Below are 288,358 nucleotides of genomic sequence, written 5' to 3'. Positions count from 1 at the left end.
TTTGTGTCAGTCCATATTTTCCCTGTCTTTCTGTTGGCTACTTGCCTTTTTAGTACTTTAACTAAAGGGTAAGAAATAAAGCTATACTTGGCCAGCAGACCATACTGATAAGTCAATGCGGTGCTTCCTTGGAGGCCAAAAATACCTTTCACATGACGTAATTGTGGACTTCTATTTAAATTGACAGCCAGTACTTAGTGTCTAAGCTAAAAACTAATGATCTGGATACTTCAGGCATGGAGGTGCCAGGGACACTGAGGAGCTCATAGTCATTACCCACCAGTGACATCTAATCAAATGGATACACTGTTCAAGGTAGTTGTAAAGATTAAAGGTTTCTGTTGGATTCTGGAGGGTTAAATTCAAGAAGGCAGCATTTGTGGAGAGAAGTGATATTTTATTAGGTAACCTGATAGAGGTCAAAGCATGCTGTGCTTTGTCATGGAATCTCATGGCTATAGCATATACCAGCAAGGCCTACAGCATCTTTCTAAACAGGAAAAATACCGCTTCCATTTCTGCCTGCATTATGAGGATTTTAACCCTGACTTTACGAGTAATTTACAGTGCCTGATGGTTAATAAAAACAGGATAAAGCTCCTGCTCTGCCCTGCTCACTTTCTAGCACTAGCAGAAATAACGAATGGCACAATCTCATTTTGGACACAAAAGGAAATACCTGTTGAGTAAAGTCAACACTTCAACTGAAGAGAGGGTGTGAACAACAGCAGGCAGGCATTTCTGAGTAACTGTGTGTGTGAACGTCTGGGTTGTGAGAGGGGAGTGCTTTGTTGCAGGTGGGTAACTCATAGATGAGTCAGGAGCAACTCTGGTGACGAACCTGCAGGAAGTGTAATTCGTATAAACCCTTCACATTAAAGCAACCTTTAAAAGTAGGTGCATCTGCGACACCAAATACTGTGAACAGCCGCAGCAAAATAAAAAAATCTTCACAAATCAGAGAGCCGGGATCAGTCAGACCACGAGAGCCGAGCCTATAAAAATGACCTGAAGTTAGCAGAAGCACACAAGAAAGTCACGAAAAAACCCGATCATTCTCAAAAGGAGCTGAGGGAGAAACCAAACTTTCAAAGCACTAGCACTTCTGAGAGTCTATATGGTTATGGAAATGCTGCTGCAGTTTTTGTTCATTTGTTTGGTTGGTTTTCCTGCGGAAAGGGAAGGAGAGCATGAAGTAAAATAAAATTAGCTTTGAACCTGAAAAAAACCTACTTCAGTTGTACCCTGGCTTTGATCGAATAGGGCACTTATTCCCTGTTCTACAATTATACGCGTTTAAGGCTGTGTTTCCCCGTCTGCTTCCCGGCGGGAAGGCGGCTGCGTGCTCCTCCGCCAGTCCTTTGCCGCCCCCTGGTGCCCGCGGCCCCTCACGCCGCCGCCATCGCCAGCGGGCGCCGGGAGCGGGGCGGGAAGGGGACGAAACCAGACCGTTACTGCAGAAAGCGCCGACCCTGCCCCCGCTGCTCTCTTCACCTTGGGTCGTACTTACAAAGGCTTGTACCTCCTGGGAAGCGCATGCCTCCGCTTGCTGTAGGTGTGCCCTCTGCATGGAAGCGGGCCCGGGTGTCCCCGGTAGTCCTTCAGCTTCCTCTTTGCTGAACAGAGTCGTTTCCATAAAGCTCCAAATCTGCAGCCCTCGAGATTTCCATTTCCCGTAGAAATGCCCCAGCCTTGAAGCTCTCAGTCACAGAAGAAGCTGGAAACTGGCTGCCCGGGACTCCAAGCCCAGCAGAGCCTTTCCCACGTCCAACGCCTTTGGAAGACACCCATGCTGCTGTTTGCATTGCAGGGCGGCCTACCAGCCTTAGTCATGGGCCAGGAACCTGTTTACGCTGGGTTACAGCACGGTAATAATAATCTACGACTTCTGGAAATGAAGGGGTTTTGATCTGGGTGGTTTTTTTGATTTTGTTTTTGTTTTGTTTTAAACTATGTGACATTAGCTGTAAAGAAAACAGTGGAACTCCCAGCTGTTCTAGCCCTGGTAAACTGAGCTGAGAGTTTGTTGTTGCTTATGCTGCTGTGGTTTCTGGTGTGTTGACACTGAAATCATGTGCAGTAGTAGCCAAAATAGTTAAACACAAAATACAAATTCCATATCTAAGGATCTCATTCCATAGCTCTGTTTTTCCTCTCTCCCCAAATCCTTCTCTAATGTGTATTGCAAGCCTTCCACTGCACAGTTCTTTCATTCAAGGTTATCTTCAAGAGTTTTACCTTCTACCACAGAAAGCAGCTTACTTTTTCCCAAGGATGCTCCCAAATGCTCTGTATCTCTTTTGCTACTTATCTTTGTTATGGTGATGCACTTTTATAAGTGTCTTTGAGCTTTACAATGTAGATCAAATTAGATTCCCTGCAGAGAGGAAGTAATGTAAATTAAGATGAGGGCAAACGGAAGGACGGGCATGTGATACATGCCGTGTACTGAACTGCTGGAGGTAGTTGGTTGCTCAACAACAAGCAGAGCTCAAAACTGAGACTGAACAGAGGCAAGGAGTTAATGGCAGAGAGGGGAGTTAATAGCACCGAGAGAAAGAGGAGGAATGAGTGTGACCACTCCATCGTGTGGCATGTCCCTGTCAGTGTCTGGCACGATGGATGGAGGTATGTTATTGAGCAAGCCATACTTTTTCTCATGGCCTATAATTACAGATACACCCATAACTGCTCACACAAGCTTATCACAAAGAGGATTTCACCTCCCTTAGACATGAGCAATGCTACTATAGCTTCTGTTACAGGCAATACCTTTGTGCGGGTGCAGTTTGGTGGAATTCTCCGGAAAGCTGTAAAGTCTTCATTTTAGTTTTCAAGCCACTGTGGTAAGCTGGTCTAAATTATTCAGTGCTGCAGCCCAGATACCAATTCTGGGTCACCTCATGGGATGGTGACCCTCTCTACTCTCAGGAATCCAACAATGATAGCAGCATATTTGGACACATTTGGGCATAACTGGAGGCTATACGCACGATAGCCCTGTCTCTCTCTCCCTACTGTTTATACGTGCATAGAGTCTAAGGAAAAAGAGCAACTCATCAGTCACATATAGATCACCTGTGTTTGGGCAATGCCACACAGCTGAGCTTCTGCCACATGCACGGAGACTGCGAGGCTAGCTATTGAGCCATCTACCTTGCTCGTAGGACCAAGGATTTGCCTCCCCTGCAACTCTGAGGTGATTCAAAGCTCCAAATAAAGCATATTGGAGAAAAAAAAAACCAAACCCGAACATCAGTCTCCTGTATAAGCTAAGAGCAGAAACTCTAAGACCTGCAAGTTGTAACTGCTTATGCCTTACTTTTAGTAAAGACTTGACCTGACTTACATGCCAATATCCAGGACAGTGTCCATGGCTGTAATTCTTCCAGGCAAGAGCTTGATGCCTAGCTTTCTCCCAACTGGCAACTCGGTCCTTGAGCCTCTCCTTGCCATTTCCTACTGTGATAACCATTTGGCTCCATGATCAGTCATCAATGATACATCTGTCAATGTGCATAAGGGTTTGGTGGACTGAGGGCTTGGGATTGGATCCACCTCTCCCCTGAAGGGAATATAACGCTTCTTCCTGACAGCACTAGAAGTGCAAAGGAGCTACATAGACCTAACTAAAACAAAATGAGGGAGCATACACCCCACACATTCTTTCATAGCATTTTCCCTCCCCGATACTGGATAAAGGAGCTGTCCTTCACCACTGAGCACTGAGATGTGAGTCATCACAGCTAGACAAAATTAATATTCTTTTGTAACATTTAAGGAAACACAGCTGGATCAGCAAAATGTATCAACAGCAGGCTTGACCAAGTATTTATGACACTCACTGTTATTTTCTAGCTATAATTTCACCTTTCCTTAAGATAGTTAAAGTGAATTGGAATGCGGTCAATACAAACACAAGTTATCTATCTCCTCTTTATTCAAAACAAGGTGTATTGCATTAATTTAGTATGGGTTTTAAACATTAATTTCTCTCTATCATCTTTGGTGAAATTATATTTCAGTTATAAATCTCACAAAATCAGCTTCAAACATTCCTGTTGAATTTTGTCCATAACTTCAATGAAGCTATAATTTTGATTCTTACTTAACCATTGAAGTAAAGAAACACGAGTAACTCGGATAGTGCATGAGTGCTCTATGTGGCCCCATATCAAAGATACTTCTGTTTTCTTTCAACAGAAGTCATTCAAGATCCCCTGAGCCTGAAGGTTTCCTCACATTTCTTCTAAATCCTTCTCTTACACACTTTTTCATCCATGCCCAAATATCAAGTCTGTTTATATGGGATGAGATTATTTGCCAAGACATGAGCAGTTTGAATGTTGCTATCCTGCTGACTTCTGGATTTTAGACCCAAGTCCAATTTTAAGCTCTTCCAGTTGTTGATTCTGAGATAACTGTCATTTCTCCTATTTTTAGCCATGAACAGCTTTGAAATTAACATCTATCTGGTGCTGTATCTTGCATTTGTTTCCAGCATACGGATAAGATTTTCCCCACATGCGCTTGGCTCTCTTGAACCTTAATTAGAAAAAGGAAAGAACAGATACACATCTTTGAGAATTCATTTAACATTTGCTTGCACTTCATTAACTGATGCCAAATGCAGGAAGGAAGTAAACATTCCGTTCTTCAAGAAAATTAATGAATGAAAGTGTGTTATAATGTGGAAAAAATAACATAGGAAACATTATTGCAGGCAGAAAGTGTATTATTCCAGTTCTGACGCTGGAGAAGTTATAGCGAAGTATAACTAACTTCAGTTTTGGTCAGCTCATACTGTTACTCTTGTTTTACAGTAACATTTTAAATGTAGTTGTTTCTATAGAAAGAAATTCTGGGTCTGGGTTTACCCTTGCTTTCCCTGGACATACTGTGCACTGCCCGTGGTAGTAGTGACTTGAGCTCTGCCTGCTCGCACTCTGCTTGCAGACCTAGATGATGTGCCAGTAAAGTGCTGGTTGGCCTGGCGGCACTTGTCACTACTGCAGCTGCTGCTGTAGATGAGCTGAGTGGTCTGCATGGACGCAGGCAGCCGTGGCTTCCCAGAGCTGTGAGGTTTTTATCCATGGCGTTGTCTAGGAAGTCGTGCTGCAGATAACATAGTACTGTGATGGGGCGTCAGCATCTGAGCAGCGGTGATGTCTGAAGATAAAACAGAGCAACCTTCCTCTGCTCCCAGTCATCCCTATCAACCAGTAACTGACCGGGACCCTTGTTGGCAACAGCCATGTTGAAATCCAATGTTAAGCACTGCTGTGATGGCCGTGCCTCCGTGATGATCCCTGCCTCCCCACTGGGCTTGTGACTGGTGACTGGGCGGTGAACTGCCCTACACACATGTAGAACGACAATAAGCCTGGAAATCTCATCATCTGCATACAGCTGTTTATAAAACTGAAAGACTAATAGTAACACTATCCAAAACAGAACTGAAGTAAGTATCAAATGCATAATGCCTCTTGGGATAAATAAATCGTGTGAGTCACAGGGAACTCCAATAGCAGAGGCTGCTGAAGTTCAGAAAGGAACAGGGGTGTGAATGTCATGGCCTTTTAGAGACTGCGTGCTTGAAAGAAGATGCCATCACAACATGCTGTCCTTTATCTCTTCTTTTTCCTTACAGTTTTCCTGAACCTCAATGATTTTGTGCTCAGCTGAAAGGGAAATCCACAGGAGTATTGTGCATCTGGGTTCTCCAAACTCATAAGGCTGTAATGCTGTCTGCTTTTGTTTTGGGGATCAAAAGACAGGGTCTGGTATCTCCTCACCACAATATATGGCCTGATGAGAGTAAGGCACAACTTTGTTTCAAGGGTTTTACCTTTTTTAGTTCTTTATAGTGCTAAATGTCTTCAGCTTTCAATCACAGCAATACAAAGAGGAGGAAGAGGAGTAGTAGTGGAGTGCCCAGCACCTTGCAGTAACAAATCCCAAACCTACTGCTGTGGAAGCTGTAGCTCCAAAATTAATCAGGGCAGGATTTCACTTATAATTCTATTTTCCATGGACAGCTTTCGGTGAACTGCTGGTATTTGTAACAGTGTAAAAGCATTGAAAAAGAAATACTCACAGTGGGCAGTCACTCAGCTGGATTTCTACATCATGTTAAGAAAAATAAAAACACCTTTCTGGAGGTAATTAGTATCTATAAGTATCTGAAATACTATCCTGGGAAAGGGTGGTCACTGTAGAAAATCTTTGCTGTCTGGCTAATCTGTAGATTGTCCACTGAAAATACACTCAGTAAGGTAAAGCATTGCTGAACACTTAGCTGCTACTTCACACACAGGCTTGTGGAAACTCCTGACAGTAGCTGGAAGCTATGGCTTGGCGTGGACTTGCCCAATCCTCTGTATTAGGTCCACATTCTCTTCATGCTTGGGTGGGTCTCCTCAAGATTTACACCCATTGCTAATCAGTAAACAATATGTGAATTTGAGGAATGGGTTTGGAGGGCAATGATGATTTAGGTGCTGCCCAGTGCTAAATCCCCTGATGATTTAGGTGTAACCTCATGGATTCTTCATCCCCAGACAACTGGAAAGTGCAAAGTGATGGTGCAAGCAGCAGGAAACTGGGATTTAGCCCTGTATCAGATCCTATCCTTCTGCAAATGAAAGGACATTCCTAAAGGTATGAACCTTTGCAGGGCTAGGTAGCAAGGAAGCCTGTAGTTTCCTCCTCCTGCCCTGCACCAGGTCGGGCCCCGGTGCTGGAGGGAGCAAGTGGGACAGGACATATCAAGTGCACTCCAGGGAATTAGAGCACTGAAGCCTCCAGCTTTTCTCCAAGAAAGCAGGGAAGGGAGGATGCGGAACACACCTGACCTTTTACCTTGTCGATATGACTTGATCCTCAGGATGAACTAATGTGAAATGGTAGGGTAGCCTTAAGATAAAAGCTACTTTTCCTTTTAAAAAGAAATCTATTTATTTACACAATGAATCCAACACTGGTTCAGTGATAACTGCAGTATCACCAATCTTCCCAAAGGTAAAACCACAGCTGGGTGGGGCTAGACGTACAGCTAACATAATCCATGAAATCTCTATTGAAGCCCATGCTAATTTACATGGCCTCTTCTTGTGTGATGTGTGGAAAGACAACCTCAGAATGGCAAAGCCACTAGGGAAGGAAAGACAAAAGAAAGTTAGTAACCTTCACTTTGAGGGTTTTGGGGTTTTTTTACTTTTGTGAACTTTCAGATTTCTGCCTCAAATTAACATTGGCTAATGAAGTTCTTTGCTGTGAACAGGAGGTCGATTACTGTAAGGATTACATTTGTCTTTAATGAAGTGAAGCTTGCTGCTATTGCTACTGCTCAAGGATATTCTAATAAATGAAGTCCCGCATCCTAATGAGTTCTAGCCATATTAGAAAATTATGAATAAATAAAAAATCCAAAAATAATTTTTAATTAAGCAGGGATTGTTACCAAAGTGAATCCATCTCAGACAGGAAGGTGCCTTTAAATATCTGGTGGTTTAAGAAGAACCATTTCCAAAGGGATCATTAGGAAGTTCATCTTTTAGGGATGCAACACTCATAGCACCAATTAATTAATGAAGCTGGAAATTAGCATAACTTTAGTACAAATATAGATACAAAGTAGCTGTTAGAACACAAGCATCTAAAATAGTAAGTCTGATTTTCTTCTTCTTGGTTATACCAGTAAAGCAGAAATTAGGCTTTGGGCTGTAAGCACTTCTGTAAAAATGATCTTTCCTATCTGCAAAATTAAGACTGTGCGGTGAAACATACCTGAGACAAAAATACCTTAATTGTTGTGAAGTATCAAAGCATCACTGAAATAACTGGAGCTGTACTGATAAATCCTGGCAGAGCACCTGAGCCATCCGGGTTTCTGTGCAGAAGAGAACTGGAGTTCGGTACCTGCCTGTTCTATGGATATTTCAAACTCCACATGGCTCCTCCTGATACTAAAACGAGCCCAGTCTGAAACCATCGGGCATTTTCCTTGTTAACCTGCCAGTCTCCGCTCTCCTGTTCTCTGCTCCTGATTTTAAGTCTGATTTTTGCATTTAAAAACAAGTCTGATCATCTCAGCTGAGTTAAATAGCTTAGTTTTTTTGTACAGTAGCTAATCCACCTTTGTGCAGTCATGCAAAAGTAACACTGGTGACTGCCGCAGTTCTTATACTTCAGAAACAAGGCAACTAAAGCCGTGAGAGCGGATAAAGTGCCTCTGAACTCATGTCCATAGGGTATAAATCCAAGCTGGAAAATCCAACCAGACTTCCACCTGAGTGGGTGGAGGCACGGTTAATTTGATTAGAAAGTGGCTAAGGTGCCCATTCCAGCTACCACTGCTAAAATAATATTAGATGAGGGCAAAAAATGGAGATGACACATTTGCAAACAATCTAAAAAGAAGCAGTCTCCGCATGTACCTGTTCCACGACCTTCCGATGCCTTTACAACAGGGGATGTGGGTTTTCTCATGAGTGTTTTTCCAACAATAGAAGATGACTTGATGTCAACTTCTGTTTTCTAATGGCATGGATCAAGTTGGGCGTAGGAGGAAGGAGCCAGCCAAGAGGAAATTTGAGGCTTTTTAGTTTCCCACTGTAAGCAGGTATGCGTTGACTGTACTGCTTCCAAAGGCGTATGCTGCAAGTCAGCATTAATAATAGCTCACAAAAATGTGGCTAAACCTGTATAATACACAAGATGTAGTCATAGCACCCTGTAGGACAGCACCCATTATAGCGCAGCCTCCAGATGTCTAAGTAATAAACCCTCTACCTCCTCCAGATCCACCACATTTACACCCTATTTGTTCCTAAAAATCCTCTGTCCCAACCTTGAAAGAATGAACATGTCCGATAAAGGCAGCAAAAGTCAGGGTGATTGGGGATTTTCCAATAAAATATTTTTACTGGAAAATTCGATTTCTGAAGACTAAAATGTTTCTCCAAAGTGTAACTTAAAAAAATACATCACCCAAAGCAGCCAACGAAAGAAGATGTACTGAGAAGAGACCTGATGGGCTATGGTGCTCCCGCAGCTCGTAGCGCTTGTAATGCGTGTGGGTTTGTCAGTGGGATTCCTGCACAGCCTTGCCACACGGAATAAAAACCCCTCAGGTTCCTGCCACAGAAACAAAGGTCTGGTAACTCTGGGGTTTTGGTTTCACTAAAACTTAGCTTTAGACTCTATAATATGGAGCCTGAAAGCCTCAAATCCCTGTTGACTCAACCAGCGGTTTCCAGACTTTTATCTCACAACTGGCCCCTTCTCCACTGGATCTTAAAGGCCACATGGAAGCAGTGGAAGTTAGACTTTCAAGCTCAATTTCATTCATAAACAAAACATTTTGATTGTTTCCAAAGCATTTTTTTCTGCCACTGTGAAACATTTTGAAACGGCGGGTTTTTTCTTCTAGCGTGAAATATTTGTCCTTTTTCAGAATCTATGGATCCCCAATAAACATGGAAATTCTCATTTTAAGTAGCTTCAACTGAAGCCCAAAAGTGGAAAGAAGAAAAAAATAAAACCCCAAACTCAGTAGCATCCCCTACTTGGGAAAGCTGGGGACCTTTCCGTTCCTAACAGGAGAATTGCATTGTTGGTTAGAAAGAACAACATCCAGAATAGTTTTGCATTGGCACCGTGGATGAACAGGAACAGCTACTGTCCTTTGCCATTATAACCAGAAAAAGAAAAAAAAAATACTTGATCCCTTTACTTACATAAGCTAAAGTTTTTGTATTTCCCTGCTTTTCATCTAAGTGCTTTCTTTGAACCTTGGCCAGGGGATAAGAGGTTAGCCAAGAGGTTTGAGATGATGTGAAGAGAAAAAAACATCTGCTAGGTCTGCCTTTGTTCAGATCTTTGGAACTTGTAGGAGCAATTAGCGTTTTGTTACAACTGAAAATGCTATCTTTTGAGCTGACATACTTGATGCATGAACCCGATTCCTTTATGTACTTAGCAGGGATTAGAAGAGGAAAAAAAGAAAAAATACTGGTAGGTTGTTGGGTTTTTTTCTCCCATACAGGGCTGCAGGCTTTTGGGGAGGGTTATTTCTTAATTTTTATTTTACTTAAGAGCAGAAGACCGCAATGTCCTCAAGTTCTCCAAAAGTCAGTTCCAAATCACTTTTGTTTTGGATTCATCAAAACGTTTCCCTTCAACAAACTCAAATTTTGACATTTTATTCAGATTCACTAAAATTTTATTTTGGAATATTGTGGAGGAGGAGAAAGTTATCTGTGGTACACTTTGGTCTGGTGTCCTAAGGAAATAAGGATTACATTACCATGTTCTCAGTGAGCTTCACTGCTTGCCTGTCCTCCTCCTCTTTTCCCACACCCCCAAAAGGTTTTGAATCTAGTTTTGATCAAATCTGTCAGAAAGTTCTGCAATTCTTACAATCGCAGGAAAGGATGCTGGGGAGTACAGCTGGAAAAGAAACTCTATTAATACAACATTAAGGGTAGAAAACCAAATATACACCTTATCACTTGCAGAACAGCTTGTTACCAGTGTTAGGGAGGTCAGGTTGCCTGCATGATGGTCTCCTGACTGAATGCATAGAGTTAAACCAGAAGTTTCAAAGAAACAAGAAGAAACAGCAAAATACAGGCAAGGATAAGGCTCTGAAGAAGCAATAGGGAAGCCAAATGTTGAGAAACTGCCTTCAGCTGGGAATGGTCTAAAAGGATGTTGTCTTCCCACAGTTCACCACAGTGGGGGGAAAAAAAAGAAGGAAAAAAAAAGAAAAAAGGATGATCCCGAACTGTTGCTACATCTTGGATCTAGAGATCTACAGAGACTGAGTGATCTGTCAGTATTATGGAGAAGTTTCAAGTACACAAAGGCAGGCCCTGGAAGAGAAGATAAAGCCTCCCCATCACACAGCAGGTTGCTCCCAGTCAGTGATGGAGATCTAGGTTGAAAGGAACATATTTGTGTTTTCAAGGAAATATTCAGAGGCAGGGACATGGATCTGTTTCATCCTTTGCTATAACATATTGTCAACGTGAGTAGAAGAATCAGTAATGTTTTGAAAAAGCTGTTCACAGGTTATTAGTAAATCACTAGCATTGTCATCCACAGAAGTGGCCTTAAACTTCCAAATGCAGCTGGGCTTTTCTGTGAACTGGATGGAGAGGATTTGGCAATACTGGGATGCCACTAGGAGTGGTTGCACTAGGTGATCATACATCCCAAGGCAGAGGAAGAGTGAAGATATCACTTGAGAAAGGCTGAAAGGAGAGACTATTAAAAAAGCATAGTTTGTACCGCAAGCCTGAGGGAAACACGGTGTTAAGCCAAAAAGCCACCATAGAAGAAAAAAATTGAAAAACTAGTTCTTAAAATCATCGATAGAGGCAATAAGTCTTTCTTGGAGCAGCCTATTGTCTCACCCCACCATTTTCTTTTCAAAACAAAAGTGGTTCTTATGCAGGTTTGCTGGCTGGGTTTATTAATCAGTGTGATACATTTTAGGGGCAGGAAAGAGCCAAGTGACAGTGTGATTGCCCGTGCAAGGCAACATAAACAACTAGGGTGTACTGAGTGCTCTGTAGCAACTACCCTGTGACACTATTCCCCCGTAGTAAGCAAAAGCAGGATAAACTAGTCTGCAATTACCAAGTGGGCTAGTTCACTCCTTTAAACATAAACATAGATCTAAAATGAGATTATATTACATCAGAAACAAGGCAAAGTTTGAAGATATTTGTTGAAATTTGGCTTAATGAGTCTTTTGTCATTGTAATTCACGCCTTTCACCTTGCTAATATCTAGCAATTGCAAATTGGCACCCTACCAGAAAATGAAAGTAGTATCTTTCACCTGTCCTTTCTGTTTGCTTTATCTAATCTTCCCTATTTTTTCTATGTATTTTGCAGAGACGGTGGATTTTCTTTTAAAAACTGCTAATCCATTTCCAATTTGTAACCACTGTACAGCCTGTACAGTGTACCCCGTCATCTGTTTTTAAAAATAAGCATTTTTTGATAAGCTTATAACTTCAGAACACCTATGCAACTTGAGGCATTTTACACTCACTGGCTGACAGTGGATTACACAAAAGACCTGTGATTCCGTATTATGTCATATATCCACCCATGACACGTGGCCTACAAGCGTTTTGCTGAAGACAACAAAGAAAATCGTAGGGACTGTTTCCAGAGGTACCAGACATTAGCAGAGCTTTTCTAAAGCCAGCACGGAGCCAGCACCCTGACCCTGACTTTCCAGACTCAGAGGGGAAGCCCAAGCAGCGAGCTGGTCAGCTGCATATGGAGTCTCCAGCCGAGAGCTCCTCCACAGTGGGATGGGCAGAGCACATGGCTGGCAGCAGGTCTCCAATGGCACGGGGTGAAACTCTGGAGATATGAGGAAGGAAGCCAGCACAGGCTGTTTTGAAGGCGTTATTGCTGAACTGGGCTGGGCAATAATGCCTGCTGCCAGCCTAGCCTGGTCCCCTCCCACAGCAGAGAGCACACAAAGCTGTTATCATCCGTCACCACCAATTACTTGCAGAAATTCTCCTCCCTTTAGTTCTCCAGCAGATGTCTTGTGGCTCAGACTCAGGAAAATCACTACACCCCTCTTGGACACGGTAGACACATCTTCCAGTGGCACAAAAAGCAAGGAAGGAATTTGCCATGTCCTTATAAAGTCAAATTTTCCATGTACGCACAGTCACGTGAACTGCCAGGCTAGGAACTGCCCTGTTTCCCTTAACACACACAAGCTGCGCTGCCACTGTGCCCAGGGGGCCATGGTAACATCCACTACACCTATATGTCTCTATAGCCCATAGTATGTTGTTTATTAAGTATTCCTTCCCAGGAAGGAATTATCAGTGCTAATCAGACCAGAGAGGAGAGGAGTCCCTTTTGCCAGGAAGTTTATTCTCTCAAGATTCCAGTTTCATGAATCAGATTTCTGTTTAACTCATTTTATCTGACACAGAACACAGCAGATATATTCCGTGCAGAGAAGTAACAGTGGGAAACAATGCAAGCATCTTTCTGGAGGGAAGAAGCTAGTATATCAAGTCCAATTTGATAGCTGTCTTTCCTTCAGGCTCACAGGACTTGCCAAGTAGATGCACTCTGCTGACAGTTTTTAGCTTTCTTTCTTTTCTTTATCACTCTGTTAGGAATTAAAAGTCATGTTTTCTAAAAAACACCTGCACCCCAGTTTAGGAAAGGGCTATGGCTATGGGGACAGCAGGAAGAATTTGCAAGCTGACATGCTCTCAGTGGATATAGGGATGTGCTTGATTCAAACAATGCCTTGCAGATCCTTTTTCCTCCCTTGGCTAAGTAAGATTAAACCTGGTAAAATGCATGGTGGCCACCTTTAAAAATATATGGTATGAAAATACCAAATTGTGTGTCTGAGATTAAAATACAGCCCTGCCTTTTCATTGGCAGCATGTGGTACATGCTATTTGCTTATTCATCACAGTAACTAGTCTGGTGCACCTTTCTAGGTTTTCAATATTAGATTATCTGGGCATATAAAATCAGGCTGACAGAATGAGTCATCTGATGGATTATTGCCTCACGAAAAAAAGCACAGGCTTGTCATTATATTTGCTTACAAAGCACCACACACACCTATGGGGCTGCAAAGATAATAAGCATGAACTTAGTTACTGCTAATATGCTCTGCTTCAAGTCTCAGATACACAGCGTATTTCTTATTATATAATAGCTTTTTGTTCATTTCTTAGAATTGACAAAATACTTCAGAGAAATTAATCTGATGAATACAGTTTCATTTGCCTCATTAAAAATTCAAGCAATGATATCAGAATAGCAATAAAAGTTATTGTTCAAAAAAAACCTGCAGACCTGGGACATTAAATGTGTCGCCAGTTCCAGCTTAATGGAATCAAATACACTTAAGAAAATGGCATGCTCCAGTGTTTATATGAGTACACTTCAGATTGCTAAAATGCTTTTTTATTTTGGATACTACACCTGTTTCTTGCTTTTTGTAGAGCTGAAAAGTAAGAATTCACTTTACCCATGTATATTATAAATGGCCAGCGAGAGCTGTGAGAAAGGATTGCTGTCTGGCAGTTGCTGCTGCTGCTGCTATGCCTTTACACAGCTGAGAAAAACAAACGGCAGCAAATCAAACGACACTGATATTCAATTAATAGTCCATCTGGAACCTGGAAACAGTTGTCCACTCTGCCACCTGGAGCCTGTACTTTCTCCCACTCTTTTTCCTGACGTGCCTGTGGTACAGCAACTTGACAGCTCTCCACAGGTTTTCATTTAGGTCAGGTCTGGCCAAGGGAACAGATTTGGTGGCCTCACTTTGCTCCCAGGGAACACTTTTCCAAGGGCTGACCTGTGGGGCAGGCGAGTTCAAGCTGCAGAAGGTCATTCAAGAAGATGCTTAAGGAGAAACCTGCTCATTTTTCTTCTGTGTTGGCCAGGGCACTTTAGCTACAAATACCAAAAGCTGACTGATAAATACCAGTGGGGTTTCTAATGGAGGGACAGAGCAAACCACACCAGCAAGTCAGTCGGAGTAAAGCTGCAGGACTCCAGCCTGGCCCTTTTCCTTCCAAAATGATGGAAAGTGTTACCTGAGGTTCAGCAGGTAACGAAGCCCCGGTTTCTACACAGCTTTGGACTGAGTGCTCACAGCAGGGCAGGGTGCCTCCAGCCGAGCCTGCAGGCAGCGGGAAGGCCAGGCACGCTTCCCCACCAGGACACCCTCGGAGGTAAAAGGCATCTGTGATGGGTTAACCCTGGTGGGACACTAGGTGCCCACCCAAGCTGCTCTGTCACTCCCCTCATCAGCTGGACAGGGGAGAGAAAATATAATGAAAGTCTCATGGGTTGAGATAAGGGCAGGGAGAGATCACTCAGCAGTTACCATCACTGGCAAAACAGACTCAGCTTGGGGGAAACAAGTTTAATTTATTACCAATCAAATCAGAGTAGGGTAATGAGAAATAAAAATTAAATCTTAAAACACCTTCCCCTCAACCCTCTCTTCTTCCTGGGCTCAACTTTACTCCTGATTTTATCTACTTCCTTCCCGCAAGTGACACAGAGGGATGGGGAATTGAGGTTGTGGTCAGTTCATCACACAATGTCTCTGCCTCTCCTTCCTCCTCAGGGGGAGGACTCCTCACACTCTTCCCCTGCTCCAGCGTGCGGTCCCTCCCATGGGAGACAGTCATCCACAAGCTTCTCCAACATGGGTCCTTCCCACAGGGTGCAGCCCCTCAGGAACAGACTGCTCCAGCGTGGGTCCCCCACGGGGTCACAAGTCCTGCCAGCAAACCTGCTCCAGTGTGGGCTCCTCTCTGATGGATCCACAGGTCCTGCCAGGAGCCTGCTCCAGCACGGGCTTCCCATGGTGTCACAGCCTCCTTTGGGCATCCACCTGCTCCTGTGTGAGGTCCTCCACGGGCTGCAGGTGGATATCTGCCCCACTCTGGACCTCCATGGGCTGCCCGGGGACAACCTGCCTCACCATCATCTTCACCGTGGGCTGCAGGTGAATGTCTGCTCTGGCACCTGAGCACCTCCTCCCCCTCCTTCTTCACTGACCTTGGTGTCTGCAGGGCTGTTTCTCTCACATATTCTCATTTGTCTCTCTGGCTGCAGTTGAGCAGTTTTTCCCGCACCCCCTTCTTAAATACGTTATCCCAGAGGCACTGCCACCGTCGCTGATTGACTTGGCCTTGGCCAGTGGCAGGTCCGTCTTGGAGCCAGCCAGCATTGGCTCTATCAGATATGGGGGAATCTTCTAGTAGCTTCTCACAGAAGCCACCCCTGTAGGCCTCCTGCTACCAAAACCTTGCTGTGCAAACCCAATACAGCATCCCATCCTTCTAGCCTCCCTGGGGGAGGCGGAGATATCTAGACAGTTGGCCACCAGCCCAGGTCTTCTCTTCCCATGCCAAGAGCAGGGCCCTCTCTGATCAACAGAAAGGGGGAGCTGGTATTGCAAAGAAAGGAAAAGCTATCAAGGAATCGGGAAAAAAAAACAGAAAACAAATTATGATACTGAGGTGTGGAAGGAAGGAAGACAACTTGCCTGAGCCCTCCCACAACATATAAACAAATGCCACAGGCAAAACCCAAAATGGCAGAGCAGAACCACAGTTTCCATATGCTTTTCAGTCATAGAAGCTGTGACTACTAGCTATTAAAACAGACATAATGGCCGATAGCTTCCTGTCGTCTCAGGTGGTTACAAAACAACAGGGACACAAGTGCTGCCAGCCCATCCTGTGTCATGACCATGGCAGATGTCACCCTGCACGCCTGGGGAACGCTGCAGATCTGGAGCAGTAATGGTCCCTCGCTGCCCCCAAGGGCGATCCCCCTGGGTAGCACAGCACCTCCTACAGAAGCGCGCTTTTTTTTTCTTTCCTGGGTAATTTCTCTTTATTGAAGCATAACAGAATTGTCCAGTACTGCTTCTTCTGTGTGTGAGCTACTGCTTGTAGGAAGGTTGGGTAGCTCTTTCCTGCAGGACTATGATGGGACAAAAGGACCTGCCCTCATTTATTTAATAAATAAAATAAAATTGACCGAATATGAAAAATATTCTCAATGAAAGGTGCTGGCTTTTTTTTTTTTTAATAAAAATGCAAAATCCAAATAGGAATAGTCTCCCAAATAATTCTAATAAACTCCAGAAGTTCCACTCAATGTTGAAAGAAAACAGTTAGTGGAAAACATTTCTGAAGCCAGAAAGAATTCTGTATTTATTAACGGGAAAAGTTCAAGAGAGTAATCGTGCAGGTTCTTTGACATTTCATCTTGCAAAAGCATAATCCTGATAAGAAAAACATTTCAGCAATAGCACCCTCACTGTTGAATACATGATGGCTACTCTGGAAGAGGGAACAAGATCTAGCTTGTTGAAATGGCACTGCAAATGCAGAAGGAAAGCAGGTTTTACCAAGCACTGGTTCCAGACACTTCTCTAGATGTTTGTCTTACAGACACGAATGAAGTGGGAGCTGCATCCAACTTCTTGGACTACCTCTGACAGAGCACCAGCAGGAGGGATGAAGGTAGAAAAGCCATCTCGTCCTTGCCATTTTTTTTTCTCTCTTTCTTTCCTGCTGGTTTTAATGTTGACAGAGGATTCTCTATGGGGATCGTAAGGCCATTTGTCCCTGAAGCACAGAGATCAATGGGCAGCTCAGCGAAAAGCCGTAGTGGGGGAAGAGAAATCCAAACCACAAGCTAGCAAGGTGAGTTAGCAAAATCCAAGGTTTTGCAATCCTTTAGCTATTAATAAAGATTTACCTAAGCTCTACTTTGCCTGTACAGCTGAAATATTAATAATAGCCATGTATCTTGTAGATCTGTTATATTTCCTCCACGGCAAGTCTGCAGCAGTGAATAGAGCTCCAGCCTTTTTCTGTATCACTGAAATTCACATCATTGTGATTTTCTGACCCTTTTCCTCCATTATCATTAAAAAGAAAAAAGTAAAAGCATTTCTCCTGCTCAGAGTCTGCTGTCATTCTCCATGCCTACTGTATATTATCTGCCTCCTCATTATCTGGACCATGACAGTAAAAGCACTGAATGAAGGACAGACAAAAACCCTGGAGCTAACTTAGAATACTTGATGGCACATATTGCCTAACTAGCCAGTTTCCTTTTGCAATCAGATTTTGATTTGATAACGCAGCTGGAAATCTTGAAATTGTTTTTCATTCTGACCTTACCTCTGCCTCACTCTTGTTTATGTACTTTTGTCACCTCTAGAAGCTTTGAGCTTTATTTCCTTCGTTTTGCTTCCACAAATATTCATGTTTTAGGTTGTATGAATACCTGAGGTTTCTAGAAAACACTAAACCTAGAATTTCAGGAGAACCCACAAATTTCCAATGCTATATTACACCCTTTCTAGTAAAAACAAACAGCATCAGTATGCAAAAGTTTGGCTGATAACTTTTTTTTCGTTGAATAGGAGGTACCTCAAACCTCAGGACAACTTAATTTCTGGCCTAACAAAGGCTCCTAGTGCTATTAGCTCTACCTGAAACTCCATCCCTGTGTCTTCTCAGCCTGGGAAGGAGGGCAGAGTAGGTGGGCAGCTGTTACCTCCCTGACAATACTAGAGGAGCTGCAGGGACTTTATTCACAGGTGGCTTGGAAACAGGCCAGCTGCACTATGTGGAAGCCAGGTGAAATGCATATGGCGGTCTTAGTCTTTCGAGCTGTTGTGTTCTGATAATATGACACCAAATAAAAAATAATACAACATCAGATTTGACCTTCTCCTGTTCTGGACAAAACAAGCGCATCATCAAGGAGGCCTGGCTTTCATCTGTCTTCCATCTAAATTGTGCCTCCCTAGTAAACATTTTAGAGGTCCCAGTGGTTTCTGTGGAGCAGAAACAAATATTACAACACACAGATCCAAAGGAAAAGGTTTGGATTTTGGTGTGTTGCTTTTTTTTTTTATCCCCTCTTTAGTCTTTTGTCCAGAAATTACAAAATTGGTTCCCAACTTGGAACACAATTGTTTATGACAATAAATCAGTTGACTTCACTGCTGCCATGCCATCCAAAATGACTTTGTAATCTGGAAAAAAATAATTGTGCTGAGGAGAAAGGGAGCAATGGCCATTTCCCAGGCTTTTTTGACCTTCTGAGCAAGAACTGGAACTTGCCTAGTGGTTTAGATGCTAATCTGTCTACCCAGTGTGTGGGTGTGCTCTGAGTCACAGCCAACATGTGCACTCACTTCTAAAACAGGGCTTCCTAAATATTTTTGTAAGGGTAACTTTTGTTTAACTTTCATTTGGCAGAGTCCCTCATAGGGAATGGTCAAAAGCTCAGGAAGAACCATATGTCATGTATGGAGCTGCTAAGAACAACTTTGAAAGTTTTCAGACCTTTTTCTCTCAAACTGAAGAAAAGCCTCACCCCTCCCCCCAACACGAATTAAGATATTTCTTTTTTCTCACCCACTTGCCAGCAAACCACATCTGTCAGGCTTCAAGTGTGCAACAACAACTGTCTGTCTGCAGTGAAGATAAATGTCTGGGGTTTTTTTGTGTGTGTGTTTGCAGTATTTATTTTTTTAATCCATGCCTAGTTACAAAACTCAAGGGGCATTCTGCTGAGGATGTTCCAGACAACTGTAACCGTGCAAGTACTGAGCAAACAGGATACAGTGGCCATATACAGGCAGCAGGCACCGTAGAGATTTCTGCAAAGAGGAGTCATTTTTTTTTATTGTTCTGCTTATTGCATAACTGGGAACATGGATAATGAACATGTTTCAGTCAAAGCATCACAGGTGTTACAAATTGCTTTCTCCCTTGGAGGCCCTGTTATTAACCCAGTTACTGCTGATAATAATACCTGCTGCTCTGCAAATAAGCCTGAAAAATGCACTGGGGCCAGATTCAATAAAGGGCTTAGGTGACTCAGCATAAGTTAGTGTAATACCCCGTATTTAAGATCTCAGGCCTTTCAGCAGAGTCTGAATCCTAAGCAATAGATCTATAAAGTGCACAAAGGGTGTTAGGTACCTGCAATAAAAACCCCAAGCAGCTTACCCTGCACCTGCTTAGACCTAGCCAATAAAGCTGGCTGGGTGGGGAGAGGAACCTTAAAACCCACCTGGCAGACCTACAAGGAGCTACTTGCATTTGGTTGGGATCTGCAAACCAGATCCCTTCCAAAATATGGCTTTGTGGACACTTTTTTTCTCTTTTTTTTGTTCTTCCCTTCAGACAACTGAGCAGGCCTGACACTTTTCAGTGTTCCTCCTCTGCCAGAGTTGCCACACATTTGTATAACACCCTGCCGCTAAAGTTGTAACCTGGGAAATAGATGTCCTAGGTTTGGTTCCCTGCTTTGGCTGCACAGCGTGCGTGGGAGGGGGGCTTCAACCCCTCCCCCAACTCCCCAGAGATTATGCAATTAGCAGCTCTAAAGTAGGTCAGTGTGAGTGGGCTGGAGAGATACGCTTCTCATCCTCCAGCTGCAACTGTGCAGAAAACAATCCAAGATTCATTAGTCCATAAAGAGAAAGAGCATATTAAGCAACGGAGTCATGTTTCCTCATGCTCAGGACACTCACCTGGCATGAGGGCAGCCAGGTTTCTGGCCCTTGTCTACGCTTGATTTTCTGTGTTTTATCCAGTGGTGGTTGTATGTGAACTACAAGAGAAAAAGGTCCCAGCAGGGGAACTAAAACTTAGGCCTGTCCAGCTCTGCTTGGAGTCACTGCCGTAACCACCACCAGGCTGGTGACATGAGTGGAGCGGGGCTGCCCATTGACAGAGTAGCCTCTCTCCTGCTGGCCAGGCTTTCTTGCAAGAGACTGAATAGATTTGAACCTAAATATATTTTAATATTCCCTACTCAGATAAGGAATGAAGATTTCCAAGTCCTCCAAGTAAATAATGAGGCTACTATGTAGTGCTTGGGCAGAGGAGGGGAATTTGGCATTTCAGCAGCAAACAGCAACAGCCACTGCATGTGATAAGGTGAGAAATACGTCCCTGAAAGCTAAGTGTGCTCTGAGGACACTTGTGGGACCAATTGTCCCTACAGTAGGCTTAGTTAGGGACATGTACAAAGCAAGCCTTCAATTGCTCACTCAACTCCACCAAGATTGGGACAACTCAGGACATGCACAGAAGTACAGCTCCAAGCTCCTGGTAAACTTAAGAGCAAATAAATCCTTGAACTTAATCACCACCAGCTTTGCTGGGATTTTAGTCTTAAATATCTCAGTTGGGTCAAGTACAAGATTAGAAAATCTTGTATGGATTTGACACCTAGCTTCTCTTTATATGAGCAGCAAGTGATAGAGCCCCCAACAGACCGCAGCACTCCAAGGTAAACCATCCCCCTGGAAGGAAATACCATGTAACATTTTGCTCTCAGTTACCCCATTACAACTTTGGCTCAGTGGTGATGCAACTGAAAGCATAACTGGGCCAAAAATATGAGAGCAGAATTGGGTTTGTTTTTCTTTTTTTAGAGGCAAGGCCATGCTATAGGATGGTGAGGATAAATGCAAGTAAGCAGACCCCTTGCTGCCAACAGCTACATGTGGCCAATGCAGTAGAGCCTCTATCCCTTGGAAATCCAGCGCAGCATAAACCTCACAGATGTGATGAAAAAACACTCTCCAAAGATTCAGAAGCCTTTCCAGACCCAGAAGCTCAGGTGACCATGGATGTATGTGCCTTTGAGATGCAAAGTCTATGCTGAATGGTACAGCAAACTTATTCCAAGTCCATTTTAAACTTTTCTGCTGTTTTCTTCCTCAACATTGTTTCCCTTCCTTGCGAAGCTAGCCTAGGCCAGCCGCTCACTGTCCCTCAGAGCCCATCTTCCTGCACAGGGAGCTGAACGCCTCCAGCTGCTGGTAGCATTCCCACCCACGTTACCACAGCAGCAGAAACAGCAAAACATTAAACACAAGGACGCCGTGTGGGCAAAGTCCCTGCATCCTCCAGGTTTGTGAGCAGCCTTTATGCAGCTGCCAGGCCCCCGGAGGAACCTGCGAAGCTCGGATGTTCGCTCCAGCTCCTTCTCCAGCCGAGCCTGGCACATTTCTGGGACAACTAATATCAACTCTGCGCAAAATGAGTAGCCAGCACTCGTTATACCCACTTTGTGATTTTTCAGAGAAGCGTTTTAGTGGCCCATCTGTTCAGGGTGAACATAAATAGTTTCTCCAAATGTACTTCGTGGTAACCTTTGACTGGTACAATTGTCTTTCTTATATTTCTACCTGGGCTCCACCCTTGCATTGCATAAGCCCTTCTTCCAGAGATAAGTCAACAGAGAGGAACTCACATGGAAATACCTTCCAATGTGCCATTGAGATGAGGAGTATACGAAGAGCATGTGTATTACTGTCAGCTTGTTTTCAGTTTAATTCCATTGGACCTATCTGATCTTAAAAAAGTAAGGAGCGATATAGACTTCGTTTCCTATTAGCTGGCTACAGCTATAGATTAGATTGACATACACTGATGTGTTAATTTGGCAAGTTATCAAAAAAATCAGAGCCAAAAAAGCTGACAGTCAGGCAGCACAGTTCTCTGGAAAACAGATTTGCTTAAATAAATCTTTTGTTTTGACAATATGACAGCTCTGTTCAAGAACAGTAACTGCATTGGGATAGTATATTTTGATTTCTCCAAGACACTCAATTTAACACCACATGACATTTTGATTTAAAATGTGCATTAATTAGAACTTACAGGGTGTGCTTTAGATGCATTAAAAATTGATTCCCTGGTAGATCTTTAAAAGGTAGCTGTCCATGAGGAGACAACTGGGGCTGTTTTTCTTGGCATCCACCTAGGACCAGTTCTTAACCTGACACGATTTAATAGGTCAATCCACAATCCAAACAAAAAAAAAAAAAAACCAAAACCCAAATCTGATGTCTTTACTGGCAAATTTGGTAGGTGATTCAAAGAAATCAGTGAGGTCATTAATAGGGAATCACTCCTGCTTTAAGAATGATCATTCATTTGTTGGTCAGAGTCTAAAAAAATGCATTCTGATATGATCAAACAAAAGGGTTTAGATTTGAAAATAGAGAAATGAGGCTGAGGATGACGAAATGCCTGGGAAAACTGTTCCAGAAAAGGACTTTTTAAATAATCCTCCTAAACAATCACCACATTTTTTTTCCTCAAGACATATCGAGAACAAAGACCTAGCACATCTTCCCATCAACACATCAAAGTGCTGCTCTTAAGCAGTGAGAATGACATATAGTAATTTTAGAATGCTTTTTCAAATCTGAAGTAACCCACCCTGAAAGTGTATGTTTGGCATTTCATGGCTGGGAAAACAGAATGAACAAAAACAAGCAAGCAAAGAAGCAAAAACCCCTCACCCCAAATACAAATCCTCTTAGGTTGAATTTTCCTTCCTTGGTTTCAACTTAAAGGTGATTGGCTTTTGGAAAGATTGAAAACAAATAATTTCAGCAGTTATTAATTGTGTGCCAGGTAATTAAAGTACAAGCATAAAAGTGCTTTGTATTTAAAAAAAAAAGATATTCAGACTAATTTGTTCTGTCCAAAGTTACTGTCTTTCCCCTCTTTTTATTTTTGGTAAAGGCTTAGACTACTGTCATATGCTTTTCTAGAGTTATGAAAAAACAACATATATCTGGGGTCTGGGAATATACAAATATTACCAAAAAGAGCAGACTAGCAGAAGATATTAAAAAAACATGAAAAATTATGAAACCATTATCAAAATAAAGAATAACACAGAGGGAGAAGTGAAAAAAAGATGGCTTCTATTATTTTCCTTTGAAATTTACATTTGCAAGCAGCTATTTAGGAATATCTAGGACTGTATCACATAGTTGAGAAGTCAGTTTACCACTATTCCAGAAAAAAATGCATTTATTACATACATTTTGCTTTCTAAGAGGACTAAAATCCATTGTAATGGCTAATGTAGTATATTTTCCTTTGAAAACCATCTCTGACAAGAGAGGCTTTTCGAATGGCTTTGAAAAGGTTCATGAGGAAGGTGGTATGCTGAGCCTAGTTAGGTAGCTGTGCCTATACGCGATACATACACCTCCCACGCCATTGTTTTGACAATAATAGTTTTTGAGGCAAGAAAAAAAACCCCACAACCGTAGCAAGAGTTGGTGGGATCTTAACCTTTGTTCTGCTGTTTCAGGGCTTTTTATCATCTTCGTCTTGTCAGATCTGTTATGAGACAAGCCTCCTGGAGCGATACCTGATACCAGACGTTACCAATCGGTATTTCGCCCCGACTGCCTGGTGAAGCAGAGTGACAGACCACAGAAACCCCCAACTAATATTCACAAGGAAAGAGCAGTATTCACATGTGGAGTGGATACCCTGGTACTACAGCATTGGACCTTCATGGACCTATGAAAAACATATCCCATGACTAACTATGGACTAATTTTTCAATGTTGTAACTGTCCTGGTGCATCTTGAAGGACAAAAAATACCTCAAATGTCTTATTTTTTCCCTGAAAGACATTTAGAGAGACAAATGACATTAAGCAGAAGACACATGGAAACATGTCACCATGGACAGCTAGACAATAGGTTCAGGTGTGAAGTTTCGAGTTTCTTGTTGACTTCACATAGCAACAGATGCAAAGCCAACAGCTCCCAACAAGTAGCTGCAGACTCCCAAAGAGGTACCATGCCAGTTTTGCTTAGCAGAAAGGATTTCTTAAAAGACTTAGCTTTTATTTAGAAGCTAAAGTCTGCAGCAGGTTGACCATTCGGACCAGTCCAAGAAAGCACTTGGTTTTGAGCTGAAATGCATCACCCGCTGAGGCACAATTTGACCCTTTACAGCTGGAATGGCCCCATTCAGTGCTCAATTTGTCTTTTTAACATGTCAGATGCCAGAAACAGGCAGTCCTTAATACTGGAAATGCAATGAAGCTGGTCCTCCACATAGTCCTTCCTTCAGCCCATGGGGTAACTCCGTTGGCTTGGGGGGAGGTGTGGGGGGGTGTCATGTCACTGCTGATTCATGCCACCAGAAGGTGTAATTAGAGGACCCAGCTCATCCATCCTGAGGTATTACATGGCTTCCTTCATCCTATGGATTTATTTCCTTTGGGTTTGATCTGATTTTTCCATGCAAATTTTTCAGCCTCTACAATGCAGCATGGCAGATTTCTGTGAAACTGAGGGCCAAACCAAGACTGAGAAATCTCCTTCTCTCTCTTAGTCACATGCAAAAACAATGACACAGAGTATAGAGTTACATTTCATATACAAAACTGAACAATGTGAGAGCGCCAGTTACTTTTTGTCATCCGTAAAAGGCAATTGGATGATTTTAATGCAGTATGACTGTTGTTTTCTTTTTAACTTTAAAGCGAACACCAGAAAAGAAAAAAAGAAATCAGTCCATGAAAGAGAAAACGCTCATTTATATTGCTTAGGCTACAGCCAAGCTAATAATAAATTCTTGTCATCCTGTTTTCTAAAAACCTTTAATAGGACACTAGGCAGCAGAAAGGAAAGCATCACTGTTTTCTTCTAGCACGGGTATTATAAATCCAGGTTTCATTTAAACTCAGTTCCAGTCACTTTGATTACGAGAGGGCTGGCTTCTAAGTCAGCTCAGCAGGAGACTGTACGTAAGGAAGTTTTTTAACTGTCTGTCACCTTTTGCATATGGGACTTTGTAGGGAATAGAAAACAACACAAAATAGAAAACATCCCTCCACTGGTAAACTCCGCCTTTGCTGACCTCCCTGTCCTATTCCACTCTTGTTAATCAACATAAAGCCCTGTACAAAGTGACATTTTTATGTCCAGAACAAAGACAATCTTTCCATCTGGAGTAAGTTTTAAATTACATCCTCGTGAAGTTGCCAAAACAAGCTGGGCCATTCAAAAGTCAAAGTTTCTTGAGTTCAAAGAGAGGGGGTTTTGCACTGAACTTTGTTCTGGCAGTGTATTGAAGTGGCTTCAGGACATACTAGTTCCGTTTCTACCTTTGCTTAGTTTTTTGTTCAGGCAAGTCCAGTCCAGACTTAGTTACCCAACTTCATTGTAGTCAGCTACATTTCTACCTTTCTGTCACGCTCACCTTTGGCACGCTGGAAATCTGACTTGGTGTTTTTCAGAAGTCTTCTAAAACATTTCTAATCATTTTAAAAGCCAACATGTACAGGATTTTTTGTTGTTGTTGCTGTTATTCTTGCCTGTGTTACATTTTCTAGTAACAAAAATAAAATTTCTGGTTGGCAAAGAAGTTCTGTGACAGCTTCCTTTGGGGAAGGAGGGATGGATTTGGGAATATTTGCACTGTACCGTAACTCTCAGCTGACATTTGGGTAAAGCATTAGATAGCTTGCTGATGACTTAGGAAAAAAAGACTTTGCATTGTCAAAAAAAAAATGTTTTTAATCCTACTATGTCTTTCTAGAAAATGCTTTGACAGCACTCCAGTCTGCCACTCAAGTTACTAAATCAAAGCTTATTGTTCACGTTCTCCACCACAGAAGCAGCCTTATGCCAGTGCTTTGCAAATACAAGTGGAAAGTCAAAGATTAAAGCAAGTTTCTTCACGATGCTTTTGTATCAGAGTTCTTCACACACACATCCTTTCTTTTGCTTGTAAGGACACTAATCATATTTCAATTGCATGCCTACCATATAAAGTTAATAGCTTCCTTATTTCCTTATTTTAGCATTTCCCCTCTACTCCCTCTGCCTTTTCAATTATACCAGCTAGATCATTTCTTTCATTTCCTTCCTCCAGTGTCCTGTTTTCATTTCTTACACAAAATCGTATTTGGTTACTTACACTTTTCTTGGGGATAAGCACACGACAGCAGCATCTCTTGCTCCACCATGGTGCTGTCTGTTGCAGAGGCCAGTGGTCTTTTGAATAGCGCTTTAAGAAAATATTTTGGAAAGCTAAGCTCACTCATGCAGGCTTCTGATCTTCTCCAGTACTCTTGGCTTCTGTGTGTTGTCACATGTTATCCTCCCTCCTGAGAAACCTGTGAAACAGGTCTGGCAACACACATCTTGTGTGTCAGAAGAGTTTTAATTGATTCATTGCAACAGGTACCCACCCTCATTAAAAAAAAGTTGTTGAAAGGAGTAGTCTCTTAGCGCCTCATTTGAAATTACAGAACCTACCAAATGTCACAGCTGCTGCACTTTAAAGGGAAACTACTTGCTGGGTTTGTGAATATACAGGAAATAATTTAAAATCAATCTTACATGCCAAATAAGCCATAGCTAGCGGTATAATTCGGATGCTCCTGCGCTGTGGGAGAGCAGGAATCCTTCCCCTGTGCACCAGGGTGGCAAGAGCTGCCATTGCGCCTCCCCAAGGCATGATTTCTTGTGGGACGGAACAACTCCGCATCTCTGCTACAGAGGTCTCCATCTCTGTGAACAGCAACTCTGCTACAGATGTGAACTAATTGGGTGGACCTGATTCCCGAGAAATGCATCCCCAGGAATGCAAGGTTAATAGTGCCTCAGTGCTTGCAGAGAGGATTTCTCTATGCAGCAACCACAGAGGTTGCTCTGCCTTTCAGCAGCCCATCTACCAATCCGGGGCTCAGTGCAGAGCCCCCAGCCCTACAAGCCCATGCAGATCAGTTACCATTTATCTGTTACCCCCATGACCAGGAGGATTGCAGCTGGGCCCTCGTTAAGACTTGTACCAACTTCACATCAGGGTGTGTCTCATAGTACCCCCATAGCAGTTTCCTACTGCTGTTGCTCTTGCAAGCTGGTGATACCATTGTCAAGCGCAAGCAAGGCTGTGGTTAGCAAGGAACCAAAAGGAAGGAGATGCGAGATTTATGCCTGACTCTGCCTCTAATTTGCCCTGTCACCTTGGGCAAATTACCTCTCAGTGCTTCTGTTTCCCCATCTCTAACACATGCGTAATTATAGTTCCCTTTCTTCAGAAAATGCTTTGAAATCTATGTACGAAATGCAGCATGAAAGAGGAAGCTATCATTATTGCACACTTGTAAAACACTGGGATGAGGCGGACAATAAGTAGTGAGCATCTGAGATTTCATGAATGTAACATGTTGCGTTTTAAGAGGAACATGACCTTATTGTAATAATGATTAAAAAAAAAGAAGATACTCCTACAGAATTTGGCAAACATTCAGTTTCTGTTTTCACAGTGGAATGCTGAGAGAAAAACCTAAATCAATTCTCACTTCCAGAAACATTACGCCTTCCTGGAAACAGCAAGTCCACCAGAGGTTCCTCAGTGGAAAATGACATAATATTGCAATTTCCTGCTCTTCTCTCACCTGGGTAAACAAAATCTCTCATTTTGCAGCCTGCGAGTACTTACATTATACTCAATAGGTCTAAATACTCATCCTCTTTCTCTCCCTTTGAAAACTAAAACTCAACAAAGCTTACGAAGATTGTTTTTTTTCATGTGTAGGTAAGCTTGAACAGATTGATGCAAAGTTGTGTTTTCCAGAGGGTGAATTCACTCACACGGGAGCCTTGTGTTTGTTTTAATACTTCAACGAACAAAATGAAAGAGGTGCTTGTATTCACCCCAGTTCTGCAGTGTTGCTCATTGAGGGGCCTTTCTCAATGAGGAGGACTGTAAAGAGCATGACAGTGAATTAATTTTCCCCTGGAGTTCAAAGCAAATAATTTTTCAGTTGCTCTACTCAGGAAGACAGCGGCTGCTGGGCTGTGAGAAGTGTGGGATGGAACTGCCTTGGCTTTCCTGCCTCTGCTTCTACAGCCATAATCCATGCACTTTCACTCTCAGCCTGAAGACATCTCAAGTGATGGCGACACTCTTGAGATATATACCAAGGACCCATATAATGTTGAAAACTGAGGCAAACTTGCAAAAGCTTTCAGGAATTATATTGCCTGTGTTATCTGTGAAGAAGCAAAGTTATTGCTTTTTTCCCTCTGCATCCTTTTTCTGTAAGACAGTTCTCAACAGAAATTTGTTTATCCACTGTCCTGCTAGACTAAAATCCTGGGTAATCCTGAACATGGGTGATAGCCCAGCTATTAAGCTGGGCAATGCTGAATTGAAGATAAGTGGCTGTGGAGAAATAGCTTTTTGTGAAATGCCCCTTGATTGCATGTTAATACTGGCACATTCTGAAAGCTTGCCTGAGTCTTGAAACATAATTCTCTACATGACTTAACACGGCCAGCCAGGTTTATTACAGACCAGGAGAATGGTAAGTCTATAACCTACTCGCTTCTTACTCCATAATCCATTAACTTCAGAGCCATGTTCTAAGATGTCCTAAGGTTACTGCACTGACGATTTATAGTAAGAAGTGAATCAGAGCTGCAAGCTCAGAAACCCTTGGAAGTACATTTGCAGAAAGGCGTGCGTTTATTTGCATTGTCCAAATACATACAGTTACAGTAGATGACTTCTCAACAATCACATTTTTATGACATTAACAAACTCATATAGGGTATCAGATTATCACGGTCTGATTTGAGTTTCAGTGGAAAGGACTGCTATGAAAAGAGAAAGGCTTCTTGTAGAGATACAGTATAAAAATTGCACAAGAAATCCTTTAAAAATTTTTTATTCTTCTGTGTTGAGCTGTAATTCTGCCTGTGGATGAAACAGGTTGGGAATTAAAGCTGTTACCCAGCCTTTGGAAATGGAAGGCACAGTGTGAGTTGGTTCCAACTTTTTACAGCAGAGAAGTGAAAAATAGCAATTGAAGCTAGGCTTCCTGGTGCTTGAGTTAACATTTGGATGACTGAATGCATTTGGTTAAACATCAAATCCTAAAAATTTGAAAACCGTCTAATGTGCTAAGTGAACCAGTACTGTCAACTGCACCAAAAACACTAGGAAAAGTCAAGTTTACATACAAGAGCATTCTGTTGTAATAATGAAATTAGAGTATGAAGTGATAGCAGCCGTTTATGTCATTGGACAGACTCCAGGCATTCAAACTGATGCATATGTTTGTATGTGAGTTATTGCAAAGAGCGTTCAAATTAAAAACATCCTATAATTGTGGTGCTTCATCTTCCAAGAAGCTCATATCTATAATTATAATCATTGTCTGAAAAAACAGTGCAGGTTTACAGTAACTGTGCAATTGATGCTTCTCTCCCCTTCTGTCACTGAAGTGACAAAATAACCAAGTCATGCTCTCGTCTACTTCCTTATAATGCTGCATTTGTCTTCATCCCAATATCTGGCCATAACCTACAATTATGTGTCACTACCTTTCCGTGGAACTGATCAAAGGCTGTCCAGTTCAAGGCTGATTTGGGAATACATCAAAAGCCTGAGGGTAGACCCCAGCTGGCATAAGAAGGAGCAGGTTCAAGCCATTGTTTCTTTAAACAGCACAGCTTTCCCACTTCAGGTAATAACTCTGTTACCCAGTGCAACATGGATAGGAAATCCTGAACATATTGGTCCACAGAGGCATGTGATAGTGTCATCCAGACAATTTGGGTAATCTTTGCTTTTCTGTTCTAACTGAAGGACCTTAAAATGCTTAATTCAGCAGAATAGCATTTGTTTGAAAAAGGCTTTCAGGTATTACTGCAAAGCATCTGCTGCCTGCACAGCAAGGGCTACAGGACCGGGGCAAGGGGAGGAAAGGAAGCCAGTGCTCTCTTTGGGAGGGCTGAAGCTCACTTGGGCAGAAGTGGTGCTGAAACTGTTGCCTTAACCTGGAAGCAGTGAGCTGAGCAGTTATAAAACACGAAGATTCAAAGGGTGGCTTAAGCACAATGCACACTGGACTCAGAGCTACTACATGCAGAAAGCTTTAGGAAGCATCATCTTTTGCATCCATGTGATTAGAGTGAGAGGCTGCTTCCTCGCACTGAGTTTCGGACACCTGTGGTGTAGGTATGTGGGGCGCTCAGCCCAGGCTGTCTCCATAGTCAGTGGAGAGAACTGGGCACGCCGAGGACATGAGTCATCTGAGCTGTTCCAGACATCTCTTTTAGGAGGAGATGAACTATGCTCTAGACCCCTTTGTGCACTGGCTCGTTCTCTGTTGTCTGTAAAGGGGGCTTACTGTGCCCAGCTTTGAGGTGAACTTCTACGTTTACTGATTTCAGACACTGCACAAAACCAAATAGATTGCATTTATTCTTCTAGCTGCACTTTTCCATTCCTTTTCTCAGAGTGGGGAATGAGCAGTTTCCACTAAGTTGTGCCCTGCAGGCTCTAGGATGACCCTGGAACATACTTCATCTTCCTGAGAGCTACTACTTCGACCCTAAAAAGCAAGAGGAGACACAGGTAATACACAGCAGTACCACTACTGAACATGTCACCGCCTTGAAGCAGAAGTGGGGGACCTGTGTGGAACACTTGAACAAGACTTCTAGAAGGTGATACATGTCCTAGAACAAGATTTCCTGAAGATGATACAAAACCACTGTAACGTTTGTGGGTTTTCTTAGTTTAAATTAAACAGCAACTCAACATTTTGATTTCTAAAGATCACAGATCAAAAGCCATCACATAGTTTTAAGCAGAATCTATTTCAAGCATCCACTGGCAGGGTAATTTCTGTGTGACACCTATCCGCTGTCAGACACAGTGCAGATTTCTACAGAGGAAACAGTAGTAAGATAACTTGGCACATCAGCTACTTCATCTACTGCTATTTCAAGGAATGCAGCTTTAAATACTTGCCCATTCAACACCACTATCAAAGTTTTTCCTCCTAAACTGCCAGGTCCTTTAGATTAATGAGCAGAAAACCCATCAGGCTGAAAGGACCATGGGAGTGAAATCAGCCTGCTGAGCTGCTGCAGAAACCTGAAGGGATCCAGGGACAAAAGGCTACGAGGAAGTCATGTACTTTCCCACTCTCTTTGAGGGTGATGCAATGTGCTGTTAATCCAGCACTGCTTTTTTCCTAGCTTCAGCTCAAGGGATCAGCAAACACACCTGAAGGCATGAGGGATGTGTTTAAACAAAGGAGATGCAAACAGATTCAAACCTCAGACTTAAAAAGAAGCAAAGAAAAAAACTGCATAAGGCAAAGAAGAGGCAGCTGCAGTAATTGCAAGAGCAAAACTGCAGAATAATGAATCCAGTAATAAATTGCTGCCAGCACACACAGATTTCCATGTAACTCCGTGTGCTGTTCCACTGCCTAATCCTGCCTCTTGACAGGGACACAGTCTGGCATATTGGTTTTCAAGTATTAAGTTCTCTTTCCAACTTCTTTTCTCTGTATTTATTTACATTGTGGTGTGAGTTTCTGGCCAATGGGCTGGTGAACCAAGATGGCTGATGCACTGCGAGTCTCCTTCTGCCATACGCTTGCAATTGCAGCAGGTCCCGTCAAAACCCTACTGGTCAGCTTCATTACTTGCAGGTTTGAATCCAGATTCCGTATTTCCTGGGGTTCATCCAGCCATTACAGATGAAGGTGCACTGAGATGCATGGTGAGCCAACACCGCTCAGGTCTGCAGCTGTTTGCTTTGCCAGTAGTGAATCATACTAGCCCCGTATGGATAAAGGAAAGTCAGATGTCCCATGTTAAAGTCAGAAAATCATACTCTGCAGGTCAGGATTGCTCTTGCTGAAAAAGGTAGGGAGAGATAGATATCCAAGTGCCAGCTCTGGAACTCTTTATGACAAATAAAGGCAATAAATAAGTTCCTTTTTAAGGCTCCTACGTTAAACAGAAAAGGAAGGATGGCATTAGTTGCTCCCATTCAAAATCTATTGATGGAGAACAGGGTCTCCACCATTGGTTGAGCTTGGACCATTTTCCACAGTTAACCTCTGCAGATCACCCTACAACAAAGGAGTCGGGAAGCCCAGTTAATTTAATTCAAGAAGGGAAAATAGCTGGGGAAAAGACGGCATGGATAGTTTGCTTGGTCATGGAAACCCTCAGCTAGGTGTCCTCCTCAGAGCCCATTTGCAACTGCTCCCACCACTTTGAGCATCTCAGTGTACATCAGGGGCCAGAAGCCTCTTTGAGCAGTTAGGGGAAAGCGGCGTTGGCTTAAAACCACTGTTGTACATGTCCTTCTCTCACTGAGTGTCATTTTATATGATTGCCTGGATTTTCATCTGTTTCTCAGCTACAATTAGCATAAACTGGCACTTCGTCACCCTTAGTGCTGATTTTTTTTTTCCTCAGGAACAAAAAAACTAGAAGGGTATAATAACAAGAGGAAGAGGATAGTCTTGCCTATTAGTCAGTGCATGGATCAAGTTCTTTTAGAAAACAATAATTAAGCATAAATAGATTAGATAATTCTAATCTTTGCTGGAAGTGACAGGTTAAAACTAGAGGGCACGTTGAGGGTATTAAATATGCAGGAGATCCCTAGTATGATTGTGTATATGTCAAGTGAAAAAAGGGGATTATTCTGGGGCGGGGGGTGGGGTGGGAATAAACTGAAAACACTAATTTTAAAAAAAATCATAAAACTGATCATTTAGGGTGTAGGAGGTTGCTCAGAGTTAGTTGGAGGGTTTAATTATCTTGCATTGCTTGGATGAGTAAGCTTCTTGTCTTCTTTTCAATGTGCTGACCAGAGGACGTGTAAGCTTCACTGTATTTAGTAAATACCTTAGGGTAGACGAATTCCAAGTGACAGTCACATGGTTTCATGCAGCAAAATGGTGACTTGTCATCACCATCGAGTTATCATCACACAAAATGTCAACAAAGAAATGGCTCTGTTACCGGCAAGTGAGTGTGACACCTTAATGACACGGAGTGGCACTTTGCTTGTTGGCCGTGGATGCCCGGAAGCCTCAGAAGTGTGACTCCTTCCTAACTTAATCTTAAATCCCATCATTTCTTTTGTCCTGATATTCATTTTCACAAGCATGACTCTTGCACACCCACTACAAGCAGGCAGCCCTATTAACTATAGCTTCAAATTTTAAGAAGACCTAATGCAGAGGGAGCCAGGCACCAAAGGAGCCTGAAGAGGGAAAACGCCCTGCGGAGGCAACCCAAATTTAGGCAATCTCTGATTAAAGCTTTAACCTTAGCTAGGTTATTTGTGCCGTGTCCAACAGTGGAAGCAAATTTGAAGCTCCAAATGCATTAAGCTTTATGCTTAAGGAAGGAGCTAGAAATGTCCCCATGCAACTCTGTTCTGGGCTAGGGAGCCACATGTGTCCACACAGACCAGCAAAGGAAACGTCCCCCACTCAGACAGCAAGACAACGGGGCATCCTCTGTTTAATTGTCTTACTAAGAACTGCACAAGCTGTTGGTGTGGCTTCACAAATCAGGTGAGTGTTCAGTCAGATGTTTGTTAGATGAAAGAAAGTGACATGTTGGGTACAAATTAGCTAGGAGAAGGATAGCAAGGAACTATTCTTAACACTAGATAGGATCAGTATTTCAAGAATATGATATTTGGAGATACATTTGCTGAATGTATTCGGTCTTCACTTATGTTCATTACATATAGATGCCGCCACATCTTCTGCACAAGACTCCAGCTTTCTCACATCTAAGTATGGTATGCTTAATAACTCAGCGCTTTGAAGTACTGTATCTGTTGATGTCTTTGCAGCTAGCCATAGACCTGTAATTTTAAGAATTCTTTTATATTTCCAAATACTCTCTGCACCAGGAGATGACATCTAGCTTATTATCCACTCTGCTACTGATTTCTTTGGCATCTGTGCTTTGCTTGCTGGGAGATTTGATCAAAGATGTAAATAAAAATACAGTCTAGGCTCCACTTTTTTTTTCTTCATTCAGCTAACTTAGATGTAAGTGTTCAATATGTTGTACAATAGAAGAGGTTGTTCTAGAAGGTTTCCAAGACCATTAAGTAAACATGACTCTTTAAAAGAGAAGTTTTTAATGCTTGAGCTGACATTAACTTTCAGAAGGCAAAATACTTACTCACATAACTACTGAATTTAACTTCACTAGCAAAATAATTCCAATTCAGTTTATTACGATTATCATATTGGTTTTATGGTAGCATCTTTTGACTGAAGAAAATAAGAAAAGCTACGATTCTATTTTTTACACTACTTTATGCATATTTATAGTTCTAATATTATGCTTCAAATTACTAAAAAAAAGGTCATATCTCTGTGGCTTATCAAAAGATGTCTGTGATTGAATGCCAACATATACCCCTCGGTATTTCTGCCGTTAATTATTCTGTTCTTATAAATCAACACCAATGCCACAATTTAAAGTCTTATTGTACTTGATAAAGTCACACACACCAGCGTGGAGAGTGAAGGCATTAGCTAGTAGGTCTTTCAACTGTTTTATGAGAATCTGTGCGCATGCTAAATTTGAGGAGCTAACAGAATGCAGAAGATGGTAACATTTCCTGGAAAACAATTCAGACTCGCTTATTACCCACAGAAGGACTCCTTTCTGCCTTTGAAGACAGTGCCTCAGAAAGAAAGCACAAATATAACATCAAAGAGTTTGAAAGACGTGGTCTTAAGGTGCTTTCTCACAATGTGGTCATCATCTTAAAAGGTCTTAGTATTGCAAACTTTCTTCAAAATTTGAAACTTAGGAAAATTTTGCCTTATTTTGTCTATGGTATGCTCCAAGTGATGCCTTTAGTTACTCCTTGGGAACAGTGTGAATTTTTGTGACTTTATAGAACCGCTTTAATCTTCATTAGCAATGCTGCTGCTGATGTGCAAATGCAAAGAACAGGCTTTTGCTCGGTTTGCTATGCTAGGTTTGTAAGAGCTGCCAGGAATTAAAAAACAGACTTTAGTTTTGAGGCAGGCACATAAAACGTGACTACTCGTCACACACAGTGCATGGGGTGATTAAATGTAAACACTCAGCCCAAAGAAAGTAAAAAGTCCAACCAAAGGCGATTGCAGCATGAGGCGTTGCCACGACGTGAAGGAGACAGATGTTTTAGTCTTTTCATAAGTATAACTGAAACTGACTGTTAGGGTGAGGAAACTCAGAACAACGCTTGCCTACTTGTAAAAGCAGAGCAAAACTGACCTGTTTTCTTGTTTTAAAGTACAATCTTACTAGTCTAATTACTCTAAATAAAGAGATTTCATGATATTCAAGCCAGAAAATTGTTGTCATGCATTCTGACCAAAATAGCTGGTACCACAGGTTAGTCTGTGAACTGATGGAAGTGTTTCCTTACTCTTTCTTTGATAACTTTCAACGCCTTATTCTTACAGTGACAAAGCCAATGTTCTGTTATTTGGGGGTTTATTGTTATTTTTAAATGATTTTATTTTTTTAAATAATTTGTGTTTTGCAGTCTGACCTTTTCTGATATGCCCTTAAGGGCCAGGTACAGTTTGTAATTGAGTGAGTCTGAAAAACACAAGTGGAACCATGGTCCACTGGTAATTGAGTAAATGAATGAGGTAAAGTAACGAACAGGAAACTGATTCTTATTTAACATATCTTGTATGTTGTGAGAAAAAGGGATCTTTTTCTGTGTTTGCTGCTGGTTGTAAGTAACAGTGATTACTGCAGTCTAAGGCCAGTGCTGTGTAGCAAAGGCTTTAGAAAGAAGTGCGAACTCTGTGTTGTGCACTTCTGCTTTTAAGCCCAGATATTCTATTCAGTGATTTATGGCAACGTAATATTTGTTCCATTAACAATTTTTACAGAGTGATAGAAAACTAGACATAAAAATAATAGGGAATCCAGCTGATACCCTATCTTTGCTCAAAGATCCACTAACCAAAAAGACCCACCCCATTTATAGGGTGCTTTGGAGACCTTATTTCATCAGTCAGTGGTACCTCAGCATATAATGTCATTCAACAGCTAATGATGTAAGCAGATGGGACTTTTTGCTGGTGTGATTCAGCTTCATATTCATGATGCATCTGCATTAGCATTTTAGTCCATCCTCCCATTTAGGAGGGTGTGTTGAAGTGGCCTTCCCAGTTCCCGGGCTTTGGTTTGGCCTAAGAGAGCATGAATTGCATCAAACTCCAGCCACAAATAGGCATCCAGCCCATGCAGTCAAAAAATCCCTGAGACAGAGATAGTGGGGATGCTCTGTAGAGCCACTTTTATTGCTCTGCACTGACTGCTAATGTAGACGTGGCTCAGTGCTACTCCTGTGGTAAAATGTTGGGGGTTTTTGGTGATCAAAACACATTGCCTCCAAGAGAATATATTCCATAAAAATAAAATGCTTTGAAGGGGCAGGCCATATTTTTGGAGGGCAGGGATGGGACAGCGATTGAAATAATTCAGTACTAGGGAGCTGACTGGGGTGTGGATGTTGGGGGCTTTTTCGATTGACCTGGCTCCAATTTCTTATGGGATTTTAGCTTTTGCTGTGTGTTATGCTAAGAATGTGAGTATTTTAACATTATCAAAAATATATTTCAAAGTTACTTTTCTGTTTCCAAATGAGAATATCTTTCCTCTAAGTAAAAAAAAATAAAATCAAGTTTTCATCTAAAGCTGTGCTAAAATTCCCACACTTTTGAAATATCAGCATTTCTTATGGGACTAAATTTCCTTTTCCAGAAAGCTCTCTTCTTAAACTATTGCTGTACTGGCACTAGTATACTAGACAGGGCCGAGCACAGGTTTTATAACAAAACTATATACTCCTTTTCAGTAGCTGCTGCTACCTAGAAATCCTTCAGCCTGGTGTGAGTTGTTAGTTTCCAGGAAAAGGCAGCAGAAAATTAACCTGTACATCCGAATTTGTGGTAAATGCCTGAGGAGCCTCACCTTTGCTCCCATTAGCTTGTCCTCCTACAACAAAGATACAGTGCTCTGTATTCATGAAGTTTTGTGCATTTGCAAAGAGTGAAAGGAAAGAAAATTTCTTTCTAGTGGTGCCAGGATCTGCCCCTTCCAAGGAAGCGCGTTGCTGAGCCTGCAGAAGAACAAATATTCCTTTCTTTTCCTCACCTGATGCCCTGCCACCACCCACAGCATTTGGGCTCCTCCCAAGGTCAAGAATAACAATCGTTTCTCTTCTCAACCTGAAAGAGGTGGCATCAAAACCATTAATGTGAAGGTGTGTGAATCTTGGAGAGCATGGAGCTCACCTGCTCTGCCGATGCAGTGGAAAGATTTATAGTTTCTAATTTATTGGGGTTGCACCACTTTTAATGTGGTGAAAAATATATTGTTTTTTTTTTTTAAACCTGCTAATGCTCTTCCCATACAGGAAAAAGTAGATGCTATAATGCATTTTTTAGGATAGTTGAATAACAGTGTGCACAAATCAAGTTTGTGCTTATACAACCAGTTGAATAGTCATCTTGGCACAAAATCTCTGTGCAAGGTTTTGTGGGGCAGCTTGGGCGGGGAATGGGCTTTGCATTTGACTGCAGGTACAGCCATCGGTCTGCAGGCATTCTGGTTTTATTCGGCACTGTCTTAGCTTGGCTTCTGTGCAACTTCTCCCACTTGCCACCCAGCAGGCAGGTTAACATTTCCAGCGGAATAAAACCCTCCTGCGATTTCAGCTTGGACACTGAGGAAGAGATGGTGAGAGGGGTTGTCCCAAGGATGCAAGGACCAGAGGGGGAAAAGATGCTCAGGATTAGGGCAGTGATGCTCAGCTGAATGGTTCAGACAAAGACAACCCAAGAGAAACTGGAGTATGTTTTTTATCGCCCTACCATGAGCGATGGCAGCTGAGGCCTGATCTCATGAGCACATAAGACGCAATGGCATGATTTGAGCTGGAGGGGGCCTGACTCAGTCTCCTGGTCAGCGGGGGTGGAAGTGCTGGGGCTGACCTCCTGCGGCCATTGGGGGAACCCAAGGGCAACAACCTCGCTTGGGTAATGCCAAGGCTTTCAAACAGTTTCCTAATCTGTGGGCAGCCACCCTGCTGTGTCAGGCTATTAAGGAGAGATAGGCGTCTTCTCCAGGAATGACCACCTTCCTTTTCTCCTGGTTCAGTGTCAGCAGCTCATGTTCCTGCTTTTGCTGAGGCATGGAGAAAAAAAACCCAAACCAACCTGTATAAAGCTGCTGTTTACACTGGAGGGAAAAGAGAAGGTTGATATATTAACAACAAATTAAAGAACTTCCTGAAGGTCATGTTAAAACATGCTTCCTGACGCTGACTTCAATTAGCAAATGGATTCTCAGATTGCTTTGGAAATAACAGCCTTCTCTTAACTCTCGGCTTGCCTAGTTCTCAAAAATCAAATTACAAATGATTAAAATCAGTTTGCCAATACTGTGTGCGAAGCAAGTGTTATTTCTAACTCTTGCTAAAAAACAGCCAATCAAAATGCCCTGTGACTCAGTTATTCATAAATTGGTCTAATTTTCCTGTGAAAACTATAAAGAAACTTTCAAATTGCTCGTATGCCTCAGCAAATGCATTTTTAACCATCTCAGCCCTATTTTTGGAATGAGTTCTCATGAGCACATTACCAGTCAGTCCTTCTCATTTTTATATTTTTAATTTTGTCTGGGTTTGGGGGAAATATGTGTCATTTATAAATTAGCTTATTATAGCCTTCCGTTGAGCTCATATGGGGAGCATCAATGATATAAATTAGATTCCTTCATTATTTTAAATTGTAGCCCTAACAGAGGAGCTAGTAGCTAAATGCACAATTATATACTCAGAATAACATGACTCTGACCAAAGGGCAGTGGGGAGATGTAAGATGCTGAGTGAGCCAACTGGTCAAACAACAACAGAAGTCCTTTGTACAGCCAGTCATTTTCCCCAGGGCTTCCTTGAAGCCTAAAGAACACTGTTTACATTAGAAAATCTTCATACAAAGGAAGCCCAGGCTGGATTATGACCACTGGATAGCCATTAGGTGGAGATTTCTCCCTCCCTTCACAGCTCTGGTGATAGCTGGCAGCCTTGGCTTTGCTCTGAATACTGGACTGGCCTTTAGATGCCAGCTTTTCTCCATGATGCCCACCTATTCCTGTGTACAGGAAAATGTATGACCGTGATAGTGCAATGACTGATGGTTTTCCAATAAAGTGTCATACTGGGTCCCTAGAACTGTGGGTTAAAGTTTATGATTCTGTTTTTAAGGTCATCTGGGATGGTTCTGCTCTGGGAAACACAAGCTGAATGCAAGCAGCCAAAACCACTTTGTACTTACTAGACACCCTTAAGGATAGGTCCTGCTTGGAAAAGTCTCATGAACTGAGAGTTAATCATTCAGAAAAAAAGGGGAATGATAGCAACAAGATGTAGGTTGTGATCTGGAAGAGTGGATTAGGGATGGATCATTTGCAAATGCCATCCAGCTGGCAGCCACTCTCTCCCTCTTCATACTAAAATGCACTTAGTACTTGCTATCAGCATGAACACAGTTTAAGATTATGTATAGTTTGGGCTTGCAAAGCGTGGCTTTTCCAGAGGCACAGAATTTGTTAGCTTGTCTTCATTGCACATTTAGAAGTATGATACACAGCCATAAATATATACTACAGTGTAGGATAGGGTAAGACATCCATTACATTTGTTATTGAGGTAGATATAGAAATTCTTCATTCCAAAGCCTCCATTTTATCAGCATTATGAGACATTTCTGATTTGTGAGAAATCTCATAATGTATCTATACACATGCATTTATATAATGTTCTTAAAATATATCTCATCAAAAAAGTTGGTGATGAACTCAGCTCACGAAGAACTGCAAACCTCCACACTACTGCACACTTAATGAAGGAGACAGCAGAACACGAGCTCAGATTTTACTCATGCTGTGCTTAAACTACTCAGTTAGAGCAATGCAAGGGAATTTAAAATAAGAGCCCAAATTCTCACAGACTCATTGCCCACTGTAAGAGGAAGAGGGGGATTGTAACTTGGTCTCACACTTAAGTCCTCCTTCTTCCTATCAGGCAGAAAAACATACCTATGCAAGTGCTTATACACCCCACAGAAGGATGATATAACCTCCATGCACTGAGCTCCTTGTGAGAGATCCTGCCCTCTGGGTCTACTCCAGCCTGGGGGAATAGCCCAGAGCAAAAGATGTAGGGGTGTGTTTATTTTCTCTGACCTACTCCTTTGCAACTAGAAAAACAGGCCAAAAGTAATTTCCTCGGGGTCTTCCCATTGATTCTTACTTCAAGGTGCTGTAAAAATAGAATACAAGAAATATAAATATTCAAGCACCACTCACATATCCACTTCCAAAAAGTGTGAAGAAGAGAGGAAATAAAAGTGCCTAAGAAGTGGGGGCATGCGTGATTGCACAGGTATCCAAAGTACCAGTATTAAAAAAAGAGGAAAGAAAAGGAGAGCCTAAACTTGAGTAATGCTCTGCTGCAATGCACAGCAACCACACCATATTTCACATACAAATCTGTGAGGAAATATATCCTCTTCTCAAATTCCCTAGCTGGCACATTGTCAGAGGCTACTGTTTCCTTCACTGCTTATTCAGCATAAGAGTTAATAACATCATTTGTCTCAGCAGTCGCACACACATATTTCCAAAAGATTTTCTGACATTTATCAGGATGCTTTGGGACACTCTGACCTTGAAGGAGTAGGTCTACGTGTGCCTATCTATCAGTCAGGGGCATCTTTTAATTAGGGTGAAAGAAACACCTGCTGTGTGAAAACAGACAGTTCAGCTGTTGATTATTCCTCTCTGCCATGAGGTAAGACCAAGGCCATCTTGCGTAAGGGCGTATCGGAGGGACCTGTGGAAGATTCGGTCCCATAGCATGTCTCCACCTAACACCTGGGGGAAGGGGTTAGCATGTCATTTGCCAGTTACACTGAGGAGCTGAGAGCTAGAGGGCAGGGATTCCCACCACCCTGTGTCAATTTAAAGGGATATACTAAATATGTCCAAAGGACATGAAGTCACATGCAATAGAGAAATGGAAGGCTGATTATCTGTGGGCCTGTTAGAAGGCTGTGTTGCACCATTGCTTCAGGGAGGGAGGAGAAGGCTCCTCAGGACACCATGTGCACTGGGTCACGCTTGTTGTGTCCTTGCTTATAAGCAGAGCCAGTTAGCTGTTTTTTATTTCTCCTTCAGCAGTAAAACTGGGGGGAAAAGTCAAGAGAAAATAACGTCCGTTGGCTCAGATCAAGACAGTTTAAGTTATTATAGCTTTCTTGTCAAAATAGGGGAAAATATTGTTCTGGATAACACAAGAATTCAGTCATGTTTATTGATAGTGATGGCCAAAATTATATTGTCATGCATTTTATGTATTGGCATGTAAGGACATGGCACAGTCTCCTGTTCATTATCAGTCAACCCTCTGATTCAGTAAAAGCCAGAGGCATTAGATTAATGCATTTCCCCTGCTATTTTGGGGGACGGTTGATGTCTGATTACAAAGTGCGCAGAGGTTCATGGTGACCCTAAGCAGACAAAATCGAGAAAACAGGTCTCTTGGTGCCCCCACTGGAATCATTATGCAAGAACCAGCACAAACCACCTCATTATCTAGGGCAGGCACAGTCGCTAGGGAAGTGAAAGGCGGGGAGCTCAAGGCAAGAGGAGGAATAGGTGCTGTCAGGGACAAAAGTGTGCGATGCAACGTGGCAGCAGATGGAAGCTGACCGAAGAGACGCCTCATCAGAGAGGCAAGATGAGAAACTCCCTCCAGGTGGCTCGGCTGAGGTGTGATCAGCAAAACTGCATAAAGGTCTGGGTATTCCTCTGCTAGAAAGCAAATCTTGAGTCAGAGGGAGGTCAAGTGGTACCAGCAACGATCTCCTGGCTGGGAAGACTGATTTGAGGAAAATTAAGAGAACTTGGGTAAGCTATAGGCAATTTCTGGGGCAGGACTATTGAAGGGTGAAAAGGCAAAAAAGGGAGACAACTCACTCAAGGCAGAGCAAGCAGTATAACTAGCATTGTTATGTATTTGTACAGCACTTAAAGATTGCTCAGAAATTTTATAGAACAAATAAAAGTCTATAGACTGAGACCCTTACAGTCCAGTCAGAGGCATGACAAAGTGCATGACTTAAAGAGTGGAAGGAAAGAAAACGGAGGTTGAGGGATATAATATTAAGTAATGTATTGAAACTAAGACAGGACAAACTTAACCTGAACATTAAAATTCAAATAGATCATTAGGGCCAGAGCAAAATCTCCCAAGAAAATTGATTAAATATTCCATTTATCACACCTGAGTAAAATGCCATTTACAGTATCACCTGGGAAATGAATGAAGTCATCTCTCCCTGGAGGAATTCACGAACTGTTTCAAGTAGGTGAAGGAACACAGGCAGGGTCTCAGCAGGGAGCCTGCAGCAACAGTGCAGACAGCAGAATGCTTGACAAAGCGTCAGCCTTTGCAGACATTGTTTCTTTTGTCCACAGAAAATGCAGAATGACATCTACTGTTGTATGAAGCCCCATTACACCAGTGATATATCTCTGGAATGGGGTTTTCATAAATACCAAGAGCGTTTTTGGAAGCTCCATCTGTGTTGTATGAAGCATAAGGGCTGAGACTGCATTCTGATTTCCAGAGAGAGATATGAGCTTGATTCTTTGCCATCCTGCTCCCCAGTAAATCATTTAATACCATGAAGTCTGTAATGCAATTCTGTGTCACAACAGTACCATCACACTTAATTTATAGCTGTTCAAAAGACAACCTAGGAAGCAAAATAGCTGATCTTTATTATCATTCTTCTTTAAGATTTAAATGTTGGATGCACACAAGACCAGACATCTTAAGGCAATTTTATGCCAGGAAGTCCATGGGAGTAATTGCTAACTACACAGGAGTTAGATCAGGATCAGCTCCCAGGGCAATTTTATTGATTTCCTCATTCAGATTTCAGATTCCTTGCACTCACTCTTCACTGGCTTAGCAACAGTGAAAGTAATGATCAGCATTAATACCTTGAAAATCTGGGGCAGAAAGAGAGGGAGAATTCCCTCACATTCAGCACAGCAAAATGCCTCTGGGGGTAAAGCGGACAACACCTTCATCATGAGGTACAGTAAGGAGGTTTGCAAAATATGTCATCCTTCAAACCAAATTTCATTATTGTACTTTCCAAATCATATTCCACCAGTAAACATATTTCTCAAGGACTTGATGCGTCATCCACAATTTTGTTTCCCTACAGCTACTTGCTTAGGACGCTAGGAATTGATATTCCAGAACTGACTGAATGGTCCCAATAAAATAGGATGTTTTTTCCAGTGTGGCTGAGCCTGAACATACTTGCTTTTGAATAGATAAGATAAATAGAACAGATAAAGTTTGCCATCTAGAGGAACTGTACAGAAATCCACTTTTCTTTCTACTGACTGGTCTTGCAGTTACGTATGTGAGCACGAGCAGGCCAACAAAAACAAGCGATGCATTTTGGTATCGATCGTAACTAGCCATCTACTGAAGAGATTTAAGCAAGCTGATAGAGAGGCCAGTCTTCAGTTTGCTCTTTTTGCCATCCAACTTCTCCCTCTTTTTGCATCATGTAGCAGGACCCCGGCTCCATCTTGCCCCCACAAATACTCAATGGTGGTGTCCCCTTCATACCCTTTTCTGTGCAATAATGAGAGGGGTCAGCAGAGGAGCGAACCTCTGCCCTTAAATTTTGGTGAGATGGAGTCTGGAGGATGGACAAGATGCCCCCCCGAAGGCCAGGCAAACCTGACTTATCCCATCGTCCAATGGAGCCGTGTGGATGTTTCCTAGACAAGAGACATGAGCAGCTCCTCTTTTGCAGAACATGCCACTCACAATACTGACACACAATATGAAAGTTTGGGGCTCAGTTCCCTCGTCTGCTTCAAGGGACTGCAATATCAACCTCTCCCTTTTCCAGGACATCATCCTCTGCTCTCCACAGAAAGACAGAGTCTTTAGACCATGGAGAAGGTTAAAGCACAAGGACATCCTGCCTCGTTCATCTCTGGATGAATAGAAATAATCAAGTCCCTCACCTGTGTGTGTTTTTAATCTCAAACAGCAAGAAAAAAACAACATGTAAGCAGCTCTCAGAGCCAGATGTGTAACAGGATGGGTCTCAGACCACACAGAGTTTATAGATCTTAGCCAAGATCTTTAACTACTAAGACCTCAGCTCTGAGTAACCTACCCTCTGAAACAGGTTACTTGGTGCGGAATAGGGCTGTGAAGTGACCTACTGCACAGCCCAGCACACTCCCCATGGAGCTTGCTGCCATCTCTCACCAGCCCTAGCACCCTACTCACCTCCACAAGGAGCTGCAAGCTGAGCTGCAGGTGTCAGCCCTGGAGACTCTGACAAGACTCCATACCTGGGTGGAAAGGGCAGAGCCTAGCAAATGAGAGCTGCAGATGAAACAGCAGGTTATGAGGCAATTGCTTCAACTGAGAGCATAGGAACAGACAGGCCACAAGATATTGGAGCTACCTGAGAAATGTACTTGATAAAACAAGGGTAAGATGGTACAGCTGTGATCTGGTGAAACCTCACAGGCACGTTGCAGACCCTGGGTAGGACACACCTCTGCGGTGGGAGTCACAGAGCAGCCACACGTGGCTCACTTGCTTGGTAAAGCTGATGGGATTTCCAGCCCTGCAGCAGTGCATGCAGGATGGAGTGGAAAGATGGTGACCGTGGTAGGCAGGCATGAATCGTCCAGGCAGCAAGGCCAAGGAAAATCAGGTCTTCTGCTCTTCAGGTAAAAGCAAGCTGCCCTGGCTGTGTGCAATCCAGTCGAGGCTGCTGTGCCACTTACCCTTGTCAAACATGCAAAGCGACTCCCAGCTACTTTCTCTTGCATAAGAGCGCGTTAGGTAAGCACCAGCGTACAGCACGGTGGTGCAATTATTTGTCTAGGTGCAGTGCTAGGCACAAGGTCATTGACACTGTTTGTTAAAATGCCTCAATTTCAGACCTTAGCTTCTGCCTGAAGCGCAGATGCTTCAGAGAGATTATGAGAAGAGTGAATACCACTCTCATTTCACTGGATGGAAAGTAATATCTCCTTCCAGCTTCAGGCACAGCAGGCTAAAACTGTAAACAGAGCTTCACATTAATTTCCATTACATTTGGTAGGGAGGACTTCGTATAATTAAGCAAATAGCTCTGTCCTGCTTCTTTTGAAATCAAAAGGAGTTCTGCCATTTACAGAAATTAAAACTAGAAAAATGTTCGCTGCGCTTTTGCCTCTTCATGGGCACACTGACATCAGAAGAGTCACGTCTCGGTGGAAGTCAATGAGGTGCTGCCAGCTTACACCGGGGCGAATGTGACTGATCATGAGCTGTCATCCCTCAGGCTAATTACAAGCTCATCAGTTTAGGGATTTTTCTGAGTTCACTTTTAGGGATCAGTGTGGTTAATCCTCTGAACCGTAATTTTTAGCATTGCGATGGCGTACCTCAGGACCTATGTTTAACTTCTGAATTACCACTCCTTTGGGCTGGGAAGCTGGTGACAATTAGATGAGTTGTCCCCAGTTCAGTGCTGGCCTGATAAGTTACCCACCCTGCTGTACCCTATTGTTTAATCATACCTCACTCCACTTAATGAGACTCATTTATCTTTCTTTCAAGTTTCATACTATTTCCTGCTTTACTGAGATTTATGATGAAAGAAAGAGAAACGCTGTTAATTGATCCCCTTCAGGTGACATTATCTCTTGCAAGAGCATCAATCAGTGGTGGTAAACATCTGGTTGACAAGAATTTTCCTTTTTACATCCCACTTTGGAAATTTTAAGAACAGCTAACGCTCTGCTGATAAAGGATGAGCAATACACAGCCTTCATCTGAGAAATTACAAGTACGGGGAACATGGTAATAGAAATCTCTCAGATCTCTGGTGGCTTGGTGGTGATTATAAGATCTAGTTGACCAGACTGGCAGAACCTTTCATCAAGAGCTGCCCTTTGTGGATTAACCTACATGTTTATAAGCCTCCGAACGCAATGTCTGCAATAGCCTGCATGCACGGCTGTGTCAGCCTACGGAGAACAAAAGTTTCCAAGTTCAGCTATTTATTGAAAGAGCAAGAAGGGACCAATCACCTTGGTCCTTGGTCCACATCAGTCCCTTGGCAGACAGAAAAATACAGGGAGAAAAGCAGTGGAACTGACTGACCGTGGCACCCAGGCTTGTGCAGAATCAGACCAACCTCTTCGGTCCTTAATCAAAGTAGTTATTGCTGCTTTCTGGCCTAGACGGAAAATGATCCCAACCGTCACACAGAGCTGTGTGTTTTCAAGTGCAGATCTCACCAGTTTTGGGTTTTGAGGGAACTTATATGCCTCAACTGCCCTGAGCAGCCTCCCAGGGATACCCACTCTCCCTGCCCAGCACCAGGAATCCAGCCCAGCTCCATATGGGTGCCCTGCCCAGTCCTCCCCTATGCTGCAATGGGCTGGGCCTGAATAATGCTAGAATTAGGGATCCTCTTTGATCCCTTCATCAGCTGTCAGGAGTTGTGCAGGTGTAGCTGGTGCTGGCCTAGGGCTGAGGGACTGATTCGATAATCTCTCAAGAACTCTCCTCCCTCCATTTTGCTATCCTTCTCCAATACACTGGGCTGACGTTCATCCTTGAGATCAATTGAGTTTCACCACAAATATTGAATTTTGGGTATCTTCCAAGTCATCTGCTGGAAAAGCCCAGACTTGCGCAGCCCCTCTGCAGTTCAGCTAGATAATATGCATATGAGGATATTACGTTAAAGGGAGAAGAGCCCATAAAAGCAAGAGATGTTGACTGACTTACTAACAACCTCTGCCTGGTTATAAAAGACTTGGCTGCAAGGATACCCTACCATATTTTCAGATTCACAAACCTCAGCTGCTGTGCAAAGCAACATCAGCCTATCCCTTGTAGTACTTCACAACAGAAAAAAGAAACAAAAAAGTTGGAAATTATTTCAAGCTTCGCAGTCTCAGCGGACAGAGATTTTTGGCTCTACTTCTTCCTGGTAAAACCATCCTACTGATTCTGGTTCTCCAGCACTTTGGAATTCATGTAGGTTATTCAGCACCTGAGCACCGGGATTTCAAAACGATACTGAGGGAGGATTCCCGGCTCCCATGTGATTATGCTTTTTATACATGGGTTGCACTGGAACAAAGAAGCATGCCAGGTGCCAGGGAAAGAAAAATGATGCTGCTCAATGGTTCAGCCCTTATTTTGTTTCTGTGATTGCCTGAAAATCTCGTTGGCTTATTCTGCCTGACTCATGCTTTTTGCATTGTATATGGTAAAGAGAGAAACACAAAAATACAGTTGTCAACAGCTGTCAACTTCCTTTTGCCTGCTGGCAGTGAAAGAGCTGTTGCAGTTAGGATGCAGTTAGTTTAGTAAATTAGGAAGTAGTACATCTTTGTCTAAACTTTCAGAAGTACTTGGGCTGCATGGATATTTGATTGTTGGGCTGTTCAATCAACCCAATTTTTATTGAGTGTTCAGCTCATATGTCTAGAAAATCAAATTTGTTAAGTAACAAAAACTGGGCATATAGAAATGGAAATGCTGCAGTCACACAGCAGCTTTCTGAATATTGTGAAGATCCATTTAGACCATACTGAGGGAGGCAAATATAATTACCTCCAACCTTCTAGAGGAGATAGAAGTTTACCCAGCAGAGAGGAGTTTAGTTCTGCTCCTGGCTTCACTCAGACCAAGACTTCAACCACATTCCAGCTTTGCAAAGAATGTATTAAGCAGGCACTCCCACTCCTGAAACTAGAAAAACAAACTTTTTCTTCACTGAGTCAAAAAAAGGGATCAGCCAGTAAGCCAACGGTAATAGATTTATACCCAGAACTCAGTGTAAGGTTTCATTTAAAACTGAATTCTGAGCCAGTCTTTCAGGAGCAACGGTGGATGTATCACAGCCACGTCTCCAAACTGATTGATCCATTCTTATAATAATGTAACATTTTGACCCAGCTTGCCGGAGAAATGGTACCTGCGTGAACTGCATGACTCTTCTTACTCATTCACCACCAGAGCGGATGGAGAACGTTGTTCAGCCCTGTAGCTCAGGAGGCGATTTGTTGGGTTCTTTTGTTTAAATCTTCCAGCATTCAGCAAAGGATATTTGAAGTCACTCATCATACTTTTCACTGGAGAGGAGGGTTTGATGATTGCAGCACATGATGTATGAGGGGAGACTGAGGGAGTGGGTTTCTTCAGCCTGGAGAAGAGAAAGCTAAGGGCAGAGTGTACAATTACCTGTGGGTGGGGGGTAAAGAGAAGACAAGAGTCTTCTCAAAGGTCCACAGTGAAAGGATAAGAGGCAACAGTCAGAAGCTGAATTTCTGACAGGATCTAAAGACAGATTTATTCACCAGGAGGGTGGAAAAGCACAGGAAGATGTTGCCCAGAAAGGCTTTTGGAGATACTAAAAACTCCACTGATACAGCCCTGAGAAACTAGCCCTGAAGCTTGGAGCAGCATGTTGAACTAGGGGACCTTCAGAAGTCCCTTCAAACACAGGTACTCTGACACTAACAACTCAATAACCAAGAGGCTAACCAGAAATTAATGAATGTTAATAGCACTAAGAATGAAATTTTACATGAATGAATTCATGTGAAGCCCATCATACTAATTTTTAAAATCTTATTATGTTGCTATTGCATTGCAATGTGCTTTTTGGCTGATTAGCTGAGAGAACAACTATTTACAATGAAAAAGGAATCACAGTGAAGTCCACATCACTGTAGTCTGATGACCCTGGTGATCACACAGCTTTGTTTTTAGATAGAAATGAGAAATAACTGAAAGTTGGAGGGGAGAGCTCACTTTTAAGGCAGCATTTCATAACTCCTAAGTCCATTCATTAATTTGTAGCATTTCCACCTGGATTTCTGGACTCATGGCTCCTATTGCCCTAAGGGCACCAGGGAGTCACAGTCTCTTGTTCTACTGACAGCCTCTTAAGAGGCTTCATCTCTGCCGTTCATGATCACACATGCTCTTTCTGACAGCTGCAGTTATTACTTCCACAGAAAATCCAGGTTAAGAAAGGCTGAGTGTGTATCAAAATAATGCCAGCATCAAGAGGTCAAAAATCATGGTGTTTCTGAACCAGTAAGTGTTGCAACAGCTGGAAAGCTTTTCAGGTTTTCATTGCAAGATTAAGGTCAGAAGTTTCCTCTTTCTGAGAAAAAGCGTGTCCCTTTGTGAGGCCTCCCCCTCCCAATTCTGCATCCAGATATGATTTTAAGGTCCATGATTCTAAGGTTTACTTTGTCATGTGACTACCTTGATTACTAGCTTTATCACACGTCCATATCCAGAATGAGTCTCTTTTGCAAGAATAAGCTGACAACATGATTTCAGTGACTTCTGTCCAGGACCCGGCAGTTAGTGGGCTGCAATAACAAGAACTGGCAGGAGGAACTATGGCATGGAGCCTCACAAACCCAGAAATTGCTTTTATTTACATTAATGCATTCTAGAAGGCTTAGATAATTTTATCTAGTTTCATTATTCACTTTTTATTTTCATATTCTTTCTCAACTGAATTTTGATGTTTTTGATATTTTCTGCCTATAGAGAATGCTTTAGACAGCAAAATTATTCCATTATTTCATTAAAAAAAAAAAAATCCATTATTTTGCTGTGTTCTGGCACTTGCCATGTGATACCACTTTGCCTCTCAATCTCTACCTCTTCCTGTGGCATAAAGCTTATCACCAGAGACTTCAGAAAAAACCCAACACATACTGAAGAAAATTTCCCAGTATGGGGAGTTTCTGACAGATACGTGTGCATATGTTAAGGGAATTGTCTTACAGCAAGCATTCCTCGCCACACGTAACGTGAAGCCCTACTGTATGCCTCCCCTCTAACTGCTGAATCACTCTGGATTTTCTCCTCTTTGACAAACGTCACGGCCATTTTTCCAAATGACCAATCGTGTAATATCACTATATGGCTAGCTCCTAGTCTTTCAACTCCGAAAGATGTGTCCTGTTTCGGCTTTTTCAAAGCTAAATTCCCCTTACAAAATGGGAATTATAATTTTTGAAAATATTTTGCCCGTTACTATTTTGGGGCTGATGGATGAAATGAGAAGAAATACAACAGGGGTTAGAATGACCCTCCCAATCAAAAAGTTCTTATTTGAAGCAGAATATTTATTTAAAATAAGCGCAGATAAATATGCTAATTGCACTACCTGACAATCTCATTTAGATCATACACAGCTTCTTAAATACATGATTGCTGGCTTGTATTGTTTTTGCATTTAGAAAAAAGATCTGGTAGGAATCCACTTGCATTTTTTTGTAATGCTTCATGCCTCTGATACACAGAGTTCTCAATCTTTCTTGACTAATTTAACCAGTTGTTTCAGGTTACCCATTCAACGAAATGTCAGCCTCTCTCTTCTTCAACATATTCTTCACTTTGCACATAAATAGCTCCAAATTCCCATTTGGCCGGGCCAGTGGGAAAGGCATGTGAGATTGAATGAGTACCAAATGACACCAGTACAAGACAACATGAAATAGCATGAGAACTTGACAAAGTGCTTCCCTCAGATAAAACCATGCACAGCTAGTTAACGAAAAGTCCTCTGAGCTCAGCAAGGTAAATTAGCAATGCCTATTGGCTTTCAATTGTTCTAGGAGTCTCTGGCCACAAGGTGCTACAGCACAGGCCAGCAAGGGCAGTTTTCAAAGGGCATCCCTGGGACAAATTTTGAGTGGGACACAGTGGAGCCAGGCCACAGCGTCTGGAGAGTGTATTTTTCCAAGACTAAAAATAAAATAGTTTAGACTATTTAGACTTCTTGTGCTTAAATATCTATATATAGGAGTAGATGCAAACTCTCCTAGACAACAAGTGTTTGCAAGCTGTGCCCGGCTCCTATAGCTTAGGTCTTTTTTTTCTAATTAACTAGACATTACCGAGGAACACGGTAGCTTTTTTAAAAGTACTGACTGACAGATAAAGAAACTTGGAGAAGAACCTTCTCTTTTCAAGTGTATTAAACCATTACATTGGGCTTTGGCTAGCAAGTCAAACACAGAAATCTTGCATTCTTGTTCCTTAAAACAGAATAAAGACAAACATTTGATGTGAGACATATTCAATTTAATTTCAGTATTGAAGGGTTTGTTGGAAGAAACACTTTGAATATGCCAGTAAATATAAAGGCTCTGAGTATAAGCAACAGCCCAAAGCATTTGGCTAAACCAATGAAATTACAAATATCTAATACATGAGTCACTGGGAATTACAGCCATGAATGACAGATACCTCAGAGGCTCTTCTCCATTTGTAGAAGTGAATAGCTGGGTTCAGCAGTGCAGGGCCTTCTTTTGTTTTGCTTCGGGAAACAATAACTCACAAACTTTTCAACAGGTTTAGCTGATTCATCTGTTATAAGTATCAGAAAACAACAGGCTTGACATTAGATCATGGCTGGCTTTTCAAACACAGCCTCATAGAAAACACAGCCCTTTCAGAAACCTAAGCCTGATTTCACTTCTGAATTGAGGAACCACCTCTGTATTAAAAATCCTGGCCAGAGTACTTTAATCCAGATGGGACACTTACCTCTGAAAACCAGCAAAAACCATGAGACGGGCTCAAAGAAGGAATATACTGGCTATCTAGGAGAAGCTGATGTTGACACCCAGATCTGCAGCATGTTGACATGTTTTGCTTGCAAGGCTGGAATAGGTCAGCTCAGAAGAAACTGGGTTTAACACAGAAATGCACCTAATTGTAGGCTATGCATAAGCCATGCAAGGCAAGAGGCTCTTCATTTAAGGTCAATGTAATTTCAAATTTGCTATGTAATTGCTGTACTAAATCAAATTCCCCGATTTCTCACATTTTCTCTTACTTGGCGGGCATTCGAGAAATTTTCAGCAATTTTCAGCAGCAAACGCTACAACACGCCTTTTTTTGTCTGTCCCTTTTCCCCATCCTGCCTTTGCTGTGGTCTGTTCCCCAACAGCACAATTCTTGAATATCAGCCTTCCAGGATGACTTCACAGTGCCAGCAGAAAAATGACTAACTTGTTCTGTGACACATATTTCTGGGATTATTACACAGAGGTTTCTGATGTACCTCTGCACATGGAAGTGATGCTCGAGGGTGCCCCATGTCAAACCTCCCTAACATCTCTCCCTGTCCACAGTCCTGAGCGAGTCACTTCGCTCCTTATGCAGGGCACCTGCCCATTTTCTTTTCCACTGGAAGGGACCCACAACCACCATCACACTGAGTGAGCAGCAAAGTAAGCTAGCTGACATGAAAGGGAGGGAAGAGAGGCCTCTTAAATGGTGCCTTGCTTAAGAGGCACCTCTCTGTCAATGACTTACTCTTGAGTTCTCTGAATCTGATTTATGGGCCTGGGGACACTCATGTCTTTTCATTCCTAAAGAAATTACAAACTGGGTGGCAAAGGCACATGTAGCACTGCTTTCTTTTAAACTTTGACTGTAGGAGATGCCATTTTTCTTTCCCTCCCACATTTTTTTCCTTTTCACTCTGGCCTAGCAGCTGGTACACCTAGGAAGAAGTCAGAAACATGGGTTCATTTCCATTTCTGCTTTTGAGGACTCCAACTCATGTTTCCCCTAATGGCCTATTCCAAAACCCACTTGGGGTGTTCTCCTCTATTCTTGCTAAAGTTCCACCTTGTACTTAAACACTGGTGGCCGGAGGAAGGAGGCAAGCCTTTGTAATCCACATGCCCAGTGGAGAGGGGGACCGCTCTTGCCTTCTCCTCCCTTCTCCAGGGGCTGTGTCTGTGTTTTGTCCAAGTAGCTGCCTCATGACAGCTGTATAATCAGACAGAGAGGGACCTACCCACATCTTTCACCGCCATAGGAGTGACTTACCTGTTAGGTACAGACTCATGCTCTTCTTCCCCTCCCACCCTCAGTGAATCCAGAAGAGTATGAATGAGTAGCTTGGAGTCACGTGTGGATCCTGCCTCGCTGTGCCAATATCCCTCTCTCTCTGGCCCACAGAATCGCAGATCATTTCCGTGTAAATCTTATGAGAAGGGAGGGACAAGCCTTTCCTCTGATTCCCACACACACCCAGTCCTGTTAAGTCCCCAGTTGCGCCTACTGACTGATGCGTTAGGCAGCAGAGAAAGACAGTGTTGGATCCCTCCAGGCAAAGGAGAAGGAGGTGAACCTTCTCTTCTCCAACACCCTTGGTGAGACCTCCAACCTTTGGATAACAGACTTGGCTCCAACAGGACTGCCCCTGGACATATTTTAAAGGAAACTGGTGATCATTAGTGCATTTTGTGCTGGGCCTGAGCTGAGCCTGCAACTGATTGGCATGCTGACTAGACAGATGGAGGCCATCAGCGCAATAGCTAGAGGAACACCTCACTTGTGAATCCCAGCAGTGATGAAACATCCCTTCAGTCCTGAGCCACATACTCGCCCCGTGAGCCTGGCAATGCCTCCAAGCAGAACTTAGCATCTCATGAGCTCAAAGGTCAAGAATGCAGCTACCACCAGTAGACATGTCAAGCACAATATATATTTTATTGATTTAATTTCCAAGCAAGTTAAAAATCAGACTGAAGAAGAAATGCATAGCATAATCTCTACAATTTATGAACAACAATCATGGTTTTAATGCAGTCTTTCCTTTTGATTTGTGTGTAATTTTGACAGAAGGGTGACCTAAGATTTTGACCATATTTTGAAGGATGCCATTGAAGGTATATAAATCATAAACTGTATCTGAAATATCTTATTCATATCAGAGAACACAGAGTTCAGAGGCTTTTCCTAAAAAATGCTGATTTCTGTTCTGTGATTTCAGCCTCCTCACTATTATTAGAGCTTGTAATAATCACCATTTTTTGTCTTGAGATTTGAGAAGGAGTTGACTCCCAGAGAAAACGGAATGTGGCTGAATAATTCATTGTAAGGCCATATGGACTTTGCTTTCAAATATATAGAGGACTTTCTACCTACAGCACTTTGGAAATACTGTATTAAGTAAATTTCTTATCCATATAAGCTAAACATACACTTGCAATTAGTCCAAAGATTTAATTATGCAGCAATGGGAGTACTTGGATGAAAGAGCCTGCATTCAAATGAAATAGTCTTTTTTTTTTTCTGTATACTCTGAAGACTGAGAAGTCACTCCTTATAGAACATACAATCTTTCTGTGTAATATATACAGTGCTTCAAAGTGTTTATGCCCTTTTTGTTTTTGCCATACCTGGGTGTGCATTATGCTAAATTTCTTCTTTCTTTGAATTTTTTTCACATTATGGGAAGGATATTCTTTTTACAAACTTACAGTGCATGTCATTTAAAAGTGCCTCTTCCTATTTCAAGATTTTCCACAGAGTATTGGCACTGAGAAGAATTTGTCCTCATTGATGGGAAGACACATCAATACTGGCGGGTACACTCCACTTACTAGAAGGGAATTATTGTCCTTTGTTGAGATGAAAGATTCCTTATGTCTCTTCCATCAATCTGAAGCGTTGTGACATTTTCTATCACTGTAGTACAAGGATGTTCCTTCTGGGAAATGCACAGAATATACTAATGAGTATGTTCATACATCAGAGAAAATCTTTTTTTCCCCCTGTAAAATGACAAAATTATTCTTGATCTCATATTACTAAGCCACAGCAGAGAGAAAGTGTAATTGCCTGTAAATAATAAGTCAAAATGACCAAGCATGACATTTTTAAAGTTCAAATCCTCTCATCCTTAGTTATCATACATTGCATTAAGGCTATTCACTAACAGTATTTGTCAAGCTACTGTGTACCAAAGTGACTTATTTTGTAGTAAATCCAATAACAAGTGAAACAGAGCTTGCGGAGATTTGCTTTCAATTTCCTTTTCTAACTTCTGTGCCATTTTAAACAAATGACATACTGGCGAGGTGAAGAGGACAGAGCAAAGCACCAGAGATCACCTGAAGGTCAGCATACAGCAGGTCTCTTCGTATTAAATTTGCCAGAGCTGGGCTGGCTTTCTACCCAACAAAGCAATGTTCTGCATAACAGAAAGGCAAAGAGTGAAACAGTTTAGAGATTTAGATACCAGGAAACCGCTTTTCAAGGTTCCAAAAAGCCTGCTCATTACAACATCAGATAATTCACTATTAGACAGATAAAACCCCTGCTTTTCAAAGCAGACATCAAGGAGCAGTGCTTGGGCTCTGAAGTGGAAGGTACAACTCTCAAAACTGATCCTCAGTTTACATACATATGAAACACCTCTCTCTTTCCCGTATTTTATGGCAGGTTGTAAGAAATAGATAATGTCTCTTCTAATTTCCATTACAAAGCTCCGCTGAGAGACTACTAAGAGCCTGTTCCAGCTGCAGTGAGTAAAACCAGTTCTTCAAAAGGAAAGGAAAAAAAAAAAAAAAAAAAGAAGAAACCAGTTCAAAAAAATAAAGGAGAGAAAGAAAAAAGACCATATTTGAATTCTGATTCGCAGAGCGGGCGACGTGCTTGCCTTTTCCCATTGCACGCCCCGCTCTGCGGCAGTCGCGCCCCTTTCAGAATGACTGTTTGACCAATTCTTTCACAAGGCCGCCTGCTCCCTTCTAGGGATGTACTCAAACAACTCAAGGATTGCTTCAGCCAGAAGCACTTTCACACAGTTTGAGCCAAAATTGCCCCGAGGAAGACCTAGATCATGCTGCATGAGAGTTCTGACAGTGCTTTTAACGGGGGTCAGAATTTCACTTCCCAAATGGCAATAGAGCAGCCTATCTAAGAGAACTTCCTCTTCCAGAAGGACTTCCTGGAAGTGTGAAGTCGCCCTGTGGCTGGCTGCACACATGGTGGGGGTCATAAAACACCTGGCCTCAGTGTGTGCAGTCTTGCATTACATTGACTTTCCATGTGGTTTTTTTGCTGTGTGGCTTGCTTTATTTATTTTTTTAATTTTCACAATAATTGATATTTTAGACTAAGTCCTAGGTTTCCGACATTCAGAAAGCATGAGTCAAGAACTCAGGAGCCTTCTAAGAGGAACATTATCTAATGCATAGAATAAGAAAAAAAAAATATTTTGACCTGTTCAGGATGGAGAAGCAACCAAACTTTCAAGAGTTCCCTTAAGTGGCCATTAGAGACCACTGAGGATGAACAAAGTTTGTATAGAAAACCTGACTGTATTAGTAAAAAAAACTATAATTAGAAAAAATGTATCAGTAACCACAAATATATATAAGGAAAAAAGTGTGTGGGAAGTCATCACATAAAATAAATCAGATGGAAAAGTAGCAAATGGGAACAAGAGAAAGGAGTTGAGAACAAACGGACGAAATTGCTTCACAGGGGATTTGATTGCAAACGGCACACTGAATCTCACTGATCTTTGTGCTTTTTTGGCATCCTCACACACCACTTTCGAAGAGGGAGAGACAGCTTTCCCAACAACAGTTCCCTCTTCTCCCGTGCTTTCAGGCTGTCTACACATCACGTCCAGTTTCATTTTTGAAAAGCTGAATGGACTGCTACTCTCATGCCACTTTCCCACTGCTCCCTTCCCACCCACATTGTTTCTAAAATACGTCCTGCATCCTCTCTCCCAATTGTGGTTTTAACAAAGCAACATAAGGAAGTAATGTATTGTTGTGTTTACTTTCCTTCATTGAGATGTGGGTTTCTGACAATGATGTTGGGCTTGTTTTGGGAATCATCCACCAGTAAAACTTGATCAAACCTGTTGCATCCTGAAGCAATTGAGCAAAATAGAGTTATGGCTGCTGTAACCTAATCGCAAGCAAAAACATGTAGGTGAGCTGTAATTATCACAGGTTCTACCATCTGATAACATTTACAGCAAACACAAAATTAAAAGACATAAACCAGCAGCAAATGAGTGGAAGCTTTTCCTTTTTTTTTTTTTTTTTTTTGAATAACTGACTACTGACTTTTCCCTGGAGTTGCATATGAATCTCATCTCCACCAGAGAATCTATCCTGAACATTTTTCTTCACTGGATGTTGGGGACTGAATTTCGGTCTTCTCCTTCAGCACTGGAAGTACTTGAGACCCAACCGATAAAACATCTGGAAAGGATGACCACAAGGGCTGGTTCATCAGGTATATGCCAAAGTTTGTCTGCAAAAAGGCAAAATATTTATTGAGATGCAACTAATGTTAATCAGATCTATAGAGGATCTCACAACCCAGATATATTTAGAAAAACAATATTGCTTTAAGAACAAGGAGGTATGTACTATCTCCATGCAATTAAGAACATTTTTAACTAATTAACTTTAATAGACTGGTAAACAAAAGCTAACTCCATGCTACTGAAGAAGAATACCTTAAGTAAGTGGATAAATAACACAGTATTTCATCATGAGTTCCATAGTATCATATATGTAATTTACACTTCCTCACAGTCTTGCCATTTATTGACTGTTCTGGCTTCTTGACAAATACAGTTAATGCATTATCACAAATAAAGGCTAGGCAGCACAAGAATGCATGTATGTTCAAACAGTGAGGAAAAGTCTTGCATCTTCTAGCATGAATTATTCGCTTTGTTAAAAGCACTTCATTCTGTCTAGCCTTTGTGAATTACCCTTCATTTGTTTTTGCGAATATTTTAGTATATGTTACAGAAAATATTCAGAAAGTTTGTTTTACTAGGACTACCACTTGTTATCTGTCATTACGTGTGAAGCCGTCCTACATAAATATTAGAAATACTTAGAAATGTGTCCTTGTGATACTGAAAAATAAAGAAAAAGCGAACAGAATAACCACTTCATCCACTGGCCATACAGCCCTCGCAGGCACTGAAAACCTGATCTGAGTGTCTGCATCTTATGTGTGGTCTTAATCTTAAGCACGCCGAACGTTACAGTTGTGGCTGCGAACAGCTGGGTGTGATCTGGAGATGTCACAGCAAGAGGCTGCTGTGTTTGCGGTTTTGTTTTCCAACAGTGGAGAATTTAGAAATACGCAAGAAACAGACTTGCAATCTCATGATAATGTTTTCCAAACTATTAAGCAATAGTTAATTAAAGAAATATGTAAAATAAGAAATAAAAGAATGCTGAAGACCATGTTAAATTGATAATTGATTTGTAGACTTCAGAATGTCTTTGTTCTTCAAACTGAGGGCTCTGGAAACCCAATACTAATGTTCTTGTCTTTTTTTTTACAGGTTTCAATAAAAAGCATTTTGTTTTGGTAGGCTACAGCCAAAATGTACCAGTTACTCTAAAGTGTAAAGTAAATAAATAAGCAAATGAAATTCATTTGGTATTTCTGAAAAAAATAAATTTTAAAACCAAAATTCTGTTTTCCTTCTCCATTTCCTGATTACATTTACTGCCACTGTTCAGATCAATGATCCCAAAACTGAGGGAATTACATTGACAGCAGGTTTAGAAAAACATACTGGGTAAAAGGAATTGCAATAAATTAAAAAAACAGTGTTAGCTGAATTGAAGGGAGCATATTTGACAGGCTAAATATGAAGGCAGTATGTTTTCTCTTGTTCCCGCACTATAGAACTAAATAAAGATACAGTAATGAGGTAACACGACACAGCTTTTAGTCTCTGAAGAGTTAGCGAGGGGTAAGGCCGAGACCTACTCCCAAGTAAGAGAGATGCAGGAAAGCAGAGGTCTATCCCAGCATGGCCTCAGACTCTGAATTTGGGTCTTTCTGTTTCATTTGTAATCCTAAACATTAAAAAGAAAACCAGCTCCCAAGCAGAGTTTTTTTTTGGCTACTTCTGCTATTCCTTCATCTCACTGGCATTTCAGATATATGGGGTATGAGTTGGACCTGATCTGGCCTGTCCTGTTAATGACACTTTTTGGGTACCTGTCACCACAGTGGTGTCAACACAGGGTAGATCCTGATGGTCAGTGTTCTAGTATTTAACGCTGAGGAACAACGGCGGCACAGTAAGATCCCCATCCTCTAGCACAGTGACTGTGTTGGATCAACCACGATGCTCAAATGGTACGCTAGTAACTGTTTCATTTAAAATATTAAAGTACGTAATATTATTTTTCTGTTCTTGTTTCCTCTTATTTGTTGACAAGCTGTGGTTTCTCTATTGGCATAAATGATGTGTTTTTCAGCCTTGTGGTTCATAACCTGGATTTATTTCCTATGCCCTAGTGCAAAAATGACAGTTGCCATAATTTTGTTGTTTTAAAATATCTGGCAATCATAAAACAAATATTGTAAAATGAGTATTAGTCCATGCTACGCCACATTTCACATAGGAAAGAATTTTATAACTCATCCGTGTAAATGAACTCATTTGATACATGAGAAATTTTTATTTATATTTACAATATTGACATCTTGATTTACCTTAAAACGAGACTAAAATAAATCTGGGCAGATTGCTAACTGTGGAGAATTTAATTTAACAATTTTTCTACTGTCGTGAATCATTTAGTAGGTTTTTTTTTTCTTAAAGCACTTTAAACCATTCAGAATTATTTAAGAAAAGGCATGTATGAAGACATCTTATCTTCAGGAGTTCTCAAATACTGTTTTAATGCTGGTCTTTAGTATTTCCTTACTCTGACTGGGCATCTAAAGTCCCATAGTATTTTTTTCAGTGCTGAGTCCGGGTGATGCCTAAGGAGTCTTCAAGGTGATGGTACTAATATCTGTTTGGAATTGCTGACCTGTTTCTTTTGTGAATATTCTTAAACCGTAGCTTGTCATTACTAGAAGTGGATTCAATATCGTTTAAGTAAATTTCCTTGTTTTTTCAATAATTACAAATATTGACTCAGCAAATACTAACAGCACCACCCCGGCCCCGAGCCACCACAAAGCCGTGCATCCTGCCATTTAAGCTCTGTTTCAAGAGAAAGATAAAATGTAGAACTTGGCCCTTCTCACTGTTGAAAAACGAGGCTTTCAGACTCAGAGATTACAGCCTGCAGAGTTATTACAATGAACTGCATAATCTCTCTCTGCCGTTGCTGCCTTTTCCTGACTTCAAGGGCATTTTGTTCTGCATATAACCTCCCCAGAACACACCAAGAACTGGGCAGGGAGTGCGGGACTGTAAGTTCTGTGGCTTTATCCGCTCTGTCTTCTGATGGCAGTAGGGGCTCTTCCCATCACTCTTAAACTTCACAGGGACAATAAATGTAAAGCTTCTTGATTGGTAAAAACCACAACACTTCACTGCTGGAAGGAGTAGGTAAAATGTACTCATTCTTGCCAACAGTGAATCATATGATAGCCATCATACTCACTTAAAGGAGGAGCTACAAAATGCTGTCATTCTTGCATGTTGTTTCAAGTACATTTACTGCATCAACAGTAATATGCACTGCTTAGCTATTCACTGACAGAGAAATACCCTGGGTGCACTATGTCCTTTTGTAAGATAGAAACCTGAGGTGCTACATCTGACAAAGGCTGAGATGAGATGCCTTCAAGCTACAGCTCCTACAAAATCATTTAACTCAGACTAGCACTTGGTAGGGAAAATGCCCTGCTAGAATGTGTAACAAGCATGTAAGTGATACTGCATGCTAAAACTTAGCTTCGGGTGGATGAGTTCTGGATTTTGCCCCTAGATGTAGCTGCCTTTTCTCACTAGGTACATTTACCTGTTCACGTTTGCTCATTTTAGTCATACAATAATGTAACCTCCCTCCCATGCAAAGGTTTGAGAGATGCAATTATTAAAGCTGAATTTTTTTTTTTAACGTAAGGATGTTTTATTAGCTCTGGATTCACCAAAACTTATCAGTAAAGCCTTACTCACTTTCAACATGCTGATTTTTCATATTGGAAAAAAGGGAAACTTTTAACTTGGTGTCAAAAAACCCCATCTTGTTCTGTTGAAAATATCTGGACAGCTGAATGTTTTCCTAAGAACTGGTTTTCCTTTGCTCGACCTTAAATAAATGGATTTTCCAGTTCAGCTATCAATATGAGAAAAGAGAACCATATTATTTCAGAGGTGTATTAATTACACCAATCTCTGTTTGCAAATGTTCCAGATTTTTGGATGAAAAGCATTGCATAGTGTAAAGCCTTGCATTACTATGAATATGATTATAATGATGCATCAGATAAGAGAAGTAATTTTCTATCCTTGTTAACATTTCAGTAAGCAATCCAAAGGCATGGCCTCTAATTCTTCAGGAAAAGAAGCTCTCCCAAGGCACAATGAGATACAAAAAGGAGGATCAACAGCCCACAGGAAAAACCACAAGCCTTTTAGTCTATGAGGACATGTGCAAACACATGGATTTCCCTTGATGCACCGCTATCCATACACTTACGCTGGGGCAGCCTGCTAATGCGGTTCCCTTTGCTACCTTGACAGCAAGTCCCAGCTTATAGCACTGCTGTGAATCTACCCACAGGGCTTCCACTATTGTTAGCATTAAACTGCATCTGCAAAACACAGAAGATGGGCCAGATTTCAATGTTCTCTCCTTTCTGACTATGTGTGTTTTGCATCAGGTGGTGACGCATGTGAAACAGCGTGTGGCTATTTTTATGCTATTTGCTTAATGTAGTTATCTAGTCTTTCATAGCCTCCTGCAGTAACAGAGCGCTCTGTCACAGAAGGAGAGCGCATTTTTCCTTTTCAGTCAAAAATTACAGAAGGAATCCTTAATGACTGTTTCTTCAGAACTGATGGCAGCAGAGCTCAAGTTTGCTGTGTAGAGGTGTTTGCATCTTATTTCAAACAATGTGAGAAAAGGTTTCATAAAAAGTAGCTGCCTAGGCTTCAGCACCCTGCTTTACATTTATCAGGAAACATGCAAATCGCTTGTGTGGCTAATTACAGTAGCTCATTCTGACTTTCAGCTGCAATCCATCTATGCAAAGACTCAATCTTTCAGCTTGGAGCACCAGGCTCTCAGAGCCTCAGAGGGATGAAGAAAAACATGATTTCAGAAATAAATATCGAACCATCTCTTACAAGTCTCACTTTATTTAGCTCATTATTGAAGTTCATTGGCAGTGCTGGCATTTGATAAAGTCTGATATGTTTTTCCAGGTTGGTGTTCTTGGAAAAACAAAACAAAGTGGTAAATATGGACATCTGGCTTTCAGGTGGCATTCAGGATTTGCTATCCATTCGTATGTGCAGTATCGTTAATGTTTTGGAAATCAAGCAACTACAACAGGGTTTCAAAAATATCAGTTCTCCTTCTACTGGGAAATCAGCTTAAATCTTATTTTGCTGCATTTGTTTTTTTGTAGTTCGAATTGCATTATTGGCAGCTGGGAACAAACACTGCTAAATTCCTTTGCTGAATCCGTATCTGATAAAAAAAGAAAATGAGGACTATTAGATGACTCCTTAACAGAAAAGCACATGCTAGAGACATGAGTCATCAAAGGATTAGCTCTGCAATTTAACAGTCATATGAAGTCGATGTTCTTTCTCTCTCCCCACTATGGACCGTGAAAGCTTTGGATCAGTGTCCTCTGCTAGGCCTGCTCAGCCCACTGAGGATGCCATAGTCCTCCAGTGCTACTCACTGGTAACCAGCTGGTGACCTTCACCCCACAGATGATTTACAGGAAGGATGGGACTCTCAGGTCTTCTCAAACCAGTTCAGGCAAAACTACCAGTTCACACTATCTCAGCTGTCACGCTAACTCAGAGGACCTGGCTTTATGCAGAGCAGGGCATGCTCACAAGATCTCATTTGCCAGCAGCGCTGAAGACTGGGAAAAATAAAAAAATCTGAAGGCCTGGTTCTTTGCAGCATGAATATTGTGCCCTGCTGAGGGAAGCAGAGCACTCCCCGCTGTAAATAGCAGCACTGTGCTCTGCAGTGCCTCGCCTTGCCATGCGTCTTTTATCTGGTGCCAGGTTGTTCTCAGGAGGCTGGACTGCTCTCTTTGCCTTAGTTCTGTTTGAACGAGTTACTTCGTTCTAGGAGTGCTTGTATCAAGAAAATCTTCACATTGCTGAGTTAATCAGAATGAAAGAAAATCTCATCTTTACTGCAGGAAACATGCAGAGGATGCTTTGCCTCTCCTGAGAATCTGTGCCCTGGATAAGGTTTTGTGGCCATTTGAGAACGACCCTAAACACAGAGTGGTTTTCCTCTACAGAGGATTCAAGTCATAATCCAGTAAAATCCACATGGATAGAGAAAGCCCTCTGCATACTGCACCCCATGTGGCAGCTTGGCAGCATCCTTGCCCAGAGTGACAGAACGCTCCCTGAAGTGTCCCAGATGTTCCAGCTGTGGCTCACCATTACCTGGAGAGGCCTCCTGTCCACCGTGGCCAGGAGCTCATCTCACAAAGGCACGCATGCTGTGGTCATCTGGTTGCCACAGCCTGCCGTGCAACCCTCAGCCATCTCAGGTCAGCGGGAAGCTGTGCCTAGACAGGCAGCCCCTGCCTGCTCATCTCTCCCCTGTCTCACTCTGCACCAGGCGGCTGGCTCCGAGATGGAGCCGGCAGAGCCATTCACCAAGGATAACATCCACTGAAAATGTAGCCCTTTGTTTGCTTAATGAGTCACTGAGACGAATCAATTTATTATTTTTTTTTTCCAAACAACTGATGCATTATATGTAACTTTTTTGTGCATTGTTTGGGTGAATAATTTTCAACCCATTTGTTATTACTCTGCCTCTGTGCTGTGCCCAGTCCCTGGGGTTTGGCTGGTATTGGCAAGGCTTCTGAGCACTGACTGGCTAACGAACTTTTACAACAGAAGTTTAACAAGCAGGAAGCAATGAATTTAGAGTAAGGGTTTTCAGCTAAATAAAGACTTATGAGGAGACTTGTGAAGCTTTCAGGATGCCAAACTGTCTAGCCATCGTCTGAGCACTCTCAATTCCAAGAAGCGATGCAACCTTAGGAAGCAGAAGGACTCCAAGCGAATGCCTGTATTTCACAGTTATTCTCCACTCACTTTCTTTAACAATTATTCTCCACTTTGGCTATATTCACATCTGCTCTGTTTTTCCTGCTAAGTAGTTTCTCGCAGTAAGAATAAAGTTTAGTCTTACAAGCTAACTGTATCGTTTCAAACACGCTCTCATTTTTCTTCAGATTCTCTTCTTGCATGACATCAGCCCACCAGCTCGGCTTGTGTTTTTCAAGACCAAAATAAACACATTATAAAACAGTACCTACTGAATAAAAGCAAGCACAGTAAAAAATATGCATCTTAATAGTCAATTTCTGAACAAAAAGCGCGTTGAGCATTTTATGGAAATAAACCATGTCATATCTGGGTTGTAAGTGCATCCTCTTTTTACTGAAAAAACAAATGGTAACGATTAGCATAACAACTTAATCGTGAATGATTCTCTCAGCAGATATTTTGCCACCCATGCAACAAAGTCACTACATCTTTCTATACAGCTATTTTGGAGTACTGTACTGACCTTTCTACCTCTGGAAGCAGAGAGAGACTGCAGAAATTCTTTGTTTCGTTCCCCAGACTGTTGATCAATGCAGATTATTTGACATCTGCTACACGGCCCCACAACCTGAAATTTCAGTTAAAGAAGGTTCACAGCTGTATATCAAAGCAGTACAATACAGAACAGTACAAGCTTCTGACCAAAACATATCTTTCACATACTTTTCCTGTGTTCTTTTATGCTTTAATTATGTGAAAGGTCAGGCTGGTTCACCTAATGTAGGAACATTTTCAAAGGGTCTACTGGTGAAGGTCTCTGATTTTTTAATTAATCTTTTCTCTTTTTCTCTTTTTTCTCTTTCTTTTCTTTTCTCTTTTCTCTTTTCTCTTTTCTCTTCTTTCTTTTCTTTTCTTTTCTTTTCTTTTCTTTTCTTTTCTTTTCTTTTCTTTTCTTTTCTTTTCTTTTCTTTTCTTTTCTTTTCTTTTCTTTTCTTTTCTTTTCTTTTCTTTTCTTTTCTTTTCTTTTCTTTTCTTTTCTTTTCTTTTCTTTTCTTTTCTTTTCCCTTCCCTTCCCTTCCCTTCCCTTCCCTTCCCTTCCCTTCCCTTCCCTTCCCTTCCCTTCCCTTCCCTTCCCTTCCCTTCCCTTCCCTTCCCTTTTTTCTTTTCTTTTCCTTTCTTTTCTTTTATTTTTTATTTTTTATTTTTTATTTTTTATTTTCTATTTATTTCAGCTAAACTTTCCCACAGACAGAATCTGAGAAATCAAAACCATTTACATACTTGTATTTCCTGATGACTTTGCTTCATCTACGGGCTGGCAGGGCTACTTGCCCAAAGGGGAACTGAATACAGAATTAAGCTAGCACCTCAGGATTTAACCCAAGGTGGATTTTTTTGGAGTTAAACTAACAGGGTTTGCTTTACATTGTTTCAGTGCAGCTGAGATGCACAATATCCCCCATTCTTTCTTACAGGCGTAGCAGTTGCAGATAATCAGAATGCGAGATGTGAATTTTCACAGGTTTATATAATCAGAAGGAATAATGAGAACTTCTAATGTAACATCATACACAGCATGGCTCTTAAAGTTAATTCTTGTTTGAACTAGGGTGTGTTTTTCAGGGAAAAAACCGCAATGAACTTCTTCTTACCTTTTAAAGCATTAAAATTAAGAAGGAAGACATATTCCAGTTTCCCTTAATATTGTGACCTTGACTTTAGCAAAGCTGTACGTTACAGAAACTGTCTTATCAGTATCTCAACATACACATTCTACTTTTGTAAAATGTGTCATAAATTTCAAATAGGGCAAATAATTAAACCTGACACTGCAAACATTTTTATATGCTGATCTGAAGTGCTCTTTCAGTTCTTTGTGGTACATCTAGAACTGCTTGTACAACTCCTCGGTATAATCATCAAAACCATACATTTGGCTCAGCTTTTTCAGACGATGATTTTCCACAGCTTTAATATTTTATTAAAAGAACATGAGAACAAGACAGAGAAGGAAATATTTTCCCTTCTTTGCTTTGTTCAACAGCTTCTTCTACCGTTTTCCTGGCATCAAGTACCATTAACATAATTTCTACTATTACTACATCGGTTTCTGAATAAGAACCTAGCAGAGACTGGAAAAGACAATGCAAGTTGCATAAGCCTTTCTATTTTCAGCTTGCATTCCTAAAGTATTTCAATGCCAGAAACAGGAATGCCTTTTTATTCTGTAGTTTTACAGTATCTTCCATAACAGGATCCTGAGCTGAGATCCCTAGTGCAACTTCAGCCACCAACAAGCTGTACACCAAGGATTTTGGACTCACCTATTACCTGAAGCAATTATTCCTCAATTTTCTGTAACTCTTATTAAAGCTTACAGATAAAAGTACACATGAGAACAGGTAAGTCATAACTTCCACTCTTACTGAAAAAATGGCCTCTCCTTTTCTTAGAGTGTGCTGACCAGAAAGAAATAGGAGTGATGTCTATCACAGCTTCTAGATCTGGCCATAGCACTTCTGTTATTCACACCTTCATTATCATCCCTAAAGAAACAGTGAATAAGCAACTTTCACATCCTAGGCAATGCATTTTCCAACATGTATTTCATATCTAAGGACCAGGGGAATCCAATAAACATGTAATACATGTGTACATCATTCCCTTAGGTTTCATGTGTAGCTTCTTCATGGATCCTTTGTTGAAGTTTTTCTCAAAAGAATGTATTTGCCAACAAAGTCTAACTAACTCCAGCATTTTCCTTATGGCACAAAGCCTGTTACGTTGATAGGTATGATACGAAACATAACGTATGAAAAAACCCTATCAGGGTAGACTTAGAAACATGTCTTGGATGGAGATTAAGACAAAATGTATACAACAGAGGGCAATAGACAGTGATCGTTCACTTGTATTGATGTCTATTCTTTTGGCAGTCAGTTGCTTGATGTTGAGCAATCTGAGGTCACATTTGGACTATTATGCTTAACAGCAACCAGTACTCTCTCATGACATGCTGGCTAAATAATTGCTGCAAACTGCCTCAAAATACTGACTGTTTTTCTGCTCGGTTGGATAGAGGCGGGAAATTTTATAAATTATGAAATAAAAAAAAATGGCGTGGAGAAACATGTCAAGCCCTCTCAATTATACTGAAGCATGTTTGCCACAGGTCACAGCATGTTTGGTTTTTTTTACACACTTCATAAATTTCATTTACACAAACTGTGCCACCCATGTTCCAGTCAAAAACTTGCAAAATTTGCTCTGTCTCCAGGGGTCAAAATACTTTGCGATAGACTGGGACTAGGACAAGGGAGAGGAGTTCGCACCTGGAATCGCAGAGCACCTATTGAAATCTCAGCCCACTCTTCTTCTTCAAAGGACTCTGGTGCACTGATGACAATGTTGGCACGGAAACGACGGATTAATTCCTCTATTTCCAATGGCTCTTCCAATCTGTCTCACGGAGTTGACAGAGGAAAAGAAAAAATAAGGTTTATTAACTAGTTCTGCACTAGATTTTTGTGTTGCAAGAATCTAGTGGTTCGTATGATTCAGCAAATGTTTCTCCAGAATAACCTGGACCAAGTTTTATTACAAAGGTTAGGAAAATAGCACAGGGTATTTAACTATAATTTGTAAGCCTTCAACTGTAATTTGTAATCCTCTAGGTGGCTTCTTCAGAGGTGTAACGTAGAATTGTGAAGTAGGTATGAAAGCATGTAGAGAGATGACTGTGAACAATGCCTATGAGAATATTCCTTATTAGTTATCATATGTAAGGCTAATGGTAACAAATGAAAAGAACTTTTGCATTAGCAATCATTTGACTCATTAAATGCTTCTAAAAAGAAGGCAAATAGAAACTTATTCTGCACATGCTACAGTGGCAAGAGGGACAAAACCAGCAGACACTGAAGGTGAAAAAGACTGGTAAAGGCATTTTATGAGAGAATGTATTCTTCATATTATTATTATTTGCCTTTGGGATGCAGCAGATATCGCCAAATGATAGGTGTTTTGAAAAAAATTAATCTCTGTGTGGTGATATCTCCACCTTTTTACAAGCATTTGAACTGCCAGAGTGTAGATTTGTGTCAGTGCGGAGAACATATATGAGGCAGACAGAGCAGCAGACTGCATACAAATATCACAAATCTGGCTGTACCTTTGAATTGTCATTCTTCACTCTCCTTCTAAAGGAGAACCCAACCAGTACCAGAAAAAAAAGACAGCCCTAAAATTTGCAAGGGAGTTCTCTCAGCACCATTGTTATTGGGGAAGAACATTTCTTTTTGCATTGGCTATTACGGACATGAACAACTTTCGATACTTCATCAGCTGTGGTCTGACAACTTTGGGACATGATACCCTAGAGCAGAGGCAGAAACCTAGGTAAGTAGTGAAAAGAGAAGTTTCTGTCCTGGAAAAAAAAATATTTAGAGTAAGAAAGGACATAGAGTTTTAAAAGTGTTTTAATTAAAATGAGGAAAAAACATGCAAAATCAAAGCACAGGGAAAACTGTTCACATCAAGGAGTCTTGGCAGAAGAGGCCTGTTAGGTGAAAAAAAGAACTTGATTTTATTTAAAATAGTCTGGATGATCTTCTTTAGCAGACAAATGTGCATAAGAATAAACTGCCTGTGGAGACTTTCAGTCAAACCACACAAGCCAGGCTCTATGGAGCCTTTCCCTGTTCATCAGGGCTCCAGCAGCCTTGGGGTAGAAAGTAGGATGGGAAACTGTAGGGCTACAGGTTTTCCCTTGAGATCCCACAAGCAATCCCATGGCTGAGACACAATTTGTAATGATTGCAGGAGACAGGTGCCAACAGAAAGTGTAAACTATGCTGATGCTCAGACAGATGGGGAGGAAAATAGCAGTTAGTCGTGAACAAGTTCAGTTATGCTGTTGTGCTTCTGAGCTTGGCTGTGGGCTCTTGGAGCTTGGATGCTGTGTAGCCTCTAGTTTCTAATGCATTTTGTGACATATCAGTGCTTGCCACTCCAGCCAGTACCAGTGGGAGCATCAAAAACCCCAGTAACCTCAGAGCTGGGCCTGCAGTGTCCTGAGCCAGCTGCTGAAAACTATTTCTAGTTTCTACTGTTTTATCCCTTGCTGCTGATCCTCCAAGACTGCAATGCCCCTACTCCTAGTGTCCCTGCCTTCAACCTGCTCAGGCTCATCTCCAAAATACCTTACCTGTCCTGCACCTGTCTCCAGCCCTCAGAACTGCTTTGAATTACACGGCAGCATGCATCAGAGTAAATACCCATCATTTGGCCCCACCTCAAAACATGCAACGTCTGGATGGAGTGACAGGCACCTTCGTCCTGCAGATCTCAACCACTCTCTCTTGTGAAAATCAGTGTATTTTGCCAAAGCCACCCTGGGCGCTTTAGGCTTTTCACAGCAGTGGGCCCTGCAATCCAGAACGCATTACATATATTTATCAGGCAAACTTGAAAGTGAGTATTTGCATCTTCAGGGGCATATTTCTAGCAAGAACATTTGAGCATAAGGCCAGGCCATGGGGATTTTCACAGAGGTAACCTGCAAAGGCAACACCAGAGAGGCAGATGCCTCCATATACGTATAGCTCTCCAACAGTATGCTGCATTCTAATTTTTAATTAAGTTGTTGTTTCTGTTTTAGATCACCTCTCAAGAGCCAAGTGCAAACTGGAAGATTAGTTTTCACTTACAGAAGATGCAAACAAAGTGAAATTATTAAAACTCACTTGAAGATTAAAATTGTTTTATAAATCTTAGCAGGTTTCCATTAAACAAAAACAAACCCACATGCCATGAAGCTAAATAATGCTTTCTAAAAAAGAAAAGCATTTAATAAAGACCCATATGCACAGATTCTAGAAAGTACATTGCACAGTTCAGTATTTGGAAAGTTTGTACACCATGATTTAGTAACAGTGCAAAATGATGATGCTCTATATCTATGCTGAATTAATTTCCCAGCACCCTGAGAAGGCACTGCATGGCAAAATAGGGAAGAGTTTTCCAACTTGTGCTGCAGAGTGGGAAGCAAGATGCTTCTCAGGCATCATGGCAGCTCCAGTCACATCTGGAGTTTCCTTTCAAGAAAAGGAGATTACAAGCCTAGTTGTACTGGAAGATATTAGGTGCAAAATGAGTGGATCATCTGGCATTGCGTGTTTTACCAAAGCTTCCTGTCCTCCTTCATCCTCACTTGCTGCTCCCTCTAGTGCCTTACTCCTCTTCTTTGCACTCAGATCCCATCTCCGGAAGGTTCCTCTCTGGGTCGCACCATGCAAAAAGCCCAGTCTGAGTAAGGGATGTTTGCAAGCGTTGTTCTCCCAAGGAGATGTAACCGAGCCAGTCAAGCCTCAGAAGAAGGCATTAACTATCACTGAGAAAGGGTAGTCAGAACTGCTGAGAGATGGACTGATTCAAAGCTTTTCCAGGCATTTTCCCAGAGGAGCACTGCCGTTAGATGCTAAAATTGCCCAGCTGAATTCTCCTAAAGAAAGAAACCCCTCAGCTGATGCAAGCTCTAGCGTCTGTAGTGATGCTTCATTCAGTCACTGGTTTTAAATCCTGAAGCTATAAATGTATCCTCCTACAGATAGATATAGATATAGATATACCTCCTCTACTCAAAACAGGGATTTCAGTGCAGGGAGCATGTGTGGTGGGTGACTAAGAGGAGAGAAGATGATTCCAAGTAGAGGCACGGAAGTTTGGTGAGACAGGAGAAGGGGGCTCAGAGACAAATGCTGGGGCTGTGGGATGCACAGCTATGATAGAGGCCTTGGGGGCAGATTTTCTGTGGAATTTGAGCCTGTCCTACTCATAGTCAAGAAACAGCAACTTTCTGTTGTCAGCATATGAAAATTTAGTTGGTAATAGGTTCCTTAGCTTTGAACTGTGGGCTGGCTCAATGTTTTGTTTGCTGCTTGTATCTCCCACTTTTGTACAAGTAAAGCCAAATTCAATTAAGAAATGAAATTAATCCAGTCCTGCAAGCAGTTTAAAAATATTTTTGTTTTGAATGTTAGCTATAAAACTTAATCCTTCCCACAGGGAAGAAATAGTTCAGCAAGTAGTAAGATTTTGTATTTTCACCTGCCAGATTATTTATGTTGAGAAAAACTAATTATCCTTGTTCTTCCCACAAATAGAAGTTGGCTGGTCCCCAATAGTCTCCTGCCACCAAATCATTTGACAAGAATTTTCTTTAAGTTTTATTAAAGATGACTGGCAGAAAGATTATGTTCAAGCATTTAATCCAAATTTTCAGAAGTCATACAGGAATGAGTAATTACACCAGTTTAGTACCCATGTATTTGCTGAACATTGAAAAGTAACTAACTCTACATTTCCAGATAAAAGTTATATTGGCATCTTATGGCAAGATTCTGGAATCCAAGACCACTGACAGGTGTTTGGAGACAGAAGGATCTTACCTTGAAGAAACATGTTCTTTCAGGTGCAGAAGGCTTGCTACGTTTATCAGGAGGTATTGTGCTTCATTCACAAGAGAGAGTGAGATGTTTGTAGCAGATGCCAGACCTAAGAAAATAAATCCCACATTCGGAAATGATTGTTAAAAATCAGGAACGTTATACTAGTAGTTTCACTTTTTCTTTCCTTTGACCTCTTATTCATTCTCATTAAAAAATTATTCATTCAGCTCCAAACACTAAAGTAAGATTCCAAGAATCCCCTCAGACCTGTAAATGATAATGATGCAATACATTTAGAACCTGAAATAGAGCTGAGATTTTTATCAAATTTGTAAAACGATTTCCAAGACCAATATCTATGGATTTTTGATGCTCTTTTCATTTGATCCCTTTTTATAATGTATTTCAGTCTAAGAATAAATTTTTTGTTTATAGATTTTTCATGGTCATTTTTCAAATTGATCATTGAATTTCCAGACAAAATCATGGTCATGATGATAAAAAAAAACCCCAGACTGGTGAGTCTGCACATCTTAATCGAATGCAACAAGTAGAAGGGCAGCATAAACACAGTTTGGGGTTAAATGTACCCTTTGAAACCTACTAGAACAATATTGAATGTCTTACCCTCTATTGGGGTAATTATGTAGTCAGTATGAAGTCCACAAATATTTTTAAGAATGACAACATACCTTTTGTATTTTTCTGATGTGACCTGTTTTTCGTGTCTGAACTTTGTCTTATCAAGCGACATGGACGGCCAAGAAACAAAGAGAACCAGTCAGCAGTTCTTTCTCCACAGTCATATGTTTTGACCCTATTATGAGAAAAGAGTGACTTAGCAAAATTTGGTTGCTCAAACATTAATTTGCAAAACTGAAGACAAATTAAGAAGTTTATTCTGCTTCTTCCAGCACAGAATACAAAATCTGTATTCTCTATGAGTGATAAAACAGAGATGTGAAGTTCTGCATAATTTTATCTCCCAATTTCCTCAACTTTACTCTGTTAGTCTTGATGTTAATATTCAGGAGATCTAATTTAGTTTTGTACAGAAAATTACTCTGGAATAAAGGATTAAATAATCATAATGCTCAAGACACTGAAGTACAGTACTGGTAGCCTATATTACAATAATACAGTACGGTATTATGAAAAAGTTATTCTCTGGTCTGTGCTTTTTACTAAAACAAAGAGGATTAATCCGAGTTGAATTTAAGATTACCCCACTGTGCCACACTGTTTGTAAATTTTAATGATCCCGTCAGGTACAATGATGTTAATTCCCTAATTTAATTCACGTTAGTACAGACACTTGACATTAAAACATGGATCCACTAGCAGAGCCCAAATATCTCTCTTTCTAAAGGTAGTTTCTGTTACTAGTAAATTGTCAAGTGAGTTATGCAAGGCTGGCAATAGATTTGCCTTCTTTACCTGGGTGTAATCTCTCCCAGAAGGATTCTGAGATCACCTCTCTCTCAGTTCAGGAAGGGCACAGATCAGACCACTGGGAAGTGATCCTATTTGCCATTAGATGCCTCACCCCTGAGTAATCTTTACTTCAATCTTAAATTAGTTACCTGGGTTCTCCTCACAGATGTCAGAAAGAGGTAAGTAGTTCCCATCTATAGTAGACCTCAGGATAGGATGACTCTGGGAGCGTTTAACTCTCTTTAGTGACTACAAAAGGAGATCTAACTGACATCTAACTTTTAAATGGCATAAACAGATAAGAGGAATGCAAATTCTCATGCTGATTTAGGCAGGATTCTTGTAGTAAGGAAAGTGAGGTAGCAGTGGTCCTACGCTTACCTTTTTGTCCTATCCAGCCAAAGCAGCTGACCTGCATGATCTGCATCTGCTCTGTGAAACAAGAAAACAGCTCCTCACAGCAAAAGATGCTAAGCCCTAGGACTGACAGAAGAAGTGGCTTGGCTTTATGAAATGCTTTGTAGGTTCAGCTGAATTACGCAGGTAGAAAGCCAGGACAAGTGAAATCAAAGAGATTTTATAATCCTGCAGGGATCAGATAGCTCTTCAGCAGTTGTTCTGAATTTTGATTGTGGTGCAGCTCTACATCCCTCTCCCCACTCTTAGACTGGTCTGATGCCAACCACAGCTGCATCTAGCCAGTGATGTCCTAGAGCTGAAATGAAACTCTGGTACTATGAGACACAGGCACTGTGGCAAGAAACAAAGGCCAAAAGGTGAGACTCCACGTGAGATTCTATAGTCTGAGCTGAGCGGTCTTGTGTCCTTGCTGGTCACTGTGTTAGGGAGAAGGCTGCTAATGAGAAGGCACGAATCTTTCATGGTTACAGTACATGTGAAACAAAATTCCCCAAATATTCTTTCCCACCCAAACAGAGGTGCTAGGGGTATTTAAATTCTCTCCTGAGCCAAGTACGTCTAGCAGCCTGCTGGGACTTAATGCTGTACAAATCAGGATCAAAGTTTTACCCTCCTTTTTATTTGCTTACCATTTTGAGTCACAGTGGCTGAGTTAGAGACACACAGCATTCTTAGTATTTAATCAAATGTCACTGTGTAGTTTTTGTATTCCAAGACTCCTATGTTTTCAAATTGCTTTCCCTTATTGTCAGACAATTTTCTGAGCAAGTACCATCATCTCTTCAAGGTCTTATTCAAAGTCCTTCTGCTGTAGCTCAATGCTACTCATTTTCTGCTTATGTTTATTTTTGTTGAGTATTACTTTACATCTGTCAGCATTATGTTTCATTTGGCACATGTTAGGCAATTTATAAAGGAGGGCCTAGTTCTCTCAGATTTTATTTACTGTTTTCCTTGAGTTCCGCACTCCTCTTCTTATTATGTCACTTAGCTTCAGTGTGTTACAGCTGGTCCCTCTAGCTAGGTAATTTATAGAACAAGAAGCAAAGACAGCTGAAGTTTGAATATTGATCCCAAGGGATATAATACATACCTTTACACACAACAAGCTCAGTTCACCTTGTTTTTAACTATGTCTTTGTCATCTTCTACCACTGATACCTTTCCTTTGATCACTTTGATATTGTGCTCTATCAAAGAGGAGGCTGTGTCCCTGCCTATTTCAGCAGAGCACTAACCTTGAGCATTTAGGGTCTTCTACAACATCAATAACCTTAACATTGCTAGCTTCTACCTGCATCTGCACACTGTTAGATATTATGCTAGAAAGCCACGTGCCTCCGATGTGAGCAGCACATGCTGACGGACAACCCCTGCCGAGATGGCTACCACTGATGAATTGCTTCACAAGGGAAACTTGGGCTCATTAAACTTCTGTGGCTGCTGTGAAATTAAACTTTCTCATGTGACTGCTTGCAGATTCTACATCGTGTGCTTTTCTCAGCTATCTCAGTGTAAATTCAGAGTAAGCCAACAGAACGGGATGAAATCACAGTGCCAGAGAGCAGAATCAGTAAGTGGAAAATGCATTCAGTAGGGGCTTCTTCTGAATAAAAGCCTTTTAATACAGACTTTTGGTCCCACTGCTCACCTCAGACGCTTTGCAGAAAAGACCACAAATCACCTCCTGTCCTACTGCAAAGCACTGTTTTGCTCCTATTTCAATTTTTTGGCCCCGGAGGCTCCCCTGCTGAAACACGGGAACTTGGCATCCGCGCTGTTGGATCGCTGAGCAGTTTGGAAGCCTCATCATTCTGCCTTACTTCCTGCCTTGTTTATTTGCTAATCACAGTCCACTCAGAGCAATTTGTCTTGCATCTCCCTTTTCTTTGTCATTCCATCCTTTTCTTCCTCCTCAGAATTCTAAGCAATTTCCCATGAAAATTTCCTATTTCATACATTAAAAATGACATAGTCAGTGACATGAAAGACAAGCTACAATAAATAATATGGCAGCCAATTATATGCACACAGAGAGGAAGATAACCTGGGCTATTTTACAGCCTGTAATAGATGGGCTAACCATGGGGAGGCTAAGGATGAGTCAACGCTAAGGGAAGTGGGACAGATGGTTAAAACAAATGACTCTTGGGTGAATTCCACTACCTGAGGAAAATACACTTTTGAGAAAAAGATCCTCTTTATCATCTGAATAGCTAGTAGAAAAGAAGACGATCATTTCCTGCATGGTTCCATGGGGAAAATGGCGAGGTCGCCTGCTGTTTTGTTTACGTGTTACCCTCAGAGAAGCAAATGTAGAGGGTTACAAAGAATTAGTATACCTTGGTTAAAAGAAGACATAAATCTGTAAGTGGCTCTTTTAGTTGGGCTTACCAAGAGACACTGTGAAAAGAAACGCAGTAGATGATAATGCAGATGTACTTTAGGAAGGCACTTGATACACTGCCACTCAGAAAACTTAATGAGACTGGGAAGTACTTAGAACATATGATGGATAAACACTTAAGTTCACTGACAGGAAATTAATTTATGCATAATGTTATATTTCACTGAAGTGGTATGTCTCTTGATTAGAGTTGATGTAATTTCACATACTCACCTGCAATCTTTCCAAAATTGTTACGGGGACACTGATCAACATGGGTGGCCAAAACAAAATTGTAAGTAGATTGTAAATAAGGAAAGCTGTTTATAACCTCAGTGGGTTCTAGCAATTTTGAATCCACATAGCATGAAATGGGCAAAGTTGACAGCGTCATTACTGTCAAAAGAGGGAACTGAATTCTAGAGTCCTGCTGACGCCTCCAGTTGGTATTTGGAAGTAACTGGCGCCAACTTTCCCTTTTCTCATCCTTGCAGTAAGAAAAACCAAGATGCCCCTTTTCAAGTGAGTGCCAAGTCATCACAGTCTCTCGTACAGTCTTTGCCCCACTTTTTAATTTTTATTATTTTTTAGTGTTTTCTACCAGACATGCTGGGCATGCCAAATTACCTATCTAAATCTGTCTTCTCCTGGTCCACTAAGTCATTCATTGCTTTCCACCCTCCTCCTCTTTTTTTAAGGACTTCTGCCCCTGTATGTCCATCCAACCATGTCCTGAGTGTCACTGCAGTGATTTTCAGGTTTGATTCTTCTCTGCTGTCACTCACCTGTGCGAACAGACCTTACTCTCATAGATCACAGCCTCTCTTCCAGTATTTTCTTCTAATGATACAGATATTGGGTCCATGCCTAGATGGGCAGAGAGAAAAACCATATAAAAAAAACCCCAAAATATTTACACAGGAACATAAGGTAATGAAAAAAGTTCTTATTTTTGCACCTGTTCACAATCACAGCAGCTTCCCAAATAGCATGTGACAAAATCCTTTCCTTTTGCTAGAATTATATTCTCTGCCTGCAGGGGGCTCCAAATGATAATGCAAAGAGCAAACGCTGCAGGTGACCTTGGTACCCAAACCACATTTAGGAATATACAATTTCAGCTTTGAGTAACTCCATTCTCTGGGTATCTCAGGCAATGAAACTGGCATAGAATTACTACCTCAGTCATGGTTTCTGTTGAAAGGATGAGTTTATCACTGTTGTGCCCCTTCTAGCGAATCAGGAGATGAGGTTAATCACTGTCAGGCTGGTTTTTTTGGAGTGGTGGGATGAATTGATCAGAAAGATGAAAGATGGAGACGGGGGTGGGAGAGAAAAAATAAGCACAGACTGTTTAAGGAAAGAAATGCAATGTGTTATAAAACTTCAGTAATTTAAAGATAAAATGTATGGAAACCAATAATGACAGAATTATTCCCATCTACCCATCTCTAAGTTTAAACCAGATGAAGAATCCCTGATAATGATCTATGTTAACAGTTTATTCCACAGTTTCTTATCTTGAACAGAATGAGCCAGAGAGATGGAAAGGTTACTGTGGCTTACTAGAACTAAAAGAAAAGCTGTACTATTTTCCTTTCTGTTAATACAAAGCAATAATCTGAAATGACAAACAAAGGATTTTACTGTGTGGTGGCAATGAATCCGACTCTTTTCCATTATACTGCAACATAAACCAGCAAAGACTGATCTCCTGTACTCCAGCTTTGTATCAGCATGTTTCAATTTCACTCACGACTTCCTGTTTATATTATTGTAGTACAAATAAAAATCAAGCTCTACCAGCTCTGTGATATGGTGAAATCAAACTGTTCTATTCTGTTCTAAAGAATAATGAAATGTAGTTCAGATTCACTGTATCCCAACTCTCAGCTCTGTTCCATGCAAGTTTTCAATACAGAAAGATGTCTACTCCTTTTTTAGCTAATGATGTTATTATACTTCAGAAGCTAAGACAGAGGAGGAAAAGCAAGGTTCACTTAGGAAAATAAAACATGTAAATAATAAATGCATTGAACTTGCTTGCAACAACCTGAAAAAGAAGCCAATGTTATCACCTTATAAACTAGAGCCTATGCTCTTGTGCTTTGAAAATGTTAAACGTTAGCATCATTCCTTCTGGAACAGTTTGAAAGGTTTCATCCTGTATGCACCCTTAGCTGTCATATCTTTTAAAAATACTTTCTAAGCAAGGCATACTCACAAAATTTCTTAAAACAGAGTCTCAGGGCTTTAAAAAGCCCTGCTTTTATACATCAGCAAGGATATCACATTTTTATTGAACAGTACACATTTTACAGTGATGTTTAGGTCAGTTAAACATTGTTAATTACAATTTTATTCTATCTTAAGGCGAAAAAATAAAGCAGAATATTGCTAGTTACTAAAATGTAAAAGCTGTCATTCTCCATGGTCATTTGCTTGATAATAAAATTCACAGATGTGCTCACAGTATTAATATAAAAAAAATTATTCCTGTCTTTACAGCTCCTATTTTCAGTCAATGACAAAAATTAGAGGTCTGTTATTTCAATAGACTGAAATATAAACTATTCATGTATATTCTTTCATCAGTGTATGCACTTAATTCCCATTATTTTTATTGGCAGTAACACATGACTATTTGAAGGCACAATAAACTCCATAAAGTGTAATTAGTTGCTTAGTTTTGCTAGCATCTTTCTACTCCAATATTTTAAAGGGCCTTCACAGCACTCAAAATTTCTCCCTCTGTGCAGTGGCAAAGTAATGCCCAACTTGCCAGAGTAATGCCGATTGTTAGCTAAAATGGAAAGAGAGAAATGAGTCTTCTACAGAAATGTATTCTCAGCTAAATTCTGTTCGGCTTAGTTTTACATCGGTCGGGAACAAGCCCAGTGTAATCTGTGGCCCCATGTATTTGATGGAGCAGGACAACAAGATTTCCCTTGATTCCCACTCAAGTAATACGGCTTCTGGAAATAAAGGCACTTGCTGCTGCCCACCCACCTTTAACTTGCTGGGAGCCTAACCCTTAACCGCTTCAGTCAAGATACAAGAAGTTGTCTTTCTCCACAGGGGCTTATTTAAAATTACACCGATTTTCTCAAAGTGGCTCCTGTGATAGCAAGGGTTAGTTAGTCTTCACATCAAAATGAATAGGAAATGCCTGTTAACAACCACATAGCCTAAGAAAATAATTCTGACAAAATTAAGAAATGCAGTTTCTCAAAATTAAAATCTCTGAAATAAAGTACAGCCAATGAGAGACCAAGCACAAGCTCTTCCTCTCCCTCTGTTCTCACTTACCCCCTTCCTCAGGGATCAGGGGAGCACCTGGAGTTCCCCAGCTGCCATGCAAGCCAACTAATTTTGCAGACATGCTAGGGAAGGATCCTAAGCCTTTGAGCGGTTTTGGTCTTGTCTAGAGCCCAAGTCTGATGTCCTTGCTACCCACAGGGACAGCAGGATTGCACAGCCGGGTCAGTCAGACAGCGGGTCTGCCCATCCAAGGCTGGTTGTTAGATGGGCTATGGAAACATGCTACACACAGAGATTAAAGGAATAACATGAAGCGGTGCCTCAGCACACAGAGGATTCAGCAAAAGCTATTAAAATAGTTACTGTCACACTAAATCATGCTGACAGTTTTATTTTGTTGGACAGAGAAGACAGGGAATATTAAACCATATTGAAATAAAATACCCATAAACAAATTTTCCACTAATGAAAAGTTCTAGAGGGAGAGGAAAGCCCTTGCCTGGAGGGGCAGAGAGAACAGACTCATTATGTTTTAAAACTGGCACAGATAAAGTCTTCACCATAATCTACTAGCGTAACAGCAAAATGTTCTTTAAGAATGCCGCGTAATTCAGCTATGTGGGATTTGCCCCACTGGGCTTTAGGCACTTACCAGAGGCACCTAATCCAGCAGCATGGTTGCCTCAGGCTCCCTCTATTGGAGGGAGACACCTCCAGGCAGCAAAGCACGCTCTAGGTGGAGATCATTTCCACAGCCTGCTCTCACAATGAGAAAAGCCCAGACGACAGCAGAGAAACTGGTAGAGAAAGCAGAGTGGTTACAGCCTCCCTGCAGAGGAGCAGAAGGAAGGCAGACAGCTTGACTGCAGTTGTCACCCGGGAGCTGCTGGGTTTTCACGTTCAGCAGAGCAAGAGGTGCAGTAAAAGTGCAGCTCAAAGGTTTTGCCTCTCTTATTTTCACCGCAGTCACCTCCTTCGCCCACTCCTCGCCACCAGAAATGTCCCCATAACACCAAGAAGAATAGAGGAACTGCACAGGGAGTGTGAGGGCAGGGGAGGAGAGGAGGAGTTGGAGGAGACAGAACTCTCCTTGGAAAGATGCATGCTACTGTAGCTGAGGAAAGGCAGTTCGGCTCTGAGGCATCCAGTGGGAGAAAGAAACTTGCAAAGCAACAAAGCTAGAAGAGACCTGGAGGTGTCTGTAGTCAGCAGGCTAAATGCTACAAACCTGAAATACCATTAGCCACAGACGTAGGCCAGTGAAGGCTCTGAGCTGCACAACAGACAGCCTGGCTCCTCAGAGGGCTACTACTCCTCACTGCCTTGATTGCTGCTCCAGCTACACATGTGTTCAGCTTCAGATCCTACATTAGCAACAAACTACTGACAGGCTGGAGACAGTGGTGACAAAAGCAACAGCGACTAACATGGGATTTTCAAGGAAAGTCAACTTATTAAGTCAAATTTGTCTGCCATGAAATGACTTAAGTGGGAGATATAGCAATGACCCATATATGTGAAGGGATAAAAGAAAAAATTAAAAATTTAACACCAACAAAAAAATCATGCATTTAGACCGCAGGTAAGAGGGAAGAAAACAGAGTAAATATTGGAACAACTTCCTACAAATTTATCTGCTCAGTCTTACCCTGTCACTTCGTATGTGTTCCCATCACTGTGCTATCTTATGTGAGGTAACCTCTGGAACAGACTGCCCAAGGAAATGAGACCCATTATCTCGCTGACAAGCATTAAAAAAATACCACAGGTTGCAAGTACACTATGATAGTGAAAAATAGCAGGACTGTCATAAAAAGAGGGACAAGACCACCTTATGGGTTACATTTATTGGTATCTAGAGCCATTATACAAGGAATGAAATTACTCCACTCTTACATACTGGCTGTACCAAAGGAGGCTATAAATAAGTGCCAATCATGTTTCTGTTAGAGCACACTGGAGATCTGATCAATCACTTTGGGGCAGAAGTTGACAGACTTGGTCAATCACTTCTGGATGAAAATGGTTCCCACTTCCGTAGCAAGGAAGGTGAATGACAGTGCAAACTCCAAAAATGACACAAAACAAAATGTAGGATTTAAAGGTGAATTTCAGCTTAGCACTACCTATGGCAAGAGACTGTAAATCTCAGTGAGAAATGGGTTCCTTGACTGTCATTTTTGACTGAGAAAACTTCTTCTTGACTCTCTAAAGTATGTCAGTGCAGATGTTATTGACAGGCAAACATACTAACGGGTATGTACTTGCCTGAACAATGTGCTACCAGCAAGGAAAAAATCAAGAACATACCTAGAAGAGCAGAATGTAGCAATCAAAAGGCCCAATAGGGCTGAACCACTGAAAATGTGAAGGATAAATGGAGAAGGTTTGGACAAGATTCCACATTGTGTCTGCAAGCAAGAGGTACCGGCAGAAAGGAGGAGAGATAGAAAGGAACTGAATTTCTAGAAATAATTAGTTCTGAATCACTTGGAAATTTAAAAGTTGTGAGAGAAGGCTGCCTATGCAACTGCACTACAAAAATTTGCGGTGCAAGGTGCTCCAGATAGAATTGACTTGAATTAACAATACGTTTTCAAAGAAAGATTACAAAGGGAAGAGTGGAAAATAGCAGTGTTTGTACCAATGAGGCAGTCTGGAATCCTAAGAAGAGACTAGATTGTGTTTGGGATCTGAAACACACACACAAAACACACAAGACTAGTTGAAGTACCCAAATGTACATTTGACAAACCTATTCCAGACAAAAGAAATCAACTGGTCAGACTTTATTTTATGAAGAGTGCTCAGACAACTGGAGAGGACGACAACTGTAATCTACAAGCAGATATGAGACTGTAGCTACAGATCCACTCATATGGATTTCTAATAAAGGGTCAAAAATCTGAATGCGCGTTCCTTTGTTTTGCTCCAGCTGCTGAAAATGTGGGCACATATATTAATAATGATTCAGACATACAGGCTGAGTAAATGTTAGACCTCAGGGAAATGATCAACACCATTCAGACACATGCAGACTCGGCATTAATGATGACTTTTGCGGAATACAAACCTGTTCCAGCCTTCAGCGCTAACAGCAGTGTTAGCAAAATAAATAATTTGCACCCCCAAGTAGCAAAGGGCTTTCCATAAAACTTTCCATAAGTTTTTTATTTTTTTTCCCCTCAGCAGAGAATATAAAGTGTTTTGATGAATCCAGAGAAGCTCAAACATCATGAAACATTTGCCTGCTAGTGAAAGTATTTAACTGAGCTAAATAACGTCTGGCCTGTATTTTAACTCGTACTAATTTCCGCTGAAGACTCTACCCCTCTAGTCCTACAGCTGGAAGGAGAAGGACAGCTCTAAAATGGGAAGGTCTTTGGCCAGGATGTTTGACATTAGACTCTTATTCCTCTGCTTTTGCAGCAGTAACAGTCCCTTCAGGCTGATGGCCTTCATGATGTGGAGAGATAGGTTAGTCAGTAAATTTCCACATCTGTCAATCCATTACTCCTTGCTGGAGCATCCACTTTATGATTGCACATAGGAGTCACTGTCTGCTCTCTGCCTGTTCCAACAACAAGCTAAGAAACTACCCAGGGCTGTATATTACAGCCTAGGCTTTCTTTGCCCACAGCTGGTAGCAGACTGTGTCCCTGAGGTCAGTAAGCACACACAGCATTCAGTAGGTGCATGCAGGTGTCTCTAGAAGTTTGACACAAATAATGACAGGGAGAAAAGGATATTGGTTACTAACCTTCTGCCTGGATGACCATAGTCTTTTTCTTCAGATCAATTGAGGGATTTACAAGACACAGCCTTGGCTCCTGCTTCTGTGTCATGCAGACTCCATTCTGGTTTACAACCATCCAGTTACGGTCGTACAACAAACCCTGGTTTCCCACTGGCCATTCTGTAACCTGGAAAAGCATCAGGAGGGGATACAGAAGTTTAGAAGATGTTAGATGCGTTAATAGATTCATGCTGAAAAGGAAACGGAGGGAAAAGAAACTCTTAATGAAATACTTCGAAATCAGGAATTCTTGTCCAAGCCATTGTCAGCCTTTAATAAGAGGAACCTTAATTGCAAGTAAAAGATAGAGATATCACTGCACAAAGCTGACAAAACAAAATCTGGTTACTATAATTTGTTACATATTATCACACACCCTCATTTAACAGAGCTATGAGAATAAACAACCTCTGAAACACTCTGAAAACTGCTTTCAGTTTTATACTTATCCATTTTCAGGACCTTTCCCCCCAATAATTTTGTTTTAATTTACAAAGCTTGGACATTTCATTGGAGTTGTATGAATTAAGGCAAAATGAAACAAACAAAAAGCAAGAAAAATATGAAAATCAAAATTCTGAAAAAAACTCCCTGTTTTTCATAAAACTGGAACCACTTTATCAATTAATCTATTTGACAAAACCTCCACTGCTGAGGCTTCTGTTTAGCTAGGAGCATAACAGTTTCTCCAGATCCCCTTACAACAAAGCACATTGTCTTCTCTACTATCTGTTCTTCTACTACTTCTGTAACACTCTTTACATTCAATAGCCTATACAAGCATATTGTCCTTGATTTCATGTACATTCTTCTGGTGAAAAGAACATCTGTTACTGATGCCACACAGATGGTAATCTTGAAATCCAAAAAGAGAGCAATTTTAGTAATGCCTTTGGGTGATATTAATAACTGCTTTCTCCTTCAGAATGTTAAAATATTAATACCATTCTTTTAACATAAAGCTGGGCATTTAAACAAGTTGCTTCAACTCATGTATGCTTTCTAGTCACAGTTGAGTACGGAGGAAAGTTAACTACAGCTGAACTTCGTTGAATTCTTGTAGAGAAGCTTAGCGCAGCTCCCATGAATTAACTGGCAAAAGACTAGCAAAAAGTTTTGAGAGAAAGATCTCTCAGGCAGACCCTGATGCGCTGAAGAAAAACACGGCTGGAAGCACTGTTTAGATTAATTAGAAACCACATTTTTGTTTAGCATGTGCTCTATCCAAAACCCCACAGAACCACAATATCCCATTCTTATAAACTTTTCCAGGTTTTATAGGAGCCTGCAGCAGTCGCTTGACACTGACAGCCTGACGAGAGAAAGCTGAGGGAGGCATTAAAGTTGAACTCTGATTTGGCCACAGTGCTATCAACTGTACTGAATACAGAAAATACATGGAAAATTTTTAAAGATAAGAAATGTATCTGATCAACCTATTTGATTTATAATATCCTTTGCAGTTTTTAAAGTAAGTGTGGATGAAAAATTCAGTCAAAAATGGAAACTTTAGGCCTGACAGTGTCATCTGAAACCACGTTGTCCAAGTGCCTCAAACTGTCAGCATGTAAATGACGTGGGCTCTGTCTTTTTAGGAGAGGAATCATAGCCCAAAGACTACAAGATCAGCTGGAGAACAGACTTGTCCTTGCTGGAAATTATTATTTGGAGAAGGCAGTATTTTTTTGTTATCCTGTATAATTAAATTACAAAATGCATTTGAACAGCTGGTGATCATCTGAGAGCTGCAAGAATTTCCTGCTAACAAATCTCCCTTTCAAACCAGAAGATCACTAATCGGTAATACATCCTCCCATGGATCCAACAGGTCTTTACAGGATTTGCAAGACATAATGAGCAGAATAAAGTAAAAGAGCAGAAAAATAGAAAAAGAACATGAAGACGATACCTAGCTCTGTATTATAACATTCAGTTGTTTGGGTTCCACTTCAGGACAGCAATCTTATTCAGGAAATAGCTTAGGTGTTTGCTTACCCTTCACTGAAAGTAAGAGGTTTTATAAGCAAACAAAAACACCTTCTCTTTAATCAGAGCTTCATCGAATTCTTACATGCTGATAGGCATTGTGGGGAAAGCTCAGCTGACTAGGTAGCAGATACTTGGAAATACTCAACATCTTCCATTCAAAATACCCCTGGTGGGTCCAAAATAATGGCAAGTAATTCCATGCTCTGCCCTGAGATGCAGCACATGACTACATGGCCTCAGCCCATTTTTCCCCTTCATCTGGGTATTTGCCATTGTAAGAAGAATCATAAATTCACGCGCCCAGCAGTGAGTCCCTGTCCTGTCATGGGTGTTCCCCATACACTGCCAGGTGCCCTTCTACCTCTCCACTTTTCAACTTACTCTATTGCATATGTTGCTAGGACCCCAATAAATTAAGTTGCAACAACAAAAAAACTGTGTACCCTGCCTCGGACAGAGAGTCATGGATGACGATGAAGCAGGCAGAGTTGGTTTGTTGCTAATAGTGATACTGGAGGTGAGCATGGAAGAACATAAACATTTCTATTCTTAGTACTTAGGTATGAGACCTGTGCAGACTGTCTCTTGCCATTATTTCAAAGAGGTTGAAGGGATTGCTAAGTGATTGCAAGCAACTGAAAGCAGTTCTAGCAAATTTTGCCTGCTCTGCTTTTGAGACACAAGAAGAGTGGTTCAATTTGGCTCCCTTGGATTACATCTGAGATGTCTGCCCAAGGCTAGCAGAAATGACACAGGCTGCAAAGATGATCCACTTCCCAGTGGACCAGCAGCAGGAGGTCAGTCAGGGTTACTCAAATACCTACGTTCAGGCAACCGACACAGTGAACCAAAGCAACCAATGAAGCTCACTCTGAAGTAAAATAAAACAGGTTAGCATACACTGCCGTAAGCAATACTGTATTACATAGCTTCTAACTTGACTCCCTGAAGTTGCCTGGCCATCTCTGACTACTGAGAGAAATTAGAAGGGGGAGGACAGAAAGTAATCAGGGACACCATTATTTTATTGATAGATTCTAGCATACACCTTCATTCCCAGCATGGCAGTTGGGCTAATCATCCAACATACGGTCTTCTCTACCTGACATAAGCAAGGATCATTGCATAGGACAGCCAGTACATGGTATTATCTTATCTACTTTAGTCCATTTTTCATCTTGTAATGTAAAAATATTCATTGCAAAAACATGTTTTTGGTTTTTTTCAGAATTTTCTTTAAAAAATTTTGTGCTACATTTTTCCATAGTGCACAGTAATGTCATCATGAAGGCTCATACAATTCTTGAACACATTAAAGAAATCACTGAATAGGTTTTAAATTATGCAAGTTTAAAAATGTTAGTGGTCTTACATATAATTTATCCACCGATCACTAGGAATTTGCATTGTATTTTAAATTAAAAGCTAATTTGTCTTCTGTGTTGAGATGCAATTTTTATACTCTGAAATCTACTGCACGAATAATAAAGTTATTAATGTTTAAAGTCCTAACCTTTTTCACTGGGCACACTGCATTATGTAATTATGCAAATTTCATCAACATGAGAGATGTTCATGTTTAAAAATGCATGTTTAAAACATATTTTTATGTTGGAAAAGAAGAAAAAAACGTGATCTGGTGTAGAGGTTACTCCTCTTCTCTGCTTTTCCCCATTTAATAAAATAATTGTAGGGGAAAAAAAGTGCATTTAAGAGGCTGTGTTAGAATATTCTGCCCTCCATTCCTGAGCTGTGTGTACAAAGCCCATGGAACAACACTGAACAGAAACCGTCCTGTGGCCAGGAACATTTTATAAAATGCACATGCTGTAGGAACTAACCAACCTGCAGTGAGCTGATGATCTTCATGCCAAGCTTCATCCTCCCAGCTGCCAAAGCACCCTGCACTCTCATTTTCTCTGGAGGTCAAGCACCTCCCACACTAACACACTTAGAACAGAGCAGAGAAACAAGAGTTTAGGAGAGGAGGAGATTATGTGACCCTCAAGAGAAGATCAAACAGCTGTGAGTTTGTACTCATACCCTCATTGAGTTTGTCCTCCTTCCACTAATCAAGTCATCTATCCTGCAACCAGTAACCGCGCAGGCAGACTTCACTGGCAGATAGGCCGGGTCCTGCACACACAGTTAGCTGGAATTTTCCACTGCACGTATGATACTAGGCAAACACAAGCAATCATGTACTTACAGTAAAGCCCATTTGCTATGCATGCTAAAGGCCTGACCTACCATGCCAGATGGAGGACTGCACTTGAACTTACAAATCTATGAGATTCTGATCTCAAGTATCCAAGTACAAGATGAGTGAATTTATTGCCACGCAATATCTAAACCACTTTCACCTTTCCACATCAACTAGCTTTGAGCTACCTTATAACTGATAAAAAAGATCAAATTTTTAACTTTCTAGCTTTTAACTTTTCTAGCTTTCCCACAACTACAAAGCATCTTAAGGTATTTTAGATTTAAAACATGAATTCCAGTTAATGGCTTCTAACTCAAGACCAAGGAAACTACAAGCTACATGATTATTACTTCAGAAGTTTATGAGTTTACTGAAGTAAGGAGATAATACAATGCTAAGTGTGAAGTCTGTATGACAAAGACCACTAAGAGGCATGCAAAGGAATACTTTTCTATGGGATTCAATCTTTTAATGATAAAGCCTAGAAATGCTGGTATAATCATTATTTTAAAAGGCAACATGATTTTCAGGATTTGATTCCATTTAACTGTGGTAAGGTTTCTGTAGCATGTCTTGCTTCAAACTCCAGTGCCATGTGGCATGGGTTATTTTCCCCTTTTCAAGGTGATACTGGCTGAAGTTGCAGTAATGACATACATAGTTTTGTGGAGGATGATGCACTCTGCAGTTAGTGATGATGTGGGTTCTGGCAGCACTGGCTTTTTATTCTACTTTTAGCCATCAGGAACAGACCAAGCCACTGCTTGATTTAGAACGGGATTAACTGGTTTTTAAAGCTCATTACAAATGGTGGGCTGTAAATTGCCATTTGCACCTCTTCTATGGGCAGACAATGAGATTGACAGGTCTTTCACCGGCTGGTTATAAAGGTACGACAAGTCTAGAAGTGTCACTCAGACCTTTAGGAACAAAAACCTGAAGAATGCCTGGCAGACAGGAAGAAGATCATGAAAGCAAACACATTTTGTTTGGGGATTTACTTCAATATTGAAAATCATGAAAATCAATCAATCTTTTGGCTTCATCTCCTGGCCTGCTCTCCTTACGCATTGAAAGCCCTTTTTCATCGTACCTATTAGGCCAGCTTCTACTGTTCTTTCACACATACTCGTGTATCTGCTATGAACTAAGTGGAAATGCACAAAAAATGCTCTTAGAGAAGAGAAGAATGAAAGGCTATTGACAGTGAACTTCCATCCCCTTCCAATACCATATACTAAAGCCAGTATACATTTAATTGCGTAGTACTCTTTGGCAATAGAAGCTTTGACAGTGCTTAGCTTACTGGGTTTTAATATGGGTGATCCTTTGTTATAAAAAAAAATCAAACAAGAATACAGTAGACTTCAAAAATTATTCTAGGCATGCAAAACTAAACCTCGTAATAGACTTGCAATTTTAATACCTGTATTTTTAAACTATTCAAATCAGCTAGTGTTAGCTGTGTAATCCAAGTTGCCTTGGATTCCTTCTGTAGTCAATGGAAAGAGCCAGAAATATCCAGGAACAGTTCATTTTTCCTACTGCAGATGGCTATTTTATGATAAGATGAATTAGCAGGTATCCATCTCTCACTGCTTACAGAATACTATCTGACTTTGGAGGGGTAAGTTGAGGTAAGATGAACCCTGCTTTCACACTGGGCCCATTAACACATGCCTGGCACAAGAAGTATGCACGAGGAATGGGGATTTTCCACCTCCATATAAAACTGCAGTTCTGTCTGCCAGGAGTAGCAGGTTTGTATAAATTTATCACCTAGAGTCGTTTCCCCTCACAGAGCTTGAAGAGAAGAAACCTGGCTCAGCTTGTGGGGAAACATAAGCTGTCTTTCATGCTGAGGTACGTCTTACCTGCTCCTGGGCACAATCACTTCAAAGCCTTCCTAGCACTGGATGTTGTGGTATGTATCTCACAACACCAGCCTGCACGTTAAAAAAAGAGTTTAACCCCAAAGGGGCCCGCATACTGCTACAACACATTTCAGCAGCTTCTGTAGCAGGCTTCCGTAATACAGCTAGAACAACTGCACACTTAAACAAAGGTTAAAATATTTTCACATGAAATGTGGGATTACTTTGATTTTCTAAACAGTTTGATTTAGTGGGAGGTTAATAAGGCATGGAAATTGTTCAGGTCTCATTTAATGCTCAAAATTTTGCCTCTGAATTAAAGACATCATAAGCCAAACCAAATTTTAAAATACAGATGTTTTGTTGATCATCTAACAGTCTTTGCTGTACTTTCCCAGCCTCTTCTGCATTAAGAAAAAAAATAATAAATCATGATCAAATCAGCTGAGAAGCCATATTTAAATGCAGGTGATTTGTCACTGGAGTTGACCCCAATTTTCACTCAGATGTGAGACAGTGACCTACACCAGCAAGTTTTCATAGGGAAAGTTACACTGATAGTGACATTCATTAAATCACTTCCCAGTATGGTACTAAGCAGAGTCACATTCCAGGTCATGTGTGGGCCATACACCTATTTCATCATGCATTATTAAAAAAAAAAAAGTCACAGCTAAGGTGATGATATTATTAACTTGGTAAAAAAGCAATTAAAATCTTCAAAGAGTGAACTTTCAAATAGTGCAACAACACTTAAATGTCATATTTCTGTTGCAAATGTATTTTTAATGATAACATTTCTTTGTAATGTAAATCAGCCTCCTCTCAATTATAACATGTTAATCAAGTTATTTCTCAATTGCTGCCTACCCATCAACGCCTACAAGTCCATCACATGTCATTCTGTAAAAGCATACTAATTACTTGATTATATTTTAGTCAACTCTTGCAAATCCAACTGTTTTCTTCAAGACTGCATATTATGTGCAGATTTGTCTGCTGGGAGGGAGGGCAGAGCAGAAGACACATTTGCATCCTGCAAATTCAGTCTAATTGAAAAACCTTCAAAGTATCTTAGCATGCAGCACTCCATCCTAGAAACTGGAGAAAAGGAAAAATGGGAACCCACATACTGCTTCCTAATGTGCACATGCTCGTCCTGGTTGACCTGTCTGAGAGGGGTAAGGAAAAACACAAGGCTGAGAGGAATATTTAAGAATGATTCAAAGCGTATACCTCAAATGCAGAGCAGGATTTGATTGGGTAGAGGTAAATGTTGGTGACAGTGATGGGCTTGCCACCTCTTCTACACGTTGGTACTGCAGTCTCAGAAACAGCTGCCCTTATGCTTTCTGCCTCAGCCTCTGGTGGCTGCCAGTTGACAGTTATCTTTGTTGCAGACAAGTTATTCCCAAGTTCTCTGTCCGAGATGTGTAGTATTGGAGACAATTTATCTGCATTGTTAAAGGAAGGGTGGTCATCTGGGACACACTCTGTCGTCAGCTTTGCAACAGAGGCCTGGAAGGGAATCTCAGTGTCCGATTTGGAGAGTCTGGTGGCTATGATGAATTTCAAAAAAGCCTGTGCATCTTCAAAAGAAGACATGTAGCCAAATGATATTCTCACAGAACCAGTGGGACGTCCATCGACTAGGTCTACATCATCTCCACAGACATGGCCAGCCTAATTTGAAATATGAAGAAAACCAGAGAGTTATTATGACAAACTTTGCTTTATTTCCCTCTAATTTTACATAGTTATCGACAAGTCTCTTAATTCTAACCTGAAAAACTGTTTTCAAAAATACAAACTTGACTCATGAATACAAAGAGAAAATGGACAAAAAAAATCCCAACTATCTTATTATTTACTCAAGCTGGGAAGAAGATAATTTTGAGATGCTTGTCCTATTCTACCCTAGGGCAAAAGAGACTTTTCAAAAACATGCCAAGAATCAGAAAAAGTTTTTATGTCCCCGGTTGGCCTGTTATCTAGGGCAGTCTCCAGGTATATTCCAGTCTTACCTGCATAGTTCACTTGGATTTAAACTGGGATATTACATTCAGATGTGGACAAACCATGAGACTGCAGTCTCTTTTGGGGGCAGTTTTCTTGATATTTGCTGTCAGAACAGTTCCATTTTATACTATTGGTGGCTTATTCATGGCTTGTGTTAAATAGTCCAATGGACAGCTATAAAGCTGAGAACTGGTCTGGGTCCTGTCACTAGTGGTGTTCCCCAGGGGTCTGGGCTGGGTCCAGTCCTGTTCAACGTTTCATCAATGACCTGGACGAAGGGATAGAGTGCACCCTCAGCAAGTTTGCTGATGACACCAAGCTGGGAGGAGTGGCTGATACACCAGCAGGCTGTGCTGCCATCCAGCGAGACCTGGACAGGCTGGAGAGCTGGGCCGAGGGGAACCTCATGAAATTCAACAAGAGCAAGTGCAAGGTCCTGCACCTGGGGAGGAACAACCCCAGGCACCAGTACAGGTTGGGGGCTGAACTACTGGAAAGCGGCTCTGTTGAGAAGGACCTGGGAGTGCTGGTGGGCAGCAAGCTGACCCTGAGCCAGCACTGTGCCCTTGTGGCCAAGAAGGCCAACGGTATCCCGGGGTGCATTAAAAGGAGTGTGGCCAGCAGATTGAGAGAGGTTATCCTCCCCCTCTACTCTGCCTGAGTGAGACCACATTTGGAGTACTGTGTCCAGTTTTGGGCTCCCCAGTTTAAGAAGGACGTGGAACTCCTTGAGCAAGTCCAGTCCAGCGGAGAGCTACGAAGATGATCGGGGGGCTGGAGCATCTCCCTTATGAGGAAAGGCTGAGACTTGGGTTTGTTCAGCCTGGAGAAGAGAAGACTGATGGGGGATTTCATAAATACCTATAAATATCTAAAGGGTGGGTGTCAGGATGATGGGACTAGGCTCTTTTCAATAGTGCCCAGTGACAGGGCAAGGGACAATGGGCACAAGTTGGAACACAGGAAGTCCTACCTGAATACGAGGGAAAAATTATTTCCTGTGAGGGTGCCAGAGCACTGGAACAGGCTGCCCAGGGAGGCTGTGGGGTCTCCTTCTCTGGAGACATTCAAAACCCACCCGGACGCGTTCCTGTGCCCCCTGCTCTGGGTGTGCCTGCTCGTGCAAGGGGGTTGGACAAGATGATCTCCAGAGGTCCCTTCCAACCCCTGCCATTCTGTGATTCTGTGATATTGGCAAATCAGAGACTTTAATCTAGAAATCCAACATCGAAAGTGACTTCCCTCATCACTGGGATATACAGTAAATCTGTCTTGCTGATCCAGTCAACACATTCCTTCCAGGATGGAACTAGTTTTCCCCCTAACATCTCCTCCTTTGAAGAACACAGTTTGCTACTTATGAAAAATCTTTGCTGAAAAATGCATCAAATACTGTAATCGTGACCTTCACATAGATGCTCCTGCATTTGATACGTTTTTCATACAGCACTCTCTGGAAAATTCTCTGTTGGAGCAGACGTTTGTCCTTCAGTAAATGGGTCAGTGAATGCTGTCACTCACCTCCACTGAGATAAGCTAGAGACCCCCTTTGTTCATCCATCTAACATTATCTCACCAATGGACACAAGATTTAGTCCTAAGTCAGCATCCTTATTCCTGTAAGTGCAGCAGCTGTTTTTTGGTTGTGTTCTTTTTTTTTCCCCTCAGAATTTCATTTATTTATGCATTTCTGTTACATAAAAAATGGAAGTGTGAATAGATTATTTACATGAAGGCTTTTTTAAGCAAGAAATGTCATGGTTCAATGAACTCAGATGCCATTTATGCAAGGAGAACTAAGAAAAAAAAACCCTCTATGTCAATGCATGCAATACAGTAGTAAATATTTTAATGCAGTGTGATGTAGTTTTTATCCTTGACAATAGAGCAGAAGCAACATTTGCAAATTAGGTTGCATCTGTTAATATACATGCAACCCTTCTGCCAAGTATTGATTGACTGACTGAGGAGAGAGGTTCCTGTGCAAATAAGTAAATGAGTACCTACCTAACATCCTAAGAAAACTAACCACACTTCTCCAGGGACCCTTGAGGACAGAAAGTCCTCCCTCACAGGCATTTTATACACAGAAATCTTCATCAGGGAAGGAAGAATACAGTCAGCACACTGGGAAAAGGTAAAACTGAAGTATATATGCAAATAATGTGATAAAAGATGCCTTCCTGTACACAGTAATGTGTACACATCCAGATCCTTCTCAAAGGACTCATGAGAATGTCTCAAAATAATGACAGCTTGACTGCACCACCTCCTCATACTACTTTTGGCAGATAAAGTGTCTCTCTATAAATTTGAGTTTGGCCTATCCCCATTTAAATGCTCAGCTTTATTAACATGATAGAGACCTGTAAGAGGCCACTCCCTCCTTAGCAAACTCCTCCTTATATAAAGAGATCCAAGAGCATTGCAGCTGGTCATTTGGCATCTTGCACTTCAGCAAGGGTAGACCTTTTTTTCCTTTCTCAGAGTATCTTGGGGAACCTGCTCCCCCTCAAAAATTCAAGCATCACTCACCTACTTGTAGACAGATTATGCTTGAGGAGACTATGGACATGGAGCTTTCCATGGTAAATCAAAGCATCATTTTGCCAAGGAAGATATTAAAGAGCTCTCCCCCTTTAAGAACTTGTGCTATCAATCTTGCATATGAATGTGTTTGCAAAAGTTATCTAAATGTCTCTGTGAAATTATAAAGGAGCTCTATTATCAATACAGCCATTATAATTTTTTATCTTTTGAAGAATACCATTAATAAAAGTTTGCATTGTTCTGTATTAATTTACTGTAATTTCAGACTCTGACAAATACGGAGACATGAAGCCTCCCCCACTTTATTGTAATATATCCTGCTACACATCTTTTAATGACAATTTATGGAAAACATTAGTCATCTAGAAAACAGTCTTTATGTTCATGTTCTAGCAATCTAACACACCAGTAATCTAGGTAGATGTCATCTAAATTTTCTTTGCTCACTGAGATTCACTGTGTATTCTCATTTATTGTTTCTTGTCCAATTTGTGTATGCCTGTAACATCCAACAGCAATAGGTCTGTAATACTTAAACATTATTAAGTACAATTAAGTATACTTAAGGAACACGAGATGAATTGTCCAGGAACTTCTGTTCTGCAGGAAGTCTGGTTTTCATGTAATTCCAGATCAGAACAAGAAGCCACGATTTCATATTTTCTAATGAAATAAAACCAGGCAACCAGGCAACACGTACTGTTTTGGGTGCATCAAATCATCTTGAATGCCATTACGCAGCACATGTGGGACAGCCAGGGGATCGGGCTCAGCCAGCATGGGTTTATGAAAGGGAGGTCCTGCCTCACTAACCTGGTCTCCCTCTATGATAAGGTGACCCACTTAGTGGATGAGGGGAAGGCTGTAGATGTTGTCTACTTGGACTTTAGTAAGGCCTTTGACACTGTCTCCCACAGCATTCTCCTGGAGAAGCTGGCTGCTCACGGCTTGGACAAGTGCACTCTGTGCTGGGTTGAAAACTGGCTGGACGGCCGAGCCCAGCGAGTGGTGGTGAATGGAGTCAAATCCAGTTGGCGGCCAGTCACGAGTGGTGCTCCCCAGGGCTCAGTGCTGGGGCTGGTCCTGTTCAATATCTTCATTGATGATCTGGATGAGGGGATTGAGTCTACCCTCACTAAGTTTGCAGATGACACCAAGCTGGGTGGAAGTGTCGATCTGCTGGAGGGCAGGAAGGCCCGACAGAGGGACCTGGGCAGGCTGGATTGTTGGGCTGGAGCCAACAGTATGAGATTCAACAAGGCCAAGTACTGGGTCCTGCACTTGGGTCACAACAAACCCATGCAACCCTACAGGTTTGGGGAGGAGTGGCTGGAGAGCTGCCTGGAGGAAAAGGACCTGGAAGTGCTGGTTGACAGCTGCCTGAACATGAGCCAGCAGTGTGCCCAGGTGGCCAAGAAGGCCAATGGCATCCTGGCTTGTATCAGGAACAGTGTGGCCAGCAGGAGCAGGGAGGTGATTGTGCCCCTGTACTCGGCACTGGTGAGGCCACACCTTGAGTACTGTGTGCACTTTTGGGCCCCTCACTACAAGAAAGACATTGAGGTGCTGGAGCGTGTCCAGAGAAGGGCAACAAAGTTGGTGAAGGGTCTAGAGAGCAAGTCTTCTGAGGAGCGGCTGAGGGAGCTGGGGTTGTTTAGTCTGGAGAAGAGAAGGCTGAGGGGAGACCTTATCACTCTCTACAACTACCTGAAAGGAGGTTGTAGTGAGGTGGGGGTTGGACTCGTCTCCCCAGTAACAAGCGATAGGATGAGAGGAAATGGCCTTAAGCTGTGCCAGGGGAAGTTTAGGTTGGACATTAGAAAAAACTTCTTCACCGAAAGGGTTGTCAAACATTGGAACAGGCTGCCCAGGGAGGTGGTTGAGTCTCCATCCCTGGAGGTATTTAAAAGAAGGGTAGACGTGGTGCTTGAGGATATGGTTTAGTGGTGGACTTGGCAGTGATAGGTTAGGGGTTGGACTCAATGATCTTAAGGGTCTTTTCCAACCTTAACAATTCTATGATTCTATGAAATTATTTTCTTTCAACACCCATTTCAATGAATTAAATTTCAGTTCATTTAGCTCTTTACCATGGCAAGTGAGTTGAAAGGCCAGAGAATGCAAATCAAATTTACCTTCATTCTTGAAGTCTCAGAGACTCAAAACCGCAGGACATGGTACACCTACTTTAGCTTTTAACTAACTAGCCTTTTTTTTCATACAGAGCCAGATTTTCTTCTCCCCTTCAAACTTCCCATCCTGAGGATATTCAGAACTGATAGCCAGAAGATGTCTCCTGGGTCACTGAATCTAGGTATTTTCCATGGGCAATATATCATGTAATCTCCTTCAGAAACTAACCTGCAGGTTCCTTTGAATGTCCTCATTGCTTATACCCAAATGCATCTGGCAGGCTCCTGTATTACAGAAGCAACCTGTGCGGACATGTATGTTGTAGAGACTGGCCATCTTGTCCACCTTCCCGATTCAGCAGGAGATAAGACATAAGAAAAGAAAGAAAAATAGACATTTTAAAGTTATGGTAAACAACACAAAATGTTTTAAAGGTACAATTCAATTGGAGGTAAATTAATTCTCAAAATTATAACCAACTCTTTGTAGCATTTAGCATACCCATACACATTTAGGATTTTTCAACCTTGTTATTCAGCTGAAAGAAAACAGTGGTGGAAGCAAAAATGCTTACCTTAGCATTGAGAAACATCGCACACAACACACAGACACACACAGAGGATACCAGTTCAGGTCCTGATCCTGTTAATTATTGTGGATGTGCTTAATTTTAAACCTGTGAACAGGTTCATTCACATCAGCAGTGCTAATCACAGGCCTGCAGTCAAGTGCCATTCAGTGTCTCGACAGAACCATCACCTACAACTGCATCTGCAGAGACTGAAGAGAGGCCTGGGGCACATCTTCAGTTAGCTAAACAAAGCCTTGTTCTCCAAGGATCTGAAACTGCAAGGCCTCATTACAGAAACTGATGGTATCTGTGGGATTTTGGCATACAAGTGCTTGAAGAATCAGTCCCCCAGCAAGCAATAACATCTGACAGGGCAGGGACTAAACCTCCTTGAGTCTTCTTCATACAAGTCCACCAACTCCCTGATGGACTTCTCTCTTGTGCTGTGCTGTTCTGTGTTATACCATTTCTTTATTGTCCACTAAATAATGAATGGGCAGAAATACAATACTTGATGACACACTGGCATGAATAAATTATGTGAAGGAATGGAAAAGATGTGCAAAGAGAACAGAAGCACATGTCTATATGTGCCTTGGAAGGAGGCACATATATTCATGCACTGGCAGGATGGCACTGCAGAGAAGAGATGGATTGTCAGGGTTTCATAGCACAGCTAAGAAACCATGGAAGCACACTGCAGGGATGTGAAAACACTTCATGTTGATTACAAAAAGCAACAACAGCAGCTGGTAAGGTTAGCTGAGCAGGTATAGCTACTGCCAGCTATTTGTTTGACAATAAATGATGAACATTCCTGTCCAGGACTGGGAGAAAGGGCAGTCAGATGGTCAGAAAGGTGGCATGAAACCTGGCACATCCTATCTCTACCACAGACTTCCAGAACAACCTTGCACAAGCTGCAGTAATCTTCCTGTGCTTTTGCTCTTCTGCAAAATGGAGAGCTGAGAACTCAGAATAACCACGCTGCAGGCTGAGAGGTCCTCATCACCCCGGTGACATAGTCCTCCTTGCAGGGAGCTCAGGCTCAGCTACATGCAGAATGACAGCTCAGCCTAAAGGTGCAGGAATGGAAGTGTCAACCATCTCAGCCTAACCACTGTCCTAACTGTGAGCTCATGCTTTATCTCCCTGAGGTATCAATGTAAACATTAAACCTGGCTTTTCTAGCTGGCTTAATCTCTATTTGCTTTTATTTTTTTAACATAAATTCTCTTCGTATAGAATAATAGTCCAATATATGTAGCAAATATTTTCTGGTATAATTCAGCCTATCTTCTGACACCATCAGTCCTCTGATGTCAGCTTATCTTCTGACATCTGAGTTTAACTGCCCGTGATACCAAGCACCTTTAACTTCACTATCTCAGCACCTTGAAAACCAAGCCCTCTGTCAGAACTTATTCCAGGCTGAAATAATTCAACCCAAGTAGTGTTCAGCTCTGCTAAAAGCAGTTCAAACAACATTATTTTTTTTTTTTATGTGTGGGGAACAAGGTACTCCACACAAAAATGTGCTGCATACACAGAAGAGTGCACAGGCTCTCAAGTTCACACTTAAATATGTTCTGCCCCACTAGTTCGGTTCAAAATGGCACAGTTCTCAAATGGAGATACAACCAAAATAACTCCATATACCCAGACCTGGGAAGCAAAGAATAGAATCAATCCTGAGATCCCTATTCACAATTAATGCCTTGGAGAATATCCTGTGTTCAAAGCATGTTTCTCAAATCAAAGTTATAATAAAAGGCATTTGTTGAGAAAGACTGTTGTGGTGTCATTAGCTTTGTTTTGTCAGAAGACTTCAGTCTGGGAACAGTGACATTTTCTTGACTTCTTTTTTCATTTAGATGAGAAAAGTTGTCATCCTGGCATAACATGGTTTGTCATGGTGCTAGTGACTTGTGGGTGGATCTATCATGCTATTAATGATGACAAGCAAGGCAAAAATCATGACAGATACTTCACTGCTGAATTTCTACAGTGTTTGGGCTTATTTGCTTAGCATACAAAAAGCTTTAAAAGATTTATTATTATTATTATTATTATTATTATTATTATTAATGTGATAATGCACACAGGTCTTGGGAAAGTGATGCACACTTCTCACTGCAAACAATGACACCATGTAAAGAATCAGTAAGGGCATCACTGCAAATCTATCTGTCTCTTGAATGCATGCTTGACTTTCCCTTGGACATATGCGTCAATTTCTTCTTGTTTGGTTTCACCCTAGAAATATGCTACTTGGGAAGTTAATTTAATCTCTCTCTGCAGTGCTACCACATAGCAAAATAAATAGAACATAAAACATCTGTTACAGTTATTTCAATGAAGAGAAGCTTATTTAAATAAAGCACATCTTTAAAATTGCCATAAGGAGCAATAACGGCTATGGAGCTCAGGGTTATGAAATACAGAATGCTGCTTGCAGCCCTGCCTGCAACAGTGGCAGCTGACTTTTGGGAGCCAGGAATATGTTCATCAATGATGCACAGAAGCATGAATGGTACTAATGGTAAGTACACAGCTTAATGTACTAAGATTGTCAGTTTTGGTGATTCCCTGGGTCTGATATTTGGAACTATTGTGCCTTAGTCTTTCAGAGCTTGAAGACTACAATTAAACTGCAAAACACATGCAGAAATCTTGCAGCATTTTTACTGATTTCAGTCAGTGAGGACATGGTAATTAAGCCATCATGGCATCTTAGAGTCCTGTCTGCCCCTTAGAGCCCCTTTGCATTCATTACTTATTCTTTATTGTGGGCGAAACCCTGTAGGTTGCTTCACACCCCAACTCTTCTGATGACAGACCGTCTTGTTTTTTGACAAGCATGAAGTACTTTTCACACTTTCAGGCTGTGGTCTTCGGGTTTAATAAACATACATGAATGAAGTCCATCTAAACCCATTTTTAAAAATAGTTCTTTTTTTTCTGATATAATTTCTATTTTAAACACAGTTGCCTTCCTCAGTGAGCCTTCCATTAGTGTTGCCAGATTGACCAAATGCTCACATTAGGGTCTTTTTTCATAGTGCTCTATCTGATAAATACTATTGCAATTTTTAAAATATTAAAAATATTGAGGTAAAGAGGGTTTTTCTCTCTGGTTTTGGTTATAGACTCTCTTGGATATCCAGTTTTTTAGTTCACACTCATCAGCTGGACAGCTCCAAAAATAAATTTGATTCTGGTGTGTTCTCATTTCCATTTCTGTGTCACACAGCTGCACCAGTGACTTCTCTGCCTTTGCTAAATGACTGACTTCTGCTATCGATTCACTTCTGGGCATCTGTGGTGGTCAAATAAAAGGTGTAAGCTTTTCTCTGGCTTCAGGATCCATTGAAATGAGCCTGAGAATGATGCTTACTGTAGGTAGATCTATACTAAGTGATAGTAATTATTTACAAATAGCACATAGGGTTTTTTTTTTCATTATTTCTAATCAATTAAGTCTAAGATTTTCACTAAGAATGACGGATTTCTTAGGAACCCCTGCTGAAGTCATTCCCATAGGATCCAATTCTGTAGCTCTTATTCAAGCAGGTAATTCTTATTTGTGCAAGTTACAAGTTGAATGAAGCACATGATTGGGAAAAGCCAACATGGCTTCATTAAGGGCAGATTGTGCTTGACAAACCTGGTGGCCTTCTATGACGATGTGACTTGCCTGTTTGACATGGGGCAGGCAATGGACATTGTCTACCTGGACTTCTCCAAGGCTTTTGATACGGTCCCCCACAGTATCCTGGAGAAATTAATGTGTTATGGCCTAGACAAGTGGTCTGTGCAGTGGGTGGGGACCTGCCTGACAGGCTGCACCCAAAGGGTGGTGGTAAATAGCTCCTTTTCAAACTGGCAACCTGTCACTAGTGGAGTCCCCCAGGGATCGATATTGGGCCCAATGTTATTCAACATCTTTATATGTGATCTGGATAACAGCATCAAGTGTAGCCTGATGAAGTTTGTGGGTGACACCAAATTGAGTGGGGAAGTAGATACTCCAGAAGGGAGAGCTGCTCTGCAGGGAGATCTGGATAGGCTGGAGGAGTGGGCCAGCAAGAACCTTATGTTCAGCATAAGTTCAGCAAGGAGCAGTGTAAGGTCATGCACCTGGGAAAAACATAATCCAGGAGTGCAGCACAGACTGGGATCCACCTGGCTGGAGAGCAGCTCTGTGGAAAGGGGGTCCTGGTGGACAGGAAGCTCAACATGAAGGAACAGTGTGCTGCTGCGGCCAAGAAGGCCAACAGGGTGCCGGGTTGCATCAAAAAGGGCATCGCCAGCAGAGATAAAGAAGTCATTATCCCACTCTACTCAGCGCTTGTCAGGCCACACCTGGAGTGCTGTGTGCAGTTCTGGTCCCCACTGTACAAAAAGGATGTGGACAGGCTGGAAGGGGTCCAGAGAAGGGCCACCAAGGTGATCAAAGGATTGGGAAGCTGCCATACGAGGATAGGCTGGGAGAACCGGGTTTGTTCAGCCTTGAGAAAAGGAGGCTTAGAGGGGATCTCATCACCATGTACCAGTACTTAAGGGGTAGTTACAAAGAAGATGGAGACTCCCTTTTTACAAGGAGTCACATGGAGAGGACAAGGGGAAATGGACACAAGTTGCTCTTGGGGAGATTCCGACTGGACGTGAAAGGAAAATTTTTCACATTGAGGACAGTCACCCATTGGAATAATCTCCCCAGGGAAGTGGTTGACTCGGCCGCATTGGATACTTGTAAGATTTGGTTGGACAGGGTGCTGTGCTATGTTGTATAGACTGTGCTCTTCCTAGAAAGGTTGGACTAGAAGATCCCTGGGGTCCCTTCCAACCTGTGATTTTACTGTGTGTCACAAGAATTATTCACATGAATAAAGGAACTTTTTATAACAGATCATGAGATGTTCCGAAGAAACCAAAATCATATAAGTCAATACCGGCTGGGACATCTCATTCTACTTTCTACAATGGTCAAATTTCAGAGCATTTTGTTTGTGTGATGGATTTGCTCATTACAAGAATTTCACTGCACACCACTGATGTCTGGTTATAAAACAGGCTTCATGACACTGTTCTCCACATCCACTGGTAAATTAATTCACTGATTCATGGCATGGAATTGGAGAGAAAGTAAGCTAGCTCTTTCTGTCATCCAGCATTTGACTGTGAAATGTTGTTGCTGATGAAAATGCATACTTAATCTTGTTTAATACAATTTAATAAGAAGTAGGTCAGAAGAAAAAAAAAAATCAGCCCTTGTTTCCAAATCATTGAGTAAGAGGAAAAAAGCATTTTAACTGAGTTACAGTATACTTAAAATGGTTTGCTGCAAAAGAGGCATTTTTTCCCATCCCAGGGAAAGAATTTCTACGTGGGCAGGTTCCCACAGTGTTGATGAATCTGATCCTCTCCTCCTTATTGCGTCTCTAGTTGTTGACAATGGTTTAAACTAATTGGAGAGTGGATGTAAATCTTCAGTCTACACCCATTCATCAGTCACTCTGATGAAAAACCCTTTGGTAGAAGGCAGTGAAGTATTAGGCAGAGATGCTGAAATTTACTGAAATTGCAAAACTCAGTGTCCTGATAGTGGAAATGGTAGCTTATCAGGAACTTTGCAGTAGATGTGATAATTATCCCTGCTGGTTTCAAAGACAGCCACATATCAGGTAAGATTGCATGGGAGAGAAGCAGGTTGGAAACATCAGTATAATGCAGAATATGTGGGTTGCCGTTCTGCAGGAATTCACGCTTAGAAGATGCCGTATACATAGCAAACTGCAGGTCCTCCATATTTAAAGGAGTAATAATAATTTTACATTTCTGTGATCCAGAAGCTAGAAGATACTTTGGGGATGGGGTGGCTGTAAGGAAGAAATGAAACACAGTATCGATTGTTAATGGAGGACCTCACATTTTTTCAACTGCTTTTCTCTTCTCTGTAGGACATGCAGTGAATTAGGGCATGGACATATTTGGATCATATATAAACTTCATGAGTCTGAGATCCAGCTATTTGAAACTGAATAGGCTGAGGAGTAGGCTAAACACCTTGGTTTTCTTTTATTTGCCTTCTCAAGGGCCACAGATCTCTCCAAACAATAGCATTTTCTCTTAGCTTTTTGTTCTTTTTTTTTTTTTAAACTGCATTCAGTAGCAATGAAAATCAGGTCTGATAAAATGACGTCAGGGAAAGGATGGATTCCAGGAAGAAAAGCAAAACAAAGGAACCCAAGCCCTTTGTGGCTTCCTAACTCTGACTTCAACACAGCATTCCCTTGTGAGTCATAGGAAAAGGCCTGTATCTCTGCATCCCATTGTGCATCCCTATCTATTTCGTAGGCTAAAGGCTTTGGGTCAGACTGCTACTAGTCAGAGGAGTGGAAGCCAGAGGCAAACAACACAGAAGACTAAGCTATAATTCGTATCAAGAAGGGATAAAGGGGAATGTAGCATACTAATACAAGTGGAAACAACTCTTATGAATAAAAAAGTGCAGTGCATGATACTGAAAGTTTAGTGACATAGGTTTTATTCATGTCCCAGTCAAAACCCTCTCTACCTTTTCCTCTTTCTCTTAAATCACTTAAATTCTTCATCTGTATTTATCCCCTGAAAATGGGGATAATAGATCACAGTGAGGTTGAGGATTAAAATCCCATGATGGACTGTGTTGAAATATTACTTTAATTACTTCTATACAGGGTTCTATGCAGGGTTTGTGTATGGGGCAGGAAGATGCAAGAAAGGTAATAGAGAAGGTGGAGCCAGGCTCTCTTTGTCTTTGAAGGATTCAAATGGTGGACTGACACTGGACACTGCAAGCATTCAAAGGAAGCTGATATGCTTTTACTGAGATCAAGAAAAAAGGAATCCAGCAGAGACTGTCAAAAGTGCAGTCCTTTTGCTGCTACCATGTGGTTTCTTTTCACATTTCTCCTCTGTGTAACAGGGTCTGTAGTTTAGAGCCACAGTTTGGCCCTGTTACTAAACAGAAAATATTTAGCTTCCCTCATTCATCTAAGATTCTTTCATCTGAGACTACCTTTTATCATCTTTCCAGTTTCCTTAGCAACATGCAAGGACACTCCAGAGAAGCAGTGTCAGGCAACACCTTCAGTGTAGGCTTTCATGAAGATTTCTAACCTCGACCAGCTCTGATGAGCAGTTTAGTAGTACGCAATTTCAAGCATACTCTTTTACATGTCTTTTTCCCCCCACAATGCAATATTAGAGAAAGCAACTTGGCCTGTACTCTGCCACCACTTCCGCAGGAAGAAGAGAGCTTCATTACCTAGTTACTAGGTTTGCAGTTATCACACTGAGTTTCTCAAGTACAGCATCTGCTTAAGCACAGTCAGTAAACCCCTACCTAGAGAACCCCTTGTTGTAAGGGCTGTCTTTAAGTGCCCAGTGCCATGTAACCAAATGCAATCAGAGATTCAGATTGTAATGGCATTTCTTGCCAGTTTGAAGCAACAAGGTGCCATTTATTGGCAAGCCAGCGTGGTTTGCTGCATTGCTGCTGTCTCCCTGCTTATGACACATCCACACTGCAGTTGGAAACTAATTGGAACCAAGGATATTAGTGGACGTTCAACAGGAATCTTCATAACAATCTTTTCCTCCTTGTAATCCTGTTTGTACTCTATTATGCTGGTCCATCTGCCATTCCTGGCTTCCTGAAATCAATGGCTAAATCTATAGCTAAAATCAATAGTGAGCAATCACCCCAGCAATTTTTAGGTAGCTATTGGGAAGATGGCCAAAAATCCCATTAGGGATGTTAAAAACACTTTTCTTTCCCTGAGTCATCAAAATTAATATAATAAGTGGATATGCTTCTAAAAGCATTAGTGTAACTAACTCAAAGTTGTTTGACCACCTCTGCACAGACGTTCTTAGCTGGAATAAAAAATGCTGGATTTCCATTTTCTCTGGCCCCCATGAAACAATGCTGCACTTCACCTGCAAAACTGAATGATTATTTTACACAAAAGTAAAAAATAACAGATGGAAAAAGCAAAAAAGGATTATGGTTTGAAGGACAACAAAGATCTCCTGCTAAATAACTTCCTGTGAAGACTTATTTCTCACAGATTAAATAGAGTAGAAATTATTCCTCATTGATGCTTAACAGCAACCCACTTTCTTCTGCAGGTACATGGTATGAATTTCCAGACAAGTACTGATAGCTACTACCAGGCTCTGGTCAGTAGTCTGATCAAATTGACCTGGCAACAGCTTCCTGTGCACGTGAAATGCTGTAGCTCCTTTTGCTTCCACTCTTCTAATTCACATATCATCATTGCTCTAATTTGGTATCTTTATATCAGAGGTACAGTGCACTGGAGCTAATCTTCCAGTGAAACTGAGGGTACCGTCTAAGCCACAAACAGCAATTTTTTCAAGAAATCTACTCACTATGGGCATTGCACGGCCCCTTTTATCATGCAACGATAAGTAGTGATATCAGTATGTATTCAACCAGCTGTGTGTATATACAAATGTATCCGCCACTTGACATCTGAAGATCTGCCAGTATTTAACATATTTCCTCTCCACTCCTGTGAGGTTAGAGTAAGTGGGGAAGACAGACACTGAATCCCTTAAGGTGTCGCTGAAAGACTACAGCAGAAGGAGATTTCACCTGGCCATTGCCAGTTCCTGGCTACTGCTCTAGGTCCAGCTAAGCAATTTATTAAAACATCACTGAAGGAAAAGGAAGCTATTAAAAGAGAACACTGTGAAACTAAATCAAAGAAACTGTACTCGCAATATGAAGCAACTACTTTTATGTGCATTTCCCACCCTGCTACACACCACTTTGTCCTGTGTTACTTCTGTTTGCAGACTTGTTCAAATACAAACAGACAGAATAACTTCTACCTGCTTATATTGCTCTGTCTCTTCCCTGGTCACACCTCTGCCATACAGCATCATTTCAGACTGCTTGTCCAACTCGCCTCTGCCTCACGTGGCTGGAATCTCCTTTTTTTCTGCTTCCCTGCCCAAACTGGTGTCTCTTTCTTTGCCCAATCCATGTAATAATGGACTTCAGCTGCATTGTGGGAAATTTAGGTTAATCATTAGGAAATATTTTGTAATAGTGAATATAGCTAAGTTCCAGAATGAACCGCCTGCAGAGGCTGTGGAAAGGTTCAGGTAAAGATGATCCTATCTTGGCACACAATGACGGTCGGTAACCTCTCATAGTCCCTGCAATTCTAAGATCTATTTTTCCCCCTCCATGTCTTCTCAAACCAGAGGGATGAATTTGGCTTGGCTGCTAAGCTGCTTACAAGACAGTTCACTGCCCTAGGATGCTTTGGATGCAGAAGGATAAACAGGGTTACAAAGAAAACAAATTTTCTTTTGTTTCTTAGGGGAGTGTCATTCTGGTTCTGTCCTTTTCTTATGCTGCCAGCATGTGAACACTGGCAGAAAGAGGCTACCAGGGTAGAGAGGGTCCCACAGTGACATCCTGTGTGGCTGTTCTTACATCTGAGTGATTTGGGGCCACACATTCCGATTTAAGACCCTGGTCTTCACTTCAGAGTAATAGAAAATAAAGGCAGTGAAGGACAAAACCAACAGTGGGTCATTGCATCTATCCTTAAATTAACTCAAGAGAGGCTGAGATAGAAGAAAGGTGGGTGAGACAGTGGGCAGCTGCCATCATAAAAGCAGTCATCAAATTGCATTATAGATTTGTGCTGAAGGGACACACATTGGAAGTTTCCTGCTGAGAAGTGTTGATAGTTTTTTTTCTTGAGAATCGGATGAAGAAAGATAACTTCAAAGTCCAGTCCTCCCTTCAGTCTATCTGGGTTGATGAGAGTGAGCCAGGACATGCTAACGTAGGCTCCTAAACAAAGCTGACCACAATCTATCTGAGCAGGGTTCTCAGTCTCCAGAGGCAAAGCTCATCCATATGCAACACTACAGAAGAGCCTTCCTTCGGCAAACCAAAATGTTTACATTCTCTATCTTTGGCAGCTGATTCCTGCTATAGCAGTTTGTCTATCACACACAAGTGTGAAGTGGCAGGCAAGAAGGCTGGGACTGCTAATGGACTGATGCTTGTTCCCTTCCTGACAGGACTTTTAGGAGGCATGGCAAGCATATATGGATACCAAGGGAACTTTTGCAGGTGAGACAATCACGGCAAGCTGCTTCTGTTTAGCTTCAGGCTCCAGGCAAAGGAAGAAGTGTGAAAAAGCAGAGTGGGAAAGAACTGAAATGATGGCCATTTTTCAAAAGATAGCTATGATGGTTTGCTCACTTTTTCATGCCTGTGACACACAGGAGAAAAAAATATTGTCTCAGAAGACCAGAGTAAAAAAGAAAAAGTTTTATAAAGGAAGCGCTATTTTTCACTGGGGACAGAAAACACTGTATTGAAAGGTGTGACTTGGTAAGAACTCTCCAGGGCACACAATTCAAGAAATGTTTCAGGTGAATTTCCATCTGCCCATCTCTGCCTCTTACCCCTTTCCTGTCTTCCAGCTCCCAATCTGACTTTATAGAATGAAATATGAAAGGATTGTAAAATAATTAAAATAATATTAGCACAAAGGGTCCCTCATAGCAGAGATGTTGATTTTTTTCAAATCTGCAAATGGAAGGGAATATGTAGCTTTGAACTTAGGCCTGATTTTTAAGAAGTCTACTTTTTTGTGTGGATGATTGTTGTTTCAAATCAGTGTCGTTCCCTTACAGCTGCTCCATCTCCTCTTTGGCATTGAAAACATTGTGAAGCCTCACAGAGGCATATGCAAGCTTTTGATAAAAAAAGATGGCAAGGATGCAAATTGAAGCTGAGTTGTTGCTGTCAAACAGTGCTTCAGAGATCGGAAGGACCTGGGGTTGCATAAACACAAGACATTCATATATACTGAAGACTACAGATATCCACTATTAATAAATGAGCCAATGGTGATTCTCTGTGTCAAGAGCCTGCAATGTTAGCTCAGCATCGAGCATATACATAACCCCATTTTTGTGACATCACAACCCAGCTTTAATATGTAGGGGTAACTGCTTCTTTTCCTGGTAGCCTCCCAAGGAAGCAGAAGATTGACAGCTTCCTGCATTAATGTCAACTCTGCTGCTTCCATCCTGCACCACTGACTGAGCAGAGGTCCTTCGTCTCTACCCTTGCACTTTCTCACCTCTCAAAATCACCAGCTTGTCATCTGTCCACACTTCATTAATAGCAAAAACTATAATGCTGGAGAATTATCCACTCTAACTAGACAAGTATATATGAAGAAGCTGTTTGCCATAAAGGCCATCTTTATGTCCTGGACCTGTCAAGTACTCATCATAGTTTAACCCTGTTCATAACTGGGGCTTTTTGGTGCTGCAGTGCAAATAAATACATAACATAAAACGACAGACGTGCTACTGAAGAGGACAGGCAGCTTGTATGAAAAGAATACAGGGACCCTCCCAAATAATTTCAAGAACAAATTACTACCAATAGTAGTCTACAAGACAGCTTTACTGAAGGAACTAATTTTCATGGGAAGTATTTGGTTAGCTCAAAGGATTTGGTTAGCTCAAAGGAGGAAATGTAATGTAGTTTTAGTGCCTAAAGACAAGAGGTTTATGGAGATTTCAAAACTGTAGTAGTTTTATCCCTAGATAAAGAAATGTTTTATAAAAAATCTGAAGAAAAACTACAGCTTTTGAGTGACTACTGGTGTTTGGAGCCTGCAAGTTCCTCTTCTTTAATTGTTTTAATTACCATTTACAGCAAAATAACTAAACCAGTAATTAAACTGTCAATTAAACCAATGAAACATACAGCGTACAAAGCCAGTTTATTCCAAATATAATACTCTAAAGCAGGGATACCCTTCAACAATCACAAAGAAGCATTTAAATGAAAAAGCAATAGCAATTCAACTTCCATAATTATTTCACTCCCACCTTATCACTTCTTAACATCCCATTGCTCTGTATCTTATATACTGGGACAGGAGGCTGTCAAAAGCTCTGCCATCGCTGAGAGTGCAATCATGGTACCGTTTCATCTGTGCATCTCACTTTAATGAAATACCTTCATTTGATCTTGAGTGCTGCAATGAAGGTTTTACTCAAGGATGAACCTGAGACTGTTGCTGTTTCCTATTGGTGCAACTGACCCCATGTATGTAATTCAAGCATGTTTTTGTATAGTGGCACAGTCTTGTTAGGTCTGGTAATTAAACTCTGATGACAGTGAGAAACGGACTTCAATCACAGAAGCAGGTAAGAACAGCTTTCCTTCCAAATGCTACACAGATGAAAGACATCATTTTTTCCCTGCTATCATTTTTCAGTGGCAGTGTTAAATGTCATGTATTTCACTACACGCCTTTCACATCCTAAATATCTTGGACTTAGTTCAGAGTTTTGACTATCATGTAAATTATGTAAATCTTGAGGCTTAAATGTAAGCTTGGTATCCTCTAAAGACACTGTCTACTTATGAAGCCTTTCTTGCCAATCTCAAATGTTCTGAATAAACTGCTCCAAACCTCATCATAATATTTTCTCTGAAATCAGTTAGTCAGATTGTCCTTTTCAGGCTACCAAATGCTAATGGCCAGCCACACTGTGCCCTCTAATAGGCAATGGGTACATAACAATTGCCTGTCAGAAAGACAAATAGAACTGGTTGGATGCTGGGGTATAAGTAATTAATTATACATGGGATATCATCCATAAAGGAATAGGACATTCTGTCATTTGTCTTTTAATATACTAGCTGAAATATAACCTGAGTCATTAATTGGTGTCCACTAGTAGTAGGTGTGTCAGACAGAAATGTCATCCAATTTTCCCTTCATTAAAAATTTCTGTAAATGTTTTCTGGGAGCCTTCTGAAATTGTGTTCTCCTAACTCCACTAGATTGCATTTGGAGACTGACCAGTGAATCCACATGAATGTGCAGATCACAGACAGGACCAGACTAGAGGACACAATTTCATTCCTAAACCATTAACAGAAGTATTGCATTTAACTTTGATTTGAATAAACCTATCTAATTTTGAACACGCATACAGGTGTAAAGATGAGATTATATTGTCAGTTTGATGAAGCTTACTCTCTGCTGTACGTATTTTCTTTGTAATCATAAAGAAGAAGCAAACATTTTTCTCCCCCATAACTGCTGTAAGATGTCTATGAAAGAATTTCTTTCCATAAAAAAGCCAATTATATATATATCACACATACTATAGCTTTGGAAAGAATAGTGCTGTTGCTTGTTAACTTCTAAAAGTCATTAAATTGCACATAATTTTAATTAAACAAAGTAACCTAACAGGAACTGCAGATGTGACTGGTATGCATTTGAAAACTTTATAGTTCTCCGTTCTGCATACTCATGCCAGAAATGACAAGAATCTGGTGAATAGCACAATCCAGATGATACAGATCAATAAAGAAGCTTTTTATGAGCAGCCACTGCAGCAAACAGGCACAATGGAGACATAAGACCATAAAATAGTTTTTTCCTGAAGGTACAGCTGAGTTTGAAAAAGTGAAACAGGCAAGATCCATTTTTACTAAGAAACTGTGAAAATCAGAAGTGCAAATAAAGGTTTTAGTTTTAACCAAAAGACAGAAGCAACATCAGAGTGTTTGCGGAGTGTTTTATCAACCCAGATGTGTTAATATCTCCAGTCTTTTCTGAATATTGACACACATATTCAAGACTGTATAAATGAGGCTATTTCAGTCCTAAGGTGTGGAATTCCTTGAAATGAAATGTGGCAAATATTTGAGACTATGTGGTACCATAGTCAAAAAAAGACCTACAGGAAGAAGAGCTTCTCCAGTACTATGTATTTACCCATCCCATGATCATCATTGTGGTAAGTGCCTTAAAAAAACTGTAAAACTTCATATTGAGAGGCTACAAAGTAACTGCTTCACTTCTGTTCTCCCTTGGTATACATGGATCTCCTCTTGTATTCTTGTAGACATGACTCTGTTTCCCTCATTACCTGGTTCTTCTCCTCTCCGGCAGAGGAGCATTGAGGAATGCCTTCTGCAGCACTCCCACTCTCCCCCTAATGGTCCAGAATTATCAGCGTCCAAGATCAATGCAGGTCTGCCACTACTGCTGGCAGGGGGAGGTAGTCACTGAGAGACATGGTGCCAGTTATTGACAGCTTTTAAAAAATCAAGGCCATACTCTTGAACTTGACTGGTGGGCTTAGTCAATTGTCAGCCAATGAAAAACAGAGAATTAAGCAAAACTAGAGCACTGTGCTTTTTCTGACTTTGGCTGATGAGCAAGTAAGCTACGTTACCCTACATTACCCACTGCCTACACGGTGCACAGTCACACGCAACTGTGGTCATACACTATTACCTCTCTACTGAAGGAACAAAAGCTTCATGAAGTTTCATCTTATAGATACTCTGTATTCCTGATGGATAAAGGCTAGAGAAAGCTCTTGAGAAAGACAACATTCACAGATTTTTGAGCTCCAATCTTACTCCTTACACTGATCATTCAACTTTATTCAATGCTTCCTCAGGAGTATTACAAAAATGTAATTATTAGAACTGAAGGGAAAAGAAAACTCCTTTTTCATGGGTGATGGCAGTAATTTGAGATTTGATTTCACTTGTATGTCAAAGCTCCAAGGCAGCCTTATATCAGCCTTTCTAGACTTGCTCTTTAATTCCCAGTTTTGAGTCCTATAGAGAAGGAAGTCAAAAAGAAACGAAACTGCATAGTCAATGCATCCTGTTAAAAGAGCCCACTTTCAAACTTCCTACACGTAGAGTATTAAATCTGTAAGACATTGGCTTTGGCTATTATGTTACGTTGCATTGTGCTAGTACTATTTATTGGATTCTCTTTCTACTACTTTAAAAATGGTGTGTATATATTGTGCAGAGCTATGAAGAAACAAACCCAAAACCTCAGAAGGGACCATTATGGACAAAATATTTCCCTTAGGATAAAGAACTCATTGTGAATATGCTTTAAATATAAACATAACACTCAGTTAAGGCAAAAGAAAAACATACCTGTGAAAAGCCGATCACCTCTCCATTTTCATCAAGCACGTTAAAATTAATGATTGGACCCTGGACATCAGGATTGCTGAAATCCGTATCACTGTAAATACGTACTACAGGAGCTCCATTGGCATATTTTAAGGTAGACAGCACAGTATAGGTGTAGTGAGCTAATGCAAAGGTATGCTGTTTTATATTCTCCATTCCACCTACAAAAGAAAAGTGCATTAGAATGTCAGACGCCTTACTTTTAAGGAAATGTAAAAAAATAATGATCTTTCAGAGTGGTGTAGCTGGGAGGTAACTAGCACAAAATCGGTAGTTTTGGGTTCCTTTAAATGAATACACAATTTGCAAAAGTTTCTTTCTTCATACAAAATCTTCAGAGGTACTGCTGCACCAAAGATTTATCTACAATTAATCTACTGTAGAAATCTAAAGTTACACTGAAATGGTCCATGCGCATTACAACATTGATAGTTGCAGACTATACACGTCACTAAGATGTTCTGTCACAATTAATTTGAAAAGCAAGTTTTGCTCCAGGTCTGGCTCTGGAGATCATGGGAATGAGGTATCAATTCTAGCACAGCACAGAAAGAAAATTGCTATGTCTACGGAAAAATAAAAATAATAAAATTCTAAGTGAAATTATGAAATACAAGTGTTAGTCTACAAAGAATTTACTTGAATACTGACGAAATATTCTTCCAAGCCTGCTCTTCTTTTTGCAGAAGAAAAAGAAAGAGGATGTTGTGAATGCCTCATTGACTACACCCATGCAATCTATTTGCTTCAGAGAAGCTTTGCAGAGAAGTTTTCACAGAACTTGGCCTAGAAAAAGCATAAAGAGGAAATATGTTGTCTTTCTTTGCCTTTTTTTTGTTACACTGAGGAGTTTGGAAAAGAGGACTGCAGAGATTTCCTGACAGATGGAGACCTCTTTTACATCTCTGCTTTCTGGGAGGAGGTTGGGTCTCTGTTAGATGTCCTTATTGAAATGGCTTCTCATTCTTGAGCTCAGAGGGTATGCCATAGGATGATATACCATGGTCACCTATGGCTTTGGGGATATTTTGATTCTCTGCAGGAAGCTTAAACATAAGCATCGGATACAAAACCAGCCATTTCAGTCAAATGAGAACACATATAATCTGAAATGAAGAAGTAGGTTGTGATATTCACTGGGATAAACACTGACAGGGGACAAGTAACTGGGTCATGACAATAAATACGGAATGAGAAACAAACAGCAATTTATCACATGAAACAAGCAAAGTATCAGTAGTCTTCAAAGTAGAAAGTGAAAACTTATGAATTTGCATCTTCATGGATGACAATTAGAAGATAACATTATGATCTCAAAGTACTGTAAGAAACACAGGGAGATACCTGACTTGTTTAACATGTTGAAACCTAATCAAATCTCCACTGGAGACAGCTGGAATTTTGGCTGAAAATCCAAAGTGGTTTCTATTATGCATACCATACATTCCACTATGGTGGGCCTACATCACGTGAGGAAAAACAAAGGAAAGAATGATTTCCTCAAAAGCCTCTTGAAGTAGAACAGTACTTTTCTGTGTGGGTTTTAGGCCCACAGTATTTTCTGTAATGTTGAGTATCTTATTTGAGGTACATGAGCATTTCTGTAACTAAAAAGATGTTTGACATTTTCTTTTGCTTTCTTTTTTAGACTGTGTAACTATGATTCTCACACTTCCGCACATACCATTTTTATAGCTGAGTATCTGGAAACTTCTACAGTCTGATATAACCACCCTTGGACAGAAATCTTGTAATCTGCTTGTTGACTTTTGTGCCTTTACTCATAAAAACACTGTGCCATTTATGAATTTATACAAAGGGAAAAAGAAAGGTAACTTTCTCTTGACATACAGACGAATTACAGCAACTTCTGTTATTTCACTTTTCTTCAGGTTTCTATATTATGTGCTATCTCCTTTAGATAAGCTAGGAGAGCAGACAGTAAAAGCACAGAAACAGATTAGATATAAGGTGGAAGTATTTTTTTGTGCTAAAGAATAATAAAGAGGAATAAGATATTTAATGGGATACTAACAAACCAAAGCACTTTCATGGGACGTTGCCAAAAGCTAATCAGCACAATTTCTAGATGTTAGCCACAGTAAACTTGGCAAGCGTCTTCAGAACATTTTGGTTTGGAAGATGATTTGTATTTTCAGAGTGCTTGAGAATAAAAGATTGCCTAGTCAGAGATGTCCTAGTCATTGTTTTGTAGAAGTTAAAGAGTCTTGAAATAGTAAAAAGAAAAAACCAGAAAAGCTATTCCTTAGCACTTGCCAGAAAGTAGCTGTCCTAAGAGATGTGACTGCCTTGTCAGCTTCTGAGATGTCTGTAATCTCCTGATTCAGAGCTTTTCCAAATTGGCAGGAATCTTTTAATGGAAGATTAAACTACTGTCCTTGTGTCTTGTTGAAGAAACCTCTTATTCAGAAATTTCAGTCTCTCATTCACAGCAATCATCCCGCTATCATTTCTATATTGTCTTCAGCCATTCTCTTTTAAAGTTGCTTAATCACATTTCCGTGTTCATTAGTGAGAAGCTGATGAGCCTCTTAATTATTTATTCTGACAAATCCAAATGCAATAGACTGCAGTTGCTTTGCTGCCCTGTGACTGGGGAGCAGGAGCAGTGTTGCCAGGGTCCCATATTTTTAAGTAGCAGAATAGGTTGTGATTAGGTCTGATGGCACAGAAAACCCTGTGAACCAAATGCCGGAAAGTCAAAGTTTGTTCTGACAGAAAAAGGGGCATATTCAGATAATAGTTGTGATTTTTTTAAAATTTTGCTAAACAAAATGATCTGTACTGTACCCTGCATAAATCCAGTGCTTACCTCATGTCGCTCTCCCGACCAGGGAAAAGAATATGAGGAAGAGAAAATAAAAACCAGAAAAAATCTTTGGTCTCTAACATGATCTAAGGACTTGCATTACTGCATCTTGCCTCATATTTGGGGTGACAAAAATAAAACTCATTGCTTGACTGAGCCTGTCTAGGGTAAATAAGAAGGTAATCTTCTATATTATGGTTGAATTGGTATTTATTACCTTACTGCATTCCTGCATTTTATCTTCTTTCTATACAGAATGCTGGTTTTATGCCCAGTTGCTTAACTCTGAATACTTGGAGACTCGTCCCTAGCTGCCTGTTTGGGGATAAAAGAAGTAGCACACCTTAAGCCTTTTGGAAGACTTACAGCTTGGAAAAATGATCGGTACTTCATCTTGAGAAGGTGCTGGGAAGGACTCAAGTGCCCTGACTCCCTCTCATGTTATGGATTTTATTCCTTATCACTGCATTTTTTCATTAAGGTGAATTGCATCTAGTTGCTCCTAAAAAGTATTTTTAAATTAAGAACAATTTATGCACTCGGTGATACGGATCAGAATGAATCTGGTGTAGTCTAAATTACACCAGTTGAAGTCTATCTAATACCATTCGCTGTATTTATATGCATAGAAACACATTCAGCACAAAGGGTGCTTTCATTAATGACTTCCTATGGAAGAAATGTGAGGACTTCCCTGTCAAAAGGGAAGCTCCTGCATGTCTGTGGATTAATATGCCCCTTATTACTTTGTCCCTATGTGTGTGTTTTGAATTTACATTAAGCCAGTCATGATAATGTAATTAATTCTTCTTCCCAATAGCACCTCATTTTTCACACTATTTGTTGCCACAAGGAATGACATATATTTTTGCAGTGGCAAGGTAATTGAGCAGAACAGATTGGCAAAAAAAGCTGGTACTTTTGTGTACAGACCTCCTTGAAAAAGTACCCTAGTAAACCTGTGGAGATGCTGTTGAACCTCTTATGGCTGATGTATGTTTGCACACCACACCCTGACATATTAGAACAGTCTCAGACCTACCATCCCATCTTATACTTCCATTTGGGTACTATTACAGAAACCGATACTGCTCCAGTATGGAAAATTCAGAATGCCAGTGCACTGGACAACCCATGTATAAATTTACAATGTCAGCTCTTCCATAGGAATTGCATGTGTGCATATGCCTATCCATAAAGACTGTGGGACAGTTCAGTCATCTGGAAGAGAAGGGTAAGTTATCTCACATTTACAGGATGGTTCAACTATCTGCATTGAAACCATGCACAATTGTCACCACAGTACTGTAAACCGACTGCTTGGCTTGCCTGGTGATAACGTCTTATATTTGCATTACCTCTGTCTTATTATCTGCTTCTTATATGCAATATACAGTAAGATTTTATTTTTCCAGTGGAATTTTGTCTTATCAGAGAAATATGAGATACACAGATGTCCAATAAGTATTCAGTATAGAATGCTTTTGAGTCAGTATAGACCTGGTTTTGCATTCCGTAAATGGCAAACATGTAATGGCATACAATCTCCTCTCTGAAACAACCAAGGTTTCAGTAGTTCAGATGTTCAAATGTTAGTTCTTCCTGAAAGAACTGTTGACAGATAGGAGTATGTCAACATCTATAAAAGATTTTGAATAGATTAAGATAAAACAGAGACTGAAGTTGAGCCTCTAGAATGAAAGCTCTGGTGCTTAAAGTTTTCAGGCTGTACTCAGAAACCTCTGTGATCTGCATTCAAATAAAGTTCTTATCTCTCTTATTATGAGAAATTAAATACTGGAGATAAGAAAGAAGAGAGCCATAAATCAAATATACAGTTATTTTTCTAACTTGCTGTGAAAAAAAACAAACAAAACACAGAAATTGAGGTTTACGTGGACAAATTCTCTGTTACTCCAGTAAATCCAAACTCACATATAACGCTGGATAAGAAAAAAATCAATGTGATTCATTATTCCTCAGCATTACCTAACAGATAGCAACTAGTCAGAGAAACGATGAGCTGAAATCTCAGCAAACCAGTGCTGAGCCTGGAGTGAAACCAAGATGTAGCCACTTTTTAATAAATCCCAAACAAGACAGATCACCATGTGGGACCTGTGAGTCAGTGTGCTAAGGAAGCCATGGAACCTGTAAATCCTGTCAAACATTTGGAGTCCTTCCTTCACTTCCTCCAAGAAGTGTACATTAAGATTCATTTCTGGGCTTTTTTTGGTGTTCTGTTATGCATAGAACTGAATGTCTCTGACTGAAGTCTGTCACCTACTTAGCGTTATTCTCCCAAAGAACATCTCTTAAGGATGAACTTGGTAATGGTAGCTTCATATATCTCCTTTGCACATTTGAGTGCTTTGTCTTAATGTGGTTACATTAAACACTGTATCCTAACCATTGCTATTTTTTAACAATTCTGCTTCAAACAAAACACTGTAAACATGAGAATGATGTATTCATATGATGATCCAACCCCCTGCCCCCAAAGTGCAACCCTGAAATATTATAAATACAATACTAGAGGAGCAAATAATGAGGAGAAAATATAATCAACTTAGTAAGAAACCTTGATCACTTGTCCTCTGGTGGGGCTCCTAGATTCATCAATAAAAATATTAAATTATACATGCTCCTGGTGGTTTTTTTCCCCCTAAATTATGAGAACAGCTGTCCTAAGTCAGACCAAATCTAGCTACTGCCTGGCTCACAGGGTGAGGAGCAGCAGATGCCTAGAGGAAAAAATATATGAACAAAATTATGTAACTTCTAAGCAGCTACAATTGATAGCTTAAGATTAAATAAACAGAATATAATTAAAAAATACATGAAAATGAGCTTACAGGATGGCTAACAGCAACTAACCATTACTTTTAAAACTAAGGGTATAAGAAACCCTCATAGAACTTAAGCACTAAAATTAATACATTAACTCTTCCTTGGAGTCAATGGAAAGGAGCTCTTCTAATGTAATACCATTCCAATATTGGTCATAACCATTATCAAATCCAGTTCATTAAAACTCAACATAAAACACTGTAACTGGCTTATCAGGAAATTCATGAAACCATCCGTCATCCACACTCAGAGAGAATGCATAAGGCATGGACAGATTGCAGACCCCTCATTCACATTGACTCACATGAACAGTCCAATCAACTTGATCTATAAAACACACGTAATAAAAATTGATTTGGGGAACACAAAATGGCTTGGACCATGACCCTTCCTGCAACTGAGCTGACTGCATTTGTGAGCAAGAAAGGAAAAATCTATGTCCCCAGATGTCATTTGTAATTCCAGAAAAGTAATGCCTTGCCATGCATAGATTAGAGCAGGCTTCTTTCTGAATTTAAGATGTAACAAAAGAATTACATAAAAAAGAAATTTTAGTTATGAAACTATGTAAATTTTTTTTTTGTTGAAAAGTACATAGTTTTGTTTGAGAGTACATAATTAAGTTGAAAGAGTTCATCTCACAAGATCAATGTCCAGGTTGAAACTTTAGATGGGCTCTTGCAGCTTATTTGTGTACTTCCTGTGTGTCCAAAAGGGAGAGCCATATTACACTCTCAGCACTGCTAAATCCATGCATAATTCACTGGGTAATAGGGGAACGTTTTACTCGCTCAACTCTAATTCTTTGCATAATAGCTTAAATCCTTTTATTCTCCTCCTTCTCCCACACCATCTCAATAGTTTAAGACTGTGGGAAGCAACTGCTTAATCCTCTATTCAGAATGTTATACCAAAACCAAACATGAAACACATATTTGGTGTTTATCTTAATGAACAGAAGGCTCTTTGATGCCCCATCTCCCACTTCTTTAGAGCAGCTAATTCAAGCTCTGTTTTCACACAGTGAGGAAAGTTAGAAGTCTTTGTTCTGTATAAAACGAGTAGCACATTCTGAAAGAAGCAGCTTCTAATTTTCAAACATCGCAATGAGGAATACTTTACTTTTTTTTTTTTTAAATTTCTTGGGAGTAATGTAAGAGAGGGGAAGTTCTAAGTGCCAGCTGGCTGACTCACTTTTAGTATAACTATTTTAATTACAGGTATAATTCAATTTCAGTTAACTGCTTGTTAGACTGAAAACTATCTAATAATTCAAATAAGGTCTAGGTAAGATACATGTAATTTACTGTTTGCTATTGTTATGAGATTTCTTTTTTGAGACGAGGGAGGGTGTGTGTGTGTCTGTCTGTCTGTCCATCTTTTTTTTTTGTCTTCCATAAGCCCATACCATACTCTCAGCAGAAGCAATAATTTCAGGATGACTTTTCAAACCATAAAACCAGCAACATAAAAGATGAATGGGAAGGGTTTCTAAAAAAGGCAGAGTGTTTTGCAGACCTCATGGAGGCAGCATTCAAAACGGATCTCCAGAGTGCTGGATGACATGAGCCCATAGAGGCTTCTGCAAGAACAACAGAATCATCCCCGAAAATACGTATTTATGAGATACTCACATTTTACCTCTAAAGGGTTTATCTCCCAAGGTTTCTCTCAGTCCAGCAGAACAACTTCTGCTTATGATCCTGTCATCTTAAGGCCTAAATGCAAGAGAAGCTTGTACTATAAAAGCACATGAATTCTCCTGGTAGCTGTTAGAAACCTGAATGTTACATACAGGCCTGTTTTCTGCTTTACTATAAAAGTGGCTCTGTCCTTTGTTTAATGGAGCCTGCTATGCACAGTTCCTTGAAGCCAGTGTGTGAAAGCTTTACTACTGCTGTTTCCTGGTATTTTCAACTCTCAACAGCTAGACTGCCAATATGGGGCAGAGCATAAAACTCTTTCTTTGTCACAAAGATAGTCATGGGGATTTAGAAAATATAAGATGGAGCCGTAAGACACATGTTTTCCAGCCAATAAGACTAATTCAGCACGGACTTTGCATGAATACTTATTTATTTACTTACTTATTTGAGTCAGCAACAATTTTCTGATCACTTTAACATAGTAGGAGGAAAACCTTTCTCACCTTCTGCTCAGCCAGAGACTACGAAACTTTTGTCAGGTCTGCAGTTAAGTACAGTTCTTCCCTCAGATAACTTTTCTGTAAGACCCAGTCACCAGTACTAGTTGTCATGCTCATGACTTTCTAATGGCTCTGCAGTTCTGTGGGTCGTTTGTTTTTGTGTTCCCTGAGGGGGACTGCAGACCAACGGAGACAAGCAACTTGCACCAAAAATAAGCTGAATAAAAAGATAAATCCAAATGTGTTTTTTATAGGAGGAAATCTCTCCCTCAGCATCAAGAGAGCCCTTTAAAATATTCTGAAAACCCAGACAGCTTCTTTCTTTTTCTCCCTAGGATGACAGATCCCAATCTAAAGCCTTGCTAGGTTATAAATCAGTTCTGTTTCAAAGCTCACCGTGCCTGCACTAGGTGAAGAAGAATAGGTAATCATGTGCTCAAACCTCACACTTCAGTGCCCACTGGTTTGACTCTACCTTCCTACATAACACTTCAGGAATCTCCTTGTTGGTGAAACACTTTGGTGCCCAAGGCAGCGTATCGATTTGCATTCTGTGTTTTCCCTGCTTAATAATATGGTTGGACACCCTCCCTCTTTTTCTCTGACAATCGCTGAACCAGGGCTGTGGCTACCTGTGTATGAAGTAGTAGAGATGCTCTATGTCTGCTATTGTGCAGCCTTTGTACTCCACTCTTTCTAAGGCTACACAGAACTTGCCCATCACAGCAATACAGGAAATACCACAAGTTCATTTAATTAAACCAAGAAATAAGATACAGAAAAAGTAAAGTTTCCAGACAACAAATTCTAAGGCATGATGTTGACTATTGATGGAACAAGATTAAAATGTGCTCAGTTTTTCCATTCTGTATCTATAACATTCAGGAATATTGAAAGTTGGTAGAATAAGCTCTAGCCATTATTATTAACAGAACAATATTTTCCTCAGTGAAATTTTGGATTTAATGATATTGATATTCATAATTTTTTTATAGACTGAAAGGATGCTTTGCTGTTTGTTTTGCATTCTCAGACTAGGTCTCTGCTGGGTAATGTTATTACAATAAATAGCTACCATGGAGGGAACAAACAGTGTCATTCATGAAACAGAGGTAATAAAGAAGCTACAATGAATTCTAAAAGCTGCTTTGACATTTCCTTGATCTGATGTCTTAATCATAAGGAAGCATGCAGTCAATATTGAAAAGTGCTCAAGATTCTTGGACCTCATCCTAAACTGAATTATACCAGGACTTGTCCCAAGCTTTTTAAACACTCTCAGCACACAGGTTTGAGCAATGATGTTACAGCCCCGGTCTCACTTCCTAAGAGTTTGTTCAACAAAAGTGAGATGCCAGTACTTCTTAAAGTACAGCCATTGCTGTGGCACACTCAGCAATAACCTCTGTAAGAGTACCAGTGTTTTTATAAGCAGAATGTCCTGCAGTGCAGGCTGGCATAAATTAACTTTTGGCAGGTTGTCATTACATTGCTCATTCCTATGAGCTTCTGAAATCCACTGCACCTAAAATATTGTGTGCTCTCCAAGTCATGGGGGTGATGAGTCATAAGATAGTGTCGTGGATAAAAACTGAACATCTGTAATTTTATAAGCACAGGATAGGTATTTTAATCAATTGCAAGTTCAGTATGTGCAGATCTACTAAAAAGAAGACTAGAAGAGAAAACTAATGTAGAAAATATGAATATTATAAAGTAATTTATTCTATTTTTTCTTTCTTCTAAAGACTGTAGGTAGTGTGCTTCAGAAGGAATTAACCACTCTTGGTATTACATCAGCCTCAGTAAGCACCATAAATCAGCCAGAATCTGTGCTTCAGATTCAGTTCAGGAGAGCTGTTCAGTTCAGTCTGAGACATGAGCAATTCTTATGTGTACCACTTGCTGTCTCATGCTGTAAATCAAGAGCTATGGTAAACTAGAGAACTGCCTGTGAAGACAGACTTAGACAAGGTTAAAAGAAAGCACTGATCCGAGCAAGGCATCGGTGAAGGATGAATGCTACCAACTCGGAGGCAGTCACCATCAGGGAAGAGAAGCGAGGCAACAAGCACTTAGGAAGTCCTGGCCTCCTCCTATAGCAACCCATTAACACCCGAGCTCTGCAGAAGTGAGGGAAAAAGAAAAGGGGCTGCTGCTGTTGTGTCAAGGGAGGGACTTTGCAGTTAAGTTGTAAACACAAAGATTAAGAATGGCTTAAAAAGCACCTTTTCCCCATTGTTTCCATTTCAGCTATTTTTAACAACAGCAAGGCTTTATAGAAAGGAAGGTCCAGCTGAAGGCACAGTTCACAAACTTCCCTTTTCAGGTGAGGAAGAGAAGGCAAGTTGGCAGAGGTTCCCTTCCCACCAAGTAGGGATAAAGCTACAACACTCATGAGGGGTGTGGGGGCCCAGATTCACTTATCTCTTCCCTTGAAGGCCTTCAGACTCCGGTTGGTTACTGGACATAACAATAAAACAACACATTTTACTTCCCTCTTTTTGTTGGAGCTCTCAATTTTTTGAATGCTTTTTCTTACATCCTGACACAATATTACTGAAGTGGTAATATTGGCTACTGCTATTCAGACTGTTCTATGCGATCCATATTTTAAGATGTTGAAGAACACTATTTGGGCTAATGAAGGGAAAAATCAGAAATACAGCTCTTTTTGTGTTTTCTAGTTATTTAGTATTATCTGCCATACACTTCTTCTCTCTTTGATGCAGCATATTTGCCAAAGACATCTAGAATGCAGAAATGGGCCCCTTTTATTATTTGATAAATGGAAATATTCAGAATATCTTGGAGGCTTTACCAAGGAACACAGAAATTTAGGGAAATACATGCACAGATAATCGTAGTTGCTTTCTTTTTTGTTCTTGCCCCACCAATGAAAAGTGCAGTCTTGATACTGTAAATGAGAAGTATGACCATGAAAAAAAGCTTCATATTTAAAGAATCATGAAATAAAAATCTTTGGAAATTAATCACAGTATACACAGCTACTATGCCTAACAGACACTGAGTGTTATTGCTGTTGGCGAAGAAAGTTGACACAAGCTTAGCTGCATGACCTTTGGCTACAGAGATGCTGCACAACTTGAGATATGCAAATTCCATAGTACGAAGCAAAGAATCTGTTTTATTGCCTTAGCCTTGAATTACAAAAACTTGTCGCGGAAAGAAGTTCATGCTCTTTCTTTTTTTCCACCTTGAAATATGCTTAGCTCAATATATAAGACAATCTGAATGGCTTCAATCACACACAAGACCCATTCTTAGATAACCTTGCCTTGGCTTAGTCTCTCTAGCGGAGCAATTGGAAGCTCTGTTTTGCAGTTGAAACGGTTCAATCCTTTTAAAGATTATAACTTAGTCTATTTTTGTTTATTAGATGACTTTATGCAACAGATATAATCTTCTGAACTGAACTAACCAAAATGGCTAATTAAGGCTGCCCAAGCTTCTAATGTTTCTAGAAACAGCCTTTCTGGGCTGACCAGGCCTCTTCTGGTCTTACATCTCTAGGAGATGATCCTACAGGAACTACATCACCCTACTGTGGTACTTTGTAAGATATACAAGACACTTAATTCAAAACATCAGCTAACTTCAGACTGATTAGGGCTGCAGTGATTAAACAAACTGTCCAAACATTTGACTGCAAATCCAAGAGGAAAACTTTGATAATTAAGAAGTGTGAATTTAATTGCATAGCAATGCATTTAAAGGCTGCGTGTATCAAACAATCATGCAGGTGCATTTCATGCAGAACTAGTATATTCATTTACCACCCCGAAACTCTTCTGCGTTCTTGCATATGGCAGGATATGGAGGCAAGCAATATGTAAAGGATCAGTCCTGTCTCATTTTATGAGAACAATAACAGTCTCACAATATTTTTGTGGGTTCCCACCCATAAAACCTTTTACTGGTACTCAGTGGCATTTCTGCAAGGACCTCCTCAATGATTTTTAAATGTTCAAGAACATCTTCAATGTTTATTATAACAGTTTGAACACACTGAGCGGTTTTCAACAAAGAAATTTTACTACAACAGTGAGACCAAAAGGCAACTGCTAGCCCATCAACCTTGGTGTGTCATTGTATTTTAGGGTGTCTTAACGTGATCAGATGAAGCATTTATCACATAAGTTAGCCTGGGTGGTGATATGGCATCTCTACCCTTTTCCTTTTCATTATAATTCCTATTATGTATCTCACCAAAAAGCTTTCTCAAATGAGAAGGCTCCAATACAAATACAAAGAGAGATCAGAAAGATGAAGTAAAAGCTGTCATTTTGTGGCCATGGCAGGCAGTCAGCTTGAACTCCCCAGGAGAGACAGAGCGCTCCTGACAGCTACATAGCATGTCCTTTTTCAGCAAGTTCCGAAAACTTCAGTGGTCTGGAACTGGTCTGGGAATTTATTTACAATGGTCAGCAATTTTGCTTTTTCTTGTCTTCTTACCTAAAGACCATGCTTTCCAGAGTGTGAGGAGGCTTAGCATGTGACATACCTCTTGCTCTCTATCCTAACAGTATTGTGTTCTATCCTTTTTTTTTTTTAATTCCTGGCTATTCTAATACCACAACCTCCATATAGTGTGAGAAGTAATAGAAAGCCTACACCTTGCTTTCAAGAGAGACTCTCTAGTGTTCCAGATAGTTCTACTCTCTCACATGCCAACTCAAGACAGAGCTTTCACAGGAATAAGACACTCCTCCTAAAGCTAGAGAACAAATAAATTAATAAACAGATAAGTAAATAAATGTTGGCTCAAGCACTTATTTCCTTCTATGTCTCTGAACATTCAAGAAATAAATTGATTAACATCCTCAAGTTATGACGAATTACATGATTTTTCTAGGATCGGTACAAGTGGTGAAGTTGGAACACTTCACCTGTCTTGAATATAGAACAGTAAAGGAAAAAGGAAGGTATTATAAATTGAAGGGTCAGAAATATTATAATTTTATGGTCCTGCCCAGTCTTGGCTCACCCATAAGGTCAAACCATTCAACTGGTCAAAAAAAAGAAGTTTTCTTTTTGAGGTCTTGACAATGCAAATCTCGTCAAATGTACTCATTACAGCTCTTCCCTTTTTTCTTTCTTGATCATAATGATGCTGTCAAACTCAGTATGTGACCTATTATAAAAGCCTAGATCCTTCTCTATCAGAGCAGATCGTAAGATGTGTTGGTAGAAAGACATCATGTTGATTACTTCTGACTAAAAGTTGAACCTTGAAGGGTCACTTTGTTCAACAGCCAGAGAAAGCAGCCGCAGCCTTCATTTTCTGCTGCAACCTACCAAACTTTGACTCAACTCATACCACACTTTCTTGTAACATCTTGTAACAGAGCTCTCTTGTGAGCTCTGTCATTTGTTTCCCACATCTTATACAGCTCGTTCTCTTCCCTCACTTCCACAACTCTTTATGGATCGTATTCACCAAACTTGGGTATGTGTAATATGTCTATAATTTTATCTGTAAGATGGCAGCTAAACACATCACTATACTGCTCTGCTATTTTTGCTTTTTGACTATGCTGGTATTAGTTTCCTCCACTTAGGATGGATTGGCTTCCATCCACAGGTTTTGTCCCTTGATCTCTACGCAGGGAAGAGACAAAGGTGTGTGTCAGGGGCATCAGGTAGTTTAAAGTCAGTGGCTTATAAGCCAGGTTAGTCAGTAATGTATGCAGAGCCTATGAAAGCCAACAGGATCCATCACAGCTGCAAACCTCTCCAGCAGCAATTGGTAAGAACATCTTTTCATACCCTCTGTGCTACTGAGATGTGGACGCAGTTTTTCAAGAGGTTCTGAAATTCTGCCATGCTAACTGTATGCGCCCCATCAGGTTTTAGTTCTTTACTTTTTGTATTTTGTTTTGCAGCAGAGACAGTGAGTATTTGACCCAAAGACAGAGGCCAGATCAGCCTGTTTCACACAGCTGCTTGTTGAGCAGACGCTTATTTAAAACTCTTCCTGTCAGAACAGAATGATCTATTAGTAGCAGAAAATGGCACGATGCCCAGAGACAGATTTTGAGAATTTCTGCTTTCATGAACAGGAAGACATTTTCAAGACTAATTTATGAAATAGAGAGCAAAATATATCTTTAAAACCTCTTAACACAGCCATAAAAGTATATTGCTTTTAAACACCTATGATGTTACTCAGTTAATGGATTGGTATTGCTACCTTCAATTTATAAATTCCAATTTATGAAACTCTCAGCCTCTTTTATCTATCCTTAGTTTTCCCCATTCTTGTTCTTATGCTCCCCTTTTATTAATCTACAGCTTTTATAGATTATTAAAGACAATCAGGAAAGTTCTTTGACAGTTACACTGAATTGTATTTTAAATAATGTACTCACTTTTCCCCTTGGAGCTGATTTTCAGCTATTCAGTACTTGCAACAATCTAAGGGCATGTGCATTTTTGTAAAAGCAATGAAATCAATATAAAACATTATAAAATATGTCATTAATTAGTTTCAGACAGAAATTTATCTGTTATGGTTATACAGAATTCTCACTTTTAGTTAATGGTAATTGGAAAATGGCATTTTGCTTATGAAGAAACTATGATAGTGATATTTTCTAAATATCTTTTCGGGAAGAAAGCTGAAGTATTCAGATATCCCAGCAAACAAAACCTCAGAGAAATGTTTGGTTCAAAGACATTCAAATATTTCATTTCCATGCAGTCAAGCCTTTTGTGAATACTGAAATGCAGGATGTATTAAGCAATAAATTTAAAATACAATGAAATAAATACTAAGTACTGTATCTAGATGGCCTGATAGAATAATTATAGATTTTTTCCTGTAAAATATTATAGCAAAATAAACAGATTTCAGTAAGACAGATGGCCCTTCAGCCAACTCTCCAGTGAAGATTATAACTAGCTCTACTCTCTTCCTCCCTCCTAGTCCATTTGCTTATTCAAAAGATTGAGCAAATCAAAGGGAAGAAAATGGATTTGTTACTTTTGTTAAGATTATTTTATATTTAGAAACCATTACTTTTAGGAAAAAGAGGATTAGAATGTGAGACTCAATGAATCCTTAGACATCTGCAATAGCATTTCCACCCTTTTTGTTTAATTTTCTATTTCAAGGAGATGTCCACGTCATATAAAGTTACTTCTTTTCCAAAAATAGCTCAAGTTTGGCTTGGTTTTATAGTATTTTTCTCTTTGTCTTTTTTTGCCCCCCCCCCCCCCCCCCCCCCCCCCCGTTTTTTTAAAATAACTTCTGTGTTTATTAAGGGATCTACTCTTGTCTATATGTCTAAGATAAATTCAACCAGTTCTTGGAAAGAAAAATAGCAGCCTCAAAAGAAAACTGGAGCCAAAAAGTAATCTGATGGCTGGTCCATATACACACACTCCTATGCAGAAACACACTAATGGTGACCAATAAAATACCATCTGTCAGAAACATGTAATGTAACTCCTAAAGAAGGCCTAATGAGTAAAAAATGGAAAAAAGTTTTCTTAGTGGGCTTTAGTGAAGAAAGACTCATTTATATATCACTTCCTGGTTTGTGGATTAAGAGGGGAGCGACCACAGTGTGGAGAGGTTTTATATTTTATCCTTAAGCTTTTCAGCAGCACAACTTTTTATGCTTTTTCCTTCTGCCAAGCCTCCTTCCTTCCTTCCTCTCAAGCATTTTCCTGTTTGTCTTTATTGGTTCTGTTCTCCTGCTGTTGTTCTTCTCCAGACCTTTCATGTACCAGCAGTGGTGAGGCTACTTGCTTTTGTTGCACACTATATGAGCAATATCCACAGAATCACCTTTTGTCTGAACCTCAGAAGCAGACATTTTTTGCACAAATACAATCAAAACCAGAGCTGGAGATCTCACAAACCAAGTTCAAATCCACTCATGTAACTTCCAATATATTTCTTCTTGTAGTGGGGTCAGAAACTCTGAAGAGGTCCCTTGGTCAACACCTGAAACATAAGTGTGTCAGGAAAATGTATGCCTGTACACTTTTTTCCCCTCTTAAATGCTCAAAAACTTGCTTGAAGGATGGACCATGCAGTATTATTTACCTCAGGTATTCCAAATACAATTCTATTCTGTAAAATAAATAAATCAAGACTGGCTTTCAAGCAGACAGATGATAAAAATAATGAATACTGGTGTTTAAAAAAATCACTTTTTAAGTTCTTTTCTATAAGTACAAGGAGAAGAAATGTATTCTTGTTAACTGTTCTGGTTTTGGCTGGGATAGGGTTAATTTTCTTCATAGTAGCCAGTACGGGGCTGCGTTTTTGGATTTGTGCCAGAAACAGTGTTGATAATGCAGAGATGTTTTGGTTGTTGCTAAGTAGTGCCTACACTACTTAAGGACTTTTTCAGCTGCCCATGCTCTGCTGGGTGCACAAGAAGCTGGGAGGGGACACAGCTGGGACAGCTGACCCCAACTGACCAAAGGGATATTCCATACCGTATGATGCTATGCTCAGTATTTAAAGCTGGGAGAAGAAGGAGGAAGGGGGTGATGATTGGAATGATGGCGTTTGTCTTCCCAAGTAACCATTACACGTGATGGAGCCCTGCTTTCCTGGAAATGGCTGAACACCTGCCTGCCCATCGGAAGGAGTGAACGAATCTCTTGTTTTGCTTTGCTTGTACATGTGCATTTTCATAATGCAGAAACTTTCAAGTGGCAAGGTGATACACAGACTACTTGGAATGTTGATTTTTAGATGCTTATCTTGGGGAGGAATAAACATTAACATGAAATAATATTCCAAATCTGGAATAATTTCAGAATCTTCCAGTTGATCTTTTTGTTTACCGATATGTGATCACAATGCTGTTTGCAAGTGAGTGGAAAGTAGCAGGGAACGAGTTGTCTTAAAAAACAAAAAAGTGTTTATCAGAACATATAAGTTCCAGTGTAGTTGTAGGAGAGATTAAATGATTACTAATACATTGCAGAACTCATAAATTTTAGTCCTCAGGGCTTGCTGTTACTTCTTGCCTTCCGCTTTCTGAATATCGATAGCTTATGTTTTCAAGGTTTTCTCTGAAACAATGAGCTAATAAACTAAAAATTTTTTGAAAGGATGTTCTTAGTCACATGACTATAAAATGAAGCTTTAAGGAAGACGTTAATTATCTCAGACTTGTGAAAAAAATCTGAATTGCTGAGATCATCGAACCTGCACTCATTTTGAAAGCATTTCTAAACTGCAGGTCTATTATTTCAAATGTGTAAATATATTAATCATAATTTCCTATCTTATGCTCTATTAATCCCATAAACTAAGCTGAAACTGAGTAGCACAAAAATACTCCCAATAAACATACAAACACAGTGTTTCAGAATACCCTCTTTTGCACTGGCTGAGGAATCAAAGGTGCCTTGTCAAACACCTGGGGACTCAACAAATCAGAACTTTGAGACCTGAAAGGAAAGAGTGAAGGGACAGCCTCACAAGACGTGGAAGTTACCCACACTTACCTAGGTGCTCTGCAAACACACTGTGAAACAGGCACTGCCACAAACACACACCTTTCAGGTAGATCGTGCATCACATACAAAGGTTTTTTAGCTGCAAAACAGTTGTTACTAGGTTCCTAAAAACACAAATGTCAACCTGTATATTTATGACTATTCTGTAATATTAAAAAAAACAACCAAAAACCCCAACCCAAGAACAAACCACAAACACGGTGACTTCCAGCCTGCAACAGTTCACTAGCCATGCCCTCACTGGCTATAAGCTCTTCATACACACAAGGCCTCAAATGCAGGCGAGAGCCATGTGTGACCTCCTGGGATGGGGTCAGCAGCTCCAACCTGGCACAGCTCACCCGCTACCTTGGTACCACCGACTCACTCACCTGCAAGGAGGGTCCTAGCAGAGTGGCTGATCTGACCTGGCGCTTGTCTTGCCCTTGCTTTATTCTTCCTGTCCCTGCCAGGACAGTTCACAAGTTGAAGATTACAACTCTATTTTGGTTCCTACGTAACAGCATAATATCTCTCAAACCAGAATACTTAGATGTTGCAAACAGTTTTCAATATAAACATAAAAACAGGACTGAAGGGATGAGAGATTTTTAGCTCTCTTTTCTTTTAAAGTAAGCGGGAAGATGTGTGACAATGAGCAAATGCCAAAATAAATGTATTAAACCTCTGTAAATTCTTCCATGACTATTACACAATACATAACACCAACAGAATTTTCAAAACGTGGCACTGAAGTAATAAAACTTCATATTTCTCTCAACATATAAAACATTATGCTTTACATGAGGGTTTCCAATTTCCACCTCCAAATAATACAGCTTTCAAGTTGAGAATATTCGAGCTGGATCTCCTCTTTACCTCACTAAAACAACTGCAGTGAATCAAATCACAGTGGTGTCTTCCTACCCAGGCACATAGCTCCCGCTGAATGCCATAGGAATTGGACATGCTCAGAGACAGGGCATACTCAGCTTCTTCAGCTTGACTATGACCAGAGCTGCACTGTGTATCTTGGACAAGCATGAAAATCTCAAAGAGAGAAAGGCTTCTTTTGCATGGACTGTAATTTCTGTGACTCATGGGTAAATCAGCTTCCCTATGCTTCTTCAAAGAGCACAAGCTCTGTAGCTTCCCATTTCTTGTCTGCTCACTTGTGTGCCTACACATCAGTCAAACTGTTCCTGAAATCAAAGGCATTCAATGCCTAAAACCAATATTCTTCACCATGGATAAATATAGGAATGCAGGTTTCCACTACAAAAAAAAAAAAAAAAAAAAAAGAAGCTTTTTATAAGGTGCTCAAAATAAGGGTGGTAAAATTCCTTCACAAAATGTTAGAGAGCAGTAGCTGAGTTTCTCTCCAGCCAAGCCGCACGGCTGCTGCTGTACTCCACTGGAAAAGGTCATCTTGCTCATCTTCAGTCATCAGAAATATCTCACCAGAAGAATGTGTTGATGACCAGAAAAAGGGTCCAGTTCTTTTTGAAAGCCACTAGATCTGTGTCAGGTGGTACGATACTTTGCACTTCTAAAAGTAGTTGGTAGCATGGCTTCCTATTCCAGATGGCATTATCTCCCATGCTGTGACAGTGACAAATACTGAACTTTGGTGCTTTTGCTGGATTGTGGGCTGGAAACCACCATTTTTAATCTATTTTTTTCTTTATTAAAAAAAGGTGTTCAAAAGAAATAATGTTATAAAAAGAGACAGAAGGGCTGAGGATGTACCCAGTGTCCCACAGACTGTACCTGAAGAAATGCTTTTCTTGTGTTGACTAGCAAACAGAGAAGCAATACTGAAAAAAGAAATTAAACATTTATGAGGAAAAGATGAATGAGCTTTTAAAAAATTATCCTAAAGCTGTGGCATTTGTCAGGGTTTTGAAGGAATCCTGAGAATGAGAGCTCAGGGGCTTTGAGTAGCTTGTTATATAGGTTCCCCCCTCCCCGATTTGCGGGGTAGCTTATATTTTGCAGCTTTCTTCAGACAGTTTTTTCAATCCTGGACTTTGGTCTTCTGCTTAGAAAGGTTTTATTCAAACACTGTTGCAGATGATCCACACTTAAGAGTAAAAGAAACCTCCCAAAACTATGCAAAAAAGATTCGCTCTGACTCATATTTTTACCATGAATATTTTAAATTTTTCTTTAATGAAAGAGGCAATTTATCCCAATATACTGAGTGGTCCAAATACAAAAGATGGATTCAAATTTTTTAAAGTTTGCAGGTACCTAAACTGAGATAAAGTACAGTTTTAAATTTCAGAGGATATTTTTATTATCTCTAAGCAGGTGACAGCTACTGCCAGGTATAAGAACTATCTTTCTTCCTCCACTCCAGCCTTCAGTCTTCTTTAACTTTTCTAAGCTTTGAAATGAAGATGTTCTTAATACCAGAGAAAGAGGCTTTGCATATGAAACGAATGATTAAACTCGCATGAGATGCATCCATTTTGGAGATGAGGGATTGCAAGAAAGAAAGATACACTGTGATTTTTTTCCTTCTTGTCACTTTCATATTGAAACAAACGCTGGATCATTATTGGGAAGGGTTTGTCCAAGGTCACTCAATTGTTCAGCACTTAGAAGCTGGCAGCCCATCACAGGCAGAAGCAGCACATATAATCATTATTGATGCTGGCAGTCTCCACCCTCGCTAATGCTACTTGTTCTGTCAGCCGGTCCCTGGCTTGTCGCAGACGAACGTAATTATTCTTTGAGCTGTGTCTCAGATCTTCAGTTGAAGGGAGCTGTTTGATGCTAGACCACAACTTAGTACCAAATGGTGTCATGCCTATTACAGAACATGCAAGTCAACAACTACTGTTTAATTATGCTTAAATCATCCCATCCAAGGCACATGAACACCAAGCCATGTGCTGGGGATGTCTGAAGGAAAGTACCTTGCCGCCTCCCACGTGTGAAATGGCTGAAGGGCTGCCTTCTCAATGCTGTTGTAGTCTCCAAAGAGGGGTCCCTCTTGGATGACTTTGATCCCATCTTCAGGATATGAGTGAATGACTCAATTAGCTCAGCTTCTGCTGTAGCTGAGGCAGAACTACGCAAGCTACAGGATGTCCCGGCTCTAGAGCCTCGCAGAAAATTGTCTTTTCTTTGCAAACACTATGAGCATTTTTCCTATTTTCTTTATTATTCCCCTTCAAAATTCAAACTGAACCTGCTGAAACTTGACACTATATAAATGACAACTGGATTTATTAACATGAAACTAAGTAATTCAGTTTTCAACCAAAAACTTTAAATAACTTTAAAACATGAATATTTTGGAGGTGAAAAAGAATTCTGGTTAAAAGACCCATAAAACTACACTGACTATCATTTTAATCCCATCCATCAAAATACGTATCGGTAGGTTCAAAAACAGGAGACGAAAACAAGTGTTTCACAAGCTGCAAAGCCATGGAAAAGATTTGCCCAGACTTTCAGTAACAATTATAACATTCCCTACTTTCAAGGGGTTTTATGCCTTTATGAAAAGCCTCTTCTTGAGGTAGAGATGCCTTCATTAGTTCATTTAAAAATATTTAGGTTTCACTACTCGAAAATTCCAGAGGTGTATCATTTAATACTATTTTTAAAATTACTGAATGCTCTCTTAGTTAATGTGTGGCTCACTGAATATGCCAAATTGACAAATATACCTGCAATGCCACACACATTATATATAGAGACAACAAAGTATGCACTGTTGAGGTTGTTTGTCTGCTAGGAATTGTGGTTCCATCAAAAACCCCCATGAAGAGAAGCCCGCTCTGTGATGTTAGTAGGACACATAAAAGCCATCAGCTACTAACATCTTACAGTTATGCTTCTTTTCAGTAGTTTGACAATTCAAAATTAGCATTGATTTAAAACTCTCCTTCTGGTAAGAATCAATACATAAAACATCTCTGTAAGTATTCTTTGCTGAGGAAAACATTAAAAAACAGTAACAAAGATGAAAGCACTTGGTTTGTGAAGATATGCTGGGCTACTTTTAGCAAGACACTTTAAAAAAAAATTGTAAAGGGGGGCGTATGCATATTTATGTAGATAACTTCACACTTTGCAGTTATGTCCATTTTATCAACTATGAGTTTTAATTAGTCTGAGCAAAGCTCACTGTCCACAGACTGCTCCTTTTCACTCTTTTTTATGACATATGTAACAAATTTTTAGTTTGATTTAGAAACAGGCGTATTTTCCAGAAAAAAGTTTAACAACTGTGCTCTAAAATGAAGATACTCTGCCTACAAAATAACTGCATCAACATCAACCCCTTAAATTGCTTGGAAGTAAAAACTTCATCAAGATCTCAACCTTGGAAATAATTTATTAAATGTCATTAATAGTTATATTCTTGTAAGAGACTCTGTACAGGAAAGTCCGATAAAATAAAATCTGTTGGGTTGCCTAGCAATTACTGTGAAAGTCCAGATAGTTTAACAGAGAATTTCTCCTTTTTTGAGGTTGGGGGCTTTTCTTGGTTTAATATGGGGTTCTGTATCCAGCTCGTAACACTAATTGCTAGCACAATTCTAATTGCTAGCACATAGTTAAAAATGCAATAGAAAAGTTTTTATTTTCTATTAAATCCTTGATAGCTTTTTCAGGAAGGGCTAAACCCTAATTATTTATGTTTAGTTTTAATAACCATTTTTTTACTATACCCATAAAAAGCTTACAGGCTCCATTTTCTTCCCTTGCTACCATTCCCATATGTGTAGCACAGACTGATTCTTCTCCAAGTAGTATGCTGACCTCATGAACCGCAGGAATGCCCACTTCCTGATTGTGTGCTCATGGAAATCAGACAATTCTGGCAGTGATTTAAATTATTCCTGAATCAGATACATAGTCTACATGCCTGAATGCCCATTTTTACCCACGTGCTGATGGCATTGCCCAGCTTTTCAGAAATGCTCCAAATCACAGTTAGGATTAGTCACTGCAAAAATTTGGTTTTAACCTGACAAGAAAAATTCCATTTCAAGTCAAACAAAACATGTCAAGGATCACCTTCTGCAAGCTCAAGAATAGTCCATCCCAGCAAGCAGGGAACCAAGCAAAGGCAGTAGAAGACTCGTATCGATGAACAAGGAGCTCCTCACTAAACTGAAATGTAAAAAGTAGACAGGAGGAAACAGGGCCAGGTGACCCAGGAGGAATACACAGCCATGGTCTGAGCATGCAGGGATGAGATCAGGAAATTGGTGAGGGACATAATGGGTAACAAGAAGGGCTTCTACAAGCAGAAGCCCTGGTGAGGAAGGACACAGAAAAGGCAAAATTTCTCAATGCCCTCTTTGCCGCAGCCTTTACTGGTGAGCCTTGCCTTCAAGAATCCCAGGCCCTGAGACCAGAAGGAAAGCCCAGTCCAAGGAATACTTATCGTCAGTGGAGCAGGACCAAGTTAGATTAGGGAACCCTTAAAAAAACCTGGGCATAAACAAGTCTATGGGACCTGACAGGATGTACCCATGAGTGCTCAGGGAGCTGGTTGATATCACTCGCAAGGCCAATTCTGATAATCTCTGAAAGATCAAGCCTTCTTCAATGAGATGACTGGTTTGGTGAATTAGGGAAGAGCAGTGGATGTTGTTTATCTGAACTTTAGCAAGGGTTTTGACAGTGTCCCACAACAACCTCACAGACAAGCTGATGAAGTATGGGCTAGATAAGTGGACAATGAGGTGGACTGAAAACTGGCTTAACTGCCAGGTTTAGGGGGTTGTGATCAGTGGCACAAAGTCCATCTGGAAGCTAGTCACTAGTGGTGTACCCCAGGTGTTGATACTAAGTCCTTTGCTGTCTAACAACTTCATTGATGACCTGGAAAATGGGCCAGAATGCACACTCAACAGATTTGCAAATGATACAACATATGATTGTGCTGCCATCCAGAGGGACCTTGACAGGCTGAAGAACTGGAAAGAGGAACATCATGAAGATCAACAAAGAGAAATGCAAATTCCTGCATTTGGGAAGGTGTAACCCTGGGCATCAGTACAGGTCAGGGTCTGACTGGCTGGAAAGCAGCTTTGTAGAAAAGGATCTGGGGGTTCTAGTGGACAACAAGATGACCACAAGCCAGCATTGTGCCCTTGTGGCAAAGAAGGTAAATGGTATCCTGGGCTGTATCACACGGGTGGATGGGATCCTTCCCCTCTACTTAGCACTGGTGAGGCCACATCTGGAGTGCTGTGTCCAGTTCTGAGCTCCTCACTACAAGATATATGGACACACTGGAGTGAGTCTATCGAAATTCAGCCTCTTTAAAGAGAAAGCAGGGTTTCTACACAGCTAATCAGGAACCAGAACTGCTGTTATATATGAAATTCCAACATATTAACAAGTAATTCTGATCTGAATTGCAAATATAAAGTGATGAAATTCATGTGAAGTGAGAATCTAAAAAAAAAACCACCACACAATTCATGCCCATGAACAAGCATCTTCCCAATAATTTATAAACAAGCTTTAAGGAAGTAGTTGCCAGGGCTGCTGAAAAGATTGCACTCACTAGCCTAATCAAGTGTCTTTCCATCACCAACTACGCTCTGAGTGACATAACTCAAAAATTCACCATGTGGGTGTGTTCTGATTCCTGTAAATTTCTAAAGTTAGTAAAAAACCTTGTTTCCCTAATTACATTTTGACAGCATTTAACAAAATGTATGAAAACTAATATCTCGTAATCTCCAAGAAAACCAGATAAAAATATTTCCATATTTTGCAGATACAAGACACAATGACGCTTCTTACAAAAAAAAAACACCCAACCCCAAACTCAGAAATTGCACATGTCCACAAAAGGTTTAAATTTCATCAGAATTAAACATCAGAGAATAATTTGTTTAGTAAATACACTTCTGACCAATAACATATGCAAGTGAAGGAGATATCAATACCATCAAGAACCTTTGGAGAAGACTTAGCTCTTTCTAGAGTTACCTTTCTGAGATTCGGCACGCTCTCCGTTGGCCATAACACACAAACAAAAGGAAAATCAGTTTCTGGATTTAAGAACAGCTGAGACAACACCTTCACAACTCCTTGGACATCACAAACCACTATGGGCACTGCTTGAGGGACAAGGAAGACAGCTGCCAACTTTGCCTTCTAGCTGTATTCTACCAGGCTCATCAAACAGGAAGAAGGCTCCTATGTGGGCACATAAGGCCTTCTTACGGACTTAATGGAAGAAGGAAATCATCTGTGTAAGATACCACCTCACAAAAAACCACATAGTCCTTATGGATTTTCCACATTTCCTGGAAGAATTCACCTACACCAGCTCACCAAAACCAGCCTGAGGTTTGTTATTTATATATTCACTTGCTGAAATAAGTAATAAGATATTCAAAGTATTGTGGTGTTAAGCAGGTTCAATTAAGATGTGAATACTGGATTAAATTGCCATATTTATTTAGTGCAGGGTGTTCTAATTTACCTGCAACATAATAGTACAGTACAGTAAATTAAAAGATTTCTGCTACTGCTAGTCAAGTCACACTGAGATAATAAAAATTAAAATGACCAGAAAAAAAGAAGCAGTAACTGCACCCACAATAAATTCTCCATAAAGGTAGTCTCTGGCATCCTGGCAAGGGGAGGCTGAATGTCAGCACTTCTCACTGCTTAAAACCAATCAGACAATGCTAACTGAGCCTGGCATTGCACACAGCAGCCTCTGTTTGGGAATGCCCTACAAGGTCCTTAAAACATCCAAATGTTTTATTTCATCACCACTAGCTGATGGACACAGAAAACTGACAAAATCCACTGAACAATCCAGTGGTGACCGACTGCTAATGCACACCTCCACAAAATCTTCCCAGTAAAGAGCCACATGCACATAAACCAATACAGAGGGCTCATATACCTCACAGTCAATGCTTAGTCCTGTTTTTTCCCAGGCATGCACCCTTCAGCCCCAGAAATACACAGGACCCGCACAATTACTAAAACCTGCCAGTTCATATGCTTTATGCCACTCCTATGAAACCTTTCACAAACATCTACAGATCCAACCCAGGTATCTTAGATTACATCCATTCCCTTTTAAAGGTGCAGAGAAAGCAAGTGAGAAGAGGAGACAGAAGCTGCCACTGTTCAACCAGCTCCTCTGGCAGCAAGGAAGACCTGCAGCAACTCAGAGAACACTTCTGACTGGTCAGCAGAGTTGCGAAAGTTGGCATAAGGAGTTCATAGCAGCACTCTGTCAGGCATAGGCACACACCATCCTTCCCTTCTCCTGTTTTTATTTTGTAGAAGTAGGTAGTGTGACACTGCCTTCGACATAGAAGGAATGTATCGATGATGTTGCCCATCTTTCAATTTTCTTCTCATTGGCCTCCCAGGTCTCAGTTCCCTTTTAAATATGGCCCCAGGAGAAGTTAGCAAAAATTGCTCCTAATTCTCTTCTGACAGGAATACAAGTCACAAAGAACAAAAAGGTAGTCAAAGAATGTTAACGGGAGAACGGGAAGCAGTCTCTAAGGGTCTCCCCCACCCCATGTTGTAAAGCAGATGTGGATGCTTTCTTTAAATCTCAAGGCATTAACACTGCTTCATAGCCATTCTGCCAGTTTCGTTAATTGCTCTTCCATTCCAATCATTTCATAAGCAGACTGTACTTATAATCTGGCTATTTATCCTAATGTTTGATGTTTCTGACTCACATAAATACATTATGTTTGAATGCAGAGAAGTACTTTGCATGACAGATTTGAGATTTCTGCCGGAAACATTTGACTGAAATTTATTTTTGCTAACCATAGGGAATAAGCTTCTACATTATTTGATTGTTATTCACATTTTGGTAATCGCATTACGAACCTCTACTAAGAAATGAAATGGCAATGTGCCTTTTTTCGTCTAAAAGCAAACACATCCCTCCCCCCAAAAAAGCACAGACCTTGAAAAAGCATTAGAAAATTAAAAAGCCAACAGAAACAAAATGATGTATCTATGTTTGAATATTCATTAAAACATGACACTGCTTAGTCACTGCTTGCCATTTGGATGGTGCTTACGCAAGCCTAATGCAACAATAGGAATTCAGTCTTTGTTTTTAGGGGATGGGTGTAGACTTTAGTGGACAGATTCCTAATGGTGCTCACCTGTCCTAACTGCATTAATATTGTTATGCCATAAACCACTTTACATCAGTTAATGATCTGACTTTATGTTGTAAATAAGACCACAGATACATAGTAACATATCCCATTTCTGGGTTTTACTTAGAACCGTTTTGAAATTCCTCATTCTATCCAGCAGCTGCTCCACCTACAATACTTTATAGTAAACACCACATGCCTGAGTTGTCTACTGGAGTTATTTGCCCTTGGCATTGTTTGCCCTTTGTTTCTTCTGTGTTGTTATACGCTTCTCTCCCAGAGACTTCCTCTAGCAGTTCCCGCACTAGCAGAAAATTTATCACACTTTATTTCTTTCTGTATAGCTATTATCAAACATCACAAGCACAAGAAAGGATGACATAAAAATATCTTTGGGCTACTAAAACCCACGAGTCAAATTAATGTCTTGTTTCACCTCACAAATCGCAGCGATCTGTTAATTGTGTCCCCCACTGCTTTTAGATTTTATGAGCATCAAATCACAGCAAGTTTTTTCGCTGGAATTTGCTGAAAAAAAAACCAACAAAAACTACAACTTAAAAAAAAATGCTGCCTCTAGCTTTGCCCTTTTTAATCGGTTTTCTAATCTGAATATCCGATGTATTTCCTGCTCCCAGACCACTTGGCAGCACTTGAGAATCTCCTTTGCTTTGTTATACCATCCCAAAAGTCCCATTGATCACTTTTCCACCAATTGACTAGAAGGAAACCCTCATTTCCTGTACTTGGAAAAATATAAACACAAAGTCATGGTGGAAATGGAAACCCAGAAGAACACACAGCCTTGCACCCCAAGCACAGCCGCTCCGCTGAAGCAGCTGTGCCAGCACTCAGAGTGTGAAGAGGAGGTTGTTGAACTGCACACCACCATGGGCACCTTTCCCACCTCTGACCCAACTTCTCAGGCTCAGCCCCGTCATAGGACAGCATGTGGCAGACACAGGCCCCCACAGGACATCACCTCCCAGTAGCATCTCACATAGTGGAACAGAAATAAGTGGGAAGATTTGATATTCTATTTACACGTTTGATTTGGTATTTTGTTTATATTGATATTTTATTCATAGAAATAAATTAGTGTGGGAGGAACATAATGCAAACAATCATTCTGTCCATGAGCTCAGCACAGACCTGGCAAATCCAACTCAGTAAATATCAAATCTCCTCAGGAGATCTACACAAATAACTCCCATGTAATGCTGCCCTGTAACTGGGCTTGCATTATAAGTATTTTAGCATATCACCTTCCTTTTTCCCATTCTGTAACTTTCTGTGCTGGATGCAGCCATTGGTCTGATCCTTTCATGCTCTGATTAGCTGGCGACAGATGCTGCTGCCCAGCTCTCTCCAGTCGCAACTCAGGAAGCCAGCCACATACCCTGCTCACAACCCTTCACGCTATATATATACACACATATATGTATGTATATAGATACGCTTACAGCATGACACGAGATCTTTCATGTTGGCAAGTAAAATAATGTGGAGGCCTGTCAAAACCAGGACTTTGAAAATCATCCATTATATTTTAGCTTGTTGCAGTGTAAAAGAATAAGAACAGTTGCAAATTGCACATAATGCTTCTACCTATATAGAAATGTTATTTTATAGGAGGGAAATCTCAGACCATAATTAAAAAGTTATGGTTTGTTCTAGAAAACTCATGAAGTTGGGGCAAATCCTGCACACCTTAATGAAAATAGTTGCTCAAGTAACAGCGACACTGGTTCAACCTTTTGCATTATTAGTGTATGATGGATGCGCAGAGCTATCTAGTTTGCTTAGCTGATACTTCTTGCAAAGGATAAAAATTCCTTCTAGATTTTTTACCAATGTAATGTCCACTAGTCATGCAGTGCATATTAGTGCTAAAGATAGATAAGTGGCTTAATAATTTAATAAGAGTGATTAATAGAAGCGTGTCAACACATTTAACTGGGTAATTATTATCTTTGCATTACATTTCTCACAATTTAACTAGTGCAATCCAAACATCCACATGAATTCTACACATCAAGAAAAAGATATTCTGGAGTTTGAACTTTATTGTTTTCCTTAACAACTGGAGGTACCCAGGAGTTGGACTGCCCAGATCAACAGTGCACGTTCAGTGCTAGCTCAAGGACCTCTCAGTGGCCTTTTGTACACATGGTACATTAGTCAGTAGAACAGCAGCTCACAGCCCCCAAATTTTTTAATGTTTTTGTTCTTATTGAATCAAGTGGCATGGGAACAATTGGATTGTCCTCACAGTTTCTTTTCCTTTTTGTCCCCCCTTACTTGAACACTGGTTCAATTCCCCTGGTGACTTGCTTCTAAGAATAGCAACGGCCCTGTGGAACAGCAGGAACAGTAGGCACCATGGGAGAGCTTTAAACACAGAAAACACCACAGAATCAAACTCATGTGGGAGAACACACATTTTGTGTTCTGCTAAGCATGGTTTTAAATCCACACAAGCATCCATTTTTTTAATGATAAGGAGAGACATGTCCCTAAAGGATGCCATTGATTATTTCTGGATCTGTTCATGTGAGCACTCTTTTGTGCTGCTGCTTGTCGCTGAGCACCCTCCAGTTCTGTGGACATACTTGTGTGATGAGAAAATCCAAACTGATTATAAGAAACAACCGATTTATAGGGTGGCACTTGAGTATTTTTCACATTATTGCCCAAGACAGTCCATGCAGCGTCTGTTCTCCATCCATATCATCTTAATATAAAATTATAGGAGATTTTATGTCTCACATGTCTCTGGACCTGACTCATGTGTTTTAGATTATATCAATATGAAATTCAAGCCTCAGCTTAGCAGCTTTTGTCAAACTACACAACACACTGGCTATAGAAGAGGCTATAAGCCAGAAGTGGCAAACTCTGTAACTACCACCCATAGCCCTAACAAGGACTGTGAATTTGAGCATTTAGCCACAGCATTTCATGATTTTTATTTATGGAGGCAGATGAAACTTAGTTTAGTAGGTTGGGCTGCCAACTGCTGGAGCTCAAAAGTAGGTACACTGAGAACTCAGCCTCTAGGCATCAACTCTGGCCAAGATTTGGGGTGGATGTCTGGAAACAGAAATCTCTTAATCACTGAATCAGCAGTGATGATGGTGAATTAGAAGATCTTGGGAAACAGAGCCTAAGTGAAATCTAAGTTCCATGTCCCTCCAGAAGATCATCTTAATTATCTCAATATAAAAATAAAAAAGTATATATTCTCAATACCAAATCAATAAAGACAGTGGAGAATAAAGAAATTACAACAGAAAAAAATCTAGTGATGCTTGCTCGAAACGAAATCAGGTTGAAAAATAGTTGAAAACACCTCCGTGAACAGAGATGACCCTAGTTTCCAAAAAACAACAACAAATACCTGCCACTAATGTGAAGAGGAAAACGGGAAAAATAAACGTAAGAAATTAAAAACAGGTGCCTGGAAGCACTCTGGAAAGGCACTGGCCTCTTCCTTTCAGTTACCCACATAACATAATTTTTGGTCAACTTTAAGAAAACAACTTACACACACTTGGGCCCAGGCTCCCTACTAGTTAGAAGCTGAGTTTCACGGCTTACCATATAGTCACAAGAAGGAAAATAAACTACTGTTGTGATTATGGGATCTATATTGAAAAAGAAACCTTTCAAAACAGACATCCTTCTCTGTCCCAAAACAGGCTCAAACACAACATAACTGCGAGTACCCAACCTACCCTGTCATCTGTTAACTCATCTAGAATCATTTTGCTCCAATTTTTCTTTATACAGTATGGAAGGAAAATCATATCACTCTAGAGTGTTGCCAAAATTTATGAAAGTTTATGTATATAAATAAAACCAGCGCCACAATTCTGATCCCCAGCCTTGCCTTTTAATTCCTGGGATGAAGTTCTTTTTTGGTATGAACGCCTAGCCATGTCCAAGGAATGAAACTATCTCAATTGTTAGGGGTCAGTACTCTGAAGATATTTCTCAAACCCACTTATAAATGGCAGCTTTTCAAACAGCATCTCCATGATCTTGGCCAAAGATTCAGGGGCAGGTGGTGTCAACTATCATACCTCCACTAACATCAATAAACTATGACAGTTTATACTGGGTGAGGACTCCCCATGGGATCATGAATATTGGTTGCCTCGCACAGTGCTGTAACTATTTAGGTCATCAGAAAAGGGGTGCAGTATGCTGCCATGTCAGAAGTGTAGTGTTTTCACCTTTTTTACACTGACTTGGAACATCATGCCTGAACTATAGAATTGTGCTTCTAGACACATAGGAGAGAATAGCTTTTAATTTCTTAAAGGTTTTGCCAGTGTGGTTACAGTATCAAAATTCTTCTAACATAAAGGGGGTTTAAACACAGGGTTGTGACCACAGCTCATCCTAGTTTGCTTAGTAAAATAACTACGTACAACTGAGCAGACGTTCTGCCAACATCACTCTACTGTAAAAAATGAAAGTCCTCTGACTGATGTAGTTAAGCTGAGAAAACTTGTGTCAGTGATCTTATCTCCCTAAATCCCTGTGATTTGTACTATTAATGACAGAATTCATTGAAATTAGCAATGTGCTCATTCAGTCCTTATTTTTAAGAGTATAATTTTTTTTTCATGGACTGGATAACCCAAGAAGTTTTTATTACATTTCTGTACCCTCAGTTTATAAAGCTAAGGTGCATCTTTTATTCAAATACTATCTTATGGCAGATTTTTTCCTGCTCAGCACCATTTTTTTCTTGGTACTTGTGAGGATATCATTGACATTAGCCTAATACTTACAAAATAAATTTATTTTTATGACTGCCTTAAAATCTTATGAAGCATTCAGTAGGAAGGTAGCCAAAGTTCAAGCTGATTTGGAAGTTTATATTTTAAAGGAGAAACTAGGCAGAAAATTTAGTTTCCTGGGATTTCAATTAATAATGTGAATAAAATAACAAAAGTAGCAATTCTTGGTGAAAACAGTAATAAAATGGAAATTTTAGCATCAGCTTGAGACAACACTTTCATACTAAAAGACCATAAGCAACAAACAAGTTAAACCAACCAATTTCAAACCTTTGTATTAAATTCAGTATAGTAGAGCACAATTTGTGAGATGCTTTAACAAAATACTTGCAAGCTCTTTAAAGTAAAAAGATAAAAGGAAGAAAGAAAGGAGAAAGGAGGGGAGAGGAAAGGAGGAGGAAAAACTTACAAAAATATTTTTCCAACTGTCATAGAATTGCAACATTTGCAATTAAAGCAGCACACAAGTGGAGGTCCCTTGTCCAGTGAAGGATTCTCTTAATGAAAATTAGGATGTGGGTGAATAAGGGGGAATAGGGGATCTGATATGCGTGAGCAGATGTGTGGATTTTAAATGTGGAGTTTGGCTGAGGTGCACACAAACACCTGAAAGCATAGCAGACCTGAAATGGCTATTACAAATGCACAAAAACCTAGAGCAAAACAAAATGAATACCTTTAGGAATGTTACACATGAAGTCATCAAAATATTCAGTGAACATTTACTTCAGAGAATAGTGACATTCTCCTTGAATAAAGCAGGTCTGAAAAATTGCATTGCTATAGCAGACCTCTTATAAGTCGGACTCATCTCTTAAAATGATTCAACTGTCCCCTGAAAAACACACATTAGAAGACAGGTGATTTAAAAAATATATTTTACCAGTAGTAATTGTGAGAAAATATGCCCATTCCAAATAGGTGGATGAGATGCTCCTTAGTGTCTTGAACCCACAGGTTACCCAAAATGCAAAGACTGATTTTTAAATATTTGATGACCTTTTTCTGGGGAGGATGTAGTAATCTTTGTTCTTTAAGTTCTGCTTTTCCACCTCCACAAGGCTATGCCCACCCCAAGGTATGTGGGTGTCTCCAGGGGGGACACTGAGGCCGGGCCAGAGAATAAGAGGTAGGGTGGCTGGGCAGACTCCTGAGGGCTTCTCCAGAGCCTGAGCCCAAAGAGGACTTAGAATCATAGAGTGGTTTGGGTTGGAAGGGCCTTTAAATATCATCTAGTTCCAACCCTCCTGCCAGGGGCACAGACACAGTCCACTAGACCAGGTTGCTCAAAGCCCCATCCAACCTGGCCTTGAACACTTCCAATGACGGGGCATCCACAACTTCTCTGAGCAACCTGTTCCAGTGCCTCACCACCCTCATAGTGAAGAATTTCTTCCTTATATCTAATCTAAATCTACCTTCTTTTAGTTTAAAGACATTACCTCTTGTCCTTACGCTACATGCCTTGTAAAAAGTCCCTCCCCAGCTTTCTTATAAGCCCCCTTCAGGTACTGGAAGGCTGCTATAAGGTGTCCTCAGAGCCTTTTCTTCTCCAGGCTGAACAACCCCAACTCTCTCAGCCTGTCTTCATAGGTGAGGCACTCCAGCCCTCTGATCATCTTTGTGGCCCTCCTCTGGACTCGCTCCAATAGGTCTGTGTCCTTATGCTGGGGGTCCCAGAGCTCAATGAAGCACTCCAGGCAGGGTTTCAGGAAAGTGGAGTAGAGGGGGAAAATCACCTTCCTTGACCTGCTGGTCATGCTGCTTTTGATGCTGCCCAGGATAAGGTTGGCTTTCTGAGCTGCAAGTGCACATTGCCAGCTCATGTTGAGCTTCTCATCAACCAACACCCCCTCCTCATCAACCAACACCCCCTACTCAGGGCTGCTCTCAATCCATTCTCTGCCCAGCCTGTATTTGTGCTTAGGATTGCCCCAACCCATGTGCAGGACCTTGCACTTGGCCTTGTTAAACTTCATGAGGTTCGCATGGGCTCACCTCTCAAGCCTGTCAAGGACCTTCTGGACTGCATCCCTTCCCTCCAGCACGTTGACGGCACCATACAGCTTGGTGTCATTGACAAATTTGCTGAGGGTGCACTCAATCCTACTGGCCTTGTTGCCAACAAAGATGTTAAACAGTGCTGGTCCCAATACCGACCCCTGAGGAATGCCACTCATTACTGGTCTCCACTTGGACATTGAGCCGTGGACCGCAACTCTTTGAGTGTGACCATCCAGCCAATTCCTTATCCATCCAGTGGTCCATCTGCCAAATCCATGTCTCTCCAATTCGGAGTCAAGGATCTTGTGTGGGACAGTGTCAAATGCTTTGCACAAGTCCAGGCAGATGACAGCAGTTGCTCTTCCCTTATCCACCAGTGCTTTAAGCCCATTGTAGAAGGCCACCAAATTTGTCAGGCATGATTTGCCCTTAGTGAAGCCATACTGGCTGTCACCAATCACCTCCTCATTTTCCATACGCCTCAGCATAATTTCCAGGAGGACCTGCTCCATGATCTTGCCAGGCACAGAGGTGAGTCTGACTGGCCTGTTGTTCCCTGCGTCTTCCTTTTTTGCCTTTCTAAAAATGGGCGTTATGTTTCCGCTTTTCCAGTCAGTGAGAATGTCACCGGTCTGCCACACCTTCTCAAATATGATGGACGGTGGCTTAGCAACTTCACCTGCCAGTTCCCTCAGGACCTGCAGATGCATCTCATCGGGTCCCACAGATTTGTGCACCTTCAGGTTCCTTAGGTGGTCTCAGACCTGATCTTCTCCTATAGTGGGCAGTTCTTCATTCTCCCAGTCCCTGCCTTTGCCTTTGCCTTCCATGACTTGGGCAGTGTGGCTTGAGCACTTACTGGTAAAGACTGAGGCAAAAAAGTAATTTAATACCTCAGCCTTCTCTATATCTTGGGTAACCAGGTCTCACATTTCCTTCTGGAAAGGGTCCACATTTTTCCTAGTCTTCCTTTTATCACTGACTTACCTATAGAAGTCTTGTTGCCCTTGACATCCCTGGCCAGGTTTAATTCTATCAGGGCTTTAGCTTTCCTAATCTAATGCCTGGCTGTTTGGACAATTTCTCTGTATTCCTCCCAGACTTCCTGTCCTTGCTCCCACCCTCTGAAGGCTTCCTTTTTGTGTTTGAGTTTGTCCAGGAGATCCTTGTTCATCCATGCAGGCCTCCTGGCATTTTTGCTGGACTTCCTCTTTGTTGGGGTGCATCGCTCCTGACCTTGGTGATCCTTGAATATTAACCAGCTTTCTTGGGCTGCTCTTTCCTCCAGGGCTTTGGCCTCTTCAGGGATCTGCTTGGTAGAGTACCATGGGATAAAGTCTGCTCTCCTGAATTCCAGGGTAGTGAGCCTGCTGTACGCCCTCCTTGGCGCCCTGAAGATCTTGAACTCCACCATTTCATGGTCACTGCAGCAAAGGCTGCCCTTGAGCTTCATGTTCGCCACCACCCCCTCCTTGTTGGCGAGAACAAGGTCCAGCATAGCACCCCTCCTTGTTGGCTCCTTTATCACTTAGAGAAGGAAGTCATTGTCAACCCATTCCAGGAACGTCCCAGGTTGCTTCTATCTCCACCTGTGGGAGTAGCAGACATTTGCTCATTCCACCACTGACGGCCTTTACGTGTTTAAACCACAACTAGAGCAGCTACCACACAAGTGTTGAAACCATATCTAGAATGGCTCTGTTGAGAGCCATTAAAAACTTGGTAGAGGTGACAGCTGAGGCAGATGTTTACAGAAAAGGTAAATGGTGAGTGTGGAGCAAGGGTTAGACATGAAACCAGTTACTGTAGGTGGAATATCTCTCCTGATTATATCCTGTAGTTTCTTTCTTTCCATTCTATATTGACTGAATCAAAATCATTGGAGACTAACTACAATTATTACATGATTTACAATTAGTCCTGTTCATCTACAATGGATCATAAACTCCTTTATTCCCTTCTTCTCTGATATACACATCTCCACTAAAAGTAGTGTAGTAGTGCAAGAGGAAGTAACCTTAGTGAGACAATAGAAAAATTTTATTTTGCCCTTATTAATTTTGTCCTTGTTGATGTACTGCTTAATAGTAGTAACAGCTTAATAGCTTCTTCCCAAATGATAGATTCGATGCTCCAGTACATCTAAAAGCTTCAAAGTACTCACTTCTGTATTAGTAGGTCTCCCTTCAGAGGTGTAAGAAATGGTATTGTAGGACCCGAGGAAGAGAATGCTAGTTAACATTTTGCCAGTAGATGTCTCTGCTAAATGCACTGACGGGAACATATTAAGTTTGGAAGTTCAGCAAAATGCAAGTGGCAGTTTGCATCCTTCAGCTGAAGAGCAGGGGTGAAACCAACTAGAAATTCAGCAATTTCTGAAGACTGTGTTTACACAGTCACAATAAAAATAGGGTTTACTTAAAACTCAGTGACTCCCAAGTTAATGAAATACAAATTTTGTCTCCTGATATTATCTCACTAAATAAGAAGAATTCACAAAAGACTAAGCTTATATATTAATATTCTTGAAAGAATTTATGAATGTGGAGTCTTAGGGAAAAAATATTTTAATCATTTAAATTCTAGCTTTTGTGAAAACAAGCAGTCCATTCTTACATCCAACAGAGAACTTTTGTTGCTCAATATTTCTCCTCAAACTAAAAAATCAGTATGTGGAAGAATAAAGTTTCGTTTTAGGCTGAAATAGCACATGGCAGAATAATTATGCCCCTGATGGATAACATTCAGAGGTTCTTGCATTTTTTTTTACATCTATATGTTATTTGGCAATGGGCTTATTTGCAAAGGCACAGCTTCTAAGCAAAGAAACTAATATTAGTTTCTCATAATTGGCACTTGCCGTTAACATACAGCATGATTTTCTGATTAATAATGAAGAAAAGATCTCAAAAGGCGCAGATCAGCTGGAAAAGCATCTGCTTAAAATACACACACGTAATTAGGAGAGGACGTCAAACAGACTTGATTACATATTTCATGGGTATGTGTCAAAGAGTGTAAAGCATTTGACTTAACCCCAGGGTGACTTCAAGAGGATTTACTCTGTCTAGTGTTTGTGATTAGCACCATATAATCTGGATCTGCTGAACAAGTAGAGTTTTACATAATATGCAAATTTCCTTTCACTTTAATTTAGCCCCTTTGGATTTAGCATAAAATCTCTGTGTTGCATGAAGGGCTGAAACAGCTGGATCCAGTTAGCTAGGAAATTAAAAATGTAATAAATGAAATAAGGTAATCCTTGCCATGGTAGCCAGTGCACACTAGAATGGGACCCTGAGAGCTGCTGAGGGATGGCTGAAGCGCGTACCCCTAACAACAGCCAAACCTTCATTCACACATGCCAAAAAGCTGATCCCTTCTCCAATCATAGTGTGTTCTAGTTTTTCATATAACCAAATCTATTTCACCGCCCTGTCAAGGTTCGTTTTCCAGGTGAGTGTTGGTAAAAAAACTGTTCACGTATCAGTCAAGGAAATTAGTATCCACATGGTAACATTTTATTTCCTTGTTCATGTATCAAAATGTAGCAAAAAAATCGCTAGCAATATATTACATTGTTTAAAATGTAATGGAATTAATTTATGTGTAATTTTATTTTCCATTTCCCTTTCAATTCTGTTTTTTAGCTGGAACTATACAGAGATAATTCTTGAGTATTTCTTATACAGGTTTTAAGAATACAACTGCACAAGATTTTTATTTTTTCCCCATTTTAAAAGAGTATTCCAAGGATAACAAGAACCCTAACCTAATCAACAAATTCAGATAGCAAAAAGTCTTCGGAAGGTTTGCACCCAAGTCTAAAAGCCCTCACTTCTCCTTTGAAATCTATGGTCCCACGGGACTTTATACGTTCTCCATCTCTGAGCAATGACAATGACAACTTTGTAGTGAAAATGTCAATTCCTTCAGATCCTAACTATATCTGACACAGAAAATGATCTTGGAGCAAGGCATTACAGACAGAAAGCACTTCTTTTCCAAGATATCTTTTAGCTGTGTGTAGGCGACACTGGATTGGTCTAGGAACCAGAGGATCAGAGCTTCTTTACTCTTGACTGCTGTTAATATTCCTACAGACTTTATCGAAGAGTTGGGTCTTACACCCATTCTCTCTTTATGTAGGCTACAATAATTTCTTCCACTTTATTTATTGAAAGTGACAGATTTCACAGTGCTACCTCAGGCAGAACTGGGCATAGAGCCTGCATCTATAGTAAAGAAAGGTAGGCCTAATCATTAATTGAAACTTGCCTTCCAAATACATTGTATGTTCTTGGCTGTACTTTCAGACAGTTGCACAAGAGTGCCTCACCCACTTGCTCATTTTGTAATACTGATTCTTTAATTGTTTTAATTCCAGCTACAGCCATTAGCAAATATGTGCTACGTTGAGCATGTCTTTCCTAATGCATTAACCACAGTCCCAACAATGGCTTCTTCTGATGCAAAAGAATCAACCGAGCTTTCTTTCCTCCTAATCAGCTTTAACCAGTCATTTGAAAATGAAAACGATCACAGACTTCTGGAGTCAGCGGTACGTATACACTCCTTACATAAGACATCTTTTTGACCAGGACATTCTCACCCTGGAGACAGAATTTCTTTTGCCATTGCAAGATAGTTTGTCTGCTGTCAGACTGTCAGCCTTTCCCTGCCAGAGAAAGCAACATCTACCTGAATAAGCTTGGATTTGGAGCATGAAATACATGTTGCAAGTCAGAACTCACTCACAGAGTAATAGACAGGTGAAGGTTTCCCAAACAGAAAACTTCACACTAAGCCTTCACACTCCTTACGCTTCTTCCAGCACGTTCCCTGTTTTGGGAACCATGAGAAATGTAGAACCTGCCCTGCCCAACAAAAGCCACAGATTTAAGGGAAAGTAAAAAACTCAAAACACTATTTCTACCTCAACTAATCTGACAGTTCAGATTTCTAGTTCCGAAGGGATCATTAGCAGGAAAGTTGTGTAAAAGTGATGTCCTATACCACACTAAGCTAACATCTAAGCTCCCTTAATAGACAATGAGAAGAACTGGTATTGCTGGCTGTAACTTCTCTCATCCTAAATTTCCAAAAAAGGTCAGAGGGATCAAGCTGGCGAAGTACAGTCTGTTCCGCTGATTGTAATGGGAATCTAAATGGTCACCTCGGATATAGGTCTGACATAAGATAAATCCTACCCAGAGATTAAATGCAGATCTGCAAACACATTTAATTACGTATCTCCCTGCTCCCCTGAAGATTAGTATCTACATGTCTTAATAAAAGTCAAGTAAATTCTGTGGCCAAGGAACTCAAGTCTCCCAAGTCCTCATCTGGCTCCCTGACCATTACATTAGCCTTTTCTCATGGCCCCATTGACTCAAATGGGGGAATTCATAGGACCGTCCACAAATATAAGGTCCTCACAAGGAAATGCAACCTCTTGTTGCAAACCTGAAAGTGAACAAGTGCAGGTAATTACTCTGTAGAGGTTCATCAGTAGGTCAGGGCTTAGTTTTACAGCAACCATGTGATGTGAGGTAGAAAAACCACCCTTCTTGTATTATCCCATGTGCAGTAAGGTGCACAGAATTGCAAGAAAATTAGACTGTACGGTTGGTGTTCATATTTGTAAAACTTTGTTCAATGGATAATCTGAATAGGAATGAGGCTCCACGGTTTAAGTAAGGGATAAATAGGATTCATGTACAATGTAATTAAAAAAAATATACTGATTGCTTAGGCATTTGCTGTACTACTGTAAAAAAAGTCAGTCTCTTCGGTTAGGAACACAATGGTTTATGATGAACTAAATAAATAGAGTAGATATAGAAATAGATTAATCACTGCAGTTTATTAAAAGTTCTCCCATCTTGCTTTCCTGGTTGTGTACTACTGTACACATCTCCTGATTTCAGTGATAGGAAGAGAGCAGGCCCAGCATTTTATCATTCTTGTTAGATCACCACCCACTATCTCAAAGAAACTGAACAACCAACACATGGACAAACTCTACTCTTATCAGCTCATTAACAACTATAATATATAGCTACCCCAACATAATGGGGGCATCCACATTCTTATGTTACCAAACAGGGTTGGAAGAGGAGGATTAGCAAAGACAGAAAACAGAAAAGAATGTTCAGCTAACGACCATACTCCTGCCTTAAAGCCTGTATTTGGGAATGACCGGTGTAGGAGTGCACTTTGCTGCTCCTCCGGATCCCGAGCAATAGTTCTTTAAATTCACTGGCTCTTGGCATTTCTGCTGGCTTTAGTAAAGCCAGCACTGTGACCCATAACACAAGACAACTGAGGATACTAACTTGTTCAGCAGTTGTCATATTCCCTGTGCAAATGCTGTTTTTCCTATTCCTTCCCCATATTTGGTTGGGTTTGGTTTGAGCTTTTTTTTTCCTGTAATGATTCAACCAACAGTTAGATGAAGGTGTATAAATGTCACCAAAAAGCAAAGTGCATACTGTGATCTTAATTATTGCAGGTTCCAATAACTTCAGAAGTAATTTCTGATCTCCAACATGGAAGTGTAACTAATAGGACACCTGATACTTGTGACTAATGTCCTCTTCATCTAGGGACTAAACTAGGCACATAAAGGATGGAAGAGGAAAGGCAAGCACAGGTTACACTAACTGGCATACAGGAGACTCTCCTGCTGCCAGCATGGTGGGGTTAAGCAAGATCAGTGAGAAAAGCAAGATCAGTGACTCCAGCATCCTTTCATGTGGAAACACATAAAGACCCCCAAAACAAAATTGCCTTAAGTTTCTTCTTGTAGTCTTCAATATTTGAGATCAGCAATGTACACAGCCCTGCCAAAGGAGTAGTTCTCAGTAACTGCAGACCTTAAGAGCTCAGTTATCACTGGGTGAGCGAGAAACCTGTCAGTGTTGGCCACTGGACTGACACCCCTTGCCATTTCTTGCCTCGGCAAGCCACCACCAATGCAAAAGCACCTGCGGTGATCCCCCAGTTATTAGCTGCCCTAGATTCCTCATTCCAGAATTCTCCCAAGTATGAAAAGACTGCTGCAAATCTCTCCACTATAATAACACTGGATGCCATCAAATGCCTTCACCGCAGAAGTCTTGCTAACTCTTTTGTCTGAACACAGAACAATTATATCTTGCCAAGAGTATATTTTCTGTCAGCTGTGCTGCACTTTTTCTTCATCGGCTCAGCTTATAATAAAGACATTTTCCCCTTCTTTTGGTTTCTAAGAAGCCTATTTTTCTCTCTAGCTGTATTATGCAAAAACACTCAAGACGTTTATGTGCTGTACTACCTCTTCCTGTGTTATCTCTACATGTCTGAGGAATTTTTGGTCCTTTCTTAGACCTCTTCACTGATTACGCAGTTTGTGAATGCAACCCCCATCAATATTAGCAAATGCATATTAAAAAACCCCAACACAGAAAAGCAGTTTTTATTTCCAGAGAGAAACCTTATATACAGATTAAAGTCTGCAAAGGCAGCCCTGGCAGGATTTCTTCTGGCAACTCACTTTTTCAAAGCTTCTCAAATCATGCTCTAGCTGTTCTGCTCTGCTTTCAATGGTACAAATGATGTCTAGTTCGCATTACGCAAGTCACGTAAGAAAGCTAAGAAAACCAGCAAGAACTGTTAGCAGTAATTAACTAACTTTCTTTCTAGTTTGCTTTCTAAACCAAGTTTATCTTGGGGCAGAAGTTTAAAAACAGAAACCGTCACCTCACTATCCGTGAAAGGAGAGGAGAGATTTTTGTCTTTTGACATACCAGTAGTGTCATTATCTGGGAATCAGAATTCCAGATTTTAAGCTCTCTGGATTTTAAGCTCTTACACACTCTCTTCACATTTAGACGTCAAACTTTTCCTTCTGATGCCAGAATTTAAAATGCTCTCTCTTCAGTGTACCCATATTTTCATATTTAGAGTGTGGATGTAGCATCTTCTCCCTACTGTCAACTCATCAAACATTTTTTCTCAGAAGAAAAACCCCAACAATGCTTAACACTTGCTCAAGTACAGTTAGAGAATGTGTTAATTATGAGCAGTGAGCGGTAAGGTGAGGAGATTAGTACAAATCGCCCATATTTCTTTTACGTTAAAGTTCATCTTGTGGTAAATGGTTGGCATGGAGAAAGTAAAATTTCATCAATGATTCATTCTCTCTCTTAAACCAAGGGAAGACTTTCTCCCTAAAATGAAGTATTTTGTAAATGTTGGCCAAAATGGAGCATCCACTTCCAACACACCTATATATCACAAGCCAGACCACATGTATTAACGCCATCTTTAGTCTTATTCTTTTTAAAAGATAAACCCCAAATCCATTAAAATTATGAATGAAAGTAGCACCAAGGATGAAATCAGTAAAATTCACAAGCATCACACCCACGGTCCAAGTTTAGCTGACAAGTGCAGACAATGGCAGGATGTAGTCACAAACTCCACAAGGGAGGAGAAATCTCAGTAATCCCTGACAATCTGACTGAGGAGAAAATCCTTTTCTGGCCCTGAACTGCATGACTTGCATATCCCTAAGCACTTAAACACAAGACACATGAGAATCTTTCCAATACCACTAAATAGAGGCTGCCCAATATCCCCTCACTGACTGAAACCAGTTCTTGATGTACCAGAGGATGGTAAAAATTATAATAGGGCAAAACACAACTCAGAAGTCCCAAAGACCAAGGTAAAAATCAAAGTTAGCATCACCATTTAGCATCCTGCACTGTATTTCACTTTGGCTGTTGTGTGGTATAATTGCCTTTACGAAAGCCAACACAACCTTTACTCTCTAACAACTAATCAAGCATCCAGTGAATTTAAAATGGACTTTCAATTTATCTTCCTTAGGTGACTTACTCTGCATCTTAGAATATCTTCTAGTACCTATTATATTTTCTTGTGAAAAGAATTAATGTTTCCTGAACCGACATTATAATTAAAGTACTCATTCTAACATAATTACAAATTATGTACCTTAGTATCACTTGTACAGCTGATAAAAAATTACTAATAAATATACATACCAGCTAAAGGTTAAGTTTAAAAATCATAAAGACATAAGACCCCTGAAAATGGCTTACATACACACACACACACACCATGATGTAACACTGGCATGAAATATGACTTGTTAAATGGAAATTGAAATAGGTCAAGAATTTAGTCAGATGATATCAGATTCAGAAACAGATCTCTATTCTTCATAATACTACCAAACACTGAAACTCTGATTTACCTTCCATTAGTGATCTCCCTCCCCATCTTCAATAACGACACTGGTATAATCCAGCTACATTACTGTACTGAGTTTGCATGGCAAGGTTTTGGTAGCGGGGGTGCTCCAGGAGTGGCTTCTGTGAGAAGCTTCAAGAAGCTTCCCTCACATCTGACACAGCCAATACCCCTGGCTCCAAGACTGACCTGCCGCTGGCCAAGGCCAAGCCTATCAGTGATGGTGGTAGTGCCTCTGGGATAACAGATTTAAGAAGGGGAAAAAAACCCAAAACTGTGCAATGGCAACAGCAGTTGCAGCCAAAGAGAGAAGTGAGAATATGTGAGAGAAACAGCCCTGAAGACACCAAGGTCAGGGAAGAAGGAGGGGAAGGAGGTGCTCCAGTCGCCAGAGCAGAGATTCCCCTCCAGCCTGTGCTGAAGACGATGGTGAGGCAGGTTGTCCCCGGGCAGCCCATGGAGGTCCACAGTGGGGGAGATATCCACCTGCAGCCCGTGGAGGACCCCACACAGGAGCAGGTGGATGCCCGAAGGAGGCTGTGACACCGTGGGAAGCCCGTGCTGGAGCAGGCTCCTGGCAGGACTTGTGGACCCGTGGAGACAAGAGCCCACACTGGAGCAGGTTTGCTGGCAGGACTTGTGACCCCGTGGGGGACCCACGCTGGAGCAGTCTGTTCCTGAGGGACTGCACCCTGTGGGAAGGATCCACATTGGAGAAGCTTGTGGATGACTGTCTCCCATGGGAGGGACCCCACGCTGGAGCAGGGGAAGAGTGTGAGGAGTCCTCTCCCTGAGGAGGAAGGAGAGGCAGAGACATTGTGTGATGAACTGACCACAATCCCCATTCCCCATCCCCCTGTGCCACTCGGGGGGAGGAGGTAGAGAAACTGGGAATAAAGTTAAGCCGGGGAAGAAGGGAGGGTTGAGGGGAAGGTATTTTAAGATTTCATTTTTATTTCTCATTACCCTACTCTGATTTGATTAAACTAATTTTCCCCAAGTTGAGTCTGTTTTGCCCATGATGGTAACTGCTGAGTGATCTCTCCTTGCCCTTATCTTGACTAACGAGCCTTTTATTATATTTTCTCTCCCCTGACCAGCTGAGGAGGAGAGTGATAGAGCAGCTTGGGTGGGCACCTGGTGTCCAGCCAGTGTCAATCCACCACAACTACATCCCAAAAGAACTTCATCAGTGCTTTTATTACACAGAAGGACACAATTAACAATAACAATACTTTGTTTTGCTTGTTCCTACTCCAGGCTATTTTCAACCCAGCATGACAATTATTATTTGTGTTGGGAGAGCGCAAAGCAAGTACCCTACGAGCTACAGAAAAGTGAGATTCAGAAGTGGTTCACATCTGACAGTGCATTTTGCCACTGAAAAATCTGACAGTTGAAGTGGAAGAAATATGCATAAAGCGGCTGTCCTGGTTTCGGCTGGGATAGAGTTAATTCTCTTCACTGTAGCTGGTATAGTGATGTGTTTTGGATTTAGTATGAGAACAATGTTGATAACACACTGATGTTTTAGCTGTTGCTGGGTAGTGCTTGTACTAGTCAGGGACTTTTCCAGCCTCCTGTGCTCTGACGGGTGCAGAAATTTTTGTACTTACATGTAGAAATTTTTGTACTTACATGAACATACACACAAGCATAATCATAAAGTTTTACGATGAAGAGAGATGTTGAAATTTCCTGCCTAACTGGAAGAGAAGCTTAATTCATCTGGGGTCAAAGATAATGGTGTAGGACTAGCCTGACTTAGTGGAAAATTTGTGGATCATGTGGTGATTAAAGCCCTTTGCAGAATTCCATTTCTTCTTTCACTATGGAGTCCTGTAAGTTACCTCTGGTCTCTTGAAGATGTAAAGAGGCAGTGCTGGTACTTCTGCTTTTCAGTGTGGCACTCCAGAATTTGACTAGAGACCACCAAAGTACCTAGGCTACACCAGCAGTGCAGAAGTTTCAAAATTCAAATATTTGTCCATTTTTTATCTGGGACTCTATTGTTAACTCCATGTTCATCAGATACTGGAGACAAAAGTTATTACTTCAAGCCAGACTTAAAACACTTTCAAACAAACAAGGAAACAAACAATCCCCCATAAGCAATAAAAGGATTAAGCCCAGAATTGAGGCCAACTCACCCCCCTCATAACAGTTTTGTGGAGAACCCCTGTGACAGGTTATCCCAAGCCTCTTCAGCTGCCTTAGACTGTCACCACTGCTATAGGTCAGCAGGCAAATTAAGAGCAAAAATAATGACTGAAAGGTCTCAACATACTCTTAATTCATGCTTCTATTCCACCCTTTCATCCACTGCTACACAGTTTATTCAGGTTCAGGGCTAAATATTCCCCTCAGTCTAGTACTAAGAGATTCTTTAATTGTTTAGCTGGAATAGGTACCAATAGGAGGTTTAGATGGCCAAGAAATGCAATAGAGGAGATGCTACCATCAGCTCTCCCGTTAGGGCAGGCAATGCTCCTACACATTAAACCAAAGCAGCTAGCCCTTTTTACAAAGGAATGTGCTTGTTTAAGATTGCATATTCTTCAGAAGCATTTTATACTACAAGAACATATACTAAGGCTGGTTTCTGATCCCTGGTCTCAATGCAGATCATCATAAAGCAAAACATCCTTACTTGTTTGGGTTCAGTCAGACTCCTGATGAAGTGGATGAAAACTCTGCTATTGATTTCCTTTTGAGCAAGACCTCAAGCATCTAACAGAATACTCCTCACAGAAGTCCTGCTCTGCAAGGAAGAAGAAACTAGAATCCTTCAGATAAATCCTGACAATAAACCTCCACAGACACTAGCAGAAATTATACCAGCCTGAAAAAGACATAGTCAATGTCTCTCTGGACTCAGGTCTCTTTCACATCATTATGTACTTCATGTCTTTATATAGGACATTGAAGAGTGCACTGGAGAAGGGAGGTTCAGACATTACACATTAACTGTGCACATTCCTGAGTATGGAACGCATATTTCAAGAACATATTTTGTTAACCTGGCACACTCCATGTGTGGAAGCATGGCACAGTGCAAGCCTCCTGCACAGTGAGTGGTAAAAGCTTCCCATGCCAGGTGCCACCTCCTGCAACTTTCAGGAGCATCACTGCCCCATGGCAGCAGTGACAGAGAGGTCCATTTGAGGGGCTGAGCCAGGCAAGCAGCAGGCTATCCTGAAGTCAACAAGGCACATGAATGTCACCCTTCACATAGGGCTTTTGGCTTGAAGATGAGCTCAAATTTTTATCTGGGACTTTAGCATTAGCTCCGTGTTAAGGGCTTCAAAGATACTCAAACAGTGGGAGCCTCTGAAGAGAGTTTCAAAGTCATGAGACACCCTAGCAAGCTAGAAAGCCTGCACTGGCCTCTGATCCCAGGCTACCTGACCTTTGCTTAGGGAGATAAGGTCACGTTAGTAAATGTGCCAGAGATCATCTTCTCAGGGAAGTCCACTGCAAAGAGACCTTTGCCAGGTTTGCACTAGTTTCCCAAAACTGGTGTGACTGGAGAATTTTAATTCCATAAACCACAGGCAAGATCAGTATGGCAGGCTGTGAGCTTGTTTATGAATCTCAAAGGTAGTTGGCTCTGCGCTTAGCCATGGACACAATCTACTGCACAAATAGGCCCTAAGCAGTAACTGGAAAGGTCTGTCTCCCACTCTTCACAGCTCAATATGCTCCAGCCTGTATTATAATATCCTCTGCCTGGAGGGAGGTGTTAGCCCTCGGTAGTGAGAGAATCATAGACTAACTTAGGTTTGACCTCCTGACGTCATCCAGTTCAACCTCCAGCTCAAATCAGTGGCAACTTTAAGGCTAGACCAGACTGTTCAGGGTCGAGCCCAGTCAAACTCTGAACATCTCCAAGGACAGAGATTTCACAGTCTCTCTGGGCACTTGCTCCAGTGTTTGACTACCCTAATCCCGAAAAATTATTTCTTTATGCCCAGTCAGAATTTCCCTTTTGCAGCCTGTGACTGTTGTCTCTTCTCCTTTCACTTTACACTTCAAGAGGCACAAACTGCAATACAATTTCACAACCATGTGCTTTTCTGGGAATTTCCATAAGACTTACAGTGCTAAGTTACATCAAATATAGAACAAGATGAGAAAAAAATCTCCAACGTCATAATGCTGCTTTCCACTAACGTGTGGCAAAGTACCCACATAAATAAACTGCTATGAAAAGTCTTATTCTGGAAAGTTCGTTGTTAGAAGATAGATACATGCACAGTGGGACTATATCTCCTATTTAACAAAAAGCTTTGGAGTGTACTGTAAACTCTTTTTCTTTTGGTTCCTTTTTTAATCTGTATTACCAAATGGCTTTTCTGCACCTGGTCAAGTTGCCTGGTCCTCACACACAGCAGGAGCCCTCACTGCATCAAGTCTCAATAGGGTGCAGCTCAACTACTTTCTACTTTAATTTTCCTGTTGCATTTTTGTGAGTGTGAGGCAGGCTAGATGTGCTTGATGTACTCAAGCCTCGTCTGTGTATTTGTGAAGAGTCTGTGTATTTTGTTTTTTTCCAAACCAGGCTGGAATAATCCAATATGCCAGACTTGGATAAACCAATTACACTCAGGTCTGATCTTCACATTGATGAATGTGGATAATAAATCTAGAAAGAAAAATTAGGCTACAGCCATAGGAAATATGATCAGAGTTGTGCCCTGAGTACAAATATGGACCTTCGCTCTTCAGTATTAGAGTTATGTTAACTGACCTGTGAGCTTTTCCAGAACATCAAATCCATGTTTCAGAGCAATGATATCAAGAAAAGAGACTGTGCCGTCTTCAAACCTAAAGGATGGAACAAATGAGCACAGTAAACAAATCATGCAGCTATGGTACAGACTTTAAATCTATTTTGATAGTTATTATGTTATAGTCAGTGAATCTAACTTCCAGAGTGGGAAGTCTCTTCCCTTAGGGATTCATCTTACAGTCTTGTAGTGTCCTATGAAGCAAAAATATAGTCTTCAAAGTTACAGAGGCTCATATGAACAGCTGCTTGCACAGAGAAAGTTATATTTTCCCCCGCATGGGCTACTCATGGGTTTTGGATTTTTAGAGTAACGGGTAACACTTGTGTCTTATAAGCTAATGTTACAAGGTCCTGAGCTACCTTCTTACAATGTCAGAAAATGTCAGGAGTAGGTGAGGAGACAGGTGGAGACTTTGTGTTTGCCCCCTGACTCTGATGTGATTACATCTAATACAGTTGAGTTAGAAGGCCAGAAGAAATCTTAATTACCTGAAGAAAAGCGGAAGATCACTAACAAGTCTCCCTCAACATGCTTTTCCCGTAACAAGCTCTATACAAGGGTGAGGGAAAACATACATCCCCAACCAACGTCTTTTAATGGAAACACCAAATGGAAACAAAAATGACAGATTTGATGAACTACTGCAGCCATTTCCACAGTTCAGAAGGAAAAGGTGCAGCTCCAAGGTGGGGATGTATTCAGGAAGTGGTACCCAAGAGAATTTCAAAGGGACAGAAGGGACACTATATCAAGCATCAAAATAAGTTTTATTTAGGCTTTGTGTGCACCACAGTCCACAAGAGGTTTTAAGGAATGATCACTCAGCTTGCTTTACCACAAAGGGCAATGCAGAATAACGCTGAGAACCGACGAAGTCAAAACTGCACTGAACTGACCACCGTGTAAGGCTGAACCTGGGGTCACAGCAACTCTCTAAGAAGAAAGGAGCTATCTTCAAGACTGTAGCAGCTAATGTGGAAGTGAAACCACCAGCAACAACCCCAAATCTAATGGTTCAAGTTTAAAATGAAACTCTGACCATGAGGACGAGACCTTCCCAGTAACCTAGTGTTTCCTGAATCTTTCTCAGAAAGGGCTGATGCTGTCCACACATGACTGGACAACGTGGAGCACAACAGAGGTACTCTTGGGCAACAATACTTTACAGGCACATGTAGCAGACAAGAAAATAAGGGGATTGCTTTTTTTTTTTTTTTTTTTCTGGATGTATCATTTTTCATAATGCATGTAAAAAGCATTTGGTGCGACAATTAAATATGTATTGTGAAAAGGCTCAAAGGTTAAAAATGTCAGACTTCAAATGCTTTTTCTTTAATAAAACAAACCTCTATGGAATAGCATAATAGCTCTCACTTCTACAGTGATTTTTCTTACTTATCTTCTATTTCATTTTTCTATAGTTTTCAAATAATTTAAACACTGCAAGTGACACTGTCAGGTGAAGGACATATAAAGCTTCCAAAAATATTTGGGAAAGTTCCACACAAAAGAATAATGCAAGAGCATTGTGTATACATGGCAATATGTTCAGCTGGGATAAGAGAAGACATATAAAGGCAGAAAATAATTATAAACCAAGTGGTAAGAGACAGGTGGTGGACTGCTACAAGGATGAATGGCCCAAAAGAGAGCGCTCATGCTCACATATTTCAATAAAAAATAGGCCAAAGAATCCTTCTTAGGAATTTCTGAATCTTGCCTAGTAATAATTAATAGCAAAGTCTATTGCTCCTGAACTTCAGGGAAGAAACCTTGCTGGTTGTCAGTGATGAAATTTAAAATGGCCACTTGTGATTTGAAAGAGACCTAACACTAGGAATATTTTTTACAGAGACCTGTGGACCAGTATCTGAAGGAAGCAATACTCTATCCAAAAAGCCAGAAAAATTGGGGGAGGAGGAGGAAGAAGAGATAAGGCAGAGGCTAACAGTGGTTTTGGAATTAAATGCTTAAAAACATTAAAAACTTGCACTGGCTGCAGGAACTGTCACAGTGGTCCCACACGGCTGCCAAGGAAAGATTACAGAAAGGATCCGTGAGGGCAAATTGACCTGCCCTGCTCAGTTACTGGCAATGGCTAGCAAAGCAAATAAAACACTGGAACTAAAGACCAGAACACAGACACTGGCACTGTGCCCATCAAGAAAACTGCACAACCCTCAACAACCTTATCATTATCAGGACAGAAAAGCATTTGAAAGGGCAACAAAGCTGCCAGCCTAGATCTTCAAAGGCCTCTGAATCTTACCTATAGTAAAAGGGGAAGTGAAAATTGGATTTATGTTCATTAGATGTTATTATTGACTAAGCAGACAACTGCAGTATATACATTGCTAAACAACAGAACAGATGCATGAACCATGTTACTGTTCTAAGATCTTAAAGATTTTCATGGAAATGGACCAGAGCTTAGGAATTTCTTTTCATTCAGAAAAAAAAAAAAGAAAAGCAAACACAGTTGTGGGGTTTTGATCAAACATTATGCTCCAGAACAGCACAATCATTGTGGCAGTATATGCATCCTGCTTTGTTTTGTCAGATGCACGTTATTTATTCTTTCTGGATCACAAAAAAAATTGCCTGCTGGGAGATCCATTGCAAGAACAAGAAGCCATAAAATTGAAAATAACACTAAAAATATTTGCTCAAAGATATGGGCAGGTCTCTCTCTTTACAATTTAGATATGGACTATTTTGCAGCATTCCTCTCTTGTATTTTGTATGTTCATATGCCCCCTCTATTTCTGCGTTACTAGCTTTCCATTTCTGATAAAGAAAGCACTAATATTTAGTTATTCCCATAATATGCATATTTACACTACATCCAGTGCATTTGACTCTCACATATACTCTTCAGATTTACTGAACACCTGATGTGCAATTTCATGTAAAGCTGTCATCTGCCCCATATTTCCAGCTATTGAATTGATCATTTTGCTTTATCCCCAGAAAAATTTACAGGAATCATCTACAAATTCTGACATTTAGTAAATTAAGCCTTAAGTGCTATAGCAGTTTTATTTAGTACCGTGGCAAAACATGAAGGTAACTATTCCCCTCTTGGGACACAGAAAGCTCTCTCCCAGAATATTTAACTGTATTTAGGAGAACAAACATGCTCCTTGCATTGCAAAACATTGACTTCAACGGATACTCTTCCGTTTGATGCAATTGATGCTTCAGATAAATTGTTTCCCCACTCAATGGCAGTTGCAGTGTTAGAATAATCAGTTTAGGATGAAGTCCATTTGAATGCTGGTCTAGAAGCCATTTCCTGAAGTAATAAAGGTTTTGCAGCTGATGATGTATAAAGGATACTTGCAAAGCCTAATACTGCAGAATACCAACCCAAGAAACAACAAGCATCTCTCTCTTATCTAGTTCTTACTATAATTGATCCCACTTAATCACGTCTGGGATGAGCTCAATTGCTTAGCTGATTGTGTTTGTGAAAAGCTGATAGCATTTCACATCAACTTGCTACCTGGCAAACTGGTTAAAGCAGCTCGTGGCATAACAAAAAACAGAGCAGGCTGCCTAAATCTATCAAGGAGTTATGAAGCTGATGAGCTGCTCTTCTTTTCCAAGTCACACAAGACCTGCTTCTAGAAGCAGCAATTTTCCCTTTGAGTCACGAGAGAAGACTGTTGCTTACAGAGAGAGGTCCCACCTTTAGGATCTTCCTAGAGATGGAAATAGGCTAGTCTTTCTTTGAGTCCTTGTTCAGTTGGCTGTTGTGACACTTCTCTGTTAGGCTTCTGCATACAAATGTTATTTTGTAAAGCCACTATCTCACTCTTCAGGGCAACTGAAACAAGGAAGGAAACTGTGACATCTTGGGCAGTTTGAATTTGTCCTCTCCTTAGCCAGGTCACCTTTGCATGGAAATATGACAAGACCCATGGCCTGGACAGATGCGACTGGAAATAAAGTGCTTAAGAGTTAAACAAACAACTCATGTTTAAAGAGAGGACTTATGAGTAAAATTTGGTGGAAGGCAAAAATATTACCCTGGAGTTGGACAGCACTGACTTAAGTCAGGATCCCAAAAGGGACCTCAAGACCAGTCAGCCAGTGCTGAGGTGGTGAAATATCTTGCATAACATAAGCTATCCTGTATATGGAAAGTACACAAGGCATGACTTTTAGGTATTTTGGGTGTGAGCACCTGCTTCTGTGTTCTGGCAAGGCTGACTTGCTTAGCAGGCAGATGAGTGATTCAGCTGGGTTTTTTCTCAATTCATTTGCCCAGACGAAGTAAAACCAGACACAGAGCCACTGCACACGTGCATCTTCTGTCCAGCCCAGAGCTTTGAAACTTTGATAAAAGTCCCATCACAAGGTCAAAAATAATCCCGCTCATTTGAGAGCATTGCTGAGTCAATGCAAAGTGCATTGAAGGAGGGTGGGGAGAGGCAGGGGGGAACATCACTGCCAGCCATCTGCCACTCTCCTTTACACAGAGGTAATGGCTCCATTTAGGTCAAACGAGCAGAAGTCATTCCTGAGTTTCTAAAGCAGGTAAAAGTGAAACCAAATCCACAGAGAAAGCCTATTTCTTGAATAAGCTGCTTTTCTTTTCTTTTTTCTTTTCTTTAAACACTCCTCAAGAGTGGAGCTGCCCTTTGAAGTGAGTTGTTACATGAGTTCCTTTCATCTTTGCAATTCATTTATTTTCATCTAATTAAAAAGTACAACAATACAGAGAGGTTCCTGGTATGCAACTGAAAGTAGTTCATTCAGATCCTATTTTTCACCTCTTAGAGAAATTCTGTATTATCTACACGTGAAACAACTGTCTTGGCAAATCTAATTTTTACATTTATACATTTACCTGTTTATTCTATATTGACATTTGCTGGAATTACAGTAGCACCAAGGGTATACAGTGTCAAGCTTAGGGCTGTAGGAACAGACTGTTTTCAGTCACATTCATGTTCTTAGGTTAGTAATTGCTATCTCTGATATTAACAGGGGAAGGGATCTTAATTGGTCTCACTGCTTTCCAACATCAAAACCCAACATTTGCACAAGGAGCTATATTTGTTTTGCTTTTCTTTAACTTTAAACACATCATTACTGGCCTATGAAACCTTTAGGGCCCTATGCTGCTCTTTAGCACATCTATCAGCTCCTCCTGAGACAAAGTTCTCGGGTATCTTTCCAGGGTGTTTGTGACTTTCCAGAGGACGCACTCCCCTTGGTCTGGCTTCATCTCCCACGGATGATGCTCTTAATTTTTAGCATTTGCCAGTTGTCCGTATTAGTCACTTTCTTAACTGGGTGAAACCCTGGTCACATTAACACCAACTGAATTTTAAGGCAGCATCATGCAAGATCAAGCATTTATCTGTGAGCTTTTTGGTCCTCTACTAGTAAAACTTTGGAACAGTACCTGATCCCCAGGCCACTAACCTCAGGTATGTACTCCCTTTGCACTGAATATCCTTGTCTCACAGGTTGCATGCCGCTGATGCAAGTAAACAAAATTAGGAGATAGTCTGTTGTAACGGGCATGTATGCTATCATTAAACTCTGCTTTCATAATAAGCCAACTTTTGCATAACTGCCTGCACAGGAGCATGCTACAGCAAGCCAAGAATTAAATGCTAGGAGAGCAGTAAGAAATTACAGACCTCTGAATAAGACATTTACTCCTATCACTTCAGCAACTCCTTTTTACCTCTGTTAGTGGTACATTACATGTTCATGAGTGATGTCTGCTTCTCACAGAATGAAAGGAGAATGCTTATCCAATACTCGAACAACACTCACTTGTGGAGGAGAAAACTGAATTAATATATCCATCTATTTTTATTTCTCAAATGTCCCTGTGCACTTCTCCCTTATGTGCAATTTGGTGAACTTCTAATTGGTAACTTTGCTTACTAGCTTAATATCTAGAAAAATTCTTCCCCTTTTGCACCACAGATTAGCAGTCCTCAGGTCTGTTATTCAAATCAGGCTGAATGTCACATTTTGATTTTGCAGATTATCAGCTCCTCAGGGCTCTGCTTTTCAGTAAAAATCACACTTCTGACAACTATGCATCATGACTACTTTCAGCTGTATGTGATTTTTAAAATAAAATTAGATATCTTATACTAAAACCATTTTTACAATTAATAGTTTACAATATATTTTAAAAAAATATTTATACAAGAACTTTGCCCATATGCATTTAAATCATGCAAAAATTAGTAAGTTATATCTCAGGGACAACACACTACCCCCACCAACCCCTACACAGACCCTGCAAAGTCAAAGAATAATAAAACTACTTTGTTTTCCCCACCAGAAGAGCCACTGGTCACAAAAAAAGCTAGTGTCGCATTTGTCACTGGTCAGAGGTTCCCTTCCAAATTCACAAAATAGGCCAATGTGGTTTCTTTGCATTGACGGGGCAGAGGGGGAGAAACAAAATAATATTTATCTTTAAAATTCTATCATACAAAGGCACATTTCCTTGAGGTATATTAAATTTAAGTCTTCAGGAACATGAGGCCTGCTGGTTAACTGGCCTCAAAGAATAATACATTCAACTATCAGCTAGTTAGCTTGTGATTTATACTCATTCATCTTAACTTGCAACTTATTAATGTCAACAAGAACTCCATTAAGGTGCAATTCAGTGTGAGTAAGTGTATTGCAAATGATTTCTCTATCTGTCTGAGTATGTAACATTTGATATGCATTATTCTCCCATGATTAAATATCAATAATCCAAATGTTCACACCTTTGCTTCCCATGGGAAGGTAATATCCAGATATAGCCCCAAGTAATAGTTAAAGTGAGCAATTTGCAAGGTGTATTTGCATAAACTGTTCACTGATCAGTTATGAGTAATGAATCACTAATAAAAATTCAAAGCCCTTCTTTTCATTTTCTTCTTAGGAGGAAAGAAAGGATGAAAGTCATTCTGGACATAAATTTTTCATAGGGAATAATCTGACCAGCTGTAATCATTTGTCCATGTTCCGTATAAACAGATTTGTTTATTTCCTCCTGAAGACTGAGATGAAATCTTTCGTCCTTAAACAGGTGCATTTGGGGATAAAGAATAACTTTGTAATCAACTGCTAAAGACAAATCAATTTAAAATTTGGCAGACAAAAAAAGCTCCACTTGGACATGAATTTATTCTTCAAAATTCACACGTAAAAATACCACTGTCTAATCACATGTGCCAGTGAGGCAGGCCCAGATCAATGACCTTGGGTAATGTTAGCAGTAACTTATCCTCAGATAATAGAGGAAAATCCCTATGATTGCTTTCCAATGGGTGGGCTCCATTCTACAGAAAGGTCTGTGCCTCAAAGCAGGGGTTACTGCAATGCATAAGCCTGATTTCCACTGCAGATAAAAGTGAATACGGCAACAGTTCTGAGCACTTCATTGCCTCAGTTGGGAGGGTGAAAAGACTTCCCTGATCCCATACAGAAAGCTTCTTTCTCTAGCAATAAAAATTATTTCCAGACCTAATTTTCAGAGGCAATGTATACCCAAGATTAGCAGAATCCATTAGGAGCTGTGAATGAAAACAGGTTCTTCACTATTAAGCCTGTCATGTTAAACAATTCCATGTCAAGCCACCATTTGGGGCAGATTTGCTCTTCCTTTATGGTGACCTGAAAACTAACTTAAAGAATTTCAAATGTTGGTACTGTGAGTAAGACAGAGGCTCAAAATGTGCTCATGATAGTGATACCACAAAAAGGAAAAAGGAGGTGGGGGAGTAAGGGTTCTTAACAGAAATGAATATTTTTGCTGGAAGGCAGGAAGTTAAAAAAATAAAAAAAGAAATAGAGACTTTTCATCTTCCTCCAGCTCTGCCTATTCTATTAGTTTTCCAGCTAAAAAGAAATAAAAAGAAAGTTCCCATCTATACTTTTCTGATGCATCTACAAAACAACCTAAGCCAAAACTCACAGGGACAGAAGTGCTTCTTGCAAATTTTGCCTTCAGCGTGGCTCAGGACTGCACAGAATCTCCCCAGATGCCAGGTCTTGCTAAATTACAGTGAACCTTCAGGTCCAGGCCCTCTGCTGCTGGAAACCAGGGAAGTGTTGAAGGCATCATAGGCCAGCTGGACTCTGAATCACACATCCATATAGCAGCTGGCTTCATGGGAAACTGCACTTCTTAGCGTCTCTCCACTCAACACTGCCTCAGATGAAGTACAAGCAAGAAATAATTTTCTCTTTTATAAAGTGGAATGAGTATTAAGTGGATGTCAGAAGCCTTCATACGTGTGCTGAATATTGAATAGCTGTCAGCAAGAATATAATGTTATCAGTGTTTGTTGTCTTTTACTTCTGATGCGAACGTGCACGTATGCAGAACTGTCTGTAGTTGGTGGCAAATGCCAACTACAATTAGTAACAAGTAAGTACTAAATTTAGTTGAATTTATGATATATGTACCAACAACACCCTGTGTATCCAGAAAGGCTGGCAGCTTGATAGAACTGGCATTATTAAATTACTGCTATAAAACAACTTAGGTTCAGAATAAAGTCTGATTAGCTAGTTTGCATGTTGAGACCTTTGTGATAACAGTAAAATTGTCAAAGCAGAATGAGAAGAGACAAATACAAGGAAGACTTCAGCTAATAAGGCATTCCAAGGTATACATGCAACCTTTTTAGGCCTAGGGGGTGCAGCCAACTGAGACCTTAATGAGGAAAAAACCCGTATTCTATCTGCCCCACTCTCATGCTTGAAAAAAATATTGCATAGTAAGGTATGCTACACCAAACTAGGTGCAACCTGGCAATCCGCTGTTTTACTGCAAAACCTGCCAAGCTATCTTTCCACTTTGGGATCTCAGAACTACTATAATACACAGACCTCTTCCAATGCTTTTTTTTTTTTTATTATTTTTCAGCATTGTTATGAGGCTTGCTAAGACTCACACTACCCTGTGAGGTCAACATCTCATCTCATCTCATAAGATGAGGACAGGGAAGTTGAACAAGTAAGTAAGTGGCTTTTCTTTCCAAGGACCTGCTCTGACTGATTTGCCAAGCTTGGTCTGGGTATTGGGAGTTATCAAATTTCTAGAAAACTGAACTCACAACAGTGATACTGAAAAGGCAAGTACTCCTAATTTCTCAGAGTTTTAAGTAGTCTACAGCTTATACTGCAGAAAGCCAAAAACCTTTTCTGTGCAACTGCCTCTCCAACAGGAAGGCAGTGATGGACTCCCCAGGAATATCACGTCCTCATGTATAAACAAAGATAGCTGCTTTAGCATTCACAGGTGTCCTGGACCTGCATTGATAAGGTCAGTAACTGAAGGAAGTTCTGGAGGTCTTCAAGTCATCCAAGTCCAGAAGAAAGGATCACCTCAACTAATGATTCCTTCAAGGATGTAGGAAAATTCTGGCATGTTACCTGGTGTTGCTGATGCTTGAAGTAGGGAGCACAGAGAGATGACAACTATCCCTTGCTTTGACAGAAAAGAGCATACATCAGGTTGATGAAGAGACAGCAAGGTAAAGAAATAGCAGAGGGTTAGGGGTATGTGCATCAATAGAGAAATAAAAATTTAATATTCATAGAAGCATTTGCTATGTAAGTAACATCATCCCAGCTATCATCCAAATAGAAAACAGGATAACAAGTGGGTGAAAAAGGCAGAGATGTTTATAAGCTAAGACAATGTACCTGGGCTACAAAATGGAGGGATGAGAGGCTCTGTAGGACATTTGACATTAGTATGTGGTAGAAAAATAATCACAAATAGAAAACGTGCTAAGGAAAACACAGAAATATAAGAGAGATGGTTGTGAAGAAAACAGAACTGTCTTGAATTGAAATCTCTTTGGTGAGATGTTCAAAACAAGCATGACTAGTTGCTGAGATGCTGCTATAGGCTGTGTAGCTATTCAGGAAAATATATTTTTGGGTAACAACAGATACTTTTCTATCACTCTCACAGGAATAAATACCACCTTAAATTTCCTACAAGCAAAACCAAGATAATGGAAACAGTTGAGTTCGATTATTCCTTAACATCAGAACCAAAACCAAACAAAACCTGCTACAAATAAAATAATTATCTGAAAACCGGCTTTTGCAAACAGTTATACAACACACAATGGAACACTTCAACTGATAGAAACCCTGGTCAGAGGGATTACAAATTCATGTGGCACAGATAGATAAGAAACCTCAAATGAGGTTTTCAGTGTGATCAGGGCAAAATGAGATATTAATGAAATTACTTGGTCAGGAAAACTGAACTGAAGTCATTGGATACTTAGATATAGAGAAGACCTAAAATTACTCAAAGTTGAGGTTCAAAAATGCATGGAATTTGCATCCCAAAAGAATGAAAAAAGAGAGAAAATGAACTTTTAGAGAAAGCCTCCAGCAATAACCTGCACTAAAAAAAAACTCTGAAGAGAGATTTTAGCACTTCTTATAAAAGCTGACATGAAATCAGAAAAAGTGCTCCTCAGTGAAGGAAGCTACTGTTGGAAAGACAGAAAGCACAGGGATAAAGTGAGAATTCCCAAGAGAAGCCCTGACAAAGGAAGTTAAACTAAACAGCAAACTATTCTTTATATAAAATCAAAGGAAAATATAAATAAGATATAATAACACACATAATACATAATGAGAAATATACATAAAAAGAAAAGGACAATGATTGTTATTCAATGAACAAAGAGCTGGGAGAGGAAAAAGGGCCTGAAAACGAAACGAATACTTGGCTTCAGATTTTAACAAGGACTCTGATGAACAACATAGGTCAGGACAGGGTGACTCATGGCTGAAAGTGCGTGGAAAGTGTGAAAACTGACGTTATTGCAGCTGGTACGGAAACTCACTTATAATGTTTTAATGTACTTGAACACAGTCAGACAGACAAACCATGCCCCAGAATATGCCAAGAAATTGGCATGAAAAACTCCCAAGTCCAATAACACAGGCCAGTAAACAAATTTGTCAAGTCAGGAACGGAAAACAGAAAACAATATTTCTACTAAAGAAAGGGAAACAGAATAATCCAAGCAACAACACATCTGTTAGCTTGACCTCAGTGCTATGTACATCCTGAAAACAAGTTCTGAATGAAAGGACAATTAAATGAGTAAATAAAAGCATGCTCAAATGCACCATGGATTGTGCCAATGGAAAATCAAGCCCAGAGAGGCTGCCATTTTAAACGCTCACTGTTTTTCTAGGCAAAGGAAATGCAGAACTAATTTATCTGAATTTCAGTAAAACATTACCTCTAGTGCCGTATGAGAAGCCACTACAGGATAAGGATTATTAGAAGAGTGCTACAGTAGGCTAAGAAATTGTGCTGGAGGGGGAACTATTAAGCTAGGAAAAGATTACCTGTTTAGTCCCTTAAGCACTGGTTTTGGGACAAGTATCTCTTTTAGTAGTTTCAGTAATGATCCTGGCATAAAAGGTAGGAATGTGAAGATAAAACAGGCTGCTGAAGTGAAATCTGGACATTGCCAATGCGGAAGATGGGGCTGTGTACTGTGTGCAGTAAGAAACAGATGATGTTGAAAACCCTAATACCAGAAACAAAATGAAATGTATAATATGCTATGATGTATGACAAGTACATTATCACGCATAAACCCTATTATGCAGTGAGAGATTACTGATGTGAATTTCTGCCATGAACTGGAGGAGCGTCATCTGAAACATCAGATTTGTTAGTTGATCAGATCAGTTATCAGCCATCAGCTGACAGACAAGAAAACATGCTAGGACTTACAGATAGAAAAATATTAATACCATTAATAAAGTTCCGATAAGATTTTCTGTGGCATACTGTGTATGATGATCAGAGAAAAGGAAAGCTCATCTTATAAAAGTATTCAGTTCTCTTAGTATGGAAGTTCAAAGCTAAGTACAATTGCTCTTGGTAGTTCTAGAGATGGAAGAGGTAGGTAGTGACCAGGGTGGAAAAAGAGCTGTTTAAGCTACAGGAAAAAATGCACGTAAATGACCAAACTGACCACAGGATAATACAGACTGCATATTAGAAGTCTTGTGTCCATCCGAGATACGAGATTATAGAACAGTTTTCCAACAGGAGTAGCAGAAACAAACTAAAACCAACATGCCCTCCCTCTCCTGTGCCAAAGGTCTCCCCCCATTCTGAACACAGGCTCAATATAAAGAAGGGATTCTATGGTGTGGGTGTCTTTGACAGCAAATAGGTTGATGACATGACACAGAAGTTTTTTGCCCCTCCTAAGAATCCAATAAATGAAAATGTCAAAATAGCAACTCCTCTCACTTTATGAAATTGCATATAAAAACCTACATGAATACAGAAGTTTGTAACTTTGGGAATCTCTGAAAACCCTGCAGCCATCCCTCTTGATTTCCCTCTGTCCAGGTCTGTTCCATTTCACACCCAGTGAGGGTGGCACTGTCTTGCTCAGCCTCAGCTGTATAAAGAGGCTACTGAGACAAGGGCAAAATAAATGCACTTACTAACAGCTTTTTTTCTTATAAATTTGCATGCCTGTTCTACTAGCCTGACAGTGTGGTGTATTGACTGGTTCCATATGCTTCCAGTAAGGGGGGTCTGTGGTGATGGTGGCGAGGAACAAAAAGATCGCTTTATTTTGATTAATTGTCAGGGAAGTGAAATGTCATCTCAACAGCTGTATGATTTTATAAAATGATGCTAACACAGTAAAAATGAAAATACCCACCTCCATGAATGTTTTTTTCATTTAAAAGTACAGAAATTGTCTCTGCCTCAATCATAGCAGACACAAAAGGATCATCAAGAAACGCAAATTGTACAGTGACATAGTAATACAAAACACTCATTTGAAAAATTCAACATACACGAATACAGTATCATTTATTCTCTCTTATTAATAAAAGTACTTTCAAAATTCAGCTCTCAATGAGTGTATAATCCTCCTGGTTGGAAATACATTGAGTTTTTTTATACACTGTGGAGACCGTAACAGTTAAGCATAAGATAAAATGGCCGCATGCAAGTTTCACAGAATTGCATCCCCCACCACAGAAAAATAGGTCTGTTGTCTATAAAAAGCCCACCAGAGTAGAGTTTCTCATAGTTTACCAGCTGAAGACTAACCAGTCCTGAAATCAAACTACTTGCTCTTCCACTACTTCAATGTTTCAGGTACAGTACCTAGATATTTCAGGTACATGCAGCCAGGTAACTGAGGTTTGTAAAATAATAGGCAGAGAAGATGTCTGCTATGAGTAGAAATATCCAATAAAAGAACAGGTGAGGTTCTTCAAATAGAATACTGTCTCTTTAGACTTTCTAACCACTGAAGAGGACTAAATACAGCAGAAAGCAGGTAGCTCTGTATTCAGGGAATTCATAATAATATATAGAGGAATGTGTAATCGCACTGGAAAGTATGTTTAGTACTACACAATTAATGAAGTACTTCGCAAAAACAGAGTCTTAGGAAATAGCAAACAAAGCAAAAAGAAAATTCACTTTCATTGAGTTGACATAGGCTTTGACGCAGCCAAAAGGGTGCTGCGGTGCTGTATCACAGCACGACGGTAAGCAGCGCACTGCATTGCCGCCCACAACTTGGCTACTTTTGAATTCCCAGTACAGAGGAAAATGGTTTGCATTAACAGACTGGGAGCTGCCTGACAGCAGGAAGTTCTGCAGTGGAAAACAAATATGTATTTGGAGGGAAAAGGTACATGGAGTTGCCATTCACAAATACCATATGCAGTTTTTAGGGAAATACAGGAAGCATAGTAGTATGAAGCCTAAAATACCACCCATCCAGTATTTTGGTGGTTGAAGGAATCCATGATTTTAAATTTAGTTCAATACTAGTCTATGTTATAGAGGAGAAATCTGGGATTTCATAGAGCAATCTCACACGCTACCTTAAAACAGCACAACCAGTAGGTTACTGCAAAGTTTTATATTTGAAACAATTATTCACATAATGAATTCCAAATATATTTCAGATATTTTAATCTCTTAAAATACATAGAAAATCTCATATAGAACCTAATAAGACTTGTCAGGCCATTCAGTATCCTGATATATCAGCTATACTACTGGAAGAGTTCTTTTCTCCACCCTCTCTTCCCCATATATGTTAATGTTTGCTTTACTGGATATAATTACTGAAAAAAAAATCCAGTTGAGATTAGATTTCAGTTATAATTAATGATGAATTTGTCAAAGTATTATGATGTTGTTTATCACACTGCTTGCAATGTAATTTAGTGCAATAATACTAAGACTTGCCATGTGACAGTTATTTAGCATTTAAGTCTTCTTAAGATGCTCTGGAGAGCATCCTGAATGTTAACTATGGGAAGATTATTTTATACAAAAGCGGCTTCAGGCAAAATGTAGTGACAAGTTGCAAGAGCCCAGCAAAACCTCTTAAATCTTATGTCATCTACAAGCTGAAATATAATAATTAAATAATCTAGACATGTTGTAAAGCTAATGAGAAATCCAAAGGATAAAATTAAAAAAATTGACATTAATAGGGCAGCTTAACCATATGAGGAAAAAAACAGTCTTTGTTCTTTCTGATACAATTTCTGAAAAGATATCTTCCTTTTAAATGTGAACATACACACAAAAGATTGAAACCTAAGATCCTGTGGCGGGGCGGGGAAGTAATAACTTTGGATACCACAGACAGATGGCTCAGGGCAGTTTAAGGTAAGTCTGAGCTGTCCTGGTTTGGATTTTTTTAAATCTTTGTAGCCACTGAATTAATTTTGTTTTTACCTCAGACTAGTTCTAAAGAATTTTCTACTCCCAGGACATCCCCCTTGAGTATTCACTCATATGCTTGTGAATCCTTGGCCTTAGGCCTTCCTCTGCAAAGAACGTGCAAGTTTGCCCTGAGGAGCTGTGCCCCAGCACGGCACAGAGCTGCTCTCAGTGACCTCAGGTCTGAAAGGAAAGCGATAGTTTTACATGCGCTGCCTGGGACGACTAAACAAAGATAACCAATTGCTGCATGTCTTTACCAGGAAAATATCAGGCGTGGAGGGAAACAACAAAGAATACGCTCATTATTTTTGTAGTTAGCATGGTGAAAAAGTTTAAAATGTCGGTCTAAGTCTAGATGCAAAGTCTAGTTTAAGAGAAATTGTACAAGTATATAGAAAATCAGTTCATTTAGGGATATTGTTTTCAAGTTATGACATGCTGGAAATTCATATTTAAAGTTCAAACTTCACAACTGAATTTGTTTATTTTGCTGTAATTTCCCACTGTGCCATAGCATTCTGTGCACATACAGCATGCCACGTACAATTTACTAACGTGTGTTAATTCCATCCTCCTAAACTCAAATATACTTCAGGGACAGGATTCTAACCGCTGATTAAAAAGCACAGTTCTCCACAAGTTCTTCTGAAAACAAACCAAACACTAGGAGTGCTTACAGCTCAACTGAGACATAAAACACATGTAATCTTTCATTAAGTTCTGCCATTCTTGAAGAAACAACTCTAAACCATCATTACTTCAGTATAAACATATAAATATTACTAACATTGTTGCTATGTCTGAACTGCAAAAAAACCCTATCTGCAATTCTCTTTCAGTTGTAACCTATTAAAATAACCAATAATCTCTGTTTTCATAACAAGCATAGCCTCTAGACTTCAGGGTGTCTAGCAAACTAGCTCTTTTTTGGGGTATTTTGTGTCTAATACTCTATATTTTTTGAAGAAGGGATATACCTGATAATACACAGTCAAGAATATTTTGCCTAATGCAGCTCTGCATTTACTGAAGTTTTTAAAACTACATTTGTTATTGGAATTCAGTTCTGCAGATACCATGTTTAATAGAACTTGACTAATGTTTTTGTTCAATTAGCTATCATACCATCTATTAAAATTCTGGTGTTCAAACCCACTGGAGCCATTCATTAGTGAAGTAAGCGGAAGATTTTCAAGAGGTACAACATCTGATATTGGCACCTCCATCATCACCAAAAGCTTGGAAAATTTTAAGCTATACAAAAAGAATCAGCATTTTTTGCCACCTTCTTTCACCATAATAACAAATGCAAATGATGGAATGGACTGAAGATAATACTGATTATGCATAGAGGTGGATATTGCTTAGCCAGAGAGATCCTGTTAAAATTAGACTCGAGAAGCACTTGGCCCCAGACCTGGAGAGTCTGGCTACTAATTCAAAGGTTTTGAACTAATCCAGAGCTTTTGAATTGGTCTAATCACACCCCTGCTAGCAGCTGCAAGCTCTATAGGCAAATTTATCAAGGACTGTAATTAGAATTTGTAACTCTTTCTCCCCACCTTCTCCCTATGCCAGCAGGTAGATGTCGCCAACTAGAGTGTTTGTGCAGGTAGGCTGAGAAAGAGCACCGCATTGCTTACTTCTCCTTATAGCACCCGCATCCGCAGAGGGAGGTGGTGCCTGAGGGGTTTTCTGGAGAGACTGGCAGAGACACACACTGCTGCCTCCCACCATGGGACATCCTCGTGGAGTACTGGTGCCTATATGCGAGTTCTCTATCCTTTAGATCTTGCACTTTCCCTTGGCCTCAATAACTGCCAAGCAACCTCCTATGTTGCCTTTACTTGCACTATTTCCTCAAAAAGATTGAAGCTACCATTTTTAATTTTAAAAAATAAATAAATTAAGATTTTCATTAATATTAAGGGAGTCATCTTGACTTCCTTCCCTGCTTTTGGGCAGATACGTGGCACTCAGTTCAGTTTACGACCAAGCTAAATCACTGCAAACGATCCACTGACGTGAAGAAACGTGACTTGAGTAATTTCAAATTTCTTTTCTATATACTTGTGAGATACACGTCCTTGATGTTTATCCTAATTAGAGTAAACTGGACGTTTTCCAAACGATTTCTCACAAGCACCTGCTCAGGAACATGTTCAACCATTCAACTCAGCCAGCTACCTTGCACCACTCTGCACAGTATGTCAGCTCAATGCTGCTAACTACAGTTAACAGGTTATAAATTAATACCTTGTGTCCTACTGTGGACATTCCCATAAAGAGATGATAATGAAATACAAGCAGTGTACATTAACCTAAATGCAACTGTATGTTTATTATCTTTGTTTGACTGTTTTCCTCAGTCACTATTTAAAACCAAATCTTAGTGCAGCTCTGACTGACTTTCTTGCAGTGCCCACACACAGCAGATAAATACTGCTCTCCTGCTTTATGAAGGTGAACTGGAGCTTAAAAAGAAAAGAGCTGTGGTTCCCATTTTGAGATATTATGAGTTCTGTTTTCAGGTGCTGGGAATAGCTACTGTTTCGCCAACTAACATCGATTTTGGATTTCAGAGTTTAATACAGGCTAGGGAATAAAATCTGCAGCTGTTTTCAAAAATTGTGTTAAACAGCAAAGATACTCATCCTAAATTCAAACAAATAAAAATTTTATAGAACTTGAAAAAGAAAGATGATCCAGATCTCTCAAATCCCAAGAATTTCCTTTAATCATAGGCTATTACTCCTTTGTGGAGTCAATGTACACTAGCAGATTGCATACTGAATAAAGAACTGCAAGTAATCAGTATTATGTACATGTAAGACACAGAGCTGCACAGAGAGACTGTCTAAAATCAGGATTTCATCTGGAATAGGACAAGAATTCCCTAAAGCAAGCAGAAAAGAGAAAATATTTAGTCTCAGAGTCTCTGAAAAGCAGAATTAACATGACTGTTTAACATGTGAGGATTGCTTTAAAATATCAAGGGACTATTTGAAGGCAACATAAAGAAGATACCAAATAACACCTGTAATAAACAACAATACTACCATACAGGCTATGCTGTATGTAGCCTCTCCTGGTCAGCAAAACTGCGTACCATTTAAGAGGCATGTGTCCAGATAACATGGTCTTGTTGAGTACTTCGGGTCAGAAGAAGCAGCAATGGAGCACCACAGAGCACTTCTTAAAATGTAAGATGCAACATAAACAGCCCTTTCTTTCCTAGAGCACTTGTTCTCCTTTGTTTTTTATAAAGGGCTGATGAATCCTTCCAAAGCAAGACAGTGTAGGTGGAGTTCTTGAGAATAGCAGGTACCTACACACTAGCTCTAAGCAAACAAAGCAAGTTAGTACATCTTAGCTGTTCTGCCTCCTGGGGTGTTTTGATACAGACTGATTAGCCCATGGCTAATATTTATGCTAAATAAGTGCCAGAAATTTGCACTGCTCCCTCTTGGAGACACTGGGTCCTCACTCAATGTTCTGGAGGACTTCGTGCGTCACTGGGAAAGAGTTTGATGTGTTTAGCCAATTTCTAGGTTGGGGAAAATGTCCAGCAGCCATACATCTCTTACTGTATAAATACACATTGACTCTGTTTGCCCAGGTATAGGTAGTTTATCATTAAGGAAGTATGTTTATATTAAGGAATTAGCATTGTTAGGACTCTCTCTAACCTAACTGAAGATAAACTCCACATTAGAAAAAAAAGTCTTCATCTGGGAGGCTGTTTTTGAAGTTTTGAAGTTGGACCAGCTAAACTGCATTATTTTCTGGTGAGAAAACATGCTGATAAAACCCTTCATTTAAGCAAAATATGTCGTAAAGGACAGAAGAATCCATGTTTACTTCCAATACAGTCAGCTAAAAATCTCATTCTTCAACACATTGTGGCAAGAGGAGGTTAGCGATAAACTAAATTGAATATAGCGTAATTATATATAATTGTAATTGTACTGGTAATTATTTTTCTTAATTTGAGTCTTTATCAAATGGCTGAGGAAATATTTGTAATGTAATTGTTATGCACACTGGCACAATCATAATTCACACTGCAAATACAGGGCATTCTCTAAAGCTTTTCTTAAGAGTCAAGTATAATCAGGGGATTGCAAAACAAAACCAGAAAAACGATGGAGTGAAAACAGAATAATGAGTCAACATTTCATTGGGATAATCTTACAAGGAAGATCATAAAAATGTAATTTATAAAAAAAGCCTGCAAAACTGTCACGAGTTTTTAGTCTGAATGTCAACATTTTCTACCAATGCAAACAGGATTATTACTGATGCATCTCATATATGCCAAGAAGGTCTTATTCTCTTAGGATGCTGCTATAAGGCAATGCTAAAAGGGAAAAGACAAACTTTGAACTTTTCAGTCATAAAGAAATGCTCATTTTAAATGGTAATCTAATTGCCAGGATGAAAAGAATTCAAGGTTTTATCACTTTGTTGACTATATTTTCCCCACAATTAGGGAAGTAATTGAAATAAAAATACTAAGACAGAATGTTGGAAATAGAACAAGGTAACACTGTCTTCTCGGATCTGCCCTGAGATTGCAAGAAGACCCAGCGGGGACCTGAACTTCTAAACCTAAATGGGGCTGTCTAGATACGTACGTTATTAAACAAATAGAGGAAACACAATAGACACCATGCCTCGCTGAATTTTAGTTGCCTGAGGTTGCAGAATCAAGTTCCTCTTTGAGTGTAAGATGCTGTTTCAAAATCAGTCACTAACCTAGACAGTGTTCACTTACACTAGGTATATTGAAATAAAAAAACTCCCATCGTTCTGAAATGATACTGCTAACTGTAATTTTTTCCTCCTTTTAGGATTAGGGTTTATTCAAAGGTGTATTAAAAAGGAGATTATCTTACTTTTGCTATGCATTTTAGCTTAATGTCATGCAAAGACTGTCAGAGAAGTCTGGGGTTTTTTTTTTCCTTTTTTTTTGTCTGAAAACAGAAGCAGATGCCAAAGATATTTTCCCCTATGGAAATCAGACAAATGGTACTGTCATTGCTTTCTTTTTCCTGCAGATCTGTAATGCATATAGTAATTATATCACCATGGGATGTCAAATCACTGTGGTATATGAAGCCAGAAAATCTCTGCTGCGATTGATAACTATATGTTCCAGTACAAATGAAGTTATAGTCTGCTTTGTTTTAAATTTAAGAACTAAATTTCATCCCTACAGTAGGGCTATTCCCTAGAAATTAAACTTTGTTAGAATTCTGGTTTTAGCTTAAGGAGAAATGGGAAAGAAGCAGAAGAAGGTGCCTGGATGTCTATTTATTTTCAGTGGAGAGCCAGCAAATGCTGCTTGATTTAATGGTGTCTAAATCTCATAAGGCAAGTTCTATAAAGAGAGGTAAACAGATTTCCCAGCTGTAGCAGTTGGTCCAGTAAATTAGGTTACTGCAACTTATGAAACTTGCCTCACTTGCATTTTAGACTATAGAGACTACAACACTCCCATGTCCTCGGAGTGTCAGGGACAAGAATTCGGCTGAACACTTCTGGTTACAGCACCATGCACAGCCTGGACTAGAGAAGCACGCTTAAAACATGCTACTCTTCTGCTCGTGAAATGAAAACAGCTGGGTTCAATGTCTGGGTTTTGGCCTCTTCCCTAAACGAAAACTTTGGATTAGAGAATTTGTCATGTATTTAGGTTTTCAATGGAAACTGAATGGGCACAAGAACAGTGTAAATAATCTCGTATTAAAACTTCAAAAAAAGCAGTGTATGCCTGGAAAGCGACCAGTTTGAAATTAAGTGATTAATCAGCTGTTATTACAGAAAGAGTTAAGTTCCACATTATTTGTCCTGAGGACAGCATCACTCAAAGACTTATCATGAGAAGCCCCAAAACAGTAAAGCCATTACAAGTTTACTGAGTACTGAGTTGCTATGCTGATGTTTTCTGTATTATTAAGTTCTTCCAATGTTTTCTAAACTTTAATCTGTAGCTGTAATCAATATGCACCTCAGCACAGCCCAGAGAAAAGGTGAGGAGGAGACATGGCTTCTGTTATTATAGAATCATAGAATCATTAAGGTTGGAAAAGACCTCTAGGATCATCAAGTCCAACGGTCAACCCAACACTACCACGTCTCCTAAACCATGCCCTGAAGTGCTACGTCTACACATCTTTTAAATACCTCCAGGGATGGCGACTCTACGATTACCTTCTGTACAGTTAAGTCTACAGACATGCTAACAGCAAGGCAGGGCAAATTGCCCAGCAAAGTTAGAAATAGTTAGGAATACAGTATTGTAGCTATTGCTCGCCTTCTGACGGTGCACACTGATCAGCCTGTTTGCCAGGTCACTGCCTGAGTCGCTGTTCAGCCAGCCAGAATTCAAAGGCAAAGGATATAAGACAGGGCTTACCCACAGGACCATGTGGAACTGAAAATTAACCTGTCGTAAGACATGGGGTCCCATGCCTCTGTCACTCTGGATATTAGCTACAGGCTTCGATCTCCCGTAGGCTCAGAGAAAGAAAGAGTTCTCAGTTTAAGCTGGAGGAAAAAGTATTCATCAAGCAATATGCTGCACCCATCCCTATGGCTTAGATATTGTTTGGTCAGTAATTCCATGAAGAAACTCACTAGTGGCATGCTCTCCTTGTTTGTGTGTATAGAGTTTTCCTTTTCGTACGTGTCATCTGCACCTTGAAAATGTGTTGACAGTGCAATTTGCGGACATAAATATAGTGAGTGAATACTACTCTTCCTCCACCCCCTTCAGGACACCCACATAAGAACAAATTTGACAGACTTGTCAAGTATTTTCACACCTTTTCAATATGCCACTATAGATTAAAAAGTATCTGAATGAACCCCACACGGTACTTAATGACAGTTGGGTTTTCCTTGTTAAATTCTTTGTGTACCTGAGGAAAGAAAAGCTTCAGAAATGTTAAATTAATAGATTATTAATCTTTAACTTGGGAAAGCAGCCGAGATAAGAAAAGTTTACTTAAATAAGATGTTCTGCTGAGAATTCTTATGATCATATAAATTTTTAACATTCCTGTGGCCATTTAAATAGATGAAGGTAGATCTCATTGGCTTTTATAACTGCTTCATTAACTACAACATGATCTCTTCAAGATTCACGTTCCCCCCTTTAGCTCATCATTTAAATAAACCAGACTAGGATAAGAAATCTTCCTTTATCTTTGACTCACAGTTCTGATTGCCAAGCATTTGTGTTCATCAGACAGGAAGGGAGATTAAATCAGAACTTATTCAGTGCTCCCTGCAACAGGGAAGTATGTGTTAATTTACATTTTCTTGCACACAGAGAGCTGAAATAAAACCCATATTTGCTGTACTTCAAACCATAGTTATACTGTAAGTTTGATTTGTCAAATAATCTGAATTTCTGAAAAATTCATATAGTTGATCTTAACAGGTAACACATCCAATAAGGTGCGCAAGGATTTGGTGACAATGTTGATAGCATGCAGGTATCAGAGAAATTTTTAGAGAACACAAAATGAATATATCTACATTCCTATACATATTTCATACAAATGAAGACTGCAGGTGTGTTCATACTGTGGATATTAATCTTCATATACTTTATTCCATAATAGAAGGATTTACAGAAAATATTTAGGATGTCTGTTACGAACTGGCACACTAACAATCTGGGAGACCATTCTCCTTTAACGAGAGAAGCATAGCACAGTTTGATTCATATTTTGCATAGAAGCTGAACATATTTGGATGTCTTCTCGGCTGGAGTTACAGTTTTCTGTCAATTCCATTACTAATGTTTACCCATGCTCTGTTGTGAACTTACATAAGCAACACAGTTTAAAGAATACAAACAAGAAAATTATGAAGGTGCTTAACATTCTTGGAAATGGAATCAAGTTATTAAGATAAAATTGGCTTCATTATATCCTATTACTTAAAATGTTTTGCAGGCCAAGTACTTTATCAAGATCTGGTTAGCCACACCACAGCGTTTAGTCCTCAGTAAAATTTAAAACTGCACCTTGCATCTCTGTGTGTAAAACACATTGTAAACCCTCCGCTTAGTAACAGAGAATGGGAAGACCTACAGCTGCATGACGATGTTAGTTCTAGAATGTATACTTCCACGCGGTCAGAGCTTGGAGGAATTTTTCCATGGTTATCTGTCTACTGGTAAACCAACCGTGGTGTCCTTCTATACATTCACACATTCCAGATTCTTTAGAAAATGTCAGCTGAAGTGCACGGTCCTGCTTCTTCTTGTTGATCTAATTTAATCATCACATTCATTAAATGCCAAGAGTGTAATTCTTATGAACAATCAGAGAGGTGGTTTTCCAGCTCCACCCCAGTTCTGTAGCGTTCGGTCTAAGAAAATCAACAAGAAATGTCTAGATAGAGAATCAATGAGAATTCATGCATTTTAAAAATCACTTTAAATGATTTAAAGGGATAAAGTTTGGCATGTAGAACGTAATCAAAGGTCTCCTGTTGAGTCCAACAGAAGATGAATTGGGCCAACAGGCCTCTACACAGCAGTTCTGTCACTTTTCCCCCAAAGAGCTTAAGCTATTCTTATTTAGTGCGTCCCATTTTTGACAACCTGCGAATGGTGTTCCTAGGCTTTTAGCACAACAGAGTAGAAGCTCTCTGGGCCTACATGTGTTATGCTAAGGGTCATACTAAAGCAAGTACAAAAAATAAATATTTGAAATCTTGAAAGTTATAGTGACAGGAAAATAAAAAAAATACTTTGACCTTGCAACCACTACAGCAGCTTATGATGAAATATTGAACATGTTGATGCTAACCCTAAAAATATGACTACATATTAAAACTTACATAAAATACAAGTTACCTGTAAATAAAAGGAGAATTATGACATTTCAACCAAATATTCCATTTTGACTTTTACATTTTTACATTAGGAAGTCACCTAAAGTGATGCTTTCCCATGAAATATTTGCATTTTAGTGAAACAGCAGACAAAATTAAACCAAAACTTTTTAAAATACTTAACAATACTTTTTAAAAAGTGCGAGATGTCAAACTTAATAGAGATTCTGGCAACTTCAGAAAATAATTTTTAAAAAGGAAGTGGAACATTATGCTATTTGTGGAATATTTAATAACTTCAGAAAGATGGCCATGTGTTTTCAGTACACAATGCAGAAACTAAAAACTGCATCCAAAAAAATCTGATGTCTAATTAGATTAGACAAGATTAAAGGTAGAAATCTCTGTCAAGCAACATTCCTACACTATTATTCAAAGTGGCTCTGCAGAATAAAATTTTCCATATAGAAAGAATGGTTTTAGATGAATATGTATTAAAATAACTCTAAGGAAGTATGTGATCTTGGATTACAAAACAAATTTCCAAAAGAGAGATTTTGTATATGACATCTACAAACTTCCAGGAAAATCCAGATAATTCAGGGGAGTATTTATACTTCACAGAAAGTAAGGCGATCTTTTAGGATGTCCGCCTGATCCGGCTACAGTAATGCAAATCCAGAAAAAACAGTGAATGGCTAAATATGAGGGGACTGTTTCCTACTCAGATGTACAATATCCAAAAAAAGACAGACAGAGCCACAGCTAAGTTTGTGATACTCAACAAATAACACACAATATCCTTGTCTTCTTATACTGACCAAGTTCTAATGTTCAGACCATTGGGCCCCAAATGCTAATGTCTCACTGCATTACTGGTGCTTTCTAAATTAATCTGGCAGTCAAACCAGCATGAAATCTATTGCTTTAAAAGAGAGAACAGTCTCATGTATAAATATCTGATGTGTAAAAACCTTATTTTGAAAGATGGCTGTCACACAGAGATGTGATTTGAACTATACTAGAACCGAGTAGTAAAGATGATGCTAGGAAAAGGTTACAAATGATTACCAGTAAAAGATGATTAGAGTTAACTTGGTGTCCACATATTGGTATTCCACAGTGAAGGATTATATTTCTTATATGCATATACATGCTTTGTTCAATTTGATAAAAGCTCATGTAAGGTTTATTTTACCTTTTATCTTCTGTTTCTCAAGACAAAGTCAGAAAATCTAAGGCTAACAATGACTCTGGCTCTTTATTTTGATACAGTCCTTCTAGACTAACCCATCGTGATGAAATACAGGAAAAATATATATACACAAGAAACAAGACCTAAACATAATCTGACATGAACAACATCCTTCTTTAATACTGATGATGACTTCAAAGCAGCTGCCTTCATTTGCAGATTGAGAGCAGAAAAACTTTAAAAAACAATTTGCTTTTGTAGGAAGGGTTAACTGGGTTACTGCTATTTAGCATTAATTTATTGTTTTGCCCAGGAGAACAGATCATGCTAAACCTGTCACTGACAAAAGCAGCATGCCCTTTTTCTCACTTAAACTGGTCATATATTGGAGTAGCTGCCTTAAGACCAACTAAGACACCTCTAATTTAGGCCAAACTGAGTGATAAGAAGAATTAGATTCATACTAACCACTTTTTAGCAGTGGATGTCATGAAGAAAATTCACGCAGTCTATATTGCTGAACTTACAAACTATTGGCACCAGCTGCAATCAAAAGAAAAACAAAAAAAGGGCCACGTCGGAGTACTATCTGAAGGCATAACTGCAAAATGTCTGCCATAAAGTATGAAATAGAAGATACAAACCTTTCAGCATAAGTACTTTCCCTGCTGTAACTTGAAAACTTTTTATCATAAAATTCACCGAAAATAAAGCTATTACAATCATTTGACACAGTTATTAAGCCATAGCAGATGTTATTTGATAATATAAATGCCTAGATATGGAAAAAGTAGATTATAATAATGCTAGAGAATCCTCTGATTTTTTTAATTGAACATGAACAGCCTGAAATGTGACAGCCAAGTGTTTAATCAAATCTGAGTATTTCCTGTTTTGGAAACTGTTGCTTATATGTGAAAGTCAGGAAAGACTGTAAAACCTTTTTTTCTCAAGAGCATCAATATTTTCCTTTTTCCTCTGAATTAAATCTGTTTGAGAAGCCTGTAGATGCTTCTTTCATGGGTTCCCAAGAGCACAACTGCCAGATGCAGTCTTGCATATATTTGACTAGTAAGAAGATGAAGAAAAAAAACCAAAACAAACCCCATGCTTGCACTTGTAATCTTCAAATATTAGCCTGAGTGATATAAGATAAACGTTTAAAGTACTCTGTTTCTATAGACCTCTTTCTCCCCACTAGGGAGCCAGTGACCAGTGAACGTTTTTAAAAAGTAGCTCTCTGTAGCTTAGCTATAAATAATATATAAAATAATATGGGTATCACATAAGAAGTCACATAATCTGAGTCACTAAATTTAAGATGGCTTTGTGAATCTTCTGCTATTAATAGACAAACCTTTATGGGCATTTCAGCTTGCTCTCTTGTATTCCAACTTTATTCAGACTGCAAAAATATATCCTTCTCTCAAATGATAAGACTTGTCTCTGGTGATACTGACAAGACTAACTCTGATCGAGAAAACCTTTCAAAAAAAAAGATTTTAGAAGTATGATTCTGAGTGGATGGAAGTCACTGGACTAGGAAAAGATCCAGTGAAGGTGAAGATCTCTTTCGAAACACCACACACATGGTTGCCACATGATATATGAAGGTGTTTTGGTCTCCTTTTGTGGAGCCTTTATGGTGAGTTCATGGATCTCAACAGGCTGAAAACCACTGATTTTTAGCACATTCTTCCTGAAAAGGGCAAATAAAAGTAAGCAAAACCAGTTACCATCAACACATCACACTATAGTGCATTAGTATGTTATAGAAGAGGAGATGCTTTGTCACTCGTGGTCAGGCATTTCCTGACATAACCTTAGTATCAGTTTCTATTAGAAGAGTATACCTGTTCATTGTATAATGACTATTTGCATTAAGGATGAAATGTTAAAGGAAACAACCTAGCCCCATCCCATTTTGGAAGAATTAAATTGCATTCAGCCAGTAATTTTAATTGCCAGCCACTCCACCATGCCTCCCTCTGCCCCCTGCCCAGCAGAAAGAATAAACCCAAATCCACACAAGTAGTAGGGGGACAGGATCTGCTATAAAGGGAGAAAAAAAGTATCTCCTAAGAGTTTTGCTTCCAAAAGGATCCACACAGAAATACAGCACTGAAATTAGCATAAACCTATTCTACTTAAAGAACAAGCTGAAGTCCCTGTTAATGCTCAGAGAAGTTTTTGAACTAGAGATTGAATTAAATATATATGCTTCAGTCCTTTTCTGAACTGGAGAACAGACACCATTATTCCCCTCCCACTGCTTTCCTTGCTCTGCGTTACTCTGTTTTAAAACCCAACTCAGGATTCTTTCCTAAGTCTAAAAGTTGTTCCCCATCACTGTTCCCACAGAGAGGCCTGGGTGGGTGATGACCACTCTCATCCCCCCCAGACCTTCTCCTCTATGCATCCAAAATCGTCCTTGATTTACCCAGTACAAGTACCTCAGCTCTATGTGAAACTGAGCCCCGCACAGGGAACCCTGCTGCAGAACTGGATGGGATTTTATGATGGAACAGGTTTCAATGGGAAAATCACAAAACTGTTGAAACCAAGATGGTTCAAAATGCAGGGTTTGTGCAGCCAGTCAACCTTGCTCCCAGGGTGTGTGTATCTGGAGAGGCGCCCACAGCCTGCCATGGAGCTCAGCTTGCAAAGGCACTGGCTCACCACCAGCCCTAGCAAATGGACTGGCATGGGGTTCACGGCCCCGGTTGCTTTGCTCTACCGGGTAACAGAGGGCCATAAGGGATTCAGCTCTCATCCAGACATGGAAAATTAAACTTTGACTTCACTCAGCTGGACAGACTGGGTAGCTTTGCATCATCTGGTCAAAGAAGAGATCGTCGTCTCATGTGGTCATTCATTCAAAGATTTGGTGGAAAATTACGATGATGAAGTTTGTGAAAAGCATAGGGAAAAGTTATTTTAAGTGAGCACTGAAGTGTGTTTTCTGCTTTATTTCTAAATATTTATAGATGTTGGGAAGGGAGGAAGAAAAATGGATTAAAAGCCCCCTCAAGCTTGAAAAAAACAAATTAAAAAATTTCAGCCTTAGGAAAAGGAGGCTTAGAGGGGATCTCATCACCATGTACCAGTTCTTAAGGGGTAGCTACAAAGAAGATGGAGACTCCCTTTTTACACAGAGTCACATGGAGAGGACAAGGGGGAACGGACACAAGTTGCTCTTCGGGAGATTCCGATTGGACACCAGAGGGAAATTTTTCACAGTGAGGACAGTCACCCATTGGAATAATCTCCCCAGGGAAGTGGTTGATTCGGCCACGTTGGACGCCTTCAAGAGTCGTCTGGGCAGGGTGCTGGGCCATCTTGTCTAGACTGTGCTCTTCCTAGAAAGGTTGGACTAGATGATCCCTGAGGTCCCTTCCAGGCTGTGATTCTGTGATTCACAGCTGTGAGCCTACAAAGCCTGCAAGCCCTGACTCCACACGGGGATCCGAGTGTCTCAGTCTGCGGTGCGAAGTCCACCCGGCTGGAGGAGGACCTGGGCAGTATGGCACCAGTGCACAGTAGTATCCTGCAGTTCAGACCCATTTAGTCCCCAAAACAGAAAGACTTGTGGAACCACAAATTGCAGTGGCTGCTTTGGAGCCCACTGTGGCAGTGTCTATGCAGAAGACATGCCAGAAGCTTTGGTACATGCCAATGGGAACGGCCCTGACCCAAAACTCATGACAGCTTTCAATGAGCCATCACTACCCATCTGCAGATCAGAGACATGTGACCAGACAGAGACATTGAGCCGTATTTCTAGAATTTGCCTGCTCGCTGCTAACAGTTCATGAAGAAAACCCCTTCACAAGGCAGCGCCCCTCATCCTGCCTGAAGGGTCTCCCCTTGTGTGGTTATGTCAGGTACAGGAGCAGACCTGCCTCTCCCCATGCAGAGCTGCCACCCTCACAGCAGCAACCTCATATCACCACATCTGGGGCACAGGGCTGCTACCTTTACAAACACGTTGTTTCAACTTTTCCCGTTTTCGTCATCTCCATTCTACTTTTTCTCATTTCTATTAGCTCATGCCTTTCTCCTGCTCACATCACCTCATGCTTTAAAAAAAAAATCCCCAAATAGAGAAAATAAACCCTTTCAATGGTCATTCTCTGCCCCGATGACCTTCTTACCACTTTTCCCCTGCTTGGGCAGCAGCGCTACTATAGCACAAGGAAGGAGCAGGGAAGCACCCCACCAAAGTTTAGGAAAAGCAGTTATTGATTTCCTGGGGAAGGAGGGAAGACGTGAGAAGGATTCATCCCTTCTTGGGTGGTTCTGGGGAGGTGTAGGGACGCGCCCTGTGCAGAGCCAGGCACGCGGCTGCACTCGCTCCTGCCTGGGCGCGGTGCTTTCTGCACGTCTCAGGCTGCAGTCTCTAAACTGAGATTAAAGTCACTCCAAAGGAGCCAATAAAGCTTCAATAACCAACTTGGAACAATTTCAGCATCACTGTGGAAGTACTTAAAACGCAGGCACACATGCCGGAGGATTAAGAGCACATAAAAACTAGGTTAAAATAATGTTAAATATCTAAATTAACCCCCTGATACTAGTTATAGCTCTTCCGTATGTCTGCTTTAGCTCATGCTTTTGTCTCTAAGACTTCAGGAGTCAAACTAAGAGCATTATACTAATTATGTACTATACCATGGAGTATTTACAGCAATTCCTGTTCCTAAGAACTGCCTGAGGTAAAAAGAGAAAGCAAAAGCTTTAATTCCTGCGCTTTGAAGTAAATCAATCCCTTAACATTACCTGAACAAGATTTCTATGTTGCAAATGACGACTGGGTCAAAAAGCCAGTCTCACCCTTTTACATGCTAATATCAAGATATTCTAAGTACACAGTCCAAATGGTGAAGAAAAAAACATTACTTTTATGCCGAACAACTTACCATTGTTTTTTGTCATATATCAAACAAGTTAACCTCAAATGTAAAATCTACAAAGCAGAATAAAAAGCATACAATGAATTTATCACCAGAAAACAAAACCTGTAAAATCCCAATAGCTGGTGCTAGAAATTCACAAAGCCTCTTGAAGAAGACTTAGGGAAAAAGTTTGACTCCAAATTTGAGTATAAGAACTCCCTAGTGTAAACCTATGCCATGACAACTTGCTAGCCACGACAACTGCAAAGATACATCCTGGTGCGGGCAGAATTTTTACTGTATTTGATCAAAGGCAAAATCAAGTCCTGGTATATAACAGAATCCCTTTCTTGCTATCATCTCAAAACATTTAATATTTTAAGAAAACTTCATTTTATAATGTGCTGCAGTTTTCTTTCTTTTATTTCAAAATGCATGCATTGTAGCTCCCTAGCAATTTATAAGGTTTATTTCATAAGTCAATAATTTGGTGCCAGTCATATACTGGGATGGAGGTGCTTAACAATACAGATTGACGCTTGATGTGATTTACATGAGCCTCTGTGCCCTAGGCATGTAACTACGATAGCCACATGATTACTACTCTCTTTCAATGAGACTTTGGCAAGAAAGAAGAAACACGCTTAGTTTACTTCAGCCTACTTCCAAGTAAGAGAATCCTCAGTACAGCTTAAAATTCTTTGTATCTATGGTTTTTATTAATTTCATTTTGCTGAACGTTGCTAAAAAGTGTGCGAGATCCACTACCTTCCATGCCTGAAAAAAACACCTCCCCCTGTATTAATTTCCATACTGTAGATTGCAGCCTAGCACAGAGACACTCCAGCACGCCTGAATGTACTGTCTTCCTCAGAGGCAATGTAAATTACCTGGCGTGGATGTCTGGCACTGTGGGTTCATTGCATTGAGGACCTGAACAGGCTTGATCAGTAGTAGTTTGGGAATCTGTACACTCTAACTGCATGCTGCGACAGACCCAAACGTTTAGACATCAACCAGCATGATGCCTATCTTTTTGGCTCATTCCTCGCATTTACAGCTCTAAGCCCTATATGTGACCCACTTCAGACTGGGATTTCCCAGCTGTGCAATAGGAAACACCGAGGATAAAACCACAACTCAAATCTTATTTCTCCCTGGAACATTGCAAAGAGCTTATTCAGGTGAGAACCCTCTCCTGTGGCTCTGGACTCTGTAAGACATAGGAGCAGGCACTTCAGAAGTAGAGCAGAAGGTGATTTCTTTTTTTTCCAAAATCTCTGCTGGAAGACCCTGGTAGTTACAGCTGACTTTGTACTCCAGGAGGTGTCTCTCTGAACCTCTGCAGGAAGCACCGAACTAGGACTTTGTGTAACCTAGAAGACCCTAACCACCAACCTTCTCCAGCTGTGTAGGTAAAAAGAACTGCAACACCAGCTGCTCGAACAAAAGTTCAGGAATAAAAGCTGTCTTCAAAACTGATAGGAGTTTTCAAGGCAAGAGGTTGTGAATATAAATAAGGACATCTGAGAGTTGTACAAATGATTAGAGCTGGGGCTGACTGACTAAAGCAAGCCATCACTGCCAACTGTATTGCCTCTCCAAAGTTTTACCTACGTTTTTGCTTCTTTTTGGGTGACTGCCCGCTAGTCCAAGTTCCCAAGCACATTTTTAAGTGTTTGGTTGTGCTCTATAAGCATTTATTAGAGGCAATGCTTTCGGCTTATTCCAGATTCAGTAACTTAAGGTGAATCCGGTGGTGAAACAAGATCAAAAGTGATCCCCACAGGATTCAGTTTGGCTCACTGATTTACAATTTCCAGTTATTTCTGACTATGTTGAGTTTTGGAGCTATGAAACAACTTCACTACTGAAAAAAATAATCACCTGGAGGATTAGAGTGCAAAATGACATATGAATGGCTCCTTAATGGTGGGAGTTGAAAAAAAAAAAAAAAAGCTTAAGAAAAACTTCCCTTTGCATCAAATACTGAAGAAGCTGGCTGGCTGCAGTGATGCTGGCAGAAAAACACAGAAAATGTCAACTGCCACCTTGGATGTCCTGAGAGGTAACAAGACAGACTGCATGAAGCTTTCTAGCAGATGCTTACACTTCAGCAGAGAAAGAAAAGAATAACAGGTTATTTGAACCTTCCTATAGTTACTCAGAAAGCAAAAACTCTCCTTTTCATTTACTTTTCCACAGCTTTTGTTGTGAAAAACAGTTGTAAAAGCTGCCAGAATTAAGTTCTATCAGCTAAATGGAAGGACTTTGTCTGCCTTTCAGACAGGGAGAGCAGCTGTGTGAGAATCTGTGCTGGTTTTGGCTGGGATAGAGTTAATTTTCTTCACAGTAGCTGGTATGGGGCTGTGTTTGGCATTTGTGCTGAAAACAGTGTTGATAATAAAGAGATGTTTCAGTCACTGCTGAGCAGGGCTTACAGTGAGTCAAGGCCTTTTCTGCTCCTCACCCCACCCCACCAGCGAGTGAGCTGGGGGGGCACAAGAAGCTGGGAGGGGACACAGCTGGGACAGCTGACCCCAACTGACCAAAGGGATATCCCATACCATATGATGTCATGCTCAGCTTAAAAAGGTGGGGAAAGAGAAAGGAAGGGGGGGACATTTGGAATGATGGCATTTGTCTTCCCAAGTAACCATTACGTGTGATGGAGCCCTGCTTTCCTGGAGATGGTTGAACACCTGCCTGCCCATGGGAAGGAGTGAATGAATCTCTTGTTTTGCTTTGCTTGCGTGTGGGGCTTTTGCTTTACCTGTGAAACTGTCTTTATCTCAACCCACCAGTTTTCTCACTTTTACTTTTCCGATTCTCTCCCCCAACCCACCAGTGGGGAGTGAGCAAGCGGCTGCGTGGTGCTTGGTTGCCAGTTGGGGTTAAACCACAACAGAATCCTACACAGCTCTGCTCAATGGCCTCTGGCCTTTCATCTCTGCAGGACAGGGTGGCCCTAGGCAGGGTGAGAAGAAGGAAGAGACTTGCTCACTCTCTTGTTGCCTGTTCAGGCTTACGAGTCCCTGTCAGTGGCTGCAATAGTTCTTTCAGGTGCAGAAGGCAGCCTCATGGTGCAAATGCCCATTAGAAATTAGATAAAGACCCCTGTCACTTCCCAAGTATCTCATCTGAAAGTCATCACTGCTGTTTGAAAAGCTGTTTGTTCAGGAATTTTATGGATTTGGAAATTCATCCATAAGTGGTCCTTTTTGGAGATCACTAAACATCACAAAAACGTGGAAGTAGCAAAACAAAATGCTTTGAACAAAAAGTACTAGCCACCAGGGTGATATTTAAGCCCACTTACCACTTTAAAATAATCATGGGTAGGCGGACAGAGCCCTTGAGTGTGGAGTCAATGGGCATGTGCTAGACTACAAGGTGAGCACATGCACTAAGTATTGTGCTCTTCTACACACGGTCCAGTCTTTAGGTGATTTCTCAGCAAAATGAAGAGTTTCTAAGGAATAAACCAGCACCTGTCACTATATTCTTCCTACACTGACAGAAACATGCAATTAACACCTTCAAGAAGAAGACCAGTTTTTTGCCAAGGGAGTCTTGAGCTGCTCCATATCCACCACCCAGCTTCAGGGTTTTGTCTCCAGCTCCAGCTCTTAGGATCCTAGTGATAGCTCTCATCCCTACCTTTCTGCCTCTATTTTCCACTCCTTCCTTCCCTCCTCCTCAGCATGCACAAACTCAGCACGCAATTGAGGAGCCAAACCTTGTCACTATACACATACCCGCATAGGCATGCGCAGAGTTGTCTCGGTGATCTCCAGCATAGCTCTCCACTGTAGTTCCTGGGTGGGCCCTAATTAAGGACGTCTCCTGCAGAACCTAAGGGATCTAACCTTTTATCTGCAGGTCAGATATATATCAGCCACTGAAGCACCTCAGAAATAAAAAGCTACAGAATCAAGAATAGAGAAACCTGCTTTGGTTAAGTACAATGCATCATAGACTACAAAAGTGTGGGTGCTGCTTTGGGGCTGTCAAATCATTCAAGCAGCAGAGGCAAGAGCCACTAAAACTCATCAAGGACAAAGTCATGCCATCTGGATTTCCAAAGCTTTTGAAAATACATTTGGAAATGAAAAACACGCAACAGCTAATGCACTAGATGTTTCACACTGGTAGACTAAGATGCAGATATCCAATTTACAGATAACACAACAGCTTCTTTTGCCTTAGTCATAAATTCCAGGATGATCAGATTCTGAATAGCACTCCCAGATATAAAGGAAAAATAGGGCAGATGATGAATATTTTATCACTGAATTCTTGCTATACATAATCATATTATTTTATTATCACATGCTGTGCAGAAAAAAAAAGGGGAAATGAGGCTAGATTTGTGGAGGATAATAGTAATTTGTCAAGCTGTTTGATACAAGGATGAAAATACAATAAACATGATTTTAAAAGTTGAGATAGGGAGACTGGCTACTGCCGTGAAATGGGAAAATGTGGAAGTGATTTAAGGGTATTAAAGGAATGTAAAAGAGTCTGCACTAGAATAATTTGTATAGCAAGAACAACAAAATAAAGTACAAGAAACACTAGCAAAAGCTGTATCCATTAAGACAAAAGGTAACCATTTTGACAGTCTTCTCATTACACATCTCCACTCAAGTTTCACCATGACTTAGAGAAAGCCATTTCCTTAGTACACTGCACTTCGATTATGTGTGGACAGGGAATACCTTCTGCTAACGGTGTTCAGATACACATATTCTAATCCACTTTTCCAATGGTATTTGTTAGAGTTCAAGTTTCCTTATGAACTGTGACATGAAATGACATGTTTCAGTGTATTCAATCCCAACGTTAATCCAGCACCATAAACAAGCCTTTTTAAAAAACAATTTTAAGAAATCAACCTTTTAAAATCACAAAGACATAGCTAAAGAGAGAATGCAGATGGAGCTTGGTAGAGGTGCACAGAATCAATCACAGAAGCACAAGAGGCTGCAAAGGACCCCTGGGGATCTCTAGTCCAACCTCCTGCCCAAAGCATATCCAACTACAGCAGGTTGCTCAGGGTCTTCTCCAGTTGGGTTTGGATACCTCCAAGGATGGAGGCTCCTTACTGCAATTTGGCAGAGATAAAACCTGACTAGAGTTGCTCTTTATATGAGAAATAATGACCAAGGTGTTTCAGTCACAGGCAAAGAAATGGAAATATGGCCAACAGATAATCATATTAGCTTTGGCCATGGTGGCCTGGCATTTCATTTGAAATGTAGTAGTTCTGTTCCTAACTGATTTATCTCTGCATTTTATTACCAGAAAAACACTTTAAAAACATAACGAAACAAAACCCCATAACATCTGAAAGAAAAAAATAATGGATGAAATAGCTTGGAGGACACTGACTGAGAATTTCAATGCTGTTGTTTACATGTTTTCAAGAAAGTGGTTATCCTCATTCCTGACCTGTCTTTGAAAACTTCCAAGTCTCTCCAGGTAGGACTTTTAAGTCTCCACAGTTCGCTTGGGATTACAGACAGCTTCAATAATGCTCTAAATACGAACTTTTAAATATTAGGTTTTCAAATAATAACCAAAGGATTAGATGAGGACAAATGTAAATATTTACCTGTGTACAATCACTCAGACTGTCTGCCTGACACTTTGGTGTATAACGGGAAACAGTACACATGCCTCATATCCAGCTGTCAGATTTGATTACTTGAGTTAGGTTCCGTCATACCAAGATTAGACAATCTGTACCCAGCCTGACTGAGAAATCAAATTGGACAAATTCTTTCATTTACAACTCTGTAGTAGAAAAAAGGTTAGAGCAGGCCCTTCTTCTGATCCAGTTAAAAAAAAAGCCCTTGCAAGCAGTGGGAGCCTCAAATACCTGAAAGGCATATAATTAGTCAACCTCTGAAAACTCCTGAAAAAGATACCAGAGCTAGAGCTCCCCTCAAGGTTCCCACATACCTTTCCCCTCTCAATCAAAAAAAAAAAGGTATAAAATCAGAATTGAGACCCAAAACACATTTCAGATATTTTTATGCACTATGCAATCTCAGGAGTCTTGTGTCAATTATGTTTAGAAAAGCCACTCAGAAATTAGAGCCTGCCTAGGTCAAATTAAAGCAGGTTTTCTCCTTGGCTTGCAGGTGATGCAGGAGCACAAGGATCCCATGATTTTTCTGCCCTTTCATCCTGACTTTCAGTAAGTGGTGCATTTCAAAGACTTTTTGGTTCAAAAAAAACAGAAACAGAGGACAGAACACCAATGTTTCCCCGTTGTTTTTATTTCTAAATTAAAAGATTAACTGGGACATTCACCGCACCAATTTCCATTTCAGAAATGCTGCATGGCCTCATACGGCAAGAGAGCCAGGCTAACGTGGCCAGCCTCTGCATTTACCAGTCCAGAACCAAAACCCTACAGCAGCCCTCAGAGCACACACCTAGAAGAGGTGCACACACATGAAGAATCATTATGCATTACTACCTGTACAGTGAAAGGTCAGACATTTACGTCGTGGGAGATGCATGACATCGTGCTGCTGAGTACGCATCCATAAACAAATGCAAGGCATGAATGGCTTTTTTTATCATTTCCCCTTTTCATCTCTAGCCTCTCTCAAGGACTATAATTTAATATTAAATGCTGATCTCAAGCATTTCCTTTGTGAATATGTATTCGATGTGAGATAGGAAGGAAGAGTCTTTACTGCGTTTGTGTAAGCTGCTGCTGGCATGAGGGAGAGAGGCAGAGAGACTAAGCACCGCTAAGAGTGGTGTTTCAATGTGTTAAGGAACTGGGGAAGCTTATCCATTGCCCTGAATTTCCTTATGTGTGTATCTTTGACCTCCTTTAGGTGTCCTCTATTATCTGTAGGAGAGCTTCATAGCTTCTCCAGAACCTCAGTCAGGGAATTAGAGTGCGACAAATATTTGTCCTAGGTAATTTATCTTACTGCACATGTTCTTCTGATAAAGTGTCTCTTGAGAGTAAAGCATGCCACCTTCCCAGTGAAATACATGGACCTTACTTTCCAATTTCACTGAGGGTCATTATACTGTGTGATCAACCTTGGCCTGGCTGCTGCAGGTGCAGTTTCAAAAACAAATCAGTGTTCCACTGAAGTACCTTAAATATAAATTAAAAAAATGCATGGACTGACCTTTATGTCACTGAATGAAACTTTGTATTTTTACCAGTTGTGACAAACTAGATCAGAGAAGGAAGGTAGATACTCAGATTGTGTTTTTTAGATAGGAAAAAATACTAAGAAGAAAACAGTGTTAGATGTGAAATACCTATCCAAATGCATAAAGCACAGGTGTCACAGTCCAGTGCATGCACCAACCCTAAAACATTTGTCTGACACAAACAATATGAGCAAAAAAAACCTATTTTGTTAAACAAAGCCTTACCTTTCTGCTATAGATTTCCTTGGGAAATAAAAATCCTCTCCTGCGAGGTAGGCAGCTGCAGTTCCACCTCCGAAATAGGTTTTCCTTAAGAGGGGGGCAATCCGGTTGCTTACCAATAATGCTCCTAAACCAGTTGGGAATCCAAAGATTTTATAGAACGAGATGGGGATAAAATCAGCTTGGTGAACTCCCAAGTCTAATGGAGAACTGCTCACATACGAAGCTGCATCTAGTAGAACAAACCACTTCCCTGGTATCTTGACGGGGCAGACTCTTCCAGATTTTATGTCCTGTATCCATGAAAGGGGATATTTGGTACCAGAAAAATTGCTCTGAGCTGGATAAGAGAAAAGATGAGGTGTTGTGCAGTTTTGTTCTTCAGCTGGTAACCTGTTCTTTTCCAATAACAAGATTTCCTTTGGTTTTATTGGAACAGACAAGACATTCATTGAGGCAGTTATCCCCCTCATACCCACCACAGACGTGTGGCTGTCAGTTAGGTAACAGAATCGACTGCTGGGTTGCTTTGTGCCTTCAGGTATCCAAGGGAATGCTTCTGCTACCAGTTTAAGTGCAGCTGTGCATCCAGATGTGAAAATGATGGTGTAATCTTCAGCAGTAGTGTGAAAGTGTTGCAATATTCTGAAAAATGGGGGGAAAAGAGATCCAGTTATTTTCTGATTTTTCTGTTTTATTGCTGTGTGATATATTTTGTTTTTCCTCAGCATAAATTCTTCTACTCTGACACCTGATATGAATAGAAGTAGGCAGGTTTTGCCAAATAGCACAATAAACTTCAACAGGTGTAACCCAAATAATTTTGCCCACAACAGACTCTTTCCAACGCTGTAATGAACGTGGCTGTGTTTTTAAGGACAGAAGCCAATTCTGCCTGGGTCTGAGGGCCAGTCTGGTCCCTCAGTGGCATCAGAATCAAGTGTGGATATGATTAAAATGACACTGTCCTTGAGAGAGCCCATTATTATTTGCAAACTATTAGGGGTTTTAGTTTACAAAGTCTTTGGAGCAGACAGAACATCTTTCAGTTAAAAAAATTCATCTACTTAAATACTGGGCATCCCAATTAAGGGTCACAGGGTTCAACAGGGAAAACTTATCATACAGCTTTGCTCCTTGCTTATATTATTGACAACAGAAACAGAAGACAACAAGAAGCAACATATGCTTCCTATGTGCCTTGTGCACTTAAGACCGTAATCTCTGTAGTCTGCAAAGATAGCCTAAACCAGAAGCAACCTAATATCTTCCAGTGAGCCAGACTATGAAAACCTAAGCAAGTCGACCTCTTGAGACACATCTACCCTACACATTCGTTGATGCCTGGACGGCACCTTGCTGGATCTAAACTACCTTTTGTGAATACCGTCTAATGCACCTTCTAGTACCCATGCGAGCTCGTGCATCTGTTACAGTTTTGCAGTATGCAAGATTAGCCTTTTCAGAGGCTGAGGAACAGTTTCAGTTCAGTCACCTTTCTTACCTTTTTCATCTGATGAACTTTCTCTGAATTAACTTTTATAACACTCCTACTAATATTAACAGGAAATGTAACAACCATCTAAGAGACACCAGCTTCAGTGCAGGGAGCAGAGCAAACAAAATTGAACCAGAGCATAAATGTTGCTGCTCAGCAATGCTGTCTGGTTTTCAAGGAAAGTAAGATGTTTCTCAGCATATCTCTCCTGCTGCAGAGCGTTTCTCTAAGCAGCATAACATACCAGTGCTCTCCAAGCCGCTGGCACTCTCATCTGTGCAATTCCAAGCAATACCAGCATTTGGAGAGTCTATGAACTCTGGTTCCCAGTATGTACCATTAAAAGATTGCACGTTATATATAACAGGAGATTCCCTTACCAGGAGAGGCAGAAGCTGAAGACACAGTTGCATTTAAGTGTAAGTTGTACTAAAGGTTACACAACAAATTCAAGCTAAAATTTCCTGAACCATAGGACAGCAGTGAAATGCCTTGAAGTTTTATGTGTCTAGTCTGAAACGCAAATGCTACAGGCAAAGGGTGGCAGAGCTGGGTGTGTGGGGTGCAGCAATCAAAGATTAAACACTGGAAAACAAACAATTAAAATGACTTTGATTATTAGGACTAAAAACACCCTGCAAAGGGTCACTGAAATGATACTATTAATAGTTTTCTCAGTTGAATAAAAGTCTCGTTGTACTGGGAAGTACAGGATGCAACAAATGGATTCGTAGACCCAAATGAGACTTCCCTTTCTTCAGAACTTAAATTTTTGAAATCTGATGCAATTGGTAGGTATTTTATGTCTTCTGGAAATGAAGAAAGAATTTCAGCTTTTATGAAGGACATCAGCCGGTCATAGATTTATGCTTTAACTGTTCTGAGAAACCATTTGAAAGAGTTCATAAAGATCTTTCTGAAATAGATCTGCCAGGGTACAGTTGCTGCAAGCATTCACAGCTCCGGACATGATTTTTTAAAGACCATGTTCAGAGAAACCAAACTTCTCCATTAGACTTTAGAAACCATGTAAGGGATGAAGGCGGGGACATTCACAGAATTTTTTGTATTGGGTATTGAACTGAGAGCTCGCCTCATTCATCACTGTGACCTGCTCTCTCTGGCCACTGAATCCCATCCACTCCCCATTCCCCTGCAGTGAGCTGTACAGCCTTTCCCACCACCTCCTGCATTACAGCTTGAAGCATGCGTTTGTGTCGTATAGGACACCTGACCGAAGGAACCTGAAACCCTCAACCCAGGCAGTAGCCTCTGCTGAAGGTAAGCTAGCTGCAGGGTTACCACTCAGAGCCATGCCCTGAATTTCAGTCCTGATGTCATTCTGCCTTTATTCTCCTTTCCTTGCGTTCACCTAGATATAGAAAAGGTGGAAAGCAGAGCAAGCAAGAATTCTAACTTCTTCAAGGAGAGAGCGCTACAGCATCAGACTCTTGTTTCTAGGGGAAAGGAACTGCAGAATGCGGGCTAGTAAGGAGGCCGTGCCTTTGTGGTTATGAACATAATTTTGTATGTGGCTTATTTTTGTATGTACTACAGTTATATTAGATAGATCTTGGAATCATTACACTGATATAAAATTATAAAAAGGTTGTGCAATCCCAAGGAAAAAAATCAACACCACCAAAGTATCAAGATTTCTATGTTTTTACCTCTGTGAGTACTAGGACAAGTTACATATTCACATGTATGTGCACAGATGGAATACCTTCCAAGTTAAAAAGCCAGGTGACAGGAGCAAATTCATAATACACAACATCTCTTCATAAGAGCAAGTTGATGAGAGCAACAAAAAGCATACTGAAGACTCTTCGCAAGCTGCTCCTCTTCTACCTTCTACGCTTTCTCTGCTCTCCTCGCCCATCAGCCTCTTTGTGCCACACAGGCTGAGTGGGAGGTGAGACACAGCTAGGCAAAATGCCACATTTTGCTCAGGAATAACAACCTGCAGTTCTGCACAGGAATTGTACTCACTTACTGCAGCACTTAATTTGACCAAAAGACACTGCAAAATGACAATAGCTAGGATGCAGGAATGGTGGATCGGGATTTAATTACGGGATGCTGTTGTCCAACCACAAACATCAGAGCCAGTGAGTACTTTTATTAAAGATTATCACAACTTTACAAAAGAATAAATATTACCGTGGGTTGTTCAGGCTCACAAATAGTGACAGCTCGATGTTTAATTCACAAATGAGAGAGACAAGGCTCATGCACATCAGTATTATTTTAACTATGTTTAGTTTTAAATCATTCAAATTCAGAAACAGCTGAATGGTTCTGAAATAAAATCCATGAGGTAACACTTACTCATTTATCTACTCAGCTCAGTACCAGAAATAGACTTCCACATGAAAAAAGTCAAGGTTAAGGTAAAATTTTCAGGAGTGCCCAAATTAATTAGAACCATACTTTTTTAAAGGGTATTTAAGTTCCTAAAGCTAGAGAAACAAGAAAGTTACATTTCTAATTGACTTCAGTAGGAAATAGGTTCTTTTGTGAATCTCATTAGGCACCTATTTGCATTTTGGGTCTCTAAATGCCTCATAAAATTGCTATGATTCCAGTACTTGCAAAAGAGGTAGAATTTTCAAAGTCAGACTTACATTTTGGCTGAAGTATTTCTAATGTTAAAAAACCTAAATAAATAAATAAAGCCATATCAACTGAGTTAAGGGCATTTCCTTCTCCAGAATGACTTCTGACACACGGAGCAGAAGAGCTGCCAGCACCTCAGAATAAGGTCTATAAAATGAATACCACGAACTCCTGAACTAGAGCAGCACTGCTATGATAAAATTAGAGTACATAGGGATAGAAAACTGCAATACGTCTGAATGACTTCTGCCGCCCACAGTACTATATCCTCTGTTTTGACACGAATATTGGGAAGCACTGGCTATTACACAAGGAATTCCTAATGCTTTCTGTCTTCATGTAAGACATACCCCATTACAGTGAAATGCAGTTCACCTTTATTACACTCCTGGAAGATTTATAGCCATATGTAAGGTGGTTGTTGGCAGCAGGACTAAAGACTTGCAGTAGAAAACTGATAGCTTGACCTACTATAGCTCAGAGCTGCAAAGAGCAGTGGTATTTTATAGTATTACAAATTTCCACTTTCAAAGTACTCTCTGGAAGAAATGACTAAGAGGATAATTGTTTCATTAAACATACTGATACAGCTGTGCCATCAGAGGGAAGATGGCAGAAAGGCTGAGAAACTCGACCCAGCACCTTGCTTTCAGGCTGGCAAGGTGGGGGAGACAGCTGCACGCTCCGTCTTTGCAGTACATCAGAGACACACCATGACATACCATCCCTTCTCCCCCTCCTCTCACACCCCCAAAAGCACATAGATCACAACACAAGGAGGTCAATAACACATGGCCAAGAAGCCAGTCCAGGGAGAAGCCACTGAAAACACCCTCACTTGACCACACTTCCCTGTGCACACTTGTATTCTGAGACTTCTCTGTTAGCTGGTGTTTAATCGTTTTAAGAAGTTGCCATAAAAGTTCTGTATCTTCATAAATGCAGTTGAGCCAAAATGCCTTACTGTCCTAAAGTAAACACTGGTAGGGAAAGTAAATTAATTTTCAACCAAGCTTGCTGTCTCATTTTATACATTTAATAAACATATAATTAATAATGGGCTTTATAGTCAAAGACATCGATAATCAAGTCATATATTTTGAGGGAGTAGTCATATTGTCTAACTTATCTAACCCAACAGCCTGAATTAATAGTTTAATTAGAACTAGACACTCCTCATTGCCACTGGCAGCTCTGCAAAAGGTAAAGTCTACTGATTTGTTCGGCTTCCTTAGGTACGCGGTGACACCCAAAGTTAGATGAAAGGGATGCCCTCCAAAGTTGCTGCCTAGCTCCCATTATCTCATGCAAGGAGCCCCATGTTCCTCCTCGCTGCCAGCTCTTCATCTGCAGCTTTCAGCAGCAGATCAGTAGCAGTGCTCCCACAAAGGTACAGATGTTCATACTATACCAGGCTGCCCAGAGAAGTGGTAGAGTTGCCATCCCTGGAGGTATTTAAAAGACGCGTAGACGTGGCACTTCAGGGCATGGTTTAGGAGACATGGTAGTGTTGGGTTGACGGTTGGACCTGGTGATCCTAGAGGTCTTTTCCAACCTTAATGGTTCCATGATTCTATGATTTCCATTACAGCCTCCCAAAATTCAATTAATTTACATGGCTTTTTTTCCATGCTTCTAGGCTTTACATACATCCAAAATATGCTTTATATCAGTTTCTGTATTGTCTTCAAATTTACCATTTTGCAAACACCTATAAAAAGCTGAACAGCAACTGATAGTGCTAGGTTTGGGTCCTTCCAAACTTCAATTCCCACTGGTGCAAACATTTCAATTTCTTGTTGGCAAGATCAAAATATGGCCAAGGACTTTGTAATTTTCATGTTTTATATTTGTATTCACATTTTTATTTAGATTGTATATGAGCTTTCATAAATATTGTCAGTACAATGATTTTCTAGCCAGTAGCTGATCCAGCTAGAAAAGACCACTTTTAAAATTTTTAGTATTGCCATTGTAACAAGAGATTCAGATTTTAAGTCAGAATCCTGGATATCTATTCAACAGTACAGGTGTAGGTAGCACTTTATAAAGGCTCCTTTTCAGCTGCGCATTTACATATAAAAATTATTTCTCATTATAAAATTTTTCTGTTGTCACACTACCCAGGAGCACAAATTCAGATTGGACTTGTATTGAGAGATGCTTAGCCTGAGTCTCAGAAACTTCATCACACTGCTTTCTGATCTATAGAAACTCTGAAAAGATGTAACGTACTGTTGTTTAAGGAATAGGGTTTGTACGAATGGCAATTTAAAAAAAAAATTACTTCTAAGTCAAAGAAAATAGTTTTTTTTTTATTTAGTTACTTTTTTAACGTTAGAGGGTAATACTTTTCAGAACCAGCGTTCTAATTCTTTCCTCGCATAAGTGTAAGTGAGAAGTGTAGGCAGTGGCTGCATCTACATTTCTAGGTAAGAGCATTTTAACCTTCCTCATGTATTAATTAAGGGTCAGCTCCAGCTATCAAAGAGGTCAGCTGAAAAACTGCCATCAACTTTAGTGAGGGAACCTAAGGTCTTGTAAACTGTGGGTGTTACAGACACCAGGACCTGCACCCTGCTTTTAGGCTTAACTTAATGTGTAGCAGTAGTCCTTCTGTACATGTTTTTCTGTCTATGTATATAAAGAAAAAAGGAACAGAGATGTAGGTATCCTCCTTTAAGCCAATGCAGAAGGATACCATAAAGAAACACACTCTGCTTAACAAACAACCCAAATTTTTCTTAACTTCTGTCACTGACAGAAGTGACAGCTTAGCTTAACTAGTTACAGCTATATCCACAGGGGGAATGCTCTGGTTTAACAAACTAAAAGGACAAGCCTTCTGCGTAGGAAACATATATTATTTTGTAAAGAGGAGGTCTTTCAATCCAGTATGTCACAACACCAAGTTATGTTCTCGACGTCAATTTGCAATCCAAACAAAAGCAAACTGAAATCTATGAATATTTTAAAGAATCAAATGTATTTAAGCAGGAAAAAAATCTACCAAGTCTGTCTTCCTCCAGCAAAACATTAACTTAATGAAAAAAGCTCTTGTAAAGGTTTGGGTTTTTTCACTTAAAGCAATGTTTTCAACAGTCATCTGTGCCATATCATCTCTGTAACCTGTGCAGCTAACCCAGCAGAGGTCCATCAGATTGAAGGATTTGCCCATGGATTAAGACCTGCATAAGGAAGAGCACTGGGATAAATAATCCTTCATAGTTCTCTCACAAACTCTGCTCAGTCCGCTTTTCTGTTTCAGTTTCCCCTCTCATACTGACAACACACAGATTTAAACGTGGTAACTGTGAAATAGGCACACGCTGCTCTATTTATCCTCACTGCTTACATCCACATAAACTTGTTTTCTGGCCATTTTACTTGAAAGGCACTCATTCTGAACCCAGCTTCTTCCCATTTCTACTTGCCCAAGAGTGATAAGGATCTCATCCATTTACTCTAGTGCTGCTTACAGCAACACTGAAATTAGTTCCCTGGACATATGAAATAAATGGTTAGCTGGAACGCACCTCATAAACTCCACTTGGCATAGGTAGGTGATGGAAAAATCCCTCCCTTTCTATGTGAAAGCATTACTTTCTTTAGGCACTCACGCTCAGCCATCTGAGTTGAAGCATTGTAATCGTTACATTTATTCTCCTAGGCTCTGCCCAATTCACTGGAGACACACTGCGGAAATACCCGTTTGCTTACCAAGGGTCATAGTTGATCTTCAGCAAATAAATCCCCTCTCCAATTCTGCAAAGCTGGCAGCACAGTAGAACGCCTGGAGTTCCCCTCGCACAACATCTTTAGAAAAGCAGGAGCTCTCTAATGGCTACAAAACATCTTCCTGCGGTGAACAAAGCCTGTGAGAAGCACATACCCTGACTGAAACGTGTTGACCCTCATTACGAGGTGCACCTCCAGAAGGCGTTCAGTGTCACAGCAGGCACACTGACTGAGCAAACTAAAATCTAGGGTGGTATTATGGCACTGCATGTTACCAGAAGAGCAAAACAGTGGGAAGGAATCATGAAAACCATAAAATCTGACACTGCAGGATACCTGTTGGTACAGTTTGTCCTAACACACAGATATAACTCCTCTCACTGACAGAAGCCTATAACTCCTGTAACTTTCTAGATGTGGCAGAAACCCCTGGGTAACTGTTTCCTCTGAAATTAAATAGTTATTTTTCTGTGCAGAGAGGGAAGATCAATAGCTACATGATTTTAAAACCACTTTGTGGATATTTTTCGTGAGTAAGACCAGCCAGACCCATTTACTCTGGTGCTTGAACAACTGCCAAAGATTCGTAAAAACACTCGTGAATTCCAGTTTTTTCACTAATTAGGACACAAATGGCTCTGCAAATTTATACCATAGGTTCTTCAAATGAAGATTCACCACCTGCTCTTCAAGTCAACCAGGAAGGAAATGGAAAAAATAACCCATATTTTGGGCAACTATTTAAGGAGGACTAGCCATAACCAGCAAACAGCACATGAATAAACCATTCTAAACTGTATTTGCACAAACTAATTGCCAAATAGAAAACTAGGAATGAATCTGAACAGGTTTGCAAATCATTCATGTATTAAAATTCAAAGTATTTTTGCAGCAAATCACCACAAGGAAGCAAAATTAAAACCAAACATAGGAAGATTTTGTACATGGACTAGCATATAACCTCAGTTGCTGTCTAGGGCGACGTCAGCCGGAGATGTCTTCATCACAGTATTTTCTTCGTAAGATACACCAAACAACTAAGGTCACACTATTTCCCCTTTCCAAATTCCTTTTAACTAGCACAGACTGTAAGTTTTTTATTTAGGCATCCCCTGAGCAGAAATGAAGAATGCATCAAGATTGACTTCAATGGTGAACACCCCAGACAGCACAGTACCAGCCAGAGGTACCACTTCTATCAGTAATAAGCATAATATCCTATTCACAGCCTATGTGAACTAATTAAAGGGTGTGCATATGGAAATTCATATCATCTTATGACATCTACACTATGGACACCAAAGCACATCACCCTTTAGGGACACTCAGAAACCACAGGCTCTGCAGCAGGCAGCTCATCCAACCTAACCTAGAAGTTTACTTCAGGCTGAGGTGTCTCACCCTGGAAATGTGCCATTCCTTCCATTGCCTGCCAAAGGCATCTAAATGCCTTGAGCATCACACGCGGCTACACTTATCCAGCTTAACCACAGCTTCAGTATCTTTGGAGCACAATCATCCCTCTTTCCAATCTTACTCTGCAAGTCCTGATCTGTAACCTTTCCACATGTTCTGAGCTCCTGCCAGAGAGATTTGTTCCTCAGTGTTGCAGTGTCTAACTAATTCTGCTGATGCCAGCAAGCATCACTGGCATGAGGCCCGTCTACCTACCTTAGGGATATTTGCTGGTTACTGGTCAGAAGTTACTTCACTTTGTTTTCTGATTCTTGGAAAGTGGAGCATGATAGCTGGCTGTTTTCCAGCCGTATAACAAGTATAAACTTGTAAAGGCTGTTTGAAAAAAAAAAAGCACACTTCGGTGTTCTGATGGTTCCACACTCAACTTTTTACAGCGCTTAACCTTTTAAGTAACCTCTGATAAGAAATTAAATACTCTTTAGGTGTTAAAAAAAACTTCATAAGCTAGACTTTTTCTTTTTTTTTTTTTTTTTTTTTAAAATAACATACCATTACTTCCAATTTTTTTAACATCATATTTGTTTAACTTTCCTTTAATGGAATTTGTTTCTAGATCAGCTTTGGCCTTTAGACTGCGTACTTCTGTGATGTCTCCAGCTATGGTGTTGGTTTTGGGGTTTTTTTTTGTAGTAGTTTTGCAGCCAGTTAAAAAACTACAGAAAATTTTTTTCTGAAACAGTATGTCATGTACGCCAGACACTGTGACCCTAGTCAATCTCTTTTCCCTGTTGGTGCCAGAGAATTCATGTGTGACAACCAGTAACTGACTATGACCCATTTACAAAATGGATTTGCCATCAAAACCAAATAAGTTTGACTTATTTGTACATTGCCAAGTATTTTTGATTGTAAAGTGCAAGTAACTAAGCATAGCTTCAAAACCATAACCTAGCATTTCTCATACTATCCAGCGACAGTTACGCTTATTCTGTGGTGCAGGAGTCAAGCACAGACTTGCGCTCATTACTTACTGAATCTTCCGTTACTTATTTAGCCTTTGCATTTTCACTTTGGGGTGGTATTGCCTGGGACTAAGGTAGGTTTGAGAGGCAGTAGGAGAGCAGTTCTGTAGACGAGCCTGTGCAACTCCCATATACTGGGGGCTTCTCTACCCCAGCTCTAAGCAAATCCATTCCTGAGCTGTGCTGGGGATCAAAGCACAGTAGTTGTGACAAGTCACAAACACCCCCACATGGCTAGGAATCTTCCACTGTCTTCTTTCTGAAGTTTAAGGACTCACACGTCTGACACATCTAGTCACAATCACTGTTATTTATAGTTACCAGACAATGCATACACCAGCCTGCGAAGAGTGTAGCCTGCCCCCTCGGTAGGATGTGCTACTTGGCAGACATCTTCCCAATGCTGAGATCCATCTGATGATTCCTACTCCAATTCCTGCTCTGAAACAAAGTCTTCATCTTAATCTTGGAACATATCAACCGTAAACGAAGGTAGCTGTATCAGTGATCAGCCAACTCTTTAATATTAACCTGTTCCCCTAGAAAAACTGCAAAATACAAGGTGAAAAGAGATGGACAAAGACAAAATGCTTTCATGTCAAAAGGAATCAGCTACATAAAACAGACCCAGAGCACTGAAGAAGTACTCTGATCCCATACGTCCAGAACTGGACGCGTCAATTTCTGTCTCAGAAACTGACTGTTTTCAGCATAACCTTTTACATCCACCTCTTCAATGGATTTCCACAGTATGAGTGATGGCCTGACTAAAAAAAAAATCATTACACCTGTAGCCAGTGCTTTCTTGCTCAAGGGGGGGGAAAAAAAAAGGATTAAGAAGGATAATTTCTTGCCATTCATAAAAGGCCTGTCTAGTGAGTTTGCATTTACTTGGGAAACACTCAGGCCCAGAACTTCAGAGGTACTCAGGTGCTTAAGCAGGGATTAGATGATTTTGTGAATCTGGGCCTCAGTTACTATGGTGACAGGGACTATGGCAAACACTCATACATTAATAAGCCTTATTTCGTCAAGGGTTGCTTTTCAAGTACTATGCTTTTGTCTAGAAATGGCTTTAGATGAAGATGTTAATCTGAAATCACCTCAGTCTGCTTTCAAAATACAGAGGGCTTACATAAATCTATTCATGCATTTCAACAGCATTTTACTTTATATGGCATAGGTATCCCAAGTAAATTAAACGAATCCTCAACAGCAGTTTGTATTTCCCCTCACTCTGGTAAAAAGCCAGAAGAGCGAAGTCTGAAAGACTGCTGACCACCGTTTATTTGCCATTTGTTTTTCATGTTGTGTGATGGCCCACCTCAGCAGCGCAGCTCTGATTTTGCTTTCTAGGAAGAACATTGAAGCATTTTACAAAAAACGCAAAAACCACTTATCAGTATGAAGGGCAGCAGCAATAATAAGAAGAGCAGAACCAGTAATGCTTGGCACATGAGTTCTTGTAACCTGCAGGACCCTCATACTTTGGTAAAACAGTGGACTATCTGATCGCTTGTGAATTAGAAATAAGACAATACCATGAATGTAGAGTGAAAACATCCTGGTGACCATAATTACAGAAATACTCAAGAGTGAAAGTCTTTTTCGCTCGTTTGTTGAGCTGACCAAAGGATGCCGGGTGTCAGTGTGCGCTCACTGCACACTGTTCGCACTGAGACACATTCGTGTTTTGGCTCAAACAGCCCCAAGATTTCCCAGAATTTATGAATGGATGTTTGCTCATATGGGAAACATCATTTCTTCCTGTCAAGTTGCTCTTCATTCACTTTAAATCTTGACAACTGTGCTTCCAGTGCTCCTGGCAGTTGAGGGAGAAATTGTTCTACGCATGATGGATGCAACAAAGCGTAAATGACTGTTGAGGGGTACTTTCGGCTTGTCTTAAACAGTACCTGGCTGCTATCTACAATAAACACATTAGGGAACAAGGAACAACAAAAGCATTTTAAGGAGCTCACAAGTGGCATTTTTAGAATCAAAAAATGAAAGCCGCTTAGAAGGAACTTAAAACAACATAAAACTGATAGCATCACAAATCCTCCATATAAATGGCATTGCTTTACTAATTGAACAGAAAATACTAATCAAACTCAGGAACCAGCCACTGCATATGTGAGAGGGAGCTAGGAGACACATTTTGTAACTTGCTGCAATCCTCCCCGTATTGTCTGAGGATCATTCTGTTCAAAACAAAATGGACGTGGAAATGATAAACTGAAAGTGAGTAGTGCTGTTTAAAGCATCCCATTAGTTAATTCTGATATAAATTAAAACTTCTATTGATTAGAAAGTTCATCCCAGAGGATGCGTGTTAAGTAACCTTCCCCTTTTGCATTTTGTGCTGCCTGGCAGCAGCACACCTCATGAAATCAAAAGTAACTAAAAACCATACTAACCACCATAATTTCCTATAATCCTTCTATGCTTCATCCTCATCTTGTAGAGCTGCTAAGCAGAAAACCTGAGCCAGAAAATGTAGTAGCTCCCTTGGATATATCTTTTTCTCACCATCTAGCTCCTAAGAGATAGAAACCTGACCCAGGAGACGAGGAAATCCAGATGTGAGATGGTCAGCCCATATGTGGGAATAGACCCCTGTGTCCCACATATTCTGGGAAACATTCTGAATAGCAAAGTTATCATTGCTGTGAACCACTGCAGCCTCACTAAAGCCAATAAAACCAGGTAAGGAACAGTACTTATGAACCTGTTTCTGACTTCCCAAGTATGCCACCCTGCATAGCGAAGCCACATAAAAATTCAGGTCAGGGAAAGATTCTCAAAATGAGCAGAGGACTACTCACACGCGTAGGCTTTTGCCGTGCACAGGATGACATACCCTGCTCAGCTGAAACAAAATATTCAGCATCTTTTGGGAAGAGACCCACAGATCACACCTTTGAAACAGTAATAAAGTTGACTTTTTAAGTTCAAGATCTTTTACAGAATAAAATCAGAAAAAAAAAAAAGGATGGAAAAACCTTATCATGTTTGACTTCTTTGAAGGGTTATTTTAAATGGGATGATCAACAGTTAAGAACATTTGCAAAATTCCTCTTTCTGATTCCAGGTATCAAGGACCTTAAAAAACCAAAAGAAAGTAACATGTTGCAGCTGATAAGTGAAATCTGTAGTATGGCCTTTCAGCGCTTGAGTTAATACCTACATGTGTCGAGCTAGAAAAGCAGTAAAACACATTCTTCTTGATTACAAGTATATATAAAGAAATTGCCAAGTTCAGACTTGGCTAACTTCACAATACTGTCTGTGTCCATGCACCAACAAAAATTTTGTTCCTCATTACAAGATCTCTTAAGTCTTCCTCTTGTTGAGGGGAGGGGTTAGTTATTTTCCTTTTTATTACTGGTAAAGTTGCGGTCATTGCAGCAGAACTAATAGTTGTGACAACATTGACGCAATTCCTATCAGTGTATGCACATGTAGGGGCACATGTGTTGTTTCATAGTCACAGAAAAGGAAGCCCTCTACCCTTGATTAACTTTCAAGGAAAAATATGGTCTAGAATTTATTGCTGCTGGGATCCAAAAGTCCTGAAAGTGTAAGTGTATTCAAGCTAAAACGAAAGACTGGGTACATTCATGCATTACCTCGTACAGTGATGAAACCTTTTTGGGAAAAACATAATTGAGTGAATAAATCTTACAGTAGACATGGATTTAACCTATAACCCTCTTGCATTAGTGAATCTAAGCATTCTACAAATTCATCAAAACTGGAAAGCTTTATTATTGCCTGAAAAAAATATATTCCACAATATATTGCAACAGCCTCTGCGTTACTCTGCAGCATCACATTACAATATGCTAGCTGTTGTGAAAGTGATCTCTTCTCAAATACAAACCAGACAGGATGTGAGCATTAAAATCTGATCAGAGATTCAGAGGTCTACCAAAGCTATCCTCTACAGCCCTGGGCTCAAATTCCAGCAGGATCAAGTCAGATTTCATACTCACAAAGCAGGAGAACAGAATTCCAAGACGTTTACTTTACAAAGGTTTTTCAGACAAAATCTGCCTTTTCTGCTCTGTGTACTTTTTAACTCTACCTATCATGATTTCTGCACTATTTCTGAAGATTTGTCACACCTCTGATGCTTTGATATTAGCTTTGGTAAAATCTAATATCACGAGGAGCAGAACGAAAAGTGCAGAATATATTTGATGAATATTTATTCAGAGTTCTAAAGACATTCATGATATGTATGTCTCTGCCCTTTGTTCATTGCTTTCTGCAAACATCCCAGCAAATGTACAGTGAGTATGAATGATTACAGAATGTTCTAGGAAAGTAAATACTGAACTTGTAATTGTGCATTAGAAATCTGATTCTAAGGGCAATGGTCTAAAAGCCAAAAGCAGAAGCTTAACATGCACCCCATGTCTCTTCAAAGGGTTCAAATTTTGAATTGCAAGATCTCAAAATGAATTGCAGGCAAGCATTCCATCCAACAGGGATGTCAGCAGAAATTACTTCTTGAGTAACAAACCACACTGAAGAACAGTCTAATTTTTATGGGCAACTTCCAGAATAAGAAACATGAAATTCCTAACACAGAATAAATAATTATGTTCTTTCACCAGCTCACTGTCACCAGCTCACTAGGAATTTGTACAGAAATGGACACCAAAAGGAAACTTTTCTGCAGAAGCCATATTTAAAAGACAATTAAATCCCAGAGGGATTTGTGAAAGTCCATCGTACTGCAGTACATATTTTTAGCTGTTAAAATTTCAGGTTTCATTAAGTGCTTGTTCAGTGTGACAGGGCAGCTGGAGATAAGTGCTCTGGTGTATCATTTCATACTTTTTTATCATCTGTCGAGACCATCTGGCTGCAACTCAACACTGCATGCCCCTAAAACAAAGGTAGATGCATGAATTGTCAACAGACACTATCAAAGTAAGTTACTTATGAGTATTAGCAGAAGGAGACAGGAACAGTAAGCGGTCCACCATAAAAAGCAGAAGGGCTCTTCCCAAATGTACTTCGCTTGTGATTCAAAAACAATTAAATGTGATGGGTACAAGATATTTTATATTGTTGCTGCTTATTCACATTATAGGTCTATTGGGCTCTTTTTCATTATGCATGATTTTTAAACACATTTTTGAAAAGGGCAAGAATTGCATACATATTTTCAAACTTAGTTTAATTATTATATCCCCTGTCTTTTGAAACTCTGCCATTCCCTTGCATAACAATATTTTCATAGCAACATAAAAATAACAGTATTGTGACAGTCTGTTGTACAAAACCTTCAAGAAAGCAAATACCTTTACTTAGCCCAAACTATTAGGCAAAACCTTGCTCCGCTAAGATTGGGCAGCTATCAGTCAGGTTTGCATTCCAGATGTGTAGACATTGTCCACTAAGCCAGTGCTTATCACAGTATGTTTGACACTGCGTGTATTATAACAAGTCTGTGGCTCCGAGTAGCCTTGGCCACTTTACTTCTGGGTGCTCAACTCTTGCTTCTCACTACAGAGCTGCTCTCAGGCTGACCAGCAAAGGTTGAGAACTAAAATCAGCACTGAGTGAGTCACTCATCTGTCTTACAATATCGTTTGGACCACTGCCTCTACAGAAAGATTGCTGAGGCTTCAGTACATTCTGGTTAGGCTTCTACAGTTAGATGCAGGAACCTAAGGGCCCCTACTTTGCGCCCCCAAATTTTGATTTTCTAAAAGAACCTAGCAGTATTTTTGCTCATTTTTTCATTTGCACTAGCCAAAACCAAGAGAGTTCTCTTTACAACAAAACAGCTCCCTCTCAGCAGACACCAGAAGCAGTGGGATTCACTTAGTGGACATCCCTGTTCCAGGGAGTTGCAATTCCCAGGGAGCTCCTGAGTTTAAAGGGGCATTTCTACACACTACCATGGGCTGGACAATTTCTGTATGCCACTGAGACCTCCCTCTAAACCATTTACTCCTGCTGAAACAACCACCGCCATTTTTAGCGTACACTTTGGTAGAGGTCCACGTCTATCAACGTGTCACACTGCTTGTAGCAATCCAGACACAAGAGCTTAACAAAAGAATATAAAAGATATAAAGCTCTGTTTATACTTGTTGCTAAGGTGCTGCTTTAAATTTATGTAGGGATGCACTACCACTGATATCGCACCTTTGTACCACATAAAGAACTTCATATAGCTCTCTGAATACCACTCTGAAAGCCGAACACCCACAGTGCTTGGTTATAAAGCAGATTCTGCTCCAGCATGTCAGTTTTTCATCTGACAGATGTTGGGCAGGTTCTCCAACTCTCTGCATACAGCTACTGATTGATTTCTTTCTTTTCTTGAAACAGGAAGGTTACTGCTTCCTCTGCTGCTGTCTTCCCCTCCTCCCTCCCGTTTGGCAGCTATTACAGAAAACTCCTGCAGCAACAGCTATCACTTCAAATCCTGTCTATTTTTCACTGGAAGCAGCAGATGTACACATAACACTTCACTAAAGTTAGTAAGGGAGTGTTGACATGACATATCTGTACTACAAGATCACTGCAGATTTATTGGGTGCTTAGGCCTTGGTTCAGGAGAGTATTTAAGCATGTCTTTAACTCTTGAGGCTTGCCCATTGTTTTCAATTTGTCTACAATTACATACGTACCTAAAGAACTTCTTGAACTGAGACAGTACACAGTAAGGTCCTCACATTTGTCCTCATTATTCCTCAACTTCCACAAATTACTCAAATGTCTTCAATGTCATAATAAATTTATAAATGATTCAATATTTCTTTATTCAACCTTGAGCCCTAGTCATTAATTATTTTTGTTTAATCACAGGTCAAGCAGCAAAATGGAAGTAGATTGTCATGGAAGTAGGCTGTCACTCCTTATATTGCCAGCAGGCTGGTAGTTAAAGGGGGAGGTGCTCAGCAGACTTGTAATGGGTTTTGGCATAGCATTTTGTGTTTCTTTCTTTCTTTCTTTGCATGAACGTCCTGTTGTGGAGGTGTCTAAAAAACACAGGTAGAGAGATTCCAGATAAGAAAAGCTGCTTTGTTTTTAGTGTTCCTTCAATTTGCAGAGCAGATGTCTTCTAAGATCTCTGTGCCTAAAGGTTTCTTTAAATGTAACTTTCAAGGCTAATTTTTATCAAAATAATGCCACTTACCAATTTCTAATAATCACATTTTAATATTTCATATTCAGTTATTAATAATATAAATTATGATAATTAATATTATTTTAATATTATTGCACTTTGTAATGCAAGTTTTTTGAAAACTGTAACGTTTCCATTGCCTTCAGGCTTCATCTAACACATGACGGTAAGATTAACAGATAATGACTGAGTTTAAAAAAAATCCCCCAAACCGTGTCCCAAAATCTCACATCCTCTTACCACAAACTGGTAGTACAGACACACACTTGGTAATCGGTGCGGTTTAACTGCATTCTTTTAACACACAAGAAGCTCTGCTCACCCAGAGGATCCCACTGTGAGAGATGCTGTAAGCGCACAGCACAAACTGAATTCCCCAAAGAACTTGGGGATGGCTCTGATCACCTTCCAGTTCCCGGGAAAGCCTGCATGTGCTGCAGAACCAGCAAGTTTTACAGCACAGCCTTGAAAAACACTTTACAATTAGGTAGACTGCATGAAGCAACATCAAACAGAAATCTTGTTTTGCTTAGATATATGTCTGTTGCATGCACAGAGACAAAAAAAAATTCTTTAAGGTAGGGAGAAACACATGTAAATAAAAAGAAAATTACTCCAGAATATTTGTAAAGCTTTACAAGGTCTGAAAATCTACGCAAAGGAACAGAGCTTCAATATGCTCCCCAGGCAAATCTAATTGACCATCGATTTAAGAGAAAGAAAAAACTTACACTCTTGTGATATCTACTTCATTCAGTGCATTAGACTTCATATGGGCACGTGGATATTACTTAGGACTCTGTTGTCCTTATTGTTCTCATGAGGATTAAGCATATTGTTATTCGTAGATACTGCTCAGCAACATTACAAAGGAAGAAAAAAAAATATACATGTGCCACAAAGTTTCATTCCTCTATGATCGACAGAGGTACTGTTATTTCACTCTGAATGAGAAACCAAATAGAGGTTTGCTTTTAAGTCATAATACATAGGTGCTAAAAATGTCTATTTATTTTGTACAATAACTCAATAAGCATTTTCACTTAACGTATTGAGTAATGACTGAACAATTGGGAAATTCAACACCTTAGGGGTTTTTTTTCCCCTTGATCTCTCTTTTCTCCTTGACCTTTTGCAGAATATTTGGTAACTGATGCTCAGAAACCCTGGTCAGGGAAACACAAGCATTACAATGTACTTGCACGTATTCTGTTGCTCTTGTACATCCACTGTTACCTACAGCAATCAAGGTGTGCTGCACTTTGATCTTTTGCTATTCTTAGCAAGCTACAACCTGACGTTCTTACACAGGCTAAACTCTTCGCCTTTTCTTCACACGGGTGGTAACATTTAGGCATTTATATTGTTAAGTATCATACGCCAGATCCTGCAAATTGACACTCTTGCTAGCAATTCCACTAAATATGTGCCAAATAAAGACTGCTAAGATCAGAAAAACTTGGCAAGTGCGAGCATTTATTTCTCTAAGGTTTGTCCCAAACAAATTACCAGTATTCTTTAATTTCAAACATTTCTTTCCACTAAGTCTTCTGAAGAAAAATAAATAAATAAATAAATCACTGCTTTGAATCCCTCTGAGCTTGAGCTAAATTACATTTACAGAACTTACTATAATGCTCCAAGGCATGCCTGTTTCTATCTGTCCTCATGGGCAAAGTTCGGAATATAACACATCTTCCTTAAAATGCTCTCCTCTGCCTTTGGCATGACTCCCCTGTCCCACTCCCCACTATTGCAAATTGTACTGCAAGAAACAGTTTCCTCCTTTGGCACTTTGACCAGCTCGTTGCTCCTGAGTAGCTCTCTCCCATCTTGACTGAACCAAAAAGGGTATTTTGTTCTCAAGGCTCACTGTGGTCTTCTTATTTAACACTTCCCATCCACTGCCAAGGTTTTGACTCTTGATGCTGTGCCCCAAACCTCACCATTTTGTCATGCATTTTCAAGCAGTCCCATTTCTGCTTTAGAAAAAGCTTGTAGCAAACACCCATTAGAGGAATATCCACTTAAGGATATTTGACTACAAGCCCTCCTTGTTGTGTTCCACCCCAGCCATTCCCCAGAATAAATATTCTTTCAGCAAGAGGGACGCTGGCATTGTTACTTCTCATGTTGATCTCTCTTGTCTACTGGGTCTGCTACGCTCCCTTAAACATCTGTCCCCACCTGCAGTCTCTGCTCTTAAACCTAGATAATAAATTTTTCAGGAGAGAAACTACCTCCCCCAGACACTACCTAACATGCCAAGTACCCCACTGTGCATCAGGTAGTCTATGCAATATCGGAGCACAAGTAAAAAGAGATGTACCCTAACATTTGTACCCTAAATGTTTGAATGCAATCCAAAATGCACATAAAACATGAGATTTTGGATGCCTGATTTGGTAGCACCTCTGAAATTCAGGCTCAAGCAACACACCTCTAGCACCTACTAATGCTTATAACAGCTTAACACATTTAACTGATTTTTAATCAATAACTGATTATATTTTAAACTGATTTTACTTTAACTGATAATTTTATTGAAGTGATTCACCCAAGAAATCACAGATGATGTGTGAAGATGTAGATCCCCTGTCTTCAAATTACTAGATAAAGCCTGCTTCTGTCAGCAGTAGAATCAGAAAAGTTTCACAGGATCACAGAATCACAGAATGGCAGGGGTTGGAAGGGACCTCTGGAGATCATCTTGTCCAACCCCCCTGCACGAGCAGGGACACCCAGAGCAGGGGGCACAGGAACGCAGCCAGGCAGGTTCTGAATGTCTCCAGGGAAGGAGGCTCGATCAACATGATGCTAAAGAGCTGTTTATTAGTAATGACAAAAGAAAATAAAACCTTTTTATGTGAAAACTACCCAAAGACCTATAATGTTTTTTAAACCAAGAAACTCAGCTACGTCACCTACTCTTTGATCTCAATATCAGAAAGCAAGAGAGTACACTAATGGGCACAGCCAGAAACTATCAAGATAAATTATTATAAAAGAATTCAACATTAATAAAACAGGAGTAACTGGCAAAAAACCCCACAGATACACACAGAAAAAGAAAAGGTTCAATAAAGAAGGTTCATTTTGAGATTACAACGTAGTGGTTTCAAGTGATGTATTACTTTCTTTGGAAGTAACAAATTGTACTGCTAAAATAAGACATCCACAGAGAAAAAGAAGCTTACTAATGATAAATTATTGTAATATAAAAGCAACCAGATTAAAAAAATACTCCATTAAAAGATACACTTTTTTTCTGATAAGACAAAAACGCCATCAGAAGAAACATTCTGCAGTACACAAAAACCCATCTCCTCCAAGAAGCCTCTGAAATGCTAAGCTATTATTTCTAGATACCAAATGTAATTAAAGTACAACCACTTTAAGTGCAGTCTGAACCGGATTAATCAATAATGCATCAACTCCATGCTCAAAATAGCAGGTCGCTGTCACAAGGGATTAGCAGGTACCACATCTGGGAAGAAGTGAGCACAGAATATTTACAATTCACCAAATATACAACAGACCAAATTCCACAGCCTTTACACATTCCAGGGTCAGACAAGTCTTGCAGGAGAATAACTGAGTACTTTGCTGCTGAGTGAGGCCGTGGTAATTCTGCCAAATGTAAGTAGCTAACCAGCCCCTACCACCAGGGGCTTGGTTAGCTCTATAAAGTTTTAGTAATCAAGTAACATGCCCTTTCAGATAAAGATATAAATCTACAAAAGGGTATACGAGCCAGCAGGACGCCCTGGCAGCCAAGTCGGCAAGCAGCATCCTCGCCTGGATTACCAGAAGCACAGCCCATCATCCTCCTGTACTAAGTGATCATTAGATTACATCAGGAGTACTGCAGTTTTGGGCCCCCAGCGCAGGAATGACAATGAACAAATGCAGCTAGTTCCATGGAGGGAGATCAAGGCGGAGCATGTGCCCCACAGGGAGAGGTTTTTAGCCTGGAAAAGTGAAGGCTTTGGGGCGATCTAATAGCAGCCTTCCACTACCTATGAGGAGATCATCAAGAAGACGGAGCCAGGCTTTTCACAGCAGTGCAGCAGGAGGACGTGGGGCAAAAGATATCAAATGAAATGAGAGAGGATTCAATTGGAGAGAAGAAAAAGCTTTTTCACCGTAAGGACATTAAAGCAATGAAATGGGCTGTTGAGAGGGATTGTGCAGTCTGGAGTTCTTGGAGATTTTCAAACAGGCACGGCTTTCAAGAACTGGACAAAGCCCTGAGCAATCTGGTCTTATAGCTGACCCAGCTTCACGCAGGACGTTGGACTAGAGGCCTCCTGAGATCCCTTCCAACCTGAACTAACCTGTGGTCTTATGTTTCTAATAAAAAGTCAGCATAAGGTTTCTTCATTTCCTCCTTATCTCTTCCTCCTCAGTGCAGATCCCATTCTTTTCACTATGTACCAAACACCTTCTCCTTCCATTCTTCAGTTAAGATTCCCTACATTTAAAGCACAAGGGATGACTGATATCTTTGGCTGCTTCCTTTTGCACTTTACAAAAACAAGAAAGCAAGAAGTAGAGCAAAAACGTCTCCCAAAGCAGACACTGCTTTCCTCTTTGCAAATGTGAAAACTGGTTTGATATATGCCATACAGCAAGAAAAACAAAAATGGTTAAGTCTAAAATAATTAAGAACCTGAAGCCTGGCTACTAACTCCAACTGGATGTGCCGCTGTTTTTTTTTCAAAGCTGACTGAGAGTGCAAGCATGCAAGACAATTTCAATATTTAGAAAAAGACTGGTCAGATTCTTGACATCCACCCACACTTATGTCTGTTAGATGATATGAAGAAAGCACACTAATGCAGAGCAGGAGAACAGATAATTTTACTCGTAGTTCATACTGGCAAAGGGAGTAATAAATTGTACCTTCCAAAACAAAGCATTCAAAATCATTATTCACTTTCTGTCCACCTCCTTCCTTTCTGAAGGCTTCAGCTCTTTCTGCCAAGTACAAAATCCAAGGAAAAGGATTTGGAATGAAGTTTTCTATAGCCTGAGGTTCACATGTTCTTCAGAGGAAATAATTGCTTTGAACTAGTAAAACAATGAAGAAAATCTGGTACCAATCCATATTTTGTTTAATAGCTTTTTAATGCATTTTTTCTCAGTTTCCCAGATGTAATTGTATCACCTTTGTGTATGAGTGTTAGATTTATGCTTGTAAAAATTTGAATCCAAATATAAAAATCATGGTAATTTTGCATGTGCAAGATAAGGAGTTCTGGTAGCAAACAAATTTTTAAATACAGACCATTACAGACTTGCAGAAGCCAGACAGGCTTGTCACTTTGAGTAGTTTGTGGACAGATTACAAGTTCCCATCCTAATCAGTCTTTGATACACAATTTTTATGTTTTTTAACGATTTTCAAGGTAAAAAAAGGATGGTTTTACTGCACTTTGCATAGCTTTTTGTGAAAAGGCTTATCAGTAGGCATGACTGACTGAACTGGCTTGTTGCTGCTCAAATAAACTGAGAATGCACTTGGCTGATTTTAAATCCTAATACCACTCAAAAATTTCCTGGCTAATTATAGTTCTGCAAATGTAGAAAACCCACATTCTAAAGGCATTAAGTTGCAGTTTTATTGCACTGATGGCTTATTGATTAGAGAAATGTTTTACACATACAAAACCAGCAAAAAACCCTCTGTATCTGCATCTGCATGTAGGAGAAAGTCCTACAAGAAATATTTTATGTTCTTTTAATATAACTAAGAGGGAAGCAGCCAAGAAAACAGCAAGCGATATTAATGAAAACATTACAAGGCATGGCACATAAAAGAATTTTTTAAAAAAATATCTAGAGCAAACACCACATACTGTTAATCTCCAAGTCACCGCCACCTTACAGCTCAGACTGTTGTACAATCACTAGGAAGGAATCACTTGAGCAAGGAATCTACTTTTTATTTGAATGATTCAACCAATGAAGCATTTACATGTGTTTAAACATGCAAGTTTTCAGACTCATAAATTTGATCTAAGTGCAGGATCACTATAGACTGAAATCATGTGGGTCCAGCCCTCAGATACAGCAAGTGAAGCACAAGTTGTTGGAAGTAATCCCCACTGAAAGCAGGCACTGACATCAGTTGAGGATGTGGCTTTGGTTTGCATGAGTAAGCAAGAGGCAGAGGGATTCTGCAAGCACCCTCGTTATGATGATGATTTACGGAACAACCCCACTAGCACAGGGTAACCTGTGTCTTCTCAGCTTCAGGAAAGTTTGACTCAAGAAGACAGTTTAGCTGAACACATTTTTACATTTTTATTATATTATTTATCTTTTCATTAAGTCAAAGAAATTTTCTACATTTATAGAGACATCTTGACATTGCAATAAAGTCCAAAACGCTAAAAGTCTCCCTTGATTTGACCCTGAGGTGGAATGGGGTAAACCACTAAATATTTCCCCAAGGGTGTTGGGATCTGGACTTGCTGGGAGATACAGGGATATAGGATCTTACAGAAAAGTTCAGCACAGAGAAGCAACATCTCTTTCGTTAGCAACTTTGGCTGTGTAGTGGATATCAAAGATGTGTGCTTATTTAAAAAGGGGTGGCTAATGCAATCAAAAGGTTGTATTAACAGCTACATGCTTTGGATAGTGACACATTGAAAGTTTAAAACTATGAAGTCCTATTCCGCTGTCTTCTGTTGTAGCTTACCTATAATCAGCACCTCTACTTACCCATGTTTAACTAATTGGTAGCCCTATTCAGAAATGTCAGTAAGAAATATGATTACTTGAATGGAAGCACATTTATATAACATTAAATCAACACCTAATTAATGTAGCAAATAACCACCGCATTTTCATTATAATCATGTAATCATTCTAAGTGTATTGGTTATAGCAACAGTCAATTTTATTACATAGATATATCTCTGTTTTGATTATGTTGTTAAAACATAACTATACAGCTGGCTGTTTCATGTATTAGAATATTCAACATCCTAATATCATGGTTTTCCACCTGTTCGGGTTATGATACTCATTTGGCTGGGCTTTAAGATGTATCCCTGGAATTATCATGAGCATTAGCTGATAAAGGAAGAGAAGAAGACATACCGATGGAAGACAGAGTAATGCAGTACCTTAGCATGCTCGTGCATAGTACAGACAGCCATTTATTTCCCTCACAATAATAAAAAGGTTCATAAAGATGCTATGCTGTGCTATTAGCACATGCATATGTAGCTGAAAGGGTCCTGCAAAACTTCCACAGCAACCAAACAGGCCAAACCATTAAAAAGTCCTAGAGACGACTACTTTATCATGTATAGGCAATCTACTCCAAAAGAACAAGCTATGGACTTGCCTCCCTCTGGTACTGACCAGCACTGAGACCCATTGTACTGCCTGGTAAACCTCTTTTACTTGTCCAGAGCATCAGGACTATCTAAACATATGTCAAAACATCTCAATTTCTCAAGGTTCCTTAGAACTGCGGGCATCTACATCTGAATTTCCAGGCTTTTAGGAATTAATTTTCCCTAACATTGCCCTATGTTTTTCATGTTTCTGCCAGGAGGAAATTCTCTTCTGGGCAGAGAGAAACAGTCAGTTCAACTCATAACAACCACTACAAAGACAGCAAAAAAAAAAAAAAAAAAAGGACAATGTATGGGAAAAAGAGAAACAAACAAGAGCAAAAAACCCACTCATTGTTTGCTGTGATTGTGATTAAATGACACATAACCACACACTGGATTGAGTAGACCCAGGATATTCAGCACTGACAGAGAGGTCAATATCTGTCCAAACTCACTTTCATTTGACATGAGACATGATAGTTCAGTGGGATTGAATTGTTATGTACCTAACATTATTACGGAGACCTTGTAGTCATACCTACCAGGTAAACTATTCCAATAAAAGAAGCTCACTTCAAAATCCACTGCCAGGTACCTTGCCGTTTACCAAGGACTTTGGAGATGCAAGTGCCAAGATTCTTTGAAACCAACTCATTTAACTATGAATGCTATCACTAAATACAAAAAGTTATTATTACAATCCTAAAACACCCTATCTGGCTCAAGAGTTCCTCAGCCAGAGGTCACTGGATGCTGGAAAAGTGTAGAAGGAAAGCATCACAAAATTGTTCCCTTATTATTCCCTAGGTGCCTGCTGTTGATACTGAGCTAATGCCTTATGTTAATGTTAAAGTGTTAGTCTGGGGCTCACATGATCAAATTTTGGTCAAATGCTGCAACTTTCATTTCCTATGCACCTTTGAACAAACCACATGCTCCCTCTGCTTTCCCCCGATCACACCTAGAAACTACTCAATTATCAGCATCATCCTCTCTGATGACTAGAGAGTAGAACATATCTCATCAGCGTTTACAGTAACAAAGCTCCCATCTCCAAATCCAAGTATTACAGGTTTGTGTCTGCAATATGAATCATGCCACCTTCTCTATTTTTAAGCAGGCACATTTTCAGCCACAAGTAAATACAAAATTCTAGCGCAAAGTGGGCAAAACTGAAAAGTTTGGTGTCAGTTGTATGTCCCAAAGATGGGAATGTTCAGACAAACCTTTTTTATCAATTCTACATATTTTATTTACCAAAATGCAGGTCCTGTTTCACTAATGCTGAGTTTTGTTGGAGACATTTCCAACAAATATTTTAACATGGTATCTCAACATTTTTAAGACTTACGTTTTTTATTGCTATAAGATTATTGTTACTATAAAGAAACTATTGTTCTCCTATCAATGTAGAATCATAGAATCATAGAATGATTTAGGTTGGAAGGGACCTTTAGAGGCCATCTAGTCCAACTCCCCTGCAGTGAGCAGGGACATCTTCAGCCAGATCAGGATGCTCAGAGCCCCGTCCAACCTGGCCTTGAATGTCTCTAGGGATGGGGCATCTGCCACCTCTCTGGGCAACCTGTGCCATTGTTTCACCACCCTTATTGCAAAAAATCTTTTTCTTATATCCAGTCTAAATCTACCCTCCTTTAGTTTAAAACCATTACCCCTTGTCCTGTCACAACAGGCCTTGCTAAAAAGAGTGCCCCCATCTTTCCTATAGTCCCCCTTTAAGTACTGAAAGGCCACAATAAGGTCCCCCCACAGCCTTCTCTTCTCCAGGCTGAACAACCCCAACACTCCCAGCCTGTCCTCGTAGGACAGGTGCTCCAGCCCTCTGATCATTTTTGCAGCCCTCCTCTGGACCCGCTCCAACAGCTCCATGTCCTTCCTGTGCTGAGGGCTCCAGAGCTGGATGCAGCACTGCAGGTGGGGTCTCACCAGAGCAGAGCAGAGGGGCAGAATCACCTCCCTCGACCTGCTGGCCACCCTGCTTTTGATGCAGCCCAGGATACAGTTGGCTGCCTGGGCTGCAAGTGCACATGTGTTCCCAGCTCTAAGGAAACACTTTGATATCTGGAAACAAATATATTGGGACTGATATTGTTTTAACATCTTCATCAACAACCTGGAGAATGGGATGGAACACACCATCAGCAAAGCTCATGAATGATATCATACTAGGGAGACTGGCTGATATATCAGAGGGCAAAGCTGCTGTTCAAAGGGACCTTGACAGGCTGAGGAAACAGGCTGACAATCCTCACAAAGTTCAGAGATAAAAAGTTCTGCTCCTGAGGTGGAACAACACGGTGCATCAGCACAGACTGAGGACCAGCTGACTAGGCAGTAGCTCTGCAGAACAGGACCTGGTCCTCGTAAAAAAGTTGAATATGAGCAACCAGCGCACTCGTGTGGCAATGAATGCCAACCACATACTGGGCAGTACTAATAATAGCATGGACAGCAGGTCCAGTGATTATTCCTATAGCCCAGCACTCAAAAGGTGTCTGGAAGGCTGTGTCCAGTTTTGCACCTTCAGCATAAGAGAGATCTGCAAACTGGAGTGAGTTCAGCAGTGGCCCACTAAAATGCCCAGGAGGTTGAAACACATGCCTTATGAAGAGAGACTGAAGGATGGCGCTTGCTTAGCCTGGGGAAGAGGAGGCTGCAGGAGACCTCATTACTGTCTTCAGTTATCAAAGAGAGGGGAGTTATAGATAAGACAGAGCCAAACTCTTCCCAGATACATACAGTCGAAGGATAAGAGGCAACAATCACAGCTGCAGCAAGAAAAATTCTGATCAAACATAAAGAAGAAAGTTTTCCCCATGAGCACAGTCAATCATGGGAACAGGTTTCCCAGAGTAACCTCCATCCTTGGAGATACTCAAAACTCAGGTGGATACAGCCCTGAGCAACCTGACCTGGTTTTGAAGCTAGCCCTGTTTTACCACCCAGTGGACTCCAGAGGTCCCTTCCAACCTGAATTATTGAATGACTGTGTTTTAAAAGTGAAACTATGCAAAATCATTATGAAATGCTATAAGGAGGCAGGACATTTCTGCTGCTTTGTAGAAGAGCAATTGAAACTGAGCATGCTTCTGGCAGGTGGAGAAGAGGGGGCAGAACGGTGTCTCAGAAATTTGGATTGCCACAACATTTTAAGAAAGATGGAAGGAAAAAAAAAAACCAAAGACATATTTGAGAGGAAACAAGTTACAAAACCTCTGCAGCTACAGCAGAATTTCTGCCAACCAGCAACTTCTGACTGGAAGACAACTAAGAGGACTCAAGAGCCAAATGAATAGGGAAGGCTTGCAGAAAACCAGTTCCTTCTACATTAAGGGCTTTAAAAGTCAAGAGGGTCAGTTTAAAATTGATCCATTGTCATTTTATAGGCAGTGAGTGAAAAGACCGCTGGGTGGATGTAATGTGATCACAGCTGTTCAAGTCCCGTGAGCAGCGTGAGGCTGCATTCTGCACTAGCTGGGAGCAGCAGGCAGCCTCCTGCTGGAAGCCCTGCTAAGAGAAAATTGCCACTGTTGATCCTCATGCTGCTGTTGAACTTGATGGGAATTTTTACTGCATAAATGACTGCAGGATCATAGCCTACATTAAAAAAGCATAAACATAAAGAAACACATTTTAACTTCAGAAGCATATGGCTCCCAGTGGTTTCTAACCAACAGGAGCCCTGTGTCAAAGGGCAAATTTGGCTCCCAGCTTACTGATGCATTACCTAGTAGCTGTTACAAAAAAGAGGAAACAAAAAAAAGAGGAAAAAGACATATGCACTCATGGATACACGTCTGACGCAGTGATGACCTTTCATTCTGAGAAACTGCTGATTTTTCAAATATTGGAAACAATGTATTTATCACACGGAAACTGACTGATGTGTCAGCCAGGTCCTTTTAAAAAACCTCTGTGCCAGCCAAATGTCAAAGTCTGTTATTTCATGTTAAATGGATTTATCCAGTTCTTTTGCAAGTCAGTGCACAGCCTGACCTTAGGTAGGAACTGCAGTAAGGAAGCCTGGGCAAGGGAGCCTGAGAACAAGCGCGTAACTAGTCAAGTACCAGAGGTACATTAAATGCATAACTATCCTGCACAAAACAAACGTAGATAAATTTCTAATGAATATTCTACTAATATCTTACCTTAGTGAGCATTCTAGGGAGTAAAGAACGCTGATGCTTTTCTTGTTTGTAGCAATGGAAAGGAGAAATCTATCAATGTTGGCCCATGCAACGCTCCCTTGGAAGGAGGTTCAACTAATGCATAGTACTAGGCTGTGCTGAAGCTTCCCTTGATATCTCTAGTCATTTTATTAATGGGAGCATTTCCTCTCTTCCTATATGGAAATTTGAAATTAACTACCTGTTTTCTTAGGTTTTGTTTCAATATCAAAGGAGGTGACAGTTCTTGTCACGCTGCTTTAGACATATTGTCCTGACATTTGGAGTAGAAGGAAAAAGAAAAGAAATGAGAAATTTTGCTGTTCGTTAGATTTTTTTTTTTTTTTTGCCCCTCTGGTATCTGTTCCATCGCTATCCTTGAGGGAAAACATCTGTTACCTGACCAAGAGTTCTCTTTCCTTCCTTTGATCCTGTTTCCCTCTGGAATATCCTTCATTTTGCTGCACTGGCATTTCAGATGCCCTTTATTCTCGCTCTCCTTTCAATATGTTTAGGTTTTACCCTACATAGGCTTCTTTTTCACTTTCATTCTAAAGAAATATGAAATAAAGAGCAGTGAAATGTCTTCTTAGGGACAAGATCTAAATTTTTTTTCTAGTCAGCTGAAGGATTTCTATCAGCATCTAGAGATTTTGTGCAAGGTATGCATGTACATACACTGCAAGTTGTACATTTCTTATTTGTAAGAAGAGCTCATTCAACCATTTACCTAAACACATTTACAGACACTTTGCTCTATTTTTGACCCAAGCCTAAAATCCTCTCCACTGATAGTCACAAAAGTTGAAATAAAGGACCAAACTGTAAGACTGTTTTCTTTAAATCCAAAATATTAGGAAGATATATATGTGAACAAGTACATTTGATAACCAAGAACTTGGGGCAGAAGATCTTAAAAAAACCAAACCCTAACAATGATTTTCACCCTTGTGATGGATTTTAATTTTAAGCTACAGCTGGATAAAGTCCTTCCAAGTTATTAAAAGTTGTTCATCCCAATCAAAAATATCAATAAATTGTATTAATTATATTTTGCCACCAGCATTGATAGCTATCCTAGCCAAAACTAAAGGCTCAGTCATTTTTCTTCAAAGCTGTAAGGTTCTTATATTGTGTAATCAATTTGACTTGCTTGTAGATAATTAAATACTAGCAAGTGACGAAAACTAGACAAGATGTATTGATATCAATTGGATAAAAACTCAGACACATTATCTGTGATTGTCCAATATGTAAAAACCTCTCAGAACACCACCAATGTCTTGCAGCTTGAAAATTACAGTAAATGGTTAAGATGAGGCCAAGGAGGATATGTATATAAATCCCTCCCTCTTTGGAAGAAGACTGTACTCCTATAAATAGTTGCAAGGCAACATCTAACTGTTAAATCAGTAAGAATGGTGTCACTGACTTCTGTCCAAGTGACAGATCCCAAAATCACTGAAGCTCATGGCACTGACAAGAGGAGATTTTTATTAACCCCCAAATTAATAAAAGCTCTAAATCCCTATTTGGGTCATCGTGAAAAGTGAGCAGTGCCTTGACATTCGCTGCTGGTGTGGAAAAACAATTGCTTCTAACTGAAAGTACCACCTGCAACTCTGAACACTTATTTCCAGTTCAGTAAAAAATATCAAGAACTTTTTAGTATCTAATACTCCTATCACCAGCAATTAGACTTCAGTGTTCCAGGAAGATGGAGATGTATCTGTTCCTTGCACTAACAGACCACTGCATTGCTGTAAATAAATAAACCACTGTACATACAAATAAAATGTAATCTCATGACACAGGCAAGTCATAAAGTTAGCTCTTCAAATTTCAAAGGTATTTTATCTTCTCTTTATTACTTAGGCAAAGAATGACATGTATACTGGTTGTGACCAAACATAAATTTGAAAATCACTATTCCCAAATACAGCAGAACTAAAAATTCTTTTGCGGAAATGGAAGTCCTGTGTCACTCTGAGCAGACTCGTCCACACAGTGTTTAAAAGGTGGTTTTAATTCCAGTTAAAATAAAGGCAATCCTCCTCAGGTGTCAAAAGACACTGACTATTACAACTCCTGATGCAACAGGAAAAAATGTGATTTTTACAGCATGTAATTTGGACACCACATAAGGTGCAAACTATAAGACCTACCTCATGTAAATAGACCTGATTAGAAAACAGAAAGGTTTTAATGAATATGGATCATCTTCATTTGCAAAGATGATGACTTTTGACCTCTTACCTTTCTGCCCAAAGCCACTGGAATTCAAATTGGACTGAAATTCAAATATGACTTATTCCCCTTTCCGAGCCAATGTCCTCCTTCTATCTTGAGTGATGCCATTATGCTACCCAGAGAGAGACTTCCAGCAGTATTTTAGAAATAAAATAAGATAAAATCTTACTGCTCACAACTGGTTAAGAGGGAAAATATGTCCTAAGAGTGCACTGTGATCTGTCATCTTCCATGTGAAGGAAAGAGCTATGGTGTTCTTGAGGTCTTAAATAATGGTTTCAGGGCGTCATTTGAAGATGGTATTTTTCTACTTATTTACTCTCCTCTATTAAACAGCAAGTCAGGTCAAGCCTCAAGTCTCACAGAGGTACATTGTGTCGGAGAAGAGAAAGCTGTGATGATCTCCAAGGCGTTGAGAAAAAAAACTCATCAGTTGCCACAGAATGCCACAGGACTTTCAATGGTCATCAATTTTTACTTTTTCTCCTGCCAACAACCATTTGCAGATAGCCTTACTAAATCCAGATGCTTTCCCCAACTTTCAGAATACATTAATCCGTCAGATTAATACAGAGCATCTTTCCTGGTGAAAGAGATTCTTCATTGATGGCCACATGAAAACAACATTAACTAATTTCAGAGGATTGACTTTCAGCATTCTGGTATATTTCTAGATATGCTTCTTATTGTAACTCACGGAAAAATCTTAGAAAAAAGAATGATTATAAAATGTGGGTTCCTTTGCCAAGGGCAAAAAATCCATACATGGCTTGCGTAGGTGATCTGAGACTTTGACCTTTTCAGTAAACTTACAAACAAGCCTTCCACAGTTTCATCTGGCACACATTTGTACTGGATTGGGTCAAGGCACCCTAGCTTAAACTAAGTATTATCTTGCTCCATATGCATTTTTATTTATTTCAGTGGGAACTATTAGTGGAAGCAAACACTACGAAACAAGTGCCAGGGTCTCTATGGTACCTCCCCATCTTAGAAAACCTGTTTTTTATAAATGTGTGTATTCCATGGGAAATCTTCACTATGTTTACAAAAGTTTTAGTATATCCAAGTCCACACCACAGCTCCTTTATATCTCAGGTACTGTCTCATATCCTGTAAGCTCAACTTTCTTTGCTGCTCTTTAAATGCCTACACTGAAAACAAACAAACAAAAATGTAGAATATACTTTTTTACATGCATCCTTTCTTCCTGGCATATGCACATGCCAGTTTTCCTCAACTGGCTGAACAATCTCTTTTGATTAAAATCCCCTGTTTATATATCCTAGCAGCAGAAGTGCCATATATGTCAGTTATTTTCATGCATCTCAAACCTTTTTCAGTCACTCATTCCAACTTACAGATTTTTATTCTGTAGAAGGAAAATCTGCGCTTCACCTCTGGGTGCAGAGCCTTCAAAATGTAAACAAAGACATGAAAATGCTGTGCAGTGCTAAGACAAATGCCTATCAGAAGTCTGCAATATCAAGAGCTATTTCTACCAACTAAACTCAGAAAACTGCTTTCTGTGAAATCATGTTGATTTGCATTAGTAAAGTTGCTGTCCTTTAATACTTTATTGACTGAATAGATCTTTCATCTGTATCTCAGTAATATCAAGCAAACTGGTATAAGGTTACCTGAACTTCAAGGAAGAATGAATACTTTTGAACTGTACAAAGCCTGGGCATTGTAAATGACACATTTAAAGTCCCCCAACAAGCTACGTAAATGTAAGAATGCTACTGTACTTATTTTCCTCTTCAATAAGTTATTAGGTTCACTTTTTCTTTTTGCCTATCCAAGCCATCTGTGTGTTGGAGAAATTAGTTCCAAATGTGTGTAATCTAAAATCCATCATTTTTCACAATGTGTGCAATCAGACTTGAATTATTTAGAAATTATCAATGCAAGAAGCCTCACGTAACCCTTTGAAGGGAAAGAACATGAAGGAGAAAAAAAAGTATATCCAGGCAGTGGACTAAGTAGCTGAAATCAAGATACAAGGGGTCACAGTGACAAAATCCTGACCTCACCTCATTGCCAAGACCAAAATGTCCAGGTCACCGAGACAATGCAAATTAGCTCACAAAGAAGTCACCGTTACCTGCAGCGTGGCTGCCAATTATTAACTTGTATTGCTAGTCATAACCCTAGGTTTTCGTAGATAGTTCCGCTCCTACAGAAGAGGAACAAAAGAACAAAAAGTACAAAAAAAGAGGCTGTTCCAGACTGGGTTTTTTCCCCCCTCTTAGCAGCTGTAAAAAAAAGATGTAATGCAATTCAGCAGGACAACAAGATGATCCAGTCAGCATCACTGTAAACCAGCAAACTCCTTAATGCCAATGAACTTACACATACACAGGAGAGAGGGCACAAGTCCCCATTCTTTTTTTTTTTCTTGAGGAGTGGAAAGGGCACAAAATATCACAGATGGTGAAAAGAAAAACCAATGCCAATATACTTTGCATAACTTGACAATACAAAAAGACACACAGCTTTAAATACAGTTATTTAAAAGGTTGAATTAAAATAAAGTAAAACCTGTACACACTTTGCTAGTGTTCGCTAGCTTAAAGGACAAAGCAAGGGGAGCAAGGTCCAAGAGTTAGACCATTGGTTGGGAACTCAGAAAATGGTGGTTCATTTCTGTGAGCCTCCTGGATGCCTCATTCATCAATACTCTGTTTTACTTGCTTCAAGCAAATATTTCATTCACCCTTCAGCTATCATGAAGGCAAAAGCATTACTGGTTGTGAACACCCTGTTCCCCCGGATTTCAGAAGAACAAACAATAGGAACATCAATACAAACAGAGCTTAAACCTCAACTGTATGCGTTATGCATTTCAATGATGTAGCACACTCTCAAATCACTTAGAGTGCAATTCTGAGTACTGACAAGGCCTTAGGTCTTGTTAACTGCACTTCTGTATTGACCTTGCAGAATTTTAGTGGCATTCATTTCACAGCAAACCAACAAAAGGCGTATGTGCTGCTTGTATAAGCATGAGATACTTATTCTAAGAAAATGTCAATCTGTAACCTTGGTCTCAAACTGTCCAAAGATGAAAGACACACTCCTACAGTGTTGGTCATTAGAAAGTTTGGCTGCACATATTTCCAAAATTACATCTTTGGGTTTTTTTCTGAAGTAATTTGTTCCACTATATTATTTTCCACTCAGATATCTTAAAATGATAAAAAGCATCCTCTTATTAAGCCTCAGAACACCCCTGTTACTCAGTGAGATATTATCTTCACATTTCGCATAAACAGGTTCCAAGAAGTTAAAACAGATGCCTAGCATCACATAATTTGGTGTAGTAGGAAGAATTCTAATTCTTGCAAACTCCAAATCTACGATGAGCTCTCTAACTTCTCATATAACTGATGTTTTAACCATGATAATCAATATCTCACAGAATATTTGTAATACCTGGAATATTACAAGGTTATATACACAGAGGTCTACAAACTGCAAACTTTTAAGATACATTATCAATAACAATAATAATCAACAGAGTATCTTGTGCTACACTGAAGGGACAATGTAACACAGAAGTCTCAAAAAGGTCTGAAGAAACAGAGTACTCAAAAGTTTGACCCAGCAAGCTATAAAAAGCAAGCCTCCTTCAATATGGAACCTCACTTAAGAATATAACAAGAGAGTGTTTTAATTGTACAGCACAACAGTTATTCACGTTTTGAGAACTTAACAATTAAATTTCAGCAACTCAGTGAAGTGTACATTTGCTGAATTTAACTATGTTGAATTCCTTCTGCACTGCTGTGGTTAGTATATTACCTACAGTATCACATTTCTGGTTTGTGTGTTAACTTTAGATATAGCCTAAACCTGTATTTTGAATAGCCTAGCTTGTGGATCACCACTCATACTGCTGCACTGCACTCTGCTACTACCACATTTTACCATCAGGAGAACACCTCAGCCAAGATTATGCTAATAAGATTACAACCAACATATTCCCCTCCCTCTCCAGTACTTATTATTCACTGAAGTACATTCCTGCTTCACAATGTTTTAAGATGTATTAAATGTACTAATGATGCAGCTGGCACATTAGTAGCTGTCCCATGGTTGAGTTTAACTCTGAGTGTGAACGGCGAAGTATACACTAGGGAAGCTTGTATTTACATGCACGAACATGCCTAATGCTAATTAGGCAGAATACTGGACGAGGGTGTAATTCCTTGCAACACTTCCTATTATACATTTCACCACTGCAGCTGGGGCTCCTTCACACTCACTTGCCTAAACATTTTCCTTTAATAAGTTTTCTTAGGTGAGAAATACATTCCCTCTGTACATTTCCTTCCCAGACTTCTCAGAAAACAAAATTTACTCTCTCCTTTTTAAATAGACCCAAGCACAGGGAGAAAAATTGCTCATTACGTATATCAATTTCTTTCCTTCTGATAAGACCACTGTCCTGTGCAAATGAAAGATTCAGCCGAAGCTTTCCCTGTTTTATTAACACTGGCTGAGCTGCAGCCCTAAGAACCATGCTGGGAGCCCCAGTAGAGGTGAGGTCATCTTTCCTCTTTCTCAAACCTGCTTGCTTGAGTTGCAGTGAGGAAGGCATTTGTGAAAATAAGAAGTGAGCAGGAAGACCTCTTGGTTTAATTTTTAACACTAAAGTCCATCTTACACTGTTAAGAGCTGGTGCAAAAGTTTTACCATTTCGTGGCTTGTTCAGCAAAACAACGGCCCTTAGCCTCATCTTACACCACCATTAAAAAACTGTCTAGCATATCTTTCAAGGGGAGAACATTTTAATATATCCTAAACTCTCTCCACAACTATAACACGTGGGAAAACTTCACAGCTATACTGAACTGTGTATAAAAATAACTATTTATCTGATTGTCTTACAAGTTTTTAATAATATGGACTCAATGAATAGTTTTATTTCTCCAATGATTTTGACTTGTTCCAAAAATTTGTACCTTCAAAAGAAGCTAAAGAACAGGCTGTGAAACACACAGATATGCTGCTATCACCACTTGTTCTCCCCTAAAGGGGCTACAGCACAGGCTTCTGCAGAGAAGAGCTCTTCTCATTTTCACTTATTCAGCAGAGAAATGGATGGTAATGCCGTATATTCCTACCTAGCTACTTAAAACATCAGCTCTGCACTGAGAATTATATTGTCTTTTACTAATCTGTTATTTCACAGCCTCTGCAAAAGTAAGCTTTAAGTAGGTTTTGTGAAGTGGAACAAAATTCTGGTTTCATACCTTCCTTGTCATGCCTGCTTTTTTGTGAGCAAAATCTATTCCTTTTTTAAGGTTGGACTCCAAATTAAATAATGTGCCAATCTCGTAAGTCATGAAGGACAGAGTATTCGCTACATATTGTCTCTGGTCACACATATCATAGTTGTTGATATTGACCATATCATAGCTGTTTATATTGATAATGGGAAACTTACTGCCCACAGATAGAAAAGAAAGAAATACAGTGACAAGGAACAGCACTGCTTTATCCCTCTCCTTCCCCATGAAAAAAAGACTGACCCCAAACCTACCAACTACTTACAGTTTTCATTGACCGGAATACAGCGTCTGTCCTTGACGCCCAATCAGCGTTACGGAGCTGGCTGACCGCTTCCCACAAACACAGGTGGGATTTGCACTGAAGATTCCGCAATATTTTCCTGATTTTTTCAGATGTAGACTGTTTTACATGTGTCACTGCTCCACTCGGGTTTCTGCAGCATCCAAATATGACCGTTTCTACCACTTTTAGAATTACAGCAGTAATAACAGCTGCCAATATCAATCTTAGTTCAATAATTTCTGCCATTAAAAAAAAAATTCCTTTCTTATCACCATCTTTCTCCCCACTGTCCTGCTTTTGCACTGAAGCTTTGTGTAATTAAAGAATTACCACATTCTGGACCAGGTATTTAATAAAACGTATATTTTCTTCAATAAATGTAATTACACCATCAGAAATACATACAGTATATAATCTTTTTTTAGATTCTGGGACTGGATTCACCTCACCTAACTTTAACATTTAAACCTACACTAGTCACCCCTAAAAAGTTATTTATTCTACCTACCTTAGATATCGATCTCAACTTGAAATAGTTAAAATTAGCTAACTAAATTGACCAGCTTGTACACAAATAGTGTCGAAATGATGTGACCAGTTTAGTTAACAGGTTTTTTTAGCAGTTTATGTCCAATCATATCAGATTGTCACACACACACACACACACAAAATTCCCCAACATCAGCATTTGACAAAAATTAATTCCATTTCCACAACCCCCCCAGCGTTTAATTGCATCCAATGAATTTTATTTCTTTCATGTTCTGATGGGGAAAAAACAAAGCCAAAGCTTTTATATTAATTTCTTTCATGTTTCAGGTAGGTGATGGCAGATAAGCACTGGGAACTCAGAAAGGCACACACAAAAATCTACAACTCATGGGCAGGTTTGCTGCTAGCTCTGTGCACAACAGAAGTAGGGAGGTTCACAAAAGGGTTGTTCCCATCTAGCCATAGCACTCTGCAAGGTCAAGTTCTGTCTGGAGAGACAGTAGGGAACACACTGACTTTCATGAATGAAAAATGACGATCTTCTGGTTCACTTTTAAGACGACAAAAAATGGTCAAAGTTAGATAATTTCAAACAATCCAAACACTGTTTCTTTTTAGTTTTTAAATCTTTCAAGATTTAGGGAGAAAAGTGAAACCTGGGCCAGGATCTTTGGTTACCCCTGACCCCAGAAGAATGGGGAACCTATGCTTTACTTGTCTAGCAATTCTTTCTCCAGCAGGAGGACATGGTCTGAAGATATGTGTCTTCATTGTAGCATTTTGTATTTTTAAGTGATATGAATACAATGTGATTTAAGCATTTCAGTTACTTAGCACAACTATTTGGTAGTAAAATCACCTGAAATTACTATTGGTTAGAAGCGTCAAATATGTAACAACACTGTATGAGTTCCCTGGCAATTTCAATGTATATCTACATCTCTATATACAGACACATACCAACACAGAGACATACATATATATAAAAAAAAGCAGGGGTATCTAAATATTGGAAAAAGACATAACCCCAATGTCTTTAGGAAGGCAGTGCCAAAACCACAAGATTTCCGCTGCTGCCACCGCCCAAGTGATGGTGTGAACAGCTATAATCAGCAACTCCGAGGTCATACTGATAGGCTATAGGGTTGGCATGGGAGGATGGTAGATGCCCAGGAACTACAAGAAGAAGGGATGCAGAAGACCCTGTCTCTCCCTTGTTCACTAGAAGGCTTCTCCAGAGATAATAACTGGATACCAAAAATTCAACAAAGGTGGGGAGAGGGAAGTAATGCAGGTATTATTGTGTATCAACTGTGGTTATGATTAAAAAGAATTACCTTTGTGCATTTACACACTCTGTACAACACAAAACAATGTCAGGAGATTCAGCTACTGAGTGAGACTTGGAGATCTCCAGATCTACTTCATACATTCATTTCTTGAGTGATCTTGAGCATTCTACTTTCCTGTACCACAGTTGCATGTCTGCAAACTAAGGGAAAAACCAGAATCTCCCCTTTTCTTTCACTGTCTACCTTAAAATATTGAGTGTTAAGGGAATGCTAAGCTATTTGAATCAAGGACTGTCCATCCTTTACCATATGTGAATTTAAGCAAGGCAGAGATTTTGGCAATAGTAATTTTAAAAGAGTTCTGTCACTGAAACATGAACCTTAAAAATGTCAAAACTGTATGAGATTCAGTAAAGAATTAGCAACAGCGTTTAGAAAATCTACAGGATTCCTCCAATCCCCTATCTTTGAATTCTGTAAGCAGAAGAAAGAAGCATATCCTTGCTTTTAATGGATTTTTTTTCTGTTATTCTGCAAAATCCTCTTCGAAACCTGGGGATTCTCCAACCCCTATCTCCAAAACTCTCAGTAGTTCCCAGAAAACCTTCTAAAAAGAAGTCTTTGGCATGCTTCAGATGGTACCAAGCTTCCAGATATTATTAACCAGACACTCCAGCACTGCTCCACAAGGCTAAATATTCCCTGTCTTCTTCCTTGCTCAAATCCACTCAAATATTGTACAGGAACGAGGAAGTGAAAGTATTTTCAGATAATGCATATAGTTGCACATTCATTTGTCATGTGGTGTTGCTTACTTTCTTGGTTATGGTAATAACAACCCATTTTTATTTAAATAGGATTATTAATTATTAAAATTTATAATATCTCTTATGCTTCAGCTCTCCAACAAAAAAAAAAAAAACCACTCCATCTTGATTCACAGAGCTTATGAAAGATAAGGAGACCAGACGAAAAGGATATTAGTATATGTCTGGTACAGGCAACACATCCCCACGCAGTTTGGGAGACAATCCCTTGCAAAGCATCCGCACAGATTTCAGTGCAAAAGTTAAATGAAATAGCCCACCCAGCCTCTTACAGCATTCCAAACTACAGTGGGTACATAAACAAAGAAATACTGTCTGACAACTGAACACATGAGTTATCGAAAGAAATTAGAGACCACTTACAGCAGTACAGTCTCTCTACCTTTGTGCATACAGAATAGGCGATAAAAACTGCAGTGAACTGCTGCCATCCAGCGAGACCTGGACAGGCTGGAGAGCTGGGCCGAGGGGAACCTCATGAAATTCAACAAGAGCAAGTGCAAGGTCCTGCACCTGGGGAGGAACAACCCCAGGCACCAGTACAGGTTGGGGGCTGAACTACTGGAAAGCGGCTCTGCTGAGAAGGACCTGGGAGTGCTGGTGGGCAGCAAGCTGACCCTGAGCCAGCACTGTGCCCTTGTGGCCAAGAAGGCCAACGGTATCCCGGGGTGCATTAAAAGGAGTGTGGCCAGCAGATTGAGAGAGGTTATCCTCCCCCTCTACTCTGCCTGAGTGAGACCACATTTGGAGTCCTGTGTCCAGTTTTGGGCTCCCCAGTATAAGAAGGACGTGGAACTCCTTGAGCAAGTCCAGTCCAGCGGAGAGCTACAAAGATGATCAGGGGGCTGGAGCATCTCCCTTATGAGGAAAGGCTGAGACTTGGGTTTGTTCAGCCTGGAGAAGAGAAGACTGAGGGGGGATTTCATAAATACCTATAAATATCTAAAGGGTGGGTGTCAGGATGATGGGACTAGGCTCTTTTCAATAGTGCCCAGTGACAGGGCAAGGGGCAATGGGCACAGGTTGGAACACAGGAAGTTACACCTGAATATGAGGAAAAAATTCTTTCCTGTGAGGGTGCCAGAGCAGGGGCACAGGCTGCCCAGGGAGGCTGTGGGGTCTCCTTCCCTGGAGACATTCAAAACCCACCTGGATGCGTTCCTGTGCCCCTTGCTCTAGGTGTGCCTGCTCAAGCAGTGGGGGTGGACAGGATGATCTCCAGAGGTCCCTTCCAACCCCTGCCATTCTGTGATTCTGTCATTCTGTGACTCTGTGAACTTTTCTCATCAAGAATGTGGATTCTTCATAATTTACATATGCAGACTTGCAGCTATTATCAAATAATGTAAGTAGTCCAGTTGCTACCATCTAATCATTGATGGTCAAAGCTGCATGGCATTTTTATTGTGCGATCAGTCTCAAATTCTTACATATAGATAATTAAATTCAAAATCAGTGACAAAAGGAAGACAAGTTTGGATCAATTCTCACTGGATAAAAACCCAGACACCATATCAATTGATGCATCCACTATTAAAAACACCTTATATATTAGGTACATTTGGGGGCTTTAATATTTTACGAGAACAACAGTGCACATCTTCCTGTGCTTGGCAGCAAACCAATACCAGAGACTTAGGCAGAAACAGACTAACTCTGATATTGCAACAGCTGCAAAGGGATATGTCTTCCAGCTCATATTATGATTCATTGCAGTTACCAAAGTAAGAAGACTTCACAGGGAAATTGTTCCAGGTTTTCTACAAAACCAAATGCTCAACAGGAAAGGGGCTGGGGAGAACACAGCTCCTTGCACTCACAAGTGTTTGTGATTTTGTTTTCCATGTTTCACAGCGAATAAACCCAAACGCACTAGGAGAGCCAAAGGCAATCCCAGAATAGCTAAAGCCCCATTACAAAATGAACCACAGTGTTTATTATGCAAAAGCCTGAACTTTAACTCCTTTGTCTGCAAGACTGAGACCAGGAAGCTCATATAAATTCCAGTATCACACAGTCTAGGTGACAGAGAGAGAGAGAGAGAGAGAGAAAATGTGCATTTGCCGCCTTCTTCCACTTTGCCCTTGTTTCCCAAATAACTAACATTAATTGGATAAAAATAGTTATTTTAGGGACCAAGCCTCTTGACCAATGGCAAGTGGTATCCTTGGGGAAAAAAATGAAGTTTCAAACCCCTGGCTCACATCAGGCAGAAAAGACTGCTTTGGAAAATATTTTTTGTGCTCTCCACTAGACATGCACACATAGCATCTATTTTATATGTTTCTACTACATGCATCCTCCTTCCTCTGATTATCCAATCTCAACACTCTGTTGTTGGTGCAACTTCTCTGTCCTGTTGTTACAAGCAAACTGTCACAGTAAAAAATCACAGAGGATCTGAAAGTCAAACCACAGTGATAATTTTAGCCTCTTGGGGGGATGGGGAGTAACTTTATGCCATGACACAATCTCTGGTAGCATCTCTACCTCAAGCTCCTCCTGAGGATGCTGTCAAATTTCAGATCAGTGTGACTGATAGGAAGAGGACTCAGACACCTCTGGTACAGGGAAAAACAGATGCTGTGTTTATCTGTTGCAGCTGAAATAGACCCAAATAAGTACCTATAGTGGGGAAAAAAGTGAGCAGGCTGCTGCTATGAAGTGTGCCATCTGTCAGGAGCCAAGCCACACATGAGCACCAGGCAGTCAAGCAAAATGTCCATTCGAGCCTACTAACAAGCCTACTGTACTCTTCACTAGTACTGTCAATCCAGAAGCTTTCAAAAATGAAAAGGGAGAAACTGAAAGTCTCCTAATATTTACAGCTACCATGTCAGGTTTCCTCCTGGGAGCCGAAGTCCCAGCTGTGGGCTTTAACACCCACAGTCTCACAGTCGGTGCAAAGAGTCTTCCTCTTGTTGACAAGGGAGCGCCAAGTCTCTGCACAGACATAAGATACCGGCCCAGCCGCAGGACCAGAGTCCCACGGAGGCAGAGATGCAGAAATCTTAAATTCTGTTCTGACATTTGGGTTTGTTTTGTTATTATTTGGTTAGCAGTTTATTCAATGCAGAGTATTTTGTGAAAGTCTGCTGTCATCATACAATTATGATGTCCACAGCATCCCTTTCAAATCTTTTCAAGGGAGGCACCTGGTTAGAAGCTAAGGGCTGTTGCTTTTCTAGCAGCTTTTCAGAAGCAGAGGGGCTCGTTTGAAAATCTATTTTACATAGGCAATATCAGGACATAAATGAGCTCATATAGTTGTTTTTAAATGCAAAATATGTCTTGAAGTGATGCAGTTGACAGTGAAATCACTGAAGAGGGGCAGAGGAGTTAGAACATTCAGGTAAAACCAGTGCTGCCTATGAAGAGAGAAAATAACACTTTAGATAGAAAACAAGCAGGAAAAAAATTTAAGATCACAGAAAACTATGATGAATGTCAGTATGTCTTTTCTCCTTAAAGTAAAACTCTTCCCTGGACGAGAATATGAGATCAGTCTTATTCTGTGTAATGAAGGTAGAGGAGAGAAAAGAATGTCAAAAAGTCCTAAAATCTGGAGCTCGGCAGTAAAAAGATGTGAAAGTGGCTGAGAAACTTCTCAACCAGAATTTCTTCTAAAACTTGGGTTTAAAGAGTGGGCTAGGGGAGTGAAGAAGAATGTAAACAATGAAAATAAAATCATGGCAGCTGCATAACAGTATAAAAGCCCTCCGGGGTTTCAAGGTTATTTTAGAACCTCTCATCTCAGACTGCTCCACAGAAATAGACAAATTGCATATGTAAAGACCAAAGAGTTTTCTCTCTCAGTAGCCTACCACCCACAGATTTGAATTTGGGTTGGTTTTTTTTCCCTTCACACCACCAGCCTTCTAGCCACATCACAGGGACTACACAGGTATAACAGAGCACAAAAATAGGCTTCTGTATTCAATGCTGCTCTGCCTTTCCTGTAACCATATCACCTGCCCACAGCAGCAGAAGAAAAACATAACAATCCCTTTGCGTTGTTTTTAAATCAGCAGAGAAACCTGTGAGCAAATATCTAGAGCAGAGTGGCTAAGGAAAAAGCAAGAAACAGTTATTCAAGAAATGTAGAAAATATATGATACCATGTACTAGAACTCTATTTCCAGTTCGTTAATCATTTTGGCCTGGTACAAACCACTGCTGGGACCTAGAACAGAGCACACAGACCCACTATTTAATTATGCATCTGACTAGTAGTTCTTCTCTCCTGACTTGCATCCCTTTCTCTGTCTTTAGTTTTATTTCAGACAACTCAGCTGTGTGCTTTGGTGGTCATTTTTATCAGAAGCCCTAGTTTACCGTACCCACTGCAGGTAGCTTATGTAATTTATGTTTTTAATTTTTCTGCCAAGCACCTAGTACAGTGGAGAGAGGCTCCATTTAAAATTTCCTACATAAATAAGTAAATATAATACCATTAGCATATAACAGATTGCACTTATCAAACTATAAACACTGTAGATACAGAAAGTTCAGTGGCAGTGTGACTACCAATGCACTGGAGGAATATATATTCATTTTCTAATAGGTATAACAGACCCTAAAATGTTGCATAACAAGTAATAATCTTCTCACAATTTGCTAGGAAGAATTTAAGATTCTCATTTTCTTCTTCACATTGTATCAGTAGCTTTTCCTGAGCTGCACACTTGCTTGTGCTAGACCCAAAAGCATAAAAGTCAGATACAGCTGAAAACCATCTACCACAACTCCCCTGACACCATTACCAGTGGGAATAACATAAAAGACTGGTGAGAACTGTGCCCAGGCGCAAAACCTTCTGAAAGCTGTTCTCTACCAAGTGATAGCCTGGATCCTGGACTTTCCAGCCCCAGAGCCACAAGTCAGTGCAAGTCTCAAGCAATTGGAGCGCCCACGCAGAGCACTGCTAGAAGGCCACATTCCAGGGGAGTACTTGCCATCTTACATACCCACTTTCAGAGGCAGGACACCAGCCTAACAGGGACCTTATGCATGCCATGAGCTACAGCCATTATTAGGAGCTGCTGTGAGCCTGGCAGCAGTGGGTTTGACCGTGTCCATTTGCCTGCCCTGCTGCCCGCCAGAAATTACTCATCTTTGCCACAGCTGGCACTGGTGTACGTGCGTGTCTCCACTGCTTCAGCACCACATCCAGCATCAGGACTTAAAATAACTGTTGTCAGCAGCTCCAGTCTGCTGGCTCCGGTACCAAGGGTGAATCTCTGGAAGAGGCATGGAAGCAAGCCATAGAAGAAAGTAAGAGCACACAACCAAAGCTGATGGAGTATGATTTATGTCACAACTCATCTCACAGCTCCCTTAAAAGCTGACTTCAAAGGCTTTGCCACATCAGAATGAGTGAAAGATAAGTCTGAGGGCCTCCGTTCACCAAATGGTATGGGTTTTCTTTTCCTTCTAGAATGTGGCACTGATCTGTATGCTATGCAGAATAAATCACCAGGGCAGTTTCTTTCACTGTGGTTGTAAAAACAAGTTTAGCAACATTTATATTTTGCTGTGATTGAACCTTCCCACAGAGCTGCCATTCACAAATTTTAAATTACTTACAATATGCTTCGCACCTCAGTAATTATATTCTTAGTTATCAAGTTCACACACGCTCTCTCCTCTAGCGACCCACGTGTGCCTGAGAGAAATTACTTCTGAATATGCTTAATTTTAAAGTCTTCATTTTACACACTGTATGTAATCAAGCTTTTTATTAAACATTGCCAAGCAATCTGTCTCATTTAAAATGAGCTGCTAGAAGAGGTAAAGGTCCATTAAGCTGTTAATTGCACACTATAACTCTGATTTCTTGAAAAGTTATGTTGAATATAGTTTCCCCAAATGCTTAATTCCATATTTACCTAATTCTACTGCCATAGCTACTACGTTGGTCAGGTATATGATAATAAATCAACACAGCCATGCCAGCAAAATTCTCCCACGTAGAAAGAGGAGCAAAAAAGAGGGTTTCATTTCCGTTTCTCTTGTTTGAGTTTGATATGGGGAATTTCACTGTACAGGTACAAACCACAATTCTGCTAATGTAGAAATACAAGTACCCCCTAAAGGCAGAGTGCTTCTGCTACACTAATGGCTTAAGTGATTTGAGAGCTCAAATCCATTGCAAGTAAACCTCAATTAGATTTGAAAATGAAAGTCAAGCAAGTGACATAGAAAATGTTATATGCCACTGTTTTTAAATTACTTATAATGGAGGTCAAAAAATACTTTAGGCTGTGAAAATAAAACTGAGATGACTCCAAAACATATAAGCCACATACAAATATTTTCAAAAACATTGCCATCTCTTATAGATGGTTCTGAAATGGTTTGAAGGCAGGTCTTTGCATGCAAAAACCACCATCAAAACATTCAAATTTGACTATACCAAACTCAGGAAACACCAACGCTTTTTACATACTAGCTAATTCACCAGACCTTACTTCAACCGATGTACCCTTGTCAAATGAAATTGTATTTCTCATTCTTAAAAAATAATATATCCATCTTTGCTTTAGTTTGTAGAAACTTGAATCATATCATAATGAAATTAGAGAGGGTGGAAAAGGATGAAGCATATATTTGTCTCAAAAGGCACATAACTCAAAGGACAGTGTCACATGAATGTTGACAGTTTTTTTGTTTGTTTGTTTTTCCCCTATTCAACCAGCTGTGCAGATGTCCTCACAACACTGACAATGAAGTAATTAGCACTGGTATGTGTAAATTGATTACCCATACTAGGAGACTCCATCAGGGGAATCTCCTCCAAGCCTTCTGACCTGTCCATAGGAACATCTTCAGCCACCTGGCTTTCCAGCCTCTTATCAAGGCCATGCTGTTTAAAAACAGCAGGGTTCTTTCCCAGCAAGAATTTGGGTCAATGCCTTCTGACTCTGGAAGGCCTACGACGGCTCGGAATCGCCAGGCGTGCCTTCCTCACACACAGCAACATACTGCACCGCACTGTCCGCCGGGGACAACCACACCCAACAAGCCCTCAGCAGAAACACCAGAATCCAGGTGTTTTAGCCCTTTCGCCAATACTCTTACAGAGCTTACAGCTCTGACTTTCATGGCCACAACCAGGAAGAAGGTTATCTTAGTTCTATTTCACACAATAGAATAAACACGCAAAGAAATCAAAAGGGCCCCAAATTTACAAAAGAAAGCAGCATGAGTATTTTGTTAAGTACAAACAGCCTTGAAACATATCAGCACTATCTTTCAAATTACTATAGCTGTTCAGGGCCTGAGACTTCAGATTAAGAGAATTAAATTTCCAAAACTCAGTGGAGTGTGTGCTTATTTAATTAAAAGCAGGCAGAATTTCATTTGCACTTCATTGTTAAGAATACCACCTATAATATCACATTTTGGCAGTGCAGCTTAACTCCAATTTATACTAAAAGCATACTTCATCAAACTCATTCTGAAGTTCATTACAAATGCTAAATGCCAGTACTATTTGCTATAGTGATCCCATCCCATTTGGATGTTTAAATAGGCAAACATGGTCAGATAAACTTTCAGCAGCTTGTGGATGTTCTATGCTTTTTCAGATGAAGTCTTGTGTATTTGACCTGCTACTGTGAGTTACCTTATATATCCTTGATTTTAAATTTTCACAGGTATGGCTCAAGGTGTTGAAAAACTACAGAACTTCCTTGCCTGTACCTGTGCCTATAAAGTACATCACGTTATTTTATTTTACTATCACAAATGAAGCAGCATATTATACTCATTACTGGACTATATTCCACACAGCAAGGATCTCTCACCGACTGACAGGAATCTACCCTTGTGTGCTGCCTTCAGACAATGCATATAGCCCAGACTGTGCCCTGTAAGGCTGGCACATGGTAAAACTTTCTCCCACCCAAAGGGGAAAGAGGGAGACTCGACGAGAAACAAGAGCACCTCATTTACTGAGATAGCCATTCAAGACAGCTGGAAAGTGCTACTGGGAAGTCAAAGGCCTCCTTCTTTCCTCCGAGCTGCTATGTCAGCCAAGCAGGAGGGAGGAGGGGCACTGCTCCTACCCATTTTGGCTCGGGCAAGTTTGGTTACCTGACCTATATCATGGTTGTCTAGACTTCTTCCTTGACTAAAGTAAGCTGTTGCTGACAGATTTACAAACTCCTTTCAATCTACTACCGCAACACATTTAACTCATCACAAACACAAAGTTTATGCTGCATTCATGGTCAATAATACAGAAATTATCCACTCATAGTACATCATTTACATAGGAGGAACACAGCCGAGTAGACTTAGGAGGTTTGATTTCATCTAGGCTCAGTCACTGCCTTCATACACTGCCTCAGCCACATCACTTCAGAGGTCTGTACAGTTTCTTACTCCAGTTTGAAAGTATGGTAATACCCAGAGAGCTAAAAAGGCAGGCTGTAATAACAGTTATTGTAAATGTGTTGTTACATGATTGAAGATAAAAATCAAGTGATCAAAACCATCCATAAATACTTCTTGCAGGGGAGGAAACATTTCCCAAGTATGTTACTAAAAACACACACATATTATACTGTATATACAACATTAATGGAGTTCACATTAAACATTTTGGAATAATTAAAAACCCTATCATGTAGCCCACTGTTCAGTCCTTGGAAAGCCAGACAGGTACTTTCCCGTAAGCTTGTACAAGTGGACTCCAGGGGTTGGAGCGTATCAGTGTGGGACTAAAGGGTTTTGAGCCCTGCGGGGCTAGCAGAGCACCTCTTCTCTAACAGAACGTTTTGGACTCTAGTTTTCACTTTCCACAGTAAGACAGATCTGTGTTAAATAAAACAATCTTCAGCTTTTATGAATTTACAGCAAGTTTGTAAGCAACTTCAGACAAGCTCTTACTGGCAGGCAGGTCTCATTCTTCTGTTGCAAGGAACATGGCAAGTGAACTGGAGGTTTCGCAGCAAGCTCACCAGAGAGTCAGCCTCGTAAACGATGTCTGAGTGGGACACCACATGGGATTTTGGCACCGGGATTTTGGAATCAATTGGTCAGTGAAATTTTTCTTAGCAGGGCAGAAGTAACTAGGATTCTGCTTTGCACCTCTGCTGCAGAGTGCTTCCCTTATCAGCACAAAAGCTTCAGCATTATATTCCAGATGTCAGTTACAGTATTGTTCATCATCTTTGGTCTTTCAGTGGTTCTTTTTTGCTTCTTGCAAGACAACACTGTTTTCCTACATAGTTTACTCACAAGTCAGAAAAATCTGGTCTGTGAACAGATTTTCCAAATACATGATTCATATGTCTAAAACCTCCTTTACTGCGTGACAGGTATTGTGCAAAAAATGCAGTGAAACACTAAACACTTTTAAAAAGGTAAAGAAAGACAAATGAAAAGAAGTGCTAAGAGGATGGCTGAGAAAAGCCTGAGCGCTGAAAAGCTCTTTTGAACACTGTTGACTGTGAACACTGGATTCATTACAAGCCTAGGGAGTCTTCATAAAATCCAAAGCATACACATCTTATCCTCTAAACAGTCTCACCATCCAAAAGCTTGCAATAAATTCTGAAGTATTAGCAACACTTCATTGAGCTGGCACTCAATAATATTAATGATAGAATTTTCTTCTGCCTTGACACATACCAAATATACTAATAAAACCTAGCAAATTAATCCTGGATTCACTAGACATTATTAGCCTTAATATAAGGGAGACAGGTCTGTTCAAAGTCTTGCTTAATTTATTTTTCATATTCCTGTATCTTACCATGGCTCATGCTGCTTCTTAAAGGCATCCTTTAATTTCAAGGAATCTATCTTTGCTTACAACCTTCGTGTCAGAAGTAGAAAGTTTAAACCAGGTGAGAAACTTGAATCAATGAAATAAGCAGACAAACAAAAGAATAAAGAAAGATAGAAGGAACTCATTAATATTGCCGGCATACTACAAAGGTTTATCTGAGTTTTAGGCACTTATTTGCTTCATGTTTTCAAACTACCAATGAAAGCTTCAAAGAACTAAATGCTCAAAGTGATCAAGCTAACTACATAATTTTTTTCTCCTTCAAGTCAATGTGGTTTCCTACACAATACATATCTGTACAAAATCTCACAGTCTTCTTTCATTTTCACTCCAGTCATATCAGTATCAATCAGCCTATGGACCACATTATCACTTTCAGCCTATCATGAAATTTCAGAACAAACCCAGGAGAAATCATCTTCATTTGTTACATTATTATATTAATTTATTATTAGAATTTCATTTATTACATTATTTATCTCAGTTATTACATTCTAGAAGAATCCCCACAAAGACTGCTTCCTTTCATCCTGGAAATTCATTGTGCCTGCAGGTTTCCTCTATTCCTTTGAAATGCCTATGCCACTTCCTTATCTTTACAGTACTTTTTGTCTTCTTCTAGCACCCAGAGCATTTGATCAGGTCACATCACCATTTAAGGAGTCTTCTATTCTGTCTCAGTCACCACACCCTTGATTGCCATACTGCAGGACTTATTTCAATGGCCCCATTCTGTTTTGGCGACACATTCCAGAAAGATGAAGGCAATCTGCAACAAGCTCAGAGACAGGGTCAATGGGATTGGAGTGGGGGATGAATAATATACCTTGGAACTAAAATCTAGAGGAGCTTACCTTGTTGAACCCACAAAACCAATAGAATGGGACAGGTCACCTCTACATAAATGCATCAGAAGAGGTTAATGGTAGAAAAGACCACAAAAGCCAATAGGTAACCAAAAATTTTGGCACAGAAACAAAAGGAAGCTGGCTTCTCATGAGGCAGTGGAAGAGGGACTCTTCTAGCCCTCCCTGTGGGAAGAGATCATGAACAGTAGATGAAAAGTACACTGCAACAGCAGGATATGGGACACAAAACCCCTGAAGGTCATGTGCATTCCCATACTTGAACCATACCAGCCAGGATATGTTTATGGCCTGGCTTTCCTGAAACCTGGCACCCTAAAGCCCTTACTGGGGCTTCACACTCATTTCACCCCTGCTTGGGCTAAGGCGGCCAGTTTGCACCATGTCATTACCCCATGCTAGTCACTGCCCATCCTCCTGTACTCCCTGTCCTGCTTACTCAGTGTCTTCTGCTCAACACTGCTGCTGCAATGCTCTCGCTGGCTCCACTCCCTCTGGTGTTTAGCACTTCACCAGGGGCAGCCTGGAAGCTGTGCAGCTGCCCTGCTTTTTGCCACAGAAAGGTTTGAATTTTCAGCAGGGCAGCAATATCCTTGGTAACAAGCTGTTATATATTTAATGAACACAGCTAGCTGGCATCTGCCTGTGGCCAAGTGGGTTCTCAGTGCTGAGAGACCCTCAGAAAACTGAGAGTTTTCTTTGAGCAAAAAAAGGCACCAACCACTAACAAGACATGAGATATTAACAGAGAATTTCAGCAAGACAGCAGGTTGCAGAGAGCAGCAAAATAGAAAAAAATAAACCCCAGCATTAGGACTACAGCATCTAGCATGGGTGCTGTAAATAACATGCTCATCAGAGAAAGAGAGAGCTAAAGGCATGTGCCATTGTCTGGCAAAGCAAATGTGTTTGCTCTGTCTGTAAGAAGACTAGATGAGCTACAGATAGTCTGGAACAACACATAAAAGCCAAAGGCATTATCAGAGATGAGAAGGCAGATGCAGTTATACTTGATATAACAGCAACAGAATATAATTCTCAGGCTACATCACAACTGAGAGGAAAAAAATAATGAAATTACTCAAACGCTGCAGTCACCCTCCTCCAAAGTTACCACTACTTGCAGATCATATCTGCTTCTGGAGAAAAAATAATGGAAGTTCCTGAATACTTTGCTATATTCAGGAGGTTAGAACTTCACCAGTAGTTTAGAAATATATATATATTCAAGATGTAAATAATACCCCATGAAATAGCTAGCCCCTGTTCATCATGATAAAAAAAATATAAGCAACACTAATAGCTATTCACTTAGGTGGACTTCATAATAAAACCATCTCTGCGGATACCAGTGTTTAAACTCCAAGAAATCAAGACAGGATTATGAAGTGTGTGTGACAAAAACAGTACCAAAGAGCTGAGGAAACAGAACAGTAAGTAGAGTCAGAACTGACATACTTTTGGATGGGGTAAAAACTCATACGCAAATGATGATTGTTTAAGGACTCCAGTCTGCTGGTTAAAATGACACCAAGGTGGGACTGAGGTAGCAACCATAAGGATAAGTGCAAAAAGCTCTGCCTTTCAGCAGAAGTGACACCAGGAACTTCAGATTCATTAAGACACAGATGCTACCAGGGAAGCCCTTGGGAATGCTGTAGTGTCTCTTCAACAGCTTAATTATAGCAACAGCTGAAGTATTCAGATTGCTTTACAAGTAAAATGAATAAGATTCAAAATGGAGCTCAATACTGGGTTTGCTAACTTCACAGGAAGATTATTAGAGACTACTTAAAAAGGTGCAGTAATAATACCCTGTGCTTCTAAAAACATAGATTAATTAGTCTTTCCCAGGGTTATGATGTTAAATATAAGATATAAACAGCATAGGTTAAACTTTCATCAGTTGTGCACTTCTTGGTAGAGGATCGAGTAAGTTTCAGATGGTGGAGTGAAACAGAAAGTGCCTGCAGCCTTCAAAAAGATTAGACATGAGAAAAAAATATCAGCTGAATTTTGCACAACATACATAACTCAAGGTGGCATTCCAAATTTCTTGACTTGACCTGAAGCAAATAGAGCACCTCTTCAATGCTACGTAACTTACACTGAGAAGCGGAAGCGCACTGAAGTCAAAACAAAGTTGTCCAGCACAATGCGTGCAGACAGGGGGTAGCAGAAATTACTTCTGTGCTAAATATCCAGTTTTCCAAAAGCCTTATTTAAAATACAGATAATCATCTAGGCCGCTAATGAAGCTGTCACATTCCCCTGGAGCTGGCAAAAGGACAGCTAGGGTTCCCAACAGCTAGACAGGACTATGTTACTACTTGCTGAACAGCTAGGGCAATAAGTGTCACTGGAGACTCACAGACTGCTGTCTCACTATACTGCTTCTTAGGAAGCAACCGCAAATCCAGAGGAGGAAGGAGCACTGCATTTCTCTACAAGTATTGTACAGCCTAGGGAGGGAAAAAAGCTTCCATATAAACCCTGAAAGAGGCAAAAGGTGAAGAGAAGGGAAAAATGGAACTTGCATTGGGGAAATGTCACTATTTTTATTTATGTATTTTGTTCCAGTTGGAATATCTCATTCATCAGCTCAGGTGCCCTCTCACAAGCTTACCTGCGGACACAGAGGCCATCAGGCCCCTGCCAAAAGAGAAGCTGAGGAGGCAGTGAGGCTGTGTGCATCTAAAGAAACATGAAATAACATGGCAGCCTCAATCTGAGTAAGCCTGTACCACTCTCCCTACTCTGAATGTTATTTAGAGAGCAATAGCACAGCTTTTAAACTTACTCTCCATTGCTTCTTTGTAACAGCCACATTATCAAAGCAGGTTCCTGAGGTTTTTTCTGGAATTTGTAAGGAAAAAAATTACAGGTCGTATCCACCCTTTTTCAGACCTCTTTGCAAAACACCCTCAAACCACCCATACAAATTAAACTCAGAACTGCCCAGAAGCATTTCATTATTTGTGTTCATAAACCAGTAATCTTGACTTCCAGATTTTAATTTTCTTTACTGAAATATTTATTTTTCAATAAACGATGCATTCCAAATTTGGCTGTCTTTGCAACAAAGATTACTCAAAGAGCATGACCATAAATGTACAAATTTTATTTTCTGCAATCTCTTCATACAAACCATGAAGGTATAAAGCTGACTACCAGAAGAGTAACAGACGGTATTAGGAAATACCGTTCTAAAGCTTCAATTTATCAAGTTAATGGTTAATAAATTTATTATAACAGAGATGAAAGTCCAGGAGCAAAGTTCCAAAGTAAACCCGACTGATTTTATTGGTTCTTAAACCAGTCTCCTAACTCATTAAGTAACAGTACCGGTTACCCTGTCCAGAAGCTCTTTTTACCTTGCATAGGATTGCAAAGAGTAAACGCAACAAAAGAAATGGATTGACTCCTAGAAACAACTGTTTATAAAATGGAGTCCTTTGTCTTCATTTTAAGTTTACTATCCATCCCACTAGCTTTTTTCTTCTTGTGCTAAGAAGAAAAAAAAATAGGTTCCCACAGTTGCATAAACGTTAGGTGTGGCCAAGAGAAAACAAGAAGCATCCACACCAAAGCCATTGCTCTGTTGCCACTCAGTGTGTACCAGACCACAGAGTCAGGATATCAGCCAGCTCACTGTGGGTACACTGGGATTTTTTCATTACACGCCTGTGTAACATCACTTCACGAACCATGAGGAAAAACATCACCCCTCTTGCCCATTATCAAGTGCTTCCAAAAAACTATCTATTATTCATAGTTATCTTCTAATGCTTCTCCCATTTGCCATGTACAAAGTCACCCCAGTGAGCACTGTCTCCTTTTGGTAGTCTTCACCGACTGTGGTATTTCAGACTTGCCCTTGCAGCTGAGCAGCAGGACCAGGAAAAGCAGAATTTGCAAATGGCGCTATAAAACAAGCATGCCAAAGGGCTGAACCATCCTAGTTTTGAAACAAGGTTTTCAAGTTGATAGGTACCATTAAGGAGGACAGGATGAAGCGCTCAGATGTCACTCATCCGTACAGTCGCCCGTCGATGACCTTTGCAAAGGACAAATCAATACTAAGCAGATACTGTATCTACCATTTCTTACTGTGTAGGAAAGGTCAACCAATTTTCATGTATGTATCAGTTCTAACATTGCTGTTTTCAGACACAGAACTGCTTAAACCTGGGAATAAAGAAAAAAACCTTATCTTGTGCATAACACCATTTCAGAACATGTGATAATTTAAATAAAAGACCTGGAATGGAAACTTACTTCGTAAGCAAGGTACAATGCTTATAGAAGGAGTGTAAAGCTTTACCCTGCTATCATGAAATGATCTCTACAAATACAATGTAAATAAAATTATAAACAGCATTTATAAGACAGCTTCCTTAGCAAAATTCGGTACCACTTGTGTGTTTTATCACAGAAGCAAATATTTTTTTTTAAATACTAAGCCATTTACATTCATTTTGTGCATACCCGCGGCACCCTTTTCCATTTGTATGTGCAGACCACAGAGATTATTCTCCTCTTATAGTTCACTTAGATTGCATATTTTGAGAGAGGCCTTATAGAAATAGACATTTTGGTTCTATATTTAAACTTGATCCCATTTAACTCAATGCCAAATCCTTTTAGCTTCAGTGAGAAAATTCTATAATACCATATTGCCACAGTCTACAAGATGCCTGGTGCTGAAATCTTAACTGATATTTCTTGCTTTTTTTTAATATATATTTGAATTCACAAAGTATGCTTAAGTTTAAAATTTCATAGTAGCCAAAAGTTCAAGGATGAGTATCAAAATTCTATTAAATTCAACAACACTCTGTTTAAATGAAAAAGGCACCCTGCTGCATATCTGAAACACACCACAAACATAAAAAAACACTAAAACTTCAGCCTGGCTCTGGTTAGCAGAAACTGCTGCACTATTTGATAGGGCAAGTGTAAGATCTACAAGGACAATGTTTTAAAATATTCAGAAAGCTAGTCTTTTAAATGCCTGCATATGGGAAAAGGGTTACTTAATACTCAATGTAATAAATTTCTGAGTTGCGTTACCTCTGCAACATTGTAAGGAGATACTGCACTTGTGTTCTTTAGCTGTATGGAAACTGAGCAATGGCATTTCCACACATCCGTAAGCAAAGTCATAAAAAGGATCTAAAATCTTTTGATGCATACATTTAATGCATTTAGGTAAGGTTTATTACAGCTCTTGCTTCCTCTTCTCAGTGTCACTCACGGTTAATGTAGAGACATACACAATGTTAAAAATCTCTCAGCAGTTCATTTCAAGTAAAGAGAAGCAAAGTTTTTAAGAATAAAATAGTTGTTTTTACTCTTATTGTACTCCAGCTGGTCAAGAGGTAAGCTGTTTTGATTATTCTAAGTTTGTAAATCATAGAAAACATCCATTAACTAAAATATTTAATTATGTTATTTTCTTGCAAATCCATATTCTAAGAGTGGTTTCTGTCTGTCAAGCAAATATGAAGGCAAAAACAAATCATACAGCTTTGTACTGCAGAACAGTGTACACTGACGGATTAGGAAAGTCTGTTCTGATGCTGCTATCACCAATATCGACAAATATAAATCAGAAAATAAGCTTTTTGTTTATTTTTAATTAGTTGCTTGTGTCCCCTCATCAGAAAATGAAATTTTAAAAAATTTGAAAGAATTGTATTGTCTTAGAGTTGATCACTGAAAAAAAGCCATACTTCTGGCTGCAATCAAGTGCCAAAAGCAGAATTATAAGCAAACAATTAATTTTAAGATTTCTGAAACTAGTTGCTGAATTATTCTTTCTGAAGAAGTCCAGTCTATGCGCTGTGATGCAGGACAGAGCTGCCTGTCTCCCTGTCTTGTCATATTGCTTATTTTTGATTAGCTGTAATGGCATGGAAGTGTATAGATTTTTAATACAGTTTTATTGCCTTTTAGAGAGATGACTTACTGACAGTGGTTTTGGGGCATTTTCTTCCTGAATTTTTATGACTACACCTTTTTGATGACTCTGCTTTTTAAATTTTTATTGGGGAATAATGGCTGAATTCCTGTAGGGATAGATGACAAATTCTGTTAGGTGCAATACTGAAAATGTTCATTTGGATGCAGAGGGCTTTTTTTTTTTCTGAAAAGAAAAAACCCAGAAAACCCAATACAAACACTGGTATGATTTTTGTCATCTCCCTTCCTGCTCTTATAAAAGTCTCATACTTTTTTAAAGGAGGATCCAAAACAAAACAAGCTGAAGATGTCATCTCCTTTAAGGTAATCTATATAAATTACATGGTGGAAGTCTATTTCCTTACTCCATAACAATGAAGAACACAGAGTACAATAGTAATTATTACAGAAATAGCTACACTTTCTACTGTGCCTTCATAAGAAGAATGATTAAATGGCAACACTGGAATATCACTGAGAGTAAACGAACACCAGAATGTTAATGCTGCATGTGAGCACACAGGTATGCTCAGGAGACTCTGCAGGGCTGTAGGTGTGACTGTACCTGGCTATAAGTGTCTGCTTTTGAAAACAGCCATTCCTCACAGTCAGTCATTTTTCTTTCATTTGTCCCCATATTAATAGGTTGTCATCCTGCACAGCATAAGAGAGGGTAGTGGAAGAAGCAAAAATAAATACTTTCTCGAGAAAGCTGGATGAGAGGGTGGGGGAAGCAGGGGGAAACAGGATACAGCCAGCTAGAAAACTTGGTTTTTCACATGCTTTTAAAAGTGCAGTCAGAAAAAAAGCAGCAGAAAGGTGTAAGGCAGATTTTCTTCATTACAACTACAAACATTACAATGCGACAGTTCCATTGCTATTGATCTGAATTCTGTGATGTGTTTCGGAGAAATCTTTGCTCCTAGAGAAGCCAATAAAACGAAGAGGAATCCATGACACAGAGAATGCCATTAAAAGCAGACAAATAAACTCAAAACATACACATTCTTCAATAAAGATGTATTTTATACAATAATAAGAGTTACCTAAAACAACCCCCTAAATCCAATAACCAAGCACCTAAGTTGTATATTTCTTCATGGTGTAAACTAACGGCAAGAAGTGTATTTTCAGTACACACTACCATGAACTTTCAGGCGGATACCTTATTTAGAGATTCAGTTCACTTTCTGGCCCATACCCAGAAGTTCCAACACTCAATTTTACCTTTTTCTTTTTGCTCTTAAAAATTACACTAAAACTACTTTAAAAGGTATTTTATTAGTCCAACAGAAGTACCTGCTGTAAAATAATGTACAGATTCCCATAAGGTTTTTACAAATTCTCACAAGCCATTATGTCCTATTTAATTTCATTTGAATTGTAACCATGTCCTTGCACTTAGTTCCACCTCACTATCTTACCATACCATCTTACTAATAATCACTTCTGAGATTCCAACTTCTGTATCTTAATTAAAACCATGGACTTATATTACAGCACAAATATAACTACAGGACTTCAAAAATTGGAGCATCTGGGAGAAACAGAACTGACTTTGTCCGACACTTGACTGTCCAAATACTTCGTGTTTCAAAAGCGAAGTGTTTTCTTTAGATGTGACAGATGACCCTCAGAAAATGACACCACATCAAAGTCATCACAACATCACAGGCCTAATCAAAATGGAAAATATGAAGTGCACCATACAACATCTGAAAGAAAGATTATTCTACCTGTATCGGACATGCTCGATTGTGTCGTATGTCAGCTTGCTGCTGATATTCTGACTATGAGGGTTGCCTAGGAGACAACAGAGATATAAAAGTTAATCATTAATCACAATTTTGCTATTAATTTTTTTCTTTTATCAAAGTATTACACCAGGCCAGCTTGAAAAGATGACAAAGAAAGATTTAACGTATACTTCACAGCAATGCCCTGAAGCTTCTTAGAGCAGTTAGTCAAGAAAAGGGACATAGAAGAAAGCAATTATGATAGACCTTGAAACTTCAGCTGGATCTCTTACTAATACTTAGGCAGTTCCCTGAAAAAGAAAATGCAACTACATATGCAGAAATACACTAGGAAAAACTACAGATAGAATGCACATTCATAAATACATTTGCACACTAGCTAAGAAGCAATTTAGAAGAGAGCACCTGGAGGTAACAGACATTTGTGATTGAACACCAGGACTAACCCTGGTTTTTTTACTGTCTGCAATTCAAGTAGCTCATGAAAATATAAATTTTAGTGCAAAATTAGTAGCCATCTTAGCACAGCTCAGCACAGGCATGTATTAACAATTAAGACAGCACATAAGAAGGGTATGAATTTATCTTCTTGAGCAAAAGATTACACCAATATCCACACAGGCACAGCACACTTTCCTATTAGTAAATGTTTAAAGAACATGCCTAAACAGTTTGAAAAGAGAAAAGAAAAAAAATGCTATATTACCCCTGCTTTTGGAGTAGGCTGCAATATTAGCTACTCTTTTTTTTTTAAATTTCAAAATCACCCTGCTGAAAGTTATTGAGTGAAGGTGTTAAAAAGAATAATACATTTAGAGCTCAAACCTAATATCTAATACCTAGACTTTTCATGTCTGATGTTGCATTTCTGTAATTTCCAATTCAAATATTCTCAATTTAGAAGTGAGACTCTCTCTTACTTACATTCCTTTCCCTCATTTACACATGCAACAGCTAAACTGCGGTTCTTCAGGCCTGCAGATTATCACCAAGAAAATAAAAACACTGCAAGTCAAACTCCCCCTTCACTCACATCTGTCTGTTAAATGAACTCTTTTTATACAGGTTACTGCCCTCAGAATATCAGAGATGTATCTGAAAAAGATTTGACTACACTAGACCTCTTGTTATCATTTTAGATGAAAGCAGTATTAAAAAGGACACAATTTTTTCTCCCATAGCATTATAGGTACTATGCAAATCTCCTCCAAACTGGAAGCACTACAGTTTCTATTCACAAGCAATGAATTGATTCACAAATTTAATTTTTTTCCACCACTGATGGTGCTTATTATAAGGGTTGGGCCCTATGTTATTTGAAATAACTAAGATCAGAGTGCATACATTTCACTTTACAATGGCTGTAGTGACAAAACATTAATTTCAATATCACTGACATGCACTTGAAGAGGAGATTTTTAATGTAATCAAATCAACGTATTTTGTTATAACAGCAAAAAAACCCCTATCTCTATCAAGAACAACATGCATTTTGTAGAACTTAAATCCACGCTCTGGCTCCTGGCCTAGCCAGCATTTAGAAAACAAAAGAATGGGAAATGACATGTACTATGGCACACTGAAAATAAAAAATACCCAGAACTCTCAAGTGGCTCACCCAGGTGATAAGCACAAGCGTGCTGGCACTTGAGTGGACACAGTTTTCTTTTAAAGCAGTGGTACCTAGTTCCCAAGTGAGGAATCACTTTGTTCTATTGTATTGGGTCTGGGTGAGATGGAGTTAATTTTCCCCAGAGCAGCCCTCATAGTCCTGTGCTTTGTATTGGTAGCTAGAAAGATGCTGGTAACACACCAGTGTTTTGGCTACTGCTGAGCAGTGCTCACACAGCATCAAGGTTGTCTCTCCGATAGTCCCCCCTCACCAGTAGGCTGGGGGTGGGCAAGGTCTTGGGAGGGGATATAGCCAGGACAGCTGACCCAAACTGACCAAAGGGTTATTCCATACCATATGACGTCCACTCAGCAATAAAAGCTGAGGAAAGTAGGGGGAAGAGGGGGCATTCGTTATTTACAACGTTTGTCTTCTGGAGCAACAAGATGCATACTGAACCCTTGCTTCCTGGGAAGTGGCTGGACATCACCTACTGATGGGAAGTAGAGAATTAAATCTTTTCTTTCCTTTTGCTTCCAAGCATGGCCTTTGCTTTTGCTTTTATTAAGCTGCCTTTATCTTGACTCATGAGGTATTTTTTCCATCTCATTTTCTTTGCCTTCCCCTGTCTTGCTGTGGAGGTGAGTGACAGAGCAGCTTGGTGGCACCTGGTATCCAGCCAGGGTCAACTCACCACAGTATCAGGGAGCACAAGAAAGACACAAAACTAACAAAAAGGACACATAGCCCACAGATACGTAATGCAGAATAAGAAATTTTGATTACTTCAGTGGGACTACTCACACCATATATAGATCTGGGAGCAGTATAGCACCTATTCCCTGACTAAATTCACTTGGGATCTTCTAGCTAAGCTTTCTCCTAAATAAAATGCTTATGCTGAGCCACAGTATAAGCTCCCTGTAATGACTCTCACTGAGATGGGAGTTGGTTCTAGATTCTGGTCCTTGCATAAGAAATTGTTTTTGCCTTTTGTATGGAAAAAAAAAAAAAAAGACTGAACAAACAGTGCTCAGAGCTACATTGCATTTCTTTATCCCCAGCATGGTGGCCTAACGCCTGGACAACAGCATCATGCTCCCTTTGATTTTTCTTCTTTACCAACACAGACATGTCCTTGGCCACCAAAGAACAAAGCTAGGGGTGACATAAAGGGCCTATGACTCCTTTGTAAAGTCACTGGCCTTCCAACTGCTCTATAATCAGTGTTAAAAACCAGCAAGGTACTCTTCCAGCAATGCAAGAGGTACAGTTTTGATCTATTTAGATGGAAACTTGAGAAGACTAATGGGAACGCTGTTTTGCACTTACCATAAACATTGTTTTTGAGATCGTCAGTAAAAGCTTTAAGCAGACTCTCTGGGAAAAGTGCTGAACCAGCATGGTCAAGGTAAGTGATCCCTAAAATAAAAATAAAATTATTAGATTCAATTTTTTAAATATTTCATTCCATTTTCTCCCACAGACTACATTGTGAAGAACTCCATTCAAACACCCCTAGTGCAGTAATCCACACAAAGAGTCAATTTCCCTAAACTTCCTGGGGTATGATATTTCTCTGCATGACTTGGAGGTCTCTACAGCTCTCAAAAATGCTTCTCAGCTATGTTCCAACAGTTAGGCAACATTCACAGCAAGGCACCTTTCATTCACTAGCAGAAAAAAAAAAAAGGAGGATACATTAGAAGCCCAACATTTTGATTGTACCTTTATAATTTTTAATTAAAACCAAAATATTTTAAAAGGTCCTTCCTTTCATGCTTAGATTATACGTTCTTCGGAAGAGAAAAATATTTTTGTTTTGCCTGTACAAGACTGAGCAAGCTGGTGTCTTCAGCCAGAGCACCTTGTTACTCCTGGGCACTCCTTATTATGAAAACTACTATTACCACAATGATAATAATTATTATTAATAGCAACAACAATAGCAGTGTTGCCTCCTTGCTGACAGATGAAGCAACTCTCTCAAGAACTGGCAAGGCCTAAATTGTGCTCGAACCCCAAAGAGAGGACTAGTTTTAATTTTTAATGTGTTTAAATATTTCTTGCCACTCTGCTGCACTTAAACATTCAATTCATTCTTAAACACTCCTTTTATATTATTAAGCTATTGCAAAACTTTTAAATAAAAGCTTATTGGAAGTGAAGGCTTTTTCATGTTTGGCCATTTTAGATTTCTTAATCTTCAGCAATTATTCTTCCATTTCTCCAGTGTGTTTCACACCCTTTATTAGTTTTTTCATTTCACTTACCTTAAGTATTTCACCCTATTTCAAATTTTAATAATGATGAATATGATTGAGATTAGAATTTATTAAGCCTTTCCTTTCCACAGGGATTTAAAACTGAGTTAAGCTTTAAATGAGAAGCGTTGACACTTGGAAATATATATAATTATATATTATGTTGCTGTAGCAGTGATTCAGTAGGTAAAGATGTGAGGCAGTGCTAATGATAAAAGCAATCTGGACACCCATCCCTTCTCTTACTTTCGAAAGACAAAAGCCGTCCCCTGCCTTAAGATTTCCCCACTTACAGTGTCTAGCAAAAGCAGAGTTTTTAATGACAGCTTGAAGTCTGTGAAGGAAATGTCTTTTGAGGTGATTTGAGGGGAGGAGGGTGAAAAAAATCGATTGATTCATTAGATGTACAGACTTTTTAGGTTTTTACTTTTTTTGTTTTTGATCCTAGAAAGTTTCTCCCAAGCAGTATGAAGCAGCACACACAAGCATATGGGGGTCAAAATGCATATGGGGTTCTGTCCAGCCCAGTTTCTGGCAGCAGTGGTTACAGCCGCTTGGCTCAGCCCCGAAGCACGGAGGGGTTGGAGGGCGAGAGGCACGCTGCATCATGGAGAGAGACGGCCAGGACTCTGCTTGGCAGGGCAGCATGGCCTCAGCCAGCAAGGGGAGGGCAGCTTTTGTCCCAGCAGGTCCTACACTCACTGTGGCCACCCTGCGGCACATCGCCCGCCTGAGACCAGGGCCAGCCGCGCGGCCTGCAGCTTGGCACCCAGCGCCTCGGCTCTGAGGTGGAGCTGAAACAGGGAGTAACAGCCACAGCCACCAACACTGTGGCCCAGCTCGATGGCAGTGGACAGGGCAATGAACAACCCATGGTCACTGCCTACAGCTGGGAGAGCTGGGAAAGGCAGCCCTAGAGTTGAGTAAGGGAAGAGGCACCCCTAAGCCAGAAACAGTGGGGAAAAGACTGCTGTCCTGCAGGCGACCACCCCGGCCAACAGTCTCTGTCAACAAAGCCTACACAGAGGTGCCATTTGGCTCATTAGCTCTTACAGGCACCACAAGCGCAGCCTAGTGATGCTCCTCTAGAGGCAGACCGCCTTCTTTGGATTCTTCCAGCCCTAAGAAGGTTGACGCACTGAAGCGGTAACGCAACCGTACAGCACGAGCAAAATCCAGGCAACTGGCTGAGGCTCCTCAAACACAAACCACCCACCGACAAGGGGACTGATGCTTTCCGTTCCGACTGATGCTCCTGTGAGGCAATGTGGGCTGAAACATCCCTGGGTAAAGGCTCCCTAAGTGGTTTTTCAAATTTGATTTGTTATGTAGCTAATTATGAAGTACAATATTGTGGTTCTGCGAAACGGAGCTAAAAAAACCAGCCGGTCATTTTTTAAATTCCTCCTCTGGGTATAATACTTCAAAAATGTGGGAGGACATTTAACTGAGGAAGGAAAAATTATTAATTCTTAAACTTTTATTTTATCTTTAGTGCTGCTGTTTAACTGAAAAGAGAGAGCAGCATTTAATACTCTCTCGATTGCCCAAAAAAAAAGAAATAGGCTCTCTCATTATTTGAGACTGCACTGAAACAAACATCTTTACTGCTATTGCACTTTTATGCTGTAGTTGTTTTCTTCCTCTCTAATTTCAATAAAACTATATTTTTAGAGGAAAGAAAAAAATGTGCCACATACATAACACAAGCAAAGAAAAGAACATTAATAACTTTCATTGTGCTTTTCCCCTGGTTTAATAACATTTGTTATTTTGACTTTATTGAACATACATTAACGAAAGAGATTTGTCAGTATACACAGAATAGTATAGCTCCCCTTGTTTCACTGTGGTATTTAGTATATAGGCTGTCAGCACTATGAAATTATACTGTTTATGGAAAGTAACAGGAGCAAGAAAATATAATATGATCAACCAAAAGAAAATTAAAATGCAATATCTATCAGGACGTGGTTTCATTGCTTGGGGAAAATGTGAAATTAACTTTTAGTTTAATTTACATACCATTATGTTTGGAATGTGTAACTGACTTCATTGATCTAATAATATACCAACTATTTGATAAAATCACATTTCAGAAGTAGGTTTTTTTATAGGAGTATCAAAAATCGTTCAATGTGTCAGCATTAGTTATGGAAAGTTATTCACTAAGAGTATCAGTTCATAAGCTGTAATATTCAAATGCTAATATTCTTGTGGGTTAATTTTACGCAGCCAACTCTTTGGGAACCAACATGAGCCAGTCTCTCGTGCTGAAGAAAGCCCCGGCCCAGCTCTCTGCACTCCTTCTGTGCTACAATTCACCTCTTGATAAAGCATCCACCATCTCTGCATGTCTGCCTTGGCTCTTTGCAAAACTTCGTGAGTGCACATGGATGTAGAGCCTCAGAAATGCCAGGGGACCAGTCAGTTTAACAGAACATTCCTACCTTTTAAATGAAAAAATCTAACAATAATTTAACTTGGAGCAGTTTAAAATTAGAGTTTAAGAGCAGGGGAGAACACTGGACTATACATAGTCTGACTGCCTGCAAAACACAGAAGAAAAAAGGAAATTACCTAGATTAACCTTTTGGAGCCAAAATACCTGCTTCTGACAAAAGCACGCTTTCCTAAGAGGTGATTCCGCCTAACTTTGAAGAAAGTTAAAGACATCACGTGATGAACTGAGAGTAGAATAAGGAGGTTATGTCTTTATTAAATCTTTTTGTAATTATTAGGCTACATATACGCCTACCACCCAGAAGAGGGTCTACAGGGAGAGAAGTGCAGAGACCACGGATGCATGCCCTACAATAGCCTGCTGGCACACGGAGAGTAAGCTTGCTCCTCTTTCACACCCCACCCGTAAACCCACGCCCATGACCACCTCCTTAACCTTTTGCCATCCTCTGATTCTACCATGGCCACCAAAACAAGCCGACCTACACTGTGGCTTCACAGATTATTTCTCATGGCTCCAGCACCTAAAAATTCCTGCACTCCAGCTGATTACAGGCTGCCAGTTACATTGCCAAAAGTTCCATAATGAAGAAGGAAATGTGTAGTGGCAAGGCAGCAACTGCACAGAGTCGTGAATTTTGATTGGCAGATATAATTGCAATTCAGTGGGATTATATACACAGTATTACTTGTAGAGCAGATACAGCCAATGCCCCAGGGAGACAGTATATATCTTAAGTACAGCAATATTAACAAAACCAGTATGAAAAAGATTATATGAAAACAAGCTGAAGGCAAAATAATGCATTATCTGTCAGAAGATGAGTATGAGGTATTTTCATACACCAAAACAAAAGCAAGAGAAAACTGGAACAACCAAATGACCAAATAGGGAGGAGAGGGCTCTGCAGAGGTTGTAGACAAGTCTGATATCATTTGGACACAGTGAGGTTTTAACAGGTAGTATTACATCAGGTACCTCATGTTATTGTTGTCACGTAAGTCAGATGCCCTTTAGAGGCAGCTCCCTCTTTCCATTGACTGCATAAGGATTTAGCTCCCCTCAGAGATACTCCTAAATTAAATGTCAAAAGTAGCTTTAACTATGTAATACATATAACATCTATAAAAGTGCCTGAAATCTCACCATGATTCAGGGCGTCATATGCCCACATACTGTATAGACAGATAAAGATGCTGGTTCTGCAAAACCATTAATCAAGTACATCAAAACCTAAAAAAAGAAAAAATCCTACTAATATGGCTTGAGATTTGTTTTTTCTGGATATTTTCTGGATTAAATGTTTACTGAATATTGTTATCTGTACCTTCAAGTCCTGTTTGGCATCGATTTAGACAAAAGCTATCAAAACCAGAGTATGTTTTCTGAGTAGCAATGTGCCTCTCACCTAAACACTCCCGCTCTGCTTGGCAAGGTAATGTTTTGTTTCCCTTGCTTAGGGCCAAAGAGCTCTTCAAAAGACCACAAAAACATAGTGCTTGATGGACAAGGCCGTAGATGCCTAAAGCATGAATAGCTACCATGCAGTTAAAGGAGACACTGTTCCTCAGCATGATTTGACTTAATTGCTGCAGGCCCAGTGAAGTAACACAGCAGTCAGCCCCCAGCCATGGGGCACGTTCTGCTTCCCACTGCCAGGCCATGGAGTTCAGCAACTCAAGTAATCACAGCTCGACCCGACTGCCAAATGCTGATCCACGCTGGACTGTGAGCAACCTGGACATTGGTACCAACATTTTAAGGGCCGCTAACAAGTTACTGAGTTCTGTGAGAAATTGGTGTTTAATTAATGTATTTTAATGTTTGACTTGATGGACTGATTACAGAAACCAAAGCATGAAATGTGCAATTACATTTATCCATAGTAAGTTCCCATTATTTTTCTCCACGTGCTATTGGCTTGCATTATTTGCTCTCATTGCATTATTACCTACAGCAAAACAGACAGAACATTAAAACAGTTTACAGTCAATACCATACACCCTCTTTGCTTGCTGTACTCCTCAGCAGGGGCCAAGCCAACCCCACAAAAGCTAGTTAGGTAGCTAGGGTTATGCCAGTAAGCCCTGGCACTACTGTATGTACATAAGTCCCTACTTGCAGCTTATAGTTTACAGCTTACTGGTGTTAAGGTCTATGTGAGCACTAAGAAAGCAAGGATTTCACATTTATTAAGAAGTCACATCCAACCCTGTGAAATGTAACTTTCACAGCTAAAGAAAAAAAATTACATGCCATCAAATTTCATCATTTGCCAGCTCCTGTGCTAAATGAGACTGCATTAAAGGGATAAATCAGCACCCACCTTCGTCCATGTGGCCTACCTGTAAGACACAGCTTTATTCAGTGCTCACTTTTTGCTCACTAGGGCATGATTAAATATCGACTGCGGCCAGTGATTCTATTTCCACAGCCACCTTTGACGGGTTGTGTTCCGGAACAGCTGAAGCCTTACTTGTGGGCATGAATCAGAGGTACCTCAGCTACATGCTAATAACATACTGCAGCCGACTGTCTGTCATCTTTGGATGAAATATAAATCACAAGTGATTCATATTTATGCAAGTCTTCAAACAACTGTAGTTCACCCAAATCAAAACTAGCTTTCACGCCTCCCTAGCGAACACACTACCATCTTTCAGTCTCTTTTTTTTTTCCTTTCTCTCTGATGCAATTGATCAAATGAAAGAAGAGTTGAAAGAGAACATATTCCCCGTTCCTCTATTACTGGAAAATGCTCTTGTTGGTTTTGCTGAAATTTTCACAGAAACATTCATTTTTGTGTAGGAAAGAGGCATGCAGAATTCCCACTGGAGATGAAAACACAATGGTAAAAAGCATTGTTTAAGGAATCTTAATAATAATTGTGTATTATTGTGGTCATTAGCTAAACATTCTAGTAGCATTCTCCTGCTCTACTTTGCTTACTGTTCTTCCCATAAAACTGTGGCTGTTTTATGTGGCTTACAACAACATGTCAAGGTAATGTCTGAAACTGACTTTTCTAGTCAGTTCTATTTCTTGCTCTGTGACCTGAATTAACTGGATTCATATAAAATCTAGGACAAATTAGTGACTCTGCATATTCCTTACAAAATATATCAAATGAAATATGCAATGGCATATAGAAGAAGGCCTTTAAAATTCTTTTATGGGTTTCCAAAAACACTTGGAGAAGACAAAGTAAGTTCAAAATAACAGAAAAAAAAACAAAAAGTACCCATTTTCTTCTCCCTTTTCTCTTAAAACTCTTTTCATTACACAGATATACTGAAATCACTATGCACTTCTAGGAGCTAGAGCCTTGGGTTGAACATGCAACCGCAGCAATAATTAAACACCCACATGAGAACTGGTACATGCAATGAACAGACAGCAAAAATCAGCTATCCCGACTGTTGAGGCCCTACAGAAGTATTTCCCAGCTGGCATTTCTTCTCGATGACAAGACGACTTATTAATGCCTCGTTTGGCAAATGCAACAGTACCTCCCTCTGCTGGCTTTTTCCAGCAAAGAGGCAAGGCTGCTACTGCAGACCAGTAATAAAATTATGCTCCCCACAGACAGTTAGAGCCCTCAATTTATTTATACCATCCAGCAGACAGTCTGTTGCCAGGAACAGGTAGTGAGGATCAACTTCAGGAATATAAGCATAAGAGGAACATAAGTTTCCCTTCAGCATAAATTAGGACTATCTTTCAGAGACAAACACCTAAAACCAAATAACCATGTTACCAAGAGGAACTGTACATAAATTCAAAGACTGTGTAATGAAGGAAGTGAGGACTGTTGGCCATAACCCCACTCTTGTAAGATGAGAGGCCTGAGAAGATTCTCCTGGCCCACGGTGAGTAGTCCTTTGCTACAACTGGTGACTACACTTATCAATCAAGCTAATTACATCTGAAAAACTGGTAGGTTATTATTCTACCTTATACTTCCTCTACCTACCAGATCAGAACGGTGCTTCAGAATCACATCCTTCTAGTAAGAAACGACATCTTAACCTCTAGACTATGTTTTTTCATGGTCAGTGTATTCTTGTATTTCCCATGTCAGCATCTTTTTGCATTAATACCTATCTTCACCCACTCGGGTTCAGTTGGTACTTCTCCCTCAACAAACCAGTAGCACCTCTCCACCTGATCTGGCTGAAAATGCCATCTTCCTTTATTTCTAATGGATGACAAACCTGACAACCCATTCCAGTCCCAGTGGCACCTCTTCCAGCTAGAAGTGCTTTCTCTGGGGAGGAGGGTTGGAGAGGATGTGGTCAGGGAGCAGAACGCACGTTCTAGAAAAAGATCTCAGAATTTTGGAAAGCTAGAGTAATTTTCCCTAACTTTACTGGAAAAATACCTTCTCAGACCCATACATCCATATCCCTTGGCTTACACTCCTAACTGTTACTCCTTAGCTGGTTTACACTCCTAATTGTTCTAGTAGTCAGAAAAAAAACCCCAAATTATTAAACCAAGGAGAGGTTTAATGCTTGAAAAGTCTGTGTATAATGCTTGACCATGAACTCCTGTATCACCTTTCCACTAGTAACCAGTCACCAACCTAAACTGAAACCCCAAGCAGCAGACAGCAACAATTTTTCAGTGTGCTTTCTATAGTGTGAACAAATGTTCACTACAGGAGTTTCAGTATCACTTCTGAGTAACTACGTAAGACTTAATATAATGTATGGTGGGAATTTCATTTTAATAAGACACAAATACTGAGATTTTATTAGGGATATAGGAAGTATGCATGAAAAACTATGTATTAACATTTCTATTGCATATGTATTGGGTTAATCTAAACATTTTTCGGGCTGACTGTAATTTCCTAATTACCACGTGACACAGCTTTTGGAGGTTTGGTCTTTACTTTGACTCTAACTCTAACTCTGTATGGCTGGTTATTGCCATACAGATGCTTAGAAGGAGGAGTTTGTGGCTCTTCCAGAGATGTTACCTTGCATTGGGTACAGACATTATCATTTCAGACGTCAGGTTCTCTGACCTCTGAAGGGCTGCAATGGGATAAAAATGTCTTTTCCAAAGTCCAGTGAGTAAAAAGGAACCCAAGTGAAGCCTGACTGAGTTTCCATCTGTAGTACAATGAATAACCAGAGCAGAACTTTGCCTTCAGGTCACAGAGACCTCATCTTTGCATAAGAAAAGCAGGCTCCATTCAAACATAAGAACATGCATCAAGGTCTAGTTCAGGACCTCTGAAGTAATTATAAGGCTCTGCTGGACTCTGTATACAGAGCTAAAGCATTAACAAATACACTATAATCAGCGCTCCCTAAACATACTGCACTGATTACCTTTTTGGTTCCAGGCCAAGTTAAAGACCTGGGTTATGATCTGCACAGAAGCTTAAATGACCTTTGAAGCGAGTGAAATTTTCCTTTCTTGAATAAGATACGGTTGGCTGCTCATATTGCTATCTCCCTGTACGTCTACAGGACACCCTCAGCCCTTGGGGTATGCATGCTCTCTCTGGGTGTCTGTCCACGTGTCAGTTTAAAAAGTGCAACATTTTCAATAATCCATCAACAAAAGGAGTAGGAGGCAACAGCAACAGGATCTCAAACTTACATAAATCAGCTTAGTAGAGTCAGTTACATCAAGTGAAGAACTGCTCCAGAAGTGTATTCAAGACATCCAGGTGATTGAGTGTTTCCCCTAAGCACGTATTACGCACATTTATTTACAAATATGCACAAATATGCCTGTGTATGCAGTACTGAGATGGGTATATGAATATATGTACATAAGTATCCCCTTAAGAGGATAATTAGTGTTTTCATGTTGCTTCTTATAGCAGAACATAAGGAAAAGCAGATGTGAATCTGGAGACTCTTCCCTTACAGCTCTTTCCGCCTTCTCTTCCCTACCGCTTCTCTATCTGTACATTTTGATATTTTTGGCAAACATAACCTAGAAGTCATCACACCTGCTTTCAGTTCCACTTAATCAAAATTAAGGTCTACAGAACAGCATCAACACCCAACAAAAACAATAACTTTTGGTAACATATGAAAGTTGTGTTTTGGTTTGGTTTGGTTTTTTGTCAGGGCTTCTTTTGTTAAAGAAATAAAAGATACTTCACCTTAAGCGTCCTCTCCCTCCCTCCTAAATAAGACAGACCAAAACAAAGGTATCTAAAATATCTATGTTAACCATGGTTACTGGTGGATATCTTTGAAGAGAGTTAGTCACACTTCTAACTTGAATAAATTTGCATTCACTAGAGAATTTCAGTACAGGGAACTGACTTCTGATGCTGTTCAGCTCAATGCAAGTCCATTCAGTCAACTACTTTTCTTTGTAAGATTACTCTGTTTGTTGGGGTGCTCTATGTTTAAACAAAAGTAGTATTTGGGACACCTGTGAAGTTAATCAGATTTATGCTAGTACTCACTAAAAGAATACACCTATCTAAGCATCTTCAAGCCAATAATAGACTGACACTACTAATACAAATATACAGAACATCATGTTTGGTAACAACCTTCCAGTGGATACTTTTGCCTACAAAAATGAGTTTTGCAGTTGGTCCTCTTTTTTTTATAGACCCAGCAATAAAGCAATTACAGCTTTATCTCAATTTTATAGCCATACAACTAAAGAATATTTTGCCACACTTCATTAAATCATGGTATAATTCCTCTCATTTAAAGGGCTTCTTTCAATACTAACGACATTAGAAATGAAAGAGAATTATAATTTCACCATAAATTATTCAAAGTACTAAATACAAATGGCCTCATTAACACCAGACTAGCATTGAGAATGCATAAATGATTATGCATGGAAAAACAAATATTCCACAGTTTCCCTAATCTCTGAACTCTGAGCTTAAAATCACAACTCTGCCATGACACCCGCTATTGTGCTTTGCCTCAAGGCAGTTTAAAAAACATTATGCACTTAAAAACCAAGGTCGTCCCCCAGAAAATGTATAGTCTTGCCATATTTGAATAAGTGGCAATATCAGACACAACATTCATACAACACACTTTACTCAGTTTATGACACAAGTTACTCAGAAATACTATCTAGATAAAAGCACGCATAGCATACTTTGCCGCCAGTACTGACTACAGGATTCGATCATGAGATATGAGTACCAGTTTCATATCTGGAGTCTCCATAACTATCAGAAATACACTGAAATGCTGGAGTTGCTGGAGTTCCTTACCCACGCTAAAGCCTGGTCCTTCTTTATAGACCACTGCTATCGATGCTGCACAAACCAGAGGCTGCTGAACACACCTATTCCTTACATGGGCAAAGGATGTCAGGTGGCAAGTTGAGGAATCTATTCAGGAATAGATTCTGTAACATGAAGCAAGGATGGAGAGCAATTTTAAGTGAGGCAAACATTATTTGTGACAATGAATGATCAAATTAATAATGAACAGTATTATCATAAATGGAAAAGTAATAGTAATTTGCTAATTTTTCTGAGCTATTTTCTGTGCTGCTAATTATCAAATACTTCCTCAGACTTGCTAGTCTAACACTATAACTAGAAGTAACATGACAGAATACTATTGAGTTTCTGTAATGAGCTCTTACTATATCCTGAAAATTTCTACTTTTTTTTAATTTCTGCTTGCGGACATATCACCACATTCCCCAAAAGCAAGTATGTTGAAGGCAACAATAGTACATTTGACTCTTATGACTTGCCTTTTAAAGCTACTTATTTGTCATTAAGAATAAATTCATTTCGAATTCCGTTTATTTTTAGCAAAACTGCAAAAACTTTTTTCACCAAAAGGATCACCCAGGGGATATAAAAATGAAACACCTAAATGCATCAAAAACAGCTTCTAAAATAGTAAAGGTTCCCAGTGGAGCAGAGAAAGGCCAAGGCACGGGTCAGGAGGTTGGAAAATATAAGGGAAAAGATTATAAATCTAAGCAAAGGAAGCACAAAATCAAATGTTTAAATAAAAACTTAAATTTTATAATTACTTTGTTAGGGTGCTCTCATTTGTGTCCTTAGCTACAGTTACCTCAAGAAGGACCTGAATTTCAAAGAACTGTAAGATCGCATCCATAGTAAATCTGGTTCGGTGAGATGTCTCAATCTGCCCCACTACCTTTTCAGATTAGAGTATGCAAAATTCAAACAATCAAAGGGGAAAAAAAATCTTGGTCAGAATCTTCTGACACAACGGTAACTCAAAGAATGCATCTAACCCAGTGCATACAACAACTGTTTCTATGTGTTTCACTCCAGACCCATTTAGTTCTAAAAGCTGCTCTCCACATTTGTGCCATAAATACCAGGATGGGAATGATCCCTATTATGACATGTAGTCACCACCTTAACACAATTAATGGCTCCCCAACAGTCGGCCTAGAACGAACCCAGGCAATTAGCTGCACAGCACATCACGCAGGTTTCATGTAAGATAACTGCTTTGACAGTTTGTTTCCAGACAGACAGCGAGCCTTCCTCAATGTTTTATATAAATACCAGATATCTGGAACTTTATCTCCATAGAAAGTCAGGATAAAGTGATAAAGTGAACCTCATGAAATCAGTTATTGCACAGTGTACACAGATATTTTTTTTTCTACAGGAGCAAAGTACGGCCTTCCCTTCTCCAACATGTGCTGACAGAGGATTATAAGAAAGGCATTAAGTGTAAATATTTCCCCATGCCACCTCATTCTGTTTTCCTCCCTTTTCCCCCTCCCAACTTGAAAAACTTTTATTTCTTTCTGCTAAGGGAGATGACTGTTAGGCACTTGGTGTTCTCACCACAGTGAGACCAAAATTCCTGGATTTATATATACACACATTTATGTAAATTTATTTATGTTTATATTTTTACATATACCCATTGTAATGACTGTTCAGTGGAGAGACAGTAAGAAACAATCACTTTTGATAGGAATAGGTTCTTGCTTATCTGACTTTTTTCTCTGGTGTTTCATTTTTTCTCATGTCATATTCCTGTCTAAAAGCTGGGAACACCAATCAACCTATATCCAGAGGACTACATTAGACTAGACTGCTGTTTTCTCCTGTGTCATTCCACAAGGAATACATAGTACAGTGAAGTAGATTCAATGCACACAACATTGTCCATAGCTCGTTTACATTAAGAGCATAAACAGTAAGGTTTCACATCTGGATTCAGCTATTTCTGTTCTCAAACTATGGGGAAATTCAATCTACAGCCCAAAAAATGGAGTTGCAGAGGGACTAGAAAGATGACAAGTCAGGTAGATAGATTATTGAAAAAAAGTATAAAAATTAATATGTTGTCCTAAAGGAAAAAACAAGAGAGCTCCCTTCCACTCCCCCTCTCATGTCCAGAAGCTCTTTATAACTATATTCTAAATACCAGTTTTAGAAATTTGAAAAACTCTCATGCTCTTTCAGTACAATCCATGTAAAAACTTCATAATTTTTAAAGCCACAGTAAGTTCTATTAACACGTAACTTAGGCGGCATTTGAAGAGGCTAGAACTAGCCAAAGGCAGGTTTTCCCCCTGACTTTCTATTACCTACTCATTATAAATAGTTTTACATGTAGTATTGAAATACAAAACCTGAAGAAGATCATTGTAAATTAACTGCTATTTGATCAGTTCAGTCCATAATCACATTTCTCCTACAAGCACGGAAGGGGAGCAGAAGCAGAAGTGAGTGAGATGTTGGATGTACCCACAAGGCATCTAGCATTCAGATTTGAAGATTTGATCAGGCACTTTTGGAAACATGACAGCTGTCATAAGATTATTTGGTACTGTTTCCCCCACTTCACGGCGCTGAAGTTTATCCAGGAAGCATTGCAGTGTAATCCTCGTGACACTTTACAAGTACACCTATCCTTCTCTGTGCTTGCAGAAATGGAAGAAAAACTGATTAAAGTTCTGATGGTAACAGCTATTTAATCTCTCAGGAGCTGTCACGCTCAGTGATGCAAAGCTCGGCGAATCGACCTAGTGCCTCCAAACAAGCCTTACACACTGTGAAGTCTGCAACAGTCCACACGCTTACAGGAACGGAGGTTTTCATAATTCTTTCTTTAATGAGTAGCTTCAGCTCCCATGAGCTAAAAACCTGGCTTTGCCTTTCATTAGAGCTAGTCAGAATATAATTATTCCAATGAAAGCAGGTGTTTTTAAATTTGACATTTGGGGGCCAGGAAAGGGAAGATTTCTCCCAACCCTTGAAAAACACCAGATGGAAAGGAAACTCAGTAAAAAAATTTTGGTGTAACTCACTAGGATTTATACTTTTTTCATCGTTCATGAATTACTCAACCTCATACTATTACAGGCTCCTAAGGATAACCAAGAGGGTGAGTTATAAAAGGGAGAAATAGATGGCTTTGCCCCTCAGAGAGCATTTCACTGGACTAGACCCACCCTTTGGGCAAACTGATATTGCAAAACGGGGTGGAGGGAGGCTTTGCTTTTGTACAACCTACATCTCACGGAGGGTTCCCATAGCGCCACAGGAAGGCTTCATCTTCTGTGCCCAAATCTCTCCTAGCAGGTTGGATGAAGCCAGGGCCGTGGCCTGGGTGCAGTGACTCCCTGTGCTCTGCAGATGAGCTTCACAGAGCCTGAACATAAGGCAGCTCCTAACAAAATCGTCATTACTTCCTTCCTCACCCCCAGAAGTCTGATTTCTATCCAAGCAGTAGTTTATCACCAAAGATCACTTTAAATTCTATTTTCCAACCAAAAAACCCATGGCCTCTAAAGAAATAGAAGGTGGAAAGTTTAAAACTAAACTTGATAACGAGCTATGAAAGTTACTATTGAAATGGCTTTTTGTGGTATGAAAAGGAATATTAAAGCAGCTTACTTTTTGTCCCCAGACATCTGTCTCCTTTCCCCCTTACTCACACCCATCCTCTTTCTTCAGTTCAATGTTTTACAGACACTGAGAGGTTCTAAATAATGCAACTGAAGTGGGAATCACCACTAACGATCAAACCTTCTCAAGGGAAATATTTCACAGTATCAAATCCTAAATTGTTGTTATGAACTGACGAAAAACCTGTCATAGTTTTTCTCCCTTCCTTCTATATTGCTGCTCTTGGCAAGCTTGGAGAAATACTACGACAGTTCACATTAACTGGACAGTTAACAATCCTTAAAACAGAGAGCTTAATTTCATTAATGGAAAAAACCTGGCATGGACATACGCCTCAGTCAAATCAGAAATAGTTGTAAATCACAGAATGGAAAGAAGTCTGAGTCCCACTCACAGGGGCTGCTCTGTCCCAGAAAACAAGGAAAGTCAGCTTCAGTGCAGTTTAGATATGTTGTTCCCTTTATTTCCTTATTTTATCTTCAAAATACACCTTCGCAGCCATGCGTTAAAGGTTACTTTTGCATTTTTAATGTCTCTTGCATACAGTGACGTGTTACACAAAACATATCTTACATGGGTTTTCATTTATTTCTTACGTACTGCGAGTTTTCTAATTCACTTCTAATGAATTTAAATGGCATGTGTTTTTCTTCATTTGTAGTAGTATTAAATTATCTTCTTTTTAGAGCAACCAGTCACCCTGCATTTATATTATTAAGCTGTCTCGGCAGCAGTGTACCTGTCACTAAACATCTATGCTAAGGTGATAAGATGATGATTATTATCCTATTGCTACTCTTCATGACCACCTTCCGCGATACATTACCTCTCAGACAGTTGCATTCTTAAGGGAATGCATGTAAAAGCTGTTATTCATTAATCAAACGTTTCATTTGTTTGTGAACGCAAACTCTATGGTCAAGTAAAACCGGAGTGCAATAACCTCTGTACAGTTTTGTTGGTCTGAACATCAGTTCGGCCAGCTTCCCTGCTACACAATACTAGTGAGTTTATGGGGGGCGGGAAGTATCATCTCTGCATCTGGCAAAGGCTCCTTTTTCCTGCAGTCTTTAATTTTACTCCATTCAGTCTGCCAGGTAGGGGGTTCTTGCTAGTTAACCACTTATATTCATCTGCTTTTATCCAGTCTCATGAGAAGGCACGTGCATTCTCAAAGGAAATTGTCCATCACAACTAAGACAGGGCATTAAGAAGAGTCTCCCATTCTGCTCACTGGGCTTACACACTCCTAAACTGATTAAATCTGCAACAAATATTTTCCGTGTGTGGGATAAATGAAAGGTGATGACAGATTTTAAGAAAGTTGCATACTGCCAGAGCAGGTGAGTAACATTTTGTTTTGTGGCGATTATAATTGTTTACATTGAAAGAAATTATAGGCAGATATACAAATAATAAAAATGTGACTCACGTCACATGTTTCATAAGTTACTTAATAAGTTATGCTCCTTAATAAATTACTTGGGAAATTAATTTTATAGCAGATGAACAGTGTATTTTACCCAACAGCAATCCAAAGTCCTTTTTCTTAAAAAAAAAACAACCAACATACGTTTGTAGCCATTACTGATACCATCAGTTCCAAATTACTGAATTATGACAATTTTAATGCACTGTGTGGCATGAACATAAAAATGTGGAAAATCCTGGGCTTCAATTTCTTCCTCAGGAAGAAATTACAGGACAAACTTTCTCATGACTGTGTAACTTCACCTGTCCTGTTTGAAAGTTTGCAAAGGGGTAGGAACAGTGATATTTGGTATTTAATTGTCCATTAATGAAATTAATTCACACAACATTAATTTAACTAATGAATATTTGTTCAAACGAGCTTCCTGTCATCTTTCCAAATGTTAATTTAGGACATATTGCCTAAAGTAAGCTTAGCGGTGTAATTGTCCTTCCCCAGCTAACCACGTCACCAAAAGATCACATCCTTGGCTGTCTCTCTAAGAAGACCATAAGCATCAAAAATCCTGTCCAGTCATGTTCTTAACTTTCTTTTAAAAGCATTTTAGACCCTGTTGCTCCAGGGACTAACCTGAATGAGCACAGAAGCCTCATCTTTTTAACTTCTCTTGCAAAACCCATATTCCCCTGGCTGCTACAAGAAAGGAGGAGTGAGTCAGTATAATCCTGAAAGCAGGAATGTTCCTGTACGCTTCTATGGGAGAACTTATCTTGGGCCGCATATCTCCGGGACACAGGGCTCTACCCACCCTGGGGACAGCGATGCACAGACATCAATATGATGGATACAAAATGTCCATTTATTTAGCTGCGTCACACGCTTATATAGCTCTTGCGCTTCCTGTTCCTGCCACTCCTATGGGGAGGAGTCTATCTTTCCGTCACATCCCGTGATCTTCCGGTCGCCGATCCCTGTCTATTCCCCTACACAGGAAGGAGAAAATAAAATAGTGGGGAGAGAAAAATTTCTCTCCCAAAGCTCTGCCTTCCAATTTTATATGTATATTTCACATACCAGAAGAAAGGCGACTTAACACTTTCCTGCATGACACTCTCACAACAGCTGCCTGCCAGGGGTCGCATCCCCATCGCAGGCACCTCGCAGACCATTGCTTCTCTATGGCAGGACAGAAGGTGAAAGGGCAAAGAGCATCACCACGCAGGGTCTACCTGGGCTGCCAAGAATACTGCCAGGAGTGTAACGATTTGTCTCATTAGCAATGAAACTAATGAAGTCTGACTTTTTATTGCTTTATGGCCTGTCTTTATGCCTCCCTTCCCTACTAGACCTCTGTTTCGCCGTAACGTTGACCTTCATTTCCCACACCTTCAGTTCTTGGCACCACCTTTTCCATAATACCTCCAGAAACCACATCTCCGTCTCCTAACAAATGTGATAGGAACCAGTCTGTGATCCAAATTGTTTGTGTGCAGATCAGTAGGCAGATGTGGTAAAACACTATCAGCATTATTAATTTAGGAAGATTAAAAAAAAATTATACCAACCCCAACTTGACATATTCATAAGAGTAATTTTTTTTTAGTTCTGTTTTTAAGTTTCTGAGTTCAATGAGGTATGAAATAAATTAAAAAAAAAACCAAAAATGCATCACACCTTACAAGTATTTTAGCATCACATAAAGGAAAGCATCTGCATTGAATACTCCTGTGGCTTGGGCCAAGACAGGCTATTATAAAAAGCCTGAGACATTTCAGAGGTCAGCATCCTACTTCCTAAATACCATCTCCGAGTTAAGGTTCCCACCAGCCTCCTGCTCTGCAAATATATTTTGCTGTCTACCCATTTATCAACCTCTCATATCAGTGCTTTTTACTATGCAGCACTCTGCGGTACGGTCTTCCTGAATTCAATGACAGCCTTTTCGCACCCAAGCGATGTCTTTGCAGCATCTCTCTGATACCAAGTATGCAATGAATCAAGCTGATCAACAAAAACTGACCTCTCACCCCTCCATTTGCCTTTTTGTCCTTAGACTGGGAGTACCCTTGAATTCTGGTGAGCAGCTCAGATATGGGAATCGCTACCATAACATAGAATGGAAATTTCAAGAGCTTCACATGCCAGGTTCTGATTTTGCAGGGGAAACTGCAGTATAAGTGCAGGGACACCAGCAGCAGATCATATCTGTCTGAAAGCTTACATACACTCTTTAATTAATCATCTTAGATTTTGTATTTTAAAAACCCAAAACAAATCACATAAACATCCTACGGAAATATACAGAAATATGCTGGGAAGAAATCAATACAGCTCACATATAGCAAGCTCGTAACGATGGAGGAAGACAAACAGGAGAAACTAAGAGGAAGCAAAGGCAACGGAAGGAAGGAAGGATGCAACACTGATGTGGGATTCTGTAGGAACAAGATTTTGGTGCCTTTCCAATTTTTGAGTAAGAGATAAGAAAGCATCTTGTGCTTTTCTAAATAAAATGTCTGCGTGTTTTAATACTTCCCTACACTAATATACGCCTTGAATAGACATTAATTTTAGAGATAATGTATCTTTTAATTAAAAGTACAATTTTTTTAAAATGGGTGGCTGATACCCTGCAGCATCTACGGAGTTCCATAAAGTATCTTTCCAAATCTAATTTTTTTTTTAATCTCTACATATTGATTTAGAAAAAGTCTATCTCTGATTATTTCCTGTTGTAAAGAATCTAGTCGCAAATGATCGGCATTTATTTCTAAAATGCACCTGAAAATTCATGTCAGCTGTATCAGATTTATTGGGTTTGGTACTTTGCTTTTTTGCTCAACGTACCTGTATTCCAGACAGTTTTAAATGTCTTGTACTATGTGGTGTAGGCAATTATGGAGCCAGTGTAATGGTGCAGTGAACATCTTTATATGAGTATTACAACATGTAATCTGAAGTTAAAATTGAATTATCATATTACTCTGAGTAATACAGTTAGGAAAGAGAAGACATTACCTGTTTCTCTGAGGGAATTTTTTTCCTCTAACTGAACTTTCAAGTAACTAAAACTTTATTCAGTGCTGAAATATTACAATGACAATATCATTGACTACTCTTGACTAAGAGCTATGTCCATCATGAAGAGCAAAAGATCACCCAGTTCTGGGGGATGAGTTGAAAGATCAGTCCTGCACAGAGCAGACCACCAATAGCCTTCTGAACCCTGAAGTACAAGGTAAGAAATTCTCTAGCAGTACCTGTTACTTCTATGTAGGCAGAGGACAACATCTGAAACTAACACACAGTTGCTGTTACTGCATTTGGTACTGAATCCACTTTATGTTCCACGCACCCTTCCTCTTTAATATCAGTCCTTAATATTCCGTAGATATGGTATATGGTTATATGACGATAACAGCTTATTTAGATAACTACTGCTGACTTGATATTGACAGGAAGCATTAGGGCTTTTCATGAGCATATATATTGGTTCTTACAAAACAACTGTCACGTAGTTGTGCAGATACACTTCCCATACCACAGCTTCTTTTTACGATACCTTCTTCAGCCACTAAATGCATCATCCCAGATGTCTTCTAGCACCCAGCAGCCTCCTTCAATAAATATAATTTCTTTTGCTTTCTTCCCAATGCCAAACAAAAAAAAAACCCCGTGTTTTGCAAAATCAAATCACGTTGTGACAGAGGGGCTACAGAGGACAGGAGCAGGTTACCAGCCAGATACCTCACAGCTGCTGAGGAGAAAGTGAACAAGCCTTGCACAATGGTAGGAAGAGGAGCTCTGAGCTTTAGACACAAAATTAAGAGGTTTAGAAGATTTCTTCTCTGTTAGGATGAGCTAGAGATGAGGTAAGTCACAAGGTTAACTTATGAGGTGAGACTTACTCTCCAGCACAATTAGCAGCTCTTCCAGCTACCCAGAATCTTCCAATGAGACAACAAAAGCAGCTTCATCCTTCCCCTACACGTTGTTTTTGCTGCTTTTGGGCAGGAGAGGTAAGCACTGGATTAACATTAACCTATGCCAATCTCAGCACATGGGTGAAATCATTTTACTTTTCCAGGAGATGCTGTCTCGCCCAGGACTATAGCTGCCTTGCTTAATTTTGACCAGCAATGGGTGGGTGGGCTTCAGGGAACTCACAGTTAAGTACTGCATCTCACCATTAAATGGCACATACCTTGCTTCCAGTTCAGCACAGACCTTAGACAACAAGTAACCAAAATAAACTTATCCCTCATTATCAAACTGGTTTTAAACGGCGTGATGAGACTTGCATATTGCTAACTTGCTCAAAGAACAATATCCCTCAAATAAGCTAACTATAAAAGGTTTTGCTGAATACATGCAGTCACTTAGTCTTCACCAAGAAACAAATAAGATTAAAAAGAACAGATTCATCCACAGGTAAAAATTATTAATAATTAGGAAATCAGCAACAAGTAATATAAACACAAGCAGAAGTAGAAAACAGCTACCAGATCAAACAGAATGGTCTTTAAAAAAAAAACAAAACCACACACACAAAAAACCCACAACACAAAAAAAAACCTCTGGAAACATTTTTAAAAATCCAGTTATTGTAGGATACAAAAATTACTCCAAATAATTTTTTAAAAAAGAAAAGTAAAAAACCTCAGACACAAGGCTGGTAGAGTGCCTGGTTTGAGAAGGCAAGCAAACTGGCATAGCAGTAGAGAAACTGAGGTCATGTCGACATTTGCAGTCAAGAGGTGAGCACAACTCTTCAGGCTCACAGTACACTCATCTTCACAAGTTTCATAAAATGTGAGCATCAGCTACCTATCAACAAAATTACTCTGAGCTGACACACCAGAATGCATTTCCTAGTTCTGAAATTCAGCCAAAACACCAGATTACCCCAAACGTGACAAAACAGATAGGCTTTTCTGTTCTCAGGGGACAGAGCTGACCTTTGCTAACTGAGCCACTAAGGACTAACTGAAATGCACGGAGAACACCTGCTTTTCCCATTCTGCTACTTGCAGGAAAAGTCTCAGTGCAAATAATTACCAGCAATATGAGTTAAAAGTCTTATTTTTGTGTAAGGTCAGATCCAGTACCCATCTATTCCTCAACTGAAAGATAGAATAAGGTCTCATAGAGGTGACCAGTTCATGAGACATCATTTGAGTTTCAGAGAAACGAAGGCCAATTCTGTTACTCAAAGCTTAGATTGCCTTTCCTTTTTGTTTAACAGGCAAGCTACATTACTATTGTTAGCTGTATGTAACCACACACATCACAAATGTTCACACTACTAAGGTAACACACAATTTGTCACATGACTCTCTTTGAAGTACAGAACAGTGACCGATTTGTCATTAAACGGGACGGTGCATCTTACCTCTTTTAAGTGAAGACACTTAAAGAGTGTCTTCAGATAGTCAAGAGCCCTTAAAGAATATATGATTGCCAATACGCGCTGGGTTTTATTTGGGGGATGGGTATCCACTGCTTATCGCTCTTGGAAAGCTCCCACTGAAAGAGACACAGCTATCTTAGAGAATACTGGCACACAACTGAAACTGGAAGGGTATCTTGGGATTAAATGCTGCACTGCAAATCACATGTCAGCTTTTTCTTTTTTAAAACCACGGCACAAACTGAAGCTGATATTTTCTTTGCTATGATAAACATCACAGAAGCATATTCATCCCCATTACTTAACAACAGAACCTATAAACTCCTGCCGATTTCTTTATCCATTTCTAAAGCACAATTTACAATCCTACACTGCAGATAAGGGTACGCTGCTCACAAGATTAAAGTCAAGGTCACATATTGCGCATACGCTGCTGCCTGTGAAATAGGAATCTGTTTCACAGACTACCATGTATATTTTTAGAAGAGGCTGCTGTAGCCATCAGCTAACAGCCCCTGAATTACAAAAGTGAAGATAAACTTTGGCTTAAAAGGTAAAATTTAAGGTTTCTGTGGCAAAACAGACAGACCCCTGCTGATTCAAGGAAGCAGACTAGTTCCTTTTATCCCTTCACAAAACCTGAAGGGGAAATCCCCAACACACTGAGTACAAGCTTAGCTTTCCTTCTGACGGAGCCAAGAGTGAAAATCCCACGGACTTTGACAGGACAGAGGCAGACCACCTTTGAAAAATCCTGGTTTTATAGTGCATCCAGCAGCCAGTGTTCCCTACATGCATCTGTTGTACCTTCTTCCCAAGAGGCATTTGTGCAACTGTTTGTACTAGAGCTACAGCAGAAGTACTAGCACCATACAAGCAAAGGTTTATGACACAGAGGAGGTTTCTGACTTCCCGTAGCAGATGCCACTAAGTATCAGCAATCAGGAGGAAGTGAATACATTGATATGCAATAATTATCACAGGCTGCTCATAGGAAGACGGTACTTCCAAAATTGAGCATGAGGCTTAATTCATTAATATCTAGACAGAGACTCCAAAAATTCTGTTCACAGAAAAAGTGAGCAGAAAAATCTGGATTTTCATCTAACTTTAATAATGGAAAGATCTTTGAGACATGCCCCAAATAAACAGGCAGAGCAGGACATTACTGTTAACTACCTAAAAGCAGCGACCATCCTCTTTTGCCTCATGGTACTAGTTAAGATTGCTCTTTACTAGCAGGGATTAAATTGCAGCACCTTTGTACAGCATTGAGACACCCAGCAGAGATCAACCCCATGAGCATCTACAGGTTCCTTAGTGAATCAGTGTTTGCACAATCAGGACTTACCCATAAAGCTGACCCAAGGCCTCCTGAGATGTATAACTTCTACCTTATCCCTCAACTGGCATGTTCTGGTAGGTCACTGAAAATGCTTGAGTAGCTAAATGCCTGAAAGCCCCGCTGATTTTTGCACGTCACTTGGAGGAGGTCCCTTTACTTACTATTGCTGCTGCTAACCTATACATCAGCCACCTTTCCTTCACCTTATTTCAGCAAGGCAACAAAGACCTAGAGCTTTAAAAGCCGTTTTATAATATCAACATCAGTGTGTCAAGACCTTCAGCAAGTGGGGATACAGTTACAAGGCTAAATAAAAGGAGGCCAAGGGATAAGTCCAAGCAACGTGCTTATCATCCACTGCTCTGCTGTCAGCCAGTTCCTGGACCCTGTCCTGGACTAGTCCAACTAGTCAGCTCTGAGACAAACAGACGTGTAAGGCAGGGGGACACTTAGCTTTACACTTGGCCTAGGAATCTGTCCCTGGACACCTTTCGTTTGGCACTACTGGCATCACTCAAAGGCGCAAGTTTGTGACTAGAGGAGAGATGCTCCTGTTTTTAAGACAGGAATCCCAGAGAGGACACCATGTGTGCATATGTACAGCAGTCAGTTAAGGGCACTGATCTTCCTCACGGAGGTGGCAAGCTTTCAAGACAACTGGACAACAACTTATCAGCTGAATAGCATGTTAAAATTTTTCTAAAAGGGAAAGCAAAGAGCAGAGGGAATTTGCAACCTAGGTCACCTTACCATAGACTATTATGTGATTTCAATTAGCTAATATTGTGAGAGATTCTATTCTATACCCTGTATTTAGTTTAGTTTATCTTTTCCTGGAAATATTCTAAATTATCATCCACATCTTATCTTAGTAGGCTGCATGACCGAAGTGTAACTCAGTAGCCTACATTAGCCAAAACATTTTCAAATAGAGGTAAACTCCTAATGCTCCGCCTTTGCAGTGACCTCTATTTGGGAGCTCCAGATTGATCCACGAGACAACATTCACGAGCAGATACAGTTTACTTCCAAACTGGGGAGCCTCCTGATTCTCAGGAGTTTTGAAAAGTTATCTGCTTAAATGTCTAAACAATGTTTCAGTTACAAAACACCCACTTTTCAAAACCTTGGCCTGAATTTAGGACAAGGAGTTTCTTGTTATCAAACTTTCACTGATGCAACTAACATGACTAATAATATCAGACTCTGAAGTTAACTTCCTGAGCCTTAGTTAGAAAAGTTCCTCAAACTGCTGCTTGGAATTAAGTTTTTTCCACACACCTCTAGAGTCAAAGTGTAACTCCACTCTTTACTGAACACCCGCGTGTGAGAAAGCCCGCTCTTGCATTCGATCACCAAAATTCAAAGAAATGGCAGAAATGGGCATTAACACAAAACTCTGAACAGAGAGAGTGGCCTAAATAGCAGCTTGAGGACATCCCAACTGATGTTACTTACTCGGCTCTGTACTCCGTTTTTTCCCAAAGTATTTTATTGGTTGGACTTGATGATCTTTGGGGTCTTTTCCAACCTTAATGATTCTATGATTCTGTAATTTTGAAGTAATATAATGGGCATTGATACCTCTTTAAGTAAAATAAATTACTGTAGTATATCCATCATGATTAGATTTTAAGTACTATGTTCAAGCAATGCTTAACATTGGAAGGAGGGGAAATCCACACAACTTGCAATAGTAGTTTACAAAGACCCGTCTGACCACAAACTTTTTCTAGACAAGGGCTGTTTTACCACTTTGCCTCTCCTCCCCCTCTTCTTAATAGCTCACTCTGTATCTTGTTGCTGTACCTAAATCCTGTTACAGAACTCACACAGCACCTCTGGGGCACTTGTGCGGTGGGGGGAGCGGGGAGAGGGGAAGGGGGTGGGAGAGAAGGGAGAGGGAAGGGGGGTGAGGAGGGAGAGGGGGGAAGGGGAGAGAAAGGGGGGGAGAGGGGGGAGAGGGGGGAGAGAGGGGAGAGAGGGGAGAGAGGAGGGAGAGAGGGGAGAGAGGAGGGAGAGAGGCGACCTCCGAGCCCCGTCCCGGAAGGGGGTACCCCCACTCCTCCGCCACCAGAGAACTTCCCTCCCGGGGACGAGGCGAGGCGAGGCGAGGCGGGACGGGCCCGACCCTCCCCCGCCCCGGCCCGCCCCTCGCGGCCCTGCCCGCCCCTCGCCCGCCCCGCTGGGCTGCGCCCGCCCCGCCGTACCTCGGAGCCGGGGGAACTCGTGCTCCCGGAGGTGGCGGAGCTGGCCGTCGTAGCCGTAGCCGTACCCGGCGGGGCAGGTGGCCTGGAAGGCGCGGAAGGAGAGCAGCTGCCCCCCGGCCATGCCGCGGGCTGCAGGCGGGAAGGGGCAGGGGGGTGGGGAGGAAAGCCTGACCAAAACAGCGGCGCGACTGCCCCCGGGCAGCGGAGCCTCCCCGCCGGCAGCGCTGCGGACGGGCACTGCCGCCGGGCAGGCACTGCCACCGGCCCGGCCCGGCCCGGCCCGGCCCCGCCGCGCCTCGCTCCTCCCGCCTCCCGCCCCTGCGGCTGTCCGCGCCCCGCCTGCCCGGGGCCAGGGGCCGGGCAGAGCCCGCAGCGGTCCGGCTGCGGCTGAGGAAGGGCTTCGGACCCGAAGAGGGAGGCGGTGGGCGCCATGTGCGGTGCCGTGGCCCGGCCGGGCCCGGTCGCTGGCTGCGGCCGGCGTTGGCGGGCGCGGTGGTCGCTCCGCCGCTCTTTGAGGTGGATGGAGCCCCAGAGGGGCCCCGGGCCTGGCAGCGCTAAAACCGGAGCCCACTCGGCTGCAGCGTGGCCTCCTGCCGGCGCCCGGCCGCGGGCGGCGGCGCCCGCGGATCCCCGAGCCCAGGGGCCCGAGCAGGGCCAGCCCGACGGCAAGCGTCCCGAAGCACAGGGGCATCGGGTTTGGGTCCGCGGGAGCAAGCGTGCCTCTGCTCACATCCTCTCCTATTGAGGCACGCTGTTTAAAATAGGGATAGCTGATGGAAATCTCTTCCCTAAAATTTTCAAGTTTAATGCTCAAATTTCTTCATTTCCTCTAAATGGTGCCCCTTCCACCGCTGCTAATAGGCAGTGGGAGTCCCTTTCTCACGCCATGCATTTGGTGTAGGATACTCTTCCATGGTACCACTACATGATACTGTGTATCCTACGTAGCAGTATCATAGCGGAGGTACACAGCGTACTAACACAGTGCAAGTACTCCTCCGCCATGGGTACATAGGGATACACCCTGTGTATGGTACAGGATACTCCAACATGCTTAACTGGCTCTACTGGCCATAGATGCCATATGGGCAATGTATAGAAAGGACCACGGCTGGCCAAAAGGTTAAGGAGTGGTATTGGCTTGTTGCCAGGTGTAGAGATAACATCAGCCATCCATGTAAAAGCATTTGCTTTGTAGGATAAACTATAACCATACGCATACACAAAAAAAAACCAACCCATAGCCAAAGGAACGTTTTGGGAAGGGGTTGGGCTTTGTTTTGTTTTCTCATTACAAAAAATAATTTTTTCCTGACATACTATTTGTAATGAATTTTTCTACACACAGCTCTGCAATCTGCAGAGAGTTAAATGACCCCCCAGTCCAGTAATAAAATAAAACTGCACGTGTTAGGATGGATCTGCCTCTGAATTCTGGTAAGACAGACTCTGGTTAGATTGTTTGAAATACTATGAATTGGTCATCAGTGAAATAGGAAACTACAAAGAACAAGCTTCAGCGCAAATTGAACTGTAAAGATTTTCACATATAAAGAGATACTGAATGAAAGCCATGTAGAAAATTAAAAAAATGAGCCTGACATGAAATAACATGCTAATATGCTCCCTACTTTATATATTAAGAGTTTTTGCCCACTTTAAGAGCACAGCCCTGGCTCTGAGGCGCTGAGGAATATTTCTGTAACGCGATAAAGAATATGTTTGTCCCTGACCCTGTACTCATGATTGTGGCTGGTATATAATACTGTGTCCCATTCCTGGGCACAGTCCTCTTCTGCAGGACTGGTCTTAATATTCTGCTGTTCACGTCATCACCAGTACTGTATCTCTCTACATTTTGCTTGGCCCTGTTTGGTTTTTTTTTTTCTTTTCCCAGGTGCCAAAAACAGACGAAATACAAGGACATTGTCATATCATCTGCAAAACCCCCTGCTTCACTTTGGTGTGCTATATCAAGGTAGTATAAACATGTTTCCATTTAAAATAATATCCCCTACAACAACTAGCTTGTATTATACAAACATTATAAATATCTCAGTGTGTACATGTCCTTTTGCTCTGAGGCCCACACATTAAGCAGCCTAAAATTTCAGGGTCACCAGAATTTAACGTGGACAGAAGCAGTACCTCACTGCCTCATCTTCTGCCTTCAGCATACTTGCATTTTTAGCCTCAGTTTTAAGGAAATGAGGGCTTTGCAGAGAAGAAAGTGTTTCTTGCTTCCATCAGTAATCAATTGTTGAACTAGCTTGACAGTTTAATCTTGTGGGAAAGTCAGCTAGAAAGCTTCTGGGTTTCACAAACAATCAGGGGCTGGATAGAGGAGAGGAGCCTCAGTTAGTTCCCCCACTGATGGAAAAGTTGGGGAACTAATGGAGGTGGGGGAACTAAAAGTGGCGCCCACCACTTCAGTCATCAAATCACTGTACGCTTTGTTTGACAGCCGCCAGGCAACTCACGCACCCAAGGTTTGGGAACAGTCACTGGGCATGGCGCTCCCTGCCAAGCAGGACTGCACTAGCCTAGATGAGAGAGGGGGAGCTGGAATAAAAAGCACAAATCCATACAAAACCAGCTTTTATTTGTCCCGCTGTTCGCAGAACACAGGGTTTTAAAATACATTCAGAAAAATAATCAAGAGCTTTTGTCATTTCTTTTGATGAGGCCAGAAGCAAGGGGGAATGAAAAGGGGGAGGAAGGAAATACAAAAATCCAAAGGTGATGTCTTCACTGTAATCAACAACTGAGTTTAAAAACTTGAGTGTGTTCAGGAAATAGTAAGAGTTGCACACAAACATGAAAATGCTTTTTGGGAAAAGGGGTTTGTTTTGTGTTTTTCACATGGAAAATGTGGGTTTACTGCTATTAAAAAATTACAAACTAGTTTCTGATGCTACCTTAAGAATAGCTTCACATTGTCTGCACATCTAGAGAAACTCTGCTGCTGCGCTCGCCTGAAAGCTTGCATCTCACCCCATAGATACCAGCTGGGTATCTAGCTGCACCTCTCAAAGAACTACGTACATATACCGTAACTTCATCATAAACTTTACCTAACAGGAACGTATTATATTACGCAAATTACTCAGGAAGACCGATTCAGTGCAACTCTCACTAAGCACAATGGTCTCATGTGTAGATGTAGCAGTCTCAGGGATATCAAGGGACCACGTCTGGAAACTTGAATCCCAGACTAGTTTCAATTTGCACAGGAGAAGGAGACCTGGGTCTTCTAACAGTTTTGAGAGGTATCCTTAGCAGACACAGCACATGCCCAAAATACATTAGTTGGCCTAGCTGATGGTCTCACCAAAACTAATTACCAAATGAACCATACCTTATGTATTTCCTTCCAGGTGAACAAAACACCTCTGTCGAGAAAGAATGGTTGCCATCAAGTGGAGGGATGTTTTTAGCTGATCTCCTGAAGTCACTTTTTTTTTAAAACCACAGCCCTGCACATAAATTTTTTTAGTTTAATAATTTATACACTGCAATTTAGAAGGGCCTATCCCATCACTATGACTTCTTTTTTTTTACTGCAAGTATATGTAGAAAATACCCACCGTGGATTTTTCCTCATATTTCTAGTTTCCTATTATCAGTTTCCAGAGCAATTTATTTATATTGATCGCTATGCGTAGTTCCCACACCATTTTCATATATTGTGTATGTCAAATAGTTGTTTTCACTTCCTTATTGAACCAAGAGTTGTTTTCCCCACCAAAACAGTCCTTTTTCTTGATGACAGAATGCAGCTTTCTGATCTTACAATAAATTCTTTCTAAAGATCTAATTTCCATTCACATTTTTATATAAAAATGTTTCCTCACAGTCAATTTCCGTCTTTTTTTTTTCTTTTTACTCCTGGTTTTGGAAGAGTAGCCCTTTGGAAGCAACACACACATGGAGATAGTGCTAATTGGGAATGTGCTCTGTTTGCACATTGCATGTAATCTGGTGATGATCACTGATCCCCGGGGATTTACCAGTTTCCAGCACAGGACGTAGCTCACCTTCATCCATCATAAAGGCTGACCAGATTCTTCTAAAAAACAAGAGTCATTTAGGTCATTCTCTGTCACTATAGACGTTTTTGTGTTTGAAAATTAGCATAACTTGTAAAAACTAACTAGGTTGTACTGCTGGCTCTATTTCTGAGGTAAAAGCTGGAGATGTCACGGAATTTCCGCATGAAACCGTAGTTTTTCCATCTGCACATTGCAGGTTCATAGTTACAGAGTAACTTTTCCTCTTCTCTGGTTATCAGGTGAAGCCTGGGGATCAGTCCATGTAAGCGCATGAGTTAAATTATATACATTTGTGGGCAGGAATTGCCTAGAGAGTCACGTTCACAAAACTGTAAAGTGATAAAATGCTGTTAGCGAAAGGATCACTGTGCATGTGCACTGGGCACAGCAACTGCATGCATTAACCCCCACCCATGCACACACACACACACACACACACACAATGTTTTGCAGATTCTTTCCTAAATGAAGGCTCAGTAGCAGAAACAGAGCAATTTAACTTGCTCTTTCCAAGTTTTAGCAGACTGAAATGATGCCTCCAGGTAATCTAGTTAGTAGGTTTCTTGATTCGTAAATGTGTAACATTTACATTTTCACATTCGTAAATGTGTAACACTGCCATTGCTTAGAAGATGTAACAAAATATTAAAAAGGATTTTTTTAATCCCTTCACTGCACTGTGACAATACTTCTTTTTTTTTTTCTTTAGCAAGTATTTAAAAGCACTATAAGAAACAAGAAGAAATAGCCTCTGCACAAATACTTCACAAACAACCACAAACCAATATGCTTCTTTATAAAGGGGCTGCACTGTCCTCTTGCAGCGCTATAGAAGAGCAATGGGACTGCAATGTTGGTTCCTTAGGCTCTATTCAGTGAATAATAAACCATCACCACAATTCAACCAGATGATTTTAAGGTATAGAGAAGATGGTGCTTGGTGGATGGACAAAAGACAGTGGACACAAGCTGGAACAAGGGAAATTCTGACTAGATATAAGTTTAAAACAAAATTTCCTATGAGAGTGGTCAAACACCGGAGCACATTGCTCAGAGAGGCTGGGGAGTCTCCGTCCTTAGGGAGATTCAGAACCAACCACAGCATGGCCCTGAGCAACCTCCTCCAGCAGAACACGCTTTGAGGAGGAGGTTGGACAGACCTCTAGGGGTCCCTTCCAACCTCTCTGGTTCTATAATAATTAATTCCAATGATCAGCAAAATATTTTAAGTAATTAAAGTTTGACTGTTAGCACCAGCTCTCATACAGCTTGGCAAACAAGAAGAGGTTGTCCTGGGGCAGGAGCATGGACTGTGTAACCTTTCTCTGTCCCCTCCAGCATGTTTTGTGACTGTATTTCTAATACACCCTGCCCATTTACAAACCAACTGAACAGCACTAAATGCAGGCAAGATCTCTACCAGTTGCAAATATGCAGTAAAGATGATTCTGCTCAAAGAGGAAAAATAATACCCTTTCTATTTGGCTTATTAGACCAAGCAATGGGTTATTCCTATTGCCCAAGTTATTTAAGAAACAGAGTTATAGAATAGTTGAGGTTGAAAGGGACCTCTGGAGGTCACCTATTCCAACACCCCCCAGTGCCCTAATTTATAGTTACGTATCATTATGCCACTGATCTCCAGTAACAATCATGTCTTTTATAATGATGACAGCAATTGACAACTACCATGCAAGAACACTGCACATCACATTAAGTCATCATCATCAACTTCCAGTTCTGAACCCTGTCAAACCCAGCTTGCTTTACCATTGTGTGACTATCCCAAGGCACATAATACAGTCTTCCCCTTTGACAAGGTTTTACTGACAAGGCTAGTATAAAATACATAGACTAACACTGTAGAAAGCCATGAGCTCCGACTTTGTCTCTGCCACTCGTCAGCTGTGTGAACAGGAAAGGTTATCCCTTCCTCATGGTAGCCTTAGGTATAAATTAATGAATTTATACTATGAATCAGAGCTTATGGGCATGGTTGGATATTGTATTAAAGGGTTAAGCAGTTTGGAATTACGTAACACAAAGCATGCAGAATATGAAGGACCAAGATAATGCAGTATGTGTGAGGGCTGCGAGAAAGGTCTTGGAATTGAGAGATTTTGCTCTCAGGCAGAATTTTTGCCAGCAGAAAGCCAGGTTCTGCTCTCATCCTCCACTGCCACTGAAAACATTAGTGGAACTGAACACTACAGCCTTTAAATGATTGCACAGGGACCAGCGCAGGCACAACCTCGCCTTTGTGGTTGTGTGTTAGGAAAAGCATTACTAGCTCATTGCAGCCCAGATCACACTTGCTATACATTTAGGTGTGACATAATCCTTCTCATTTGTTCATTACACACACGGTGAGTTTTCACCCTGCTATATTCTTCCTCATGTTGTGTCATGGAACAACAAAATACAGACTATTTTGCTCATTGCAGAGATATCCCGATGCGTGTTCACACTGCTCCAGTCTCTGGTTAGTTAACTGAAAGTGCAGTATCAGAAACTCTAATGCAGTTACTTACTGACTGTAAACACTTATTTATTGACTATAAGGAAAACTTTACTTAATTCACCATGTGTTTATAACTAGTTACAAGAAATCTACTTCTTGTATGGTCCTTTGAGCCTACCAGTTATAAAAAGCTGCTAGGGCACGTATGGCAAATGTCAAGATTACAACTCCTTGTTTAACCCTGTGCACACTTAAAAAGAAAAAAAATATATATATACACATAAGAAAAAAAACCCTGGTTCTTGTTTCACTGACATCTGATATTCTGTTTTGCACATGGGTTGTTTTCATTAGTAATAAAAATAGCCATATTTGTCCTCAGAATTAGGGCTGATCATTGTGAAGTGTTTAGACTGTTGGTCTGTGGCAATCTTCCACTCGGGGGAAAAAAGAAAAAGAAAAGAAAAAAAAAAAGATAAGTCCTTTACATACACAAAGCCTCAGCAATTATACTCCAGTTGTAGCAGAAGCAAGCATGAAAATACAGTTT

The 288,358-nt window shown here is 40.3% G+C and overlaps 1 protein-coding gene and 1 long non-coding RNA gene across 3 annotated transcripts; one reads left to right on the top strand and one right to left on the bottom strand.

The window, feature by feature from the left end:
- Positions 1 to 53,887: 53,887 nt before the first annotated feature.
- MOCOS (molybdenum cofactor sulfurase) lies at positions 53,888 to 281,585 on the bottom strand. 2 transcript variants are annotated; one of them, XM_064443252.1, is made up of 15 exons: positions 281,296 to 281,585; positions 256,627 to 256,716; positions 253,662 to 253,728; positions 195,856 to 196,497; positions 158,687 to 158,763; positions 111,364 to 111,563; positions 95,963 to 96,079; positions 90,269 to 90,715; positions 82,928 to 83,090; positions 76,692 to 76,773; positions 72,359 to 72,483; positions 71,667 to 71,772; positions 67,551 to 67,677; positions 64,742 to 64,846; positions 53,888 to 57,479 (listed from the first exon to the last, which is right to left on the bottom strand). In XM_064443252.1, exons 1-15 carry the CDS (start codon positions 281,414 to 281,416, stop codon positions 57,333 to 57,335), a joined length of 2,616 nt encoding a protein of 871 aa, XP_064299322.1. In that variant the 5' UTR covers positions 281,417 to 281,585; the 3' UTR covers positions 53,888 to 57,332. The 2 variants fall into 2 exon arrangements, with proteins under 2 accessions (XP_064299322.1, XP_064299323.1); XM_064443253.1 differs by lacking the exon at positions 53,888 to 57,479 and adding an exon at positions 62,284 to 62,647.
- Positions 281,301 to 285,616, top strand: LOC135311964 (uncharacterized). Its single transcript, XR_010371547.1, has 3 exons — positions 281,301 to 282,732; positions 283,193 to 283,273; positions 284,673 to 285,616. It is a non-coding gene; the product is annotated as an uncharacterized LOC135311964 (long non-coding RNA).
- Positions 285,617 to 288,358: the final 2,742 nt, after the last annotated feature.

Source organism: Phalacrocorax carbo, chromosome 2 (genome assembly GCF_963921805.1).
Source record: "Phalacrocorax carbo chromosome 2, bPhaCar2.1, whole genome shotgun sequence".
Taxonomy (NCBI): domain Eukaryota; kingdom Metazoa; phylum Chordata; class Aves; order Suliformes; family Phalacrocoracidae; genus Phalacrocorax; species Phalacrocorax carbo.
The sequence above is the reverse complement of the archived record's forward strand: the minus strand, read 5'-3'. Positions and strand labels throughout refer to the sequence as shown.

What these genes read in the sequence shown, in the direction of transcription:
- MOCOS (XM_064443252.1), bottom strand. Translation starts at nt 281,416, where the DNA reads ATGGCCGGGGGGCAGCTGCTCTCCTTCCGCGCCTTCCAGGCCACCTGC. An exon ending in TGTTCTGGAAAAGCTCACAG is followed by an intron (nt 111,564 to 158,686) that starts GTCAGTTAACAT and finishes TTTCTTTTGTAG; the next exon opens with GTGGAATGGAGAATATAAAA. An exon ending in CTGCTTCCAGAGGTAGAAAG is followed by an intron (nt 57,480 to 64,741) that starts GTCAGTACAGTA and finishes GCCTTTTTGCAG; the next exon opens with ACAAACTTTGGCATATACCT.